Here is a 288358-nt window from a genome sequence, read left to right as displayed (position 1 = left end):
TTAAAGCGGTATTTTCAGGGAAACCTTAAAAAAAGGTTAACACTAGCTACATTATGATTGCGGTTACTAAAAATGTAACATCTGATAGCACAGTAAGAATTTACACGTTTTCTCTATTTGCAAATTATGCTCGACTGATCTTATACTCTATACAGCCCATCCTATAATTTGTGTAGCCTATTTTATATTTTTGTTTAATTCTTTCTTTAAACTATTGGCTTTCCTATTCAAAGTGCTGTCTCTCATGGGCAGACGTCACAGCACTGTGAAAATATACAAGTCACTATTCCCTAGTGCAACAACCAGGATTCAATTTAGCGGCCCTCCAGTTTGAGACAAAGACATCAGAAATTATAACACTAAGCCCAGTGCCCCAGGCGATCTGAATGGCGTCTGAGTTGAGCCCATTTACATAAACGCAGGCTATAGGATGTGTGTCCAGCAGCTTCAAACGTGATCTCAAACTCCCTGACATACCAAGCCGCCTAAACGTCTCGATCATAAAAGGCTACTCCAGGGAGTCAAACGCCTTATCAGCATCAGCTGACTTCATGTTTGGGTTTACCTGATGCAGCACTGCGAATACTGCGAATACCGTCTGTAAATGAACCGCTGTGGAATTATGTGGGACAGATCCCAACTGTACAGGGGAGACTATTTTCTCTAGTAGGAGGGATGGCCGAGTCGCATCACCTCAGGCAGGAATTTATTATCACTGTTACGCAGTGGCAGAGGGCGATAAGATGTACACTTACAGGGTCTTTTCCAGGCTTAGGGGGCACTGATATGACTGCATCACTTATAGACGCCAGCGACACACCGTCCTTTAATGCCTCAGCATAGACCTCCTGGATAGGCCGCACCTACACTGCACCCCCGGCCCAGGACAGGCCTCAACTTCTCTGCACCCCCTGAACAGGTCTCACCTCCTCAGCACAGTACACGCCTCACCTCTTCTGCACTCCCTGGACAGGTGTCAGGGTGCAGGAAAAAGGAATCAAAGCTCTTCTTTGTCTCGCAGTATCTGCCAATGAACCGGCATTGCAAAGATCACCCGCTCGCAAAAGGTCGCGGGTGATTATAGCACGGAACCGGGCATTCTCCCCTGTACTACCAACAGGGAGCACCGTGGTGGAAGTTGCCGGTCTAGTCCTGAGTTCCTGGACATGGGCGTGAGGTCTAGACCAGCTGTGAAGTGCGCCGGTTGATTTTAGAACCAAGGCACTTCACCAACGGATTTTCAGAGATTAGTCACGTTCTTTCAGTAGTCTAGTTAGATAGAAAGAGTGCAATTTTGTGCCAGGTTTAGGCGCAGGTTAGAGCACTTCGGTGCATCGGTTAGTTAGTTCGGTAATTTAGAACTAGAGAGAAATACCAATTTAAAGTAAATAGGAAAAAAGAAATATAAAGAGAAGAATTAATACTTACCCATTGAATACTTCAGTTCCTGATTTCTTCGTTGCTTGGTTGATGCCGGAGGCTCCAGAAGGTTTCTAAGGGAGAAGTAAGAAGAATTCAGAAGATAAGAAAGAAAGGCAGAGAGTGAATGAACGAATGAGTGAAAAAGAATAAATGAACTCACAGAGTTAAAGGGTGCGAAAATGTTGTTTATAATGCAGGTTACCAATGAATAAAATACTTATATTGAAGAATAGATGAGGAGCAAAAGCCATAGGCACTCTGGGTACGGAAATAGAGAGAAAGAGAGTAAGAAAGTGGAGAAGGAATTGAAGGAAATTAGTAAGGTGTGCTTTTCTTTTACAGCGATTTCCACTCATACTTGAAGATAGAGAGGGAGTAAAAAAGGAATAAAACGGAGTAAGGCAGAAAGGAAGAAGCAGAGTGAAAGAGCCAGAAGGTCAAGCAGTCTCTTCTCTGTCCCATTACCCTTTCCCCCGGCTGGGTTCGCACGGCCACTAGTTAACTCTTCAGTTGGTGGCTGTGGGAAAACCAGTGGTGGAATTTGAAAAATCTCATCATTCTGCTCCTGGGATTGTCGGCACTGTCAGTAAACACAACCCTTGACAACAGGCCTCACCTCCTCTGCACCCTCTGGACAGGCCTCACCTCCTCTGCACCCCTTTGGACAGGGCTCATCTCCTCTGCACCCCCTTGGACAGGACTCACCTCCTCTGCACCCCTAGACAGGCCTCTCCTGCTCTGCACCTCTGGACAGGCCTCACTTTTTTTTTTTTTTTGCAGAGTTTTATATAGCGCAAACTAGACCCGAACCGAATCAGGTGTCAGAGCGCTTTACACATTTTCCAGTTACGTTACATTTTAGGCACGGGGAGATTAAGTGATTTGCCCAGAATCACAGGAGTTTTTGGCGTTGTTACCGAGACTCGAACCCAGTTCCTCCAGGTCCGAGGTTGAGCGCCCTAGCCGTTAGGCCAACTCCTCTCCCCCGCTTCTGCTGCACCCCTGGACAGGCCTCTCCTCCTCTGCACCCCTGGACAGGCCTTACCTCCTCTGCCCCTCCCCTTTACAGGCCTCTCGGTGAAGGATTCTCTTTAAGGACAGATGAGCCCAGAGTTCATTCCACCCCATACAGCGCCTCTGACTCTACCCCGAGCCTAGGGGCGCTATGCACAGGCCCCGAAGAGAAACACTGCTCCTTTGGACAGGCCTCACCTCCTCTGCATCCCTGGACAGGTCTCACCTCCTCTGCACCCCTGGACAGGCCTCACCACCTCAGGACAGACCTCAACTCCTCTGACCCCTGTACAGGCCTTACCAACTCTGACCCCTGGACAGGCCTCTCTTGCTCTGCACCCCTGGACAGGCCTCTCCTCCTCTACCCCCCTGAACAGGCCCTCTCCTCCTCTGCCCCCTGGACAGGCCTCTTCTCCTCTCCTCCTCTGGACAGGCCTCTCCTCCTCTGCACCACTGGACAGGCCTCACCTTCTCTGCCCAGTGGACAGGCCTCACCTCCTCTGCACCCCTGGACAGGCCTCACCTACTCCTCCTCTGACCCCTGGACAGGCCTCTTCTCCTCTGACCCCCGGACAGGCCTCACCTCCTCTGCACCCCTGGACAGGCCTAACCTCCTCTGCACCCCTGGACAAGCCTCACCTCCTCTGCACCCCTGGACAGGCCTCACCTCTTCTGCACCCCTGGACAAGCATCACCTCCTCTGCACCCCTGGACAGGCCTCACCTCTGCTGCACCCCTGGACAGGCCTCTCCTCCTCTCCTCCTCTGGACAGGCCTTTCCTCTTCTGCACCCCTGGACAGGCCTCTCCTCCTCTCCTCCTCTCCTCCTCTGGACAGGCCTCACCTCCTCTGCACCCATGGACAGGCCTTTCCTCCTCTCCTCCTCTGGACAGGCCTCTCCTCCTCTCCCCCTTCTCTGGACAGGCCTCTCGGTGAAGGATTCTCATGAAGTACAGAGGAGCCCAGAGTTCTTTCCACCACATACAGCGCCTCTGACTCCACCCTAAGCCTCGGGGCGCTAATCACAGGCCCCGAAGAGAGACACTGCTCCCCTGGACCTGCCCAGAGACGCCCCCCGGGGGCAGGACTGTGGCTCGGACTGAATCGCTTTAATCCCACTCCCCAGAATCGAGGCGCTACACACGAGGCACGTGTTCATATTCAGAATGAGGGAATGAGGGGAATGTCCTGATCCATTTCCATCTTTCAGCCCCTTTAATGTATGGAATAGCGTCACTTGACCAGGTGAATCTATAATCTATAATCATTTTGCATTTTTCACCCCTCCCCTCCACCACACAGACAGGAGTAAGAGTTCATACATCACCTATTTCCCAAAGTTCTCTACATTATTTCATGTAAGGCAATAAACTGCTTCCATCTCAAACTTCGAATTACAATAGAATTGACTAAAAAAGACTAAAATAATCCCGGAAAAAGATTTATCCTAATGTGATTTGTGCAGATTCAATAAAGTGCAAATTCTTACTCCATTTTCAATCTCTACTTTGAGTGTGAATCCAGACACGTAGAGGGTCTCAGATTTTCATACCTTTATTACAATGATTCCTCCCTTTTCGCCTATATATGGCTGTTTCTAGACACTGCTACTTACCAAGCCATTGTTGAAAAGTCGGTGCATTAGCATCCACCCAGGCAGCCGCAATACACATTCGTAAAACCGCCATAGAAATGAAAATCAGTTCATGCCCTGCCCTACGCCGATTAGTCTCAAAAGTCCCGAGCAGGATTACACACTCAGGGGCTGATTCTGATGCGGGTTGGAAATGCTTCCCGACCAAATCGGGTTGGAAATGGTTTCTGACCCACTCGGATCGGGAGAGTCCGACCGACCAAGTACGATGCATCCGGATGCCTCCAGATACGATTTGGTAGGACTCCCATTGACTTCAATGGGAGCACATGTTCCTAACCGCATTATAATTGGGCACTGGGTCGATCCCGATACTTTTTGGAAGGAGCAAATGTCATTGACCGCTGAGCCTGTTCAGTGACCGCTGAGCCTGTTCATGCGAGGTCACCCCCATCCCGCTGCTCCTGCCCGCTACTCTGCTGCCTCGCTGCCGCCTCCTGGGACTTCCCCTCTTGGCTGCCTCGTTGCTGGCTCCAGTACCACATCGTCAACATCGTCAAGGAATTTACCAACCCCTCAGCCAACTCCAACGACATCACCCCCTCTCAAGCCCTCTGCGACTCCCTAGCCTCATTCTTCCACAACAAAATTGCAGACATCCACAACAGCTTCGACAACTAACCCGGAGACCAACCCACCCAATCCCCTGCAGGACCCCCACCCCCCCTGAACATCCTCAATGACTGGAAGCCAATCTCCACTGAGGACACCATCCGTCTGATGAACTCTATCCACTCAGGATCCCCCACTGACCCTTGCCCTCACCACATCTTTAACAAAGCAGACTCCATTATTGCACCGCACCTCCGAGACGTCATCAACTGCTCCCTCAACTCCGCAACCTTCCCGGAAAGCTGGAAACATGCCGAACTCAGCGCCCTCCTGAAGAAACCCACAGCTGACCCCACCGAACTCAAAAACTATCGCCCTATCTCACTCCTTCCATTCCCGGCCAAAGTCATTGAGAAAGCTGTCAACAATCAGCTCGCCGCATCCCTCGAAATCAACAAATCCCTCGACTCCTCACAGTCCGGCTTCCGAGCCAAGCACAGCACCGAAACCGCCCTCATAGCAGCAACAGACGACATTCGAACTCTACTGGACAATGGAGACACAGTCGCCCTCATCCTCCTCGACCTCTCCGCAGCCTTCGACACAGTCTGCCACAGCACCCTTCTACAGCGCCTCAGAAATATCGGAATCCAAGGAAAAGCACTGGAATGGATCACCTTGTTCCTCTCCGGAAGAACCCAGAGAGTCCGCCTTCCACCATTCAAGTCAGAGGCTACTGAAGTCATCTGCGGCGTACCTCAAGGGTCCTCTCTCAGTCCCACCCTCTTCAACGTTTACATGAGCCCCCTCGCGGCCATCGCACGCCAACATAACCTCAACATCATCTCCTACGCCAACGACACTCAACTGATCCTGTCACTCACCAGAGACCCTAACACGGCCAAAACCAACCTACACGCAGGAATGAAAGAAGTAGCCGAATGGATGAAGCACAGCCGTCTAAAACTGAACTCAGACAAAACAGAAGTCCTCATCTTAGGTACCTCCCCCTCCGCCTGGGACGACTCTTGGTGGCCAGAGGCCCTTGGAAAAGCACCCATCCAGATGGACCACGCACGGAACCTGGGCGTCATCCTGGATTCCTCACTCTCGATGAACAGACAAGTCAACGCCGTTTCTTCATCTTGCTTCAACATTCTTCGCATGCTCAAAAAAACATTTCGCTGGATCCCTACCGAAACTAGAAAAACAGTCACCCACGCTCTGGTCACGAGCCGACTGGACTACGGAAACACCCTCTACGCTGGCACCACCGCAAAACTCCAGAAAAACTACAACGCATCCAGAACGCCTCAGCCAGGCTCATATTAGACATCCCGCGTAAAGAACACATCTCTGATCACCTGAAAAACCTCCACTGGCTCCCCGTCAATAAGAGGATCACTTTCCGGCTCCTAACCCACGCACACAAAGCACTCTACGAAATTGGACCCGAATGCCTCAACACGCGACTATCCTTCTACACCCCCTCCCGCCAGCTACGATCCTCCAACCAAGCCCTTGCCACTGTACCTCGCATCAACAAAACCACCATGGGAGGTAGATCCTTCTCCTACCTAGCAGCTAAAACTTGGAACTCACTTCCCACTCACCTTCGCCTTACTCAGAACCACCTAGCATTCAGAAAGCAACTCAAAACGTGGATATTCGACAAGTAACTCCCCACCCTTCTTCAAGCGCCTTGAGACCCTCTGGGTATGTAGCGCGCTATACAAATCTTTTGACTTGACTTGACTTGACCTCAGTGTTTTTCCCCGTGTTAGCCTTTTGTCCTGTGTGTTGCCTTTTGCCTTCTGCCTCCTGTACTGCCCTTCCTCTGTGTTGCCGTTTTTCCTTTTTCCTTTTGCCTCTGCACTAGCCTTGCCCCTCTGCCCCCTGCTTCCCCCCCCTGCTCACCTCCCCCTTCCTTGGGTGCCGCTCCCTGCCGCCGAGCCGCCCCAGTCCCCCCTTCCCGCCACAGACCTCCGTCGAACCCGCCCCCCCCCCTGCTCATTGGTCGCCCCGCTCCCGCCACCCAGCTGACCCGCCCTCCCGGCTCCTTCTTTAGGGGACCGTGCACAGGGACAGGGAGTGACCGCTGAGCCTGTTCAGGCGAGGTCACCCCCATCCCGCTGCTCCTGCCCGCTACTCTGCTGCCTCGCTGCCACCTCCTGGGACTTCCCCTCTTGGCTGCCTCGTTGCTGGCTCCAGTACCACCTCGGTGTTTTTCCCCGTGTTAGCCTTTTGTCCTGTGGGTTGCCTTTTGCCTTCTGCCTCCTGTACTACCCTTCCTCTGTGTTGCCGTTTTTCCTTTTTCCTTTTGCCTCTGCACTAGCCTTGCCCCTCTGCCCCCTGCTCCCCCGCCTGCTCACCTCCCCCTTCCTTGGGTGCTGCTCCCTGCCGCCGAGCCGCCCCAGTCCCCCCATCCCGCCACAGACCTCCGTCGAACCCGCCCCCCCCCTGCTCATTGGCCGCCCCGCTCCCGCCACCCAGCTGACCCGCCCCCCCGGCTCCTTCTTATGACGCCCCCAGAGCGACCGCGCAGCGGACGCGCACAGCGGGAGCCCCGAATGAGCGCCGAAGGTGCGCCAAAGGTAAGCCCGTCTGTGCCCATCCGCGCCCAGTGCCAGGACCCCTGGCCCACGCAGACACCAGCCCACCCGCCGAACCTACGACGCCGCCAAACTCCGTGCACTCAACGCTGGTCGAAGCCCGGCCTGCTATCGAGCCACCCCGAGACGCACCCACGGACCCTTCTGCTGCCACTCCTGCAAGTTCACCTGCATCCGGACCTGCACTACACCAGCACCGAGCACCAAGACGAACAACAGCAGCAGCCACCTGAAGTGCATCCTGCTCAGCACCCGCTCCGTCCACAGACACGTCGTCGAACTCTGGAACCTGCTCGACACCATAGCCCCAGACGTCGCCTTCCTCATGGAAACCTGGATGAACGCCTCCTCAGCGCCCGACATCGCCATCGCCGTCTGGGACGGCTACAAGATCATCCGGAGGGACCGCATCAACCAGACTGGAGGAGGCCTCGCCATCATCCACAGGAACACCATCCGCATCACGACCAACACCGACGACACCCTCGCACCCGCCGATCACCTGCACTTCCAGATCCACACCAACCCCAAGACCACCCTCAGAGGCACCCTCATCTACAGACCCCCGGGACCATGCACACAATTCAGCGAGGACATCACAGACTTCGTCAGCCCGCACGCCCTCCCCTCCGCTGACTACATGCTCCTCGGGAACCTCAACTTCCACCTGGAGAACAACAACGACCGCAACACCACCACCCTGCTGGACAACCTCGCCAACCTCGGACTCAAGCAACTGGTGACCATCCCCACCCACTACGCCGGCCACACGTTTGATCCCGTCGTCTCTTCCAGCAAGGACATCGCCTTCAGTCACGCCACGGGACTCCACTGGACGGACCACAGCTGCGTCCACTTCAGCTTCAGAAGGACCACGATCCACCTCCACCAGCAACATGTCGCACGCAGAAGCTGGAACAAGATCACAGCCGACCAGCTCGCGACTTCCCTGAGCAAGAACCCACCCACCAGCACAACGAACCCCAGCCAAGCGGCCACCAACCTCACGAAGTGGATCAGCAACTGCGCAGACGACCTCGCCCCTCTGAAGACCCCGCCAAGCAGACCCGGCAGCAAGAAAGCCCCATGGTTTAACGACGAACTCAAGAGCTCCAAGAAGAACGGCAGAGCACTCGAGAAAGCCTGGCGCAGAAACCCAACACGGGACAACATGACTGCCCTCAAGCTCGCTACCCGAAAACACCACCAACTAATCCACGCCACCAAGAAAACTACATTCAAGGAACGACTGGACAACAACGCACACAACAGCAAGGAACTCTTCAACATCGTTAAAGAGCTCTCCAACCCCAACGCCGGAAACAACGACGTCACCCCTTCTCAAGGCCTCTGCAACTCCCTCGCCTCCTACTTCCACAACAAGATCGTGGACATACACAACAGCTTCAGCATTCAACCAACGCACGCCACGACCGAACCACCGCCCCCCTCCACCACCCTCCACGCCTGGACCCCGGTCAGCACCGAAGACACCATCCGTACGATGAACTCCATCCACTCCGGATCTCCGACCGACCTCTGCCCTCACCACATCTTCAACAAGGCCGACGTGGTCATCGCACCCCACCTGCGGGACATCATCAACACCTCCTTCGACACCGCCACCTTCCCGGAGAGCTGGAAGCACGCCAAACTCAGCGCTCTACTAAAGAAGCCATCAGCCCACCCCACCGACCTCAGGAACTACCGCCCCATCTCGCTGCTCCCGTTCCCTGCAAAAGTCATCGAGAAGACCGCCAACAAGCAGCTGGCCGCCTTCCTCGAGACGAACGGATCCCTCGACCCCTCGCAGTCTGGCTTCCGGGCCAACCACAGCACCAAGACCGCCTTGATTGCAGCAACCGATGACATCCGAGCCCTGCTCGACAACGGAGAAACAGCGGCCCTCATCCTCCTCGACCTCTCCGCGGCCTTCGACACTGTCTGCCACCGTACCCTAGTGCAGCGCCTCAGCAACGTCGGAATCCGGGAAAAGGCACTGGAGTGGATCTTCTCCTTCCTCGCCGGAAGGTCACAGAGAGTCCGCCTCCCCCCGTTCAGATCAGAAGCCACCAAAGTCATCTGCGGCGTTCCTCAAGGCTCCTCACTCAGCCCAACCCTCTTCAACATCTACATGAGCCCCCTCGCAGCCATCGCACGCCAGCACAACCTCAACATCATCTCCTACGCCGACGACACCCAGCTGATCCTCTCCCTCACCAACGACCCCGCCACCGCCACAGCCAACCTTCACGAAGGGATGAAAGACGTAGCCGAATGGATGAAGAACAGCCGCCTGAAACTGAACTCGGACAAGACAGAAGTCCTCATCCTGGGATCCTCACCCTCCGCTTGGGACAACTCCTGGTGGCCCCCCGCCCTAGGCAGCGCACCCAAACTAACAGACCACGCACGCAACCTGGGCTTCATCCTGGACTCCTCCCTCTCCATGACCAGACAAGTCAACGCAGTCTCCTCGTCGTGCTTCAACATCCTGCGCATGCTACGTAAGATCTTCCGGTGGATCCCCACCGAGACAAGGAAGACGGTCACCCAGGCCCTCGTCACCCGCCGTCTGGACTACGGCAACTCCCTCTACGCCGGAACCACCGCCAAACTCCAGAAGAGACTCCAGCGGATCCAGAACGCCTCAGCACGACTCATCCTGGACATCCCCCGTCGCAACCACATCTCCAGACACCTGAGAGACCTGCACTGGCTCCCGGTCAACAAGAGAATCACCTTCCATCTCCTCACCCACGCACACAAAGCCATACACAACCAAGGCCCAGGATACCTCAACAACCGCCTCAACTTCTACGCTCCCAAACGCCAGCTTCGGTCGACCGGCCACGCCCTCGCCGCCGTCCCCCGCATCCGTAGAGCCACCACAGGGGGAAGGTCCTTCTCCTACCTCGCCGCCAAGACCTGGACCTCCCTCCCGACCCACCTCCGCCTGACCCAGGACCACCTCGCCTTCAGGAAGCAGCTCAAGACCTGGCTGTTCGAGCAGTAGCAGTCCCCCCACCCCTAGCGCCTTGAGATCCCCCTGGTGAGTAGTGCGCTATACAAATGCTCTGATTGATTGATTGATTGATTGATTCCTAACCGCATCAGAATAAGGCCCTGGGTGGGAATGCTTTCCAACCCGCATCAGAACCAGCCCCTATGTGTTATTTCAGTTTTTAACGCTTCTGATAAAAACTTTGTGATATCTTTATAACATTTCTGCAAAACCTGACATGATGCAAAAATATGAACACTATCTGCATTACAGACTGCAGAGCGAGGACAACATGTTCCCTTCCCTCAACCCCATTACGAGATTTTGTCAGGTGTATCATACAAAAAGAAACACGTTTTATAAAACTGTGCTTGTAACCTAGCAGATATCAAAACCGTATGCAATAACTCATGAGCATAAAAAATGTCTCGTTGGACACTCCTACCTTCACCTTTCATTTTTTGGAGGTTTTTCCATATCATCTGGGAGGGCTGCTTACTTTATTTTGGATTATCCTTTCAATAATTTAAACTTTCCCAAATTTAACCTGTCCCCCTCCTTTCCGTTCAAGAAGATCTCTAATTTAAAGAAATTTTTAAAATTCCCACCAATTCAAAGTAAAATCTTCTTTCAATTCTTCAAAGGATCGAAGACCAGTGGGGGAAAAGAAACAGCCAATTATTTTTACTCCCGCTCTCTTCCATTTTCCCATAAAATACTTCTTGGAGTGTAAAATTATTATTTACGGGTGTGTGGAATGATGATCTACCGATGCCACATGCTCTCCGTGAAGCACTCCATGCTTTAAAAACACTAAAGATGGTTTTGAGCCGGATTGTCTTGCAGTAGCTGTCATGCAACTGATGCCACAGACAGCCACTGGTTTCTTTCCTTAATATAAGTTTAAAGGGGGAGGGGATCTTATCCATCTACCCATTGCCCATCATCATTCTTTAGCTCACTCCGCCACTTCAGTGCAGACATGGCCATATGCAAATCAGTCTGACCCTGTGCCTCATGGGAACAGTCCAGCCGAACTGCCAAGCCATGTCTTCCCTGGACCGGAAGCAAGCATCCTAGGACCAGTTTCTGGTTAATCATCCGTCATCAGCCAGGCTAGCTTGAATTCAGTGGCAAAGTGAGCACGGGACCCACGTCTGGACATACCCTGCCAACTTAGGGCCAACAAAGCGATACCAAAGGGGATGATGGACGGAGTGATGAACATTGCAAGCACTCACCCCAGTCAACTGATCTGGGTTTAATCCAACATCATTCTTTAGCTCACTCCGCCACCCCAGTTCAGACATGGCCATACGCCCTAAAGGCATGCCAAAGGCAAGTCAGTCTGCGCCCATCCATGCATGGACGATGCCCAGTGACAAGAACCCTGGTCTTGTCCATTCCCACTACTACCTACTGCGACCCTCCACCACCCTTCCACATGCTGGTGCCTCACTGCTCCACACAACATCGAGGGAGCGTTCTCTTGCGCTTCCTGCAAGTTTTCATGCACTTACCAACACCCAACACTCACCGCATCCGCACCAGCAGCAACCAACACCCCACTCTCTCGCACACAGTCTCGCAACTAGTCACACAACACTCCGCACTCAAATGCAAGTTCATCAACTCTGCTCACTCCCCAACCAAGCCACAGAGATCTGGGACCTACTGCACAACAAAACACTGACCTACTATTCCTCACGGAAACCTGGCTGAACCCTGCATCAGCACCTGGCATCTCCGCAGCCACCTCCCCCCCCCAGGTGTAGGATCACCAGGCAAGACAGACTTCACAAGCTCAGAGGCGGAATCACCATCATCCACAAGAACTCCATTCCAGACACAACATCACAATCAACTTCACCCTAAGCGGCATTTTCATCTGCAGACCACCAGGACCGCACACAAACTTCACTGGATCCATAACAAACATCGTCACTCCACTAGCCCTGGGCACTAGCAATATCATCCAACTCAGAGACGAGAAGTTCTATCTGGAAGGCTACGACAACTCCAACTAAAAATAAGACTTTGCAAACATGGTTATAAACCAAAGAGTACAGGGACCAAACCAAGTCGCTGGACACCTTCTGAATCCTATTTTCACCACCTTTAACAACAACAGATTCGAGGAGCCCTCACCAGTCTCCTGGACAGACCAGGCCCGCATCAAGTTCAGCATCCTGGTCCAACACACACACCCCCACCAGACCAGCCCGCAAAAACAAGAACAGCCTCACTGACAAGGACTGGAACAGTGCTCTCACTTACAATTACTACTACAGGAAATGATCGGAGTAATCCCTTCTTTCCTGAGCTCCCGCGATAAACTGGATTACTCAGTTTTGTTGACGGAGTTTGTTGGCCAACGTTTCTTCAGCTGAGCTCTTTGGTGGTGAGTACGCTCACGCTGTGAGTGATGCAGCCTTCACTTGGGACAGAGTGGATGCCCCCTAGTGAGGGCTGAGAGAGGCAGAGAGAGCTGATTCCTTGGCGTTTCAAGCCTCGTCATAGTTTTGGTTCTAACTCGAAGTAAGAGACAAAATGTAACCTGATTTCTTGCGCTACCACTAAAGACCATTATTAGTCGAAACAATTCCAGGGAAGGCAGCTCCATAGAGACAAACTCGTTTGACTGAAGAGTAAAGAACATGATTCATGAATATTATTGTTCAGTTCATATAACTTTCTTTCGCAGCCAGATGACTTAACCTGAGGCATTGAAATATTGAAGAAGAGGGAGAGAAATGTTTAAAGAAACTCTTTACAGAATGTATCCTTGTAGCAGTGTCTAGAATCGGGTGTAGCTAAGGTTTTAAAAGGTTAGCGTTGAACAAGTGACTTCACCTGATCACCTTTATCTTATTGTTTGTTGTATATTGTGGAGAAGTGTGGCTCAAACGGTTAGAGCGGCAGACCCTGATGCAGAGGTCTGGCCCGGGACCAGGGTTCAATTCCTGCCTCGGCGGGTCTTGAGCTCAATTTCCTCGGACCTGATAATTCTCGCCTCGGTGCCCATTCTAAGCATGGGTCCCACTCTGCGACTCTGGGCAATAGCTTGCTTACTCTCCACAACGGCCCCAAAAGTACTGGGATGCCTGGCTTCACCCTGGGGGTGCCCAGGAGTGGACACTCACAGGGAAAACCAGGAAGGGTTCCTAAGCGGTATACGGACAGCGCCGGGACACTACCTCAGGGAAGTAGCTGTGCGCTCTATAAATACCGGTACATTTACATATCTTACAGCCTAATTTTAAGAGAGCCAGTATAGAAGCAGAAACCCTCAAAAAAGCAGAATAGAGAGAGAGAGAGTTCTTTTAAGTTCACCAAACAGGGTAAAAAACATAATCCTTCAAAAGCGGGGGAAGTTTTATGGGGAACTCAAAACTCAAGTTCCATCTGAATATTATGTGTGTTCTCTTTTTGAAATCTCGTTCCTTGCAGTTCCTATCTCCTAAACCCCTTTCCCTTGCCTGGCCACTCCAATACTCTGCGCTAATACAGCATTCAGAGTTGGTGGTGCCTGGGGGTGGATCTCTCGATCTTACTACAGACCCCCAGGAAGAACTGATTGAGAGAAAGACACCACTGTCCTCCCACTACTGAAGAAACCCCCTTAAACCCTTAAACGCTCGCCAACCACAGGCCGATCCCCCTGTTACCATTCTCGGTTTACGTCCTGGAGAAAATGGTCAACAGACACTTTGTTGAATACCTCAAGGACCACCAGCCCCTCAAAACCACTCAGTCTGCTATGAGCCCCAACCACAGCTTGGAAACTCTATATCCCCGCCATGGATGACATCCGCATGACTCTGGACACAAGAGACATTGTGATCTCATTCTCCTGGCCTCTCTGTAGAGTTTGAGACAGTCTCCCACCCCATCCTTATCCAACGCCTCCAGATCAGAATCCAACGAGACGCACTCCAATGGATCTGCTTCTTCCTGACTGGAAGAACCAAGTCAGTCATCCTGTCACCGAACACGTTGCATGCCGGTGACCTTGTCTGCTGAGTTCCACGCAGATCTTCCTGGAGCCTGACCCTCTTCAATGCATACATGATCCCTTTAGTTAGAATCATCCACTCTCATAACATTAACGTCCTCTCGTACACTGACACACAACTGTCTCTCATGGCCAAGACGCCCAGTACCTGGATGAAGTTTTATTCCTGTGTGACTGGAATTGCCCACTGGGTGAAGATCAACTGTCTAAAACACTGACGGACTTAAACCGTGATCTTCGGGAAAAGCATGTCAGCGTGGGACTCCACCTGGTGGCTACTAAAGATAGGACGAACATCTACCCTGACCACCCAGGCCAAGAATCTCAGGATCGTCATAGACAGCAAACCTTGACCCGCCCGGTCAACGCAATCGCCTCCACCTGCTTCAACTCCCTCCACATCCTCTGCAAGACCTTAAAGTGGATCCAAGACCGTCACCCATGCACTCATAACGAGCAGACTGGACTACGGCAACGCCCTCTACGCCGAAATCAACAAAACCCTGCTACACAAACTCCAGACCAACCCGAACACCCTAGCCAGACTTGTCCTCTGAATCATATTCTAGTATGGGCACCCTCAAATTTAGAGATTCACAAATAACAGTTTTGTAAATTGGCCAGTGTGACAGATATTCACAGATGAAAATGTTGTCACAAACGGCATTTTTGTCCTACTCATTTTCAATATTTTGTTATTTCAACAGTCAGCATATTTGGGAAAATCTTGAGGGATCTACACATATGACCCCTTTGTGAATTCTGAGTTGTGTCTACTTTCAGAAATCTGCAGCTTTCCTGGATCCCGCCTGGGTTTCACAGTGGATTCCACCAAAAACTGGAAGAAAGTTGAGAGCGCAAAAAATAGGCAAAATGGGCTACAACTGTTGTAAAAAAACAGTTTTTGTCTCTACAAGCTGGGAAGATGGTGACCTTAGCACAGCAAATGTACAACAATGTCATTTATAGGAAAAAAAATGTTTTCTCTGGAGCACTTTCTCCCTATTTTTTCAAAAAATTTAAACATTTTGCTATATTTTGCCTATTTTCTGGGTCCCCTCCAGGGGAATTCAAAAACCCTGGGTACCTTTACAATCCCCTGGATGTTAGACATAAGAGGGTGCCAAATTTGCCATGGGTACCTTTTGTGGAAAAAAGTTATGTACCCTAAGCACAAACTACCCAAAATACGTTAAAAGAAATTGCTCAGCACGTGGGGGAGGGGAGAGAGAAGGGCCAGCATTTAAGGGGTCAATGTGAGCAGTCAACAAACCATTCAGGTAGATTTTTTTTCCAGAGCGAACAATTAGGGGAATTTTTCAGCACAAAACTACTAATCCAAACAAATCTGTGGTATTTGCACATTGGATCTTTCGTTAGTTGAAATGGTTCTTTAAACATGGAGCTCCTGGTTTGATCGGAGTCAATTACAGGGCAGAAGTTACACAACATTGTGAAGACAGAGGCAACATTGAGTACAGGGGTGCAGTAACATTTGTTGTACATGCACATGCAGTGTATGCCTTTGAAATGTTTTATTCATGGGTGAACTTTGGTCCTATAGATGCCGGTACTACGCCTTCTACTTCTACAAAGATGCAGCCGTTCCTACCCAGCCCCAAGCATATCACGACTCGGTGGACCCTTTCACCCGTCCAGTTCATAAGATTGGTTTGTTGGTCACTTAGCCCCCACATACCTCAGAATATCAGACAGGGTACCCTAAAGTGGGATCACCTGATACCGTACTGGCTCGGTACACACAGTGTCCTATATAGGTGGCTCAGGCAGTATGTATTGCAGAACAAAGCAGGCAGAGCGGGTCGAGTCGGACCTGTACCACAGACACAGACTTCCATACAAGCAATCAGTCCACAGTCTATAAGCGCCACTACGGGCAAAGTGCCCGTAAAAAGCAACAAAACTGCCTTCTGGATCGCTTGCAACACCAACCAGAGGAGCAGCATTTTGGCGATGAGACGTCCCCTTGGAATGGTGCCATCTTCAGGGGCGTACAACACCTGGGAAAGTATCTACACTGCTACGCATGGCATACCCTCATTGGTGGTACCACCTGATGTACTAAGGAAAGTACAAATGAGTACAAGACTGCACCCTCCTTAGATCTAGGAATGAGATGAGGTATCAACTGTACTACCCATGGCACGCCGTCATGGGCGGTACTACCCGATGTACTAAGGCAAGAACAAATGAGTCCAAGGCTGCAACCTCCCGAGATCTAGGAATGAGATGAAGTATCAACCGTACTACCCATGGCACGCCGTCATTGGTGGTACACCCGATATACTAAGGAAAGTACAAATGAGTACAAGGCTGCACCCTCCCTAGATCTACGAATGAGATGAGGTATCAACCGTACTACCCATGGCACGCCGTCATGGGCGGTACTACCCGATGGTGGAGGAGTGTGGCTCAATGGTTAGAGCGGCAGACCCTGATGCAGAGTTCTGGCCAGTGACCAGGGTTCGATTCCCGCCTCGGCGTGGTCTCAGGCTCAATTTCTTCAGACCTGTTAATTCTCGCCTCTTTGCCTATTCTAATCACGGGCCCCACGCGGCAACTCGGGGCAATAGCTTGCTTAGCCTCCACACCGGCCCCAACAGCGCTAAGGATGCCTGGCTTCACCCTGGGGGTGCCCAGGAGTGGACACTTCACAGGGAAAGCCAGGAGGGGTTCCACAGCGGTATGAGTATCAGCGCCAGGAAGCCGAATAGGCGACACCGCAAGGTGACCGTCTGGTCACAGTGCGCTCTATAGATACCATAACATTTAAATTTACATTTACTAAGGCAAGAACAAATTATTATTATTATTATTATTATTATATAATAATAATAATAATAATAATAATAATAATAATTTACTAAGGCAAGAACAAATGAGTACAAGGCTGCACCAGCCCTAGATCTAGGAATGAGATGAAGTATCAACCGTACTACCCATGGCAAGCCATCATGGGCGGTTATACCTGATGTTAAAGGCAAGAACAGCCCGGATAGAAGAGCCCAGCTCAGACCCGGGGTCCCCGGATAGAAGGGCCCAGCTCAGCCCCAGGACCCCCGGATAGAAGAGCCCAGATTAGCCCCAGGGACCCCCGGATAGAAAAGCCCAGCTCAGCTCAGCCCCAGGGGCCCCCGGATAGAAGAGCCCAGCTCAGCCCCAGGGCCCCCAGATAGAAGAGCCGAGCTCAGCCCCAGGGGCCCCCGGATAGAAGAGCCCAGCTCAGCCCCAGGGCCCCCAGATAAAAGAGCCCAGCTCAGCCCCAGGGCCCCCCGGATAGAAGGGCCCAGCTCAGCCCCAGGGGCCCCCGGTTAGAAGAGCCCAGCTCAGCCCCAGGGGCCCACGGATAGAAGAGCCCAGCTCAGCCCGAGGTCCCCCGGATAGAAGAGCCCAGCTCAGCCACAGGGGCCCCCGGTTAGAAGAGTCCAGCTGAGCCCATGGGGCCCCTGGATAGAGGAGCCCAGCTCAACCCCAGGGGCCCTGGATAGAAGAGCCCAGGTCAACCCCAGGGGCCCCGGATAGGAGAGCCCAGCTCAGCCCCAGGGGCTGCGAATAGAAGAGCCCAGCTCAGCCCCAGGGCCTCCGGATAGACAGCTCAACCCCAGGGGCCCCCGGATAGAAGAGCCCACCTCAGCCCCAGGGGTCTCCGGATTGAAGAGCCCAGCTCAACCTCAGGGGCCCCGGATAGAAGGGCCCAGCTCAGCCCCAGGGGCCCCCGGATAGAAGAGCCCAGCTCAGCCCGGCTCCTGCAGAAATTCCCTCCAGGATTATTCAGTCTATTTCTACAAACACAGCAGAAGGTGGTGACAATCTCTTACCTGAGCAGACGTGTCCAGGCTCTCTCCTCCTCCTGGGGGGCCGTGGGGAGTGGGGGGCAGGTCTGGGGTCTGAGGGGGGCAGGTCTGGGTCTTAGGGGCGGCAGGGGCAGATCTGGGGTCTGAGGGGGGAGCAGGGGCTGATCTGGGGTCTGAGGGGTGGCAGGGGGCAGATCTGGGGTCTGAGGGGGGCGGCAGGGTCAGATCTGGGGTCTTGGGGGGCAGATCTGGGGTCTGAGGGGGGCTGATCTGGGGTCTGAGGGGGGAGCAGGGGCTGAGCTGGGGTCTGAGGGGTGGCAGGGGGCAGATCTGGGATCTGAGGGGGCGGCAGGGTCAGATCTGGGGTCTTGGGGGGCAGATCTGGGGTCTGAGGGGGGCTGATCTGGGGTCTGAGGGGGGCAGGGGCAGATCTGGGGTCTGAGGAGGCGGCAGGGGCAGATCTGCGGTCTTGGGGGGCAGATCTGGGGTCTGAGGGGGGGCAGGGGCAGATCTGGGGTCTGAGGGGGGCAGGGGCAGATCTGGGGTCTGAGAGGGGGCAGGGGCAGATCTGGGGTCTGAGGGGGAAGATCTGGGGTCTGAGGGGGTCTGTAGATGAAGGTCGCTGCACAGACAGACAGGGCTCCTTCCTCCTCTGCAGCAGGCTGCACACACAAGCTAAGACAGGAAGTGATGTCAACGCTGCTGGTGCTGTCTCTGCCGCCGCTGACCCGGAAGAGGAAACCCTTCTCCCTTTTATCCAGTTTGCAGCTCAGTGGATTCATCAGCAGGCGAGGATCGCCCTCTGGTGGCCGCTGACGGAACCGCCGCCTCCAGCAGGGAAACAAGCAATGGCACCTGCAAAGACACAGACATGGGTGTTATGGGAAACAAGCATTGGCACCTGTAAAGACACAAACATGGGTGTTATGGGAAACAAGCATTGGCTCCTGTAAAGACACAGACATGGGTGTTATGGGAAACAAGCATTGGCTCCTGTAAACACACAGACATGGGTGTTATGGGAAACAAGCATTGGCACCTGTAAAGACACAGACATGGGTGTTATGGGAAACAAGCACTGGCTCCTGTAAACACACAGACATGGGTGTTATGGGAAACAAGCATTGGCTCCTGTAAACACACAGACATGAGTGTTATGGGAAACAAGCATTGGCGCCTGCAAACACACAGACATGGGTGTTATGGGAAACAAGCATTGGCTCCTGTAAACACACAGACATGGGTGTTATGGGAAACAAGCATTGGCACCTGCAAAGACACAGACATGGGTGTTATGGGAAACAAGCATTGGCGCCTGTAAACACACAGACATGGGTGTTATGGGAAGCAAGCATTGGCGCCTATAAACACACAGACATGGGTGTTATGGGAAACAAGCATTGGCGCTTGTAAACACACAGACATGGGTGTTATGGGAAACAAGCATTGGCGCCCGTAAAGACAGAAACATGGGTGTTATGGGAAACAAGCATTGGCCCCTCTACACACAGACGTGGGTGTTATAGGAAACAAGCATTGGTGCCTGTAAACACACAGACATGGGTGTTAAGGGAAACAAGCATTGGCGCCTGCAAAGACACAGACGTGGGTGTTTGAGTCCATGACAGGGTCTCATATGAGAAACAAGCATTGGCGCCGGCAACGACACAGACTTGGGTGTTAAGACACTCACAGTCGGAACACTTCTACTTGAGTTTGAGTTTTACGTTTAAAATATTTATAGAGCGCGCGTTCACCTAGCGGTTCCATGCCGCTATAGAGTACTGAGCCCAAAAGGACAAGAAGATCGAGAAGGAGCAAAGAATAAGAACGTTATGACAGGAAGGTTTGGGAGAAAAGAAGCGTTTTTGGCGCTTTACGGAAGTGTGAATATTGGGTGGAAGAACTAAGGTGGACGGGGAGAGAGTTCCAGAAGGCAGGGGCAAGTGTGGAGAATTTCGTGCCTCCCCACTTTTTGAGCTTGAAGCGGGGAACTGTCAACAGTTGTTGGGAGGATGAACGCAGTTCCCTAGCAGGGGCATAGGTTTTAATTTCCGAGGAGATAAAGGCAGAAGCTGAGCCGGCCCGAACCTGAAAAGTGATGCAGCCCATCTTGAACTGAGCTCGTTCTCAGATAGGGAGCCAGTGCAAGGACTTGAGGAGAGGAGTGACGTGATGGGATTTGGCCAAGTTGTAAACCAGGCGGGCAGCCTGGTTTTGGACCAGCTGTAAACATCGCATACTATAAGCGGGCAAGCCACAGTATAGAGCGCTGCCATTGTCTAGGCGGGAGATTACCATCGCCAGGACTATGAGCTTTAGGGCAGAGAGTGAAAAAAACGAGAGACTTTACGGATGGTACGGAGTGAGAGGAAAGAAGAGGACACCACTTGGCTGACTTGGGAGTGCAAAGTGAGTTGGTCATTCAGTTTAATACCAAGAGTTTTTACAGAGGAAGATGGAGAAGGTGGAGGACCTAGGGAGGGGGGCCAGAAGAGAGAAGACCAGGGACTGGAGCAGCCACCTGTCAAAACCAGCTCAGTTTTGTCTGGGTTTAACTTCAGGTGGTTGTAATTCATCCAGTCCCGAATGAAGGTCATGACAGACTGGAAGTTGATCATGGACTCAGGGTGAGGGGATAGGGTAAAAATAAGTTGAAGGTCATCCGCATAATTATAGACGGAGACCTCCATTTGTTGGAGGGCAAAAATAAGAGGGGCAATGTACAAGTTGAATAAAAGAGGGGAAAGGGAGGAGCCCTGGGGGCCACTGCATTGTACTTTGCGGAAGTCCGCCGAAAAGTCGCCCAGGCGCACTGCCTGGGTGCGGTCCCTCAGGAAGGAGGACAGCCAAACCAAGGCCGAGCCTCCAATCCCCGCCGCCCTGACACGGGAAAGTAAGATGGAGTTGTCAATCGTGTCAAAGGCGGCGGAGAGGTCGAGGAGGATCAGGGCCTGGGGGTGGTTAGTGTCCATACCCTCTCTGAGGTTGTCGAGGACCGATAGCACCACGGACTCTGTGGAGTGTGCGGGGCGGAAACCAGCTTGACGGGGGGCTAACACCCTGTTCTCCTCTATAAAGGCACTGAGTACTCTGGTCACATGGCGCTCCAATACCTTCCCCAAAAAAGGCAATAGAGAGATGGGGCGGTAGTTGGCAGGAGCGGAGGGGTCAGCGCCAGGTTTTTTAAGGATAGGAACGATGATGGCCGATTTGAGAGGTGGAATAACAATATCCTGGGACAGTGAACTATTGAGAAAATTGAGGGGGGGCTGCACACACACCGAATATATGTGCTTAAGAATGTGGGCAGGACAGGGGTCCAAAGGGGAGCCTGATTTGACCATAGGCAGAAGGGTAAGAAAGGACTCTTCTGTCAGAAGGGGGAAGGAGTCAAGGCGTGCCCCAACTGATGGACACTGGGGGTCGACAAAAGAGGGGGGGGGGGGGGGAGGAATGTTTGCCTTGATGTTGGAAATTTTGTCCAGAAAGAAAGTGTTGAGGGAATTACATAAAACCTGGGAAGGGGAGGGTTTGAGGGTAGCTCTATCAGAGTAGGCGAGGTCGTGCACAATAGAGAAAATTTCTCTAGGCTGATTTTCGGCGGCCAGGATTATTGAAATAAGCATTTTTGGTCGCCAAAATATTTTTTTTGTACAGACTCAGGAGGGTGATGTACTGATTTTTAAGATTGGGACAATAATCTCGCCTCCAGGTCCGCTCAGCACGACGCACAGTGAGTTTTAAGACCTTCAATTCCTCATTGAACCAACGGTTTGCGTCGTTCGCACGCCTGGAGGACACCCGCCTGAGGGGACCGACAGAGTCGCAGCCTGATTGGAGCCAGGAGTTGATGGAGTCGGCTTGTGCGGAGGACGACAGACCATGGAGGTCCGGACTGGATGTGGAGAGTGTGGCGGACAGAGAGGCCACATCCACCTTGTTCCAGGAGCGCGCCCAGGTGTTTTTGGGAAGAGAGGGCTTGGGGACTGAGCTAAGAGGTAGGGAAAAGGACATCAAAAAGTGATCGGACCAGGTACAGGGGGAGATGGACAGGGAGGCTACTGGGCAATTGAGGGACCAAATCTGGTCAAGGATGTGGCCATGGATGTGAGTGGGGGAGTGAACGTGAGAGTCAAAGTTGAGGGAGCAAAGGGTATCCAAGAATTCTTTGGAGGTCGGGCATTCAGCGGGGTCTGAGGGCCAAAAGTTAATACTAAGAAGTCCGATGAGCCAATGGAGGGGAAGGCTAAAGATTGAAAGGAGATTTCTCTGCGGGCGATTAAGGCGACGCCACCGCCTGATTTTCCGGGGGGTCGATCGGCGCGCAGGGCGTAATATGGGGCAGGAAGTGCAGCTAGCAGAGAAGGAAGAGAATTGTCACAGAACCAAGTCTCTGTAAGAAATAGGAGATCCGATTTGTGCAAGTCCAATAAGATAAAGAGTTTGTGGCAGTGCTTAACTGCTGACCTGGTATTGAGGTAGTAGACAGATAGAGTAGTGGGCGCAGGAGGGGCAGGGAGGTCGGAAGAAGGGCCAAGGAGGGGGAGGGGGATAGGGAGGGTAAAGGGGGGGGAAGGCGCGGAGCTGTCAGTCCCAGCCTACCGATGCGCACGGACACAGTATCATCCAGAGGCCACGGGCCTTGGAGGTTGTAGAGCTGCGTAGAAGAGTATTTTATCAACTGGGCATGGTGGAAAGCCCCTAAGCCCGGTCGGCCGCGGACGGGCGCAGACGGGCTTACCTTTGGCGCGCCTTCGGCGCGCAAACGTCGCGACCGCTGCGCTCGTCCGCTGCGCGTCCGGAAGACGCACATGATTTATGGGTAGGTAGGGCGACGACCGGGGGGCGTGGCCTCCTAGAAGGGGCATGGCCTCCGGGCTTGCCGGAATGGCGGCAAGGAGTGTTTGGATTGAGGTGCCGCGTTAGCGCTAGATCCGCTACGCGAAACAACTCAGGAGCGAAGAGGGTGAGTAATTAATAACAACTATTTTAACAAGTGACAATCAAGATTAAAAACGGATCTCGCTCCCGGCTTCCTCCTCAGGAGCTCAGTGCTATGATAGTGAGGCGCTTGCAATCAGCGTCTATATGTAGTGCTCGGCGGGGGGGGCGTGGCCTCCTAGAAGGGGCGTGGCCTCTGGGCTTGCCGGAATGGCGGCAAGGAGTGTTTGGATTGAGGTGCCGCGTCAGCGCTAGATCCGCTACGCGAAACAACTCAGGAGCGAAGAGGGTGAGTAATTAAAAACAACAATTTTAACAAGTGACAATCAAGATTAAAAACGGTTTCTTAAGCAAACACCAAACAGGGTCCATCTTCGACTACTTTTGAGAAATGTCACTCGAGGGGATTTAATTCTGTGTAATCTCGCGCATCCTTAGATCTTTCAAATTTTAGTTTTTGTTTCTCTTTTATTTCTTGTGCATCGAGGTCTGTGCATGAGACTGGCTTCTCTGAGCCAAAGGAGGGACCAGAGCTGCACACCTGTGTGTGTGCGTGTCTCTGTGTGTGTGTGTCTGTGTGTGTCTGTTTGTGCGTGTCTGTGTGTGTGTCTGTATGTGCGTGTGTGTGTGTCTGTGTGTGTCTGTGTGTGCATGTCTATGTGTGTTTCTGTGTGTGTGTGTGTGTGCGTGTGCGTGTCTGTGTGTGCGTGTCTGTGTGTGTGTCTGTGTGTGTGTGCGTGTCTGTGTGTGTCTGTGTGTGCGTGTGTGTGTGTGTGTGTGTCTGTGTGCATTTGTGTGTCTGTGTGTGTGTCTGTGTGTGTCTGTGTGTGTGTGCGTGTCTGTGTGTGCGTGTCTGTGTGTGTGTGTGTGTGTCTGTGTGTGTGTGTGTGTCTGTGTGTGTGTCTGGGTGTACGTGTGTGTGTGTCTGTGTGTGCGTGTGTGTGTGCATGTCTGTGTCTGTGTGCGTGTGTGTGTCAGTCTGTGTGTGCGTGTCTGCGCGTGTGTGTCTGTGTGTGCGTGTGTATGTGTCTGTGTGCGTGTGTGTGTCTGTCTGTGTGTAGTGTCTGTCTGTGTATGTGTGTGTGTGTATGTGTGTGTGTGCGTGTCTGCGTGTGTGTGTCTGTGTGTGCGTGTGTGTGTGTCTGTGTGTGTGTGTGTGTGTGTGTGTGTGTTTGTCTGTGAGATGTGTGTGGTGCTCTTCTAAGTGTGACCGCCCAGCTCTATGAGTCATAATTTGAAGGGGCTGAGAAAAGCTTTGTTTTTACCAACTATGTTTGTGTATGTGTCTGAACTGTCAGGGCCTCTTGTCCTGGAACAGCTATCCCCGATAGAAGATTGATTCACACATATAAAAATGTATAAAATACACAAATATTTTAAAGATGTAAAGCCAGGTTTTGTGAGCAGTAAAAGTGACGTTTCTGCTGGTAAAGAAATACTATTGGTGCTTTTATGTTGAAAGAACATAGAAATCGCTTTGTGACTTGGCAAGTTTTCCAGTTTGATCAAAAGAGGGAAACTCAAGCTACGTAAATGCAGACTCGCACTATGTTGGAGAGAGAATCTGGGTCCTGGAGCAGAAATAGGGTTGCCACCTTTCCCAGAGAAAAATACCGGCCTCATGTTTTACATTCCATTATAACATAACGGGGTGACCCAATAAATGTCCGTGGACCTGGGTATCAAGTGGCACAAAAACAGTTGGTCCTGGACTTATTTGTCGAGCAATAAAGTCTAAAAATATTCACATTTTTTTTCAATTTTATGCATACATCTAATCTGCAAGAACTATCAATCCAAACAAATTCCTCATAAGTGCACCAGATATAAAAGACATAGGCACCTGTTGACTTTGTAAAGGTAAATTCGATTTATTATTCATAGATATACTTCTAGAACTGGTAGAAGGCACTACCTTATTTAATGATAGTCAGGAGGTTGATCCAAGATAAGGGCGTGTATGCTAGTGGTATGGAGCCTGGCCAAGTATTTGAGAACATCACAACGTTAATTGTGAATAGGGGCAGGTTGCATGAGAAGAGTCCTACCTTGGTATCTCAGTTTCCGATGCGAGAGGTTCATCTAATATATCACCCTGAAATACCAGAGTTAATGGACCAGCCCAGTACTTTTACTAGAGCGGGTGTAGCGGCCCATTTCCAAGAACAGTGGGCCCGATTCACAGAACTAACTTAAGACAAAATCCTAAACTTACGACCATTTTGGTATTCACAGTAGGCCCTTACTCCTCCCAGTTTAGGAGTCCTAACTTTAGGACTCCTGAACTGGGAACAATCCTAACTTTAAGACTAACAGTATTCACAGAAGGCATTTAGGAGTCCTAAAGTTAGGACTCCTAACTTTAGGACTCCAAAATGCCACCATTGGTCCCAAAGTGTCAGTGTACGATCCAGATCAGGCGAGAAATGGAAATTCATCACAGTCAGTAATAGGAGAGAGAACTAGCTCTGAAGGGAATGGCACAGTGAGCGTGATAGCTAAATTGCCGAGACCCAGGGAATTGAGTACACCATTGCCAGTCACTGAAGACTCATCAAGGGGACAGATGGAGATAAGGACGGCGAGGCCGAGATCCCTTGCCGATTTGGGATCAGACCTAAGAATGTGGGAGCCACCCGTGAGGAATCGGAATGACAGGATGACAGTAAGTTGGGATCATGGAAGCGAAGGGAACAAACCAGTCCTTATGGATACAGCCGAAGGGAATAGGTGTAGAGAACAGAGCAGTGGAAGCGAAGAATTGAATGGTGCATCTAGTCGAAGGACTCTAAAAGCGGACATAAGGGCAAAGATGCTGGATGTAGTGAGACTGAAAACAGAGGTAGATGAGATAATCGAGGGAAACTTACCTCTGGAGAGAGTGGAGCATTATGAACCAGATGAGTTATTGTTTGCAGCAAAGGATGAGACTCGAAAGGCAAGGTGGGTACATGAGAAAATGTCTGCCTTAGCGAAGAGGTACAAGGTGGATTTGTCCAAATCAAATATGTTACAAGGGGGTAACATGTTGCAATACAGTGAGCAGAAACTGGAAAAGAAGAGTGTCATTGGATTAGGGACATTCGGGAACTGATTATAGGGATACGCGCATGGAAAATGCTTGAAAAGTGGGAAGAAAGATGGTCCAAAAAGAAGAGTGCTAAAAAGAGCGTAGGAGAGACACCACCTCCGGGAGGGGGAGTGTTGGGAGTACAGAATTACCCTTTGCAGGAGGTAAAATGTAATGTAATTTAAATGTAATGTAAATGTAAGTTGATACTTGTATAGCGCACTACTCACCCGCAAGGGTCTCAAGGCGCTTGTACGAATACCGCTGTGGAACCCATCCTGGCTTTCCCTGTGAGATGTCCACTCCTGGGCACCCCCAAGGTGGAGGCCAGGCATCCTTAGCGTTGTGGGGGCCGTTGTGGAGATTAAGCAAGCTATTGCCCAGAGTTGCAGAGTGGGACTCCATGGTTGGAATAGGAACCGAGGCGAGAATTATCAGGTCCGTGGAATTTTTTAGCCCAAGACCCGCCGAGGCAGGGAATTGAACTCTGGTCCCGGGCTAGAACTCTGCATCAGGGTCTGCCGCTCTAACCATTGAGCCACACTTCTCTGGTAGCTAGTAGACGGTATGTGCCTTGGAGTAGAGGTGACTTAGCAGCATTCACAAATGACTTCCCTAAGCTGAGGGAGAAACCAGTTGAATGGTAAAAACAGGTTGATCGCTTTGTTAAGATCTCAAAGGTGTTGTGGTTTGATATGAATACACTGTTTGACATTGAAGTTCCGAGTGATTTGTGGGCAGCTTGGAAAGTTGCTATTGATTGGCCTACTTATAAACCAGTTAGGGATTCTGTTACAAATGGTCCTTCGCCTATCGTCATGAAGAAGTTTGAACAGATGATCACATGGCTGAAGTCCAAAGTAGCGCCACAGGACATTGATTGGGTCAAGATAGATCGAACGGTTCAGGAACCGAAGGAGACGGTACATGAGTATTATGAAAGACTTTTGCAAGTCTTCAAACAGTACAGTGGGTTAGATACGTTAGACCCTAAAGACATGGGACAGTTCATTTCAAAGTTTGGTCGGGGTCTGAGACAAGAGATTAGACTTATGATTCAGCTGCATTTGATCTGTCGGCAGAACAAGCCAGTGGATGAGATACTGCGATATGCCAGGTATTGCAGTGATGAGGTGGACTCGAAACATAGGAAGCTTAAAGATAAGCTGATGTTAGTCCAGATGAAAGCTGCTGATAAGGGACTCCAGATGCAGCCAAGTGGAGTAACATTAGGGAGAAAACAGGGAAGTAATCAGGGAGGAGCACAGAATGGTCAGGATCAGGAAAAGGAAAAACAAGTAGACCCCAAAACGGGAATGGATGTGGCGACACTGAAGAAGATCACTGCATGTCATCTTTGTCACCAAATCGGGCATTGGAAATGCGAGTGTCCATTGAACCCAGCAAATCAGTTGCAGCAGGAGGTAGAGACAGTGCAGGTGCCTGAAATGCTTAATACTGTGACAAAGCCAAGATCGATGAAAGGGGGGACATTGGTTCCACAAGCGCAGGTTCCCCAGCCACCGAGAATCCCGCAAGGGACTCGGACATACCAGCAGATGTCGCTTTTTTATGGGCTTGACGAGTACAGTCCTGACTCGTTGGTATGACGTTGCCTGAGGGGGGAGGAAGACTGCACTCTTGGGGCAGTCTTGGAGGTAGACCAGAGGTGACCGTTTGTAGAAGCTGACATTGAACGGCAGTCTACCACCTTTTTGGTTGACACTGGTGCTACCTGTTCTACTGTTAGATTTGCAGTAGTTCCCAACCTATCCCTCCCGGAACAATCAATACAAGTTGTAGGAGTAGCAAACAAGAAAATGACAAACCCTTTGACTGAGTCGATCCCTGTGAGAAAAGGGACTTTCCGAGATAGACATCAGTTTGTGGTATGAGACTCAAGCCCAATCTGCCTGTTAGGAAGGGATCTTTTGTGTAAGCTTTACTGCACTATTTACTGCATAACAGATATACAATTTGATATATCTGTACTAGTCTAGTACTCACCATCATGCATGCATTTCCTTTTCCTCCCGTAACAGATTTATGATGCTCGTCTGGCAAGATGAATGGGTTGTCCGTGTGTAATGTTTGTCTTTGTCAAACCTTTCCCTTAAATCCCACTTTCCATCCATTCATTGAACCCCTAACCGTCTTCCTCCCGGCTGTGTGATTTATTGAGGTGTGGCTAAATCAAATTTACATCATTAATTAATCACACACTTGCTGGGGCGGATGTGGTGAAAGCAACACCAACTCAAACCAGGGCGAGGATCTTCTTCCGCTCTAAGTATATAGTCCACACTGGCATTATTATATATATTAGATTGCCCACCCACCAGTATTCGATATTCAAGATTTTCCAGAGGAAAATAATCCCTCATAATTGGAAGCATATTGTATAGCGACGGTTAATTCTGCCCGAACATACAGTAGTGCGCCCAAGTCTAAACCTGGTTACCAGGAGTGTTTGTTTAGCCTTAGTATTGTACAGGTGTGGGCAGCCACTGGGGCTAAGATGAATAGAGATAAAGAAGCCCGAGAGGGCTTAGATCACAAATAGTCTCAACTTATGAAGATTTGAAACCAGATCTTTTGGAAAAGTAATGGACTAATAGTTTACAAAATGTAACGGATCGTAGTATTAGAGACTTGAAGAATATTGAATTAAGGTGAGATGAGTGGTATGACGATGAATGCGGAATTTTTGTTACAAAGGATTTGGGGATGTATTCCTTATAAATGGGGATACGTGCCCCTCTGTTTTACAGGAATGGTGATATAACTAAAAGTTATCGACATATCAAGGGGGTGTTGCGAGACATTGCTATCTGCACAGGAAGTTTGTTTGGATAGTGCATAGGTAACTTATGCTGCGAATGACGATAATAATTGGGTGATATAGACTTGCATTTTCTTTTACTTATATTGACTAATTGGATTAGGGAGGAATTGTTTGCAAAAACAGGCAGGAAAGAATCCAGGGTCAAAGGAGTAATAGTCTGCAAGAAGGAGGCATTCTCGACTCGATTAAAGGCTATACTGCTAGTGATGAAAGCACTATCTCTCACGGGGAGGAGCTTGAGAATATTTTGCAGTTCAGAGGAGAAAAATAGTGCAAAATCATTACACCGGCAACCGGAAGGGTCAGGAATCATCAGTGGGTCAGGGACTTTGAGTCGTTTTTTTGCAATCTGGAACGTTTCCCTGGGAGAGTTAGCAGCCAGATCAATCTTTTCCTGAAAGCACAGAGCTTGGGCTTTCTTAATCTCCCCTTTGTAAGTTCGTAACATTTCTCTGTATTCTAGCTTCTTGGTGTGAGAAAAGTCTTTCCTCCAAAGCCTCTCTGACTTTTTGCAATGCTGTTTCAGAATGTGTAGTTCAGGGGTAAACCATGCTGCTTTATTGGATCCGACTCTTTTCCGTATATGTTTTTTCGGGAGTACTAGATTGAGTGTACCATCGATCCATGAATTAAAGCTGTTATACGCTGTAGTAGGATTGGGGCAGGTGGGGACTGTCCAAGTGCATGGAACCAGGGGCGGCTAATAGTTTGAGTCAGATGAATGTTTGATCCTGTGAAAACAGGGGACCAGGAAAAGAGAACAAGGAAATGGTCCGATGAAGGAAGGGGGATATGAGGTTTACCTTCTAGATCTTCCAGGCTGGAGAAAATAGCGTCGAGGAGATGCCCTTTAATATGGGTGGGTAGGAAAATCGTCTGCTGTAGATGATAGGAGGCAAAAGTCTTGGACAAGCTCACTGGCGATCGCAATGAAAGGGTCGTCAAAGTGTAAATTAAGATCTCCTAGGAGTGTAAAATTTGCCTTAGTATTTGCAAAAGCCATGGTTGCTTCTAACAAGGAGTTGCAGAATTGGCCTGATGCACCCGGGGGGTGATATATGAGAAGACCTGAGAGTATAAGTGAGGGGGAGAATTCAATGGAAAATAGAGCATTCTCACAATCTGCTATTGGGCTACTAAGGAGACGGCAGGTTATGTTATTTTTACAAATAATGGCAATGCCACCGGCCAAGCCTGTCGTTCTATCAAGCCTTTGGATTAGATACCCCGGCAGAAGGGCTCTAACTATATCGGGCTCTGCACTTGCGGAGAGCCACGTCTCGGTCAGGAACTAAACTTCCGGTTCAAGCTCTGCCAGCAGCAATGAGATCTCTATTGAGTGTTTCGGTAGAGATCTACAGTTAAGCAGTAGTAGGTTAAAAGATGTTCCCGCAAAAGCTGAGGGATGTGGGGAGGCCAGAAGCTCAAAGTGGCAATGTGGACATTTGTACTTCGGATCCTCTGGCATGATCGATTGAGCACATTGTGGCCCCAGTGGCTTGTTCAGCTGCCACAACTGAGTGCTGGTGCATCCACAGCGGGCGACTATCTAGCATACTTCAACTCCAAGCTGAAGACAGAAATCGTGGTAGATGCCAGGCCATTTGGACTAGGTGCGATTCTGGCGCAATACAATGACGAAGATGACCAACACCTCATCATTGTGTACGCCAGTTGCAGCCTCACCGACACGGAAAAAAGCATATTCCTAACTGGAAAAAGAGAAAAAGAGAGCCTGACGGTTGTGTGGAGGTGTGAGCATTTTCCCTTCTTTGTATATGGCAAGCACTTAACACTCATCACTGATCACCAAGCTCTGCCAACCATCTTTGGGAACCCCCGGGCAAAGATGCCTCCGCGGATCGAACACTGGGGAATCCGTCTGCAAGATTATACGTACACCATCATTCACAAACCGGGGAAGGCGGAGAACCCGGCATATTATATCACGACATCTACAAGCTCTAATGCAAGTGCGGCACTCTGTAGCTGAAGAGTACCTCCATTTCGTCATTGACCAAACCTGCCCACCTGCCGTTCCATTAGAAGCCATCATTGAAGCTTCTGCTAAAGATGCCATGCTCCAAAACATCATGCATCGTGTCTGCACAGATTCATGGTGACACTTAGAAGAGCCAAAGATGAGTGACACCATCAACACTCAAGAACTTATTGCATCCAAACACATCAAGGATGAACTCCCCATCAGTGCCAATGGGTTGCTACTAAGAGATCGGAGGATTGTCATCCCTCACCAACTGAGACAAGGAACCATCAACCTGGCTCACGAAGGACACCGAGGAGTAGTAGCCACGAAGAAAGCGATGCGAGAGCGCGTCTGGTTCCCTTCCCTTGACCAGATGGTAGAGACCACACTCTAAGACTGCCCACACTGTCAATTGGTAGGGTGAGATGAATCACATGCCCCCTTGCAGATGTCGGAACTCTCAGATAGTGTATGGCAACACGTAGCCGTCGATTTCTTTGGCCCGCTGAAGTCAGGAAAGTACATCATCGTCATCATGGACGAGTACTCCCGATTCCCCATCGCTCACCAAATTTCCTCTACCGAAGCAACCACTGTCATACCTGTTATCGACGAAGAATTTGCCGCGTGGGGAACCCCCACGGTGGTGAAGACTGATAATGGACCACCTTTTAACAGACAAGAATTCGCAGAATTCGGGAGACGCCTGAATTTCAAGCACTGAAAGATCACTCCCCTGTGGCCCCAGGCCCACGGGATGGTGGAACGATTTATGACCACCATAAAAAAAGACAATGCAACAAGCTGAATTAGCTCATCGTGTCATTCAGCCGGCGCTAAATGAATTACTACAGGCATACAGGACCACGCCACACAGCACCACAAATCAATGTCCTGCCACTCTGATGCTCTGGCAAATTCCATGCACTCGGATACCAACCGCAGATGCTGCCACTCAATCCAGAATCACAACCTAAGACCACGAGATCCTGGTAGAACTGGATCGGACCAAGAAAGCAAAAATGAAAGAATATGCAGACTGCCGCAGACATGCCAAGACGTCTGACATCCGAGAAGGAGACTGGGTGCTGGTAAGACAAGCAAGAAGAACCAAAGCGGACAGCCGCCACTATGCTCATCCGTTACAAGTAACAAGAAGGAAACAGACCATGATTACAGCTGAATCCGAAATCAAGAGAACAACCAGAAACGTGTCACATTACAAAAGGTGTGACCCAACAGCATACGCTCAGGTTCCAAAACCTGATGGGGACACAAACGTGTTGAGTCAAGAAGAGAGCTGCCAGGAAGAACCCAGACAGGTGTCTGAAGCCTGCGACTTGAGAGCAGGGTGCCTCGCCAGCCGACCATGAATCTTCCGACAATGAAGAACCATTCGGAAACCCACTCGACTCATTGAAGAACACTGAGAGAGACATAGAACATTCAAAATGCTAAAGGGGGAGATGTTGTGTCGCCATGCCTGACCTGATTGCATCCCACGGTCAGGCATGGCAGGAAAGGGAAGGAGAGGAGCCTGGAGGAGAATAGGGCAGTTTGCGCTCGTTTACAGTTGAATAAAGATGTGTCACAACGCAGCTGGAGTCCCGTGTGTCTTTGGGGGCAGGGAATGTGAAACCCTTATAGTGTGAATAAAATGCAGTGCAATGTGCACAGATTACAATGTTTAATTAAAACTACCCACAGTGTCAGTAATAAGTGATGCAGTGTGTTAATGTTTTTCCTGTAAATGTTCCCTGTAGTGTGAGCAAAAAGCAGCACTCCGATTTCCTCTACTCTAAAGGCCCCTCTTAGTATAAAAATCAGTGCACCTAACAGATCTGTAAAAACTGCTTAGAATATAATAAAGAACAGTGCAGTGCCCCACGAAATGTAGTAAATGCAGTGCAGAGATTTCTCAGAGTACAGTACGATGCAGTGCACAGAGTCTTTAAAGTGCAGTAAGATGCAGTGCACAGATTCCTCATAGTGCAGTAAGATGCTGTGCACAGATTCCTCATAGTGCAGTAAGATGCAGTGCACAAATCCCCTCCAGGATTATTCAGTCTATTTCTACAAACACAGCAGAAGGTGCTGACAATCTCCTACCTGAGCAGAGACCTGTGCAGACATGTCCAGGCTCTCTCCTCCTCCTGGGGGGGCACAGGAGGGGGCAGGAGCAGATCATGGGCCTTGGGCAGTCTGTGAGGGTCTGAAGATGAAGGTAGCTGCACAGACACACAGGGGGTCCTCCCTCCTCTGCAGAGGCCGGTGTTCTAACTAAATTCGCACCCCCGTCGTTTTGTACACCCTCTACGTCAGAGGGGTGTCGATTCATGCAGTTCCTGCCTGTCTATTCGTGCTTCCTCGTCTGGCTGCACACCCTACGAGTGTCACTCACTGTGCGCATGAAGGCTTCGGTTCATTGATTTTATTTATGCGTTTTTCTCTCGTGACATTATTCCCATGTGTGCGGGGAAAAAGTAACCCAATCTGTCAACACTGGTAGCGGTGGCATTTATCATTTATTTGGGGACAGTGACACTACTGTCACTGAGTGTCACCAAATAAATGATAAATGATAAATGCGGCTGCAACGGAGCTCGAGTGCAGCGCCCCCCCCCCCTGGAGTGCAGCGCGCCCCCCCCCTCGCTCTGCCGCTGAGAGGAGGGCTGCTGTAGCAGCGGGTGTGGGGAGGCAGGGCTCCTATGGGGCCACAGAGGGTAACACAGGCAGAAGTCACCTGCACCAGGTGTTCTCTACAATCCGGTGAGTCTCAGTAACTGAGTGTTTACAAGACGAGGCATGAAGTGTGTTCACACAGACCTCAGGCGGTGAATGCAGCTGGAGCCGCGGTCCTGCGTCCCGTTCCGAGACCCCCTCTGTGCCTCCTGCAGACCTGGGGCGCAGGGCTCACTTAATCAACACTTCACAATAGGAACAGAAATGAAGCATGAGGAGAAGATTACACGCCAGCATGTTACAAAAGCAAACGTTACATTACATGAGACAAAAGTGACTATCGTGAGCAAACAAAATACATGAGGAGCAAACGGTGCACAGGACGAGAAAGTGACGTGTGTGCAGGTTACAAAAGCGAACAAAGTACAAGCAAAGGCATAATACTGCACCGGAAACCGACGGCTCAACCGCTGTTGTCTACACATAATGAAGTGCTCGGTCAGTGACACAGGGTGGCATCTGCTCATGTATCTAAACATAGCTCACTCAATCCTGACCCTCACTCAATCCTGACCCTCACTCAGTCCTGACTCTCACTCCTGACCTGGCCCTCACTCACTCCTGACCCTCACTCAATCCTGACTCTCACTCCTGACCTGGCCCTCACTCACTCCTGGCCCTCACTCACTCTTGACCCTCACTCAATCCTGACTCTCACTCCTGACCTGGCCCTCACTCACTCCAGACCCTCACTCACTCCTGGCCCTCACTCACTCCTGACCCTCACTCACTCCTGACCCTCACTCAATCCTGACTCTCACTACAGACCTTGCCCTCACTCACTCCTGACCGTCACTCAATCCTGACTCTCACTTCTGACCTGGCCCTCACTCACTCCTGGCCCTCACTCACTCCTGACCCTCACTCAATCCTGACTTTCACTCCTGACCTGGCCCTCACTCACTCCTGGCCCTCACTCACTCCTGACCCTCACTCAATCCCGACCCTCACTCACCCCTGACCCTCACTCACTCCTGACCCTCATTCAATCCTGACTCTCACTACAGACCTTGCCCTCACTCACTCCTGACCGTCACTCAATCCTGACTCTCACTTCTGACCTGGCCCTCACTCACTCCTGGCCCTCACTCACTCCTGACCCTCACTCAATCCTGACTTTCACTCCTGACCTGGCCCTCACTCACTCCTGGCCCTCACTCACTCCTGACCCTCACTCAATCCTGACCCTCACTCACCCCTGACCCTCACTCAATCCTGACGCTCACTCACTCCTGACGCTCACTCACTCCAGACCCTCACTCAATCCTGACCCTCACTCACTCCTGACCCTCACTCAATCCTGAGTCTCACTTCTAACCTGGCCCTCACTCACTCCTGACCCTCACTCAATCCTGACTCTCACTCCAGACCTGGCCCTCACTCACTCCTGGCCCTCACTCACTCCTGACCCTCACTCAATCCTGACTCTCACTCCTGACCTGGCCCTCACTCACTCCTGGCCCTCACTCACTCCTGACCCTCACTCAATCCTGACTCTCACTCATGACCTGGCCCTCACTCACTCCTGAGCTGGCCCTCACTCACTCCTGACCCTCACTCAATCCTGACACTCACTCCTGACCTGGCCCTCACTCACTCCTGGCCCTCACTCACTCTTGACCCTCACTCAATCCTGACCCTCACTCAATCCTGACCCTCACTCAATCCTGACTCTCACTCCTGACCTGGCCCTCACTCACTCCTGACCTGGCCCTCACTCACTCCTGACCCTCACTCACTCCTGGCCCTCACTCAATCCTGGCCCTCACTCAATCCTGACCCTCATTCACTCCTGACCCTCACTCAATCCTGACTCTCACTCTTGACCTGGCCCTCACTCACTCCTGACCTGGCCCTCACTCACTCCTGACCCTCACTCAATTCTGACTCTCACTCCTGACCTGGCCCTCACTCACTCCTGACCCTCACTCAATCCCGACCCTCACTCAATCCTGACCCTCACTCAATCCTGACTCTCACTCCTGACCTGGCCCTCACTCACTCCTGACCCTCACTCACTCCTGACCCTCACTCAATCCTGACCCTCACTCAATCCTGACTCTCACTCCTGACCTGGCCCTCACTCACTCCTGACCTGGCCCTCACATCCTGACCCTCACTCACTCCTGACCCTCACTCAATTCTGACTCTCACTCCTGACCTGGCCCTCACTCACTCCTGACCCTCACTCAATCCCGACCCTCACTCAATCCTGACCCTCACTCAATCCTGACTCTCACTCCTGACCTGGCCCTCACTCACTCCTGACCCTCACTCACTCCTGACCCTCACTCAATCCTGACCCTCACTCAATCCTGACTCTCACTCCTGACCTGGCCCTCACTCACTCCTGACCCTCACTCAATCCCGACCCTCACTCAATCCTGACCCTCACTCAATCCTGACTCTCACTCCTGACCTGGCCCTCACTCACTCCTGACCCTCACTCACTCCTGACCCTCACTCAATCCTGACCCTCACTCAATCCTGACTCTTACTCCTGACCTGCCCTCACTCACTCCTGATTCTGTGCCTGGTTTCATGCGCCTGCTGCTGTACTCTGTGCATCTCAGCGCTTGAAACTTGGCTCTCCAAGTTTGAAAAGTCAATATTCGATGTGGGCCCTGGAGATGGCTTTGATGCCATGATTTAGATTTAGATTTAGATTTACTTATTTTTTTAAGTTAACAGAACCTTTATTGAATAGTAAAAATAATTTGCATTATAATAAATTAAAATACCCAACATGGTTTCATAGCTATTTCTTGCCACGCGTGGCGGTAGGTTTGGCAGAGTCCTTATCGGTGTTATCTTTGCTTGTGGGTGCAGCCTTTGCTGCCGGTCCCCCCTTCTTTTCACTGGTCTTTTCCTTGGTTGCCACTTTGGCAGCCACCTTCTCCTTGGGCTTTTTGGCTGGAATTTTGCTAGCTTTGTCCGAGTCCACCTTTGCTTTAGGAACAGCAGTCTCACCTTTACTGCTGGCAGCCACTTTTTTCGCAGCCTTCTTAGCCGCATCACCAGGTGCTTTTGGCTTCTTATGTGTCCTAATCTGTGATGCTTGTTGCTTGCCTTAGTATAAATGATCTGTGAGACGCCATGCCTTCTTACATTCACGTTCACAACATATCAGTGCATTGCCTCATTTAAAGTAGGGCATCCAAACCAAGAAACTCAAGATAGCCACCAGAAGCAGGGCAGAGAGGTGAATGAAGATGGGGTGAGGGGGGGGGGCAGGGCAGGGCAGTGAGACAATATAGCAAACATTTCGAGATAAACTCCCGCATTGGCAGTTACAGCAGAAAGAAGAAATCTTTCACATCAGGCAGCGTAACATGAACTCTAGCAATGAACAAGCCTCCCGCATTCAAGCAGCCTTTACATGCGCAGATTCACTACTTGCCGCATTTCCATCTCTTTGCAGCCGCCCGGCCCCCTCTGGCTCTCCCCTCCCTCTGAATCACCGCACATTTTTTTTTATTCTGGCAGCAGAATCTGAATATCGCGATTCATCCATGTAGCGCCCAGAGGCACGTCCCTAATGGCACAAAGCGCCTGGTATCCAAATGTGATTCAAACACTCCTAGGAGTGCACGCCACAACTTTTCTAACACACAAGCAACCAGCTACTGCGTCCTCAATTACTCTATTTCAAAAGTCAAAAAATTACTTTATTCTGGTTCAATTAGGAAAAACCATAAAAGTACATACATATAAGCCAGTTACGTTCGTGACATTTGATACAATTTTTTTTTTTTTAAAAAGACGACTCAGTCCAAATAAAATAGCTTAAAATACAAAATTGATACTAAAAACCAGACAAAATATAAAGCAGAGCAAAGTTGAAAGTGCATCGATCTTCTATTATAAATTGCACCTGTGGGGAATACAAAATTAAAAAAATGTAGCGATATTTAACCGCAAGCAGTCTATTTCATTTTGACTAGAGATAGCTTTTGCAATCGCGCCAGACTCGTGTTTCCCAAAATGTTGATACTAAAAACACACACAAAAAAAATTCCGACCGAGGTTAGAAAGCAAATAGAAGGGGATGATGGACGGAGTGTTGAACATTGCAAGCACTCACCCCCAGTCAACTGATCTGGGTTAATCCATCATTGTTCTTTAGCCCACTCCACCACCTCAGTTCAGACATGGCCATATGCAAATCAGTCTGACCCTGTGCCTCATGGGAACAGTCCAGCCCGAACTGCCAAGCCATGTCTTCCCTGGACCGGAAACAAGGATCCTAGGACCAGTTTCGGGTTCATAACCCTCATCAGCCCGGATAGCTTGACTCCAGTGGCATGGAGAGCACGGGACCCACGTCTGAGCATACCCTTCCCACATAGGGCGAACAAAACAAACAGTGGCAGCCCTCTTCATTCATTTGTTGGTTGTTGTGTCACTCACATTTTTCTTCCACTTCCTAAAGTCTACAGCAGGGGGCTATGGTTCAACCCCCTTCAGCCACTGACTGACTTTAAATTGTAATTGATGGCGTTTTTCAGCCAGCTCACATGTGCCCAGCCGCCTGAAAAGGAGTTTGTGCCTGTGCCATTACCAGGTCTTCCAATGCACAACGTGTTGTGTCTACACCTGCTTTACAGGGGTTGTGGGGTCGATAAAGCGCTCCGTGGCCAACCGGGTGCGCTCAGCGCTAAATAATACTGAAGACCATGTACCCAAACCGCCCCAATCCACCCCAGTCTGGGACTACAACAAGATAGCGCCTACTCAAGCTCTCACCGGCAGGGGGCGTCCTTCCACCACCCACAGGGGAGAAGCACATAAACCCAGACCACCCGGAGGGACCACCACAACCACATGACCTACTCATCAGTCTGAACTCCAAGCATCCCTCGGGAAGAACCACCACAGAGACCGCCCCCACCCAAGGGCAGGCCACCTGTGGGGGGCGCCACTACAAGAACCAGACCGCCCACCGGAAGAGCCACCTCAAAAGCCAGCACCACCGCATGCCACCGGATTCACTGCAGGGGGCGCCCCACAAATTCCCCCAGGTCTTCCTGTGCACAGCCTCCTTGCACTCTGAGGCGCACAGGCCTCCCCCTGCTTTGAGGCGCATAGGTGATTCCCAAAGATTGATTTGGTAGCAGGCTTCCTAGCAGCCAAGATGATGTCTGCAACTTCCTTGGGATGGGAAAAGGACACTGTCTGGCACCATTCAGTCTTGCTTGCACTGCCGCAGTGTTTGGGGCTCAGGGTGCGGAACCAGACCACCATACTGCAAGAACAAGATCACACTGTATGGTAAAGGGAGCAAAGTATTGAATGCCAGCTGATCCGCATACCAGATCCTCATTGGCTGATTAGGATCAGCCGTGCTCCATCTTTATAAAAAAACGTTCAATGGAAGCAGTCAGTGGCTACTTGTACAGCCGACCCCGACTAGATGAACCTAAATGCATCCCCAAGAATCCATTCAGTGAGAAATGTATAGCACAAAACGGAGGACATTCCCTGTTCTAGGTTGAGGTGAATGAGTCTGTGGAAATCCCAACATAGAGATCACCACCACGGTCACTTCAGGGTGAAGATTTCACTTGTCTCCAGCGAGAGAAGAGCCTCTGCTTTCACATTGAGGGAACCTGAAGAGTAAGCTGGTTCCCCATCTTTGCACCCCTGCCAGAGGTGAATCATCTCCCAACACAGGGTCAATTACAGCAATCCTCTCAGTTGATTTATATATTAGATGCTGCTGGAGCGATCTGATAGAATCGGATTGTTGCCATCCGAGATGGAGGCAAGAAATGCTTTTAGAACAGTATGGACAGCCAACAAGTGCAGCACAAAGAACACCCATTTGGGCATCCGAGGCCAATAAAGCAGCATTTGTGATTACATTAGCCTGTTTTTGACAAGGGCTACAGGAAATGGTTGAAGGAGTCTATTCATTAGTGCAGATCTGATTGGAGGATGATCTACACTGAAGTGAAGAAGCAATGCTGTGGCAGTCATGTGGCACGAACAGGATGTACGAGGCACATCAGATATAAGACATGCAGAATCAAGATCCTTTCTCAGTCAAAAAAAATCTATTGAGTATCCACAATCTTTTGAGGAAAAGTCATCATACTGGTCATTCAGACACTTATGTTCTCCAGTATTGGATCTTTCATAGATTAAACATGCCTGAAACATTCTCCGTCGAAGTGGGGGTACTGTAGATTGGGAAGTTGTTGACAGAGACATTGTGAAGAAACGTGAGTCTGAAGAAGCAGTAGCTTTGATTTGTGAAGTCTCGGATTGTGATTTGGGTGCATCTTCAAAAGCACAACGGGTGCAGGAGATGAAATTTGATTCTATTCTGAAAGAAGTTCTTTCTTTAAATACGAATGGAGCACCATGAGAAAATATGGTGTCTATTGGAGTTAGACCATATTGGAAACTCTTGGATGAATTATCAGTGTGCAATCATGATGTCATTATAAGAGGTGATAGGTTTGTACCGCTAAGTGGTCTTCGAGTTCATATTTTTAAACTTGCCCATGAAGGTCATCTTGGCCAAGGGATGACTATTAAGAGGATCAAACAGGAGTTTTGGTGACCAGGTATGGAGGATCAGATTAGAAAATGTGTTGAAAGTTGTGTCTTGTGTAAAGAAAGTGAGAAGAGACTTAAAGTTTGCGCTCAAAAGTGTGTTGATCATATTACTGATCCAGGCAAGGCTTGGCATACTATTTGCTTAGATTTCATCGGTATACTTGCTGAATTTTCTGGTGATATGCGGTTTGCAGTAGTCATTGTTGATGTTCATTCGAGGTGGTTGGTTGTTAAGTTTCTGAATAACATTACTACTAAATCCACTATTGATGTACTGGAAAAATTGTTACTTGATGAGGATGTTCCTCATATTTTGTTGACGGATAATGGTACGCAGGTGACTTCTGGTGGAATGCGTTGTTTTCTTGAAAAGTGTGGCATTAAACATTCTTGTACTTCTTTATACAATCCCATGGGTAATGGTATGGTGGAGAGGGTCAATAGATTGATGAAAGGGACATTACAGTTAGCTTTGATAAATCGCCTTCCATGAGACATTTGATTGATGAAATGTTGTGGGCATATCGTTCTATTGAACATAGTGTTACTCACCTTGTTCCTTTTCAAGTCATGAGGGGGCGGTTACCCGGTTCTAGGTTAGTTCCAGCATGGCTTAAAGATTGTGTTTTATCTTGAGGGGAGTCTCCTGAAGCTTTTTCTGATTCTAAATTTAGGATTGGAGATTGGGTAAAGGGAAGGGTTAAGGGTGGTCTCTCTGAATTTTCTGATCCTCAGCGAATCATTAATGTTCGAAAACATTTTGTGGTCCTTGAATGACGGCAGAAGTGTAATTTAAGGAAGGTTGCCCTTTATCAAAGGAGGGGTTCTGTGGTCAGACAGGCTAATGACAATGAAGGATGTTCTGGTGCTATGTTCATTCCTGATCATCATCTTAATGTTGAAACAGAGAAGATGGGTCAGTTGGTTGATGAATAGAATGGTTCTGATGAATATAACCCTATTCCTGATTTTGCTACAAGTTCAAGATCTAGCTTGGATACTTCTGTGGTATAGAGACAAAATATCGACTCCAAAATATCGACTGGACATAATATCGAGTTTTAAATATAGACTGGACAAAATATCGACTGGACATAATATCGACTACAAAAATATCGTTTTTCAGGTAAGTGAAGTAATATCGACTGTATAAAATATAGATAGCAAAAATATCGATTTTTTAATAATATATAATATTTTATAGTGTATTTTTATGTAATAATATGTGTGAATAGTGTGTATTAATGTTATAAAATATTTTATTAAATGAATTTTGTTTTTATAATAATTGCGTAATGTAATTCTGTAGCGGGTTGTGGGTTTATAGGGGAATAGGGTGGGAAGTAATTTAATAATAAATAATTAATTAATATATGTTTGTTAATATTTTCAATTAATAATTAATTGATAATTAATTAATATTAATTAGTTAATTAATTAATATAATTTTGAACATATTTTGTATTAGTAAATAATTGTTAATTAATTAATTGTAATTAAATAATATTGATAAATTTTGGGTAAAGGGGTATTTTTAGGGTTCAGGGTCAGTTTTCAGTTCATGGGTAAAGGGGTATTTTTAGTGTTCAGGGTCAGTTTTCAGTTCATGGGTAAAGGGGTATTTTTAGGGTTCAGGGTCAGTTTTCAGTTCATGGGTAAAGGGGTATTTTTAGGGTTCAGGGTCAGTTTTCAGTTCATGGGTAAAGGGGTATTTTTAGGGTTCAGGGTCAGTTTTCAGTTCATGGGTAAAGGGGTATTTTTAGGGTTCAGGGTCAGTTTTCAGTTTTTGGGTAAAGGGGTATTTTTAGGGTTCAGGGTCAGTTTTCAGTTTTTGGGTAAAGGGGCATTTTTAGGGTTCAGGGTCAGTTTTGGGTTTTTGGGTAAAGGGGTATTTTTAGGGTTCAGGGTCAGTTTTGGGTTTTTGGGTAAAGGGGTATTTTTAGGGTTCAGGGTCAACAAATAAGATTTAAAAAAATTATTTTTATTATTTTCATTTATTATTTAATTATTATAATTTAATTTAAGTCGTTTTAAGTATATTTTAGTAATTAAAATTTAATATTAATTTAATTTAACACTGTTTTTAATAAAGTCGATATTTTTTACATCTATATTTTTGTTAACGATATTTTGTACTCGATATTTTTGTACTTACCTGTTTGTAGATACAAACTCGATATTTTGACTGTCGATATTTTGTCCACGATATTTTGGCAAGTCGATATTTTGTCAGTCGATATTATTTCAGTGATCCCACTTCTGTTAATGTAGCTCCTAGAATCCACAGACCTCCTGTTTACTTGCAAGACTATGTAACTGTATAATTTCCTTAAAAGATTTTATGTTATTTTGATAATGTTGTTTCTTTGTTTTAGCTAGTTTTTCTCTATTCATTTCTTTCTGTCTTTCTTTTCTTTTTCTTTTTAAAGAGGAAGGATGTGTTGTGATGTTATATTTAAATAAAGCTCCATCTTACCTTGTGACCTCATGTTAGAATTACCTTACCTGTACATTCCTTTGAATGTGAGGCAGACGACACTCGATTGGTGGCAGTTGCTACTTGACCGTCGAAGCTGTCGGATGCAGGTTACCTCTGAAATAAACTTCATTCATAATTCAACTCACAGAGTGTCTGGAACTTCTTCAAATGCGTCTTAACACTCACCTTAAGTCCAGAAGATTCGTCCCATTAGTCGCTGTTGAGTGCCCAAATGCAATATATTTTTTTCCTACATAGGTTAACATTACACCGAAGTGTTTCAATTACTATTTAAAGTAACACAATCACCCGACGCTGAAAAACACACCTCTGCATCCAGACGCCACAGTACCCCCCGAGGTGACCTATTAGTCCTGCCTTGGACCTTGCTCTCTACTCACCTTAAATCGTGGGGAAAGAATCCATAAGTCATTGTTACGTAACCTGATGCAACATATGTTTTCTCCAACGCTTAGCATTACCTCAAAGGATTTAATCACAATTTAAAGTGTCAAAAACCTGTTTTCTTCAAACATGCTGTTTAAAAAAATACTTACCTGACTTTGATGATTTTGGGGCCGAAGGTTATATGTAAATGCGTGTTAATTTTATAAATTGGTGTGGATCTCCTTATTGAGTCGTGTGATCATTTATTGACTATTGAGTGTATTTGCAGATGTCTAATACTCCTCTCTGATAAGCCTAAGGCTGCTCGACCACACTATCCCCTAGAAGAGCACCGTGGGATTGCTAGAGCAAGCCCTAGTCCACTCGTAAGGGAATACCTGAACTCTTTGTACAGTATACCTCTTTTTAATATATACTATATGGAGAGCCAGCTTCCTACACCGCCCTCAACTTACACATTCATTTTTTTAAACTCTAGAAAAAAGAAATTGTCAACAAGGAGAAATGTGGTAGCAAATTTGTTCTGCTTAGTTGGTTGCAAAGTCTGTATTTTAAAATATCTTGTGTGTTTAAGGCACATGCTGCAGAGATCTTTGTGTGCCCAGTAAATCTCAGGGAATAATAATAATGGTAAGATAACTCTGGAGGTTAACGCATTTGCTGGAGAGATCTGTCTTTTGTCTAGTACCAGTAGCAGGGTAGGTTATTATATCTCCTTCAAAGCACATCATGTGACGCACACACAACAGATTTTTATTTCATGTAGATCGGTAAGTGGGTTACTGCTTTTAACACAGGGATCCCTTTTTCTTATGTAACACATACTGTACATTGATTTACACATATATGATTTATTATGAAAGTTTAATGTGTAAGTGTGATGTAAAGCGCTCTGACACCCTGCATTGGGTTTTGTAGCGCTATACAAGAAATACAAAAAAATAGTGGTACATTGTTATCTGTGTACATACTAGGATAGACCAACACATCTGACATTCTTATGTTAAACGTGTATGGATATCTTTTATTTAAGGGGACTGAACAAAGTCAAAAGCATGCCTCTCTTAAGTACTAGTGAAGTCATAAGCTGTGTGCATTTGTTTCCCCTCCATTGCATTTGCATCGAGGAGTGAGGCTGCAGATACTTGCCAGCCTGGACACTTGAACAAAAGGAGACCTGATGGCCCCTTAACTTAAGCCTTTGTTTTTGGCCCGGCTGAAATTTAAAATAACAAAGCCCTGTCTCCTGCCCATTGCTGCGCGGAACTAAAGCAGACAACCTGCCTGCTCTGCTGAATGTATATTTCAGTGGGGCACAACTTATTGGCAGGGTGGACGGCGTCCAACCTGTGAAAAGAGTGGGTAGACACAGTATACCTGCGTGTTTCCAGACTTGTGCCAAGCACTGCTGCATTGAGTAATGTTTATTAGAAGTGATTTCTGCCTCCATCCCCACCACCCTGATGACGATGGCAGCCCCCCCAATACTTGAATCAGAAACATAGCCCTGGATCGATCTTCTGAGTCTATTCAGTACAGAGGTATAATCGGCATTATTTAATGACCGCCCCTCCAGGTCAAGGCTTCATCCTACTTCAGTCCGGGGTGAGGTTGTCAGACAATATAGTCCGGCGTCTAGGGTGTGACTTCCGGTAACTCAGTTTCCGAAGTATCATTCTCGAATGCTGGTGAGCCCTCTGACCTTTCAGCGCCCGTTCCACTTTTACTCGAGATGGGGCTGGTTGCCTTCTGGCTTTGTTTCGCAACTGCCTGCAGTCGTTTTTGGCAATCTTGACTGACGGAGCTCTGGACCCAGCTTTGCTGCTATGAGGACTCTGTTGAGGTGGCGCTGGAAACAAGTGGCAATGCTCTTGTGGTCGTCGAGCGTCCAACCATTCCCATGCCTCCTAAGGTATGGAGAGAATCGGGAACCCCCTTGATCGGCCACTCAGTCGCGCTGGGAATAGCATGTGGCATATGGCAGTTGAAGTTGGCGAAGCTTCTTTTGAACAGCTAAGAAGGATGCTCTGTTGCGTTGGACTTCCCTGGTAGAGTCCGGAAAGATCAGTATTATACTATTATCAATCTGCAGATCGTGTTTTTGGAGGGCTTGTTGCAGTATATAGTCTCTGTCCCTGAAATGCAGAAGGCGGGCCACTATCGGTCTGGGAGGGTCTCCAGGTCTAGGCGGTCTTGCTGGGACCCTAGGGGCGCTTTCCAGAGCATTGAATCTTGGGACGTCAGAGTGATCTTTTACGCTGATGACACTCAGCTTGTGTTTTCTTTTAAGGATCACTCTGAAAGCTCTTTGGCTCACTTTCGCCACTGCTTGGTAAACATCGCCTCCTGGATGTCCGCCAACAATTTAAAATTGAACACTGACAAGACGGAGGTCTTATTTTTTAATCAGAATTGTTCTATTCCCTCCAACTTTTGGTGGCCATCTGAACTTAACCCATAACCCCCCCCCCCCGGTGCCTGTTCAAGTTGCCCGTAATCTGGGCTTTCAATTTGACACAGCTCTTTCCTGCAAGACTCAAATTAATAAGGTTTCATCCTCTTGCTTTGGAAAACTTCGAATGATTAAAAAAATCATTCCTTTTCTGCCCCTCGAGTCCCGTAGATCAGTAGTCCACGCCCTAATCATGTCCCATTTGGACTACTCAAACAGTTTGTATGTTGGAGCCCCGGCGTATCTCATTACCCGTTTGCAAACAGTGCAGAATTTGGCGGCCCAGCTGATTTGTAATATTCCTTATCGCCACTCGATTTCACCTCTTCTGGCCAAACTACACTGGTTACCAGTGAGATACCGTATTCAGTTCAAGGCTTTGATCCTTGCCTTTAGAGCTCTCAATGGCCGTGGCCCAGCATACTTAAGGTATAGAATCAGGCTGACACATGCAACACGTGACCTCAGATCCAACCATCTTCGCCTAATGTTCTGCCCACGTTTCCGTCTGGCTCATACGGGTGGTAGGGCTTTTGCCGTGGCCACCTCCAGATTGTGGAATTCACTTCCAGTGGAACTCAGATTCCTGACATCAGAGCCTTTGTTCCGAAGGAAACTTAAGTCCTGGCTCTTTTCTCTGATCTAGCCGTGCGGAACTATTCTGGCTGCCTCTCTCTGACCTCACATGTCTTTAGCGCCGGGACACCCCCGTTGGGGGTAGCTGTTGCGCTTTACAAACTTCTAAATAATAGAAGGGTGACAGTCCCTCAGGGGCCACTTTTATTCTGAGCCAATCCTCCAAGAAGCTCACCATATTTGTGCCCTCTGTCTTCACCGGCGCTCTGATAATTCGTATATTATTTCTGCGGAACCTTCCCTCACTATCTTCAGCTCGCACTTCAAGCACCATTACTTTAGTCTCCAATTCAGTTTTCTGCAGCGTAGTCACCGATTCTGGTAGTTCATCCAGTACTTTCTCATTGGTTGCGACCCGTTCCTTAAGTTTCCAGTGATCCTCTTTTAAGAGGATTAAGTCTGTACCTATTGCATCAATTTTCACCTCCAGTACTTCCCTGGAGGCCGTGATCGTCTGCATGATATTAGCCAGCGTAGGTCTCAGGGGAACCGAGTTCTTTCAAGCTTCCAGCACTTCTTTTTCATCGTCAGACTGGTTACCAGGGGTGTCAGTGTTGAGGACAGCATATCCTCTTTTTTCTGGATTCCCCCCATCTTCCTGGCCAGTGTCGGATCTGCCACTTCCGACACCAGGTAATCCTCTAAAGAAAGAAGGCAATTCTGCTGCTCTGTGGTTGTTTGTCATGTTAAGTGTGCCTTAGTAACTGCACAGGTCAGTACTGTGTAAGGTATCAGGGTGCCCTGGGTCATAGAGCAGGCCTCACCAATGCCGCTTCAGTGACCACTAAAGGGACCAACCTTTGTGCTCTTGACCATGTTGAGCTTCGCAGTGAATGCTCATGAGAAGTTCCACTGCATGCGCCCAGATCTGCCACCACTTGAGTCGGTCCTGCAAGGTATTGGACCAACAAATTCTATAAAGATGATGATTAAAATCGAACTGAAAAAGTAGTTGTACATGGGCAATTGTTTTGTTCATTGTGCCTTGAACTAATGTGTAAATAACTGTGCAGTGTTGGCAACTTATTTTGTTTATTGATATTGCGGTGCGGCCTCACTGTGCTTTAGCCAAACCCTTGTTGTTTTTTCCTCAACGGCAAATCTTCATACCTACAAAGTCTTCTTGAGAAACTGGAGGTGCCCTTTCCCAAATACAGTTTCCATTATCTATTTAGTACTTTTAAGATTGCAAAATAACAAACTGGGGGTGAGTGTTTTGATTTGCTCAAGCTCTCCGTCCATCATCCCCTTTTGTATCGCTTTGTTCGCCCTAAGTTGGCAGGGTATGCTCAGACATGGAGCCATCATTTCTCTGTAAATTATTGATGGGAGTCCTACCCTCAATAGGAGAGGACAACATTCATTGTGACATGGCAGCCCCTTGGCAGATGGGCCACCAGATCAGAGGTTTACACAACCAGGGGCAGCATTGGCTCCACTGGTGTAAACATGGCCCTCAGGCCAACTCTGAACAGGGCAGGGGAATGGCAAGTATGGAAAGGTGAAAGTGCAGCAGGGTTATGATGATTCTCCCACGCCGTCAAACTCTAAGTGATTTCTTTAGTTTTCAACTTTGTCTTTGCTCCTTGTACTACAGCATGTGGTGCGTGTGTATATAGTGCTAAAGAAAATATCAAAAAGGATCGGATAAGCAGGAAGGGATTGTAGGACAGACTGGAGGTAGTTTAGGCATATTTGATTGAGGTCAGAGGAAGAGAAACAGGGCTGCAACCCCTCCACCTCTACATGTACAAAATAAACAATTCTTCCTTCAGCAAAACCCAAACATGTATATACATCCGTGTGCGCGCACACACATACATACGCCTGCCTACAAAAGTGCAAAATAAATGTCAACAACTCAGGCATTGGATATTGCATCTTATTGCTACCATTTTAATTTCAATGTTTAAGCCTCCAACTCCTCAAGGGCAGTTTCGAATCTCACCAGTTTGCCTTGTATCAAAATGACGATCCCCCCTCTTAAGATGCTTGTGAAACTTTGGCCTCCTTTATCTAAGAGATCGAGGTCATTCATGACTGTATTTTCCATCTTATTTCATCCTGTCCCATTCAGAATCATTACAAGCCTTCATCCCTCATATCCTAGTTCTCCCAAGGATTAAGGAAGAGGAGATATCTTCCTTGCTTACCGCCTGAAAGGCAGTCTCTCCAGATGATGTCTGTCCAGTCCGGACTTTGAAAATCTTTATCTGCGGTTGTTACACCTGCTTTCTAACTTCATCCTTCTAAGGACGAGAGTTACGACTTGAAAAAGATGTTAGTCCTCCACAAGAAAAAAGTCTGCAACATTCTCTGGGAACCAAGTACCCAATTGTAGCACTTGACTCTGTCCGGCTAATGAAGCACAGCAGTGCAAGGCCTATTCGGGAGGTGGTGTGGGCTAGTACCCCCAGTTTGCTAGTACGTGACAACCACACTCAATAAGTCATTGTCCAGTCAGTGCTTTATCTCATAAATATTACTTTATTGCAAACACACTATTACATGCTATGCATCATTTACAAACAGTCAGGTAGATGGAAATACCTTTGGTGACGCATGCTGAACAGTTGGCACCCGAGGAAGCCATAACAATAAATCCAAGTACTCCTACACATAGGCATTGACACACTATCATGGTACAAGGGGGTATCATTATCAGTATGGAAGGCCTACTGGCTTTGACGTGAGATGCATTCTTACATCAGTATAAACGTTTTCATGATGCAAAGTTCTCTATACATGTTGGTACACCCAAGATTCGTTGTAGTAGAGTATGGTACTCATTTAGAGTTTGGCAGGTGGCCCACCAGACCGCCATGCCAGCGAGGTTAGGCACCTCTCCCCCTGGTAGAATAGAGCCTGCCACACCTAGGAGCCCCACCAGGCAGGCAGAAATGTTTGTGCTGTAAGTGGAGCTGCCGTTACCCTTGCCAAATGGGCACCATGTTTACTGCACCTTCTCAGCAGGGCGTTTTTTTTTAAAGAGTATATTACAAATGGAACTGGTGAACCAGGTTCAGCATTCATTACCAGACCATTCTCCTGAGGGAGCATATTCCCATGCTAGACCTTAGAAGGCCCCACTGGACCTTAGAAGCCCTAGTGTCTTACCACCAGCAGGTGGACCCTAGCAGTGGCAGGTATGGGTTAACCTTAAAGGTTACCACAATCCATACCGAAGTTTACCTCCAGTCTTGCAGGCAGGCCTATGAAGCAGCACACCCTATAGCGACAGTGACTCCCTGCACCTGTCTCCTCACAGGCTCCCACAGACTGTCTCCTCCCTGCTCCTGTCTCTTCTCTCTCAGGCTCCCACAGACTGTCTCCTCCCTGCTCCTGTCTCCTCACAGGCTCCCACAGACTGTCTCCTCCCTGCTCCTGTCTCTTCTCTCTCAGGCTCCCACAGACTGTCTCCTCCCTGCGCCTGTCTCCTCACAGGCTCCCACAGACTGTCTCTTCCCTGCGCCCGTCTCCTCACAGGCTCCCACAGACTGTCTTTTCCCTGCGCCTGTCTTCTCACAGGCTCCCACAGACTGTCTCCTCCCTGCTCCTGTCTCCTCACAGGCTCCCACAGACTGTCTCCTCCCTGCTCCTGTCTCTTCTCTATCAGTCTCCCACAGACTGTCTCCTCCCTGCGCCTGTCTCCTCACAGGCTCCCACAGACTGTCTTTTCCCTGCGCCTGTCTCCTCACAGGCTCCCACAGACTGTCTCCTCCCTGCGCCTGTCTCCTCACAGGCTCCCACAGACTGTCTCCTCCCTGCTCCTGTCTCTTCTCTCTCAGGCTCCCACAGACTGTCTCCTCCCTGCGCCTGTCTCCTCACAGGCTCCCACAGACTGTCTCTTCCCTGCGCCTGTCTCCTCACAGGCTCCCACAGACTGTCTTTTCCCTGCGCCTGTCTCATCACAGGCTCCCACAGACTGTCTCCTCCCTGCTCCTGTCTCTTCTCTCTCAGGCTCCCACAGACTGTCTCCTCCCTGCGCCTGTCTCCTCACAGGCTCCCACAGACTGTCTCTTCCCTGCGCCTGTCTCATCACAGGCTCCCACAGACTGTCTCCTCCCTGCTACTGTCTCTTCTCTCTCAGGCTCCCACAGACTGTCTCTTCCCTGCGCCTGTCTCCTCACAGGCTCCCACAGACTGTCTCTTCCCTGCGCCTGTCTCCTCACAGGCTCCCACAGACTGTCTTTTCCCTGCGCCTGTCTCCTCACAGGCTCCCACAGACTGTCTCCTCCCTGCGCCTGTCTCCTCACAGGCTCCCACAGACTGTCTCCTCCCTGCTCCTGTCTCTTCTCTCTCAGGCTCCCACAGACTGTCTCCTCCCTGCACCTGTCTCCTCACAGGCTCCCACAGACTGTCTTTTCCCTGCGCCTGTCTCCTCACAGGCTCCCACAGACTGTCTCCTCCCTGCTCCTGTCTCTTCTCTCTCAGGCTCCCACAGACTGTCTCCTCCCTGCGCCTGTCTCCTCACAGGCTCCCACAGACTGTCTCTTCCCTGCGCCTGTCTCCTCACAGGCTCCCACAGACTGTCTTTTCCCTGCGCCTGTCTCCTCACAGGCTCCCACAGACTGTCTCCTCCCTGCTCCTGTCTCTTCTCTCTCAGGCTCCCACAGACTGTCTCCTCCCTGCGCCTGTCTCCTCACAGGCTCCCACAGACTGTCTCTTCCCTGCGCCTGTCTCCTCACAGGCTCCCACAGACTGTCTTTTCCCTGCGCCTGTCTCATCACAGGATCCCACAGACTGTCTCCTCCCTGCTCCTGTCTCTTCTCTCTCAGGCTCCCACAGACTGTCTCTTCCCTGCGCCTGTCTCCTCACAGGCTCCCACAGACTGTCTTTTCCCTGCGCCTGTCTCCTCACAGGCTTCCACAGTCTGTCTCCTCCCTGCTCCTGTCTCTTCTCTCTCAGGCTCCCACAGACTGTCTCTTCCCTGCGCCTGTCTCCTCACAGGCTCCCACAGACTGTCTCCTCCCTGCGCCTGTCTCCTCACAGGCTCCCACAGACTGTCTCCTCCCTGCTCCTGTCTCTTCTCTCTCAGGCTCCCACAGACTGTCTCCTCCCTGCGCCTGTCTCCTCACAGACTCCCACAGACTGTCTTTTCCCTGCGCCTGTCTCCTCACAGTCTCCCACAGACTGTCTCCTCCCTGCGCCTGTCTCCTCACAGGCTCCCACAGACTGTCTCCTCCCTGCTCCTGTCTCTTCACTCTCAGGCTCCCACAGACTGTCTCCGCCCTGCGCCTGTCTCCTCACAGGCTCCCACAGACTGTCTCTTCCCTGCGCCTGTCTCCTCACAGGCTCCCACAGACTGTCTTTTCCCTGCGCCTGTCTCCTCACAGGCTCCCACAGACTTTCTCCTCCCTGCTCCTGTCTCTTCTCTCTCAGGCTTCCACAGACTGTCTCCTCCCTGCACCTGTCTCCTCACAGGCTCCCACAGACTGCCTCTTCCCTGCGCCTGTCTCCTCACAGGCTCCCACAGACTGTCTTTTCCCTGCGCCTGTCTCCTCACAGGCTCCCACAGACTGTCTCCTCCCTGCGCCTGTCTCCTCACAGGCTCCCACAGTCTGTCTCCTCCCTGCTCCTGTCTCTTCTCTCTCAGGCTCCCACAGACTGTCTCCTCCCTGCGCCTGTCTCCTCACAGGCTCCCACAGTCTGTCTCCTCCCTGCTCCTGTCTCTTCCCTCTCAGGCTCCCACAGACTGTCTCCTCCCTGCGCCTGTCTCCTCACAGGCACCCACAGTCTGTCTCCTCCCTGCTCCTGTCTCTTCTCTCTCAGGCTCCCACAGACTGTCTCCTCCCTGCGCCTGTCTCCTCACAGGCTCCCACAGATCTGTCTTTTGTCTAGTACCAGTAGCAGGGTAGGTTATTATATCTCCTTCAAAGCACATCATGTGACGCACACACAACAGATTTTTATTTCATGTAGATCGGTAAGTGGGTTACTGCTTTTAACACAGGGATCCCTTTTTCTTATGTAACACATACTGTACATTGATTTACACATATATGATTTATTATGAAAGTGTAATGTGTAAGTGTGATGTAAAGCGCCCTGACATCCCTGCATTGGGTTTTGCAGCGCTATACAAGAAATACAAAAAAATAGTGGTACATTGTTATCTGTGTACATACTAGGATAGACCAACACATCTGACATTCTTATGTTAAACGTGTATGGATATCTTTTATTTAAGGGGACTGAACAAAGTCAAAAGCATGCCTCTCTTAAGTACTAGTGAAGTCATAAGCTGTGTGCATTTGTTTCCCCTCCATTGCATTTGCATCGAGGAGTGAGGCTGCAGATACTTGCCAGCCTGGACACTTGAACAAAAGGAGACCTGATGGCCCCTTAACTTAAGCCTTTGTTTTTGGCCCGGCTGAAATTTAAAATAACAAAGCCCTGTCTCCTGCCCATTGCTGCGCGGAACTAAAGCAGACAACCTGCCTGCTCTGCTGAATGTATATTTCAGTGGGGCACAACTTATTGGCAGGGTGGACGGCGTCCAACCTGTGAAAAGAGTGGGTAGACACAGTATACCTGCGTGTTTCCAGACTTGTGCCAAGTACTGCTGCATTGAGTAATGTTTATTAGAAGTGATTTCTGCCTCCATCCCCACCACCCTGATGACGATGGCAGCCCCCCCAATACTTGAATCAGAAACATAGCCCTGGATCGATCTTCTGAGTCTATTCAGTACAGAGGTATAATCGGCATTATTTAATGACCGCCCCTCCAGGTCAAGGCTTCATCCTACTTCAGTCCGGGGTGAGGTTGTCAGACAATATCGTCCGGCGTCTAGGGTGTGACTTCCGGTAACTCAGTTTCCGAAGTATCATTCTCGAATGCTGGTGAGCCCTCTGACCTTTCAGCGCCCGTTCCACTTTTACTCGAGATGGGGCTGGTTGCCTTCTGGCTTTGTTTCGCAACTGCCTGCAGTCGTTTTTGGCAATCTTGACTGACGGAGCTCTGGACCCAGCTTTGCTGCTATGAGGACTCTGTTGAGGTGGCGCTGGAAACAAGTGGCAATGCTCTTGTGGTCGTCGAGCGTCCAACCATTCCCATGCCTCCTAAGGTATGGAGAGAATCGGGAACCCCCTTGATCGGCCACTCAGTCGCGCTGGGAATAGCATGTGGCATATGGCAGTTGAAGTTGGCGAAGCTTCTTTTGAACAGCTAAGAAGGATGCTCTGTTGCGTTGGACTTCCCTGGTAGAGTTCGGAAAGATCAGTATTATACTATTATCAATCTGCAGATCGTGTTTTTGGAGGGCTTGTTGCAGTATATAGTCTCTGTCCCTGAAATGCAGAAGGCGGGCCACTATCGGTCTGGGAGGGTCTCCAGGTCTAGGCGGTCTTGCTGGGACCCTAGGGGCGCTTTCCAGAGCATTGAATCTTGGGACGTCAGAGTGATCTTTTACGCTGATGACACTCAGCTTGTGTTTTCTTTTAAGGATCACTCTGAAAGCTCTTTGGCTCACTTTCGCCACTGCTTGGTAAACATCGCCTCCTGGATGTCCGCCAACAATTTAAAATTGAACACTGACAAGACGGAGGTCTTATTTTTTAATCAGAATTGTTCTATTCCCTCCAACTTTTGGTGGCCATCTGAACTTAACCCATAACCCCCCCCCCCCCCGGTGCCTGTTCAAGTTGCCCGTAATCTGGGCTTTCAATTTGACACAGCTCTTTCCTGCAAGACTCAAATTAATAAGGTTTCATCCTCTTGCTTTGGAAAACTTCGAATGATTAAAAAAATCATTCCTTTTCTGCCCCTCGAGTCCCGTAGATCAGTAGTCCACGCCCTAATCATGTCCCATTTGGACTACTCAAACAGTTTGTATGTTGGAGCCCCGGCGTATCTCATTACCCGTTTGCAAACAGTGCAGAATTTGGCGGCCCAGCTGATTTGTAATATTCCTTATCGCCACTCGATTTCACCTCTTCTGGCCAAACTACACTGGTTACCAGTGAGATACCGTATTCAGTTCAAGGCTTTGATCCTTGCCTTTAGAGCTCTCAATGGCCGTGGCCCAGCATACTTAAGGTATAGAATCAGGCTGACACATGCAACACGTGACCTCAGATCCAACCATCTTCGCCTAATGTTCTGCCCACGTTTCCGTCTGGCTCATACGGGTGGTAGGGCTTTTGCCGTGGCCACCTCCAGATTGTGGAATTCACTTCCAGTGGAACTCAGATTCCTGACATCAGAGCCTTTGTTCCGAAGGAAACTTAAGTCCTGGCTCTTTTCTCTGATCTAGCCGTGCGGAACTATTCTGGCTGCCTCTCTCTGACCTCACATGTCTTTAGCGCCGGGACACCCCCGTTGGGGGTAGCTGTTGCGCTTTACAAACTTCTAAATAATAGAAGGGTGACAGTACCTCAGGGGCCACTTTTATTCTGAGCCAATCCTCCAAGAAGCTCACCATATTTGTGCCCTCTGTCTTCACCGGCGCTCTGATAATTCGTATATTATTTCTGCGGAACCTTCCCTCACTATCTTCAGCTCGCACTTCAAGCACCATTACTTTAGTCTCCAATTCAGTTTTCTGCAGCGTAGTCACCGATTCTGGTAGTTCATCCAGTACTTTCTCATTGGTTGCGACCCGTTCCTTAAGTTTCCAGTGATCCTCTTTTAAGAGGATTAAGTCTGTACCTATTGCATCAATTTTCACCTCCAGTACTTCCCTGGAGGCCGTGATCGTCTGCATGATATTAGCCAGCGTAGGTCTCAGGGGAACCGAGTTCTTTCAAGCTTCCAGCACTTCTTTTTCATCGTCAGACTGGTTACCAGGGGTGTCAGTGTTGAGGACAGCATATCCTCTTTTTTCTGGATTCCCCCCATCTTCCTGGCCAGTGTCGGATCTGCCACTTCCGACACCAGGTAATCCTCTAAAGAAAGAAGGCAATTCTGCTGCTCTGTGGTTGTTTGTCATGTTAAGTGTGCCTTAGTAACTGCACAGGTCAGTACTGTGTAAGGTATCAGGGTGCCCTGGGTCATAGAGCAGGCCTCACCAATGCCGCTTCAGTGACCACTAAAGGGACCAACCTTTGTGCTCTTGACCATGTTGAGCTTCGCAGTGAATGCTCATGAGAAGTTCCACTGCATGCGCCCAGATCTGCCACCACTTGAGTCGGTCCTGCAAGGTATTGGACCAACAAATTCTATAAAGATGATGATTAAAATCGAACTGAAAAAGTAGTTGTACATGGGCAATTGTTTTGTTCATTGTGCCTTGAACTAATGTGTAAATAACTGTGCAGTGTTGGCAACTTATTTTGTTTATTGATATTGCGGTGCGGCCTCACTGTGCTTTAGCCAAACCCTTGTTGTTTTTTCCTCAACGGCAAATCTTCATACCTACAAAGTCTTCTTGAGAAACTGGAGGTGCCCTTTCCCAAATACAGTTTCCATTATCTATTTAGTACTTTTAAGATTGCAAAATAACAAACTGGGGGTGAGTGTTTTGATTTGCTCAAGCTCTCCGTCCATCATCCCCTTTTGTATCGCTTTGTTCGCCCTAAGTTGGCAGGGTATGCTCAGACATGGAGCCATCATTTCTCTGTAAATTATTGATGGGAGTCCTACCCTCAATAGGAGAGGACAACATTCATTGTGACATGGCAGCCCCTTGGCAGATGGGCCACCAGATCAGAGGTTTACACAACCAGGGGCAGCATTGGCTCCACTGGTGTAAACATGGCCCTCAGGCCAACTCTGAACAGGGCAGGGGAATGGCAAGTATGGAAAGGTGAAAGTGCAGCAGGGTTATGATGATTCTCCCACGCCGTCAAACTCTAAGTGATTTCTTTAGTTTTCAACTTTGTCTTTGCTCCTTGTACTACAGCATGTGGTGCGTGTGTATATAGTGCTAAAGAAAATATCAAAAAGGATCGGATAAGCAGGAAGGGATTGTAGGACAGACTGGAGGTAGTTTAGGCATATTTGATTGAGGTCAGAGGAAGAGAAACAGGGCTGCAACCCCTCCACCTCTACATGTACAAAATAAACAATTCTTCCTTCAGCAAAACCCAAACATGTATATACATCCGTGTGCGCGCACACACATACATACGCCTGCCTACAAAAGTGCAAAATAAATGTCAACAACTCAGGCATTGGATATTGCATCTTATTGCTACCATTTTAATTTCAATGTTTAAGCCTCCAACTCCTCAAGGGCAGTTTCGAATCTCACCAGTTTGCCTTGTATCAAAATGACGATCCCCCCTCTTAAGATGCTTGTGAAACTTTGGCCTCCTTTATCTAAGAGATCGAGGTCATTCATGACTGTATTTTTCATCTTATTTCATCCTGTCCCATTCAGAATCATTACAAGCCTTCATCCCTCGTATCCTAGTTCTCCCAAGGATTAAGGAAGAGGAGATATCTTCCTTGCTTACCGCCTGAAAGGCAGTCTCTCCAGATGATGTCTGTCCAGTCCGGACTTTGAAAATCTTTATCTGCGGTTGTTACACCTGCTTTCTAACTTCATCCTTCTAAGGACGAGAGTTACGACTTGAAAAAGATGTTAGTCCTCCACAAGAAAAAAGTCTGCAACATTCTCTGGGAACCAAGTACCCAATTGTAGCACTTGACTCTGTCCGGCTAATGAAGCACAGCAGTGCAAGGCCTATTCGGGAGGTGGTGTGGGCTAGTACCCCCAGTTTGCTAGTACGTGACAACCACACTCAATAAGTCATTGTCCAGTCAGTGCTTTATCTCATAAATATTACTTTATTGCAAACACACTATTACATGCTATGCATCATTTACAAACAGTCAGGTAGATGGAAATACCTTTGGTGACGCATGCTGAACAGTTGGCACCCGAGGAAGCCATAACAATAAATCCAAGTACTCCTACACATAGGCATTGACACACTATCATGGTACAAGGGGGTATCATTATCAGTATGGAAGGCCTACTGGCTTTGACGTGAGATGCATTCTTACATCAGTATAAACGTTTTCATGATGCAAAGTTCTCTATACATGTTGGTACACCCAAGATTCGTTGTAGTAGAGTATGGTACTCATTTAGAGTTTGGCAGGTGGCCCACCAGACCGCCATGCCAGCGAGGTTAGGCACCTCTCCCCCTGGTAGAATAGAGCCTGCCACACCTAGGAGCCCCACCAGGCAGGCAGAAATGTTTGTGCTGTAAGTGGAGCTGCCGTTACCCTTGCCAAATGGGCACCATGTTTACTGCACCTTCTCAGCAGGGCGTTTTTTTTTAAAGAGTATATTACAAATGGAACTGGTGAACCAGGTTCAGCATTCATTACCAGACCATTCTCCTGAGGGAGCATATTCCCATGCTAGACCTTAGAAGGCCCCACTGGACCTTAGAAGCCCTAGTGTCTTACCACCAGCAGGTGGACCCTAGCAGTGGCAGGTATGGGTTAACCTTAAAGGTTACCACAATCCATACCGAAGTTTACCTCCAGTCTTGCAGGCAGGCCTATGAAGCAGCACACCCTATAGCGACAGTGACTCCCTGCACCTGTCTCCTCACAGGCTCCCACAGACTGTCTCCTCCCTGCTCCTGTCTCTTCTCTCTCAGGCTCCCACAGACTGTCTCCTCCCTGCTCCTGTCTCCTCACAGGCTCCCACAGACTGTCTCCTCCCTGCTCCGGTCTCTTCTCTCTCAGGCTCCCACAGACTGTCTCCTCCCTGCGCCTGTCTCCTCACAGGCTCCCACAGACTGTCTCTTCCCTGCGCCCGTCTCCTCACAGGCTCCCACAGACTGTCTTTTCCCTGCGCCTGTCTTCTCACAGGCTCCCACAGACTGTCTCCTCCCTGCTCCTGTCTCCTCACAGGCTCCCACAGACTGTCTCCTCCCTGCTCCTGTCTCTTCTCTATCAGTCTCCCACAGACTGTCTCCTCCCTGCGCCTGTCTCCTCACAGGCTCCCACAGACTGTCTTTTCCCTGCGCCTGTCTCCTCACAGGCTCCCACAGACTGTCTCCTCCCTGCGCCTGTCTCCTCACAGGCTCCCACAGACTGTCTCCTCCCTGCTCCTGTCTCTTCTCTCTCAGGCTCCCACAGACTGTCTCCTCCCTGCGCCTGTCTCCTCACAGGCTCCCACAGACTGTCTCTTCCCTGCGCCTGTCTCCTCACAGGCTCCCACAGACTGTCTTTTCCCTGCGCCTGTCTCATCACAGGCTCCCACAGACTGTCTCCTCCCTGCTCCTGTCTCTTCTCTCTCAGGCTCCCACAGACTGTCTCCTCCCTGCGCCTGTCTCCTCACAGGCTCCCACAGACTGTCTCTTCCCTGCGCCTGTCTCATCACAGGCTCCCACAGACTGTCTCCTCCCTGCTACTGTCTCTTCTCTCTCAGGCTCCCACAGACTGTCTCTTCCCTGCGCCTGTCTCCTCACAGGCTCCCACAGACTGTCTCTTCCCTGCGCCTGTCTCCTCACAGGCTCCCACAGACTGTCTTTTCCCTGCGCCTGTCTCCTCACAGGCTCCCACAGACTGTCTCCTCCCTGCGCCTGTCTCCTCACAGGCTCCCACAGACTGTCTCCTCCCTGCTCCTGTCTCTTCTCTCTCAGGCTCCCACAGACTGTCTCCTCCCTGCACCTGTCTCCTCACAGGCTCCCACAGACTGTCTTTTCCCTGCGCCTGTCTCCTCACAGGCTCCCACAGACTGTCTCCTCCCTGCTCCTGTCTCTTCTCTCTCAGGCTCCCACAGACTGTCTCCTCCCTGCGCCTGTCTCCTCACAGGCTCCCACAGACTGTCTCTTCCCTGCGCCTGTCTCCTCACAGGCTCCCACAGACTGTCTTTTCCCTGCGCCTGTCTCCTCACAGGCTCCCACAGACTGTCTCCTCCCTGCTCCTGTCTCTTCTCTCTCAGGCTCCCACAGACTGTCTCCTCCCTGCGCCTGTCTCCTCACAGGCTCCCACAGACTGTCTCTTCCCTGCGCCTGTCTCCTCACAGGCTCCCACAGACTGTCTTTTCCCTGCGCCTGTCTCATCACAGGATCCCACAGACTTTCTCCTCCCTGCTCCTGTCTCTTCTCTCTCAGGCTCCCACAGACTGTCTCTTCCCTGCGCCTGTCTCCTCACAGGCTCCCACAGACTGTCTCTTCCCTGCGCCTGTCTCCTCACAGGCTCCCACAGACTGTCTTTTCCCTGCGCCTGTCTCCTCACAGGCTTCCACAGTCTGTCTCCTCCCTGCTCCTGTCTCTTCTCTCTCAGGCTCCCACAGACTGTCTCTTCCCTGCGCCTGTCTCCTCACAGGCTCCCACAGACTGTCTCCTCCCTGCGCCTGTCTCCTCACAGGCTCCCACAGACTGTCTCCTCCCTGCTCCTGTCTCTTCTCTCTCAGGCTCCCACAGACTGTCTCCTCCCTGCGCCTGTCTCCTCACAGACTCCCACAGACTGTCTTTTCCCTGCGCCTGTCTCCTCACAGTCTCCCACAGACTGTCTCCTCCCTGCGCCTGTCTCCTCACAGGCTCCCACAGACTGTCTCCTCCCTGCTCCTGTCTCTTCACTCTCAGGCTCCCAAAGACTGTCTCCGCCCTGCGCCTGTCTCCTCACAGGCTCCCACAGACTGTCTCTTCCCTGCGCCTGTCTCCTCACAGGCTCCCACAGACTGTCTTTTCCCTGCGCCTGTCTCCTCACAGGCTCCCACAGACTTTCTCCTCCCTGCTCCTGTCTCTTCTCTCTCAGGCTTCCACAGACTGTCTCCTCCCTGCACCTGTCTCCTCACAGGCTCCCACAGACTGTCTCTTCCCTGCGCCTGTCTCCTCACAGGCTCCCACAGACTGTCTTTTCCCTGCGCCTGTCTCCTCACAGGCTCCCACAGACTGTCTCCTCCCTGCGCCTGTCTCCTCACAGGCTCCCACAGACTGTCTCCTCCCTGCTCCTGTCTCCTCACAGGCTCCCACAGACTGTCTCCTCCCTGCTCCCGTCTCTTCTCTCTCAGGCTCCCACAGACTGTCTCCTCCCTGCGCCTGTCTCCTCACAGGCTCCCACAGACTGTCTCCTCCCTGCGCCTGTCTCCTCACAGGCTCCCACAGACTGTCTCTTCCCTGCGCCTGTCTCCTCACAGGCTCCCACAGACTGTCTCTTCCCTGCGCCTGTCTCCTCACAGGCTCCCACAGTCTGTCTCCTCCCTGCTCCTGTCTCTTCTCTCTCAGGCTCCCACAGACTGTCTCCTCCCTGCGCCTGTCTCCTCACAGGCTCCCACAGTCTGTCTCCTCCCTGCTCCTGTCTCTTCCCTCTCAGGCTCCCACAGACTGTCTCCTCCCTGCGCCTGTCTCCTCACAGGCTCCCACAGTCTGTCTCCTCCCTGCTCCTGTCTCTTCTCTCTCAGGCTCCCACAGACTGTCTCCTCCCTGCGCCTGTCTCCTCACAGGCTCCCACAGACTGTCTCTTCCCTGCGCCTGTCTCCTCACAGGCTCCCACAGACTGTCTCTTCCCTGCGCGTGTCTCCTCACAGGCTCCCACAGACTGTCTCTTCCCTGCGCCTGTCTCCTCACAGGTTCCCACAGACTGTCTGCTCCCTGCGCCTGTCTCCTCACAGGCTCCCACAGACTGTCTCCTCCCTGCTCCTGTCTCTTCTCTCTCAGGCTCCCACAGACTGTCTCCTCCCTGCGCCTGTCTCCTCACAGGCTCCCACAGACTGTCTCTTCCCTGCGCCTGTCTCCTCACAGGCTCCCACAGACTGTCTTTTCCCTGCGCCTGTCTCCTCACAGGCTCCCACAGTCTGTCTCCTCCCTGCTCCTGTCTCTTCTCTCTCAGGCTCCCACAGACTGTCTCCTCCCTGCACCTGTCTCCTCACAGGCTCCCACAGTCTGTCTCCTCCCTGCTCCTGTCTCTTCTCTCTCAGGCCCCCACAGACTGTCTCCTGCCTGCGCCTGTCTCCTCACAGGCTCCCACAGACTGTCTCTTCCCTGCGCCTGTCTCCTCACAGGCTCCCACAGACTGTCTCCTTCCTGCGCCTGTCTCCTCACAGGCTCCCACAGACTGTCTCCTCCCTGCTCCTGTCTCTTCTCTCTCAGGCTCCCACAGACTGTCTCTTCCCTGCGCCTGTCTCCTCACAGGCTCCCACAGACTGTCTCTTCCCTGCGCCTGTCTCCTCACAGGCTCCCACAGACTGTCTCCTCCCTGCGCCTGTCTCCTCACTGGCTCCCACAGACTTCTCCTCCCTGTTCCTGTCTCTTCTCTCTCAGGCTCCCACAGACTTTCTCTTCCCTGCTCCTGTCTCTTCTCTCTCAGGCCCCCACAGACTGTCTCCTCCCTGCTCCTGTCTCTTCTCTCTCAGGCTCCCACAGACTGTCTCCTCCCTGCGCCTGTCTCCTCACAGGCTCCCACAGACTGTCTCCTCCCTGCGCCTGTCTCCTCACAGGCTCCCACAGACTGTCTCCTGCCTGCTCCTGTCTCTTCTCTCTCAGGCTCCCACAGACTGTCTCCTCCCTGCGCCTGTCTCCTCACAGGCTCCCACAGACTGTCTCCTCCCTGCGCCTGTCTCCTCACAGGCTCCCACAGACTGTCTCCTGCCTGCGCCTCCTTTCTTATTTCCCTGATGCCCTTCTTCTCTTTGCCACTCACTTCAATGTATTATTTCTCTATTTCTAACCCTTCCACTTCCTTCTTTCTTTCTCATTGGTGAGACCTTCATATGTTTTGAGTACTTACTACCTAAGGCTTTTGAGAGTAACGGCCGAGCCATACTTGCCTCCAGTCCCCCATCTCTCTGCTCCTTGTCTCTCTTTCTTAACGTTATTTATTTCAACTATTTAAAAACTGTGCTTTCAGCTTTGGGTGCATGAAAGTGCTGTAAAGAAATTGGTGACAAAAAGGTTGTACTGATAAAGTACGTGTTTCCGCTTGAAAATAACTTGCTGCTATGAAAGGAGAGCCTTTAAGAGCAAAGCTCCCAGGGAATGTAAAGGCCTCCTTTCCTATCTTTTGTTAGTAATATTAACAGGATAAAAACAAACACAAATCAATCAATTAGCATTTGTATAGCGCAGCATTGCATCACTAGGGGTATCTGGGCGCTGTGTGTTGGTCAAAAAGCCAGGTCTTCTTTATTTAATTGTTATTGATTTTGTCAATCATAACTCATACAAAAGTACATCACATTGCTCTTACTGTACTCGGGGCGGCTACACAACATATTGTTTCTTATACAGCATAGAATATTCATGAGGGGGTCAGGACCTGGCCGAAAGATCAAACGTTGGGTAAGCCATCAGGTGAATTTTCACATTGATTTGTCAGCAAATATGCACTAAAGGGGGCCCAAATGTCCTTCGGTCTGGACGGTCCTGGGAGCTGATCCCTACACCATGTGATATCCACTAACGAGTGCTGCAATTTGGGGCACCTCTCCCGTCGCAGTTTAGACCACTTTCCTCTTTGCTAGCAAAAGTGCACCTGCCAGTCCTGTGGTTTTAGGTGTCCAATAAGTCCCAACTGACACAATAGCAGGTGCCTCCCACCGCTTCCAGGATCGTGCCCAAAACTCTTTCACAATAGCACGCCAGGTGTGTGAGCATCGCCTACAGCGGCCAACTCTCTCAAAGCAGATCTGTGCAGATGCTTGGTCATATAGGACAGCTGTATATATTTAATATGGATAATACGTACATTACAGTTAGCTGTTAAATCTCTTGTTAAAGCGCAGCAGTGTTCCCAGTTCTCTCCTGCTCTTGTAGGCCGTGTCTGCCTACATTGCGTTATATCAGTGTGTTTGAGTTTTTCTTTTTAAGTCTGCTTCCTGCGAAAGGGTGACTCCGGTGTCTGGAGCTTGAAACTGAAAGTGCAATCACACGCGTGCGCACTAAACCGGCAGAAGAGTGGGGAGCTTAAAAATACATGCGGCCAAGACATGGACCATAGTGCGGCTGCGCAGAATTATACGCATGCGTGGAAACGTGGAGGTTGTAAAGACAGATGGGGTGGGTCTATTGATAGTACACCGGCGAGCATGCGCTGAGAAGTCTGCCTCCACGCAGCCCTTCTGTCTCCTCTACGCATGCGCGGATGTTTCGTGTCTCCGGGAAGTGTCCGAGTCTCTGCGCATGCGTAGGTCGTTGGTTGAGTCAAGTGAAGGCGCCGGGGTTTCTTCTGCGCATGCGCCGCAGAGGCTGATAGTGGAGGCTGCAGACACCGACCCTGACCCTTCACTCTGAGGCCTCTGAGTAGAGACACCATGAGAGGCCGAGGAGAGCAGCAGAGCCCGGGGAAGGAGAGGAGAGAGCTGTGCCCGCAGGCCTCAGGGGAGGTGAGTGCAGAGGATGGGAGAGGAGAGAGCTGTGCCACCAGGCCCCAGGGGAGGTGAGTGCAGAGGATGGGAGAGGAGAGAGCTGTGCCAGCAGGCCCCAGGGGAGGTGAGTGCAGAGGATGAGAGAGGAGAGAGCTGTGCCAGCAGGCCCCAGGGGAGGTGAGTGCAGAGGATGAGAAAGGAGAGAGCCGTGCCAGCAGGCCCCAGGGGAGGTGAGTGCAGAGGATGAGAGAGGAGAGAGCTGTGCCAGCAGGCCCCAGGGGAGGTGAGTGCAGAGGATGAGAGAGGAGCGAGCTGTGCCAGCAGGCCCCAGGGGGGGAGAGTGCAGAGGATGGGTGGAGAGAGCTGTGCCAGCAGGCCCCAGGGGAGGTGAGTTCAGAGGATGAGAGAGAAGAGAGCTGTGCCAGCAGGCCTCAGGGGAGGTGAGTGCAGAGGATGAGAGAGAAGAGAGCTGTGCCAGCAGGCCCAAGGGGAGGTGAGTGCAGAGGATGAGAGGAGAGGAGAGAGCTGTGCCAGCAGGCCCCAGGGGAGGTGAGTGCAGAGGATGGGAGAGGAGAGAGCTGTGCCAGCAGGCCTCAGGAGAGGTGAGTGCAGAGGATGGGAGAGGAGAGAGCTGTGCCAGCAGGCCCAAGGGGAGGTGAGTGCAGAGGATGAGAGGAGAGGAGAGAGCTGTGCCAGCAGGCCCCAGGGGAGGTGAGTGCAGAGGATGGGAGAGGAGAGAGCTGTGCCAGCAGGCCCCAGGGGAGGTGAGTGCAGAGGAAGGGAGAGGAGAGAGCTGTGCCAGCAGGCCCCAGGGGAGGTGAGTGCAGAGGATGGGAGAGGAGAGAGCTGTGCCAGCAGGCCCCAGGGGAGGTGAGTGCAGAGGATGAGAGAGGAGCGAGCTGTGCCAGCAGGCCCCAGGGGGGGAGAGTGCAGAGGATGGGTGGAGAGAGCTGTGCCAGCAGGCCCCAGGGGAGGTGAGTTCAGAGGATGAGAGAGAAGAGAGCTGTGCCAGCAGGCCTCAGGGGAGGTGAGTGCAGAGGATGAGAGAGAAGAGAGCTGTGCCAGCAGGCCCAAGGGGAGGTGAGTGCAGAGGATGAGAGGAGAGGAGAGAGCTGTGCCAGCAGGCCCCAGGGGAGGTGAGTGCAGAGGATGGGAGAGGAGAGAGCTGTGCCAGCAGGCCTCAGGAGAGGTGAGTGCAGAGGATGGGAGAGGAGAGAGCTGTGCCAGCAGGCCCCAGGGGAGGTGAGTGCAGAGGATGGGAGAGGAGAGAGCTGTGCCAGCAGGCCCCAGGGGAGGTGAGTGCAGAGGATGAGAGAGGAGAGGAGAGAGCTGTGCCAGCAGGCCCCAGGGGAGGTGAGTGCAGAGGATGAGAGAGGAGAGGAGAGAGCTGTGCCAGCAGGCCCCAGGGGAGGCGAGTGCAGCAGGATGGGAGAGAGGAGAGAGCTGTGCCAGCAGGCCCCAGGGGAGGTGAGTGCAGGGGATGAGAGAGGAGCGAGCTGTGCCAGCGGGCCCCAATGGAGGTGAGTGCAGAGGATGAGAGAGGAGAGGAGAGAGCTGTGCCAGCAGGCCCCAGGGGAGGCGAGTGCAGCAGGATGGGAGAGAGGAGAGAGCTGTGCCAGCAGGCCCCAGGGGAGGTGAGTGCAGGGGATGGGAGAGGAGAGAGCTGTGCCAGCAGGCCCCAGGGGAGGTGAGTGCAGTGGATTGGTGGAGAGGAGAGAGCTGTGCCAGCAGGCCCCAGGGGAGGCGAGTGCAGCAGGATGGGAGAGAGGAGAGAGCTGTGCCAGCAGGCCCCAGGGGAGGTGAGTGCAGAGGATGAGAGAGGAGCGAGCTGTGCCAGCGGGCCCCAGGGGAGGTGAGTGCAGAGGATGGGAGAGGAGAGGAGAGAGCTGTGCCAGCAGTCCCCAGGGGAGGTGAGTGCAGAGGATGGGAGAGGAGAGAGCTGTGCCAGCAGGCCCCAGGGGAGGTGAGTGCAGAGGAAGGGAGAGGAGAGAGCTGTGCCAGCAGGCCCCAGGGGAGGTGAGTGCAGAGGATGAGAGAGGAGAGAGCTGTGCCAGCAGGCCCCATGGGAGGTGAGTGCAGAGTATGGGTGGAGAGGAGAGAGCTGTGCCAGCAGGCCCCAGGGGAGGTGAGTGCAGAGGATGAGAGAGGAGAGAGCTGTGCCAGCAGGCCCCAGGGGAGGTGAGTGCAGAGGATGAGAGAGGAGAGAGCTGCGCCAGCAGGCCCCAGGGGAGGTGAGTGCAGAGGATGGGAGAGGAGAGGAGAGAGCTGTGCCAGCAGGCCTCAGGGGAGGTGAGTGCAGAGGATGAGTGGAGAGGAGAGAGCTGTGTCAGCAGGCCCCAGGGGAGGTGAGTGCAGAGGATGGGAGAGGAGAGAGCTGTGCCAGCAGGCCTCAGGGGAGGTGAGTGCAGAGGATGAGTGGAGAGGAGAGAGCTGTGCCAGCAGGCCCCAGGGGAGGTGAGTGCAGAGGATGAGAGAGGAGAGAGCTGTGCCAGCAGGCCCCAGGGGAGGTGAGTGCAGAGGATGGGAGAGGAGAGGAGAGAGCTGTGCCAGCAGGCCTCAGGGGAGGTGAGTGCAGAGGATGAGTGGAGAGGAGAGAGCTGTGCCAGCAGGCCCCGGGGGAGGTGAGTGCAGAGGATGAGAGAGGAGAGAGCTGTGCCAGCAGGCCCCACGGGAGGTGAGTGCAGAGGATGGGAGAGGAGAGAGCTGTGCCAGCAGGCCTCGGGGGAGGTGAGTGCAGAGGATGAGAGAGGAGAGAGCTGTGCCAGCAGGCCTCAGGGGAGGTGAGTGCAGAGGACGAGAGAGGAGAGAGCTGTGCCAGCAGGCCCCAGGGGAGGTGAGTGCAGAGGATGGGAGAGGAGAGAGCTGTGCCCGCAGGCCTCAGGGGAGGTGAGTGCAGAGGACGAGAGAGGAGAGGAGAGAGCTGTGCCAGCAGGCCCCAGGGGAGGTGAGTGCAGAGGATGTGTGGAGAGGAGACAGCTGTGTCAGCAGACCCCCGGGGAGGTGAGTGCAGAGGATGAGAGAGGAGAGAGCTGTGCCAGCAGGCCCCAGGGGAGGTGAGTGCAGAGGATGGGAGAGGAGAGGAGAGAGCTGTGCCAGCAGGCCTCAGGAGAGGTGAGTGCAGAGGATGTGTGGAGAGGAGAGAGCTGTGTCAGCAGACCCCCGGGGAGGTGAGTGCAGAGGATGGGAGAGGAGAGAGCTGTGCCCGCAGGCCTCAGGGGAGGTGAGTGCAGAGGACGAGAGAGGAGAGAGCTGTGCCAGCAGGCCCCAGGGGAGGTGAGTACAGAGGATGGGAGAGGAGAGGAGAGAGCTGTGTCAGCAGGCCCCAGGGGAGGTGAGTGCAGAGGACGAGAGAGGAGAGAGCTGTGCCCTCAGGCCCCAGGGGAGGTGAGTGTAGAGGATGGGAGAGGAGAGGAGAGAGCTGTGCCAGCAGGCCCCGGGGAGGTGAGTGCAGAGGAAGGGAGAGGAGAGGAGAGAGCTGTGCCAGCAGGCCCCGGGGAGGTGAGTGCATGTTAGACGGACCGGGAGGGTCGGCCGAGGATAAGGGGAGAGGTCTCCGGGGAGAGCCGTCTCCAGCGATCGTACAGACAAGTAACTTCCCCCCCACAGACGTACACCACACGAAGATAGGGTTCAACGATACTTTATAAGCAATTCTTCAAGTACGGTAAAATGATACAAGGAGGTCTGGACTCAGGGGTCCCCTCGGTTCTGGTCTCTGGATTGGGAAAAGGGTAGCGGGACAGTCTTGTTACCAAATGAATAGATGAAATAGCTCTCAATCCTCGAGCTTGGCGTTCTTGATGATCGGGCCGCGGCGGAGCCAGCAGGTCCCGAGATGGTTGAAGGTAGCGACGGTCCGCGGCGGAGCCAGCAGGTCCCGATGAAGATGGTAGTTACAAACGGTCCGCGGCCACGCCAGCAGGTCCCGACGACGATGAAGGTTTAGGAAGGTTGCGGCAGCGCCAGCAGGCAGGACGATAGTTCGCAAGGCAGAGCTACGGCAGCGCCAGTAGTCCGTCAAGGATGAGTTCTTCTCTGCGTCTCTCGACTCCAGGATACAACTCCCTTCCTGCTCTGGAGCTGCCCCAGTTATAGGCCTGGCGCCCTTTGATGTCCGGACCCTCGCACTTGGAGGTCAGGAGGTCCGGGATGAGGGAGTCCAGACACCCAGCAGGGGGGTGGAGCCAGCGCCCGGGGGAGCTGGGGGCGATCGGCACCTGGCGGGGGAGAGCCATCGACACCTCTTTCTCCCATTGACCGGCCAAGTAGTCCGCTCACCTCCTGGGTGGATGGGGGTGCCAGGATGTCGGAGGCCTGGCCAGGCCCAGGGTTAAGGTCGATCGGAGGCCACGCGGCCTCGTGGTGCTGCGTCCAAGATGGCGCCCAGGTCGGGCGAGTGGGCCGGTAGGGGATCGGGCCCATGAGGTCGAGATGTTCAGAGGCAGGGGTCCCAGGGGGGACGGAAAACGGGGAGTGGTGGCGTGTAACACTTGAGGAGCCTGGCTCGGGCCTGGTCGTGCAGAGGGGGATAGCCCTTCATGTGGCCTGTCCAACATGCGTCCCCCCCAGCTGAAGGCGGGGAGAGTCACCCATCCTCTTGGGTACACTCCTCGTCGAGGCGGAAAAAGCGTGACAGGCCATCTGCGTTGGCGTGGTTTTGCCCAGGTCGATGTTCCACAGTGAAGTCCATCCCCTGCAGGGAGATGGACCAACGTAGTAGTTTCGGGTTTTCCCCCCGCATCTGCATTAGCCACTGCAGGGGTCGATGATCGGTCTGTACCCGAAAGTGGGTGCCGAAGAGGTAGGGCCGGAGCTTTTTGAGGGCCCATACCACGGCGAAGGCCTCCCTCTCGATGGTGCTCCAGCGTTGTTCTCGGGCCAGGAGTCGCCTGCTGATGAAAGCCACTGGTTGGTCAAGGCCTTCGGGGTTTAATTGAGAAAGGACTGCCCCAATGTCATGGTCGGAGGCATCCGTCTGGACGATGAATTCCCGACTGTAGTCGGGGGCCTGGAGCACCGGGGCGGAGCACATGGCGGCCTTCAGTTGCTCGAAGGCCGCTTGACAGTCTGGGGTCCAGTTGACCTTCTTTGGTTGGTTTTTGGATGTGAGTTCCGTGAGGGGCCCTACAATGCTACCATAGTCTCTCACGAACCGCCGGTAATAGCCTGTGAGTCCCAAAAAGGCGCGTACCTCGGTCTGGGTGATGGGGGGCTGCCAAGACTGGATGGCGGCGATCTTGAGCTGCAGAGGGGCCACCAGACCGCTTCCCACTTGGTGTCCGAGGTAGGTCACGGACCCCTGGCCAATTTGGCATTTGCTGGCCTTGATCGTGAGGCCAGCTCGCTGAAGGGCCTGTAGCACCTCTCGGAGGTGGTGGAGGTGGTCTGACCAGTGGTGGCTGTATACAGCGATGTCGTCTAGGTAGGCGGCGCTGAATCCTTCAAGTCCTGCCAGGACCTGATTAACTAGCCGCTGAAACGTTGCTGGGGCATTCTTCATGCCGAAGGGCATGACCTTGAAGTGATAATGGCCATCAGGAGTGGAAAACGCAGATCGTTCTTGGGCCCGGGGTGTGAGGCCGATCTGCCAGTAGCCCGCCGTCAGGTCGAAGATACTGAGGTAGCGGGCAGCTCCCATGCGGTCGATTAGTTCATCTGCCCGGGGAATGGGATGTGCGTCCGTTCTGGTGACCGCATTAAAGCCCCGGTAGTCGACGCAGAACCGGAGTTCCGGTGTGGTGCCGGGGGCGGCTGCTTTGGGGACCAGCACTACTGGGCTGGCCCAGGGGCTGTCGGAGGGCTCAATGACCCCGAGCGTGAGCATCTTGGCCACCTCCTCTTGGATGCAGGCCCGTACCCGATCTGGTACGCGGTAGGCCCGGTGGCGGATAGGGGGACTGTCCCCCGTGTCCACGTCGTGTACGCACCAGGGGGTGACCCCTGGGGTGAGGGAGAACAGGCTGGCGAACTGCAGCAGGAGGTCTCGACATTCTTGGCGTTGTTCCAGGGTGAGGGCCTCCGAGAGTCGGACCCCGTCCACGGAGCCGTCTTTCTCCCGAGTCCGTAGGAGGTCAGGGAGGGGTTCGGAGTCCTCCTCGGCTCCATTGTCTGTGGCCATCAGGAGGCTGAGTTCTGAACGCACAAAATGGGGTTTCAGTCTATTAGCGTGGAGAACCCGGAGGGGGTTCCGTGAAGATTCCATATCGATGAGATAGGTGACAGGGCCCTTGCGCTCGATTACTTTGAAGGGCCCCGTCCATTTATCTTGCAGGGCGCATGGTTCGGTGGGGGACATTACCCATACCTGTTGGCCGGGTTCAAATTCGATGGAGGAGGCATTTTGGTCGTACCACCTTTTCATGTCCTCTTGACTGGCCTCCAAGTTTGCTTTTGCCATCTCTCTGAATCGTCGGGTCTGGTTGCGGAGGGTTAGGAGGTATTTGAAGACATCTGGAGGGTTCTTTAGAGGGGGCATTTCCCAGCCTTCCTTGACTAGGCTGAGCGGCCCTCGCACCGGGTGTCCATACAAAAGTTCAAACGGGCTGAAGCCGAGGGATTTCTGGGGGACTTCTCGGTAGGCAAAGAGAAGGCACGGTAGTAGCACATCCCACTGGCGACGGAGGGGCTCTTCCAACCCCCCGATCATCCCTTTGAGCGTACGGTTGAACCGCTCAACGAGTCCGTTTCCTTGAGGGTGATAGGGGGTCGTGAATCGGTAGGTGACCCCACACTGTTGCCAGAGGGACTTCATGTATTTTGAAATAAAGTTCGTGCCCCGGTCACTGACGACTTCTCGGGGGAAGCCCACACGAGAGAAGATCCCCATCAGGGCCCGGCCGACTACTGGGGCTGTCACAGTTCGCAGGGGGACAGCCTCAGGGTATCGGGTGGCGTGGTCCACCAGTACCAGGATGAACCGATGTCCTTGTGCTGTACGGGGGTCGAGGGACCCCACAATGTCTATCCCCACCCTCTCGAACGGGGTGGTGACCACTGGAAAGGGTTGCAGGGGGGCTTTTGGTTTGCGGCCGCTCTTCCCACTGGCTTGGCACGTGGGGCAAGATCGGCAGTGCTGGAGTACATCGTTCCTCATTTTAGGCCAAAAAAAGTGGGTCACCAGGCGGCTGTAGGTTTTATCCTGACCCAGGTGGCCAGCCAGGGGGACATCGTGGGCCAGGTTTAGCAAGAAGTCTCTAAAACGGAGGGGCACCACTAGCACTCGACTGGCCCCTAACTCCGCGATTCTCTGTTCACTGTACAGCAGGTCATTGTCCCAATAGACCCAATGTGTTCCGGAAGTATCCCCTGCGCTCTGAGCGAGGGCTTGTTGGCGGAGTCCCTCGAGGGAGGGACAGGTCTTCTGTTCTTGGCGAAACTGCTCCTGGGTGGGCCCCCCCTCTTGATGCCACTGATCCAGGCCGGAAAGGTCCGGAGGTTGAGCGAGCCCCTCGGGAGCTTGTTCTAGGGGGACGGCACGGTCGATGTCTTCTACTGGAGCGACCGGGGGAGGAGGTGCCGGCCATTCAGGTTCTTCGGGTTGGGGGATGGCACGGGCGGCCATGGACCGGGTGGTGACGCACGCTCAGTCCGGGACGCCCAACATCCCCAGGTGTTCTCTCCGTTCTACGGCGGCTCACGGAGAGCTTTCAAGGTCATTCCCCAGGAGACAGTCTACGGGGGCGTCATCTCGGACCGTCACCTTCAACATGCCGGAGACTCCTCCCCACTCGAAGGGGACGCAAGCCATCCGACATAGACTCTCCGAATTATCGGCTGAACGGACAGGGCAGAGAATGTTTGGTAGGATCTGTTCTGGGGTTACCAGGTGACAGCGGACGGCTGTTACACTGGCCCCGGTGTCACGTAGGGCTTCGGCCCGGCGTCCATTGATGCTCACCCATTGACTGTACTTCCGGGTGTTAGCGGGTAGGGGGACCCGCGGGACCATGTCTCTCCCCCCTAAGCATGCTAGAGCCATGGCGGCTGGCTCCCATTCTTGGTGTTCTTGCTCATATTCTTCCTGTTCCTCGGAGATTTGTTCTTCCCCCAGGGCGGCGGCAGCCATCTGGCGGGGTCTCGGAGTCTGGTTCTGTGGACAATTTGGGTCGTTTGCTGTAGTGGCCGACTCGCTGGCATCGGTGACACGTGACATTGGCTCTGTATCCCGGTCGTGCCGGGGTGCTGCCCCGGTTGGCCGGGGGTGTGGTGCTGGTAGCGGGGGCGGCCGGAGCGTTGTCTCTTCCTCGTCCTTGGCCCCCTCCTCCTCCTCCTCGGGGACGGTGCTGACCGTGGTGGTTCCGGTTCTGTTCATAGGACCCATTTCGGCCCACTCTGGTGATTTCCCACCGGTCAGCCTCGGCAGCGAGCTGCCGTGGATCAGTCAATTTGCTGTCGAGGAGGTGCTGCCTGAGCTCGATGAAGCAATTGTTTGATAGATGCTCCCACACCATGAGATTGAAGAGTTGTTCGTAAGTTGTGACATTGCTTCCTTTGATCCAACCCTCGAAGGCTCGGCTGAAATAGTTCACGTATTCCACCCAAGTTGTACCCGGGATGCGGGTGCAGTCTCGGAACCTCTGACGGTACATCTCGGGTGTGAGCCCGTAGCGGGTGAGGAGGGCAGCTTTCATGTGGTCATAGGAGGTCATCAGATGGTCCGGGAGCTGTAGCAGGGCATCGCGGCCCTCATTGAGGAATCTCCCCCATAGACCGGCTCCCCAGTCGCTTCGATCGATCCGGTGGGAGGTCATAGCGATCTCGTAGGCCTTGAACCATTGCTGGATGTCGTCCTCTCGGAAGTATTCTCGAACGACATCCTTGGGGATGTGTACCTTTTTATCTGTTGCCCCTGGGGTGCGGGGTTGCTCGGGCACCCCTAATTCTTTGTTCTGTTTGCGTAAGTCTATCTCAGCTAATTTGCGCTCATGTTCATATGCTAGTCTTTTTTCCTCGAGCTCTCTTTGTCTCTGTTTCTCTTCTCTTTCTTCTCGGAGCCGCAGATGTTCTAGGTTCAGTTTCTGTTCGGCTAACTTGAGTTCACCATCCATTTTGAGCCGGGCCATTTCTAGTTCATGTAGTCGTGTCCTTTCTCGTTCCTGGATCTCGTCTTGCGAGAGACCCGTTCTTCGCTCCTCGGGAGCCGTGGTGTCTTTTTCTACTGCTGCTACATTTTGGTCCAGGGGTCTGACGGCCCCGGTTTCTGCCCAGGACTCCAGGGCATGCTTGAAATCGTCTTTGGTACTTAGACCGGTGGTAGCGATACCTAGTTCGATGCAGAATTGTTTTAATTCACGATGGCTGTATTCTTCCAATTTCTCCATCTGGAATTTCTCGGTGGATCCGCTTTCTTTGGTTGTCATCGTGATTTCGTCGTGGGGTGAGCTACTCTCTGTACGATTATGCGGTGATTCGGATCGCGCCGCTGGCCACCAATGTTAGACGGACCGGGAGGGTCGGCCGAGGATAAGGGGAGAGGTCTCCGGGGAGAGCCGTCTCCAGCGATCGTACAGACAAGTAACTTCCCCCCACAGACGTACACCACACGAAGATAGGGTTCAACGATACTTTATAAGCAATTCTTCAAGTACGGTAAAATGATACAAGGAGGTCTGGACTCAGGGGTCCCCTCGGTTCTGGTCTCTGGATTGGGAAAAGGGTAGCGGGACAGTCTTGTTACCAAATGAATAGATGAAATAGCTCTCAATCCTCGAGCTTGGCGTTCTTGATGATCGGGCCGCGGCGGAGCCAGCAGGTCCCGAGATGGTTGAAGGTAGCGACGGTCCGCGGCGGAGCCAGCAGGTCCCGATGAAGATGGTAGTTACAAACGGTCCGCGGCCACGCCAGCAGGTCCCGACGACGATGAAGGTTTAGGAAGGTTGCGGCAGCGCCAGCAGGCAGGACGATAGTTTGCAAGGCAGAGCTACGGCAGCGCCAGTAGTCCGTCAAGGATGAGTTCTTCTCTGCGTCTCTCGACTCCAGGATACAACTCCCTTCCTGCTCTGGAGCTGCCCCAGTTATAGGCCTGGCGCCCTTTGATGTCCGGACCCTCGCACTTGGAGGTCGGGAGGTCCGGGATGAGGGAGTCCAGACACCCAGCAGGGGGGTGGAGCCAGCGCCCGGGGAAGCTGGGGGACCTGGCGGGGGAGAGCCATCGACACCTCTTACTCCCATTGACCGGCCAAGTAGTCCGCTCACCTCCTGGGTGGATGGTGGTGCCAGGATGTCGGAGGCCTGGCCAGGCCCAGGGTTAGGGTCGATCGGAGGCCACGCGGTCTCGTGGTGCTGCGTCCAAGATGGCGCCCAGGTCGGGCGAGTGGGCCGGTAGGGGATCGGGCCCATGAGGTCGAGATGTTCAGAGGCAGGGGTCCCAGGGGGGACGGAAAACGGGGAGTGGTGGCGTGTAACACTTGAGGAGCCGGGCTCGGGCCCGGTCGTGCAGAGGGGGAGCGAGCCCTTCATGTGGCCTGTCCAACAGTGCAGAGGATGAGAGAGAAGAGAGCCGTGCCTGCAGGCCCCAGGGGAGGTGAGTGGAGAGGATGGGAGAGGAGAGGAGAGAGCTGTGCCAGCAGGCCCCGGGGAGGTGAGTGCAGAGGATGGGAGAGGAGAGAGCTGTGTCAGCAGGCCCCAGGGGAGGTGAGTGCAGAGGATGGGAGAGGAAAGAGCTGTGCCAGCAGGTCCCAGGGGAGGTGAGTGCAGAGGACGAGAGAGGAGAGGAGAGAGCTGTGCCAGCAGGCCCCAGGGGAGGTGAGTGCAGAGGACGAGAGAGGAGAGGAGAGAGCTGTGCCAGCAGACCCCAGGGGAGGGGAGTTCAGAGGATGGGTGGAGAGAAGAGAGCTGTGCCAGCAGGCCCCAGGGGAGGTGAGTGCAGAGGTAGGGAGAGTAGAGGAGAGAGCTGTGCCAGCAGGCCCCAGGGGTGGTGAGTACAGAGGATAGGTGGAGAGAGTTGAGAGCTGTGCCAGCAGGCCCCAGGGGAGGTGAGTGCAGAGGATGAGAGAGGAGAGGAGAGAGCTGTGCCAGCAGACCCCCGGGGAGGTGAGTGCAGAGGATGGGAGAGGAGAGAGCTGTGCCAGCAGGTCCCAGGGGAGGTGAGTGCAGAGGATGGGAGAGGAGAGGAGAGAGCTGTGCCCGCAGGCCCCAGGGGAGGTGAGTGCTGAGGAAGGGAGAGGAGAGAGCTGTGCCAGCAGGCCTCAGGGGAGGTGAGTGCAGAGGATGGGAGAGGAGAGGAGAGAGCTGTGCCCGCAGGCCCCAGGGGAGGTGAGTGCTGAGGAAGGGAGAGGAGAGAGCTGTGCCAGCAGGCCTCAGGGGAGGTGAGTGCAGAGGATGGGAGAGGAGAGAGCTGTGCCAGCAGGCCTCAGGGGAGGTGAGTGCAGCAGGATGGGTGGAGAGGAGAGAGCTGTGCCAGCAGGCCCCAGGGGAGGTGAGTGCAGAGGATGGGAGAGGAGAGAGCTGTGCCAGCAGGCCTCAGGGGAGGTGAGTGCAGAGGATGGGTGGAGAGGAGTGAGCTGTGCCAGCAGGCCCCAGGGGAGGTGAGTGCAGAGGATGAGAGAGGAGAGAGCTGTGCCAGCAGGCCACGGGGGGAGGTGAGTCCAGAGGAAGGGAGAGGAGAGGAGAGAGCTGTGCCAGCAGGCCCCAGGGGAGGTGAGTGCAGAGGAAGGGAGAGGAGAGAGCTGTGCCAGCAGGTCCCAGGGGAGGTGAGTTCAGAGGATGGGAGAGGAGAGGAGAGAGCTGTGCCAGCAGGCCCCGGGGAGGTGAGTGCAGAGGATGGGAGAGGAGAGAGCTGTGCCTGCAGGCCCCAGGGGAGGTGAGTGCAGAGGATGGGAGAGGAGAGAGCTGTGCCAGCAGGCCCCAGGGGAGGTGAGTGCAGAGGATGGGAGAGGAGAGAGCTGTGCCAGCAGACCCCCGGGGAGGTGAGTGCAGAGGATGGGAGAGGAGAGGAGAGAGCTGTGCCAGCAGGCCCCGGGGGAGGTGAGTGCAGAGGATGGGAGAGGAGAGAGCTGTGCCCGCAGGCCCCAGGGGAGGTGAGTGCAGAGGATGGGAGAGGAGAGAGCTGTGCCAGCAGACCCCCGGGGAGGTGAGTGCAGAGGATGGGAGAGGAGAGAGCTGTGCCAGCAGACCCCGGGGAAGGTGAGTGCTGACGAAGGGAGAGGAGAGAGCTGTGCCAGCAGGCCTCAGGGGAGGTGAGTGCAGAGGATGGGTGGAGAGAAGTGAGCTGTGCCAGCAGGCCCCAGGGGAGGTGAGTGCAGAGGATGAGAGAGGAGAGAGCTGTGCCAGCAGGCCACGGGGGAGGTGAGTCCAGAGGAAGGGAGAGGAGAGGAGAGAGCTGCGCCAGCAGGCCCCAGGGGAGGTGAGTGCAGAGGATGGGAGAGGAGAGGAGAGAGCTGTGCCAGCAGGCCTCAGGGGAGGTGAGTGCAGAGGATGAGTGGAGAGGAGAGAGCTGTGTCAGCAGGCCCCAGGGGAGGTGAGTGCAGAGGATGGGAGAGGAGAGGAGAGAGCTGTGCCAGCAGGCCTCAGGGGAGGTGAGTGCAGAGGATGAGTGGGGAGGAGAGAGCTGTGCCAGCAGGCCCCAGGGGAGGTGAGTGCAGAGGATGGGAGAGGAGAGAGCTGTGCCAGCAGGCCTCGGGGGAGGTGAGTGCAGAGGATGAGAGAGGAGAGAGCTGTGCCAGCAGGCCTCAGGGGAGGTGAGTGCAGAGGACGAGAGAGGAGAGAGCTGTGCCAGCAGGCCCCAGGGGAGGTGAGTGCAGAGGATGGGAGAGGAGAGAGCTGTGCCCGCAGGCCTCAGGGGAGGTGAGTGCAGAGGACGAGAGAGGAGAGGAGAGAGCTGTGCCAGCAGGCCCCAGGGGAGGTGAGTGCAGAGGATGTGTGGAGAGGAGACAGCTGTGTCAGCAGACCCCCGGGGAGGTGAGTGCTGAGGATGAGAGAGGAGAGAGCTGTGCCAGCAGGCCCCAGGGGAGGTGAGTGCAGAGGATGGGAGAGGAGAGGAGAGAGCTGTGCCAGCAGGCCTCAGGAGAGGTGAGTGCAGAGGATGTGTGGAGAGGAGAGAGCTGTGTCAGCAGACCCCCGGGGAGGTGAGTGCAGAGGATGGGAGAGTAGAGAGCTGTGCCAGCAGGCCCCAGGGGAGGTGAGTGCAGAGGATGGGAGAGGAGAGAGCTGTGCCAGCAGGCCCCAGGGGAGGGTGAGTGCAGAGGATGGGAGAGGAGAGAGCTGTGCCCGCAGGCCTCAGGGGAGGTGAGTGCAGAGGACGAGAGAGGAGAGAGCTGTGCCAGCAGGCCCCAGGGGAGGTGAGTACAGAGGATGGGAGAGGAGAGGAGAGAGCTGTGTCAGCAGGCCCCAGGGGAGGTGAGTGCAGAGGACGAGAGAGGAGAGAGCTGTGCCCTCAGGCCCCAGGGGAGGTGAGTGGAGAGGATGGGAGAGGAGAGGAGAGAGCTGTGCCAGCAGGCCCCGGGGAGGTGAGTGCAGAGGAAGGGAGAGGAGAGGAGAGAGCTGTGCCAGCAGGCCCCGGGGAGGTGAGTGCAGAGGATGAGAGAGAAGAGAGCCGTGCCTGCAGGCCCCAGGGGAGGTGAGTGGAGAGGATGGGAGAGGAGAGGAGAGAGCTGTGCCAGCAGGCCCCGGGGAGGTGAGTGCAGAGGATGGGAGAGGAGAGAGCTGTGTCAGCAGGCCCCAGGGGAGGTGAGTGCAGAGGATGGGAGAGGAGAGAGCTGTGCCAGCAGGTCCCAGGGGAGGTGAGTGCAGAGGACGAGAGAGGAGAGGAGAGAGCTGTGCCAGCAGGCCCCAGGGGAGGTGAGTGCAGAGGACGAGAGAGGAGAGGAGAGAGCTGTGCCAGCAGACCCCAGGGGAGGGGAGTTCAGAGGATGGGTGGAGAGAAGAGAGCTGTGCCAGCAGGCCCCAGGGGAGGTGAGTGCAGAGGTAGGGAGAGTAGAGGAGAGAGCTGTGCCAGCAGGCCCAGGGGAGGTGAGTACAGAGGATAGGTGGAGAGAGTTGAGAGCTGTGCCAGCAGGCCCCAGGGGAGGTGAGTGCAGAGGATGAGAGAGGAGAGGAGAGAGCTGTGCCAGCAGACCCCCGGGGAGGTGAGTGCAGAGGATGGGAGAGGAGAGAGCTGTGCCAGCAGGTCCCAGGGGAGGTGAGTGCAGAGGATGGGAGAGGAGAGGAGAGAGCTGTGCCCGCAGGCCCCAGGGGAGGTGAGTGCTGAGGAAGGGAGAGGAGAGAGCTGTGCCAGCAGGCCTCAGGGGAGGTGAGTGCAGAGGATGGGAGAGGAGAGGAGAGAGCTGTGCCAGCAGGCCTCAGGGGAGGTGAGTGCAGAGGATGAGTGGGGAGGAGAGAGCTGTGCCAGCAGGCCCCAGGGGAGGTGAGTGCAGAGGATGGGAGAGGAGAGAGCTGTGCCAGCAGGCCTCGGGGGAGGTGAGTGCAGAGGATGAGAGAGGAGAGAGCTGTGCCAGCAGGCCTCAGGGGAGGTGAGTGCAGAGGACGAGAGAGGAGAGAGCTGTGCCAGCAGGCCCCAGGGGAGGTGAGTGCAGAGGATGGGAGAGGAGAGAGCTGTGCCCGCAGGCCTCAGGGGAGGTGAGTGCAGAGGACGAGAGAGGAGAGGAGAGAGCTGTGCCAGCAGGCCCCAGGGGAGGTGAGTGCAGAGGATGTGTGGAGAGGAGACAGCTGTGTCAGCAGACCCCCGGGGAGGTGAGTGCTGAGGATGAGAGAGGAGAGAGCTGTGCCAGCAGGCCCCAGGGGAGGTGAGTGCAGAGGATGGGAGAGGAGAGGAGAGAGCTGTGCCAGCAGGCCTCAGGAGAGGTGAGTGCAGAGGATGTGTGGAGAGGAGAGAGCTGTGTCAGCAGACCCCCGGGGAGGTGAGTGCAGAGGATGGGAGAGTAGAGAGCTGTGCCAGCAGGCCCCAGGGGAGGTGAGTGCAGAGGATGGGAGAGGAGAGGAGAGAGCTGTGCCAGCAGGCCCCAGGGGAGGGTGAGTGCAGAGGATGGGAGAGGAGAGAGCTGTGCCCGCAGGCCTCAGGGGAGGTGAGTGCAGAGGACGAGAGAGGAGAGAGCTGTGCCAGCAGGCCCCAGGGGAGGTGAGTACAGAGGATGGGAGAGGAGAGGAGAGAGCTGTGTCAGCAGGCCCCAGGGGAGGTGAGTGCAGAGGACGAGAGAGGAGAGAGCTGTGCCCTCAGGCCCCAGGGGAGGTGAGTGGAGAGGATGGGAGAGGAGAGGAGAGAGCTGTGCCAGCAGGCCCCGGGGAGGTGAGTGCAGAGGAAGGGAGAGGAGAGGAGAGAGCTGTGCCAGCAGGCCCCGGGGAGGTGAGTGCAGAGGATGAGAGAGAAGAGAGCCGTGCCTGCAGGCCCCAGGGGAGGTGAGTGGAGAGGATGGGAGAGGAGAGGAGAGAGCTGTGCCAGCAGGCCCCGGGGAGGTGAGTGCAGAGGATGGGAGAGGAGAGAGCTGTGTCAACAGGCCCCAGGGGAGGTGAGTGCAGAGGATGGGAGAGGAGAGAGCTGTGCCAGCAGGTCCCAGGGGAGGTGAGTGCAGAGGACGAGAGAGGAGAGGAGAGAGCTGTGCCAGCAGGCCCCAGGGGAGGTGAGTGCAGAGGACGAGAGAGGAGAGGAGAGAGCTGTGCCAGCAGACCCCAGGGGAGGGGAGTTCAGAGGATGGGTGGAGAGAAGAGAGCTGTGCCAGCAGGCCCCAGGGGAGGTGAGTGCAGAGGTAGGGAGAGTAGAGGAGAGAGCTGTGCCAGCAGGCCCCAGGGGAGGTGAGTACAGAGGATAGGTGGAGAGAGTTGAGAGCTGTGCCAGCAGGCCCCAGGGGAGGTGAGTGCAGAGGATGAGAGAGGAGAGGAGAGAGCTGTGCCAGCAGACCCCCGGGGAGGTGAGTGCAGAGGATGGGAGAGGAGAGAGCTGTGCCAGCAGGTCCCAGGGGAGGTGAGTGCAGAGGATGGGAGAGGAGAGGAGAGAGCTGTGCCCGCAGGCCCCAGGGGAGGTGAGTGCTGAGGAAGGGAGAGGAGAGAGCTGTGCCAGCAGGCCTCAGGGGAGGTGAGTGCAGAGGATGGGAGAGGAGAGGAGAGAGCTGTGCCCGCAGGCCCCAGGGGAGGTGAGTGCTGAGGAAGGGAGAGGAGAGAGCTGTGCCAGCAGGCCTCAGGGGAGGTGAGTGCAGAGGATGGGAGAGGAGAGAGCTGTGCCAGCAGGCCTCAGGGGAGGTGAGTGCAGCAGGATGGGTGGAGAGGAGAGAGCTGTGCCAGCAGGCCCCAGGGGAGGTGAGTGCAGAGGATGGGAGAGGAGAGAGCTGTGCCAGCAGGCCTCAGGGGAGGTGAGTGCAGAGGATGGGTGGAGAGGAGTGAGCTGTGCCAGCAGGCCCCAGGGGAGGTGATTGCAGAGGATGAGAGAGGAGAGAGCTGTGCCAGCAGGCCACGGGGGAGGTGAGTCCAGAGGAAGGGAGAGGAGAGGAGAGAGCTGTGCCAGCAGGCCCCAGGGGAGGTGAGTGCAGAGGATGAGAGAGGAAAGAGCTGTGCCAGCAGGCCACGGGGAGGTGAGTGCAGAGGAAGGGAGAGGAGAGAGCTGTGCCAGCAGGCCACGGGGGAGGTGAGTCCAGAGGAAGGGAGAGGAGAGGAGAGAGCTGTGCCAGCAGGCCCCAGGGGAGGTGAGTGCAGAGGATGAGAGAGGAAAGAGCTGTGCCAGCAGGCCACGGGGAGGTGAGTGCAGAGGAAGGGAGAGGAGAGAGCTGTGCCAGCAGGTCCCATGGGAGGTGAGTTCAGAGGATGGGAGAGGAGAGAGCTGTGCCAGCAGGCCCCGGGGAGGTGAGTGCAGAGGATGGGAGAGGAGAGAGCTGTGCCTGCAGGCCCCAGGGGAGGTGAGTGCAGAGGATGGGAGAGGAGAGGAGAGAGCTGTGCCAGCAGGCCCCGGGGGAGGTGAGTGCAGAGGATGGGAGAGGAGAGAGCTGTGCCCGCAGGCCCCAGGGGAGGTGAGTGCAGAGGATGGGAGAGGAGAGAGCTGTGCCAGCAGACCCCCGGGGAGGTGAGTGCAGAGGATGGGAGAGGAGAGAGCGGTGCCAGCAGACCCCGGGGGAGGTGAGTGCTGAGGAAGGGAGAGGAGAGAGCTGTGCCAGCAGGCCTCAGGGGAGGTGAGTGCAGAGGATGGGAGAGGAGAGGAGAGAGCTGTGCCCGCAGGCCCCGGGGGAGGTGAGTGCTGAGGAAGCGAGAGGAGAGAGCTGTGCCAGCAGGCCTCAGGGGAGGTGAGTGCAGAGGATGGGAGAGGAGAGGAGAGAGCTGTGCCAGCAGGCCCCGGGGGAGGTGAGTGCAGAGGATGGGAGAGGAGAGAGCTGTGCCCGCAGGCCCCAGGGGAGGTGAGTGCAGAGGATGGGAGAGGAGAGAGCTGTGCCAGCAGACCCCCGGGGAGGTGAGTGCAGAGGATGGGAGAGGAGAGAGCGGTGCCAGCAGACCCCGGGGGAGGTGAGTGCTGAGGAAGGGAGAGGAGAGAGCTGTGCCAGCAGGCCTCAGGGGAGGTGAGTGCAGAGGATGGGAGAGGAGAGGAGAGAGCTGTGCCCGCAGGCCCCGGGGGAGGTGAGTGCTGAGGAAGCGAGAGGAGAGAGCTGTGCCAGCAGGCCTCAGGGGAGGTGAGTGCAGAGGATGGGAGAGGAGAGAGCTGTGCCAGCAGGCCTCAGGGGAGGTGAGTGCAGCAGGATGGGTGGAGAGGAGAGAGCTGTGCCAGCAGGCCCCAGGGGAGGTGAGTGCAGAGGATGGGAGAGGAGAGAGCTGTGCCAGCAGGCCTCAGGGGAGGTGAGTGCAGAGGATGGGTGGAGAGGAGTGAGCTGTGCCAGCTGGCCCCAGGGGAGGTGAGTGCAGAGGATGAGAGAGGAGAGAGCTGTGCCAGCAGGCCACGGGGGAGGTGAGTCCAGAGGAAGGGAGAGGAGAGGAGAGAGCTGTGCCAGCAGGCCCCAGGGGAGGTGAGTGCAGAGGATGAGAGAGGAAAGAGCTGTGCCAGCAGGCCACGGGGAGGTGAGTGCAGAGGAAGGGAGAGGAGAGAGCTCTTCCAGCAGGCCCCGGGGGAGGTGAGTGCAGAGGATGGGAGAGGAGAGAGCTGTGCCAGCAGACCCCCGGGGAGGTGAGTGCAGAGGATGGGAGAGGAGAGAGCTGTGCCAGCAGGTCCCAGGGGAGGTGAGTTCAGAGGATGGGAGAGGAGAGGAGAGAGCTGTGCCAGCAGGCCCCGGGGAGGTGAGTGCAGAGGATGGGAGAGGAGAGAGCTGTGCCTGCAGGCCCCAGGGGAGGTGAGTGCAGAGGATGGGAGAGGAGAGAGCTGTGCCAGCAGGCCCCAGGGGAGGTGAGTGCAGAGGATGGGAGAGGAGAGAGCTGTGCCAGCAGACCCCCGGGGAGGTGAGTGCAGAGGATGGGAGAGGAGAGGAGAGAGCTGTGCCAGCAGGCCCCGGGGGAGGTGAGTGCAGAGGATGGGAGAGGAGAGAGCTGTGCCCGCAGGCCCCAGGGGAGGTGAGTGCAGAGGATGGGAGAGGAGAGAGCTGTGCCAGCAGACCCCCGGGGAGGTGAGTGCAGAGGATGGGAGAGGAGAGAGCTGTGCCAGCAGACCCCGGGGGAGGTGAGTGCAGAGGATGGGAGAGGAGAGTAGAGAGCTGTGCCAGCAGGCCCCGGGGGAGGTGAGTGCAGAGGATGGGAGAGGAGAGAGCTGTGCCAGCAGGCCCCTGTGGAGGTGAGTGCAGAGGATGGGAGAGGAGAGAGCTGTGCCAGCAGTGCCCGGGGGAGGTGAGTTCAGAGGATAGGAGGAGAGAGCTGTGTCAGCAGGCCCCAGGGGAGGTGAGTGCAGAGGAAGGGAGAGGAGAGAGCTGTGCCAGCAGGCCCCGGAGGAGGTGAGTGCAGCAGTATGGGTGGAGAGGAGAGAGCTGTGCCAGCAGGCCTCAGGAGAGGTGAGTGCAGAGGATGTGTGGAGAGGGAAGAGCTGTGTCAGCAGACCCCCGGGGAGGTGAGTGCAGAGGATGAGAGAGGAGAGACCTGTGCCAGCAGGCCCCAGGGGAGGTGAGTGTAGAGGATGAGAGAGGAGAGAGCTGTGCCAGCAGGCCCCAGGGGAGGTGAGTGCAGAGGATAGGAGGAGAGAGCTGTGTCAGCAGGCCCCAGGGGAGGTGAGTGCAGAGGAAGGGAGAGGAGAGAGCTGTGCCAGCAGGCCCCGGAGGGGGTGAGTGCAGCAGTATGGGTGGAGAGGAGAGAGCTGTGCCAGCAGGCCTCAGGAGAGGTGAGTGCAGAGGATGTGTGGAGAGGAGAGAGCTGTGTCAGCAGACCCCCGGGGAGGTGAGTGCAGAGGATGAGAGAGGAGAGAGCTGTGCCAGCAGGCCCCAGGGGAGGTGAGTGCAGAGGATGAGAGAGGAGAGAGCTGTGCCAGCAGGCCCCAGGGGAGGTGAGTGCAGAGGATAGGAGGAGAGAGCTGTGTCAGCAGGCCCCAGGGGAGGTGAGTGCAGAGGAAGGGAGAGGAGAGAGCTGTGCCAGCAGGCCCCGGAGGAGGTGAGTGCAGCAGTATGGGTGGAGAGGAGAGAGCTGTGCCAGCAGGCCTCAGGAGAGGTGAGTGCAGAGGATGTGTGGAGAGGAGAGAGCTGTGTCAGCAGACCCCCGGGAGGTGAGTGCAGAGGATGAGAGAGGAGAGAGCCGTGCCAGCAGGCCCCAGGGGAGGTGAGTGTAGAGGATGAGAGAGGAGAGAGCTGTGCCAGCAGGCCCCAGGGGAGGTGAGTGCAGAGGATGAGAGAGGTGAGAGCTCTGCCAGCAAGCCCCAGGGGAGGTGAGTGCAGAGGATGAGAGAGGAGAGAGCTGTGCCAGCAGGCCCCGGGGGAGGTGATTGCAGAGGTAGGGAGAGTAGAGGAGAGAGCTGTGCCAGCAGGCCCCAGGGGAGGTGAGTACAGAGGATAGGTGGAGAGAGTTGAGAGCTGTGCCAGCAGGCCCCAGGGGAGGTGAGTGCAGAGGATGAGAGAGGAGAGGAGAGAGCTGTGCCAGCAGACCCCCGGGGAGGTGAGTGCAGAGGATGGGAGAGGAGAGAGCTGTGCCAGCAGGTCCCAGGGGAGGTGAGTGCAGAGGATGGGAGAGGAGAGGAGAGAGCTGTGCCCGCAGGCCCCAGGGGAGGTGAGTGCTGAGGAAGGGAGAGGAGAGAGCTGTGCCAGCAGGCCTCAGGGGAGGTGAGTGCAGAGGATGGGAGAGGAGAGGAGAGAGCTGTGCCCGCAGGCCCCAGGGGAGGTGAGTGCTGAGGAAGGGAGAGGAGAGAGCTGTGCCAGCAGGCCTCAGGGGAGGTGAGTGCAGAGGATGGGAGAGGAGAGAGCTGTGCCAGCAGGCCTCAGGGGAGGTGAGTGCAGCAGGATGGGTGGAGAGGAGAGAGCTGTGCCAGCAGGCCCCAGGGGAGGTGAGTGCAGAGGATGGGTGGAGAGGAGTGAGCTGTGCCAGCAGGCCCCAGGGGAGGTGAGTGCAGAGGATGAGAGAGGAGAGAGCTGTGCCAGCAGACCCCAGGGGAGGTGAGTGCAGAGGTAGGGAGAGTAGAGGAGAGAGCTGTGCCAGCAGGCCCCAGGGGAGGTGAGTACAGAGGATAGGTGGAGAGAGTTGAGAACTGTGCCAGCAGGCCCCAGGGGAGGTGAGTGCAGAGGATGAGAGAGGAGAGGAGAGAGCTGTGCCAGCAGACCCCCGGGGAGGTGAGTGCAGAGGATGGGAGAGGAGAGAGCTGTGCCAGCAGGTCCCAGGGGAGGTGAGTGCAGAGGATGGGAGGGGAGAGGAGAGAGCTGTGCCCGCAGGCCCCAGGGGAGGTGAGTGCTGAGGAAGGGAGAGGAGAGAGCTGTGCCAGCAGGCCTCAGGGGAGGTGAGTGCAGAGGATGGGAGAGGAGAGGAGAGAGCTGTGCCCGCAGGCCCCAGGGGAGGTGAGTGCTGAGGAAGGGAGAGGAGAGAGCTGTGCCAGCAGGCCTCAGGGGAGGTGAGTGCAGAGGATGGGAGAGGAGAGAGCTGTGCCAGCAGGCCTCAGGGGAGGTGAGTGCAGCAGGATGGGTGGAGAGGAGAGAGCTGTGCCAGCAGGCCCCAGGGGAGGTGAGTGCAGAGGATGGGAGAGGAGAGAGCTGTGCCAGCAGGCCTCAGGGGAGGTGAGTGCAGAGGATGGGTGGAGAGGAGTGAGCTGTGCCAGCAGGCCCCAGGGGAGGTGAGTGCAGAGGAAGGGAGAGGAGAGAGCTCTGCCAGCAGGCCCCAGGGGAGGTGAGTGCAGAGGATGAGAGAGGAGAGAGCTGTGCCAGCAGGCCACGGGGGAGGTGAGTCCAGAGGAAGGGAGAGGAGAGGAGAGAGCTGTGCCAGCAGGCCCCAGGGGAGTTGAGTGCAGAGGATGAGAGAGGAAAGAGCTGTGCCAGCAAGCCACGGGGAGGTGAGTGCAGAGGAAGGGAGAGGAGAGAGCTCTGCCAGCAGGCCCCGGGGGAGGTGAGTGCAGAGGATGGGAGAGGAGAGAGCTGTGCCAGCAGACCCCCGGGGAGGTGAGTGCAGAGGATGGGAGAGGAGAGAGCTGTGCCAGCAGGTCCCAGGGGAGGTGAGTGCAGAGGATGGGAGAGGAGAGGAGAGAGCTGTGCCAGCAGGCCCCGGGGAGGTGAGTGCAGAGGATGGGAGAGGAGAGAGCTGTGCCTGCAGGCCCCAGGGGCGGTGAGTGCAGAGGATGGGAGAGGAGAGAGCTGTGCCAGCAGGCCCCAGGGGAGGTGAGTGCAGAGGATGGGAGAGGAGAGAGCTGTGCCAGCAGACCCCCGGGGAGGTGAGTGCAGAGGATGGGAGAGGAGAGGAGAGAGCTGTGCCAGCAGGCCCCAGGGGAGGTGAGTGCAGAGGATGGGAGAGGAGAGAGCTGTGCCCGCAGGCCCCAGGGGAGGTGAGTGCAGAGGATGGGAGAGGAGAGAGCTGTGCCAGCAGACCCCCGGGGAGGTGAGTGCAGAGGATGGGAGAGGAGAGAGCTGTGCCAGCAGACCCCGGGGGAGGTGAGTGCAGAGGATGGGAGAGGAGAGGAGAGAGCTGTGCCAGCAGGCCCCGGGGGAGGTGAGTGCAGAGGATGGGAGAGGAGAGGAGAGAGCTGTGCCAGCAGAGCCCGGGGGGGGGTGAGTGAAGAGGATAGGAGGAGAGAGCTGTGTCAGCAGGCCCCAGGGGAGGTGAGTGCAGAGGAAGAGAGAGGAGAGAGCTGTGCCAGCAGGCCCCGGAGGAGGTGAGTGCAGCAGTATGGGTGGAGAGGAGAGAGCTGTGCCAGCAGGCCTCAGGAGAGGTGAGTGCAGAGGATGTGTGGAGAGGGGAGAGCTGTGTCAGCAGACCCCCGGGGAGGTGAGTGCAGAGGATGAGAGAGGAGAGAGCTGTGCCAGCAGGCCCCAGGGGAGGTGAGTGTAGAGGATGAGAGAGGAGAGAGCTGTGCCAGCAGGCCCCAGGGGAGGTGAGTGCAGAGGATAGGAGGAGAGAGCTGTGTCAGCAGGCCCCAGGGGAGGTGAGTGCAGAGGAAGGGAGAGGAGAGAGCTGTGCCAGCAGGCCCCGGAGGAGGTGAGTGCAGCAGTATGGGTGGAGAGGAGAGAGCTGTGTCAGCAGGCCCCAGGGGAGGTGAGTGCAGAGGATGGGAGAGGAAAGGAGAGAGCTGTGCCAGGAGGCCTCAGGGGAGGTGAGTGCAGAGGATGAGTGGAGAGGAGAGAGCTGTGCCAGCAGGCCCCAGGGGAGGTGAGTGCAGAGGATGAGAGAGGAGAGAGCTGTGCCAGCAGGCCCCAGGGGAGGTGAGTGCAGAGGATGGGAGAGGAGAGGAGAGAGCTGTGCCAGCAGGCCTCAGGGGAGGTGAGTGCAGAGGATGAGTGGAGAGGAGAGAGCTGTGCCAGCAGGCCCCGGGGAGGTGAGTGCAGAGGATGGGTGGAGAGGAGAGAGCTGTGCCAGCAGGCCCCGGGGGAGGTGAGTGCAGAGGATGAGAGAGGAGAGAGCTGTGCCAGCAGGCCCCACGGGAGGTGAGTGCAGAGGATGGGAGAGGAGAGAGCTGTGCCAGCAGGCCTCGGGGGAGGTGAGTGCAGAGGATGAGAGAGGAGAGAGCTGTGCCAGCAGGCCTCAGGGGAGGTGAGTGCAGAGGACGAGAGAGGAGAGAGCTGTGCCAGCAGGCCCCAGGGGAGGTGAGTGCAGAGGATGGGAGAGGAGAGAGCTGTGCCCGCAGGCCTCAGGGGAGGTGAGTGCAGAGGACGAGAGAGGAGAGGAGAGAGCTGTGCCAGCAGGCCCCAGGGGAGGTGAGTGCAGAGGATGTGTGGAGAGGAGACAGCTGTGTCAGCAGACCCCCTTGGAGGTGAGTGCAGAGGATGAGAGAGGAGAGAGCTGTGCCAGCAGGCCCCAGGGGAGGTGAGTGCAGACGATGGGAGAGGAGAGGAGAGAGCTGTGCCAGCAGGCCTCAGGAGAGGTGAGTGCAGAGGATGTGTGGAGAGGAGAGAGCTGTGTCAGCAGACCCCCGGGGAGGTGAGTGCAGAGGATGGGAGAGTAGAGAGCTGTGCCAGCAGGCCCCAGGGGAGGTGAGTGCAGAGGATGGGAGAGGAGAGGAGAGAGCTGTGCCAGCAGGCCCCAGGGGAGGTGAGTGCAGAGGATGGGAGAGGAGAGAGCTGTGCCCGCAGGCCTCAGGGGAGGTGAGTGCAGAGGACGAGAGAGGAGAGAGCTGTGCCAGCAGGCCCCAGGGGAGGTGAGTACAGAGGATGGGAGAGGAGAGGAGAGAGCTGTGTCAGCAGGCCCCAGGGGAGGTGAGTGCAGAGGACGAGAGAGGAGAGAGCTGTGCCCTCAGGCCCCAGGGGAGGTGAGTGGAGAGGATGGGAGAGGAGAGGAGAGAGCTGTGCCAGCAGGCCCCGGGGAGGTGATTGCAGAGGAAGGGAGAGGAGAGGAGAGAGCTGTGCCAGCAGGCCCCGGGTAGGTGAGTGCAGAGGATGAGAGAGAAGAGAGCCGTGCCTGCAGGCCCCAGGGGAGGTGAGTGGAGTGGAGAGGATGGGAGAGGAGAGGAGAGAGCTGTGCCAGCAGGCCCCGGGGAGGTGAGTGCAGAGGATGGGAGAGGAGAGAGCTGTGTCAGCAGGCCCCAGGGGAGGTGAGTGCAGAGGATGGGAGAGGAGAGAGCTGTGCCAGCAGGTCCCAGGGGAGGTGAGTGCAGAGGACGAGAGAGGAGAGAGCTGTGCCAGCAGGCCCCAGGGGAGGTGAGTGCAGAGGACGAGAGAGGAGAGGAGAGAGCTGTGCCAGCAGACCCCAGGGGAGGGGAGTTCAGAGGATGGGTGGAGAGAAGAGAGCTGTGCCAGCAGGCCCCAGGGGAGGTGAGTGCAGAGGTAGGGAGAGTAGAGGAGAGAGCTGTGCCAGCAGGCCCCAGGGGAGGTGAGTACAGAGGATAGGTGGAGAGAGTTGAGAGCTGTGCTAGCAGGCCCCAGGGGAGGTGAGTGCAGAGGATGAGAGAGGAGAGGAGAGAGCTGTGCCAGCAGACCCCCGGGGAGGTGAGTGCAGAGGATGGGAGAGGAGAGAGCTGTGCCAGCAGGTCCCAGGGGAGGTGAGTGCAGAGGATGGGAGAGGAGAGGAGAGAGCTGTGCCCGCAGGCCCCAGGGGAGGTGAGTGCTGAGGAAGGGAGAGGAGAGAGCTGTGCCAGCAGGCCTCAGGGGAGGTGAGTGCAGAGGATGGGAGAGGAGAGGAGAGAGCTGTGCCCGCAGGCCCCAGGGGAGGTGAGTGCTGAGGAAGGGAGAGGAGAGAGCTGTGCCAGCAGGCCTCAGGGGAGGTGAGTGCAGAGGATGGGAGAGGAGAGAGCTGTGCCAGCAGGCCTCAGGGGAGGTGAGTGCAGCAGGATGGGTGGAGAGGAGAGAGCTGTGCCAGCAGGCCCCAGGGGAGGTGAGTGCAGAGGATGGGAGAGGAGAGAGCTGTGCCAGCAGGCCTCAGGGGAGGTGAGTGCAGAGGATGGGTGGAGAGGAGTGAGCTGTGCCAGCAGGCCCCAGGGGAGGTGAGTGCAGAGGATGAGAGAGGAGAGAGCTGTGCCAGCAGGCCCCAGGGGAGGTGAGTCCAGAGGAAGGGAGAGGAGAGGAGAGAGCTGTGCCAGCAGGCCCCAGGGGAGGTGAGTGCAGAGGATGAGAGAGGAAAGAGCTGTGCCAGCAGGCCACGGGGAGGTGAGTGCAGAGGAAGGGAGAGGAGAGAGCTCTGCCAGCAGGCCCCGGGAGAGGTGAGTGCAGAGGATGGGAGAGGAGAGAGCTGTGCCAGCAGACCCCCGGGGAGGTGAGTGCAGAGGATGGGAGAGGAGAGAGCTGTGCCAGCAGGTCCCAGGGGAGGTGAGTGCAGAGGATGGGAGAGGAGAGGAGAGAGCTGTGCCAGCAGGCCCCGGGGAGGTGAGTGCAGAGGATGGGAGAGGAGAGAGCTGTGCCTGCAGGCCCCAGGGGAGGTGAGTGCAGAGGATGGGAGAGGAGAGAGCTGTGCCAGCAGGCCCCAGGGGAGGTGAGTGCAGAGGATGGGAGAGGAGAGAGCTGTGCCAGCAGACCCCCGGGGAGGTGAGTGCAGAGGATGGGAGAGGAGAGGAGAGAGCTGTGCCAGCAGGCCCCGGGGGAGGTGAGTGCAGAGGATGGGAGAGGAGAGAGCTGTGCCCGCAGGCCCCAGGGGAGGTGAGTGCAGAGGATGGGAGAGGAGAGAGCTGTGCCAGCAGACCCCCGGGGAGGTGAGTGCAGAGGATGGGAGAGGAGAGAGCTGTGCCAGCAGACCCCGGGGGAGGTGAGTGCAGAGGATGGGAGAGGAGAGGAGAGAGCTGTGCCAGCAGGCCCCGGGGGAGGTGAGTGCAGAGGATGGGAGAGGAGAGGAGAGAGCTGTGCCAGCAGAGCCCGGGGGAGGTGAGTGCAGAGGATAGGAGGAGAGAGCTGTGTCAGCAGGCCCCAGGGGAGGTGAGTGCAGAGGAAGGGAGAGGAGAGAGCTGTGCCAGCAGGCCCCAGGGGAGGTGAGTGCAGTGGATGGGTGGGGAGGAGAGAGCTGTGCCAGCAGACCCCGGAGGAGGTGAGTGCAGCAGTATGGGTGGAGAGAAGAGAGCTGTGCCAGCAGGCCTCAGGAGAGGTGAGTGCAGAGGATGTGTGGAGAGGGGAGAGCTGTGTCAGCAGACCCCCGGGGAGGTGAGTGCAGAGGATGAGAGAGGAGAGAGCTGTGCCAGCAGGCCCCAGGGGAGGTGAGTGTAGAGGATGAGAGAGGAGAGAGCTGTGCCAGCAGGCCCCAGGGGAGGTGAGTGCAGAGGATAGGAGGAGAGAGCTGTGTCAGCAGGCCCCAGGGGAGGTGAGTGCAGAGGAAGGGAGAGGAGAGAGCTGTGCCAGCAGGCCCCGGAGGAGGTGAGTGCAGCAGTATGGGTGGAGAGGAGAGAGCTGTGCCAGCAGGCCTCAGGAGAGTTGAGTGCAGAGGATGTGTGGAGAGGAGAGAGCTGTGTCAGCAGACCCCCGGGGAGGTGAGTGCAGAGGATGAGAGAGGAGAAAGCTGTGCCAGCAGGCCCCAGGGGAGGTGAGTGCAGAGGATGAGAGAGGAGAGAGCTGTGCCAGCAGGCCCCAGGGGAGGTGAGTGCAGAGGATAGGAGGAGAGAGCTGTGTCAGCAGGCCCCAGGGGAGGTGAGTGCAGAGGAAGGGAGAGGAGAGAGCTGTGCCAGCAGGCCCCGGAGGAGGTGAGTGCAGCAGTATGGGTGGAGAGGAGAGAGCTGTGCCAGCAGGCCTCAGGAGAGGTGAGTGCAGAGGATGTGTGGAGAGGAGAGAGCTGTGTCAGCAGACCCCCGGGGAGGTGAGTGCAGAGGATGAAAGAGGAGAGAGCTGTGCCAGCAGGCCCCAGGGGAGGTGAGTGCAGAGGATGAGAGAGGAGAGAGCTGTGCCAGCAGGCCCCAGGGGAGGTGAGTGCAGAGGATGAGAGAGGTGAGAGCTGTGCCAGCAGGCCCCAGGGGAGGTGAGTGCAGAGGATGAGAGAGGAGAGAGCCGTGCCAGCAGGCCCCAGGGGAGGTGAGTGTAGAGGATGAGAGAGGAGAGAGCTGTGCCAGCAGGCCCCAGGGGAGGTGAGTGCAGAGGATGAGAGAGGTGAGAGCTGTGCCAGCAGGCCCCAGGGGAGGTGAGTGCAGAGGATGAGAGAGGAGAGAGCTGTGCCAGCAGACCCCCGGGGAGGTGAGTGCAGAGGATGGGAGAGGAGAGAGCTGTGCCAGCAGGTCCCAGGGGAGGTGAGTGCAGAGGATGGGAGAGGAGAGGAGAGAGCTGTGCCCGCAGGCCCCAGGGGAGGTGAGTGCTGAGGAAGGGAGAGGAGAGAGCTGTGCCAGCAGGCCTCAGGGGAGGTGAGTGCAGAGGATGGGAGAGGAGAGGATAGAGCTGTGCCCGCAGGCCCCAGGGGAGGTGAGTGCTGAGGAAGGGAGAGGAGAGAGCTGTGCCAGCAGGCCTCAGGGGAGGTGAGTGCAGAGGATGGGAGAGGAGAGAGCTGTGCCAGCAGGCCTCAGGGGAGGTGAGTGCAGCAGGATGGGTGGAGAGGAGAGAGCTGTGCCAGCAGGCCCCAGGGGAGGTGAGTGCAGAGGATGGGAGAGGAGAGAGCTGTGCCAGCAGGCCTCGGGGGAGGTGAGTGCAGAGGATGAGAGAGGAGAGAGCTGTGCCAGCAGGCCTCAGGGGAGGTGAGTGCAGAGGACGAGAGAGGAGAGAGCTGTGCCAGCAGGCCCCAGGGGAGGTGAGTGCAGAGGATGGGAGAGGAGAGAGCTGTGCCCGCAGGCCTCAGGGGAGGTGAGTGCAGAGGACGAGAGAGGAGAGGAGAAAGCTGTGCCAGCAGGCCCCAGGGGAGGTGAGTGCAGAGGATGTGTGGAGAGGAGACAGCTGTGTCAGCAGACCCCCTTGGAGGTGAGTGCAGAGGATGAGAGAGGAGAGAGCTGTGCCAGCAGGCCCCAGGGGAGGTGAGTGCAGAGGATGGGAGAGGAGAGGAGAGAGCTGTGCCAGCAGGCCTCAGGAGAGGTGAGTGCAGAGGATGTGTGGAGAGGAGAGAGCTGTGTCAGCAGACCCCCGGGGAGGTGAGTGCAGAGGATGGGAGAGTAGAGAGCTGTGCCAGCAGGCCCCAGGGGAGGTGAGTGCAGAGGATGGGAGAGGAGAGGAGAGAGCTGTGGCAGCAGGCCCCAGGGGAGGTGAGTGCAGAGGATGGGAGAGGAGAGAGCTGTGCCCGCAGGCCTCAGGGGAGGTGAGTGCAGAGGACGAGAGAGGAGAGAGCTGTGCCAGCAGGCCCCAGGGGAGGTGAGTACAGAGGATGGGAGAGGAGAGGAGAGAGCTGTGTCAGCAGGCCCCAGGGGAGGTGAGTGCAGAGGACGAGAGAGGAGAGAGCTGTGCCCTCAGGCCCCAGGGGAGGTGAGTGGAGAGGATGGGAGAGGAGAGAGCTGTGCCAGCAGGCCCCGGGGAGGTGATTGCAGAGGAAGGGAGAGGAGAGGAGAGAGCTGTGCCAGCAGGCCCCGGGTAGGTGAGTGCAGAGGATGAGAGAGAAGAGAGCCGTGCCTGCAGGCCCCAGGGGAGGTGAGTGGAGTGGAGAGGATGGGAGAGGAGAGGAGAGAGCTGTGCCAGCAGGCCCCGGGGAGGTGAGTGCAGAGGATGGGAGAGGAGAGAGCTGTGTCAGCAGGCCCCAGGGGAGGTGAGTGCAGAGGATGGGAGAGGAGAGAGCTGTGCCAGCAGGTCCCAGGGGAGGTGAGTGCAGAGGACGAGAGAGGAGAGAGCTGTGCCAGCAGGCCCCAGGGGAGGTGAGTGCAGAGGACGAGAGAGGAGAGGAGAGAGCTGTGCCAGCAGACCCCAGGGGAGGGGAGTTCAGAGGATGGGTGGAGAGAAGAGAGCTGTGCCAGCAGGCCCCAGGGGAGGTGAGTGCAGAGGTAGGGAGAGTAGAGGAGAGAGCTGTGCCAGCAGGCCCCAGGGGAGGTGAGTACAGAGGATAGGTGGAGAGAGTTGAGAGCTGTGCTAGCAGGCCCCAGGGGAGGTGAGTGCAGAGGATGAGAGAGGAGAGGAGAGAGCTGTGCCAGCAGACCCCCGGGGAGGTGAGTGCAGAGGATGGGAGAGGAGAGAGCTGTGCCAGCAGGTCCCAGGGGAGGTGAGTGCAGAGGATGGGAGAGGAGAGGAGAGAGCTGTGCCCGCAGGCCCCAGGGGAGGTGAGTGCTGAGGAAGGGAGAGGAGAGAGCTGTGCCAGCAGGCCTCAGGGGAGGTGAGTGCAGAGGATGGGAGAGGAGAGGAGAGAGCTGTGCCCGCAGGCCCCAGGGGAGGTGAGTGCTGAGGAAGGGAGAGGAGAGAGCTGTGCCAGCAGGCCTCAGGGGAGGTGAGTGCAGAGGATGGGAGAGGAGAGAGCTGTGCCAGCAGGCCTCAGGGGAGGTGAGTGCAGCAGGATGGGTGGAGAGGAGAGAGCTGTGCCAGCAGGCCCCAGGGGAGGTGAGTGCAGAGGATGGGAGAGGAGAGAGCTGTGCCAGCAGGCCTCAGGGGAGGTGAGTGCAGAGGATGGGTGGAGAGGAGTGAGCTGTGCCAGCAGGCCCCAGGGGAGGTGAGTGCAGAGGATGAGAGAGGAGAGAGCTGTGCCAGCAGGCCCCAGGGGAGGTGAGTCCAGAGGAAGGGAGAGGAGAGGAGAGAGCTGTGCCAGCAGGCCCCAGGGGAGGTGAGTGCAGAGGATGAGAGAGGAAAGAGCTGTGCCAGCAGGCCACGGGGAGGTGAGTGCAGAGGAAGGGAGAGGAGAGAGCTCTGCCAGCAGGCCCCGGGGGAGGTGAGTGCAGAGGATGGGAGAGGAGAGAGCTGTGCCAGCAGACCCCCGGGGAGGTGAGTGCAGAGGATGGGAGAGGAGAGAGCTGTGCCAGCAGGTCCCAGGGGAGGTGAGTGCAGAGGATGGGAGAGGAGAGGAGAGAGCTGTGCCAGCAGGCCCCGGGGAGGTGAGTGCAGAGGATGGGAGAGGAGAGAGCTGTGCCAGCAGGCCCCAGGGGAGGTGAGTGCAGAGGATGGGAGAGGAGAGAGCTGTGCCAGCAGACCCCCGGGGAGGTGAGTGCAGAGGATGGGAGAGGAGAGGAGAGAGCTGTGCCAGCAGGCCCCGGGGGAGGTGAGTGCAGAGGATGGGAGAGGAGAGAGCTGTGCCCGCAGGCCCCAGGGGAGGTGAGTGCAGAGGATGGGAGAGGAGAGAGCTGTGCCAGCAGACCCCCGGGGAGGTGAGTGCAGAGGATGGGAGAGGAGAGAGCTGTGCCAGCAGACCCCGGGGGAGGTGAGTGCAGAGGATGGGAGAGGAGAGGAGAGAGCTGTGCCAGCAGGCCCCGGGGGAGGTGAGTGCAGAGGATGGGAGAGGAGAGGAGAGAGCTGTGCCAGCAGAGCCCGGGGGAGGTGAGTGCAGAGGATAGGAGGAGAGAGCTGTGTCAGCAGGCCCCAGGGGAGGTGAGTGCAGAGGAAGGGAGAGGAGAGAGCTGTGCCAGCAGGCCCCAGGGGAGGTGAGTGCAGTGGATGGGTGGGGAGGAGAGAGCTGTGCCAGCAGACCCCGGAGGAGGTGAGTGCAGCAGTATGGGTGGAGAGAAGAGAGCTGTGCCAGCAGGCCTCAGGAGAGGTGAGTGCAGAGGATGTGTGGAGAGGGGAGAGCTGTGTCAGCAGACCCCCGGGGAGGTGAGTGCAGAGGATGAGAGAGGAGAGAGCTGTGCCAGCAGGCCCCAGGGGAGGTGAGTGTAGAGGATGAGAGAGGAGAGAGCTGTGCCAGCAGGCCCCAGGGGAGGTGAGTGCAGAGGATAGGAGGAGAGAGCTGTGTCAGCAGGCCCCAGGGGAGGTGAGTGCAGAGGAAGGGAGAGGAGAGAGCTGTGCCAGCAGGCCCCGGAGGAGGTGAGTGCAGCAGTATGGGTGGAGAGGAGAGAGCTGTGCCAGCAGGCCTCAGGAGAGTTGAGTGCAGAGGATGTGTGGAGAGGAGAGAGCTGTGTCAGCAGACCCCCGGGGAGGTGAGTGCAGAGGATGAGAGAGGAGAAAGCTGTGCCAGCAGGCCCCAGGGGAGGTGAGTGCAGAGGATGAGAGAGGAGAGAGCTGTGCCAGCAGGCCCCAGGGGAGGTGAGTGCAGAGGATAGGAGGAGAGAGCTGTGTCAGCAGGCCCCAGGGGAGGTGAGTGCAGAGGAAGGGAGAGGAGAGAGCTGTGCCAGCAGGCCCCGGAGGAGGTGAGTGCAGCAGTATGGGTGGAGAGGAGAGAGCTGTGCCAGCAGGCCTCAGGAGAGGTGAGTGCAGAGGATGTGTGGAGAGGAGAGAGCTGTGTCAGCAGACCCCCGGGGAGGTGAGTGCAGAGGATGAAAGAGGAGAGAGCTGTGCCAGCAGGCCCCAGGGGAGGTGAGTGCAGAGGATGAGAGAGGAGAGAGCTGTGCCAGCAGGCCCCAGGGGAGGTGAGTGCAGAGGATGAGAGAGGTGAGAGCTGTGCCAGCAGGCCCCAGGGGAGGTGAGTGCAGAGGATGAGAGAGGAGAGAGCCGTGCCAGCAGGCCCCAGGGGAGGTGAGTGTAGAGGATGAGAGAGGAGAGAGCTGTGCCAGCAGGCCCCAGGGGAGGTGAGTGCAGAGGATGAGAGAGGTGAGACCTGTGCCAGCAGGCCCCAGGGGAGGTGAGTGCAGAGGATGAGAGAGGAGAGAGCTGTGCCAGCAGACCCCCGGGGAGGTGAGTGCAGAGGATGGGAGAGGAGAGAGCTGTGCCAGCAGGTCCCAGGGGAGGTGAGTGCAGAGGATGGGAGAGGAGAGGAGAGAGCTGTGCCCGCAGGCCCCAGGGGAGGTGAGTGCTGAGGAAGGGAGAGGAGAGAGCTGTGCCAGCAGGCCTCAGGGGAGGTGAGTGCAGAGGATGGGAGAGGAGAGGAGAGAGCTGTGCCCGCAGGCCCCAGGGGAGGTGAGTGCTGAGGAAGGGAGAGGAGAGAGCTGTGCCAGCAGGCCTCAGGGGAGGTGAGTGCAGAGGATGGGAGAGGAGAGAGCTGTGCCAGCAGGCCTCAGGGGAGGTGAGTGCAGCAGGATGGGTGGAGAGGAGAGAGCTGTGCCAGCAGGCCCCAGGGGAGGTGAGTGCAGAGGATGGGTGGAGAGGAGTGAGCTGTGCCAGCAGGCCCCAGGGGAGGTGAGTGCAGAGGATGAGAGAGGAGAGAGCTGTGCCAGCAGGCCCCAGGGGAGGTGAGTGCAGAGGTAGGGAGAGTAGAGGAGAGAGCTGTGCCAGCAGGCCCCAGGGGAGGTGAGTACAGAGGATAGGTGGAGAGAGTTGAGAGCTGTGCCAGCAGGCCCCAGGGGAGGTGAGTGCAGAGGATGAGAGAGGAGAGGAGAGAGCTCTGTCAGCAGACCCCCGGGGAGGTGAGTGCAGAGGATGGGAGAGGAGAGAGCTGTGCCAGCAGGTCCCAGGGGAGGTGAGTGCAGAGGATGGGAGAGGAGAGGAGAGAGCTGTGCCCGCAGGCCCCAGGGGAGGTGAGTGCTGAGGAAGGGAGAGGAGAGAGCTGTGCCAGCAGGCCTCAGGGGAGGTGAGTGCAGAGGATGGGAGAGGAGAGGAGAGAGCTGTGCCCGCAGGCCCCAGGGGAGGTGAGTGCTGAGGAAGGGAGAGGAGAGAGCTGTGCCAGCAGGCCTCAGGGGAGGTGAGTGCAGAGGATGGGAGAGGAGAGAGCTGTGCCAGCAGGCCTCAGGGGAGGTGAGTGCAGCAGGATGGGTGGAGAGGAGAGAGCTGTGCCAGCAGGCCCCAGGGGAGGTGAGTGCAGAGGATGGGAGAGGAGAGAGCTGTGCCAGCAGGCCTCAGGGGAGGTTAGTGCAGAGGATGGGAGAGGAGAGAGCTGTGCCAGCAGGCCCCAGGGGAGGTGAGTGCAGAGGATGAGAGAGGAGAGAGCTGTGCCAGCAGACCCCGGGGGAGGTGAGTGCAGAGGATGTGAGAGGAGAGGAGAGAGCTATGCCAGCAGACCCCAGGGGAGGTGAGTGGAGAGGATGGGAGAGGAGAGAGCTGTGCCAGCAGGCCCCAGGGGAGGTGAGTGCAGAGGAAGGGAGAGGAGAGAGCTGTGTCAGCAGGCCCCAGGGTAGGTGAGTGCAGAGGAAGGGAGAGGAGAGAGCTGTGCCCTCAGGCCCCAGGGGAGATGAGTGCAGAGGATGGGAGAGGAGAGAGCTGTGCCAGCAGGCCCCAGGGGAGGTGAGTGCAGAGGATGGGTGGAGAGGAGAGAGCTGTGCCAGCAGGCCCCAGGGGAGGTGAGTTTAGATGATGGGAGAGGAGAGAGCTGTGCCAGCAGGCCCCAGGGGAGGTGAGTGCAGAGGATGAGAGAGGAGAGAGCTGTGCCTGCAGGCCCCAGTGGAGGTGAGTGTAGAGGATGGGAGAGGAGAGGAGAGAGCTGTGCCAGCAGGCCTCGGAGGAGGTGAGTGCAGCAGTATGGGTGGAGAGGAGAGAGCTGTGCCAGCAGGCCCCAGGGGAGGTGAGTGCAGAGGATGGGAGAGGAGAGAGCTGTGCCAGCAGGCCCCAGGGGAGGTGAGTGCAGAGGATGAGAGAGGAGAGAGCTGTGCCCTCAGGCCCCAGGGGAGGTGAGTGCAGAGGATGGGAGAGGAGAGAGCTGTGCCAGCATGCCCCAGGGGAGGTGAGTGCAGAGGATGAGAAAGGAGAGAGCCGTGCCAGCAGGCCCCAGGGGAGGTGAGTGCAGAGGATGGGAGAGGAGAGAGCTGTGCCCTCAGGCCCCAGGGGAGGTGAGTGCAGAGGATGGGAGAGGAGAGAGTTGTGCCAGCAGGCCCCAGGGGAGGTGAGTGCAGAGGGTGAGAGAGGAGAGAGCTGTGCCAGCAGGCCCCAGGGGAGGTGAGTGTAGAGGATGAGAGAGGAGAGAGCTGTGCCAGCAGGCCCCAGGGGAGGTGAGTGCAGAGGATGAGAGAGGAGAGAGCTGTGCCCTCAGGCCCCAGGGGAGGTGAGTGCAGAGGATGGGAGAGGAGAGAGCTGTGCCAGCAGGCCCCAGGGGAGGTGAGTGCAGAGGATGAGAGAGGAGATAGCCGTGCCAGCAGGCCCAGGGGAGGTGAGTGCAGAGGATGGGAGAGGAGAGAGCTGTGCCCTCAGGCCCCAGGGGAGGTGAGTGCAGAGGATGGGAGAGGAGAGAGCTGTGCCAGCAGGCCCCAGGGGAGGTGAGTGCAGAGGAAGGGAGAGGAGAGAGCTGTGCCAGCGGCCCCAGGGGAGGTGAGTGCAGAGGATGAGAGAGGAGAGAGCTGTGCCAGCAGGCCCCATGGGAGGTGAGTGCAGAGTATGGGTGGAGAGGAGAGAGCTGTGCCAGCAGGCCCCAGGGGAGGTGAGTGCAGAGGATTAGAGAGGAGAGAGCTGTACCAGCAGGCCCCAGGGGAGGTGAGTGCAGAGGAAGGGAGAGGAGAGAGCTGTGCCAGCAGGCCCCAGGGGAGGTGATTGCAGAGGATGAGAGAGGAGAGAGCTGTGCCAGCAGGTACCAGGGGAGGTGAGTGCAGAGGAAGGGAGAGGAGAGAGCTGTGCCAGTAGGCCCCAGAGGAGAGGCACGGAGAGCCTTGCCAGCATGCCCCAGGGGAGGTGAGTGCAGAGGATGAGAGAGGAGAGAGCTGTGCCAGCAGGCCGCAGGGGAGGTGAGTACAGAGGATGAGAGGAGAGGAGAGAGCTGTGCCAGCAGGCCCCGGGGGAGGTGAGTGTAGAGGATGGGTGGAGAGGAGAGAGCTGTGCCAGCAGGCCCCAGGGGAGGTGAGTGCAGAGGATGAGAGAGGAGAGAGCTGTGCCATTAGGCCCCAGGGGAGGTGAGTACAGAGGATGAGAGAGGAGAGAGCTGTGCCAGCAGGCCTCAGGGGAGGTGAGTGCAGAGGATGGGTGGAGAGGAGAGAGCTGTGCCAGCAGGCCCCAGGGGAGGTGAGTGCAGAGGATGAGAGGAGAGGAGAGAGCTGTGCCAGCAGGCCCCAGGGGAGGTGAGTGCAGAGGATGAGAGGAGAGGAGAGAGCTGTGCCAGCAGGCCCCAGGGGAGGTGAGTGCAGAGGATGAGAGAGGAGAGAGCTGTGCCAGCAGGCCCCAGGGGGGGAGAGTGCAGAGGATGGGTGGAGAGAGCTGTGCCAGCAGGCCCCAGGGGAGGTGAGTGCAGAGGATGAGAGAGAAGAGAGCTGTGCCAGCAGGCCTCAGGGGAGGTGAGTGCAGAGGATGAGAGAGAAGAGAGCTGTGCTAGCAGGTCCCAGGGGAGGTGAGTGCAGAGGAAGGGAGAGGAGAGAGCTGTGCCAGCAGGCCCCAGGGGAGGTGAGTGCAGAGGATGAGAGAGGAGAGAGCTGTGCCCTCAGGCCCCAGGGGAGGTGAGTGCAGAGGATGGGAGAGGAGAGAGCTGTGCCAGCAGGCCCCAGGGGAGGTGAGTGCAGAGGATGAGAGAGGAGAGAGCCGTGCCAGCAGGCCCCAGGGGAGGTGAGTGCAGAGGATGGGAGAGGAGAGAGCTGTGCCCTCAGGCCCCAGGGGAGGTGAGTGCAGAGGATGGGAGAGGAGAGAGCTGTGCCAGCAGGCCCCAGGGGAGGTGAGTGCAGAGGAAGGGAGAGGAGAGAGCTGTGCCAGCAGGCCCCAGGGGAGGTGAGTGCAGAGGATGAGAGAGGAGAGAGCTGTGCCAGCAGGCCCCATGGGAGGTGAGTGCAGAGTATGGGTGGAGAGGAGAGAGCTGTGCCAGCAGGCCCCAGGGGAGGTGAGTGCAGAGGATTAGAGAGGAGAGAGCTGTACCAGCAGGCCCCAGGGGAGGGGAGTGCAGAGGAAGGGAGAGGAGAGAGCTGTGCCAGCAGGCCCCAGGGGAGGTGATTCCAGAGGATGAGAGAGGAGAGAGCTGTGCCAGCAGGTACCAGGGGAGGTGAGTGCAGAGGAAGGGAGAGGAGAGAGCTGTGCCAGTAGGCCCCAGAGGAGAGGAACGGAGAGAGCCTTGCCAATATGCCCCAGGGGAGGTGAGTGCAGAGGATGAGAGAGGAGAGAGCTGTGCCAGCAGGCTGCAGGGGAGGTGAGTACAGAGGATGAGAGGAGAGGAGAGAGCTGTGCCAGCAGGCCCCGGGGGAGGTGAGTGTAGAGGATGGGTGGAGAGGAGAGAGCTGTGCCAGCAGGCCCCAGGGGAGGTGAGTGCAAAGGATGAGAGAGGAGAGAGCTGTGCCAGCAGGCCTCAGGGGAGGTGAGTGCAGAGGATGGGTGGAGAGGAGAGAGCTGTGCCAGCAGGCCCCAGGGGAGGTGAGTGCAGAGGATGAGAGGAGAGGAGAGAGCTGTGCCAGCAGGCCCCAGGGGAGGTGAGTGCAGAGGATGAGAGGAGAGGAGGGAGCTGTGCCAGCAGGCCCCAGGGGAGGTGAGTGCAGAGGATGAGAGAGGAGAGAGCTGTGCCAGCAGGCCCCAGGGGGGGAGAGTGCAGAGGATGGGAGAGGAGAGAGCTGTGCCAGCAGGCCCCAGGGGAGGTGAGTGCAGAGGAGAGAGGAGAGAGCTGTGCCAGCAGGCCCCAGGGGAGGTGAGTGCAGAGGATGAGAGAGGAGAGAGCTGTGCCAGCAGGCCCCAGCGGAGGTGAGTGCAGAGGATGTGAGAGGAGAGAGCTGTGCCAGCAGGCCCCAGGGGAGGTGAGTGCAGAGGATGAGAGAGGAGAGAGCTGTGTCAGCAGACCCCCGGGGAGGTGAGTGCAGAGGATGAGAGAGGAGAGAGCTGTTCCAGCAGGCCCCAGGGGAGGTGAGTGCAGAGGATGAGAGAGAAGAGAGCTGTGCCAGCAGGCCTCAGGGGAGGTGAGTGCAGAGGATGGGAGAGGAGAGAGCTGTGCCAGCAGGCCCCAGGGGAGGTGAGTGCAGAGGAAGGGAGAGGAGAGAGCTGTGCCAGCAGGCCCCAGGGGAGGTGAGTGCAGAGGATGAGAGAGGAGAGAGCTGTGCCAGCAGGCCGCAGGGGAGGTGAGTACAGAGGATGAGAGGAGAGGAGAGAGCTGTGCCAGCAGGCCCCGGGGGAGGTGAGTGTAGAGGATGGGTGGAGAGGAGAGAGCTGTGCCAGCAGGCCCCAGGGGAGGTGAGTGCAGAGGATGAGAGAGGAGAGAGCTGTGCCATTAGGCCCCAGGGGAGGTGAGTACAGAGGATGAGAGAGGAGAGAGCTGTGCCAGCAGGCCTCAGGGGAGGTGAGTGCAGAGGATGGGTGGAGAGGAGAGAGCTGGGCCAGCAGGCCCCAGGGGAGGTGAGTGCAGAGGATGAGAGGAGAGGAGAGAGCTGTGCCAGCAGGCCCCAGGGGAGGTGAGTGCAGAGGATGAGAGGAGAGGAGAGAGCTGTGCCAGCAGGCCCCAGGGGAGGTGAGTGCAGAGGATGAGAGAGGAGAGAGCTGTGCCAGCAGGCCCCAGGGGGGGAGAGTGCAGAGGATGGGTGGAGAGAGCTGTGCCAGCAGGCCCCAGGGGAGGTGAGTGCAGAGGATGAGAGAGAAGAGAGCTGTGCCAGCAGGCCTCAGGGGAGGTGAGTGCAGAGGATGAGAGAGAAGAGAGCTGTGCCAGCAGGTCCCAGGGGAGGTGAGTGCAGAGGAAGGGAGAGGAGAGAGCTGTGCCAGCAGGCCCCAGGGGAGGTGAGTGCAGAGGATGAGAGAGGAGAGAGCTGTGCCAGCAGGCCCCAGGGGAGGTGAGTACAGAGGTTGGGAGAGGAGAGAGCTGTGCCAGCAGGCCCCAGGGGAGGTGAGTGCAGAGGTTGGGAGAGGAGAGAGCTGTGCCAGCAGGCCCCAGGGGAGGTGAGTGCAGAGGATGAGAGAGGAGAGAGCTGTGCCATTAGGCCCCAGGGGAGGTGAGTACAGAGGATGAGAGAGGAGTGAGCTGTGCCAGCAGGCCTCAGGGGAGGTGAGTGCAGAGGATGGGTGGAGAGGAGAGAGCTGTGCCAGCAGGCCCCAGGGGAGGTGAGTGCAGAGGATGAGAGGAGAGGAGAGAGCTGTGCCAGCAGGCCCCAGGGGAGGTGAGTGCAGAGGATGAGAGGAGAGGAGAGAGCTGTGCCAGCAGGCCCCAGGGGAGGTGAGTGCAGAGGATGAGAGGAGAGGAGAGAGCTGTGCCAGCAGGCCCCAGGGGAGGTGAGTGCAGAGGATGAGAGAGGAGAGAGCTGTGCCAGCAGGCCCCAGGGGGGGAGAGTGCAGAGGATGGGTGGAGAGAGCTGTGCCAGCAGGCCCCAGGGGAGGTGAGTGCAGAGGATGAGAGAGAAGAGAGCTGTGCCAGCAGGCCTCAGGGGAGGTGAGTGCAGAGGATGAGAGAGAAGAGAGCTGTGCCAGCAGGTCCCAGGGGAGGTGAGTGCAGAGGAAGGGAGAGGAGAGAGCTGTGCCAGCAGGCCCCAGGGGAGGTGAGTGCAGAGGATGAGAGAGGAGAGCTGTGCCCTCAGGCCCCAGGGGAGGTGAGTGCAGAGGATGGGAGAGGAGAGAGCTGTGCCAGCAGGCCCCAGGGGAGGTGAGTGCAGAGGATGAGAGAGGTGAGAGCCGTGCCAGCAGGCCCCAGGGGAGGTGAGTGCAGAGGATGGGAGAGGAGAGAGCTGTGCCCTCAGGCCCCAGGGGAGGTGAGTGCAGAGGATGGGAGAGCAGAGAGCTGTGCCAGCAGGCCCCAGGGGAGGTGAGTGCAGAGGAAGGGAGAGGAGAGAGCTGTGCCAGCAGGCCCCAGGGGAGGTGAGTGCAGAGGATGAGAGAGGAGAGAGCTGTGCCAGCAGGCCCCATGGGAGGTGAGTGCAGAGTATGGGTGGAGAGGAGAGAGCTGTGCCAGCAGGCCCCAGGGGAGGTGAGTGCAGAGGATTAGAGAGGAGAGAGCTGTACCAGCAGGCCCCAGGGGAGGTGAGTGCAGAGGAAGGGAGAGGAGAGAGCTGTGCCAGCAGGCCCCAGGGGAGGTGATTGCAGAGGATGAGAGAGGAGAGAGCTGTGCCAGCAGGTACCAGGGGAGGTGAGTGCAGAGGAAGGGAGAGGAGAGAGCTGTGCCAGTAGGCCCCAGAGGAGAGGAACGGAGAGAGCCTTGCCAGCATGCCCCAGGGGAGGTGAGTGCAGAGGATGAGAGAGGAGAGAGCTGTGCCAGCAGGCCGCAGGGGAGGTGAGTACAGAGGATGAGAGGGAGGAGAGAGCTGTGCCAGCAGGCCCCTGGGGAGGTGAGTGTAGAGGATGGGTGGAGAGGAGAGAGCTGTGCCAGCAGGCCCCAGGGGAGGTGAGTGCAGAGGATGAGAGAGGAGAGAGCTGTGCCATTAGGCCCCAGGAGAGGTGAGTACAGAGGATGAGAGAGGAGAGAGCTGTGCCAGCAGGCCTCAGGGGAGGTGAGTGCAGAGGATGGGTGGAGAGGAGAGAGCTGTGCCAGCAGGCCCCAGGGGAGGTGAGTGCAGAGGATGAGAGGAGAGGAGAGAGCTGTGCCAGCAGGCCCCAGGGGAGGTGAGTGCAGAGGATGAGAGGAGAGGAGGGAGCTGTGCCAGCAGGCCCCAGGGGAGGTGAGTGCAGAGGATGAGAGAGGAGAGAGCTGTGCCAGCAGGCCCCAGGGGGGGAGAGTGCAGAGGATGGGAGAGGAGAGAGCTGTGCCAGCAGGCCCCAGGGGAGGTGAGTGCAGAGGAGAGAGGAGAGAGCTGTGCCAGCAGGCCCCAGGGGAGGTGAGTGCAGAGGATGAGAGAGGAGAGAGCTGTGCCAGCAGGCCCCATCGGAGGTGAGTGCAGAGGATGGGAGAGGAGAGAGCTGTGCCAGCAGGCCCCAGGGGAGGTGAGTGCAGAGGATGAGAGAGGAGAGAGCTGTGTCAGCAGACCCCCGGGGAGGTGAGTGCAGAGGATGAGAGAGGAGAGAGCTGTTCCAGCAGGCCCCAGGGGAGGTGAGTGCAGAGGATGAGAGAGAAGAGAGCTGTGCCAGCAGGCCTCAGGGGAGGTGAGTGCAGAGGATGGGAGAGGAGAGAGCTGTGCCAGCAGGCCCCAGGGGAGGTGAGTGCAGAGGAAGGGAGAGGAGAGAGCTGTGCCAGCAGGCCCCAGGGGAGGTGAGTGCAGAGGATGAGAGAGGAGAGAGCTGTGCCAGCAGGCCCCATGGGAGGTGAGTGCAGAGTATGGGTGGAGAGGAGAGAGCTGTGCCAGCAGGCCCCAGGGGAGGTGAGTGCAGAGGATTAGAGAGGAGAGAGCTGTACCAGCAGGCCCCAGGGGAGGTGATTGCAGAGGATGAGAGAGGAGAGAGCTGTGCCAGCAGGCCGCAGTGGAGGTGAGTACAGAGGATGAGAGGAGAGGAGAGAGCTGTGCCAGCAGGCCCTGGGGGAGGTGAGTGTAGAGGATGGGTGGAGAGGAGAGAGCTGTGCCAGCAGGCCCCAGGGGAGGTGAGTGCAGAGGATGAGAGAGGAGAGAGCTGTGCCAGCAGGCCCCAGGGGGGGAGAGTGCAGAGGATGAGAGAGAAGAGAGCTGTGCCAGCAGGCCTCAGGGGAGGTGAGTGCAGAGGATGGGTGGAGAGGAGAGAGCTGTGCCAGCAGGCCCCAGGGGAGGTGAGTGCAGAGGAAGGGAGAGGAGAGAGCTGTGCCAGCAGGCCCCAGGGGAGGTGAGTGCAGAGGATGAGAGAGGAGAGAGCTGTGCCAGCAGGCCGCAGGGGAGGTGAGTACAGAGGATGAGAGGGAGGAGAGAGCTGTGCCAGCAGGCCCCTGGGGAGGTGAGTGTAGAGGATGGGTGGAGAGGAGAGAGCTGTGCCAGCAGGCCCCAGGGGAGGTGAGTGCAGAGGATGAGAGAGGAGAGAGCTGTGCCATTAGGCCCCAGGAGAGGTGAGTACAGAGGATGAGAGAGGAGAGAGCTGTGCCAGCAGGCCTCAGGGGAGGTGAGTGCAGAGGATGGGTGGAGAGGAGAGAGCTGTGCCAGCAGGCCCCAGGGGAGGTGAGTGCAGAGGATGAGAGGAGAGGAGAGAGCTGTGCCAGCAGGCCCCAGGGGAGGTGAGTGCAGAGGATGAGAGGAGAGGAGGGAGCTGTGCCAGCAGGCCCCAGGGGAGGTGAGTGCAGAGGATGAGAGAGGAGAGAGCTGTGCCAGCAGGCCCCAGGGGGGGAGAGTGCAGAGGATGGGAGAGGAGAGAGCTGTGCCAGCAGGCCCCAGGGGAGGTGAGTGCAGAGGAGAGAGGAGAGAGCTGTGCCAGCAGGCCCCAGGGGAGGTGAGTGCAGAGGATGAGAGAGGAGAGAGCTGTGCCAGCAGGCCCCATCGGAGGTGAGTGCAGAGGATGGGAGAGGAGAGAGCTGTGCCAGCAGGCCCCAGGGGAGGTGAGTGCAGAGGATGAGAGAGGAGAGAGCTGTGTCAGCAGACCCCCGGGGAGGTGAGTGCAGAGGATGAGAGAGGAGAGAGCTGTTCCAGCAGGCCCCAGGGGAGGTGAGTGCAGAGGATGAGAGAGAAGAGAGCTGTGCCAGCAGGCCTCAGGGGAGGTGAGTGCAGAGGATGGGAGAGGAGAGAGCTGTGCCAGCAGGCCCCAGGGGAGGTGAGTGCAGAGGAAGGGAGAGGAGAGAGCTGTGCCAGCAGGCCCCAGGGGAGGTGAGTGCAGAGGATGAGAGAGGAGAGAGCTGTGCCAGCAGGCCCCATGGGAGGTGAGTGCAGAGTATGGGTGGAGAGGAGAGAGCTGTGCCAGCAGGCCCCAGGGGAGGTGAGTGCAGAGGATTAGAGAGGAGAGAGCTGTACCAGCAGGCCCCAGGGGAGGTGATTGCAGAGGATGAGAGAGGAGAGAGCTGTGCCAGCAGGCCGCAGGGGAGGTGAGTACAGAGGATGAGAGGAGAGGAGAGAGCTGTGCCAGCAGGCCCTGGGGGAGGTGAGTGTAGAGGATGGGTGGAGAGGAGAGAGCTGTGCCAGCAGGCCCCAGGGGAGGTGAGTGCAGAGGATGAGAGAGGAGAGAGCTGTGCCAGCAGGCCCCAGGGGGGGAGAGTGCAGAGGATGAGAGAGAAGAGAGCTGTGCCAGCAGGCCTCAGGGGAGGTGAGTGCAGAGGATGGGTGGAGAGGAGAGAGCTGTGCCAGCAGGCCCCAGGGGAGGTGAGTGCAGAGGAAGGGAGAGGAGAGAGCTGTGCCAGCAGGCCCCAGGGGAGGTGAGTGCAGAGGATGAGAGAGGAGAGAGCTGTGCCAGCAGGCCGCAGGGGAGGTGAGTACAGAGGATGAGAGGAGAGGAGAGAGCTGTGCCAGCAGGCCCCGGGGGAGGTGAGTGTAGAGGATGGGTGGAGAGGAGAGAGCTGTGCCAGCAGGCCCCAGGGGAGGTGAGTGCAGAGGATGAGAGAGGAGAGAGCTGTGCCATTAGGCCCCAGGGGAGGTGAGTACAGAGGATGAGAGAGGAGAGAGCTGTGCCAGCAGGCCTCAGGGGAGGTGAGTGCAGAGGATGGGTGGAGAGGAGAGAGCTGTGCCAGCCGGCCCCAGGGGAGGTGAGTGCAGAGGATGAGAGGAGAGGAGAGAGCTGTGCCAGCAGGCCCCAGGGGAGGTGAGTGCAGAGGATGAGAGGAGAGGAGAGAGCTGTGCCAGCAGGCCCCAGGGGAGGTGAGTGCAGAGGATGAGAGAGGAGAGAGCTGTGCCAGCAGGCCCCAGGGGGGGAGAGTGCAGAGGATGGGTGGAGAGAGCTGTGCCAGCAGGCCCCAGGGGAGGTGAGTGCAGAGGATGAGAGAGAAGAGAGCTGTGCCAGCAGGCCTCAGGGGAGGTGAGTGCAGAGGATGAGAGAGAAGAGAGCTGTGCCAGCAGGTCCCAGGGGAGGTGAGTGCAGAGGAAGGGAGAGGAGAGAGCTGTGCCAGCAGGCCCCAGGGGAGGTGAGTGCAGAGGATGAGAGAGGAGAGAGCTGTGCCAGTAGGCCCCAGAGGAGAGGAACGGAGAGAGCCTTGCCAGCATGCCCCAGGGGAGGTGAGTGCAGAGATTGGGAGAGGAGAGAGCTGTGCCAGCAGGCCCCAGGGGAGGTGAGTGCAGAGGATGAGAGAGGAGAGAGCTGTGCCATTAGGCCCCAGGGGAGGTGAGTACAGAGGATGAGAGAGGAGAGAGCTGTGCCAGCAGGCCTCAGGGGAGGTGAGTGCAGAGGATGGGTGGAGAGGAGAGAGCTGTGCCAGCAGGCCCCAGGGGAGGTGAGTGCAGAGGAAGGGAGAGGAGAGAGCTGTGCCAGCAGGCCCCAGGGGAGGTGAGTGCAGAGGATGAGAGAGGAGAGAGCTGTGCCAGCAGGCCCCATGGGAGGTGAGTGCAGAGTATGGGTGGAGAGGAGAGAGCTGTGCCAGCAGGCCCCAGGGGAGGTGAGTGCAGAGGATTAGAGAGGAGAGAGCTGTACCAGCAGGCCCCAGGGGAGGTGATTGCAGAGGATGAGAGAGGAGAGAGCTGTGCCAGCAGGCCGCAGGGGAGGTGAGTACAGAGGATGAGAGGAGAGGAGAGAGCTGTGCCAGCAGGCCCTGGGGGAGGTGAGTGTAGAGGATGGGTGGAGAGGAGAGAGCTGTGCCAGCAGGCCCCAGGGGAGGTGAGTGCAGAGGATGAGAGAGGAGAGAGCTGTGCCAGCAGGCCCCAGGGGGGGAGAGTGCAGAGGATGAGAGAGAAGAGAGCTGTGCCAGCAGGCCTCAGGGGAGGTGAGTGCAGAGGATGGGTGGAGAGGAGAGAGCTGTGCCAGCAGGCCCCAGGGGAGGTGAGTGCAGAGGAAGGGAGAGGAGAGAGCTGTGCCAGCAGGCCCCAGGGGAGGTGAGTGCAGAGGATGAGAGAGGAGAGAGCTGTGCCAGCAGGCCGCAGGGGAGGTGAGTACAGAGGATGAGAGGAGAGGAGAGAGCTGTGCCAGCAGGCCCCGGGGGAGGTGAGTGTAGAGGATGGGTGGAGAGGAGAGAGCTGTGCCAGCAGGCCCCAGGGGAGGTGAGTGCAGAGGTTGAGAGAGGAGAGAGCTGTGCCATTAGGCCCCAGGGGAGGTGAGTACAGAGGATGAGAGAGGAGAGAGCTGTGCCAGCAGGCCTCAGGGGAGGTGAGTGCAGAGGATGGGTGGAGAGGAGAGAGCTGTGCCAGCAGGCCCCAGGGGAGGTGAGTGCAGAGGATGAGAGGAGAGGAGAGAGCTGTGCCAGCAGGCCCCAGGGGAGGTGAGTGCAGAGGATGAGAGGAGAGGAGAGAGCTGTGCCAGCAGGCCCCAGGGGAGGTGAGTGCAGAGGATGAGAGAGGAGAGAGCTGTGCCAGCAGGCCCCAGGGGGGGAGAGTGCAGAGGATGGGTGGAGAGAGCTGTGCCAGCAGGCCCCAGGGGAGGTGAGTGCAGAGGATGAGAGAGAAGAGAGCTGTGCCAGCAGGCCTCAGGGGAGGTGAGTGCAGAGGATGAGAGAGAAGAGAGCTGTGCCAGCAGGTCCCAGGGGTGGTGAGTGCAGAGGAAGGGAGAGGAGAGAGCTGTGCCAGCAGGCCCCAGGGGAGGTGAGTGCAGAGGATGAGAGAGGAGAGAGCTGTGCCAGTAGGCCCCAGAGGAGAGGAACGGAGAGAGCCTTGCCAGCATGCCCCAGGGGAGGTGAGTGCAGAGGTTGGGAGAGGAGAGAGCTGTGCCAGCAGGCCCCAGGGGAGGTGAGTGCAGAGGATGAGAGAGGAGAGAGCTGTGCCATTAGGCCCCAGGGGAGGTGAGTACAGAGGATGAGAGAGGAGAGAGCTGTGCCAGCAGGCCTCAGGGGAGGTGAGTGCAGAGGATGGGTGGAGAGGAGAGAGCTGTGCCAGCAGGCCCCAGGGGAGGTGAGTGCAGAGGATGAGAGGAGAGGAGAGAGCTGTGCCAGCAGGCCCCAGGGGAGGTGAGTGCAGAGGATGAGAGGAGAGGAGAGAGCTGTGCCAGCAGGCCCCAGGGGAGGTGAGTGCAGAGGATGAGAGGAGAGGAGAGAGCTGTGCCAGCAGGCCCCAGGGGAGGTGAGTGCAGAGGATGAGAGAGGAGAGAGCTGTGCCAGCAGGCCCCAGGGGGGGAGAGTGCAGAGGATGGGTGGAGAGGAGAGAGCTGTGCCAGCAGGCCCCAGGGGAGGTGAGTGCAGAGGATTAGAGAGGAGAGAGCTGTACCAGCAGGCCCCAGGGGAGGTGAGTGCAGAGGAAGGGAGAGGAGAGAGCTGTGCCAGCAGGCCCCAGGGGAGGTGATTGCAGAGGATGAGAGAGGAGAGAGCTGTGCCAGCAGGCCTCAGGGGAGGTGAGTGCAGAGGATGAGAGAGAAGAGAGCTGTGCCAGCAGGTCCCAGGGGAGGTGAGTGCAGAGGAAGGGAGAGGAGAGAGCTGTGCCAGCAGGCCCCAGGGGAGGTGAGTGCAGAGGATGAGAGAGGAGAGAGCTGTGCCCTCAGGCCCCAGGGGAGGTGAGTGCAGAGGATGGGAGAGGAGAGAGCTGTGCCAGCAGGCCCCAGGGGAGGTGAGTGCAGAGGATGAGAGAGGAGAGAGCCGTGCCAGCAGGCCCCAGGGGAGGTGAGTGCAGAGGATGGGAGAGGAGAGAGCTGTGCCCTCAGGCCCCAGGGGACGTGAGTGCAGAGGATGGGAGAGGAGAGAGCTGTGCCAGCAGGCCCCAGGGGAGGTGAGTGCAGAGGAAGGGAGAGGAGAGAGCTGTGCCAGCAGGCCCCAGGGGAGGTGAGTGCAGAGGATGAGAGAGGAGAGAGCTGTGCCAGCAGGCCCCATGGGAGGTGAGTGCAGAGTATGGGTGGAGAGGAGAGACCTGTGCCAGCAGGCCCCAGGGGAGGTGAGTGCAGAGGATTAGAGAGGAGAGAGCTGTACCAGCAGGCCCCAGGGGAGGTGAGTGCAGAGGAAGGGAGAGGAGAGAGCTGTGCCAGCAGGCCCCAGGGGAGGTGATTGCAGAGGATGAGAGAGGAGAGAGCTGTGCCAGCAGGTACCAGGGGAGGTGAGTGCAGAGGAAGGGAGAGGAGAGAGCTGTGCCAGTAGGCCCCAGAGGAGAGGAACGGAGAGAGCCTTGCCAGCATGCCCCAGGGGAGGTGAGTGCAGAGGATGAGAGAGGAGAGAGCTGTGCCAGCAGGCCGCAGGGGAGGTGAGTACAGAGGATGAGAGGAGAGGAGAGAGCTGTGCCAGCAGGCCCCGGGGGAGGTGAGTGTAGAGGATGGGTGGAGAGGAGAGAGCTGTGCCAGCAGGCCCCAGGGGAGGTGAGTGCAGAGGATGAGAGAGGAGAGAGCTGTGCCATTAGGCCCCAGGGGAGGTGAGTACAGAGGATGAGAGAGGAGAGAGCTGTGCCAGCAGGCCTCAGGGGAGGTGAGTGCAGAGGATGGGTGGAGAGGAGAGAGCTGTGCCAGCAGGCCCCAGGGGAGGTGAGTGCAGAGGATGAGAGGAGAGGAGAGAGCTGTGCCAGCAGGCCCCAGGGGAGGTGAGTGCAGAGGATGAGAGGAGAGGAGGGAGCTGTGCCAGCAGGCCCCAGGGGAGGTGAGTGCAGAGGATGAGAGAGGAGAGAGCTGTGCCAGCAGGCCCCAGGGGGGGAGAGTGCAGAGGATGGGAGAGGAGAGAGCTGTGCCAGCAGGCCCCAGGGGAGGTGAGTGCAGAGGAGAGAGGAGAGAGCTGTGCCAGCAGGCCCCAGGGGAGGTGAGTGCAGAGGATGAGAGAGGAGAGAGCTGTGCCAGCAGGCCCCAGCGGAGGTGAGTGCAGAGGATGGGAGAGGAGAGAGCTGTGCCAGCAGGCCCCAGGGGAGGTGAGTGCAGAGGATGAGAGAGGAGAGAGCTGTGTCAGCAGACCCCCGGGGAGGTGAGTGCAGAGGATGAGAGAGGAGAGAGCTTTTCCAGTAGGCCCCAGGGGAGGTGAGTGCAGAGGATGAGAGAGAAGAGAGCTGTGCCAGCAGGCCTCAGGGGAGGTGAGTGCAGAGGATGGGAGAGGAGAGAGCTGTACCAGCAGGCCCCAGGGGAGGTGAGTGCAGAGGAAGGGAGAGGAGAGAGCTGTGCCAGCAGGCCCAGGGGAGGTGAGTGCAGAGGATGAGAGAGGAGAGAGCTGTGCCAGCAGGCCCCATGGGAGGTGAGTGCAGAGTATGGGTGGAGAGGAGAGAGCTGTGCCAGCAGGCCCCAGGGGAGGTGAGTGCAGAGGATTAGAGAGGAGAGAGCTGTACCAGCAGGCCCCAGGGGAGGGGATTGCAGAGGATGAGAGAGGAGAGAGCTGTGCCAGCAGGCCGCAGGGGAGGTGAGTACAGAGGATGAGAGGAGAGGAGAGAGCTGTGCCAGAAGGCCCCGGGGGAGGTGAGTGTAGAGGATGGGTGGAGAGGAGAGAGCTGTGCCAGCAGGCCCCAGGGGAGGTGAGTGCAGAGGATGAGAGAGGAGAGAGCTGTGCCATTAGGCCCCAGGGGAGGTGAGTACAGAGGATGAGAGAGGAGAGAGCTGTGCCAGCAGGCCTCAGGGGAGGTGAGTGCAGAGGATGGGTGGAGAGGAGAGAGCTGTGCCAGCAGGCCCCAGGGGAGGTGAGTGCAGAGGATGAGAGGAGAGGAGAGAGCTGTGCCAGCAGGCCCCAGGGGAGGTGAGTGCAGAGGATGAGAGGAGAGGAGAGGAGAGAGCTGTGCCAGCAGGCCCCAGGGGAGGTGAGTGCAGAGGATGAGAGAGGAGAGAGCTGTGCCAGCAGGCCCCAGGGGGGGAGAGTGCAGAGGATGGGTGGAGAGAGCTGTGCCAGCAGGCCCCAGGGGAGGTGAGTGCAGAGGATGAGAGAGAAGAGAGCTGTGCCAGCAGGCCTCAGGGGAGGTGAGTGCAGAGGATGAGAGAGAAGAGAGCTGTGCCAGCAGGTCCCAGGGGAGGTGAGTGCAGAGGAAGGGAGAGGAGAGAGCTGTGCCAGCAGGCCCCAGGGGAGGTGAGTGCAGAGGATGAGAGAGGAGAGAGCTGTGCCCTCAGGCCCCAGGGGAGGTGAGTGCAGAGGATGGGAGAGGAGAGAGCTGTGCCAGCAGGCCCCAGGGGAGGTGAGTGCAGAGGATGAGAGAGGAGAGAGCCGTGCCAGCAGGAGCCAGGGGAGGTGAGTGCAGAGGATGGGAGAGGAGAGAGCTGTGCCCTCAGGCCCCAGGGGAGGTGAGTGCAGAGGATGGGAGAGGAGAGAGCTGTGCCAGCAGGCCCCAGGGGAGGTGAGTGCAGAGGAAGGGAGAGGAGAGAGCTGTGCCAGCAGGCCCCAGGGGAGGTGAGTGCAGAGGATGAGAGAGGAGAGAGCTGTGCCAGCAGGCCCCATGGGAGGTGAGTGCAGAGTATGGGTGGAGAGGAGAGAGCTGTGCCAGCAGGCCCCAGGGGAGGTGAGTGCAGAGGATTAGAGAGGAGAGAGCTGTACCAGCAGGCCCCAGGGGAGGTGAGTGCAGAGGAAGGGAGAGGAGAGAGCTGTGCCAGCAGGCCCCAGGGGAGGTGATTGCAGAGGAAGAGAGAGGAGAGAGCTGTGCCAGCAGGTACCAGGGGAGGTGAGTGCAGAGGAAGGGAGAGGAGAGAGCTGTGCCAGTAGGCCCCAGAGGAGAGGAACGGAGAGAGCCTTGCCAGCATGCCCCAGGGGAGGTAAGTGCAGAGGATGAGAGAGGAGAGAGCTGTGCCAGCAGGCCGCAGGGGAGGTGAGTACAGAGGATGAGAGGAGAGGAGAGAGCTGTGCCAGCAGGCTCCGGGGGAGGTGAGTGTAGAGGATGGGTGGAGAGGAGAGAGCTGTGCCAGCAGGCCCCAGGGGAGGTGAGTGCAGAGGATGAGAGAGGAGAGAGCTGTGCCATTAGGCCCCAGGGGAGGTGAGTACAGAGGATGAGAGAGGAGAGAGCTGTGCCAGCAGGCCTCAGGGGAGGTGAGTGCAGAGGATGGGTGGAGAGGAGAGAGCTGTGCCAGCAGGCCCCAGGGGAGGTGAGTGCAGAGGATGAGAGGAGAGGAGAGAGCTGTGCCAGCAGGCCCCAGGGGAGGTGAGTGCAGAAGATGAGAGGAGAGGAGGGAGCTGTGCCAGCAGGCCCCAGGGGAGGTGAGTGCAGAGGATGAGAGAGGAGAGAGCTGTGCCAGCAGGCCCCAGGGGGGGAGAGTGCAGAGGATGGGAGAGGAGAGAGCTGTGCCAGCAGGCCCCAGGGGAGGTGAGTGCAGAGGAGAGAGGAGAGAGCTGTGCCAGCAGGCCCCAGGGGAGGTGAGTGCAGAGGATGAGAGAGGAGAGAGCTGTACCAGCAGGCCCCAGCGGAGGTGAGTGCAGAGGATGGGAGAGGAAAGAGCTGTGCCAGCAGGCCCCAGGGGAGGTGAGTGCAGAGGATGAGAGAGGAGAGAGCTGTGTCAGCAGACCCCCGGGGAGGTGAGTGCAGAGGATGAGAGAGGAGAGAGCTGTTCCAGCAGGCCCCAAGGGAGGTGAGTGCAGAGGATGAGAGAGAAGAGAGCTGTGCCAGCAGGCCTCAGGGGAGGTGAGTGCAGAGGATGAGAGAGAAGAGAGCTGTGCCAGCAGGTCCCAGGGGAGGTGAGTGCAGAGGAAGGGAGAGGACAGAGCTGTGCCAGCAGGCCCCAGGGGAGGTGAGTGCAGAGGATGAGAGAGGAGAGAGCTGTGCCAGCAGGCCCCAGGGGGGGAGAGTGCAGAGGATGGGTGGAGAGAGCTGTGCCAGCAGGCCCCAGGGGAGGTGAGTTCAGAGGATGAGAGAGAAGAGAGCTGTGCCAGCAGGCCTCAGGGGAGGTGAGTGCAGAGGATGGGAGAGGAGAGAGCTGTGCCAGCAGGTCCCAGGGGAGGTGAGTGCAGAGGAAGGGAGAGGAGAGAGCTGTGCCAGCAGGCCCCAGGGGACGTGAGTGCAGAGGATGAGAGAGGAGCGAGCTGTGCCAGCAGGCCCCAGGGGGGGAGAGTGCAGAGGATGGGTGGAGAGAGCTGTGCCAGCAGGCCCCAGGGGAGGTGAGTTCAGAGGATGAGAGAGAAGAGAGCTGTGCCAGCAGGCCCCAGGGGAGGTGAGTGCAGAGGATGAGAGAGGAGAGAGCTGTGCCAGCAGGCCCCAGGGGGGGAGAGTGCAGAGGGTGAGAGAGGAGAGAGCTGTGCCAGCAGGCCCCAGGGGAGGTGAGTGCAGAGGATGAGAGAGAAGAGAGCTGTGCCAGCAGGCCCCAGGGGAGGTGAGTGCAGAGAATGGGAGAGGAGAGAGCTCTGCCAGCAGGCCCCAGGGGAGGTGAGTGCAGAGGATGGGAGAGGAGAGAGCTGTGCCAGCAGGCCCCAGGGGAGGTGAGTGCAGAGGAACGGAGAGGGGAGAGCTGTGTCAGCAGGCCCCAGGGGAGGTGAGTGCAGAGGATGAGAGAGGAGAGAGCTGTGCCAGCAGGCCCCTGGGGAGGTGAGTGCAGAGGATGAGAGAGGTGAGAGCATTGCCAGCAGGCCCCGGGGGAGGTGAGTGCAGAGGATGAGAGAAGAGAGAGCTGTTCCAGCAGGCCCCAGGGGAGGTGAGTGCAGAGGAAGGGAGAGGAGAGAGCTGTGCCAGCAGGCCCCAGGGGAGGTGCGTGCAGAGGATGAGAGAAGAGAGAGCTGTGCCAGCAGGCCCCAGGGGAGGTGAGTGCAGAGGAAGGGAGAGGAGAGAGCTGTGCCAGCAGGCCCCAGGGGAGGTGCGTGCAGAGGATGAGAGAAGAGAGAGCTGTGCCAGCAGGCCCCAGGGGAGGTGCGTGCAGAGGATGAGAGAAGAGAGAGCTGTGCCAGCAGGCCCCAGGGGAGGTGAGTGCAGAGGATGAGAGAGGAGAGAGCTGTGCCAGCAGGTCCCAGGGGAGGTGAGTGCAGAGGCAGGGAGAGGAGAGAGCTGTGCCAGCAGGCCCCAGGGGAGGTGAGTGCAGAGGACGAGAGAGGAGAGAGCTGTGCCAGCAGGCCTCAGGGGAGGTGAGTGCAGAGGACGAGAGAGGAGAGAGCTGTGCCAGCAGGCCCCAGGGGAGGTGAGTGGAGAGGATGGGAGAGGAGAGAGCTGTGCCAGCAGGCCCCAGGGGAGGTGGGTGCAGAGGATGAGAGAGGAGAGAGCTGTGCCCGCAGGCCACGGGGGAGGTGAGTGCAGAGGAAGGGAGAGGAGAGGAGAGAGCTGTGCCAGTAGGCCCCAGGGGAGGTGAGTGCAGAGGATGGGAGAGGAGAGAGCTGTGCCAGCTGGCCCCAGGGGAGGTGAGTGCAGAGGATGGGTGGAGAGGAGAGAGCTGTGCCAGCAGACCCCAGGGGAGGTGAGTGCAGCAGGATAGGTGGTGAGCAGAGAGCATCACTGTGTCCCTATATAGAAGAAGGAGCTCTTTCTGAAGTGCCTTCTGATCCAATATCGGAGCAATTTCTTAAAATAGCTGGCTGCTTGTGAAATACTGCTGTCGTTCCATGCATTCCAATCACAGCTTTCCAGTTCCCATTTTCCTCTTTTAGCTGCTGAGATCAGCCCTCCATAACTTCAGCTGTTATATGGGTTGGGAGTGGGATGCTTATTTTGCTCTGGTATTGTCCTGTTATTTATTGGCACGTGGTTGAACTGGTGACTTTGTTCATCAGCTTTGCACTGTCTGCAGGATATCTGTCTGGAAGCCTCAAACCTCTCGCGTTCTGTTGACGAAGCAGCCCATGCCATGTTTAATCCCAATATCTAATCCTGAAATGTTAGTCTTTAAAGGAGGAAGGGGCCCCATACTTTCCACCGAGGCGACTCTGGCGACTTGAACATCACTTCCTCATTGTTCTTTCAGATAGGTTTGCGGAATGTAAACACCACATACATATGTACATATTTATTCAAAAAGTGGTCTGAAAAAATGGGGAATAGCTAAAAGAGCTAAAAGAAGCTATAAAAGTATAAACCCATTACCCGTACTTGGATTAGTGTTTCTGTCCAGTAATGATGTGATTGTCATTTACTGGACATTTGTTCCTGTTGTGAAGGGATTCCAAACTGAGTTTTTGTTTGCTGAAACTCGTATAGTCCTGCGTTCTGTTTTAAGCGAGTTTTGGATTTCTCAAGTTGCCGCTGACGGGCTGAAGGCGTTAATCTGGACTTAGAGTTGCTTCAGAGTGGGGGAGTCACGTCTTCTTCTGGTATCTTTTGAAACTGTGAACACTTGCAAACGCTAGTCTGTGTGACAGAAATATGCGGCCTGTGGTGTGCTAGATTGAACTCTGTGCTCTGATGCTTGCTCTTCCAGGCCCCGCTGACGTTCTGCCATGTCGCCGCTTGTTTCTCTGACGAAGAGTGGGAGCTGCTCCAGTGCTGGCAGAAGGAGCTGTACAAGAAGGTCATGAAGGAAATCCAGCTGGCCTTCAGCTCTCTGGGTAAGATGACGCTGGCACGCTTAGGGTACCAGTATGTACTGTACGAAGAGCCCTGCTCAAGATGTGCGGAAATTTCTGGGCTTTTTATAAGAATAGATTACTTTATACTCCCTCATCATTCTATTTCATGGTTTCATAGTGTATCATATTTAGATGAGGCATATCAGGCTGCATCCATGTTAGAATTTAAGGATGACCAGTTACTAAGATTTAAACCTTCCGTGTAGTCTATTCGGCGAATAGACTACACTGAAGATTTGAATGTTTCCCGACGTGACGGGAGGAGACGAGTTCAAAAGACTCAATGGCTCCCTAATGAAGAGGAATTAAAGCTCAAAATGCATTGGAGCGTGGAATATGGAGCGTAATGAAAATTAATAATGTTTCAAAAATATGGAAGATGATAAGATGAAAAGTGAAAGGAAAGTCACCTGCAAATCAAAAGAGTTCATTAAAAGACCACAAGTGAAACAATTCACGAAAGTTCTGTAATCATTTATACCCTCCAAAGAGGATTGATAGAGAGTGCACATTGAGGGATGCAACCAAAAGGCTTTGGAAGCACTATTTAAAGAGAAATAAGGCACACTTTCTGCGATACCTGCTGGAGATATATACATGTTGGAGCTCTAACACCACTCAAATAAACACACATAAAACAGCTATAAACTTAGTAGCTAGTCACATCGCTTTCCAGTTAACCTCCATGAATGGAATTCAAGAACCTCAAGCAGATGCTGGAGGGGTTGCGACTCAGCAGGGACCTTGATTTATTTGCTACGGACTTACACAAAAACTCAGATCTGGTGGGGAAAAGTTCTCAACACAACAGAAAAACTCGTTCAAGACAAAACTACCAGACTTTCCACATACATGATGGTTGGCTTACTGAAAAAATACTTTCCTCTTACAGTCCCACAGGGGTAAGCAAATCTTGCTGGCACTACTAGCAGCGAATAAGATGGCGTTAGCACAGTAGGGGAGAAGACTATTCCGTCAACGCAGGATAGGCTGCATAGGGTAAAAATAGCACTCACTCTTTCTTATGCCACTGTGTGCTTGTACCCTGTCTGGCAACCCTTTCTAGACTGTCGCTAGTGTTCACTTCAGGTCAAATAACTTTATTTCGGCCACCAATGTTCAAACAATCGCTAACTTAAAAAAACAGATAAAAAAAACTAAAACAGTAATTTACAAAACGTGCATTTAGATAAAACAGTAAGTGGCAGCTAGTAAATAATACACACAATTTCAGACAAGTACAGGGAGGGAAAGCACATTCCTTCTGATCGCCCACATAGCACCCACAAATGTGGCAACAGCCGGAAGGCAGTCTGCCCTGAGGATGCGAAGTGCAGCAGAGTTGTTGGGTTCACTTAGCAGCATGCATATGGGAGCTGGCCAGGTCCTACTGGCGGAGGCATAGGCTGGACACAAAAACATGTGCACAACATTCTCCTCTGCAGAATTATGGGCCAGTCACAGAGTCCCCCCCCCCCACCCAAACTCGTATGTAAGTGCTTACAAATACTGAAAACAGTAGCCACACAAAGTCCCAGTTAAGGCAGAAAAGTCCCAGGTCTCTTTGAATATAGAAATACGCAAATGACGCTCAATAACAATACACAAACTGTCCCTTTTACCAGGAATCAACATTTCCCTTGGGTTTTTATTTATACCAACTCCTAAAATGACTTTTCGACTCGATACCAATTGGCTATTTCGAAGGGCCGCGCTGTAATTGTTCCTCCCAAATAGTGATCCCATACGAGATGTATCCATGTTTTGTAACGAACATTCATTGCGAAACAATGAAACATGACAGACTCCTGAGGTTGGACGGGAATGTATTCTCAAACGGGGTGTAGGCCCCTTGGAACCCTTTCTTGTTTATGATTGTAAAATAAAAGTTTGTTCGGTAGTAGGCAGTGGTCCACAAGATGACTAAAAACTCTCAGACATATTCAGCTCACACAACAAAACTTAGCATGGATAACCTGGAGACTGGCCAGGAATTGCAGTTTGGGGCCTGTACTTTCTTCCCTCCCATTTATCACTGGTACATTTATTTTCATTCTACTTTGTCTACCTCCGAGTTCCTTCATAGCAATGCTTCTGGTGTATTTTGTCGCTTCACAAAAGCTTGAATTAATAATATTTCTCTTTTCATTACAGGCCCCCTGATTGCCAATTCTGTTTTTTCATTAAGACCAAAGGAAAAAGAAGACTTGTGCTCTAAAGATCTTGACGATGTAGAGAAAATCATCAATGGTGACCTGTCCACAAGTGAGTAGGAAAGAAAGAAACTTTTTCGATGGGATGTGATGGAGGGTAGGGTTCCTAATGACTAGGAGTGGCGTAAAGTATTGCGATATCCTGGGAAAACCTCCCGGAACACCCGACTGAAATATATACAATTTAATTATACCCATATGACCTACATGACACTGCATCGGCTCAATGTGACATATGTGGGGGAAGTAAGACCATGCCCCAGGTGTATGACCTACATGACACTGCATCGGCTCAATGTGACATTTGTAGGGGAAGTAAGACCATGCCCCAGGTGTATGACCTACATGACACTGCATCGGCTCAATGTGACATATGTAGCGGAAGTAGTGCCCCAGGTGTATGACCTACATGACCCTGCATTGGCTCAATGTGACATATGTGGGGGAAGTAAGACCATGTCCCAGGTGTATGCATCCTGACGCCGAGTTTGTCCATATGACTTGGGATTGCCAGAGGTTACGCCCTTACTGAGAGGCGGTGCTGGTAAAGATCAAAGGGGTGCTTGGTAGGGAGTTGGCCTTAACAATTCAATCGTGCCTGTTAGGTCTCTTCCCCAGACCGCCTAAACGCAAAGCCGGGAATCGTTTGTTTGATGCTTAGCTAAACGCAGGAACGCACTAGAGTGGAAGTCTGTGAGAGGACCGCGGATCTCGGCTTGGGATAGGGATGTAATAGAGTGGGTGGGAGCAGGGGTCAGAGCATTGATGTGGGAGGAAGCTAGAGGCGTGAGGATGCTCCCGATGGCCCAACAGTGGTGGGAAGTAGCAGCTACATGGGAGAGGCTGGCGGAGTCGGGCAGTGACGAGGGAGGATCGATGGGTTGCTCGGGCTGTTGACAGTCTTCTGTGGCGTCGGCCCGAGCACCCCAATAGAATACCACAGATGCACACAACACGAGAGGAAAGGCTTTGTCGATTCCCTGATGAAGGGCATGCCATGAATGCCCGAAATGCATTGGAAATGAAACCTTGTAATGACATAGCCTGAAGTGCATTGGATTAATACAAGAATGAAAATGAAATGATAAACCACAGCTAAAACGTCAAAAAATAAAAAAAGATATTTTTTGCATCAACAAACTTGAGAATGGAAGTCTTTTTCTAACCGGAAAGACAACAATCAGTGTGCACTAAAGGGATGAAACTAGAGGTTCTCTAGCTTCGCTTCTACCTAATGTTCTAAGACGCCGTAGGACCCTCGACGTCACCTCTAGGAGCACCTAAAACATCAAACTTTTTTCACCAATAACTCAAATATAAACCAGCAGTGCATCTATCCAACAAACTAGTGATGAAGACTGTGCCATTTCTGTGGATGATTGGAAATGTTGTTTTACGAGGAGGATAGAATTTTATGTACAATCAAAGATTTCTGTCTAGATGGTTTGGCCAAGTATGTACTTTCTGGATAACAGTTCCAAAAGATTTTGGGAAGTAAGGAATGAGTTGTCAGTTGATAACAAGGGGTGCTTGCTGCGAGGAGATAGGATAATAGCTCTTATATCCTTGAGGTCCAAAGGTTTGGCCATCATACATGAAGGGCCTTTGGGAATGATCAAACCTAAGATACGAGTTAAAATGTACTTTTGGTGACCTGGTGTTAATGGTGTTTTTAAAATACTTGCCTGACTTGCACAATCCCTGATCCCATAACAGCTGATTATTAGCTGCTGGGACTCAGAAACCACTCGTTTCTTGGCGCCATTGAACGCCGAAGGGAGACGACAGCCACGCCCACTTCTTGTTGGCCACACCCCCTCCTACGCTACCCGTCACCACTATAAACCATGTGTCAATGTCGGAAGCGCAGCGGACGAGCGCAGGGGGCACGCCGATTGCGCGCCGAAGGCGCGCTTAAGGCAAGCTCGTCTGCGCTCGTCCGCGATGAGGACGCGCCTAGCGCCACAAACCCTGTTCGGCACAGCCCTTCATCCCCCGGCTCCACTCGGGATGCTCTGCTTGACCTTCGAGGGTATGCGCATGAAGGTAAGCTCTCCTTCGAAGAGACTGCCTTCCCATTAACTGACTTCACACATAAGGACCTAATTGTAGGAGGCCTCTTGAACGTAAGATCCTTACCAAAACATGCCACCGAAATTAATCTTCTTATCGAGTCACACCATCTAGATGTACTCTTTCTAACCGAGACTTGGACACATGCAAACTGTGAGACCGACCTAGCAGCCGCCTGTCCGCTAAACTTTAACATTCTCCATCTTCCTAGACCCAAAGGCCGCGGCTGCGGAGTTGGCGTCATCTTCAAAGCCTCGTGGCAAACGAACATCCTAGACATAGACCCGACACCTGGAATCGAGCTCTTTGGTCTGTCTATAAACTGCCATCAAGGAGATACCTTTACGGTAATCATCTGCTACCGCCCACCTGGGGCCTTTTCTCTCCCGCAACAGCAAGCCCTTCTCACGACTATTACCAACATGGCAACCTCTCACAGTAAACTAGTACTTCTAGGAGACTTTAACCTCTGGCCAAACGGCAGCCTAGACGCAGGACTAGACAACCTTCGGCTGTCCTGTGATAGTGTAGGCCTCCAACAACTGATAAAGGACCCCACTCACTCCGCAGGCAACCGACTCAATCTTATCTTCTCGAGCCCAGGTCTAACCCAAGTAGGCGACATCCTGCCTATGAGTTGGACAGACCACTCGCTCATCAAACTCTACATCAATAATGCCACAACAAGCAAAGCCAAATCTCACCCGCCCCCACAATTCTCGTACCGAAACTGGAAAGCGTTAGAAAAACTCAGCACCTCCACCAGAATCTTCGAGGTGGAGGACAGCTTCGCCACTACCAACTCAGTGGAAGATAACTACAGATCCTTTAGCTCGAGAATCACCTCCCTGGCGGACTCTGATGCCCCTCTTAAACTCTGTAAACCGAAAGGTAGAGCCCCGGCTCCCTGGTACAACGACTCTTTGAAAACCCTCAAATCAGCCTGCAAACAAGCTGAGAGAAAGTGGAGACACGGATACTGTAACATCAACAAAACCCTCTGGAAGAAGGCACTCCGTGACTACAAGTCCGCTATTGCAGAGAGTAAAGCGAATTACTACTGCTCCACCATTACCAATGCGGCTAACAGTCCAAAAAGCATATTTCAGATTCTGGACAATATCTTACACCCTGACTGCGTCAAAAACTCCATCCCCCCGTCTCAGTCCCTTTGTGATAGCCTCGCTCAGTTTTTTACTGATAAAATTGAGACTATCATTAATAACCTGGCAACGTCCCCGTCTTCCACTCTCTCCACCCTCCCCGAAATCAACCTCACTAACCCTGAATCTCTGAGGCCAACCTGTCCTCCCACGAACAAATTGCTGGCTTTCCCTCTTATTTCTCAAACAGAATTTGAAATAGTCGCACAGGGCATCACTTCCGGATCCCCCCTTGACCCTCTGCCACCGAAAATATGGAAAACCTGTGGGCACCAACTATTTCACATCCTCCGGTTGATTTGTAACCAATCCCTGAGCTGCGGCGTCGTTCCCCGCTCCTGGAAGCAAGCGCTTATAACCCCGCTGCTAAAGAAACCCACGCTAAACCCAGATTGTCTGTCCAACTTCCGCCCCATATCACTCCTGCCTTTCCCAGTGAAGGTGCTCGAACGCTCGGTCAGTAAATGCCTCTCAACCCACCTCGAGCAGCACCATCTTTTGGACGAATTCCAATTTGGGTTTCGCCCAGCCCATGGCACTGAAACCGCGGTGCTCACGGCCATGGAGGAGCTTCGAATGCGCGCAGACAGGGGCCAAGCCGTGGCCCTCATTTTACTTGACTTGTCTGCCGCATTCGATACTGTCAACCATAGGGTCCTGCTCCAGCGGTTGAGAGCGGCAGGGATCGACGGCACGGCCCTGATCTGGTTTCACTCATACCTCAGCGACAGAAAACAGGCTGTTTCCCTCCCCCCTTTCCAATCAGTCTTCTCCCCGGTCCCTCACGGTGTCCCCCAGGGTTCCTCTATCAGTCCGATTCTTTTTAACGTTTACTTAAAACCTCTGGTCACGTTAATTAAGTCACACAACATGACCACAGTAAACTATGCGGACGATACACAGCTCCTTCTCTCATGGGAAGGCGAAGACTCCATCTCCTTGCAAGCCTTCCATGACTGCCTACAAGACATGGCATGCTGGTTGCACCGGAACTCACTCCAGTTCAACTCCTCGAAAACCGAGGTGATGTACTGCCCTGCGAGTCGCATACCCCGCCCTCTGCCCGCTGAGTTCTGGCCCCCGGAAAACTCCAACAACCCCCTACCAGTTACCACCGTTCGCAACCTGGGCGTCATGCTTAACCATCAATTAAGCATGGAAACACAGGTCTCAAGAACAGTCGCAACTTGCGCCGGCCTTATGCGCTCACTGCGCAAAGTCTTGCCTCTACTTCCATCCTCCGCCAGAGCACTAGTAGTCAGGTGTACTATTCTTAGTCGCCTTGACTACTGCAACGCCCTGCTGCTTGAATCTCCTGCGACACTACTGGACAGACTCCAACGAGTCCAGTCGGCAGCAGCCAGACTGGCTCTGGGATGGACTAGGAGATCCTCGGCCACTGCCGCACTGGCCGAGTTGCATTGGCTGCCTTTGAGGCAACGCATTGCCTTCAAGGCCCTTTGCCTGGTCTTCAAGGCACTACATGGAATAGGACCCAGACCTCTTCAATGTCTGTTCTCCTGGTATACCCCCACCAGAACACTCAGGTCCACAACTGCCTGCCTCGCGAGAGTGCCCAGATGTAAGAAGGCCAGGATGGGAGGAAGATCGTTCAGAGTAGCTGCAGCCAAGCTATGGAACAGTCTACCTGTCGACATTCGCCATATCCCTCATCTCCTCCCATTCAGGAAACGTATCAAAACATGGCTCTTTCCCCTGTCCCTATAAAACCGGCCAGTCCCAGTTCACCCCCGTCAATAAACCACAAGAATAGCTACCAGCGCCAGGATACCTGCCAGGTGACAGTCGCGCTTTATAAATATTTTAAATAAATAAATAATAATAAATAAATAAATTAATGTGGAAAGATATGTAAGGAATTGTATGTCCTGTGCTAATGTGGACAAGTCCCAGATCACATTTAAACCACTCCTAGGAGTTACGAGTATTCGCTAGGGTCTTTGGAAAGCCATTGATATTCTAGGGATGGGTCTTGATTGTACTGGATTTCCAAAATACTTTATAGCCCTTTTGGATTTGTTTTCCAAGTGGCCAGAAACATATGTGTTTACCATGGTTGATTCTCGTGCAATTGTATTTTTTTAAAGGGGTGTTCCTCAGAGAGGTAATACCTAAGACATCATTGACTGATATTGGATCACAGTTTGTGTCAGAGTTGTTGGAGCAATTCTTGTCCACTCTATCATCCTCCTAGCAATGGGTCAGTGGAGCCCTTCAATAGGATGATTATCGACAGTATACAAATTGCCGTTCAGAATGGTAAGTGCTGGGAATAAGGGTTGGACAAGTTGATTTAGTTTTACAGAATCACCCCTGATAGAGTGCAGCCTGTGTCGAGTGTCAAGGAGTCGAGAACCATTTATGAAGGACAATGCTCCTTGGTTGTCTGGAGATCGACATGAAGAGTGGTCTTCCTCTGTGATCATGAGTAGCCTGAGGAGAGCCTAAGAGGTGCTTAAAGAGTACTTTGATCAGGAACATAGTGTTAAGAATGTGGTGTTGGAGTCAGGTGATTGGGTGCAAGTTGAAATGGGTGTGAAAGTTTAGAGAGGTCAAAGAAAAATAAGACAGTCCCCTTCAGGTGATCGCATTTGTTTCTGTTTCTGCTCCATTAAGTGATGGTTAAGACTTTGCATTGCAGTAAATTATCCAAATGTAACAAAATTATTGTGTGGAAGGAAGAGAAGGTGATGTGGAAATAAGGAATGGTTGTCTGTGGAATGATGAGTCAAAATGTAGGTCTTGAGTGCGATGACAACAGTGTAAATCGTGAGCGTTGTTGTAGGGAGGGGAGTGATGAGAATGTTGTGGAGATGGGTGAACCAGGGGACACTCCATATGGAGAATCCTGATATGGTTCCTGCGCAATCTTCCCACACTAATAAGTGGGTAAGAGACAGTATGCAACCAGAACAAGTTAAGGATTTAGTTATGATCTAACAGAGAGGACTGCCATGCAGTTGCTGGCATTAAATTGTATTCTGCTCCTTGCTCAAGGAACACATTATATTTATAATTGTTAGGTGTATTTTGTATTTATTGTTTTAGGGTTATAACTTATTGGTTTATTTATTTATTTTGGTACATTTTGCCAGGTTTTAAAGGAGGAAGATGTGTTGTGTTTGTAAGTGGCACGTGCCCCTTGTTGGTATTTGGAAGGGTAGTGGATCTGGATAGCGGAGCGGTTAAGGGGATCTTCTGTATGAGGCACTGACAACACTCGACAATGCTTTGCCTCTTTAATAAACTACTATTTAACTCACCTTGGACGCATGAATCTTTACATTTTCCTTGGTGGTGGCCGAGACTGGGCCCAAATAACACAGCTACCTTTATCACCAGAAATGTTGATGTCCCTACTTTGTTTTTTGGGGACTTTTGTGCATCATTCGTGTTCGCAAGCCATGCCCCACAAGTGAGGTACCTTGTTTATCAGGAGAAGTGTGGCACACAGAACAGTGCAACAACTGTTATTATGAATTCATTGTCTCTCCATTATTGGCTTCCAAATGTGAGTGAGTGTGCAAGAAAGATCACATTTTGCAAATCACCCTCTGAAGCACATGATGGTGTGGGTAACCTAAGCTCAGGCTTCTCTGAGTAACCACCAACCCTAGAATTAGTATTTAGGACACATTTAAAAAATGCAGAGAGGCCACTCATTTTTCATCCATTAATTTCCCAGTATGAATTGAAGCCTGGTGGGTACACAGTGAAATATCATTATAAGCTGCAGCTCAAATGTTGTAGACAACCAACAAACGCTATATAAACTTGCAATGAGAAAGGTCTAACGGACGTAACCATGTATTGCTTTTGTAAATTTGCAATTGAGGTAAACAATTACAGATGAAAACGTGAGCTATTTCTATTTTTCCATTATTTTTTATTTTAATAAAAAAAAATACCTGTTGCTGAATTTGTAATGTTGTCTAGTTTTCAGAAATGTATAGCTTTCCGGGTTCACCCATGTCCTCCACATCTTTCTCCACCCAAAATTGCAAGTGGGTGGAAAGCACATAAAAAGGGAAAATGGACCATCCCTTGGAGAAGTTAACATACTGTGGTATTATTTTTATAACTTTGGTTGTACCTGAATGCTGGGAAGTTACTGATCTTGCAATCCAAATCTTTTGTTGATGTCCCTTATTGCAGGGGGAATGTTTGGAAGGCTTAAGTGTGAAGTCCCAGAAACATAAATGAAAGGACTTATCACAAGGGAGAGATTCTTAGCAGCAAAACGGCTAAAGGCGAAACCAACCCATATGTTTGTTTTCACATACGAAGTATTTATTGGTTATATATCATTGACTTATCTAGTGAACAGATATCTGTGTAATATAATTAATTCAAAATAAGAATAATGATAAATTATTTTGTGCAGATGAGTTAAAGGATTTAGAGCCTCAAATTATTCCATGTGATCTTACACACTCAAGTGTAAAGCGCGGCTGTTGTCTTACTTTGACAGGTCACGTGACTGCTGATTCTGATGAGTTATTCATCGGAAACGAGTTCATGGAGGATACGCAAGTTACATCTGTGAAGGAGCAAGGCGGCAGTCCCGGCACAGGTGAGAGATGCGTGTCACCTGCAGAGTGGATGCGTGCTAAGGTGAAGGTCCTACCAGATCCTTCTTGGCCCACTGAAGAGAAATGTCTATCTTACAGGCCCTGCAGAGCTGAGAAAAGGAGCATGAGGCCTGTAGCCCCTCACTCAGACTGTACCTGAAGGAACACTTATATATAAACCTTCACTCAGCAGACTCTAGTGTATGTGCCCGTTCGCGCACAGGTCGCGTCTAGCGCTAGCTATGCTGCCTCTGATACCCAACTCCACTTAACCTACTCTAGAACCGAGCTACTACAGCTAGGTCAACATCCCCAGGTAAGTCATTCGCTGGGTCCCAACACCGAAAATTCTGGGGTACTGTCTTGCGGTCTGCTCAATGTCCGGTCGCTTTGTAAACATCATTTTGAAATTGCATTCCTTATTGACTCCTATGGGCTAGATGTACTTTTTCTCACCGAGACGTGGACTCGAGCAGATAGCGATGTAGAACTTGGACTGGCCTGCCCTCCGGGTTATAAAATCATGCACTGCCCCAGGTTAGGGAACACAGGCGGAGGGATAGGATTCATCTTTAGAGACTCCTTGGCCTTCTCCCAGTTTGAGGTAAAAGCGGTCCAAGGATTCGAACTCATGGGCTTTTCGCTTAAAGGGCATAAAGGTGTTTTGCAATCTGGATTGCTTTGTTATAGACCCCCGGGTAATGCACTATCCAAAATACCAGATTTGATTGATTTAATCTATGATATCTCCAATTCGCATGCTAGATTACTCATTTTGGGGGACTTCAATCTGTGGCCTAATGGGCCTTCAGATACAGCCTATAGAGAATTGTGCTAGGCCTGCAGCAACCTTCAGTTGCAACAGCTGGTACTTTCTCAGACCCATATGAAGGGTCATGCCCTAGACCTGGTTTTTGCGGAAACCATTCAGGTGGTGATTAGGGATATAGTCATCCAATGCTGGACGGACCATGCTCTAGTCCATTTCTCCCTCTACCTTCCCGTTGAGTTCTTGAGCAAAAACGGTTCGGACTCCACCAAAGTTAGTAGGCAATGGTCCAAACTTCTGAACAACCCTGATCTTCCTCTTTTGCTTCCCGGAGGTTTTAATCTGAAGGAGAATGTGGAGGCGAGCTATTCCAGCTTGTGCCAGCAAATCACCAACTCACTGGATACGCTGGTTCCTATACGGAAATCAAGAGCCAGACGCAGGCCGCCCATGCCATGGTATTCAATCAGCCTTCTCCAATTAAAACTCCGGTGCAAACAGGCAGAAAGGGTCTGGAGGAAGTCTTATTCTGAGGCTGCTAACCCTATATAAACAAGCACTGCTGGACTCTAAAGCCCAGATCAAGTGCGTTAAAGCAAAATACTTTGAGGATATGTTTTTGTAGGCATCTAATAAATCACAGACCTTATTCAAAATAGTTAATGACCTTTCTAGGCCGATCTGCGCTGCTAATAATATTCCAGCCTCACAGTCTCTCTGTGACTCCCTAGCAACTGCATTTGAGGACAAAATTGCCAATATCCTGAGTGGTCTTTCTAACGTAGGCACTCCTTGTCCCCAGTCCTCAGTTGCCCATGTATCGTCCTCTACTTCAGATGAGCCAGAAGATCAGGCAGGTCACCGGCGGCTGGAGAGTTTTACTCTTCCTCCGTTTGATGTGTTCTGCGTATTAGCTAATGGGGTGTCTTCGTGCTCTCCTCTTGATCCACTACCCCACAAACTTTGGAAATCTTTTCAGGGGGAACTCTTCCACCCCTTATATTCCATCTGCCACCAGTCCTTTAGCACAGCCACGGTCCCAGAATGCTGGAAGTTGGCAGTGGTCGCCCCTCTCCTAAAAAAGAAACTACTCTTGACCCCACCTGTCTGGCAAACTATCAGCCAATCTGCCCCCCTGCTCTGGAACATCGTGCCCATGGAGATCAAAACTCTACCTTCCCTGGATCTTTTCAAAAAGGCCTTAAAAACATGGTACTTTTCTAGAGCCTACATAGGTTGAACTGCAGGTTTTTGTTATGAGCTGGTTTTTTGGAATTAGGCGCCTTGACGCCCATTGGGCTAAGTTTGCGCACGACAAGATTCCTTTATTATTATTATTATTATTATTATTATTATTATTGCTTCCCTTCTCGGTTAAGATCATGGAAAAGCTTGTGACCCGATCGCTGTCCAGCTTTCCGGAAAGTAACATCTGTCTGGATGTGGCCCAGTTCGGCTTCCAGCCGGCTCACGGTACGGAGTCGGCGCTGGTGGTTGTGTTGGATGCTCTCCGCTCTCGTGTCGGCAATGGTCAAGTAGCCTTTTTTAGTGCTGCTCGACATGTCTGCCGCGTTCGACACGGTCAGCCACTCCATTCTTGTCAACAGGCTGGAGGAGATCGGGGTAGCGGGATTGGCACGGGATTGGTTGATTTCCTATCTCCAGAACAGACACCAGGTGGTGGCTTTACCACCCTTTCCATCAGGCATTAGGAGAGTGGGACAGGGTGTCCCCCCAAGGATCAGCGATCAGTCCCATCTTATTTAATTTGTACCTCCGCCCCCTGATCAGTCTGATCAAGTCTTTCGGCATCTCTGTGATTAATTATGCCGACGACACCCAGCTCATTTTCTCTCTTGAAGGAGAAAATGCTGTGTCCACAGAGACTTTCCACCGATGTATGACCGCCACTGCCGACTGGCTAAAAAACAACTCTCTCCAGTTCAATAGCTCAAAGACCGATGTACTCCACTGTTCATTGGACCGTGCCCCGCGTCCTCTACCGGCAGACCTCTGGCCTTCTTCCTCCTTGGGCAATGTGGTGGCGGCGGACTCTGCCCGCAATCTCGGAGTCATGTTTGGTCCAAATCTACAGTTGGATGGTTTTGTCAACAAAACCATCTCTACATGTATGATGCTACTCCGTACCTTGCGGAAAATTCTTCCCCTGCTTCCGGCTCAGGCTAGGCCAGAGGTGGTGCGTGGTATTATCCTTAGTAGGATAGATTATTGTAACGCACTGCTTTTAGGGGCCCCCGGTACTTTGATTAACAAGCTGCAGCGTATTCAAAATATGGCTGCGAAGCTTGCCCTATCTAGACCGCGCGCAGCTTAACTCCTCCCTCCCGCTAAAAGATCTTCATTGGTTGCCAGTTCAGCAGCAAATCTACTTTAAAGCATCCTGCCTGGTCTTTAAGGCTTTGAATGACCAAGGCCCAGTCATGCTACAGAACCTCTTTTCATGGTACCATGCAGCGAGACCATTGCGCTCCTCCTCAGCATATCTTGTGGTGGTTCCGAGAATCCATAGGCTACGGATGGGGGGCCGGTCCTTTGGATATGCGGCTGCCAAGCTCTGGAACTCCCTTCCTCTGTCCTTGAGGAGTTTGAGGGCTTTTCCATCTTTTAAGAAGGGTTTAAAAACCTACCTCTTCCCCAGGACAGTGTAATGACGTGATTATGTAGCTGGTCCAGTAGAGTCAAAATCGCCAGGATGCCCTCTGGGTGACAGTTTCGCGCTATACAAATGTGCAATACATACATACATATATGAGGGAGACGGTTCATTGGTCACTAAAACAAATACGTACACGCGATGGAGTCTTTTAGATGCTGTTCAACTAGGGGTCATTTTAATTGCCTGATAGCTGCTAATGACTTAATAGGAAGCCGTAATCTATAACGAGATATGGAGTCAAATGGATTGTTAATTTTTATCTCCTGAAAGCGACATTGCAACTCTGCTCATACTGCAGTACTTCACGTAATGAACTATCACATACAAATTTTCAAATCCCAGGGAATTGATGACGTCCGAAGAGGCCCGTCATCTCTTACAGATGTTGTGATTGACTGCACCTCTGTTGAAGGTGATCGTTTGGGTCTGGTCTCTTAAGAGCCTGGCCCGTGCACCATGAGTATAACTCAAGATCCTTAGTAAAAGGTCAGATGGTGTTGACTCTGAGAAGGATGAGCCTGTTGCCACTCACAGAGATCAGGTGCGCTGCGGAGACACTCCGCTGACGTGGAGAGGAGAAGTGTAATATTCGGATGACATTTAAGATGGGTGAACCAAGTAAGGGATCCAGTGAGATGCTCAGGCCATTTAACAGATTATGATAACTGCATTGCTTCTGGACTGAACCATCTACTTAGAATAAGTCAAGGTATCAGAAAGGGAGACTAAACCGCTTGATAACCTACCGTCTGACAGTGAAGCTCATGACTGCCATGGAAACAAAAGGCTCCAGGTTCAGGATGATAACAACAGCATCCTCTGCATCCATGCCTTTTAATATATTTATTGCTGGCATGCACCTATTATCTGGGGCCTTGATAAGCCATTATCTGCTCCTCAGTCCAGCATTACGTTGAATTGCCTTTTACAACTGTTGGAATGCAGTGCAATCTCTGCGAGCGCACAAACTAACCTAAAGCTAATAAGTTAGTAGTTAACTTCTACCAAGTTCCTTATTAATTCTTTTGAGATGCTCCTCAATCTGGGCGTGAAAAAGCGTGTTTAGTTTTTTTGTAAAAGACTCCTTACCCACCAGCCTGGTTGGTGACTTTCTTCATCATTCCAGATACCTAGAAAATCAAGAGTGCGCCTTTGTCGCCTAGTTACAGTTTAGCGTTTTTTTTTTAGGGGGGGGGGGTTGATTATCTTAAATGAGAAAAAGAGGTGAATTAACATTTTCTTTTGAATTACCCAACAGTGTGGTGTACTTTAATAATGGCATCTGTAGACAAGGATTAAAAGCTGTGGTGGATGCGTTGTGAGAAACCAACGGACTCTGTCATTCTTGGTATGGGTCGACATGTTTTTTTTTGCTCCAAGATGGGCAACTGGTAGGGAGCTCCGTCTGGAGGCTCCCAGGGCTAGGGATCGCTATTGGCGCAAATCCTGTTGAAATCCCAGCCATCACCCCCCCCACTCAGGAGAACGGGGGATAAACATAGGGGCAAACGCAATCGGAATCTAGCGCCCCCAGCAGGATCGAGGACAGAAAAAGAAGCTGCAAAGCCTACCAGGACATGCAACCCACTCCACCTGCTCAGCCTACCCCACGAGCAACCCCTGCCTCGCACGGGTAACACCTAGGTGGTTCAGTGGGGACAACAGCGCCACATCTTGTGCTGCATTGCGCACCTCAGCGCGGTCTGCTTCTGGGCATGCCTCATGCCGACGGGGAGTCCCGGGGTGTGGGGCTCCAGGGGAGAGTGTGTCTCCCGGCCATCTGGACGCTGCTGCACCGTGTGCTGCTGTTGTGAACATATCTAGGACCCTATTTAAATATTCCCGATTTATGCCCTATTGTGGTTATAACAAATCATATCCTTATAAAGGCATAAGAATCATATCCATATTTAGTCCTAGCCAATGCAGTCCAAATATTGCAAGGCTACTCCCATAGACTCCTAGAAAATACAACGCGTTCTTAAACAAACCAAGCCTCCAGCAGCCCGGGAATTCCCCCTGCTTCTGTATTGATTTGTCCAAGAACTCCTTGGAGTCCTGAAAGAACTGCGAGTTCTTAGTGACGTCTTATGTCCAACCTTACGTCAAACTCGGCACCTTCCAGGTTTAAATATACCAGCACCTGCCTTAGCAAACACACAGTGGTTTGGAGTAGATCGGCTATCTACTTCCCCAACGCCCTGCTGACACGAGTGCGGAAGGAAGCCGACCCTCCCATTGACGCACTGAAAGAGACGCTGTCCTTTCTCCTGCCGAGAAATCCAGCTCCAGTGTTTCCAGTCACCCTTCCGGGTTGCTGGGAGATCGAGTCCTGAGAAAGAGATACAAGACCTCCTTCATTCTATAACCAAGGTACGGAGCTGATTAGATCCTAAGAGAATTCTTGATTCAGATTCTTGGCAAAAACTATCTTAACTCAAACTACATCTCACTTACTCCTTCCCACGTACTAGGCTTAGGTTAGGTACACCGGGGTAGGCGTATTTTAGAAACTCCAGTTGAGTACGTTTAGTCAACTTTTATCATTGTATGTATTTTATCCGTTTTAAGTATCTCATGGCTCAGAAACCATTTCAATGCTTTTACAGTATTATTTCATAATACTCCTTTTACTGTACGCACTTTACTTTATGACAAGTATTGCAATTGTGGCAATTCACTTCTCTTGCATGAGAAAGAAGACTGCTCAATAAATAACCACTTTTATTGAAAACGCCCGTCTCTCTATTTCTCTGCACTCCTGGTGAAACTAAGCATGCACGATTGACTGAGTGAAATAGCTATCTATTGTTTCCGCGACTCTGGAGATATACTCTTTATTCTGGAGGGAGCAAAGTTGTCATGTTTATGCGGTTGTCAGAAACTAATCCCTTCTTGTCTATTCAGGAAAGTTAACTCCTTCCTGTTCACTCGAGAAAGTTTCTAGTGACCTCTGAGCCAGCTGGCACTCACAATTAAGTCTAATATATTCGATAGAGACCTAGTCCACCTCAGTCCTACGTCTCAACTATTGTTTATGTTATTCCAATGCGCAGAGCCTATTGGGAATATAGGAACTACACTACATGGCGCCCAACGTTTGGTAAGGGGATAATCTAACGCTAGATACTAGAGAAACTCAGTCGTGCTTTTCACACAGACCCCTTTTTCCCGTAAAAACTCCAATAGACGTCTGGAGTGGGTAAAAAGTTAATATCTGCCAGAACTTAGTAGGATGAGAATCCTATGTATTAGTTTTTGGTTTAGTCAATGTTGAAGGATACAGTGTTCCAAAATATTGTGCACCTAATCTTTGTTTCCTTGAAACTTACTCTGCAAACTTTGTCAGCAAAATGCCAGAAAGTGACGACCAAAGATAGAGAGCTAGAATAGCAGCTCAACTCTTAGCGGATGACACAGCTCTCCAAAATGATGACCCGGATGCAATAATCATCCCAGTCAATGTAAGGAAGAGTGTAACTTATAAACTCATAAATAATGGGGTATCATCAAGAGGTGGTACAGTCATATTTGTGGTAGAGGCCCATGAATATCGGCAGACAGAGGTATTCTAGCCTGGATACGTTTTCCAGCAGCAAATGCCGTGACACACGAGTTCCACTACTACAAAATAGAGGAATCTCCAGAGGAATACGCCCCGTGTGAGGACGTTGAAATTCCACTAACTTACCAAGAGCATCAGCTCTGGTTTAATGGCGCCCTAAAACATCAAAATCATATTACCAGGCTCGGTCCACTAGGTAGACCAGAAGCCACATGGCCAGTTCTATCCAGCTACACACCACATCCCGACATTGAAAAAAAGTCAGACAGAGAACTTTTAGTTCAGCTAAAACAATTAATTAAAATACATAGACAATTGATCCAATATGTCATGCGGACTTTAACAGTCCAACCAGCAATAAAAATTCCACAGCACACCCCTCACTGGGGAACACAAATAAAATTACACCACAGACTATACAATCAGTCATTGGCAAATTACCCGCAAAACGGGCACAAATTCCATTCTGGTTAGCTCAAAAAATTACTCCGATAGAGGCAGTATTTCCTGATACTACACCTCATGACAAACACAGAATTCTGACAATCTGCCTACCAATGGGGATCGCACCACATGTGTAAGACTGGGACACTTGGGGAACGGTCTTTGCTTCAATATACACAAAAACGCATGGTGTTCCCTCTATGGCGGTTATACCAGACGTACTAAGATTGATTCAAAATGAATACGGTCCAGAACCTGCTTTAACTCTAGGTATGAAGTTACTGAAAGACTTTAAGCAAGTCTCGGCTATATTACTAGCCAACATAAAAGGAGAAGAAGCATCTGTGGCGATCCGCCAGAAACTGAAAGAAACAGATGTAGCAGAACAACCTTTTGAACTTGCCAGAATAATTGAAAAATCCTATGAAGAATTAGGTTGAGATAGTTTGGGTGGGAAACCACTAAAACCACAACTAACTGAAAATCCTGAAAAAACCTTTATCAAGAATAATCTCAATACTCCAAAAAAGAGGTGGGAGGGTAATAAACAAACCACTCCCAGCGAAAAACAAATTCAGTTCAGAGGAAGGTCTCCTCAACGGAGAGATAGATCTCCAGAAAGAGGAGGCAAGTCTCCCCACAGGGAGCCCTCTGAAAAAAGATGCAACCTTAGAAATAGGGACAATTTAAGAAAACCTGACAGATATCAAGATATTGATACAAGTCCCTCTCGATCTTTTCAGACTTTCTCACAGAAATCGGAAAGAAGAGGACGGTCAGAACACAACGAAGAGACATCAAGTCCAAAGACAAGGAACCTGCTCATCAAAGTAAAAAATTACAATTTCCAAAAAAGAAGGTAGCTAGTATTAAAATAAAACATGCTGAGGATTTTGAGGACACAACTGAAAAACGGAGAATGGGCCTAGACAATGCTAGACAGCGCAGCAGAAGTGACCTCTGAGCTAGCTGGCATTCGCAATTAAGTCTAACATATTCAATAGAGACCTAGTCGACCTCAGTCCTACGTCTAAACTATTGTTTATGTTATTCCAATGCGCAGAGCCTATTGGAAATATAGGAACTACACTACACTGCTGGGCGGGGTCGGGCAAACATCTGCCCTCGCTTTGACTGCAGCAATCTTGTCTCGACTGCGTCGATATTGTGAAGCCATCTGCTGGGTGGCCATCCGCCACCACTGCATCGTAAAGGTTCTGCTGAGTGGGCTGCTTCTCTCCGCACCTGATATCTGATAAAAGTGAGCGTGAAGGTTATGGAAAGCCTGGCGGGAGGAGGGTGTGATTCCAGGCCCTTCTAGCTCTGGTGTGGAAAGGTGAGTGTAATGGGCCGGGCACTACAGTGATCCACCTCTTAGCTTGTTATTTCCTTTGAGTCAAGTCACCTGGACAACATGGCTGCTAACACAGCTTGCCCCTCAAGCCTGTAATACCTGCCTCAGCCTAAGGATTGCTCCACCAGAACTTGGGACACCGTGTGGAGCTGCCCTTCTCCCCCTGCACTGCAGCCCTAAAATAATATTTTATGTCAGATTTCTCCCTTTTGTTTTTGAGCTTCTTCGTAGTAGGAAGGCTTGGGCTACCTCACAACAGGCAGCTAGCTAAGGCTACTTCATCAGTGTGATTGCTACCAGTCGCCAGCCTCAGCCTACTCTTTGCATTACCTCTTCAATTGAAATGCTCTTTGGGCTACGTCGGTGGGATCTCCACCAAATGCCAGGCTCTGTTTTCTATTTGGGCTACCTATGCAGCTGAATGACATTGGGCAGCGCTCTAAATAGGTTTTCTACCAATCACAGCTCCTGTTTTTGACCAATCTTCAGCTGAAAGCACCTATGACAAAAGCGTAGATTTCGATGCCAGAACACAGCTAGGTCAAAGCTTGGTACTGTGGACCTACACTGCTACCCGGCGCGCTTACTATATTTCCATGCACATACTGTCACTCACAATGTCAAGATATTCTGTTTACCATATGCCAATATTGGCCTGATGTTTAATCATACTTACATCTAAACCTGGTTTTGTCTACCTTACATTATTGGTTCAGTGCTTGAACCTGTCCATATCTACTGCTTGTATACTGCGACTGTATCATTATCCTATGTGTTTCACAGTGTTTCTGGACATGTACTGTTTCTTATGCCTACAAGTTGTACTATACTACCACACTGTTTTGATGATGGCACATGCTTATGTATGAACTAGGCTCTTGTCCGCCTTATGCCATTATTGGTTCGGTGCTTATCAATGTTAATCCCTGGTATTGTACGACTGCATCATTACCCTCAGCATTTATTGTGTTTCTGTGCATAGACTCTTCCATATGCGTACAAGCTGACTCTGCCCACCAATATTGTCTTGTGTGCATACACTGTGATTTCATGTTGATGTTGTCTATTGTCCACGTTGTGATCTTTACCTATTATACTTCATATCAGCAGTAGTGTCCTTGCCTGTCCAATGTATGCTGTACAGGTTTACCCTGACGTTGTACCCATGTTATTGATTTATTCAGTATATCCATGCCCTAGAACTGCTTAGGCCTCCCCGGCAAACTGGCCTACAAACAAACAAGTGCAGACAGCATCGCCCCCATCAAACCACCCAACACCAAGAGGTTCAACAAACATGCCATCTGAGAATGCAAATCAATAGAGCGACGCGGGCACTCCAGCAGAGACCACACACACCACACCGCACTAAAGTTCGCCCTCAGAAGACATCACCGCTCCATCAAAGAAGCCAAAAAAGATACCCTGGCCACTTGCATCGAAACCAGCAGCAGCCACTCAATGGAACTATTCAACATCATATAGAGAGCTCTCTGCCCCAGCAGCCGTCAAAAACACAACCCCACACAGGACCTCTGCGACGCCCTGTTGAACCACTTCCACAACTAGATAGGAGACATTTATAGCAATTTCACCGCTCAATCAATGGAGATCATTCCACACGACTCCTGCCGACATCCCGCACAACCACCTCACCGACTGGACTTGAAGGACTGGGTTCTTGGACCCAGCGGTGCCAGGGCACAACACCTGAAACCTTCGTGGGTAACCTGCTCCGGCGTACAAGTCACAGAGACACGGGACACTTCCTTCGGCGTCAAAGATTCAAGGTTTATTTGCTGCAGGGAACACAGAAGTCACAGGAAGTACATCGAGTGTAGTTCAGGGAGACTGCTTCAAATTGGTTCTGTGGATCGCTCCTTTTATACAGTTTTTACCCATAGGATAACATGATACACAAAAGTTTACAACCCGGTTCCCACAATTAGCCCCCAGAGGGGTCGCTTTGGTCACTTTGAAACACACAAGGTCCGGAACATAAGTGCGGAAACATTTGGCGGTTCCCAACTGTAAAAACCCATCTTCCCACCATTAGCAAATTCCAATCAGCAGTAAAGTAGATCGAAAATAGGAACAAAGACAGGTGCAGAGGAAGACGGAGACAGTGGGGAGATCGGAAAGGGTGTAAAAGGGGAGGTACCGAGAAACACGAGATACAGGCATCAAAGGGATGTGCCTAATGAGATGCACGGCTGAGACAATAAGCCCGTGCGGCAAGATGAGCCTCGAGCGGCGCCATCTGCCTTACAGTAGCATCCCCCTCGTCATAAAGACACTTACAAAGAACATGTGTCTTCCGCAAATATCTTGGGAGTCCCAGGGTCGCGAAGCGGACAGCGTCCGTTCGCTGGCTACTTGAGGGCAAGAGACAAAATGGATGCCGTATCTAAGATGGAACCCGTGGGTACAGATGAAAAACCCACATCACAAACGAACGGTTTAAGTTAGCACAGCGAAACTGCGCACACTTACTAAACTCGTCATTTGCGGTTCATAGATACCAGACTCGACCATATTCGTGCGAGTTAAAAACACCACTTACAATTGTCACGGAACCTCAGACGCTCCTTTTGCCCTCATGTAGGCAAGCACTAGTCGGAATCATATTCGATATTCATCAGACCCTCGAGATGTTGTTGTAGCATAGCTCTGTCCAATCGAGTCCCCTTGGTAGCAGATGGTTGTCTCATACACGTTGTAGCACAGAGGCCACATAAGGCAGGACCACACTGCACGCAAAGGCAACACGTGAACAGGAACACTACCACAACCCCGATGATCATCAGAATCTTCCAACCCCAAGTCGACATCAGGCCCCAAAACCACCCAAGTAGCGTCCAATCCCCTACATCCACGTGTATGGATTCGGAGATCTTATGCAACTTCGAGATGGCTTGATAGACAGTAGGAGCATTATCTGGAATGAAAATGCAGCAGCTCGAATGGATCACTTTGCATACCCCACCGCGATCTGCTAAGACGACATCTAAAACCATACGGTTTTGTAACGTCATAAGTCTCTCCGCCTGAAGTTCTGTGGTGATATTACCAAGGGCACTGGCAGTAATATTAGCTGTCGATTCTACCACTCGAGTCAACTGTCTCAGGTTCCTACTATTAACCATAGGTCCCCAAAACGGGAGGAAACCCTTGAAAAAGTCTCCTGCCTCTTGACCGGCAGTATCCTCTTCGCTAATTACGCCTCGTACAACTCTAGTCTTATGATAATCAGCATCTACAGTGAACGTCGGAGGCAACAGATTTGCAATGAAACATGAGCCCATGAAGTCTGCGGGCAACCATGTGTATGCACGATCATAACAGATAAAGTAGGTACCCTTGGCAGCCAGAAACACAGGGGACGAGAACATTGGCAGAACGTAACTTTCAGTGCAAGCACTTGCTCCAAGTGGGGCTTGCGAACCACGACCCATAAGACAAAGATTACCAGTGTGGGGTACGACCCATATTGGAGGCGAGCTTTTAAGCTGCTTTTCACTAATGAACATACTATATTCCCCTCTACTTAGGACCCTATAGGCTTGTACCTCTTCTTCAGGGATAAGAAAAGGATCATGGATCTCATCTTCCATATCCTCTATTGCCATCGATAGCAGCCTCTGATACGAGGTAGGACCAGAGTAGGGGGAACGTTGTTCTTGAGTGGGGTGGAAACCCAGTGCGCTTCGAAACATTGTTTGGAATGCTCGAGCTGACCCTTGGGAACTATACGGTAATACCAGATATGGAATTCCCTTACCCGTAGTATGTGGCATCAACCCACACACCCAACAATTAGTAGTGTTAACCACTAACTGATGCTGATGGAGGAGCTGAATAAAGGAATTGTTGCGGAATTCTACACGTCTAGCCTGCTCGTGTTCCGGTAACATATGAAAGGAATGAGGAGAAGCAGTAGAAGTAAGGTTAGGGTAAGGAGTAGGAGTAGGGGTAGCAAGTAAGAAGTAAGACATAGTGTAATACACCCCACCCGTCAAAAATGCAGAAGCAGTCAGAAACAACACAAACAATTGAAATATAAAACATTTGGTACGACTGAGTTGCTGCAGCTTGAACCTGTACGCCTGAGCTCCTTCCAAATCATTCAGCTTCGAAAATGCCATTCCCTACGACCGTCCGCAACGTTTCTTGACGCACTTCGTTCTGTGCAGCAATAGTCAATCCCCAGGAGTTCCTAGGAACCGACGGCCTTTAACCTAGCGTCAAGACCTACTGTCCAGAAGGAAGTACGCGCGCGGCCCTACGGCCTTCAATACACAATATGTATGTACAAGCACAATGTCTCTCAGCTGTGGAAGGAAAAAGATACAAGGAAGAAGCTTGATATATGTACAAAAAATTTTCAATGATACGAATGTTCAAAGTTGATCATGGGAAACGAGGATATTGCAGTTGTCAATTTCAGCAAAGCAAGAAAATTTTATTTGTCCTTAGTGTGAGATCGCAAAGAATATCGATGTTTCCCGGGACGTGTCTGCTCGTCGAACAAAGGATCCGTTGAAGAGACAGCGTCCTGCTGATCAGTTGGTTGATCTGGTCTTGAGTCTTTTGCTGACAAGTGTTCAACAGTGGCTTTCTGCTGCGCTGAGGGTTCTCCAACAAGCTGTGCGTCGCTAAAAGGTACAAACGCCGGCAATGTTTCTGTTTCCGTTGACGCAATGCCTTTCCTTACCCACGGGTCTGCCGACAAAGGAATAGGGACTCGCTTACAATGGGTAGCATGTACCCAATTTTTCCGCCCCTCAAGACGAACGGCAGTCCTCGTGGCCAGGAGTACCTGGTAAGGTCCGGTAAATCGGGGGTCCAGATTGTTCTTGCGTGAGAAGTTACGAGTAACCACCCAGTCCCCGGGCTGGAGCTGGTGGCCTGGACCCTCCGTCTGCGTCGGCAAGGCGTCGTAAACCTGTTGGTGAATTAACCTCAGTTTAGCAGTCAAGTCATGTAAGTAATCAATCAGCATCGGATACTCAAGATCAGAAAATATTCCTGGCCTAGGAACCCCCCACACATTCGCAGGACGGCCGAACACTATCTCATAGGGACTAAGCCCTATTCGGGAGTGTACAGTCGCCCTAGTTGACAGTAATGCTAGAGGCAAAGCATCAGGCCACGAAAGTCCAGTCGTAGCCTGAATCTTCGCTAGTTTTAGTTTAAGGGTGCCATTGTACCCCTCAACCAAACCAGCTGACTGGGGATGATTGGCGCTATGGAATTTTTGATTAATTCCAAGGCCCTTACACACACTCTTCATCACACTTCCAACAAACTCACTTCCGTTATCTGACCACACGGCTCTAGGCATTCCATACCGAGGAAAGTATTCCTTCAGTAGGATTTTCGCAGTAGACAAAGCAGTATTGTCTTTGAGGGGATAGGCCTCGATCCATCGGGAGAATGCGCAAACCACAACCAAAACGTATTTCAGGTTATTGCATCGCTCCATATGGATGAAGTCCAATTGGATCACCTCAAAGGGATACGAAGGAGGAGCAAAACTGCCAGGGGGAGTTGGGGTTCCTTTGCCAGGATTGTACATTATGCACACCATACAATTCTTCACCAGACGTTCAGCACACTTTGTAATGCCATCATTCTTCCACACATCAGCCAGCAATTTGCAAATGCCTTTCGCGCTAATATGTGCTAACCCATGTGCCATTGTCACAACGGCCAGCACATACGCATCAGGCAACATCCATCTTTTCTGATCTGACAAATCAATCCAGCAACCATTCACATCCAACTTTCCCGTACTTTCTTTCCACTTCATCTTTTCAGTGTCGGTGGCCTCATTCTGAATTGCTTTCACGCTCTCTATGGTATCTTCACACATACTCGATTCTGCAGGCCACCTAACCGAACTCGTCACATACATTCGAGTGCTAAGGTTCCGGGCAGTCTCCTTAGCAATCTCATCTGCAAACGCGTTACCACGACCAACATCATCCGTCACTTTACGATGCGCACTACACTTAACAATTGCAACTTGCGCAGGCAAAGTCAATGCATCCAAAAGATCGTTCACAAGCTGGCCATGCTGGATTTTCGTGCCATGCGACGTCAAGAAACCACGCTCTCGCCATAATCGTCCAAAACTATGCGCTACACCGAAAGCGTACTGGCTATCGGTGTACACATTCACACGTTTACCTTTTGCTAGCACACATGCTCTAGTGAGAGCAATCAGCTCTGCAGCCTGGGCAGAATTCTGATTCAATCTCGCAGTCTCAACAACAGTATTCAATGTTACAACAGCATAAGCAGTAGTCACATCGCCATTCGGCAACTTAAAACATGACCCATCCACATACAGAGTGCCATCCGGGTCCTCCAATGGGGTGTTTTTAAGGTCCACACGACCTTTTGTTTCCTCTTCTGTCCGCAAGTAACAGTCATGTTCTGCTACTTCATCTGACTCTGCACTAATTGGTAACAAAGTTGCCGGATTTAGGACATTACAACGTTTTATCTGAATGTGGCTTGCCAAGAGCGTCAATTCGTACCCAGATAACCTCGCACTCGTCAAGTGCTGAGTTTTCGTGCGATTCAAAAGAGTATCGACTGCGTGCGGAACCATCACTGTAAGCATATTATCCATGACCAATCCTGCTGATTGTCGGATGGAGACCGCAGCTGCCGCAGTTGCTCTCAAACAACTCGGCAATGCTCTAGCTACTGGGTCTAAAGTCGAGGAAAAATATGCACATGGACGTTGCTTACCACCAAAAGGTTGCGTTAGAACACTCAAAGCACAACCTTCCCTCTCGTGAACATATAACGTGAACGGCTTGCTGTAATCAGGGGTACCTAATACAGGGGCCGAACACAATGAATCACGTAATTCAGAAAAACTTTTCTGACATTCTTCCGTCCATGGTAAAGGAGTTGAAACATCCTTGCACGTAAGAGCCACCAATGGTTTCGCTAGCAATGAAAAATTAGGAATCCATTGCCTGCAGTACGACGTGATACCTAGAAAGGCACGCACATCTCTTTGGGTTTGTGGCACAGCCATTCGCGCAATCGCTGCAATTCTCTCTGGGGTCAATCTCCTTCCCTCCTTTGACAATAAGTGACCTAGATAGGTTACTTCTTGACAACAATATTGGAGTTTAGAAGGTGACACCTTGTGATTTAACTCACAGAGATGTTGCAGCAACGACACTGTAGCAATTTTGCAAATGTCCTGAGTATCAGCAGCCACCAATAAGTCGTCGACGTATTGGATTAAAGCCGCACCAACCGGCAACCGAAAAGCATCCAGTTGACCCTTCAAAGCTTGACTGTAAATCGATGGACTTTCACAGTAGCCCTGAGGAGCGCGTTTGAACCGGAAGCTACGTCCACCAAGAGAGAAACCGAAAAGGTCCCTGCTCTCTTCGGCAATCGGGATGCTGAAAAATGCATTTTTCAAGTCAATCACCGAAAACCATGATGCAGTAGCTGGAATCAGAGTCAGTAGCGCCGTGATGTCAGGCACAACAGGAAATTGAGGAACCACAATTTTATTCACCTCCCGTAAATCGATAACAAAACGATAAACAGGCGGTTTGGTAGGATCCGTACGTTTAAGAATGGGCAGTACAGGGCTATTGCACACGTTTCCCCGAGTCTCCTCGATGACATCTTTCTCGATCAAGTCATAGATGATCGCTAACAGAGCTCGTTCACCATCAAGGGAGATACGATATTGGGGAATACGTGGCAATCGCACATTAGACTTCAACTGAACAACATAAGGGGAGATATCAAGTAGGCCCACATCATTTGGACCCATCGCCCACAAAGACGCAGGAAGAGAATTCAATTCCGGTGGAAGCTTATCGAGGGACAAATACATGGGAGAGACTACCCTCTCTCCTAACGTAAGCTTTACACCCGCAGGAGAACAATACAAAGTTGCATACAAACGTTTAAGCAAATCCAGACCCAAAAGATTTTCACCACAACCAGTAGTCAAAATCAACGGAGCTTCGAGCTCACGAGGCCCAATTGTAAGGGGCAAAGGGCGCGAAACTGGATTGCTAACGGGGGCGCCAGAAAATCCAACGGAAACATTTGTTAAGCCAGACAAAGGTGCGCCAGGGAGTTTCGAACGCATGATGGAACTTTTCGCTGCACCAGTGTCCAACAGAAAAGGCTCAACGACGCCCGATGTAGCAACTGCGACGTAAGGCCCTCTCTGATCAACCGGAACTGATACCACTCCCTCTCCTTGTCTTTGGCTGTCCTAGTAATTACTATCGTCAGTTCCCTGATCGACGTAATAATCGTCTACATTGTACTGCGCAGATCGTCCTTGCGATGATCCACGTTGATCGAAACAGTTATTAGAATTTGATGAATTGTCAGAGCGATCATTCTGAGCACCACGACCTCTACCACGTGATGCGTGCTGTGAACCACCACGGCCTCCTTTAGACGAATTACCACTATTACGTTCATTTAAAGCAGGACAATTGAATTTAATGTGTCCTTCCTGTCTACAATAAGCACATTGATTGTACCCTAACGAGGATCTTTGGAAAGAGGAATCATTACGTGGCTGCGATCGATTCGATTGCAACTGTGATCTATTCTGCTGAGGCGCATTCAGATTAGAACGCAGCGGATACGCTTGTTGTAACAACACTTTAGTTTTTAGCTCTTTCGTCTTTTTATCAGCACGGTCATTTTCCTCTTTCTCTCTATTCTCATAATATTGTGCCGTGGCCAATATCTGAGCTGAGGTAGAAACGGCCCATGCACTCTCTGAATTCTTTAATTTATTGCTCAGATCGGGCAACAAATTCGACACGAATTTATCCACAAACAACCTCTGTCCACCCTCAGTACCCATATCCTGTCCACTATGATCAATGAATGCGTCCTCGAACCTCGTAAAGAAGTCGGAAACACTCTCATCTTTCTTCTGCTTACAGGCTGACAACTTGTCCCAATTTACCCTCATAGCTGGCATAAGCGTTTTCATTAATGCAATGATTCGCTGGGGGAGAGCAGCAATCAACTGATCAGGCTTAGCGCCACCAACTTGCAACCCATCTGCCGCTACAATGGCCGCCCAATCACCACCCAGTTCGTTTGCGTGATTTTCCTGACGAATCTTAGCCCATACCGGTTGCGGTACGACATTGCCAAACAACATGTCGATATCAGCGAGATTCATTACCGTAGCATCTACGAGCTGCGATAATTCTTTGTAATACCCTGCAGGATTTTTGCGAGGGTCAGGCAAAGATTGCTTCACCTGTAATACTTCCGATCTTTTCCATGGGAGGTGTATCCATACTCTCTGGAAGAATGGCGGAACCGGGGGGTTTGCCCCAGGATTACCTGGCATCCAAACTGGCGGCACTTCACGCATAGGATATTGGCCAGACTCGTCTGATTGTTTTTCAATGTCCTCAACGAACAATGCATTAGGTATTGGAGCGGGACGGAAAGATAGCAACCGCTCAATAGCACGTCGGACATTAGTATCTACTATCAGGCCAGTTGCGAACTGAAGCCGAAGCTCAGACAGGGCGGTCAGCACCTCGTCAGGCGCATCGGCCACTATCTGATCATGAAGGAACTGGCACATTTCGTCAAACACATATCTCTGAGTTGGTATGTTGAATTGATTAAACGTTTCGAGGACAACGCGGGGTGGATTTCTAAGAGGGTTTACCATCCAACCCATCGCCATATTATATAGTGCAACACGTTCTCTGTTACCAGGAAGCTGACTACGTCTCTGAGGACCATCGGAACCAGCAGACCCAAAAACAGGTCCGAGCGACTGAAAGAAGTTTGTCGCAAGGGGAGAGTTACGATTACGAGTAGAGGGAGAAGAGTAAGACACAGGACTAACAAGAGAAGGAGTAGAGACAGTAGCAACAGCAGGGGTTAACAACACAGGAGCAGTAGCGGGAGCAGGAGTATGTGGAAGCGGAGGAGCAGTAGGAATAGAAACAGACAAAGGTGCAGGAACAGACGGAAGAGCGGGTGCAGGTTGAGGAACTGGTGGAGGAACAATAGGTGGAAGAACAGGTACGGCAGGGACCACAGGAGCTGCGGTACCCTGTACGTACGGAGGTGGCGACTTCATAAGATAGGACATTAAAGGATCCTCAACTGCCTCTTCCTTCTTATCCGACTCCGTAGGCAAAGCAGGATAACATTTATCTATGGACATACGCTGTAGTCTCTCAAACACTTCCTTATCCTTATCCTCCTTATCACGCTGAAACTGCTCAGCTTTCTTCACTATAGTAGCAACAGTATCTCGCTGACTACGTTTATTCTGTCTGATTTCTTTCTGTCGGGCTTCTTTGCGCCACAACCGAAAGGCATCAAACATGGCCGGCCTAGATTTACGTTCGAACAACTTTATTTCCAAATTATCTAAGATCGACGCCTCGAAGCTACCGTGAGGTGGCCAACGAAGATCGCCGTCTTTCTTTGTATATTTAATCCAATAATCGTTAAAAGCAATCGGGCCTAGCCCATGTTTGCTATATAAATCATAAGTAGGAGTTCCAACTGGAGGTATCGGACACGAGTCCTCCAGCAGGGAATCCGCACCACAAGGTCTGAAACAACTAAACAAAGTACTGCGACCAGGCATCTTGCACACTAGCCGAGTTTCACAAACTTCAAGGGTTACGGGATTTACCAAGTCCCAGCAAAGAACAAAACCCTCGGTTTTTGGCGGCTGGCAAAGTGTCACCGACAAAAACACTCACACAGCGTGAACAACAAAGACACTCGCTAAAGTGTCAACAACCAAGAACTCTGGGAGCGACCCACAAAATACTTAACTCAAAGATCGATGGCGTCACCAGGAAGGCCCGTCAATCGTCTCGCTATACCAAGGTCTACGCCAGGCGCCAAAACAGGTCTACAGTCAGGGCAGCAGTCCGTCGCAGCCGTCAGGAGGCGGGAATCTTCGCGGGAAAAGTCTTCGGGCCACTTATTTCGACAACAGGATCGATGAAGTGGGGTGCACCTTCCCTCGGAGATTTCACATGAAGTTCCTCACGATCGTCGGGCTTGGACCGGTACCACTGATGCAGCCCCACGTTGGGCGCCAACTGAAGGACTGGGTTCTTGGACCCAGCGGTGCCAGGGCACAACACCTGAAACCTTCGTGGGTAACCTGCTCCGGCGTACAAGTCACAGAGACACGGGACACTTCCTTCGGCGTCAAAGATTCAAGGTTTATTTGCTGCAGGGAACACAGAAGTCACAGGAAGTACATCGAGTGTAGTTCAGGGAGACTGCTTCAAATTGGTTCTGTGGATCGCTCCTTTTATACAGTTTTTACCCATAGGATAACATGATACACAAAAGTTTACAACCCGGTTCCCACAATTAGCCCCCAGAGGGGTCGCTTTGGTCACTTTGAAACACACAAGGTCCGGAACATAAGTGGGGAAACATTTGGCGGTTCCCAACTGTAAAAACCCATCTTCCCACCATTAGCAAATTCCAATCAGCAGTAAAGTAGATCGAAAATAGGAACAAAGACAGGTGCAGAGGAAGACGGAGACAGTGGGGAGATCGGAAAGGGTGTAAAAGGGGAGGTACCGAGAAACACGAGATACAGGCATCAAAGGGATGTGCCTAATGAGATGCACGGCTGAGACAATAAGCCCGTGCGGCAAGATGAGCCTCGAGCGGCGCCATCTGCCTTACAGTAGCATCCCCCTCGTCATAAAGACACTTACAAAGAACATGTGTCTTCCGCAAATATCTTGGGAGTCCCAGGGTCGCGAAGCGGACAGCGTCCGTTCGCTGGCTACTTGAGGGCAAGAGACAAAATGGATGCCGTATCTAAGATGGAACCCGTGGGTACAGATGAAAAACCCACATCACAAACGAACGGTTTAAGTTAGCACAGCGAAACTGCGCACACTTACTAAACTCGTCATTTGCGGTTCATAGATACCAGACTCGACCATATTCGTGCGAGTTAAAAACACCACTTACAATTGTCACGGAACCTCAGACTCCCCTCAACACTGAGACTACCGCGACCATCATGACTTCCTTACACTCAGGCACTCCGACAGACCCCTGCCCACACCACACCTTCAACCTAGGATGGAAGGACATCTGCCCTCCGCTCACTTACATCCTCAAAGCGGCCATCAACACCGCCACCTTCCCAGAAACATAGAAACTCACAGAAGGGATACCCCTCCTAAAGAAACCCACCGCAGACCCCAACGACCTCAAGATTTGCCCCCCTCATCTCACTCCTCCCATTCCCTGTGAAGGTCCTTGGAAAAGTCATCAACCACCAGCTCACAGACAACCTGGAGAGAAAAAACCTACTAGACACCTCCCAATCCAGCTTCTGATCCAACCACAGCACAGAAATGGCCCTCATAGCCTCAACAGACGACATCAGAACCATACTCGACTGTGGAGAATCCGCTGCCCTTATCCTCCGCGACCTCTCTGTGGCCTCTGACACCGTGTCCCATCACATCCCGGTCAACAGACTTCACCACATCAGCATCAGTGGCAACGTACTCAAGCTAATCAGCTAATTTTTTCACAGGACGCTCACAAAGAATTTGTCTACCACTCTACACCTCCAAAGCCAAGGACGTCATCTGCGGCGTCCCCCAGGACTCCTCGCTCAGCCCCACCTTCTTCAACTTCTACATGACTCCGCCAGCCAACATCGTCCGCAGCCACAGATTCAAAGTCATCTCATACACAGACAACCCCCAACTCATCCTATATGCCACTGAAGACCCCTGTGCAACCAGAGCCAACTTCCGGAACGCTATGACGAAGATCGCCACGTGGATGAAAAATAACTGTCTGAAATTGAACAAAGACAAGACGGAAGTGCTCATCTTTGGAAGAAGCCCTCCCCTGTGATACGACATCTGGTGGGCCCCGCTCTCGGACCTGCACCAACCCCCTCCCCCCACCACCCACACCAGGAATCTGGGCATCATCTTAGACAATGGGTTCATGATGCGCCGGGTCAGTGCAGTAACCTCCACAAACTTCCACATCCTCTGAATGCTCTGGAAGATCTTCGGGTGGACCCCGCCCAGCACCAGGAGAACAGTAACACAGGTCCTCATCACCAGCCAACTGGACTACGGAAATGCATTCTACGTCGGAATTACCCCCCAGCTCGTGAAACTACTCCAGACAATCCAAAGCGTACAGGCAAACTCATCCTTGATCTCCCAAGACGATCAAGCATCACGCCCCCCAACCCCCCCCCTCCCCCTCAGAAACCATCACTGGTTCCCAATCAAGATGAGATGCCTCTTCAAACTACTAACTCACGCTTACAAGGCCCTCCACTACCCATGACCGCCTACGACATCCACTGCATGACTTTTCACCAATCAACCAGCCACCTCAGCTCAGGCCACCTTGTCCTCGTACATGTCCCACACATCCATTGGATACATGGAGGAAGTCGATCCTTTTCCTACCACGCTGCTAGTCCTGAAATGACCTGCCCCTCCACCTCTGGACCTCCACCACCTGTGCCGACTTAAGGAGAGCACTCAAGACCTGGCTGTTCGATTAAACGGCTCATACTTAGCGCCTGGATACTGCCCGGATGATAAGCCATACTCTACAAATCCTTTTGATATGATATGATAGGATATGATATAAACCCTACCTCAGCCACTAGCCATTGACACCTCGACCATTAATGAACTTGAGAAACACAGGTGCTACTGGGCAATCTAGGTACCAGTTACTGCACAGTAACTGCACAAGTTACTGCACTGGTTACCCACCAAATCCTCAATGACTTCCCCTCTCCACGCATCTCTGACTCGCTACTCGTCTTAAGAAGTGCCCCCACTCCTCCAATAAAAACAACAGGCAGGCCACCTAATCCATGGAACGACTCTCCGCTGCAACAGGCAATTATCTTGGCAGATCCCCTCCCCAGAGAAGGGTCCTAAATAGCCGTCTGTGCAATAGGACTGTACACCAATGTTACACCGCAACTCCACCATGGAAAGGTATGGCCCCAACTCATACCGTATTAGGTTCCCATGAAACCTCTGCAAAACTGCTGCAAAAAATGTCAAGCACAAATTCCTTAAATAACACCCAGAGACTCTAATAACTGGCATCTTCTACAGTCCTGCACACGGATACCTGAAAACTGACTCCATCTTCTATACTATGAAACCCGCCAAATGGAGAGAGATGTCCAACAGCACCTTCGCATAACTGACACTATCAATGTCCCTTATGGAACTAAGCTCACTGTATCCCCTTCCCAGAATGTCAACGGAGAATTGTCCATGACCATCTACAAAAACTGGAACATCCTAGTCCATGCCTCTAAATAAAACCTAACCCTCTTTGATCGCTACTTACTTAAGCTCTACGCCGCCATGCCATCTGGTTCCACCTCCACACCCCCCCCACCCCACACCCTCCTGGGAGCCAACCCACCTCACCATCTACTAGAGAACTAATCCATGCACCCTCACTTCCACCTAAGAATCCTTCTACTCTAAATCCTCCTTGCACTAACTCCACCCCCTTCAGCCCCCTCTATTGCCAGACAACCGTACAATACAGTTTCATTATCAGAAACACTCTCCCCCTACACATCCTATGTCCTGGACTCCTCCCAATCCGGCTTCCGAAGTAACCACAGCACAGAGACCGCGCTTCTCGCTGCCACCAATGACATCCACTTCCTCCTCGACCAAAATGATTCATTAATATGTGCTTGCACAGCTCAACAAAAAATACGTCCAGTATAAAATAAATAATTGTTGGGGTGGAAGATCAACATTTCCCGTTATTGGATCTTCCAACACAGATTATTATTCCTTGTTAATAATTATGTTTAACAACTTGAAGAACAAAGAACCTGTTTCTCCCAACCATTCATTTGTGCTGTACTTCCTTTTTTATTGCTGGGTTTGCAGATATTGCATCAATTGGTTCACCGAAAATTAAAACGGAGGATGACTCGTACTCTATCCATCACCTAGACTCCGAGAGAAGAGAGCGCATACCCAGCGGTGCAGGTGAGTGAACTCGTCTGCATGGATGCTCCAAGTCAAACAGTATCAGAAAGCAATAAAAAGAGATTCAATCTATCCACTCATATTGGTAATAGGGCAAGATTAGTATGCCCTGGAGTGTGTCCCCTTCATAAACTTCGAATGGAAACTGTCCCTCCACCTGCTACAGCGCTGAAGGCCATCATCAGGGACTGAGTACATAATACCAGATGTCTACAAAACGTCCTAGGTCAAGAAGTGGTGGGGAGAGATATGAGAAACATTAGCAATGAGGCTAACGTATGAAACAGATAAAATGAGAATATTGTATCAACAAATTGAACGTAACACATGGAACAACTTCAGCTTCGATACAGATTCTCATTTCTATTTCTGTCAGTTGCACTAAAAGACTAAAGTAGAGACTTAATGTAGGAAACCCCGATTTGTATTTGTCCTGGTATGAGTCACTTAATTTTCTTGTCATTGGCAAAAATTAAATCAAGGGTAAGTGGCAGTTTTATAGATGCCATTTAGGCTATGCTGTACTGGATCAAGAACATTTTGTCTTTTATCCATCTCATGTTTTGTCATAGTCTGACCGGAATTACTCTGCCTTTGAAACAGTTTGCTTACACATGAATATGGCGTGCATTAAAAGAAGACCTCTTATTATGGACTCTAAGTCATTTAAGTTCTGAATTGATCACTGACATTTTTAGATGTTTAAGAACTCTTTTATGTAAGAATAGCCTTCAGGCTACAAGGCCATTTTTCTGTGTGCAGTTTGAGTTACACTCAGTTGTATTCCTGGTTGGCGAATATTATATTTCGTCTTCGTCCTTACAATCAACTTACTCCTGCGTTGCTGGAATAGTTCAGTCTTTCTTAGACAAAGTCAAGAAGGCTTAAGTATAGATGGACCCAGAAGAACTAGAGGATCTTCATTGAAAGACCTTTTTAATTTGACAACATTGATTGAATTTCACCCAACAAGCTATTTTTGTTCTAGCGAAGGAATTACAGGTGAATGTTATCAAAATGTGTCCTGGCTCAACTATTTCTGGAGGAAGCGTGGGTCGGGTACAGAAACAAGGTTTGCCCGGTTGGAATAATTACCTTCCGACTTAATCTCTGAACTGGAAGTCAAAAACTGCTCAGTGGGACAAGACTGCAGGCTGTACCTACAGAGAGCTCCACAGCAATGGATAGCTGCTGGGCAATGTTCTGGGGAAGCCGTTGCCTTTTGGCAGTAAATTTGAGACCCAGAGAAATTTGAATTCTGCACCCAGTGAAGCTCCCTTGCTTGTCGGATACTATTGGCGCCTTTGCCCTGGGAAGATTTCTACGTTCTGACTTAGTCACTTTTTTGGAGCTTGGATTCTTCCAGCGAGACGAGGCTGCAGGCTCTAGCCGAAAAGTGTTCCACAAGGCCAGATACCATCCCCAACAGACTCTACTGAACTGGATTTGCTGCTGCAGAGGTTTTCCAAGTGGGAACAACATGCATCCTAAGGCCAGCTGGAATGCACTTTCATTGGAACAGCTTGACAGGTTGGTCCCAGCACCGCAGATGTCTTTAGATCCAAAAGGTTTCTGGGTTCAAGTTTTCAGGATATGTTAGGTACACTTTAATAAAACCAAGGGTCCCAGGACAGACCTTGGGGTTCAAGACTCACTTCAGCAGAATAATCTAACTACACGGATCAGGGCCGGTCCAGTTGGAACTGGTCAGCTGGGCAGTTGCAGTAAAGGCCTCTTGTAGCTTTTCATGTCCCTGTAGCTTGAACAGGAGGTCAGCTTCTCGGTCCTGGGTTCAAGAGGGACAGCAGGTTCAGTCTTCTAGGCTCTTCTCAGGTCCCAGACTGCAAGTTCAGTCCTCTTCTGGTTCTGATATTCCATATGTCCAGTAGTGTTCTGAAAATAGGAATTTATACCCGGCACCAGCCTGTTGGTGGGGGTGTGATTGCTGCCCCACAGCAAGCAATCCCACAGTGCCTCTCTCTGCCTAAATGCAAGGGGACAAAACCTTTCTTCCCCTATGCAGAGCCTGTGTGCCCTCCCAAGAGGTGTGCGGTACAAAAGGGGTGGTGAATGACGGAGCATCTGAATCAATCAAACACTCACACCCAGTCAAAAGATCTAGGTTTAATCCATCACCGTTCTTTAGCCCACTCTGCCACCCCAGTTCAGACATGGCTATATGCAAATCAGTCGGACCCTGTGCCTCATGGGAACAGTCCAGCCCGAACTGCCAAGCCATGTCTTCCCTGAACCGGAAACAAGCTTCCGAGGACCGGTTTCTGGCATTCCAGCCGTCTTCAGCCCGGCTTGCTTGAATCCAGTGGCAAAGTGAGCAAGGGACTCACGTCTGAGCATACCCTGCCACACTTATGGCGGCCAAAAGTGGTACTAAAGGGGGTGGTGATGGACGGAGCATCTGAATCAATCAAACACTCACACCCAGTCAAAAGATCTGGGTTTAATCCATCACCGTTCTTTAGCCCACTCTGCCACCCCAGTTCAGACATGGCTATATTCAAATCAGTCTGACCCTGTGCCTCATGGGAACAGTCCAGCCCAAACTGCCAAGCCATGTCTTCCCTGGACCGGAAATAAGCTTCCGAGGGCAGGTTTCTGGCGTTCCAGCCGTCTTCTGCCCGGCTTGCTTGAATCCAGTGGCAAAGTGAGCAAGGGACTCACGTCTGAGCATACCCTGCCACACTTATGGCGGCCAAAAGCGGTACAAAAGGGGGTGGTGATGGACGGAGCATCTGAATCAATCAAACAAACACTCACACCCAGTCAAAAGATCTGGGTTTAGTCCATCACCGTTCTTTAGCCCACTCTGCCACCCCAGTTCAGACATGGCTATATGCAAATCAGTCTTACCCTGTGCCTCATGGGAACAGTCCAGCCCGAACTGCCAAGCCATGTCTTCCCTGGACCGCAAACAAGCTTCCGAGGTCCGGTTTCTGGCATTCCAGCCGTCTTCAGCCCGGCTTGCTTGAATCCAGTGGCAAAGTGAGCAAGGGACTCACGTCTGAGCATACCCTGCCACACTTATGGTGGCCAAAAGTGGTACAAAAGGGGGTGGTGATGGACGGAGCATCTGAATCAATCAAACACTCACACCCAGTCAAAAGATCTGGGTTTAGTCCATCACCATTCTTTAGCCCACTCTGCCACCCCAGTTCAGACATGGCTATATGCAAATCAGTCTGACCCTGTGCCTCATGGGAACAGTCCAGCCCGAACTGCCAAGCCATGTCTTCCCTGGACCGGAAACAAGCTTCCGAGGACCGGTTTCTGGCGTTCCTGCCATCTTCAGCCCGGCTTGCTTGAATCCAGTGGCAAAGTGAGCAAGGGACTCACGTCTGAGCTGCCACACTTATGGCGGCCAAAAGCGGTACAAAAGGGGGTGGTGATGGACGGAGCATCTGAATCAATCAAACACTCACACCCAGTCAAAAGATCTGGGTTTAGTCCATCACCGTTCTTTAGCCCACTCTGCCACCCCATTCAGACATGGCTATATGCAAATCAGTCTGACCCTGTGCCTCATGGGAACAGTCCAGCCCGAACTGCCAAGCCATGTCTTCCCTGGACCGGAAACAAGCTTCAGAGGACCGGTTTCTGGCATTCCAGCCGTCTTCAGTCCGGCTTGCTTGAATCCAGTGGCAAAGTGAGCAAAGGACTCACGTCTGAGAATACCCTGCCACACTTATGGCGGCCAAAAGCGGTACAAAAGACGGTGGTGATGGACAGAGCATCTGAATCAATCAAACACTCCCACCTAGTCAAAAGATCTGGGTTTATTCCATCACCGTTCTTTAACCCACTCTGCAACCCCAGTTCAGACATGGCTATATGCAAATCAGTCTGACCCTGTGCCTCATGGTAACAGTCCAGTCCGAACTGCCAAGCCATGTCTTCCCTGGACCGGAAACAAGCTTCCGAGGACCAGTTTCTGGCATTCCAGCCGTCTTCAGCCCGGCTTGCTTGAATCCAGTGGCAAAGTGAGCAAGGGACTCACGTCTGAGCATACCCTGCCACACTTATGGCGGCCAAAAGTGGTACAAAAGGGGGTGGTGATGGACGGAGCATCTTAATCAATCAAACACTCACACCCAGTCAAAAGATCTGGGTTTAGTCCATCACCGTTCTTTAGCCCACTCTGCCACCCCAGTTCAGACATGGCTATATGCAAATCAGACTGACCCTGTGCCTCATGGGAACAGTCCAGCCCGAACTGCCAAGCCATGTGTTCCCTGGACCGGAAACAAGCTTCCGAGGACCGGTTTCTGGCATTCCAGCCGTCTTCAGCCCGGCTTGCTTGAATCCAGTGGCAAAGTGAGCAAGGGACTCACGTCTGAGCATATCCGGCCACACTTATGGCGGCCAAAAGCGGTACAAAAGGGGGTGGTGATGGACCGAGCATCTGAATCAATCAAACCCTCACACCCAGTCAAAAGATCTAGCATCTGAAGCAACCACAGCACGGAGACCGCACTCCTCGCTGCCACCAATGACATCCGCACCCTCCTCGACCGAGACAAGAGCGCAGCTCTCATCTTACTGGACCTCTTGGCTGCTTACAACACAGTCTCCCACTGCACCATAATCATGAGACTCCAAAACGCCAGCATACGCGATAAGACACTGGACTGGATCCTCTCCTGGATCCTCTCCTTCCTCACCGGCCGGACACAGCGAGTCAGACTACCCCCATTCCTTTCAGAACCTACAGAGATCAGCTGCAGAGTGCCGCAGGGTTTCTCCGTGAGCCCCACCCTCTTCAACGTCTACATGGTCCTCCTCACAGACATCATCTGAAGCCACAGACTCAACATCGTCTCCTACTCGGATGACACTCAGCTGATCCTCACCAACGAACCCACAACCGCCAGAACAAATTTCGAGAGCAGAACGAAGAGTCTCGCCACCTGGATGAAAGACAGCTGCCTCAAGATCAACTCGGACAAGACTGAAGTGCTCAACCTGGGTCCCACCACTACAGACTGGGATGACTCCTGGTGGCCAGTTGATCTGGGACCTCCACCCATACCTACGGACCACGCACTCAACCTTGGCATCATACTGAACTCATTGCTCTCAATGAACCGCCAAATCGACTCAGTTTCCTCACCCTGCTTCTATACACTCTGGCTGCTTTGAAGGACATTCAGTTGGATCCCCATAGAATCCAGTAAGACCGGCACCCACGCACTCATCACCAGCAGATTTGACTACGGAAACACACTTTACGCCAGCATCCCCCGGAAACAATTCAAGAAACTACACAATGTTCAAATCGCAGCCGCCAGACTAGTTCTTGACATCTCCTGCTGCAGCCTCATCACATAACACATCCTACAACTCCGCTGGCTCCCAGTCAACAAGAGAATCATCTTCAAGCTCCTCACACATGCCTACAAAGCTGTCCACAACATAGGACTAGCACATCTTGACCACCGCCTAGCATTCCTCGTACCCGCCAGACATCTCCCATCTGCCTATCACGCCCTTGCCTCCGTTCCCAGGATCGACAAGACCAGAACTGGAGGAAGTTCCTTCTTCTTCCTTGCTGCCAAGACCTGGCTATTTCAATGATCCTCCACACCCAGGTGGACCAGCCCCCCCCACACCCCTCACCAGTGAATTGAGGCCCTCACGGGTGAGTAGTCATGCTTTACAAACCCCTGATTGGATTGACACATGGCACTCCTCCACTGCCCAGCTAGAGCTACCTATTGTAACAACCTCACAGTCCATCAACCTCAGCATGAAGCCGGCATCACACATCCCTGACCCCACCCCTGCGGCACTTGCAAACAATCTCAGCCGCATCATCTCTCCTGTATGGACCAAAATCATGAACTCCTCCCTATTGTGCGGCTCCATGCCGGCCGCCCTCAAACTCTTCCAAGTCACCCCCCTTCTCAAAAAGCCGGATGCCGACCCGAACAATTGCAGACCTATCACTAACCTCACTCTCCTCACCAAAATGATTCAAAAATATGTGCTTGCACAGCTCAACAAAAAATATGTCCAGTATAAAATAAATAATTGTTGGGGTGGAAGATCAACATTTCCCGTTATTGGATCTTCCAACACTGATTATTATTCCTTGTTAATAATTATGTTTAACAACTTGAAGAACAAAGAACCTGTTTCTCCCAACCATTCATTTGTGCTGTACTTCCTTTTTTATTGCTGGGTTTGCAGATATTGCATCAATTGGTTCACCGAAAATTAAAACGGAGGATGACTCGTACTCTATCCGCCACCTAGACTTCGAGAGAAGACAGCGCATACCCAGCGGTGCAGGTGAGTGTCTATCCATCACCTAGACTCTGAGAGAAGAGAGCGCATACCCAGCGGTGCAGGTGAGTGCCTATCTGTCACCTAGACTCCGAGAGAAGAGAGCGCATACCCAGCGGTGCAGGTGAGTGTCTATCCATCACCTAGACTCCGAGAGCAGAGAGCCCATACCCAGCGGTGCAGGTGAGTGTCTATCCATCACCTAGACTCCGAGAGAAGAGAGCGCATACCCAGCGGTGCAGGTGAGTGTCTATCCATCACCTAGACTCTGAGAGAAGAGAGCGCATACCCCGTGGTGCAGGTGAGTGTCTATCCTTCACCTAGACTCCGAGAGAAGAGAGCGCATACCCAGCAGTGCAGGTGAGTGAACTCGTCTGCATGGAGGCTCCAAGTCAAACAGTATCAGAAGTCAATAAAAAGAGATTCAATCTATCCACTCATATTGGTAATAGGGCAAGATTAGTATGCCCTGGAGTGTGTCCCATTCATAAACTTCGAAAGGAAACTGTCCCTCCACCTGCTACAGCGCTGATGGCCATCACCAGGGACTCAATACATCATTTTTTTTTTTTTATTTTTGTCCTCGTACGCCAATAAAGATATTTTCAGTATTGATTATACCGAGATCTTTATGGGAGCTCTTTCTGCAGACACCCAGTATAAATCTCACGGTGCCACCATGTGAACAGTCAGCTCAGTCTTTCAATTTACCAGACCCTTAGACTGATCTTCGGGTGAATCATTCTGCAAAAAGGGCTAATCATTGGACAGAGTTGTTATAGACCATCGAGCCAAATAATGCAGGGAGTCCAAAAATGCTTCCTTCTCTTCCATGCCCTACTATCCAAGCTGAGAGTATCCCTAATTGCCCTAATCCAATTTACATATGTCGGAACAATGGTGCTCACCCACAATTTACATATTTCCCTACGGGCTAAGACAATTAAATAAAAAAATAACTTATTATTATCTCGTGGTACATTCTCATAATTAGAAGGGATTCCAAAAAAAACTTGTTGCGTACTAACCTGTATTTCATACCCAAAAAGGGCTTTCATACCTTCTTGTATTTCAAACCAAAATTCTCTAAGTGCGGGACAGGTCATGAACATATGCAGGTCGTCTGCTTTTTCCAGATTGCACTTTGGACAACAGGGAGTAGGCCCCTTCGAAAATTTGGCGAGCCTAGCTGGAGACCAGTATACTCTATGGAGAGAAAACAAGTGATTCCGCTTTAAATTGGCAGGTGAGACCGTAAGATGTAATAAGTCAAAGGATACTTGCCATAAGTTCTGCAAGTCGGCGTCCAGTACTTGATCCCTCCATAGCTGATCTGGGAGGGCGAACTCTCCATCTTCTTCCTCGAGTATTGTCCAATAAAGGACTGATGTTTTAAGTGTTCTAGGTTTCTTCATTAAAAACTCTTCCAAAACAGTCTTGACACCTTTATCCCCTTTAACACCTTTATAGCCTGGGTCCAGCTTTTAATTTGTAAATACTTGAATTTGGATAGGTTCTTATCTGTAAGGACACAGATGTCTTCCCAACTCAAAAGGTTCCCTCCAGGCAATAACTGGCCCCATGTTCTGATATTTGCATTCTGCAAAGCGATAGATAGTATATCTTTAGTCCATTCAGGAGAGCCAGGAGAGTCCCATATTGGGGCGAGGGCGGAGTAATATGGAATGTTCAGCGCTCTTCTAGCTCTGGCCCACACATATGCCATATCTCTAAGAACCTTTAATCGCACTTTTGTAAAGTAACGTATGTCTCCAAACTTGAACAAAAATGCATTAGATCCTCCCTGGATCTCGGATAACATATTTTGAAACATAAAGTCTGTTTCTGTCTCCCCTAGGGTGTCAAATAACCTTACTCCTGCTTTCAATAATAGGGTCCAGGCATATACTCTCAAATCCGGTGCGCATAATCCACCCTTGCTTTTCTTCCTGCGAAGCTTTTTCCATGAGATCCTTATGCCTTTAGAGGCCCAAATAAAGGAGTTCCATTTAGCTTGAATCTTAGTTAGTCTGGCTTCTTTAAAGGTAAGTGGAATGTTCTGGAATATGTATATTAATTTGGGTAGCAGCATCATTTTTACTACATTGATTCTTCCAATTAGGGTCAGAGGAAGAAATGACCAGCTTTTTAAGGATTCCGCGATTTCTTTCTCAATTTTTAAAAGATTTTTTTTCTGCAAGTTGATTTATGTCCTGGGTAATTTGAATTCCCAGATATCTAATTTGATGTTTCAAAATTGGAATGGAATTAGCATGGGTTATATTCCAGCACATACATTCTGATTTAGATTGATTAATCAGATATCCAGAAACTTGGCCAAACTTCTCTGCAGCTTTATATATGAGAGGAATTGATTTAATAGGGTTAGTAGTGTACAACATGAGATCGTCCGCATATAGAGCGACTTTTTTTCACCCAGTTGTTATATTCAAAGGGTAAAATATCTTGATCTTGTCTAATCTTTTCTGCAAACGATTCCATATATAGATCAAAAAGCAGGGGGGAAAGCGGACACCCCTGTCTTGTTCCTCTCTGAATTTTTATGGGAGAGGATAAGCTTCCATTTATTAGTAATCTAGCTATCGGAGCCTGGTAAAATGCTGCTATTGTCCCACAAAAGTTTCTGCCTAAATTGACTTTTTCTAATACTTTAGCCAAGAATTCCCAGTTGACGCGGTCAAAAGCCTTAGCGGCATCTAATGTAATAACCGCTAGTGGGACTTTATATTGAGAGGCACCCACTAAAGCTTGTGTAAGATCTTGTATCGAACGGCCTCTGACAAAGCCCTTTTGGTCTAGATGCAATAGTTGGCCTGCTACCCCGTTTAGTCTCTCTGCTAATATTTTTGCCATGAGCTTATAGTCCGTATAAAGGAGGGAAATAGGCCTATATGAGTCACACTGGGATGGTCTCTTCATTGGTTTTAAAATAAGGACCACTAAGGCATCATTCCAGGAAACAGGAATTTTGCCTCCTTCCTCATATATAGAGGTAAAAAGCAATTTCAGAACTGGTATTATTACAGGTGCTAGCACTTTATAGATCTCGGAGGGTAGCCCATCAGGGCCTGGAGCCTTACTTTTTTTGGCAGAATCTATTGCCAAAGCTATTTCAGTGGAGCTAATTTCTCTGTTAAGATTGTTGGAGGCCTGATCATCTAAAGCTTTAACCTGATTTTGATCTAGCCATGACTGTATTAATTGCTGTTGTGGCAGGAGATCTTCTCTATATACTTCATCAAAATGATGGTAGAAAGCCTGATCAATATCTGTACTTTTATCTGAGATCACATCCATATTTGGAATCTGTACTTCCTTAATAGAGTTCTTCTTGATATCCTTTTTTGTTTTCCAGGCTAAAAGTTTTCCGCTGGCCTCACCATATTCAAAAGGTTCAAAGGTTCAAAATAAGCTTTATTCGATATTCAGCAAAGAAATATCATATAAGCGTACATTATTATACAGTATTTTAAAAACAAGATGATGAAAAAAAGAAGACATAGAATTTCAATTTAAAATTCATCAATTACTTAGGAAATGGTTAAAACACACTGTTAAGGAAACAATTAAGGACAGCATTTAAAAGCAGCATTTAAAAACGACAATTTTTATCACCGATATCATTCTAGGGATTTCCTAAATTTGATCAATAGTTTTAAAAACTGTTCCATTGTAGAGATCACCTCCCGGTCTTCAAGTTCTTGCAGACGCTCGAAGGCGATTTTACAGGACCTAATACCCCATCTCTTTAACAGGGGTAACAAAAGGGCTTTCCTCAGAGACACATAATATTTACAGAAAAGAATAGTGTGGATGTTAGTTTGGATTGACATTTCATCACAGGGACAGGGGCAGAGAATCTGAGTCCAATCGTTACGTGTAGGGAAAGTTACAAGTCGGTAGAATGAACCCAGTCTAAATCTGGTAAGCAACATCCTCGAGTAACATGAGAAATCCGAAGAGAGGTATAATTGTAGTCCCTTATGGCATGTCACCCTTTGATATGCCTGGATATTATTAAGAGGTTTTTGCTTATTCCATCTAGTTGTTTCCAGGTGGGCCATTAGGGTCTTTCTTAGGGTTTTTCTTGAGATGTCTTCCAATAGCGAAGGATCTGTAAACCACTCTGGATGCCCAATCTCCGCAAAGAAATTTTTGACATAGGTCAGCCATTTGGATTGGTTGACGGTTTTGGCCCCTTCCAATTTTAAAATGTCTAGTATCACTTCTCTGTTCAAGGCGGTCTCGGGGGTAGTCCAGATTTTGTGCCAGAGAAGAAGAGGCTCAGATTTTATAATGTCTGATATGTACGGCAGATCCAGTTCAATGTGCATCATATACACGGAGGTTGCTTTTGTGGTGGCCAGAAGATATCTTACAAATTGATTTTCCACTATCTGTAACGATAAGATGTTTTTATCTATTCCCCAAAGACCAGCCCCATAGGTGGCAGTAGAGGCGCATTTTGCTTTGTATATGGTTATTAGTTGTTTCACAGGCCTTCCCCCTATTTTTCCTGCAAAATCTCTGAGTCCACCAATGGCTCTAACAAAAGCAAGTTTCCTCTTCTCTATTGCCGATTTCCATGTTAGTTTTTTGTGTAAACAAATGCCCAGGTATGTGAATGCCTCCACAGTCTCGAGTCTTTGGCCCTCAATGAACACGGGGCAAGGGATTTTTTTATGCCTTTTGTTACATAGCATTGTGTGAGTTTTTCCTATGTTCACTTTCAGGCCCCTATCGTTCATGAACACTGTGAATGCAGAAACAGCTTTTTGTAGGCCCACTCTGGTCTGAGAGAGAATAGCCGCGTCGTCTGCATATAGCAGAATTGGGATCAATTGACCACCTACTTTTGGGAAGTCACATTCGATATTTTTGAGATGTTCGCCGATGGCGTTTATATAGAGGGAGAAAAGCAGGGGGGCTAAAATGCACCCCTGCCTAACCCCTCTATTGATGTTAAAGCGTGGCGAACACTCTCCCTTCAGGCCAAATCTGACTCTGGCACCGGCATCTCTGTACAAGGCCTTAATGAAAAGGAGAATTGATGGATCTATCCCCAGTTGTTTTAAAATGTCCCATAATTGGTCATGAAGGACGCAGTCGAATGCTGAAGTTAAATCTATGTACGTTATGTACAGGCTTCGCTTTTTAGTATCGACGTATTTGGACATGATGAGGTGTAAATTGAGGGTCTGTTCTATTGTTCCTCTGCCTGACCGAAAACCATATTGCAAGTTCGACAGTATGTTCTTATCTTCTGTCCAATTAGTTATTCGTTTCAGGATGATACGTCCGACAATTTTCATTAGGGTATCGAGCAGGGATATTGGTCTATAGCACGATGGCAAGTGCCTATCTCCTTTTTTAAAGATTGGTATTACTATTGCCTCAGCCCATGATGGAAGTAGATCAAAAGTATTTATGGAATTTAAAACAGAAGTCAATAGGGGGGCCCAAAATTCTATTTCTGCCTTGTACACATCTGCCGGAATGCCATCCGGTCCAGGTGCCTTCCCAGGGGGTGTTTCCCTAATGGCCAGTTCAACCTCCTTGCACGAGAATACAATTTTACAAGGGCTCTCCGGAGATGAATTTAAGATTGATGATGAAATGCAGTCTGATATAGAGTTATTTGAGCAAGTGGGTTTGCTATATAGTTTTTGAAAATGGGCCGCCCACGTCTCGCCATTTATTGCCATGTCCAAACACCTCTCAGGCATTACTACCCACGGCAGGGGAGTATTGCTAAGTTTCCAGAAGGCTGACATGTCCCCGGTTTCAGATGTTGTCACCAAATTCTGCCATGCTTCCGTTTTCAGTGCCCTTTTTCTATTTTTTATTGCTAGGCGATAATGGATTCTGGCCTGTCGTATTTCTGGAAGTGGTTTGGGTGTGACACGCAGCAAATTCTTTAAAGACTTTAAAGCCATGGAACATTTCTTGTCAGATGAAGAAGCCCTGGCCTTACTCCGATCTTATGAACAACCAGTCCGGGGAAGAGAGGAGAGCATTAAATTAGTACCTATTGACTTCAACCGACCGCCCAGAAAGAATGACAGGAAAGCAATCCACAATAACTTACGTCATATCCAGGTAACAGCATCTGAATCTGATTATGGCAATGTCCCAAACTCATATGAACCTTTGAAATGCCTACTACTAAATTGTCGTTCGGCAACGAAACATGCATCTGACATAGCTGCTCTCATCATTAACAATGAAATCGACCTGGCCTTCCTCACTGAAACATGGCTCAATGAATCATCTTCACCTAATATTGATCTCCTTGTTCCTCCACAGTATAATATTGTCAGACTAGACAGACCTAAGAAGAAGGTGGGAGGAGGAATTGCTTGCATCTATAGGTCAGAGATTGAGGTCAGCCAATTCCAATCTGACCCCCTAGAGTCTTGTGAATACCTCGGACTTAATATAAGATCAACAAACAACCAAAGATGTAACCTGCATGCGTTCTACCACCCTCCTGGAGATAACGCAAAGTTCACAGAGCAACTCATGGAGATCATAACAGCCAACTCTAACCCTGATGCCCACAATATATTCCTAGGTGACTTTAACCTCCACTGGGAGGACGGCAATGACAAACTAGTTAAATCTCTTAAAGATTTCCTCAGCGAGTTAAACCTTACACAAGCCTGCACACACCCCACTCATTCACAAGGAGGGACCTTAGACTGGATTATCTCAAGGAATAAAGAGACTTCAATTCTCACCATCGACCCGTGTGACTGGTCCGACCATCACGCCATAACTTTTGTGATACCCACAATGAAAAAAGGCAGGACCATACAACCCCGCAAGGTGAAAAAACTGGTCCGAGACACTAAAGAAGCTAATATTGAACTATTGGTTGAAAGATGTGAGAATGTCTTGAAGCCACCAAACAACCGACTGAATGTCAACGAGTTAACGGAGCACTACTTAACCTCAATAGGAAATATCGTCAATGACACCATGCCACAGACACTGAAAAGAGTATCAGAAAAACCAAAAAATCCCTGGTTCAGTGAGTCACTGAATGAGGACAGGCGCAAACTGAGAATGGTCGAAAGGAAATGGAGGCAACATCCCTCCTCTCCCGAGCTGATAGCCCTAAGGAATACCAGAAGGCAATATAACAAGAAGATAATTAAATCCAAAAAAGATTTTATAAAAGCTGAACTCGACAATGCCTCAAACAGACCTCGGAAACTCTTTGAGATTTTAAAACAACAGTCGAATAAACTAGCCAAAACAGTTCACGAGAACCCAAAAACTCCCTTAAGTTGTGAGGAATTCTCTACATTTTTCACGGAGAAAACGAAATTGCTTGAAGTGGAGCTCTCAACTGCCGCGATTAACATCTCGACCCCTACCGCACCTACAAAAGATCCCAATGAGTCCATAGAGAGTCCCCAAACTAAAAATAAGGCCAATTGGGACACTTTTATTTATTTATTTTATTTATTTATGGAATTTTTAATGCGCACTACTACCCTCAGGTGTCTAGGCGCAATGAGATACTCCAAGATACAGAGGTCAGGACACGATATTATAAGAAAGAGGCTATAAGCTCTTTTTGCCAGATGGTTAATATTAATAATATTATTGATTGAAGAGCCAGGTCTTCAGAGCCTTGCGGAAGCTAATCAGGGTTGGCGCAGTTTTAATGTCTAAGGGGAGTGAGTTCCACAATATTGGAGTTGCTACCAAAAATCGTCTGTCACCCCATGTTGCCGTTCTTGTGCGGGGTACAGGCAGTTGATAGCTTGCTGCTGATCGTAGGTTCTTTTTAGGAATGTACACCTGAAATGCCTCCTTTAGGAACTTCGGTCCAGTCTGATGGATGGCCTTATAGGCAATGCACAAAGCTTTGAATTTGATCCTGCTCTCCACTCTTAGCCAATGGAGCTGACGTATGGCTGCCGAAGTGGAGTGGCGTCTGGGTATGTTGAGCAGTATCCGTGCTGCCATATTTTGGACAGATTGAAGCTTGTTCAGGATGCATTTATGCGTGTTGAAAAAGAGAGCATTTCCATAATCAAGCTTGGAAAACACTAAGGTAGTAATCAGTGTTTTTCCTGCTGATGCTGGTAAATACGGCAGAAGTTTTTTTATCTTTTTCAGCATGAAGAACGCCGCAGAGACCACCTTGTTAACATGATATCCAAAGGATAACTTGCTATCAAAAATCACTCCTAAATTCCTAACCTTGGCGGCTGGAACCGGAGGAGGGCCCATCTGACTGGGCCACCATGTCGGGGACCACTCTGGAGAGATATTACCAAAGGTCATCACCTCCGTTTTCTCCGCATTAAGCTTCAAACAGTTCCTGTGCATCCATGATTGTATGTCCAGTAACCCCTCCTGAAGCTTAGCTGCTACCACTGGGCCGTTCTTATGCACCGCCAGCACAAGCTGGGTGTCATCTGCGTAGGTGGTTAAACGCATCCCATAAGATTTGATGACCCTCGCCAAGTCCGCGACATAAATGTTGAAAAGCGTCGGACTTAACGAGGATCCTTGAGGGACCCCGCAAGGCAGTTCAGACGTCGGTGAGTAATGATTACCCAGTTTGACTGCCTGCTTACGGTCAGCTAAGAAAGAAACTATGAGTTCTTTTGCCAGATGGTTAATCCCAAGGGCTGCGACACGGTCGACCAAGATGACATGGTCGACCGTGTCAAAGGCCGCCGATAGGTCCAACAAAATAAGCACTGCCGCTCCTCCCGAGTCCATAATATGTCTGATTTCATCGGAGGCCTTTATCAGCGCTGTCTCGGTTCCGTGTCCTTTCCGGAACCCGAACTGAGTGTCATCCAAGAGTCCATTTTGCTCAATAAACTCTGACAGCTGTTGGTTCATAATGGCCTCTACGATTTTAGCCGGGAAGGGAAGGCAAGCAATAGGCCTATAGTTGGCCGTAACGGTGGGGTCTAGGGAAGGCTTCTTGAGCAGAGGTTTGACAATAGCCTTTTTCCAAATCTCAGGGTAGACACCAGTTTTGAAGATGGAGTTACAGATATCGGTGAGCGGCTGGGTGATGGTGTTATGTAGTTGGTTCATTATGAGAGGAGGACATGGATCAAGCGGAGATCCGGATTTGATCTTAGCAACAAGCATGCAGACCTGATCTTCAGTGACTGACCGAAACTGAGCGAAGAGAGGGTGAGTGGGCGCTGGATGGGTGGATAGGTCCATGGATCCTCCCACTGGTTCTTTGGAGAATGTGGAGTAGATATCCATCACCTTAGAGGTGAAGAATGTAGCCAGTGAGCTACAGAATTCCTGCGAATTCTAAGTTGTAGGTCCAGTTGGAGGATTAGAAAGAGAGCTCACCACTTGAAAAAGCATTCTGGCTGAATTCTGTGCTTGCTCAATTTGGCCAGTGAAGAAAATATTCTTTCGCGTAATGAGAGCTTTCTTATATATTGCCAGTGCAGTTTTATAGACTTGCTTAGCGGGGGGGCTATAATGCTTTCTCCAGCGCCTTTCTAAGTTTCTGCAATACTGACGTTGGAGTCGCAGCTCCTCTGTATACCACTGGGCAGATGGAGTGGCTCTATTTGGACGATAAAATTTTTCAGGTGCAACTTGATTATCTGCCTTCAGGATCCAATCTTGAAAATTAGTGGACATGGTTTCAGGATCACATGATCTTTCTGGGGCTGATGTCATAAGGAGATTAGTGAGGTGTGGAATGTCTGCATTTTTCCACCTCCGCGTCCCCACTGACGACCGGATTTTGGTCTGAGAGGGTTTGGAGGGTGACAGTCTAATCCTAAAAATAATAGCTTGGTGGTCAGACCATACCAGAGGTAGCACCGCTGACAGATCAATGCCCGGGTTATTTGTGAACAGGCCATCCAGTGTGTGCCCGGCCTCATGCGTGGGGCCCCTCACCAATTGCTGCAGCCCTATTGCCTGCATATCAGTGATGAGTTGAGCTGTGTCTTTATTGTCAAGGTTTTCAAGCGGGAAGTTAAAATCCCCTAGAATCGTATAGTCCGAGGATCCTATTACTAGTTCAGTTATTTCTGTAAGTTCAGCTAAGAATTTGGTGCGGGAACCCGGTGGCCTGTACAGAAGTATTCCTTTGAAAGCTTGCCTCTGCGTAAGATTGATAACAAACGCAAAAGCTTCGCAGGTAGTGCTTTGAATAGGCTCGAATTTTGCACGATAAGTGTCCTTATGAATTACGGCTAAACCTCCGCCTCGCCCAGAAATTCTGTCTTGTCTGGCCACACAGTAGCCTTCAGGGGTGGCCAGAACAAAGTCAGGGCCCGAAGCCTCATCTCCCCAGGATTCCGTAACAAAGAGAATATCTAGATTCTGGTTGAGAATGCACTCCCTAATATCCAAGCTATGTTGGGGGAGGGAACGTACGTTAATCAGTGCTGCTCTATAATACTGATCAGCTGTGAGCAGGGCACTGGTAATTTCTGGTGAGTACAATGTGGTAGTGGTTGCGGACATAGGAGGTGGAAGGGTATAAGCGCAGCCTACACATGAAATGGGCGTAGATGGCAAATGTTGAAAAGGTGGTAATAATTGGCATGACCTATCCAAACCTGGGTTCAGCTCTCTCAGCTGTGCGGAGGTGTAGCGTAGGGTAGGTGTAGAGTCGTGGATGGCTACCGGGGCAGGGGTGGTGGCCCTGGGCCCGGATATGGCTCGGACGGGCACAGACGGGCTTGTCTTAGGCGCGTCTTCGGCGCGCGCCCGCTGCGCTCGTCCGCTGCGCATCCTAGTTTTGAATGCTATGACCAAGAAAAGATCGCCAAAATGCTAAAGGAAATCAGACCGAATAACCACTATCAAGACCCACTACCAGCAAAGTGCGTAAGAGAAATTAGCCACACCCTAGTCCCAATCTGGACTGAGATAATAAATGCCTCACTTACACAAGGGACCCTACCCGACTGCCTAAAAACTGGCCAGGTTGTGCCTATCATCAAGAAACCGACAGCGGATGCAACTGACCCGAACAACTATCGACCAGTGACCAATATACCTTTACTAGCCAAACTCATTGAGAAATGCGTACAATGCCAATTGAGTCAACACATCGCTAAGTTCTCACTACTAGATGATTGCCAATCTGGATTCAGAGCTGGGCATAGTACTGAAACTGCGATCCTGCATATCGTGGACGACGCCCTACAAGCGCTAGACAGAAATCAAGCATGCCTATTTATTCTTCTAGACCTGTCTTCCGCATTTGACACGGTAAATCATGAATTGCTGACGACCAGGCTACAAGAAAGGATGGGCTTGTCGGGAAATGTGCTGAAATGGTTTAAATCTTTCCTGCAGAATAGGACTCAACGTTTCCTGGTCAATCAAGCAACCTCTTCCCCTTGTCCTACTGCCGTCGGTGTCCCACAAGGTTCAACCTTATCCCCAGATCTATTCAACTTGTATGTTGAACCCCTCACGGAGATCCTTAGGGAATCACAGATACCCTATCACATGTATGCAGATGACACGCAAATATACATAAAGATCGCCTCCCTTGCTGACATTGACCTAATGAACAAGACACTAAAGAGAGCTCTACAGTGGTTAACTACGAACCATCTGAAACTAAATGCCCATAAAACTGAATTCCTGTTAATTTCACAGACGACGAACCGTCCTGAGGTAAAGGAATTGACGAAACTGGTGACCGCGTTGGACTGCACCCCGACCCTAGTCAATTCAGCAAAATCACTGGGAATTACCCTAGATGAGAATCTGAACATGAAAGACCACATAAACTCAATGGCCAAGAGCGCCCGCTTCCATCAGAACTATTTAAGAAAACTGAAACCGTACATCTCAAAGGCAGACCTAAAACTGGCTGTACAATCCCTAGTTATTTCAAGGATCGAATACGGTTGCACCACGTTAGCGGGACTACCGAAAACATCCACAGCACCACTAAAAGCCTGTCTCAATGCAGCGGCAAGACTGATCACGGGATCGAGGAAATTCGATCACATATCTCCTCACCTGAAAACACTAAACTGGCTACCCTATGAGGCCAGAATCCAAATGAAGATGGCCTGTATTACCCACCGAGCAGTTCACTGCAACACGCCGAGATACCTGGCCAAGAAAATTAAGCTATCGGGAGGCAACAGACCAACTAGAAGCGTCAACGAACTGCTACTGAGGCCAGCCTTTTTCCGGAAGAAAAAGACTTACGACCGAGCGTTCTCAGGAGCCGCCCCCAGAGTCTGGAACACAATACCTCCGAACATCAGGAAGATTCAAAATTTGATAACATTCAAACGCGAACTGAAGAACCACATGATGAGCAAATACCTCTCATAGAGTAGCATACAGATTAGTGATGAAACATCCACACCAAAGAGTGAAGGCCTCTACCTAAACTTCCTGAAGATCAATTATCTGCCAACTGACTGATTTCATGTTTAAACCTTGGCCACACACTTTACTACTACCTCAAACGTATATGACCCGATATCGATAATCTCTCAGATAATACTATATACGCTCTACCTCATTATGTTTTATTGCCAGGATCCTGGTTACATGGCAACACTCTTTACTCCTTAATGCTATTTACACATGTTATTTGCACTGTTATACTATATAACCATACCTCACCCACCTCCTACTACTAACTGGATGGGCGAAAGAACTCTTACTTATAATCTCCCTTACAGATTATCCTAGCGTCTTATATGTCATATATATCTGTTGTTACAATTGCCTCCATAATGTCTGTAATCTACCCCTTACAACTTATCTTAGTGTCTTATACGTCATATATATATGTTGTTACAATTGCCTTCATAATGTCTGTAATTTATATCACATGTGAAGCGCTCTGATACCCACGGGTCTTGTCCGCGCTATACAAAACTCTATAAATAAATAAATAAATAAACCACCCTTTGTGTACAATAGGTCCGGATTTGAACTGGCGCGTCAATAATTCTTTCAGTGTAGCCTGAATTTTGATGAAAGCTTTACAGATGTCATTGGGGTTATCCTTGTTAGAAAGACAGATATGAATCTCCTCCCTCCTCTTGGTGACTAGGTTTTTGAGAAGATTAATTGGATTGATTTTTTTCCATTTAACAGTATAACCGTTTATGGCTCCAATTTGAATTGGTTGATCATATCTTACCTCTAAGCTTTTTTGACCCGTAGTTAGAGATGGAAGCTCAACGGATATAGACAAAGGATAGTGATCACTGTAAGGGTGGTTGAGGGTGTCCCAGCCTGATATTATTGAAGCATGATTTTTTGAGAAGAGTATAAAGTCTATGATAGAGTTCGTTCCTCTGCCATGAAAGGTTGTTTTAAGAGATCTTGGGGTGTGAAGAAGCTCATTAGCTAAATGTAAATTGAGAGAGGTCACGAAATTATTAAGCAGATCCCCTGATTTTGTGTGTTGGAAATGATTGAAAATAGCATCGGCAGAGTCCAGTTCATATGACTCATAGATATCACAGGCATCTCTCGTTGTGTTAGGGCAGATGTGACAATTAAAATCGCCCATGAAAAGTATTGCACACTCTCCTCCAGAGGTTGCTTTGATCATTAAGAGGGCTTGTTGTAGGTTGTCCACTGCTTTCTCCAACTGTTCCACGGTCAAGTTGTTGTAAAAGTTAACAATTAACAGTAAGAGAGACGGGGCAATATCCATGACAATTACTTGGAATGAGTCCCTAAGTAACGTTTTTCTGATCCTGTGGGCAACTACTACACTAATATACGTACAAAGTCCCCCTTTGTGTCTGCCCTGCTTACTCACAGACGCTGGTGAGTGAAATGTTTGAAAACCCTGTAGGTGGATAGGAGAAATCACCCAAGTTTCCTGAAAGCACAGGATGGAATACTGATTAACCACCTTTATCCAGTCTGATAATGTAATTTTTGAGGAAAGTCCCGCCAGGTTCCAAGAGAGGAAATGCAAATAGGAAGTTTTATTCCTAAATCCCATTTGTGACGAGGGAATGTTGTCAGTGGGTTTTGGGCCTAAACATAGTGCACTTTTAACTTTGCCCCTTTCAATGGATTTTTCTCTTTTCCTAGCCCCATTAACTGAAAGGTTTTTGTCAAGCCCATCAACCGGATCATCCTGAGTGGCGTAGAGATGGTCAGTTGATCTTACAGCATACATACTACCCTGGTTTTCTTCTTTGCCTTGAAAGAGTCACTCTACATCATCAAGACCGTAGAGTGGCTCATAAAAGTTATGGCAGGGAAAGTCCCAGGACGGATTTATGAATGGGGAAGGTTGAGCATATCCCACAGGGTTATAACGTGGTGTCGGCAATTGCCTATAATCAGTAAAAGGGAAAGATGTCTGATCCCTTACTCGGTACCTTGTGGGATATTTGTCATAAAGTGGTCTTCTAGGCTGTGCCAATGAGGATTTGTCATAATAAATTTTTGATTGATGTGGCTTAGGCGGCATTAGAGATTCAGGGTAAAAGTAAGCCAGAGGTTTAGGCGATATTGGACCCCTGCTAAACCCAGAAAACCAATCTGTGATATGTGTAATGACCCTTGGGTCTTTAAAAGTGACAATTACTACGTCCCCATCAATATCTTTAGGGCGAATTCCGACCCAATTTGTTCTTATTACCATTATTATATCGCCGTTTATGTGGGGAGGTAGGGGTCTGTTCTCACTGAGCCAGAAAATCACCTTGTTTTTTAGGCTATGGTGATTTTCGTGACCTCCTGTAGCGGATAATGGTAAGACCACCGTTAATACTATAACGTTTTGTGATGCCGCGGGGGGTAGGTCAGCATACCTTTCACGTGAACGTTTTTCATATTGTACGGCAGATTTATTTTTTTCTAGTGTGGGCTGGGTATTGCCCATTTTTGCCGAAGCCATAAGGGAGTTTATTTGTAGCGTTTGCGCCTGAGTATTAGGAGGCACTTTTGGGAGGGGAACTGGATTTTGTTTTAATGCCATCTTATTAGTTGGGTCTGATGGTTGGGTTTTTTGTTGATCAGAAGGGGTCATGTCACTCTTGGAATTTTGGACCAGGGTCTTTTGTTCTTTATTAGTCTTTTTTCTCCAGCTATCAAAGAAGTGGGCTTTTTTATGGGCATGGAGGTTTCTACTGTGCTCTGGGTTTTATCTCCATTATTGAAGCTCGAAGGAGCTTCTTGGGCCCTTTTACCAGCCTGGTTTTGGGTCTGGGTTCCTGAAAGGGTGTCCAGCTGAGTGCCTATTCTCTTCACTCTCTCAAGGATTGGTATTAATAGTGCCTTGATAAGGTGTTCCATTGCGTCCACAAAGTCTTTAATTGTAGGGGGGACACAAGAAGTAATTGTTTCCCGCGGTAAAATGGATGTTCCCTCTACAATTTGTAACAATTCTTTAGTTAATTGATCCTTAGCCGATATGTGAGTTTTAGGAATCCCTTTTACTGGGGCTCTTTTTCGTCGTTTTTTTAGCTGGAGATCGGATGATAGCCTGTTTCTTTTTGGATAAATTTGTGGCAGGTAAGGATTTGTCTGGCCTTAATACAACGGGTAATGGTTGAAACATAGTTAACTTTTGTGTGTCCAGGGGGGACGGAACTACTATTATATCCGGTGAAACAAAATCTGCAATCTTTGGCAAGTTTTGAGTGACCAGGTCAATAAGATCAATAGATGCAGTGGTTGTATTATTAGCCAATTGTAAAGGGGATGGAGTAGATGTACCATTTTTCGGGGAGAAATAAGATTGAAACAATAATGGAACGTTATCTGTATTCAATAGGTCCCCGTCTGTGTTTTCCAGGGTCGAATTTAAAGGGAGAGGCTCAGGGGTAGGTGTCAGACAAGGATCTAGAATGGTGTTTTTAAGTTGCTCTATGGATTGTCGCCGTGCGATGCGGCGCTCAGCCAGGGCCAGATCTCTATCTTTTTCGCCAATTGCTTTAGAAAAGAATTTATCCAATGGACCCAGGATTGAGCTCCCTTCTACAGTTTTGTGGCCTTCAGTACCCGATTTAGGCATCGTCACAAGCCGGAAAGGTGTATTACAATGAAGGACACTTAATGGAGTTGGCCCAGCCCGGCCTTATCAGGCCTTTGAGGGCCGTAGAGGCTGTCAGGATATGCAGTCTCGAGGCGGCGGCGCGGCTGGTGGCGGTTTTGGTGTCCTTCTCCGGTCCACTCGCTCTCCTTTGAGTCCCTGCCACCTCCTGGAAGTCGGCGCTGTATCAGGTACTGCTTTGCTTTGCAGTTAGGAAGGCTCCCCCATATTCAAAATGTGCTAATGAGCTAGCCTGCCAACGTTTCCTCAGCCTTCCGTCTAATATAAAATAACTGCTCCAACTGTAATTTACATGTTAACAGATCTTTCTTATTATTCTCTTGATCTGTCAGGCTGGGATCTAGTGCATCCTGTTCAAGGACTTTAATCCTTGCTTCAATCTGTGAAATTTGTGCCTTGTATGCTGAGTATTTTGCAATCTGAAATGCTAATAGGCGCCCTCTCAAAAAGGCTTTATATGTGTCCCAGACAACCGAGAGTGTAGCTGTACCTAAATTAAAAGTAAAGAACTCGTTTGATTCCTTAAGCAGCTTATCTATTACTTTTTTCCTCCAACAGAATACTTCTGTCTATTGTGCATCTCTTAACCAGCTGTGGACCTGTCAATTTTAGAGTTATAGTGACCGCTGAGTGATCAGAAATATGGGCACCAAGATGTTTTATCTTCACCACTTGCTGACTTAGGTGTTCTGCGATCAAGAAAAAGTCTAACCTAGATTTATGCCGTAATTTCTTATTGTGGAAAGTGAATTCTCTTTTTGTGCCATTTTTTGTCGCCAGATATCTTTCCATCCAAACTGGATAATCGCATTAGATAGCACAGCTCTAATTTTAGAATTATGTGAGAACCTTACAGTGGTGGATTTATCTAGCTGTGGATCAAGTACTGAGTTAAAATCTCCTGCAAGAATCACCGGATCCTCATAATCCAAAAGTTCAACAAAGAGGTCTTTAAGAGGAAGGGTATCGTCCAAATTAGGACCGTAGTATCCCACAATCGTAAATTTGTACGCATGTTGCTTTATTTTTGCTATAACCCACCTTCCCTTTTTATCAGACTTGGATTGTAACAAAGTTATCTCTGAATTAGATTTGATCAATATAGCCACCCCTTTAGTAGCAGTTAATTGTGAGGTGGTTATCACCTGCTGAATCCATTTTTTCCCTTAAAAATATCTCTTAATTCTTGTTCGGTAGAGTGGGTCTCTTGTAAAATAAAAATGTTTTCAGGTGCATCCTTTAAATACTGAAGAATTCTCTCTCTTCTATGCTTGACCCGTAACCCATTAACGTTCCACGAAAGAATCTTAAGGTATGATGAATGAGCTACCCTATCTTGCATTATTTCTCCTAACAAATGTGTATACAATGGAGCTTTGAATATGGCGATTTGGACATTTTTTTTTTTTTTTCCCCGGATGGGGACTCAATACATAATACCAGATGTCTACAAAACGTCCTAGGTGAAGCAATAGTGCGGAGAGATATGACAAACATTAGCAATGAGGCTAACGTATGAAATAGATAAAATGCGAATATTGTATCAACAAATTGAACGTAACATATGGAACAACTTCAGCTTCGATACAGATTCTCATTTCTATTTCTGTCAATTGCACTAAAAGACTAAAGTAGAGACTTAATGTAGGAAACCCCAATTTGTATTTGTCCTGGTACGAGTCACTTAATTTTCTTGTCATTGGCAAAAATTAAATCAAGGGTAAGTGGCAGTTTTATAGATGCCATTTAGGTTCTGCTGTACTGGATCAAGAACATTTTGTCTTTTATCCATCTCATGTTTTGTCATAGTCTGACCGGAATTACTCTGCCTTTGAGACAGATTGCTCACACATGAATATGGCGTTCATTAAAAGAAGACCTCTTATTATGGACTCTAAGTCATTTAAGTTCTGAATTGATCACTGACATTTTTAGATGTTTAAGAACTCTTTTATGTAAGAATAGCCTTCAGGCTACAAGGCCATTTTTCTGTGTGCAGTTTGAGTTACACTCAGTTGTATTCCTGGTTGGCGAATATTATATTTCGTCTTCGTCCTTACAATCAACTTACTCCTGCGTTGCTGGAATAGTTCAGTCTTTCTTAGACAAAGTCAAGAAGGCTTAAGTATAGATGGACCCAGAAGAACTAGAGGATCTTCATTGAAAGACCTTTTTAATTTGACAACATTGATTGAATTTCACCCAACAAGCTATTTTTGTTCTAGCGAAGGAATTACAGGTGAATGTTATCAAAATGTGTCCTGGCTCAACTATTTTTGGAGAAAGCGTGGGTCGGGTACAGAAACAAGGTTTGCCCGGTTGGAATATTTACCTTCCGACTTAATCTCTGAACTGGAAGTCAAAAATGCTCAGTGGGACAAGACTGCAGGCTGTACCTACAGAGAGCTTCACGGCAATGAATAGCTGCTGGACAATGTTCTGGGGAAGCCGTTGCCTTTTGGCAGTAAATCTGAAACCCAGAGAAATTTGAATTCTGCACCCAGTGAAGCTCCCTTGCGTGTCGGATACTATTGGCGCCTTTGCCCTCGGAAGATTCCTACGTTCTGACGTAGTCACTTTTTTGGAGCTTGGATTCTTCCAGCGAGATGAGGCTGCAGGCTCTAGCCGAAAAGTGTTCCACAAGGCCAGATACCATCCCCAACAGACTCTACTGAACTGGATTTGCTGCTGCAGAGGTTTTCCAAGTGGGAACAACATGCATCCTAAGGCCAGCTGGAATGCACTTTCATCGGAACAGCTTAACAGGTTGGTCCCAGCACCGCAGATGTCTTTAGATCCAAAAGGTTTCTGGGTTCAAGTTTTCAGGATATGTTAGGTACACTTTAATAAAACCAAGGGTCCCAGGACAGACCTTGGGGTTCAAGACTCACTTCAGCAGAATAATCTAACTACACGGACCAGGGCAGGTCCAGTTGGAACTGGTCAGCTGGGCAGTTGCAGTAAAGGCCTCTTGTAGCTTTTCATGTCCCTGTAGCTTGATCAGGAGGTCAGCTTCTTTGTCCTGGGTTCAAGAAGGACAGCAGGTTCAGTCTTCTAGGCTCTTCTCAGGTCCCAGACTGCAAGTTCAGTCCTCTTCTGGTTCTGATCTTCCATATGTCCAGTAGTGTTCTGAAAATAGGCATTTATACCCGGCATCAGCCTGTTGGTGGGGGTGTGATTGCTGCCCCACAGCAAGCAATCCCACAGTGCCTCTCTCTGCCTAAAAAGCAAGGGGACAAAACCTTTCTTCCCCTATGCAGAGCCTGTGTGCCTTGCCGAGAAGTGTGCGGTACAAAAGGGGGTGGTGAATGACGGAGCATCTGAATCAATCAAACACTCACACCCAGTCAAAAGATCTGGGTTTAATCCATCACCGTTCTTTAGCCCACTCTGCCACCCCAGTTCAGACATGGCTATATGGAAATCAGTCTGACTCTGTGCCTCATGGGAACAGTCCAGCCCGAACTGCCAAGCCATGTCTTCCCTGAACCGGAAACAAGCTTCTGAGGACCGGTTTCTGGCATTCCAGCCGTCTTCAGCCCGGCTTGCTTGAATCCAGTGGCAAAGTGAGCAAGGGACTCATGTCTGAGCATACCCTGCCACACTTATGGCGGCCAAAAGTGGTACAAAAGGGGGTGGTGATGGACGGAGCATCTGAATCAATCAAACACTCACACCCAGTCAAAAGATCTGGGTTTAATCCATCACCGTTCTTTAGCCCACTCTGCCACCCCAGTTCAGACATGGCTGTATGCAAATCAGTCTGACCCTATGCCTCATGGGAACAGTCCAGCCCGAACTGCCAAGCCATGTCTTCCCTGGACCGGAAACAAGCTTCCGAGGACCGGTTTCTGGCATTCCAGCCGTCTTCAGCCCGGCTTGCTTGAATCCAGTGGCAAAGTGAGCAAAGGACTCACGTCTGAGCATACCCTGCCACACTTATGGCAGCCAAAAGCGGTACAAAAGAGGGTGGTGATGGACGGAGCATCTGAATCAATCAAACACTCCCACCCAGTCAAAAGATCTGGGTTTAATCCATCACCGTTCTTTAGTCCACTCTGCCACCCCAGTTCAGACATGGCTATATGCATATCAGTCTGACCCTGTGCCTCATGGGAACAGTCCAGCCCGAACTGCCAAGCCATGTCTTCCTTGGACCGGAAACAAGCTTCCGAGGACCGGTTTCTGGCATTCCAGCCGTCTTCAGCCCGGCTTGCTTGAATCCAGTGGCAAAGTGAGCAAGGGACTCACGTCTGAGCATACCCTGCCACACTTATGGCGGCCAAAAGTGGTACAAAAGAGGGTGGTGATGGACGGAGCATCTGAATCAATCAAACACTCACACCCAGTCAAAAGATCTGGGTTTAATCCATCACCGTTCTTTAGCCCACTCTGCCACCCCAGTTCAGACATGGCTATATGCAAATCAGTCTGACCCTGTGCCTCATGGGAACAGTCCAGCCCGAACTGCCAAGCCATGTCTTCCCTGGACCGGAAACAAGCTTCCGAGGACCGGTTTCTGGCGGTCCAGCCGTCTTCAGCCCGGCTTGCTTGAATCCAGTGGCAAAGTGAGCAAGGGACTCACGTCTGAGCTGCCACACTTATGGCAGCCAAAAGCAGTAGAAAAGGGGGTGGGGATGGACGGAGCATCTGAATCAATCAAACACTCACACCCAGTCAAAAGATCTGAGTTTAGTCCATCACCATTCTTTAGCCCACTCTGCCTCCCCAGTTCAAACCTGGCTATATGCAAATCTTGTCTGACCCTGTGCCTCATGGGAACAGTCCAGCCCGAACTGCCAAGCCATGTCTTTCCTGGACCGGAAACAAGCTTCTGAGGACCGGTTTCCGGCATTCCAGCCGTCTTCAGCCCGGCTTGCTTGAATCCAGTGGCAAAGTGAGCAAAGGACTCACGTCTGAGCATACCCTGCCACACTTATGGCGGCCAAAAGCGGTACAAAAGGGGGTGGTGATGGACGGAGCATCTAAATCAATCAAACACTCCCACCCAGTCAAAAGATCTGGGTTTAATCCATCACCGTTCTTTAGCCCACTCTGCCACCCCAGTTCAGACATGGCTATATGCAAATCAGTCTGACCCTGTGCCTCATGGGAACAGTCCAGCCCGAACTGCCAAGCCATGTCTTCCCTGGACCGGAAACAAGCTTCCGAGGACCGGTTTCTGGCATTCCAGCCGTCTTCAGCCCGGCTTGCTTGAATCCAGTGGTAAAGTGAGCAAGGGACTCACGTCTGAGCATACCCTGCCACACTTATGGCGGCCAAAAGCGGTACAAAAGGGGGTGGTGATGGACGGAGCATCTGAATCAATCAAACACTCACACCCAGTCAAAAGATCTGGGTTTAATCCATCACCGTTCTTTAGCCCACTGCCACCCCAGTTCAGACATGGCTATATGCAAATCAGTCTGACCCTGTGCCTCATGGGAACAGTCCAGCCCGAACTGCCAAGCCATGTCTTCCCTGGACCGGAAACAAACTCACCGGTTTCTGGCATTCCAGCCGTCTTCAGCCCGGCTTGCTTGAATCCAGTGGCAAAGTGAGCAAGGGACTCGCGTCTGAGCATATCCTGCCACACTTATGGCGGCCAAAAGCGGTTATAAAGGGGGTGGTGAAGGACGGAGCATCTGAATCAACCAAACACTCACACCCAGTCAAAAGATCTGGGTTTAATCCATCACCGTTCTTTAGCCCACTCTGCCACCCCAGTTTAGACATGGCTATATGCAAATCAGTCTGACCCTGTGCCTCATGGGAATAGTCCAGCCCGAACTGCCAAGCCATGTCTTCCCTGGACCGGAAACAAGCTTCCGAGGACCGGTTTCTGGCATTCCAGCCGTCTTCAGCCCGGCCTGCTTGAATCCAGTGGCAAAGTGAGCAAGGGACTCACGTCTGAGCATACCCTGCCACACTTATGGCGGCTAAAAGCGGTACAAAAGGGGGTGGTGATGGACGGAGCATCTGAATCAATCAAACACTCACACCCAGTCAAAAGATCTGGGTTTAATCCATCACCGTTCTTAAGTCCACTCTGCCACCCCAGTTCAGACATGGCTATATGCAAATCAGTCTGACCCCAGAGGTGTTGGCAGGAAAATGAACAATCCTTTCTCTGTGTTCCCTCTAACCCAGGTCTGGGGGTAGCTCTTATCCCTTTGGAATTGGAGGCTGCCTGACTAAGGGAACACAGAAGTAAGTATGGGCGAAATTTGCGAATTCGCGTTCCATGAATTCGCGCAAAATCGAATTCGCAATCTGCAAAATACGCGAATTCGTGGGAAATTGCGGATTTTTGTTTCTTTGGTTGTTCACGGGGTTTTTTTGCGTGTTCGCGGGGCTTTCTGCGTGTTCGCGGGCCGCTTGCATGGCGAAGTTATCTATACAGTTGTGTATGGGCACAGCACCCTCTGGTTCACCACTGCCACCCTCTGGTTCATCACTGCCACCCTCTGGTTCACCCCTGCCACCCTCTGGTTCACCCCTGCCACCCTTAGGTTCAGCACTGCCACTCTCTGGTTCACCCCTGCCACCATCTGGTTCAGCACTGTCACCCTCTGGTTCACCACTGCCACACTCTGGTTCATGACTGCCACCCTCTGGTTCATCACAGCACCTCTGGTTCACCACTGCCACCCTCTGGTTAACCACTGTCACCTTCTGGTTCTCCCCTGCCACCCTCTGGTTCACCACTGCCACCCTTTGGTTCATCACAGCACCCTCTGGTTCACCCCTGCCACCCTCTGGTTCAGCACTGTCACCCTCTGGTTCACCACTGCCGCCCTCTGGTTCACGACTGCCACCCTCTGGTTCATCACAGCACATCTGGGTCACCACTGCCACCCTCTGGTTAACCACTGTCACCCTCTGGTTCAGCACTGCCACCCTCTGGTTCACCACTGCTGCTCTCTGGTTCACCACTGCCGCCCTCTGGTTCACCCCTGCCACCCTCTGGTTCACCCCTGCCACCCTCTGGTTCACCCCTGCCACCCTCTGGTTCACCCCTGCCACCCTCTGGTTCAGCACTACCTCCCTCTGGTTCAGCACCGCCACCCTCTGGTTCAACCCTGCCACCCTCTGGTTCATCACTGTCACCCTCTGGTTCATCACTGTCACCCTCTGGTTCATCACTGTCACCCTCTGGTTCATCACTGCCACCCTCTGGTTCACCACTGCCACCCTCTACCAAGACCTTTTGTGACCCAGCGGCAGCACAAAAGATGTGCCATGGTGCTGGGTATTAACAACGTGACGATTCTGAGAGATGCGTCACGTTGTAAAGCCCTGCGCCATCAGGAGGCGTTCCGGCACAGGGGAGGGCGTTCCTGTGCAGGAACGCCTCCTAAAAGTGGCTGAGTGAAATCTACACTACACTCAGTCACTTTTAGGCCAATGCTGTGTCAAAACCTTGCGCCGGCTTGAAGCAGGCGCAAGCCTTGATGCAGCATTGGAGAGATAGGGCCCCCCCAGAGCATTGCTGGAGCTGCGTCGCAAGCGCGACGCAGCTCCAGCAATGTGGTGCTTTTACGGCACAGATACGTGACGCATCTGTGCTGTTTTTGCCACATGGTGCGCCGCATTGTAAATGCGGTGCACCATGGGTGGCGGAGCTGCGGCGCACAATAACTGGCGCATCCCTGGGGATGCATCAGTTATTGTAAATCTGCCCCTATACATTTAGCCAACGAGGGAGCACTTACTCATTAGACAGTAGAAAGTACTCCAGTTGAGTAGAGGTATTGCACAAAAAGGAGGCATCTTTGTGGACAAACACGCAGGGCAGGATTCATTCTGCCCCCTGTTAGATTCATTTTTGGTGCCCTTCTGCCCTCTGTTGGACTTGTTTTTCTCTTGTTTTTCTGCCCTTCTGCCCTCTGTTAGACTCGTTTTCCCCTTGTTTTTCTGCCCTTCTGCCCCCTGTTAGACTAATTTTTGTGCCTTTCTGCCCTGATAGACTCTTTTTTTGTGCCCTTCTTCCCGCTGTTAAACTCGTTTTTCCCTTGTTTTTCTGCCCTTCTGTCCTCTGTTAGACTGGTTATTTGTGCCCTTCTGCCCTCTGTTAGACTCGTTTTTCCCTTGTTTTTCCTGCCCTTCTGCCCTTTGTTAGACTGCTTGTTGTGCCTTTCTGCCCTCTGCATCACCACATCTTCACATAGCGCTACCCCAGCATCACTCAGCACCACCACATGTCACTCAGCACCACCACATTATCACTCAGCACCACCACAGCACCACTCAGCACCACCACAGCATCACTCAGCACCACCACAGCACTTCTCAGCACCACTCAGTGCCACCACATCATGACTCAGCACCACCACAGCATCACTCAGCACTGCCACATTATCACTCAGCACCACCACAGCACCACTTCGCCCCACCACAGCATCACTCAGCACCACCACAGCACCACTCAGCACCACCACAGCACACAGCACCACTCAGCACCACAACAGCACCACCACAGCACCACTCAGCACCACTCAGCACCACCACAGCACCACTCAGCGCCACCACAGCATCACTCAGCTCCACCACAGCATCACTCAGCAGCACCACTGAACCAATCAGCACCACCATAGCATCACTCAGCGCCACCACAGCATCACTCAGCGCCACCACAGCATCACTCAGCACCACCACAGCATCACTCAGCACCACCACATTATCACTCAGCACCACCACAGCACCACTCAGCACCACCACAGCACCACTCAACACCACCACAGCATCACTCAGCACCACCACATTATCACTCAGCACCACCACAGCACCACTCAGCACTACCACAGCTTCTCTCAGTACTACCACAGCACCACCACAGCGCCACCCCAGCATCAATCTGCACAACCATTCAACAACAACTGATTCAAATATGTTCTCTCAATGTTTCAAACTTCATTACAAATGTCACAAAAAGATGTTAATATTTCACTTCTGCTCTTGGATTTTCGTCACAATAAAATACACTGAACATAATCTTCACAAAAGTTATTTACAAAAGTTTAAGCTATTGCCATTATAAATTAAAATCACTTGTATTTAAGTATTAATTATTTAAAAAAATTAAAAGCCATTGTAATTTGTAATATCAATACAGCTAAGTCACGTAAATACAAAACATGTTGCATTACAAATGCTATAGGTGTCACATTTGCGAAAGTTATAACTATTTGCATTGTAAATGACAAAACTATTAATTTAGCTATTTTCAAAACCAACACATAAATACAAAAAAATTGTCATTTACAAGACCAATAGCTCAAACTTTCCTAATGCGAGCCCTATTGCATTGCAAATGCTTGTTTTTATATCTGTCAGTGCTTCCTGTTGAGGTTTAATTTTCGTGACAGGCGCCTCATTGCCTACTTGTAACTATTCTCTGACCCTGCTTCAAGGGTCAGAGCAGGGTCAGAGAATAGTTGCAAGTAGGCAAGGAGGCGTCAGGAAGCACTAACAGGCTTACAGCAGCAGGTGCCAAAGTTGAAGTTAATTTCTTTGTAACCCTTTTGTAAAAGGTTACAAAAAATTAGCTTCAACTTTTGCACCTGCTGCTGTAACCCTGTAAGTGCTTGGCTGAAAATTCTCCCCGCTGATTCGCAGATTTTACCGCGAATTTCGCGAGATTCGCGGAAAATCCGCAAATTCCACGAGCGGAACGAATTTTCAGCCCATGCTTACACAGAAGTGCCATGCCAAGGTGTCAGCTGACTTTTGTCTGTGGTAGGGTAAGACTCTTTGAAGTGAACTTAGTTCCTGGACAAACCTCCGATAGTCATTCTGCCAAAGGAACAGAAACACCAACCCACACCCAAGGCCTTTGTCCTGCAGGTGACCATCACAATGAACACATCGCTAGCTGGCTTGGGGGCCCATCGCAACAATATGAGAGTCCAATGTCTTTGTTCAATGTGTTTGGCCACCTCATTTCAGGCGTCTACGCATCCACCACTTGGAACTGTTAGCCATTTATCTAGCACTCTAGCTTTTCTCCAACAGATCCAAGACAAGGTAGTTGTGGTTTATACAGACTACACAGCCGTGTTCTACCTTCATAAACAAGAAGACACATTCGCACCCCACCTGTCATCCCTAGCACAACAGATTTACAGTTGCACCATCTACCATTCACCTCCTGGCACAATGCCTTCCGGAGTGGAGAACAATTTTGCAGGCCTGCTCAGGAGGACTCGGCAACAAGCCCACAAGTGGAAACTGCACCCGCAAGTCCTGCTTCATTACTTCCACAGGGGGAGCTCCCCAGACAAAGACCTTTTTACCTCCACAGAAAACGCGTAATGCTAAAACTTCGCCAACGGGTTTCTAAACACCCAGTCCAAGGGCAATGCTCTGTGGATGAACTGGCAACGGATCTTTGCCTACGCTTATCCTCATCTCCTCCTATTCTGTTTGGTGAGGAAGACAACCATGATTCTGAACCCTGCTAGAGCTATCCATTGTTCCACCTGAGGAGCTCCTCAACAGGCCAAACCTACTTCCTCAAGACCAAGGCAAAGTCCGGCACCGAGACCCCAGGCGCCTCAATCTAGTGATTTGGCTCCTGAGGTCCTAGAGTTCGGTTACCTTGGTCTGCTCCTGGAGGGCATGAACATTATAAGAGAGGCTCGTAGGCCCACCACACACTTGCTACACTGCAAAGTGGAAGTGTTTTGTGCACTACTGTATACCAGACAACATCAATCTGTCAACCCCTCCAGTGACATTATTTGTAACTGCCTACATCTTCAAAGAACAGATTTAGGTTGCACGTCCATCAGGGTACATCTAGCTGCCATTGCTGATATATGCAGAACAGAACATATTCTCCCCTCTTCCAAATCCCTGCTTTGAAAGCATTCATGGAGGGCCTTAAGTATGTAATTCCATCGCGAGTGCTCCCTTGTCCTGGTTTGGAACCTTAAAATTGTCCTTACTAGACTCCCAGGACTCCCTTTCGAGCCACTGCATCCTTGCCCCCTTCAGTTCCTAATCATAAGGTTTTGTCCAAAGTGCTCTTCCCTTTCCACCTTAATTCGTCTATATTATTCCCAGTGTTTTCCCTCAAAATGACTCTATCGCTGAAAGGGCACTCCACACACTTGACGTTAAGCGTGCTCTTTTGTATTACACAGTCAGGACCAAATCGCTGTTTGTATGTTTTTGCCAGCCTGATAATTCCATCCCATGTCAAAGGCAGTAATTGCCAGACCTGCTATACTGACACTAAAAGCGCCCTACCTTCCCGCCCCAGGCCACACTCCACTCGCAAACAGGGAGCTACCATGGCGCTTTTGGGCAGTATACCCTTTGCTGATATTGTGGAGCTGCTCTGTGGTCCACTCCGCACACATTTGCAAAACACTGCGGACGTTCAGGCAAAGTAGGAGGCTTGCGTTGGTCAAGCTGTCCTCAAGACATTGTTTCAGACCTTTGCACCAAGCACTGTCTAGCCACCTCTTAAGGGTGTACTGCTGTACAGTTGTTGCACAGCATGTGTTTCTACAGCCACTCATGCAATGAATAGAATATGTGCTTAGCCAGTAAGCATCTGTTCGATGCTTGTAGTGCTTTAGATTCACATGTGCCCACCCACCTTCCCGGAAGCCAGTGGGTGCTGCAGATATCTTTTAATTTTAATGTTTTTCTTTTCTACTTGCATGGTCACTTAACTTCTATATGCACTACTCCATACATATTCTTACCTGCTGGGCGAAAAGTAAATTAACAATGGAGTTAGTGACATGTCGGTGAGTGGCACATTTACCGCCAGAGGAGTTACTGAAACCTCAGGACTCAAAAACTTTCATCGAAGAAAAACAACTTGCAACATCTGACCCAAACACTAAATAGCAGGAGTATGTCCAGCAGGGGAATCTACAGCACTACATGCCAAGGACAGGTGCTTACAGGGTACGTTGCATTTTTGTTTCTGTATGTTACCCATATTTAAAAATACAGATAGGAAACATGATGATTTTCTGCCCATATTTATGTATAAAAATGAGATCAAACTGAAAATCGGGAGCACTAGTTATAATTATAATCTGCAGTGATTGGGTTTATGCCTCTCTGGGATATTCACATATACCTGTATTCTTTTTTATAACCAGCAGTTATTGGCATCATGACTCTGCAATATTCACATATGCAAACACACACGCATACACACACACTTTGATCTGTTTTATAATCAGCAGTTAGTGGGTTTAAGACTGCAATATTCACACACACACGCATACACACACACACTTAGCTCTGTTTTATAATCAGCAGTTAAGGGTGTTTATGACTGAGATATTCGCACATACATTGATTTGTTTTATAGTCTGCAGAATAGGGGTTTATGACTGTGATAGTCACCCACAAACACACACACTTTAATCTGTTTTATAATTATCAGTGATAAGCAGGAGTGCTCGTGTTTATGCAACTGTGGGATGTTCACCTACTTGTAGAACAATTGTATAACCAGCACATAGACGGGTTTCTGTCACATGATGAGCAGTTGTGGTGTTCATGCTTAACTGGAATACATGCCTACGCTTAGAACTGTTTTCTCATTTCAGAGCTTGTAGTCGGCAGTGGAGGTGCACCGGCTGGTGTTAATGCTGATGAAGAGACGCAGGCCAATGCTGTCCAGGCCTATCGAAGAAGAGAACGCTGGAGCAGTCCTTCAGGTGCAGACATTGTGCTATTTAGAATTGATTCAATAATCTGTGCAGAAGACAATTTAGAAGTCTTTTAAATTTGTATAGTGAGCGAGAACCAAGGTGTTCAATTGGACTACCCTTTTTAGCTCATACTTTTTCAAGGTGACTGGTTCTGATTCTCACACGTCAGCCTTTAGGAACGACCCGCTTGTTAGTACCAGTGCTACAATATATGAGAGGTTTAGTTAAGTGGCAGAGGAGCTAGGGGCCAGTTTATAATTCCAACAGATAGCAGGTGGGTTTACAATTGGAGACATGTTCCAGTCTCCTGGATGTGGCATCAGTGGTTTGTGCAGAAGTGTTGTGTGTGCACCCTGATAGTTCAGAGCGCTGCAATGTGAAAGCAATTGGTGGATAATGTTTCTGTTTAAAAGCCGGCATTACAACTCTTTATAATCTGCCTAGGTGCTTAGGGGCTGTACTAGATCGAGGTGCCCAATGTTGGTCTGCCTAGGCCAGACCTAACCCAAATTTGAAAATCCTAATGAGGATATTAGGGAAATCTGGCATGGATTTAGCCCTCGCGGATCAGTGCTGCTCACCCCTCCTTCAGCTATAGGTGAAGGTCACTGCTACAAAGAAGCGTTTGACGCGTTCTAGTTCGAAGAGATGATTTCCTGCTTTGTCCATCCTCACATGGATACTTCTGCAGGAGGGTTGTTCATGATGACAGTGACGCCTTTGAGGAATGGTTTTATTTGTTTACATATGTTCTTATTTGTTTACCCATAATAAGTGAGTTTTGACATGTGTTGTGTGCATTCTTAAACATAACTGGGAATTTCAGTGGTTTTCCACGTTTGAGCCTCAATCACAGCTTACCTTTTAACTGTGTTTTTTTTCCAGTGAACATAAATATATGCATGAACCTAGGATCCTATGACAACAACAGCGCTCACTCCAAGGTGCTCAGTTAATTTATTAGTGCCCATTCACTATCCAATTTGGTGATGCGGTTGGCACTATGGCCTCGGTCATGGATGACATTGGCAAACAATACATCACCACATATTTTTACACCAATGTAAAACATTTGAAACATACTATGTGTCCATCACACGAGCATCGAGGGCACCATCTTGGATGTCCCTGATTCACCGCGCCAGATTACTTCTCTCCATCTGGGGGTGATCAGCGTTCATGTCCCATACATTTTCCACTGCATACTTATTTTGGTTAAAAGGAGGACTGCTGCTAAATCAGTCAATGCATTAATAGATCTGCCTTGTTGAGTACAGGGATGACTCTTATCATGCCCCGTGGGCCAAGTCTACTGCCTCTCTTGTAGGGGAAACTTCTGTTAATCACATCTTAATGGATTCAATGCCAGTCCATACTTCTGGCTCAATAAATATATATGTGTGTGTTTGTATGTATAAATACACACACACACATATATATATATGCATTAATAGATCTGCCTTGTTGAGTACAGGGATGACTCCTATCGTGCCCTTGTGGGCCAAGTCTACTGCAACTGATGTAGGCAAAACGTATCTCAATCGGTTAAAAAGCTATTTCCCATGTTAATCACATCCTAATGGATTCAATGGCAGCCCGTACTGCTTGCTCAAAAAATATATATATATATATATGTGTGTGTGTGAATATATGTATATATATTACCTACTGGCGGTCGCCAGTAGGTATATATAGTTAGGATTTTTTCCCTATGGGATTTCTGAAAATTCTATGTCTAATAACTTTGGCGTTTGTGGACGGAATTGGCTGAAATTTTCTGGAAAATGGCACATTTTGTTTCTGAGCAGCTCCTGGAAAGTTGGGGGGGTTTTGGCAAGGGGGGGCTGAGATAAAAGGGGGGTCCCAAAACGCGTTTTTCCCATCTTAATTTCCATAGGGCGGTTGGCCTCACTTTTAGCCCGAACGGCTGAATGGATTTCCACGAAATTTGGGAAAATTGTAGGGACTGTTAGCCCGATGTGCCTTTGCTAGGTCTCAATATATGTGCTTCAGTGAATTTTGAGAAATTAACGTTTAAAACAAGATATATATCTGTAACAGCGCTCCGGGCAGCGCTCCGGTTCGCGAACTTTTCGCGTATCGGAACTTTGCGAAGCGAAGCTGATTGGCTCTCCGGTGTCTGTCAACATTCTAAACAGTCCAGAGCGGCCGCCATCTTGTCTCTCGGTAGGATCGAGAGACAAGAGGAGGCCAAAACAAAGGGGGAAATTACCATAAGGGGGCATAGTAGATCCTCGTTGACCCCCTAGGTTTTATGTGGAGGTTTTAAAAGGGCCCAGGAGGGTCAAAAAATTTTTTTTATTTTTTTTTGCGTGGTGAGCGCCAGGTTCGCGAACCGGAAAGCGTTCTGGGCAGCGTACTATAAGGATAAAAGAATGATAGACTTTTCTAATACTGTATGTTAATTGTTTGTTGTTTTTGTTGTTTTTTTTTGTTTTCTTTATTTTAAAAGTATTTTTTTTTTAATTTTGATTGTGTGTCATAATTCATTAAACTTTTAACATTCAATAAACATATAAAAATAAATAATGTGTCAAACAATTTTTGAATTAAGAAATTAAAATTTATTTTTCATTTTGTTTTTCAAAATTTAAAAGAAAATATAAAAAATCGTGATCATTTTTTTCTTCATTTTTTTGTAGAAAATCTACTGCATCTACGCATTGCACAAGTTCATTATTTATTGTGTCGTCGTAGAAATCCATGTAATCTTGTGTCTCAATTTTTTCTTCTGTTTCAGTTTTCATGTTGTTTTGTTGTTCTTCCATTTTCAATTCTGAAAAATGAATTTTTAAAAAATATATCAGTACAGAAAGGGCATTGTTGGGTTTCAGTACAGATTGGCAGTTTGGTTATTTATATAGTGTTTTTTTTCACAAAGAAAGGTGTCGCCTGCAATTAAGGTCTATTGCAGGGGGCCCCCTCCTTGGGCCTCCCATGGATGGTGTCAGGAGGTATAGGGGAGGGAGAAGGAGACGCTCCCTCAATTGCAAGGAGACCATTCACAGGCACTGAGGGGGCCCATTGTCCAGCATTTTTGCGCCCCCACAGTTTTAACTTTTAGACCACAATCAATTCTCACACCTATTAAGGTGTGAGATATGCATGTGGATTTAAAGTTAAAACTGTGGGGGCGTCAAAATGCTGGACAATGGGGCCCCCTCAGTGCCTGTGAATGGTCTCCTTGCAAGGGGCCACTTATGTAAATTGGAGGGGGCTTCGCGCACGTTCCTTTTTAGCCTATGGTCTTGCAAATTCTTGGAATGGCTCTGCCATAACTAAAACAGAGTAATCTATTTTTTTCTATAAGTATTACAGAGTGATAGAATATAATTCTCAGAAAATGTTTTTCTAATTAGGTTTCAGTACAGAACATACTTAAGTTTTATAAATAATATCTTACCTTTTAAATATAAGTTGAAGTTATCAGTTGATTTTTTGTTGTGCACTTCACGAAGTAGCAGTCAAAATGGCTGTGTTTCCTTCTCTTCCTTTATATATATTCAGGTATATAACCAATCAAATGTCAGGTAATAAAAGTTGAAAATGAAAGTAACATTTTCATTGGTTGTCAATTCCAACACTTCAGATGTGTTTTGTGAAGTAATTTACCTCACGGTACTTAGAGAGGTCTACAGGCTAAATGGCTAAATGAAATTTCAATCAAATTTGTGAAAATGAAAGGGATTGTTATGTAGTATGAGCTAATCTATATTTGGTGAGAGTGTCTCTAGTCGTTTTTCTGTAAATTACTTTCCCACCTTTTTTTAGGACCGCTTCCCGGAAAGCGGCTCGGTTCGCGAACCTTAAGCGTTACGGGAGTCCACCATTTTGTGTTTCGGTCGCATTAAGATACAAGATGGAGGGCAAATAATGTTTAGAATGGGTAGAAGGGGTCATGGTAGACTTATCTTGACCCCCTAGGTTTTCTGAGGGTGGCTGAGGAGGCTTATATGTGCGGAAAAAAAACATTTTTAAAAAAAATTCCGCAAGGTTAGCTTTCGGTTCGCGAACCGGGTAGCGGCCCGGGGAGCGTATTTTGTGGAAAATTAGTGAAAAAAGTTAGAAAAAAATAATAATTGTGAGTGATCAGATGAAGGGTAGCTCTGAGAAGAGCTTTTGGGTTTATGGTACATTTAGGTACTTATAAGTAGGTACCACTGCACAGTCTTAAATTCAGAATGAAAATTCTGTTGCCCTCATCTGAGAAGTGAACTCCATCTCCTCTGTAGATATCTTGCATGTAGTAACGCAAGTTATTGTTGTACAAGGAGCCCATTCCATGGTCTCTCATGAAAGCTGAAACAGATTTGTTTACATGCTTCCTCGCTTTCTCAATTTGTGGACAAAATTGGTTGGACCACCTCCATTTCTGTCTTTGGCATATATTGGAATATACCAAGGCAGTTTGAGGAAAAAGTGCCATTAATTGCTCAAAGGTGTCCTTTAAAAGCATTTCCAGACCTACCCCAGTCAAAGTGCCCAAATCATTACCTCCACAGTGCACAATTAACAGGTCAGGTTTTGGCAAATGCATAAAGGTTTTCACCAATGGTATCAATTGGTGACATTTTAATCCTCTTTGGCCCAACCACTTAATTTCCACATCTTGTAAATTGAGGTTAGGTAAATTTCTGTTCTCAGCATACCTTTGAGCCCAGTGGATGTAACTATGTCCAACAATCCAGAAATGAAACATGGTGGGAGAAGGTTGTGCTGCAGTCAGATGAAGTGTGGTAATGAAAGGGCAGTTGAAACAGTAGGAGTTTGTAAAGAAAAAAAACTGTGGATTTCCAATGCTAATGATTCATTAGCAGTGATTGGTGCATTTCCATTTCTGAAAACAGAAAGTTAGGGTGCATGGATGTGTTCTTTGAAAGATGTAATTTGAATGGTCAAGGAAGAAACATTTAATGAAAGATTGCACTGGATACGCAGGTGCACTGAGAGTTCAGAGTTCAATTGAAACATTGTTGTGTGAATTTGCAAACATGAGAGGTCTTCCAGGAGGTGGTTGCTATGGAAAAAAGGCAGAGAGGGCAGAGGGGGGAAGGGTTTTGATTTGAAAAAAGTGAGGGAAGAGTTATGATTGGCTAATATGAGAGATATGTGAAATGAATATCTGTATTTCTGTGCTTTCAATAGCTGCAGCCTCTGGAGTGCATCCTTTTTCTTCTGCTGAAGACAATTTGGTGTATTTCTGAGACTGTTTTCAAAACTCAAAAAGTATTTGCTAAGGTGAGAAAAGATTTATTTAATTTAGATAGAGAATAGTATGATTTAAGGAGAAAATGATGAAGAAAGCTGTGTTTTTAAAATGTGGCTTTGTCTCTAGTGATATACAAATAGATTTTGTTTCTTTGAGAAATTGTAATTGCATATTCGGTGTAGCATTCTGGCATGCAGTAACACAAGTTATTGTTGTACATGGAGCCCATTCCATGGTCTCTTATGTAAGCTGAAACAGATATGTTGTTTTTAAAAACGATTTTTGAAATCAATTACATTTCTGGATATGTACTGCTAGAGCTTCATAGGTTGTTTTGGGTCATATTTATAAGGCATTTGAGTGTCTTTGATGTTATTTTTTCCTTTTTAAATGGAAAGCATTCCTCATGGGGCAAGTGTCTTGTAAATACGCTCCCACCTGTGCTTGGCAAATTTAGATTTTAATTATGGGAGTTACATAGCCATGTTAATAATGTCCAAAAAATGGTGCTAGGGCATTCCAGAAAACGCTTTCATGTGTCTCAAGGACATTTTCAGTCATTTCCTCTTGAATGCAGGTATACAATTGATTTATATGCTGTGTTTAAAAACGATTTTTTGAAATCAATTACATTTCTGGATATGTCCTGCTAGAGCTTCATAGGTTGTTTTGGGTCATATTTATAAGGCATATGAGTGTCTATGATGTTATTTTTCCTTTTTAAATGGAAAGCGTTCTTCATGGTGCAAGTTTCTTGTAAATACGCTCCCACCTGTGCTTGGCAAATTTAGATTTTGATTATGGGAGTTACATAGCCATGTTAATAATGTCCAAAAAATGGTGCTAGGGCATTTCAGAAAACGCTTTCATGTGTCTCAAGGACATTTTCAGTCATTTCCTCTTGAATGCAGGTATACAATTGATTTATTTGCTGTGTTTAAAAACGATTTTTTGAAATCAATTACATTTCTGGATATGTACTGCTAGAGCTTCATAGGTTGTTTTGGGTCATATTTATAAGGCATATGAGTGTCTATGATGTTATTTTTCCTTTTTAAATGGAAAGCGTTCTTCATGGTGCAAGTTTCTTGTAAATACGCTCCCACTTGCGGTTGGCAAATTTAGATTTTGATTATGGGAGTTACATAGCCATGTTAATAATGTCAAAAAAATGGTGTTAGGGCATTCCAAAAAACGCTTTCATGTGTCTCAAGGACATTTTCAGTCATTTCCTCTTGAATGCAGGTATACAATTGATTTATATGCTGTGTTTAAAAACGATTTTTGGAAATCAATTACATTTCTGGATATGTCCTGCTAGAGCTTCATAGGTTGTTTTGGGTCATATTTATAAGGCATTTGAGTGTCTATTATGTTATTTTACCCTTTTTAAATGGAAAGCGTACCTCATGGGGCAAGTTTCTTGTAAATACGCTCCCACTTGCGGTTGGCAAATTTAGATTTTGATTATGGAAGTTACATAGGCATGTTAATAATGTCCCAAAAATGGTGTAAGGGCATAATCAAAATCTAAATTTGCCAACCGCACCTGAGATCACACCTTATCGTCATCCTGAATTAATAAATAGATCTATTAAACAGTATCTCTGGTTTACTCCCTATAGCTGTCTTTCTTTTAACATTACTCTCTGTTTACTTCCCTTATACTAACTCTTCTTTTTTTTAAAAAAATATTTTTTTGGTTCGCTTCAAGTTCGCGAACCGGGCAGCGAACCGGAAAGCGAACCAAAAGAAATAGAGCTTGCCAGAGTGCTAAACATTCTAGCAATTTTTTTTGAAGGGGAGGTAGTTCTGAAAAGAACTTTTTTTAAATGTTTTTGTTGTTTTTTTTTTTTTTTTTTCTGAACATTTTTTTTTTTTTTTTTTTTTTAGAACAGTTTTATGTTTTTTTTGTGTTTTTCATGGAGGGGAAACAACAAAAAACAGGCATTAAAAAGGGCTCAACAGGAGCAAAAAAAAAATTACTGTTTGGGTGGGTTAGGGCAATTGTGGTTTTCGTACGCAATGTTGATTAATTTCACGCTCATGTTCCCACATGAGAGCAGAGCACCACAATATATGCAGGTAAACTTCATGTGTTTGAAGTTTTGCTGTATGTTTGGCACGGTTTCCTGTGCCTCTCTTCCTGTCAAAGAGATATTTGACGTTGACCTGGCCACAGGAGTTGTTGGGGGATTATCTTGCAGGTCACTCAACTCTGCCCGGCTGTAGTTTAGTGGATGCCACCTGACCATATGGCGATGCATAGTATAGTTTCCCATACTATACTTTTTTTCAGTGCCTCTAGATAATCTGGATTTGCAAATGAGGCAGGTGGCATACTTCGCATTGACCTTCTTCTCCCCTCGAGGGATTGAAAAAAACTGCCATATGAAACTTGTTTTCCGTCGGGAAACACGGGGCAATTCCTGTATAAACTGTGGTTCATCTGTCTCCTCTTCCTCTAGGTCATCCTCTTCCTCCTCTCTGTTGGAGATGAATTGAGATGGTGGTCCTCTCTTCTCATGAGGAGGTGGAGGTGGTGGTGGGGGTCCACCAGCTGAAGCAAGGATAGAAGCCATTGCTGAACTACAGGAAAATGGTCTTTCTCTCACCAAGATGAAAGTCAGAGTGAGGAAAGAAGGAGGGGTTTTCATGATTTGGGAAAAGCAAAAGTTCTGAACCAATGAAAAGTGTTATTTTTAGGTCACATGACCTAGTCATACATAATTTGGAAACCAAAAGTGAAATGAACCAATGAAAAGTTTGATAAACAAGTCACATGACCTGTTCCGCTTACGTTACGCGGTGCGCGCCGCGTCCCGGATCGTTTCCGGTTCGCGGTCCGGAGCACTTCCTGGAGCGCTAACGCGGCGCGTCATAAGACGCATTACGCGACAACGTGATACGTCGCGCTTCCGCGATGCGTCACAGTTCCGCTAACGAAACGTTTACCGGTTCGCGTACTAGATCGCGGCATCAAGATGAGCTAACGGAAAGCTTCCCGGTTCGCTTACCGGAAGCGAAGAAAAAAAATATTAAAAAAAAAATATCAATAAACATCTAAAATATATTTTGGGATTTAAAGAAGAATACATTATACAGCTACAGATGTTAGCTTTTAAAAAACCAATGCAATTCACAGAAAAAACCATAGGTTATAGACCATATATAGTTAGGGATTAGCATTTAAAAAACCTTATTTTATTTGCACAAAACCATTGAAATTCCATATATAGTTAGTTGCACTAACTATATATTGTGGACCCGCAATCCACTGCTAATGATGTCACATATTACATCATTCATGACATGGTCAGTGACATCACTGATGACATCACTGATGACATCTCAAATGACATCACTGATGACATCACTGATGACATCTCAAATTACATCACTGATGACATCACTGACATCTCATTTGACATTACTGATTACATCACTGATGATATCATTTATGTGATAATACATCTTCAGACTCTAATATAACCTTAGATACACTCAGTGTAAACAGGCACTCACAGACTGTCACACATCCATGGAGTTACTCACACACCTAGTCAGTCATGCAAAGAATCAAACACACCTCCATTTCCTCAACTATACAGTTATACACACCTTACTTATTCAAACATATACTAACACATATTTACTCTCTTATACAATCCTTGATACAAGTTCACAATGATTCATACAGCCACTCTCACATTCACTGGCTCTTATGTTCAGTTATTTATATATGTCAACTCTCACATGGAGTGTGTTTTACATATGTACTTACTTTGACATGTAGAACTGAGATATCCATTCACTCACCAATATACTCATGCACACAGTCAACTGTCCATACAGCTGTTTCTACATGCACTTTTGAACCCATACACCTAGGGAATCAACTGCTCACACATCTATGCACAGAGTTATACACCTCCCAGCCACCCACACACATACTCAGTCTCCCATACAAATATTTGGGCAACCATTCAATAACCCATATAGTTACTGATTTTAACATGCAGCAGTTTACAGAAGAACATAAATAATGATTGCCAAATTAAGACACTTTAATCACTAACCCATGCACTCAGTGAGACACATTTAATCATTCTCTCATACAGTCAGTCATGCACCTACTAAATGCTTCATCCAGACACTTATACATCCACTCATTCTTCAATATGTAAGACATATTTTAACTTTACAGAAACATACAGTCACTGGGTGTTGTCATCAGTGATGTCATCAGTGATGTCACTGACCATGTCATGAATGATGTAATATGTGACATCATTAGCAGTGGATTGCGGGTCCGCGATATATAGTTAGTGCAACTAACTATATATGGAATTTCAATGGTTTTGTGCAAATAAAATAAGGTTTTTTAAATGCTAATCCCTAACTATATATGGTCTATAACCTATGGTTTTTTCTGTGAATATATATATATATATATATATATATATATTCACAGAAAAAAACATAGGTTATAGACCTAGGTTATAGATCTGTGAATATATATATATATATATATATATATATATTCACAGAAAAAACCATAGGTTATAGACCATATATAGTTAGGAATTTGCATTTACAAAACCTTGACAATTCACTGAAAAAACCATAGGTTATAGACCATATATAGTTAGGGATTAGCATTTACAAAACCTTATTTTACTCGCATAAAACCATTGAAATTTCATATATAGTTAGTTGCGCTAACTATATATCGCGCACCCGCAATCCACTGCTGATGATGTCACATATTACATCATTCATGACATGGTCAGTGACATCACAGAGAGGAGGAAGAGGAGGACCTAGAAGAAGAGGACACAGATGAACCTCAATTTATTCAGGAGTTGCCCCGTGTTTCCCGAAGAAAAACAAGTTTTATATGGCAGTTTTTCTCAATCCCTCGAGGGGAGAAGAAGGTTAATGCCAAGTATGCCACCTGCCTAATCTGCAAATGCAGATTATCTCGAGGCACTGACAAAAAGTATAGTATTGGCAACTATGCATCGACATATGGCCAGGTGGCATCCATTAAATTACAGCCGGGCAGAGTTAAGGGACCTTCAAGATAATCCCCCGACAACTCCTGTGGCCAGATCAATATCAAGTATATCTTTGACTGGAAGAGAGGCACAGGAAACTGTGCCAAACATACAGACAAACTTCAAGCACATGAAGTTTACGTGCATATATTGTGGTGCTCTGCTCTCATGTGGGAACATGAGCGTAAACTTAATCAACTTGGTGTTTGAAAACCATAATTGCCCTAACCCACCCAAGCAGTAATTTTTTTTTGCTCCTGTTGAGCCCTTTTCAATGCCTGTTTTTTTGTTGTTTCCCCTCCATGAAAAACACAAAAAAACATAAAACTGTTCTAAAAATACAAAAAAAACAAAAAATCTTCAGAAAAAAAAAAAAAAAAACAACAAAAACATAAAAAATAAGTTCTTTTCAGAACTACCTCCCCTTTCAAATAAAATTGCTAGAATGTTTAGCACTCTGGCAAGCTCTATTTCTTTTGGTTCGCTTTCTGGTTCGCTGCCCGGTTCGCGAACTTGAAGCGAACCAAAAAAATATTTTTAAAAAAAAAAGAAGAGTTAGTATAAGGGAAGTAAACAGAGAGTAATGTTAAAAGAAAGACAGCTATAGGGAGTAAACCAGAGATACTGTTTAATAGATCTATTTATTAATTCAGGATGACGATAAGGTGTGATCTCTCCTGAGGTTTGTTTAAGGTGAGACCTACTCAGGGTTACAGATCAATTTTACAATTGTTGAAGAATACAGAGCAGATAAAGCATTTGAAGGCCTACCAATGAAGTAAGTCATGTCCTCTTATTACATCATTCATGACATGGTCAGTGACATCATCAGCAGTGCATCGCGGGTAAAAAGAGTAAAAAACATTTACCTTATAATTCTTGTTACCTTTTTAAAATATTTTTTCATACTTTCAATCTGTAAAAGAGAGAACAAACATTTCCAAAAATATTAAAACATGTATTTAAAAATTAGAAAAGAAAAGGGAAAACAGAAGAAACAGTTTTTCAACAACTTTGACATTTACAGAAGCCTCTGCTTCTCTACATCCCCTACACAATCCTAAAGATATATATTTTAAAGAAACAGTATCTTCATGCTGATGAACTGAGGCCTATTTTGGAACATGGTACTTCTTTTGCACTGCAGATGTCTCACAATAGCGATGCAATAGCAGCGCAAAAAAGATGTAAAAACAACAGGTGATGGACCGAATGTGGATCAATGTCACACACTCACCCCAGTCCAAAGATCTGGGCCCAAATCCATCGTTTTTTTGCACTCCACACCACCCCGGGTTAGACAATGGCGATATGCAAATCAGCTCTGACCCTGTGCCCCATGGGAACAGTCCAGTCCGAACTACAAAAGCCATGTCCTTCCCAGAACGGAATCAAGCATCCGAGGGTCAGAGCTGATTTGCATATCGCCATTGTCTAACCCGGGGTGGTGTGGAGTGCAAAAAAACGATGGATTTGGGCCCAGATCTTTGGACTGGGTTGAATGTGTGACATTGATCCACATTCGGTCCATCACCTGTTTTGTTTGCAAAAAAAATGTAAAGCCATCATAAAATTGTGTCTAACATTTTAAATGATTGTTTCAGGATGCAAATAAGATGTGTGCTTTCAAGAGCTTTCTTTGAGGTGAGGCCTATTTCTTTTTTTATTAAAAAACAGTACCCAGAAGTACAGCACTGTAAGCATTAAAATTGACACTTAAAGAAGACTCAGTTTCTCCATATCTACCTCACATTTCTAAATGTATATCATAAGTACAAAAAGCAAAACATTAATTATACATGTTACATGGTTTATTTTTGCTGTTCTCAGAATGTATCAAATTTCACTTAAATCAGTGACTTGAAGGTATTCATCATGTAACAGCGGGGAAAAAAAACACAATCAAAATGATTGTGTTTAAAAAACCCATACAACCTAAGAAATCTGAATTCAAAACTCCTTAAAATTAACTTACTTTCAATGACGTCGAAGGATGTCCTATGAACAGTGTCCACTCTGTTGTGCTATAAATATTTTCAGCCCGCCACTTTCTGAAAGAAAACCTCCATCGTTTTGAAAAATATGTTACATACTGTGGTAAAATTAATTACCTATGCATAATTTATACGGTAAAATCAATAAGAATAACTCAGGAAAATAAGAGGCAAAATCCGGGATATTGAGGTTTACTCAAAAGGGTTTTATTCCTGAAAAAGGAATTGGGTTATTGGCTCGAGCCAAGGTGGCATACCATTCCGTCACCACACAGGTTCGGGAAGGGGCAGACAGACAACATATTATTTACAGAAGTTCATATATATAGTCAATGCATTACATTAAACGAATAGGCAGTAGGCGTAACAGCTGGAAAAAAAAGGAGAGATAACATATGAATACGTCATAGAAAAAGGCGTTGCAATAGGCGGGCATAAAGGCGTGCACTAAAAACGTCATTCATCATGAGGTCACAAATGGGTGGATACATAGGAGAATCTTGCAGTGTCAGCAGAAATTCATGGCAGAGATGCGCGCGCAGCAGCTTGACGTGTGTCTGACGTGTAACTGGAGGGTGAAGGGGACTTGACATTTGAACACCACTAGTGTAGACATAAGTCTAGGATGTCAGATCAACCTAATCCCAAATCGTATCTGATATCGTATGTTTAAGGAACTGTAGTGTCTAGAAGGGAAGGGAAAAGGTCTCTCGGGCAGAGGCTACCTTATACTGGTTGTGAGTGCATGTATATGCGTCTACGTGTCGGCATGCGGGGTGAGGGGGCATGGGCCTACCATGGCAACGGAGTCTATGAATTACTTGCACCGGGCCCATTGCTCCTGCAGCTGGGAGGATGTTTACTTGAACTACGAGACAGGAATGTATTTTCGAGGAGTGGAGCAGATTATTCGAAGGTTGAATACAGTCTTGGCAGGCAGTGGCTGAGCCAAGCGCCGGAGACGCGCTAGGAGTAAGGCAGGGGTCACTGGTACAGAGGCAGCCTGGGTTGAGGACCTCAGAGTCGGAAGGCAGGAAGAGGCTCGATGGCAGAATCAGGGCCTACTTCGCTTGAGCTGAAAAACGTGTAAAGTGTACCACAAAAAGACGGTGGCACGGCTTATATAGGAACTGAATATTCAATCCGTTCATGGCGGATCTGAAAGAGAACATGTGAAAGATGGACGCAAATGTATTTGCGTCTTCATAGTTGACACAGGAGGGAAATCACATGCACTGCAAGCTAGTACATGGAGACGGTGGGGTATGCGCTGGGGAACACTACTCGATCAAAAATTATATTTCCTCATTCCCTCCTTGTTCCCCACGGACCCTTCATGATACATCGATTCTCATCAATTGATCAATCTGTTCACTTAACATCAATTGCTCTTCTTGCTTTTCGCGTTTTGCATGGGAACTTGGATGTGGAATGCATGAAGTGGCACACAGGCCGCAAATCGCCGGTCCACATTGGAGACACAGGCAACAACTGAGTACTATGAGAAGGCCAATACCTAGGAGGGATAGGATCTTCCACCCCCAAGCAGATAACGTTGTCCAGAACCAACCGGACCAAGTCCAGGTGCCTGGAGTCTGATGTATTAAACTTGCAATTTTATGGAGACGTGTAATAGCTTTGTACACGGTTGGCGCGTTATTTGGAATGAAAACACAGCAACTTGACCCGATGACCTTACAAGCTCCACCCCTATCTGCCAAGATGACGTCAATAACGAGACGATTTTGAAGAACAACAACCCGCATGGCGGACTGCTCCTCCGTCAAGTTACCCAGAGCTGAAGTGGTCTCAAGCACCACTGCTTCGAGAGTTCTTGTTAATCTACGGATCAGTTTACTATTGGAAACAGTACCTAGGTAGGGGAAGAAACCTTTATTAAAATCTGTATATTGCTCCCATGTTGTTTCAGTATAATCGACAAGCGGGAGATCTCTTCGGAGTCTATGCTTAACCAGGTTAGTGTTTCTGTGGTAGTCAGGAGGGGCTAGGAAAACAGGCGGCAGAAGAAATGCAATGTAACAAGTACCATCCCAATCTAGAGGTAAACGGACATATGCAGTATGGCCGCAAACAAAATAGGAATGACGTAAAGCCCTAAATGTGGATCTACCATAATCACTGAAATCGACCACAGTAGTACATTTACTATGACCTAAGTGTACGGAACCATTCTTGCGAACACAGAGTTCACCAGCAACTGGCAATACTGCCATAGCAGGTAAAACAGGAGCAGCTTCGGATTCAACAGATAAAATCATGAATGTAACTGTGTAATTACCTAATCCATATACTTCATTTTCTAGATCAGTTCCAGTACCTACGGGGAGTCCCTCCTTGTCGGGGTAGCATACTTTAAGCAAGGCTATGTTCAGGTTTCCCCAAACCCAGTTACCTTCGTAAATAGCAGCATCAGAAACTAGGGAATTGAGTATTTTGAACCATGCACCGCATGTGCCATTGTGAGTGAACGGGTACGGAAAAAGGGGCAGAACTCCCTTGTTTTCTTGATAGGGAGGGAGTCGACCACATATCCAACAGTTTGTAGCATTGGTAGTCTGATGGGAGTGATGTAACATACTAATGAAAGTGTTATTGCGCAGCGCAAGTCTGTAGGACAATTCGTGTGGGGGTAATTCACTAAAAGAATGTTCGTCAGTAACATTATGAGCAGATTGTGCACGCTTGAATATAGGATAATATATGTGCAATAAAACACTAGCAATAATAATCAGAAGACATAAAAAAAACATGATAAGTAATGTCACTATACAGCGACTGCGAAGAGATTTACAATATGCATTCTTCTTATGTTGTCTTTGTCTATCTCTCTCTCTATCTCGATCTAGGGGATACATGTCAGAAACTAATTTAACCGATTCACCTAGGGGAGGACTTAAACAATTAAACTGTCTGACTTGCTAGATCGTAATTTAGTTCTGTATTCTTCAGAAGCGGATTTCTCAACCAAAGGGAGTTTTGAGTCAGTTTGTGTAGGAGGGCAGGGCTTAGAGACCAAGTCCGAAGGAAGTCCGTAAAACTTTTTAATGTGGCTGGAATGCAGCCATCCCTTCCTGCCCTCAATCTTTACAGCTGTCCTCGTCGTGAGCAGAACCAATTTTGGGGCTTGCCAGCGGGGCTCCAATGGACTTCTCCGATCAAAGTTGCGGGTGAACACGTAGTCACCCGGGACCACCTCGTGGGGCTTCACCTCGGTGTTGTCGGGAAAGGCTGCAGCTACCTGTGAACGACAAGATTGTAGTGCAGACATCAAGGAGGCAAGGTAATCTGTCAGCATAAGACAATCAACATCAGTTATTTTTCGTGGAATAGGTGTCCCCCACATATTCGGTGGTCTACCAAAAACCACTTCGTACGGGGATAGCCCAGATCGAGAATGGACCACCATCCTCATATAGAAGAGGGCGACCGGCAAAGCAACTATCCAGTCCACACCCTTCTCTCTACAGATCTTGGAAAGTCGGATCTTTAAAGTCTGATTATGGCGCTCCACGAGACCTGCTGCCTCGGGATGCCGGACACAATGGAACTTCCACTGATAGCCTAACAAAAGTGTAATGTGTTTCACAAGCTCGGATGAGAATGGCTGGCCATTATCTGAGTATACGATACGGGGCAAACCATACCGTGGGAAGTATTCACGAACCAGCTGCTTGGCAGTGGTCGGAGCAGCGTAATCGGGAACTGGGTATGCTTCTATCCATCGGGAAAGAGCACATACGACTACGAGGACATACTAGGCCTACTTCGCTTGAGCTGAAAAACGTGTAAAGTGTACCACAAAAAGACGGTGGCACGGCTTATATAGGAACTGAATATTCAATCCGTTCATGGCGGATCTGAAAGAGAACATGTGAAAGATGGACGCAAATGTATTTGCGTCTTCATAGTTGACACAGGAGGGAAATCACATGCACTGCAAGCTAGTACATGGAGACGGTGGGGTACGCGCTGGGGAACACTACTCGATCAAAAATTATATTTCCTCATTCCCTCCTTGTTCCCCACGGACCCTTCATGATACATCGATTCTCATCAATTGATCAATCTGTTCACTTAACATCAATTGCTCTTCTTGCTTTTCGCGTTTTGCATGGGAACTTGGATGTGGAATGCATGAAGTGGCACACAGGCCGCAAATCGCCGGTCCACATTGGAGACACAGGCAACAACTGAGTACTATGAGAAGGCCAATACCTAGGAGGGATAGGATCTTCCACCCCCAAGCAGATAACGTTGTCCAGAACCAACCGGACCAAGTCCAGGTGCCTGGAGTCTGATGTATTAAACTTGCAATTTTATGGAGACGTGTAATAGCTTTGTACACGGTTGGCGCGTTATTTGGAATGAAAACACAGCAACTTGACCCGATGACCTTACAAGCTCCACCCCTATCTGCCAAGATGACGTCAATAACGAGACGATTTTGAAGAACAACAACCTGCATGGCGGACTGCTCCTCCGTCAAGTTACCCAGAGCTGAAGTGGTCTCAAGCACCACTGCTTCGAGAGTTCTTGTTAATCTACGGATCAGTTTACTATTGGAAACAGTACCTAGGTAGGGGAAGAAACCTTTATTAAAATCTGTATATTGCTCCCATGTTGTTTCAGTATAATCGACAAGCGGGAGATCTCTTCGGAGTCTATGCTTAACCAGGTTAGTGTTTCTGTGGTAGTCAGGAGGGGCTAGGAAAACAGGCGGCAGAAGAAATGCAATGTAACAAGTACCATCCCAATCTAGAGGTAAACGGACATATGCAGTATGGCCGCAAACAAAATAGGAATGACGTAAAGCCCTAAATGTGGATCTACCATAATCACTGAAATCGACCACAGTAGTACATTTACTATGACCTAAGTGTACGGAACCATTCTTGCGAACACAGAGTTCACCAGCAACTGGCAATACTGCCATAGCAGGTAAAACAGGAGCAGCTTCGGATTCAACAGATAAAATCATGAATGTAACTGTGTAATTACCTAATCCATATACTTCATTTTCTAGATCAGTTCCAGTACCTACGGGGAGTCCCTCCTTGTCAGGGTAGCATACTTTAAGCAAGGCTATGTTCAGGTTTCCCCAAACCCAGTTACCTTCGTAAATAGCAGCATCAGAAACTAGGGAATTGAGTATTTTGAACCATGCACCGCATGTGCCATTGTGAGTGAACGGGTACGGAAAAAGGGGCAGAACTCCCTTGTTTTCTTGATAGGGAGGGAGTCGACCACATATCCAACAGTTTGTAGCATTGGTAGTCTGATGGGAGTGATGTAACATACTAATGAAAGTGTTATTGCGCAGCGCAAGTCTGTAGGACAATTCGTGTGGGGGTAATTCACTAAAAGAATGTTCGTCAGTAACATTATGAGCAGATTGTGCACGCTTGAATATAGGATAATATATGTGCAATAAAACACTAGCAATAATAATCAGAAGACATAAAAAAAACATGATAAGTAATGTCACTATACAGCGACTGCGAAGAGATTTACAATATGCATTCTTCTTATGTTGTCTTTGTCTATCTCTCTCTCTATCTCGATCTAGGGGATACATGTCAGAAACTAATTTAACCGATTCACCTAGGGGAGGACTTAAACAATTAAACTGTCTGACTTGCTAGATCGTAATTTAGTTCTGTATTCTTCAGAAGCGGATTTCTCAACCAAAGGGAGTTTTGAGTCAGTTTGTGTAGGAGGGCAGGGCTTAGAGACCAAGTCCGAAGGAAGTCCGTAAAACTTTTTAATGTGGCTGGAATGCAGCCATCCCTTCCTGCCCTCAATCTTTACAGCTGTCCTCGTCGTGAGCAGAACCAATTTTGGGGCTTGCCAGCGGGGCTCCAATGGACTTCTCCGATCAAAGTTGCGGGTGAACACGTAGTCACCCGGGACCACCTCGTGGGGCTTCACCTCGGTGTTGTCGGGAAAGGCTGCAGCTACCTGTGAACGACAAGATTGTAGTGCAGACATCAAGGAGGCAAGGTAATCTGTCAGCATAAGACAATCAACATCAGTTATTTTTCGTGGAATAGGCGTCCCCCACATATTCGGTGGTCTACCAAAAACCACTTCGTACGGGGATAGCCCAGATCGAGAATGGACCACCATCCTCATATAGAAGAGGGCGACCGGCAAAGCAACTATCCAGTCCACACCCTTCTCTCTACAGATCTTGGAAAGTCGGATCTTTAAAGTCTGATTATGGCGCTCCACGAGACCTGCTGCCTCGGGATGCCGGACACAATGGAACTTCCACTGATAGCCTAACAAAAGTGTAATGTGTTTCACAAGCTCGGATGAGAATGGCTGGCCATTATCTGAGTATACGATACGGGGCAAACCATACCGTGGGAAGTATTCACGAACCAGCTGCTTGGCAGTGGTCGGAGCAGCGTAATCGGGAACTGGGTATGCTTCTATCCATCGGGAAAGAGCACATACGACTACGAGGACATACTTGAATCCTCGACAGCGTTCCATCTGGATATAATCCATCTGGAGTATTTCAAAAGGGTGTTCGGGAGGCTGAAATCCACCTTGTTCTACGGGGATGCTTTTACCTGGATTGAACTGACCACAAATCATGCAAGTACGCACTTTCTGTTTGGCTGCTGCCCGTAAGTTTTTATTGGACCATATGTGTTGAATACTGTCTAGCATTGCTTTCTCTCCTAGGTGTGCGGGACTATGTATCGTGTTAATGATGACTTGTACCATAGAGTCGGGGAGAAACCATGTAGATTTTCCCTTCGTCATCCAACCCTGGTCTGTTTGGATCCCTCCTAGTTTAGTCCATTCCTTAATTTCATCTGGTGTTGCATGTGTCTGTATGTCGATCACATCATGTGCGGGATCCCTGACTGTCATGCAGTGTGATGGTACAACTATTTGTGTCGGGTCAGTTACATGAGTTCGGTTCTGAGCAGTCTGCTTTGCTGTTCGGTCTGCCAGGTCGTTACCCTGGGAGATGATATCAGTAACCTTTGTATGTGCCTTACATTTCATGATAGAGATTGCAGTGGGTAGATGTATTGCATCTAACAGGGCTTGAATGAGGGGACCGTGTTGGATGTTGGCCCCGTGAGAAGTTAAGTAACCTCTCTCTCGCCAGAGGACTCCAAAGTCGTGAACGACTCCGAATGCATAACGTGAATCAGTATATATGTTGACTTTCTTATTTCTGGCTTGAATACATGCTTGTGTCAGAGCAATAAGCTCTGCTGCTTGGGCTGACAAAATGTCAATACAATTGGTTTCAACGATTTCCGTGTCTGTCGTGACAGCGTAGGCTGCCACTAATTCACCTGTCCTTGTTCTCATACAGGAACCATCCACATAAAGTGTCAGGTCTGGATCTGGTAACGGAACATCTGTCAAGTCTTGTCTGGGTTTTGTTGTGATAGTAATAATTTCAATACAATCATGTGCCAATGGATCTACTCCATTTAGTGGCAATAACGTGGCAGGATTTAATGTGCTGCAGCGTCTGATTTCGATGTGTGGTTGAAACAACGTCAGTTCGTAACCTGTCAATCTTGCTATAGTCAGGTGTTGGGTCTGAGTTCGATTTAAAAGGACTTCCACGGCATGTGGAACCTGTACTGTCAATGGATGTCCTAACACAATGGAATCACTCTGTCTGATTGCTAAAGCTGTTGCTGCAACTGATTTCAAACACGCCGGAAGGGCCTGGGCTACTGGATCTAATGTGCTAGAAAAGTAAGCACAAGGCTTGTGTGAACCTGCTTGTTCCTGAGTGAGGACTGACAAGGCAGTACCCTCACGTTCTGTGACAAAAAGTGTAAAAGGCTTACTGTAACATGGTGTTGCTAAAACAGGTGCTTGACATAAGGCTTTCTTCAAGTCTTCAAAAGCTTGTGTATGTTCCTGAGTCCAAGGGAGGACAGTCGAAGTCGCTGCCTCCTGTGTCGTTAACTGAATGAGTGGTTTCGCTAGAAATGCATATTGGGGAATCCATTGTCTGCAGTATGAAGTTAGGCCTATGAAAGCCCGTACTTCCTTTTGTGTTCTTGGTGGTGCCATATTTATAATCAACTGAATGCGATCAGGTGTGAGCTGCCTCCCCACTTTGGACAGCAAGTGACCTAAGTACACAACTTGCTGAACACAGAATTGTAGCTTCGAAGGAGACACCTTGTGTCCCTTGTCCGCCAGGAAGTTCAAAACAGTCAGTGAAGCATTTTCACATTCGGGTTCGCTTCGAGCGGTGATCAGCAGATCATCGACATATTGAAGCAGGGCAGTGTGAACTGGCATGTGGATACTGTCGAGTTGCTTTTTCAATGCTTGACTATAGATGCTGGGGCTTTCTGTGAATCCTTGAGGTGCGCGGGCAAATTTGAAAGATCGTCCATTTAAACTGAATCCGAACAAATATTGGCTCTCCGGATCAATAGGGACACTGAAGAAGGCGTTCTTGAGGTCAATTACAGTGAAGAACGTCGCTTCTGAATCAATAGCAGTTAGTAATGAAGAGATATCTGGGACCACGGGGTACTGTGGTACAATACATTTATTCAATTCGCGCAGATCAATAACTAATCGATAAACAGGTGGAGCATTTGGGTCAGTACGTTTAAGAACAGGAATGATAGGAGAATTACACACATTGGAGTCAGTTTCCACAACCACTCCTTGTGCAATCAGCTCGTCAATGATTCTCAGTAAAGCCACTACAGCATCCGGGGGTAACTTGTATTGTCGAATTCGTGGTAATACCACTCCTGCCTTGAGCGTGACTCGATATGGGGTAATGTGCATGCAACCTACATCAGTGGGGCCCTGTGCCCACAAGTGTGCAGGGACGTTCTGTAGTCGGGGATCCATATCTCTCAATACATAATGGCCTTTGAAATCTCGCAAAAACAATCGTACTCCCTCCGGAGAACAACATATAATAGCTCCTAGAGCTTTCAATGTTTTTATGCCTAACAGGTTTTCTGGACATGATTTCGTGAGCAATAAATCTGTAGTCCGTGTCAAAGGACCTACTGCAAGAGGGAGGGGTTGTGATACTTCATTAATAATGGGTTTTCCTGAAAATCCAAGGGACACGTTCTGGGAGCCTGAGAGGGGTGCCCCTGGTACTTCGTTGTGGCTTATCGTAGTTCTGATTGCCCCTGTATCAATGAGAAACTTTCTGTCTTTTCCTAGTACTTGACTATGTACATAAGGACCATTTTGATCTACAGGAACCTCAATAAGAGGCAAGCGGAATTCCCTCTCCAGGCTGTTTCATGTATACCGCTGGTAATCAGGGTAATCGTTCTGTGCATACTGGTACATCTGCTGTGTTGTGTTTTGTGTTGCGGTAATAGGCTGTTGTTGTGGTATCGCTACGGTCTGTGTGGAGGCTGGCATGGGTGCAATATGTTGTATGTTCTGGGGCACTTGTTGTAAGGGCTGATCCTGTCTAGGAGGACGGGGTCTTTCTTTGGTCTTACCCGTGGCGATATTATGTTTCAGAACTGCACAATCACTTATATAATGACCTGGCTGTTTGCAATAATTACATACACCTTTTACAGGAACTGTCGAATTACTGTGTTGGGTCGCACCCTTTTTCTGACCGTCGGCAGGAACCGACTGAGCAACTAACATTTTCATTTTGGTATCTTTCATACGTCTCTGTTCATGTTCTTGTTCTTCTCTAAGCCTATTCTGGTGGTACTGTAACATTTGTAACATCTGTGATGGAGTATTAGCTTGCCAAGTGCTTTCTACTTTCAGTACTCTATTCTTAACCTGGGGCAAAGAATTCTCAACTAATTTCGTTACAAAAAGATGTGGATATGACTCGCTACTTGCTTTCAGACCGCTGTTAATACCAAAACATTTCTCGAATCGTGTATAAAAATCACTAGTGTCCTCATCAGGTTTCTGTTTGCATGCTGAGATGGCACCCCAGTCTTCCTTTTTCGTACTCAATAAACGTGGCAACACTTGTACTAATAAACCTGGTAACACTTTAACTTTATCTCCAAGCCCTAGGCCTGGAACTCGGGTATCTTCTTCATTTTGTAATGCAGCCCAATCAATCTTTGCGTCTCCCACCTCCCACTCTTTTTCTTTGAGTTTCTCGTATATGCCTGGAGGTAGTAATACTTTCAGTATTTTCATAAGATCGGGGTAAGTGTAATCGCCCATTAATAACATATCTTTTATTTCGCGGTGAAACCCTGCAGGATCTTTATCGTGACTGGGTACTAGTTTCTTCATTTCCAATAATTCCATTTTAGTTACAGGTGTATACACGAACACACGTCTAAGCGTGCTGTCTGCGTTCTGTACGGGGTGCACTTCTCGCAACGGATTCTGTCTATCCATATAATACATAGTTTTTCGTTCCATAACGGGTGCTGAATAGATCTGTGGACATAAGAATGTACTATACTTGTGGCGATGTTCTAGAATTACTTTAATTAGATCGGTACCTAGACCTTTCCATCTGTTCGTGACCAGTTCTATTAATATGTCAGGCAGAGGGCCTGGATCAGAATGTTGGCTTTTATACAACAAGAGCAGATGTTGTATCATGTACATACCAGCTAAACGCTGTTCACTCGGTGTCAAGTTCAAAAACGTATGTGCTAACGCATCATCACCATATTTCTCAGAGCTGTCAGCCCATTGAACGGCTGACCTGGCTAGTTCTTGTTCATCCATAGAATCGAGTACATGGTACCCCATTCGTTCTTGAAGTATTCTATCAGTGGCTTGGAATAAGTGTTCGGGGCTTCTCGTATTACACATGGCTTCCTGATATATCCTTTTACTTTCTGGGCGCACTGGGCGCATCGAATTATTAAATGGTCTTCCTTTACCTACATAAGCTATCATTTCTCTGGCCGGCAACTGTGTGTGTTCCGGTGTCTCGACTTCCTCCTCTGCCTCCTCCTCTGTGGACTCATGTTTGTCTGAATCTACTTCCGGTATGGGCTGTCTTCTCTCATGCATCTTATTTATTGCAGTTCTGATTCTTCGGTACATATTATCTACACAGGCCTCTTTGTCATGCTGTCCATCTGCTATATTCTGACCCCATCTGTGGAGTGCTTTTACGTCTTCCGGGTTCATACCCGGCCTATCCACTTCTCTAATTAAGCAGTTTATGAGAAACCGCAATATCTTGGCTTTAGTATCCACTTTCTGATAGGCCATGGCCTCCTTAATACTATCAGGCCCTACTCCTGTCTGGACAAACCTATATATTCGATCTAGGTGATCTGTCATTCCAGGTAGTGTCATTAAGAAGTTCGTGACTCGCCGTAAACGTACCGATGCGAGTAACATTCTCTCGTCATTCTTTTTACCAGGTACTGGATCATATCTATAGTCTGCAAGGCGATCTCCATAAATTGTAATATCTGTTCTAGGTGTACGCTGTTGCGCTATTTCTCTAAAGGTCATACGGTGGGTGGGTGGCGGGGTCTGGAAACCTACCGCTCCTCCGGACGCGCCTCCTGAGGCGCCGGCTCCGAAGGGGTTTGTCGAGTTTGTATCGAGAGTAGTAGGGGGTGCAGGGATCGGGGGAGGAGTAGCTTGTCGGGGAGGAAGTGCATAATCGTCCTGTCCGTTGGGCGCAGGTACTCGTGGCAATGCGGTATTAACATATGCGGGAGCTACATCGTCTAGATAGGAGGAAAGAAAAATGTCCTTTGCTGTCTTCTGGTGTTTTTTAGTCGGAAGCAATGGGGGTGGTAGGTCGTTCGGTACTTCCGGAGAGGCCTTAGGCAAGCCCTCAGACAAGATGGGGAACATGCCATTCACGAGTGTATTTCGCTGTCTGTCTACTTGTTCCAATTTTACTCTGATACCTTCCTCAACTAATGCGTTTTCTCGGGTCTTGTCAGATTCCTCCTTACTCTTTTCTTCTAATCTGTGTGCTTTTTCTGTGCGTCTATGCGATTCTTTACGCCATAACTCGATGGCATCCTTCTGTGACTGTCTGGCTTTCTTTTTCCATAAAGCTTCTTCTACTCTCATGATGCAATCTGCATCCCACGTCCCAGCAGCGGGCCATCTCTGATTCTCTGACAGTTCTTTAGTGTAATCCACCCATAAGTCGAGAAATAAAACGGCATCTAGGCCGTGCTTATGGTACATAAAGTACCCTGGAGTGTCCCTAGGTGGAATGGGAACAGCTTCTTCCAGAACCCCTTTACGGGTTTTTATTTGTCTTAGTTTGGAGAACAACGGCATTCTTTAATCTGGCTACTTGGTTCTTACTTAGATATGAACACACTGAACATGAACACGTGTAAGCACAATAGATGATCGGACATTCACTCATACCACGACATTTGGATGGCACATCAAAACATTTCAAGAACGAACCACATTAATTACAATGATTACAATGAAAACCTACCAACTACGGGAAACAGGATGTACCGCTAAACGGTACAGATACACCTTACAGATGCAAACTAGATATACTGCTAAACAGTACAGATACACTGCTAAACAGTGCAGACCAGGCTCGTGTACCCGAACCCGTCTTGACCGGCACAAGTTAATGCGCACGTCAGGATGCGTCCCTAGCAACGGTACTCACCAGGAAGCACGGAAACAGAAGGCCTCGGAAACCCTGGACTGGATTCGGACTCGACTCGTGACGCAGATACTTCGGAACTTCGGAACCAGGTGGGCCTCCGTATACCTCGGATCTTGCTCTCTCAGCTAGGCTCAGGTCGGGATCCTCCGCACTCCTCACCGCCTCGTCTGGGTGTCGATCGCAGCCTCAGTCACCTCCGTTGGCCTGAGGGAGATACAGGAAATCCTGCGGGTACGCGTAGTTGTCCGTCCGGCTGTGGCAGGGGGCTAGGCCTGCAACGCACCTCCGGCGCGTGGGGTGGGGGAGGGGTCCCTATTCGGGCGCCAGAACTGTGGTAAAATTAATTACCTATGCATAATTTATACGGTAAAATCAATAAGAATAACTCAGGAAAATAAGAGGCAAAATCCGGGATATTGAGGTTTACTCAAAAGGGTTTTATTCCTGAAAAAGGAATTGGGTTATTGGCTCGAGCCAAGGTGGCATACCATTCCGTCACCACACAGGTTCGGGAAGGGGCAGACAGACAACATATTATTTACAGAAGTTCATATATATAGTCAATGCATTACATTAAACGAATAGGCAGTAGGCATAACAGCTGGAAAAAAAAGGAGAGATAACATATGAATACGTCATAGAAAAAGGCGTTGCAATAGGCGGGCATAAAGGCGTGCACTAAAAACGTCATTCATCATGAGGTCACAAATGGGTGGATACATAGGAGAATCTTGCAGTGTCAGCAGAAATTCATGGCAGAGATGCGCGCGCAGCAGCTTGACGTGTATCTGACGTGTAACTGGAGGGTGAAGGGGACTTGACATTTGAACACCACTAGTGTAGACATAAGTCTAGGATGTCAGATCAACCTAATCCCAAATCGTATCTGATATCGTATGTTTAAGGAACTGTAGTGTCTAGAAGGGAAGGGAAAAGGTCTCTCGGGCAGAGGCTACCTTATACTGGTTGTGAGTGCATGTATATGCGTCTACGTGTCGGCATGCGGGGTGAGGGGGCATGGGCCTACCATGGCAACGGAGTCTATGAATTACTTGCACCGGGCCCATTGCTCCTGCAGCTGGGAGGATGTTTACTTGAACTACGAGACAGGAATGTATTTTCGAGGAGTGGAGCAGATTATTCGAAGGTTGAATACAGTCTTGGCAGGCAGTGGCTGAGCCAAGCGCCGGAGACGCGCAAGGAGTAAGGCAGGGGTCACTGGTACAGAGGCAGCCTGGGTTGAGGCCCTCAGAGTCGGAAGGCGGGAAGAGGCTCGATGGCAGAATCAGGGCCTACTTCGCTTGAGCTGAAAAACGTGTAAAGTGTACCACAAAAAGACGGTGGCACGGCTTATATAGGAACTGAATATTCAATCCGTTCATGGCGGATCTGAAAGAGAACATGTGAAAGATGGACGCAAATGTATTTGCGTCTTCATAGTTGACACAGGAGGGAAATCACATGCACTGCAAGCTAGTACATGGAGACGGTGGGGTACGCGCTGGGGAACACTACTCGATCAAAAATTATATTTCCTCATGAAAAAAATGTAAAGCCATCATAAAATTGTGTCTAACATTTTAAATGATTGTTTCAGGATGCAAATAAGATGTGTGCTTTCAAGAGCTTTCTTTGAGGTGAGGCCTATTTCTTTTTTTATTAAAAAACAGTACCCAGAAGTACAGCACTGTAAGCATTAAAATTGACACTTAAAGAAGACTCAGTTTCTCCATATCTACCTCACATTTCTAAATGTATATCATAAGTACAAAAAGCAAAACATTAATTATACATGTTACATGGTTTATTTTTGCTGTTCTCAGAATGTATCAAATTTCACTTAAATCAGTGACTTGAAGGTATTCATCATGTAACAGCGGGGGAAAAAAACACAATCAAAATGATTGTGTTTAAAAAACCCATACAACCTAAGAAATCTGAATTCAAAACTCCTTAAAATTAACTTACTTTCAATGACGTCGAAGGATGTCCTATGAACAGTGTCCACTCTGTTGTGCTATAAATATTTTCAGCCCGCCACTTTCTGAAAGAAAACCTCCATCGTTTTGAAAAATATGTTACATACAACAAAAGACTTCTCACATTCTACCACATGTTTCCACTAGGCCAAATCATGTTGCAGCGATTCACAAGTCTTGTAATTCTTCTAATCAAATCCCGTCATTTTCTATTTTCGCAACTTTCAAAAAGAAAACATTTAAGATTATTTTCACAATCCTGGACTACTAATATCTTACCCTTCTTTGTCACTCATGTTCTCCTTTTCCTATGACACTGATACTGCTTACTATGAAGCAGACTTACTTGCATCAGGTTTATATAGTTGGATTTTTAAATTGACATTATAATTAAAAGTTTTGGAACAATAATCTAGACAGCATTGCAGACTTACATTCCCTCTACTTGATGAACCTTTTGCAATTCCTCACAGGAAATCCGGAGATTCTTTCTTTAAAATTTTTGGTTTTAAAAACACCAGGTAAGAATTTTTAAGGTCAAACGGCAATTTCTTTTTGAAAGTTACAACGGAATCATTGCAGAATGACCAGCCGTTTGGAGACTTTAAATAAGCTGTATAATGTCCTGATGTTGTTGAAGGACCATCGTGATAGATAATTGCTACAGTTACAAAAGTCCTTCCTGATATTGACAGCTGAGAAGCCACAATTTTTTTTATTAAAGTTGACAATTTTGATCCATCAGGCCTACATCGTTGGATCATTAAAATGACATACTGGCCATATCTACGTATAAATAATGTTGACATCATTTCAGATTTACATTGGCTACACTCCATGTTGTGATCCGCTGCATTTACTAGCTTATTAAAGGAGACTGATTTACTGTCTGGCAAAGTTAAATATATAAATCTTTCTGAGTCTACACTAGTACTACTTGATACCATACAGTTCTCGCAGTCATGCTGCCATTGATAAGAAAGCCCAAACAGGTGATCTACATCTACACCCTCATCTTGCAATACATCAAGCATATACATTAAAAACTCCTGACAATCTTGCTGATTATTTTCAGAGAAGTCTGTTTGACCTGAACATTCATCTAACACAGAGGTCTTCAAACTTTTGTAGGTTGAGCCCCCCCTGCTGAATTTTTGGAAATGTCGGGCCCCCCCACCACCTGGCAGAAATTTCTGGAATGTGGCGCGCTACATAATTGACCGCCACCCGCGTATCCCAGGCCATATCCGGCAAATAATGTTCAACGCAATAAGAGTTTAGTTAACTGTAGGTTTGTGGGTGGGTATGGTTAAATCACAGTGGCTTATTACACAGCTCAAAACAAAATTTCCCAAAATAAAATGTGCACAAAATGTTTTCACTAGAATGCTTTGTTTTACACATGACAGATTGATAATTAATGTGACGGGTGTGCCTGTTTTTCGCCACAGAGACGGTCAATCTGTGGATGGATTTTTGCCACTGCCATCCTCAGGTTGTGCTCCACATCCAGTCTTGAACGGTACTTGGTCTTTAGTACCGCAAGTGCTGAGAACCCAATCTCACATAAATAGGACGAGCTGAAAGGCAAGAGAGTTTTGATTGCAGGTTCTCGCAAAGCTGAATATTCTGCAGACATTTTCAGCCCACACTCTCCCAGTGAGACTTTGCTGAAATGCATCTGCAGAGTGCGGTCACTTTGGAGATCAATTAGTTCTTCCTGCATACGGATTGGGAGATGGCTTGCCACGTCTGCCAGAAATGGTTGAAAGACCCAGTCGTTTAAGTGATCATTGTCCTCAGGAAAATACTTTTGCAAACTGTCCCTGAGAGAAGTCAGATGATTTTTTATTACCTCAGCAATCCTTGGAAGTTCATATTCAGTCTCCGCAAGTGCATCTACTAAGCATGGAAACTGCTCAAACAGGCCATCTTCAACTAGTCTTCCCCATAATTCAAGCTTCTTCTTGAATGCAGTTATTCTTTTATTCATGGTAAAAGAAGTCATGTCAGCTCCTTGCAGAGACAGATTCAGGGAATATAATTTCTCAAAAATGTCAGCAAGGTATGCTAGAAGTACAAGCCAGCGGGGATTGCATAATTGTTCTGCTTTGCAGGGGTCCAAACTCAGAAGAAACTGCCGTACTTCATTCCTTAATTCAAAGATGCGAGACAGCACTTTCCCCCGGGATAACCACCGCACTTCTGTATGAAACAGCAAGCCATCATGCTCAGCTCCCATTTCTGCACATAAAATTGCAAATAGACGAGCTCTTGTGGGATGGGTCTTTATAAAATTTACTATTTTTACAGCAGAATTCAGCACATCCTCTAGTTCGCTTTCCATGTTTCGAACAGCAAGGGCTTCACGGTGTATCATGCAGTGGGTCCAAAGAATATGTGGAGCCACTTTCAATACGTTTGCTTTTAGGCCAGCCCTAGCACCACACATTGAAGGAGCACCATCTGTGCAGATTCCAACACAGTTATCCCATTTCAAGCCGTGGACATTCAGGAAGTCATTGATCATGGAAAACAAATCTGATCCTGTTGCCCGCCCCTTGATTGGCTTGCAAAATAAAAAATCTTCTAATACTAGTGTTTCATAACAGTAACGAACATATGCAATTAAGTGGGCATCCTTTGACACATCAGTTGCTTCATCCAGCTGTAAAGCAAACAAACTTAATTTCAACCTGGCTATGAGCTGTCCCTGGATATCTTCTGACATGTCAGCGATGCGGCGGCAAACTGTTGTATCTGAGATTGGTATACTTTTGAATTTCTCGGCTGCTTTTTCACCAAGCATTGTCCTAGCTACGTCGAGCAATGCTGGGAGAATCACCTTTTCTCCATCTACAAAGGGCCTTTTGTTTTTGGCAATGTGGTATGCTACTTGGTATGATGCTTTTAATGCAGTTGCAGGAGTATTTGCCACATGTTTCACAGCTTCTTTCTGCTGGGTTATCTCTGTCAACTTCCGGGCAAAAAAATCTCTGCTTTTTCCTGCTAGAGACCCATGTTTCGTTTCAAAGTGACGCCTTAGTTTGGTTGGCTTCAAGCTGTCATTAGCTAGGATCACGCCACAAATCACACACTGCGGTCTACTTTCGCCACTAACAACAATGCAGGTGAAACCAATATCCAAATAGGAGGAATCATATTTCCTTATTTTTGCAGCTTTTCTCTCTCCGTCGCTTTCTGTTTCAGCCTTTCGCTTGAGCACTTGACCATCTTTTCGGAGCACAAAACGATCCATATCAAATGCTTGCTTAACCTAAGACACAAAATTTGAAGCTGTATGTTAATGAATAGTAAATGGCTGCGATTTTACAGCTGCATGAGGTACAGGAGGTCTTTAACTTTGTAGTTGCAAAAAAAAAAATTGTTAAAAAAATATCCTATGTTTTAAATAAAATAAATTTGGATAAAAGCATAATTCTGTGGTAAGTGGCTAAAAAGTAATTCCAGCTCATCCAGGCTTTAAGTAGGTGCTCCCAAAATTGCTGCAGTATGTATATACTGTATACCACCGATGAGGCTCTGAAAGTTACTTGTTCGAAGGTTAGTCAGGGCAAACTTCAGCACTGCCCCTTCACCGATCACTCAAAAAAAAATGCGTACCTTCTTATTCACTTCCTGAGATGCTTCTTCTGCTTGAATAGGAGTCCTCAGCCTAGCGACCAAGTAGCTTTTTGCCTTGCAATGAAGAGAAAATGTTTAAGAAATATTACTTGCATGTTCTCAAGTTATTAGTTGAAGTCCTGAAGGCTGGTAAGCTGGCCATGATCTGCAAGTTAAAAATTTGATTTCTGGCTGTTTAAGTATGGACGCAATGTTACAGACGGACGGCCAGGGCAAAAAAGCACTGGGAAAAATCACTTAATCTACTGCAGCAAAAAGGGTTCATACAACATGTGCAGCTGAAAGGCATCTGGAACAGAACAAGGAGGGCTCCTGGGATACTCCGTACCGCCACTCTGTACATTTTTGAAATTTGTATTCAAAATATACATCTTTCCTATGCCAAAGCTATGATGTCATTGGTTAAGATACCACCTTCATATATAAGAAAAAATCCCACGCGGTTAAAAGAAAAAAAAGCAGCCACCAAAAGCAAAATCAAGCAAAGCAGGTGAGGAAAAAAGTCACTGACCTAAAGTGTGTGACAGGACTCAATACTTCATGACTGGGTAAAGAACTTGGTACATATTTCAAAGGAAGAAAATCAAGTGCAAAACCTTCCAATGTTGCGACAGATACACGGGTAAAAGTGCTCAAAAACATGCTGGCGCTGTTGTCACACTAGAAATGCTGAAAATGCGTAAATAGAAAGTTATGTGCATACACATAACCAAAGGAACACCAGTGGACCTAGCAGACAAGACGTCAAACTAAAACATTCAGTGCAAGGGTGGTGCTGGCACTGTTGGGATCAGTGTCACCGCAGATCATGCAAATGGCCACGCAGAAAAGAGAGGAAAACAATGGTTTTATATGTGATAGAAAGCAGGTATTATCTAATCAGAAAAATCTGAGACATACAATAATATTGTACCTTGTACGCTTTTGTTACTTGCACAAATGTCACTTTTTCCTCCTATAATGTACTGTTGCTACCTCTTGCATTTTGTTTGCTTTTGATACATGCGCAAGTGCCACATTGCCTGGTCTGGCAGTGGTGCAACCCCCCAGTGACTGACATGCCCTGTGGCCCCCAGTGACGCAATGGCCAGGCGCCATGTACACATAGCGAGAGGAAAGGCCAGGACCCAGACACCCAGGAGAATGTGCGGCCAGCGACGACGATGGTACTTCTGTTTTAGTTTCAGGGCCAAGAGAGCAGCTTACTAATACCGTCTTGTCTGTGCCATGTCAAAACCCCACTAACAAATTATATGCCTTGGTGTTTTAAAGAAGTTCGGCTATGAAGAGAGTAGGCTTGGAAATGCGACCACTTGGGACCCCATTTTGAAGAAGTCTATCGTTTTGGTGGCAAGTGAGCCTTTGCCATTTCAGTGTTTCTACGTCATTTCCTCCTTTTATGTTTTCCTTTCTATTATATTGCAGTGGTATTTTCAGCCAGATGTGTTTTCTCCTATGTTGGTTATTTATGATGAAAAAGGTAACTTACATCAGCATGTTTTCTGCAAAACATATATATACTGAAATGCGTCTGTGTGTTACTATGGTCTCATGAAACGTAAAGTTTGCTTTCGTAATTTGTTCCCTTGTAATTTTTACTCATTTATCATTACTGTTCCTATTGTGAAGCGCTCTGACATCGAGTAAAGTCTGCGCTATAGCAAAACGCATAAAATACAAATGCATACATAACTGTGGCCGAACATCAGTACAACACCCCCCCCCCCCCCCCCCCCACGCCCTCGAGAAAGTCCATGCTGGCCTGCTGTATAAACAAATCACGACAAATGTTTGATATCTGAACAATTTCTGTGAGCATATGAATGAGGCCATCTGAAATGTGTTCTAACCTATCGTTTTGGCCTGCTTGGACCTCCTTCCATGCAAAACATGCAATCAGCCATCTTGCGTGAGGATAAAGCTAAGTTCCTGTCACATTTGAATGAGCTAAGGCTAATATCATAATTGTGCAAGCTGTTCTGAGAGCTCAATGGAAAGCGGCATCGGCGCGAGACTTCAGCAATATCATTGATGTGGCACGCCAATACCTCGAAGTGTAACTCGACGGAAATCCGGGATCACCTCCAGATGTGCAATGATCTCTGTTTTAGCATGCAAGGGCATTGGGTGTAAATCTCCCCGTGCGTGGTGTTATGTATGCACTGCTTTACAAAATGATCTGTCTCTCTCCTGATGCCTGATTTATTCTGCATCAATCATTCTGCGTGATAACACTTCACCTGCATGTTGTGCTTACAAAGGAAACTAATACATGCATGCCCATGCACGTCGCTCTTCTAAAATGTTTCCATTTAAATGCAGATTTACTCTTTCTGCCCAGATGATAAAACCGTGCAGCCCATACCATTGGGGAAAGTCAACCGTCAGCCTCCCTCATCCCTGCCTCATTTTCTGACAAGAGATCACAAACATTCAGAAGGGGTCAGGATTAGGTTTCCTCTCGGAAAGAATTATCAATTATAAAATAAAGAACCTGAGGACTGCCTTATTATTGCTCTGTGGGTTTCTCAGAATGTGCTTTACCATCAACACACTAGCGACCAGCCACACAGCCTCGAGAAAGTCCATGCTGCATAATACAAATCACGACAAATATGGCCCTAACAACCCTCCCCCCCCCCACTCCCCCTGCCCTCGAGAATGTCCATGCTGGCCTGCTGCATATAACAAATCGTGATAAATACGGCCCCAACAACCCTCCCCCCGCGCCCCCCCTGCCCTCGAGAAAGTCCATGCTGGCCAGCTGCATAATAGAAATCAGGACAAATACGGCCCCAACAACCCTCCCCCCGCGCCCCCCCTGCCCTTGAGAAAGTCCATGCTGGCCAGCTGCATAATAGAAATCAGGACAAATACGGCCCTAACAACCCTCCCCCCGCCCTGCCCTCGAGAATGTCCATGCTGGCCTGCTGCATATAACAAATCATGATAAATACGGCCCCAACAACCCTCCCCCCGCGCCCCCCCCTGCCCTCGAGAATGTCCATGCTGGCCTGCTGCATATAACAAATCATGATAAATACGGCCCCAACAACCCTCCCCCCGCGCCCCCCCTGCCCTCGAGAAAGTCCATGCTGGCCAGCTGTTTAATTTATAATTCATGACAAATACGGCCGTAACAACCCCCCTGACCTCGAGAAAGCCCCCTTACCAGCGATGAGGGCAGAATCCAGCGATGATGGGCACACAGGTTACAACGAGGAGAGGCACACGCAGACCCGAGTGAGGAGAGGCGATGAGGGGCAGATTGCAGCAATCCTTCCAAGCGAGACGACGGGGAACACGTCCACAAACAGGAAGAAAAGGCAGCTAAAGTTAGATGTAGGGGCTTTATGGCCGCAAATTTCGCGGCACTTCCTACAATCGCAGCTGCTGCCACTCTCATTGGTGGTGCGTCAGTAGTGACGTTCTGCATGCTGATTGGGCTGCTGCTCACGCTTCCCCCAATCACAACGCGACGTGGGACAGACGAAAACGAAGGACAAAAACAACACAACGAAGGTAAGCTTTTCGCCTGGAGCCCGCGCCCCCCCTGGAATGGTGGCGCACCCCCCCTGGGGGGCGCGCCCCACAGTTTGAAGAACACTGATCTAACAGATAACGAACTTCAGACACACTTTCTACTTTTGTTCGATCAGTGCTACATTTCTCGAAAACAGAATTCAACAAACAGCATAAACTTTGTTCCGAATTCAACAGAATCTGTTCTTTTAAACTCTCTAGTGAAAACAGAACATTAACCACTACATTTGCACAGCAGTTGACACCAGAACTGTTTTCAAATTGAAAACCGACAACATCTTCAACAGAATCCACTTTCTTTCTGCTAACAATTTTCGGTTCATTGACTTTTGGTCTTTTTCCTACAACCTCCCTACTATTACTGATATTTCTACGTTTCCGGCCTACCACACGTTTCTCAAACAAAGGATATTGAGGCAAATGTGGCGCATACTCTCTTCTTAACCTATTGTATTCCTTAACACAATCTAGATCCGCACAAATGTTTGTGACATCACAGTCAATCAAGTACAATCCCGATAAAGTTCTAACTCGTGACAATGCCACATATGCCATACCCTCCTTGAACACAGAACTGCCAATATTCACCAATGCACTGTCTACACTTAAACCTTGCGATTTATGGATTGTCACCGCATATGCCAAGCAAACAGGAAACTGTTTAAGGCGTACATATAAGTCTTTAACAAGCAAAAACCTAGCAGAACAACGACCAATTAGCTGTACTTCCTCAATGCCATCACATTTAATTTTTAAAAATTCTATTCCATCTCTATTTCTGTATTTCTCAAAATCAACAACATTACCCATTGATCCATTTACCAGACCTCTTTCAACATGTAAATTCCTTCTCAAAATGATTCGGCAATTTAAACACACATTCAAAGTCTTTTCAAAACCCGCAGTTTTAGATATAGTCTTCTCTAATGAATCCAATTTTGTTTTCAAATTCTCTGACAAAATAATTGTTGATCCCATATGCTCTATTTTGTCAATAGCTTCAAGTTTCACAATCTCTTGCTTTTCTAAATTCAACATTTTGTTGTTGAAGAAGGCACATTCTGCAAGAGTTGGCATCAAACATATTCCGGATTTCTTCTCAGTAATTTTCTGAAAAATATTCTCAGGCACAATCTCTTGTTCGGGATATAAATTTGAAAGTAATCGTGCATTTAAAGCTTCTTTTCCATGCTCGGTCACTTTTCCAATTCTAATATCTTGTAGAATTTTTTTGTAATCTTCATCCTTCGCCTGACGCATATTTTCATGCAGTTCAGCATAATTGAAGTTTAACCATATATTGACGTTGCCAATGCTCCCTAGGCACTTCCTGGTATCTTCATGCGTGAGTATTTTGAACACAGGTTGACCTTTTACTGGTGTTAGCTGCAGAAGATCTCCGAAAACAATGATGTGTTTGCCACCAAATAACACATCATATTCAGTTTTAAGTACTTCTTGCATTCTCAAATGCACAAAGGCAAGCATGACATTGGAAACCATGCTTACTTCGTCAATGATAAGTAGTTTCATTTTCCTCAAGACTCTTGAAACTTCACAGCAAGCATCCCCAGATAACTTGTGGTATTGTAATTTGTTGTCATGCTCCACTGGCAGCATCAGTAGACGATGCAAAGTAATACCTTTAATGTTATGTGCTGCCAGTCCAGTAGGAGCGGTGACAACACAAGACAGCGATGACTCAGTCCTTTCCTGCAAATAACAAGAAATTGCTTTAATGAGGAAACTTTTTCCAGTTCCCGCTTCTCCACTCACGTACAGTCGGACAGGCTTCAACGATGTACATGAGCACTCTTTCTTCTCATGACTTAATCCATGCTCAATTTGCTTGGTAACTTCATCATATATTTTCCTCTGCTCAACGTTGAGTTGTTTTTCCAAGTCTTCTAAGTTAACTGAATCCTCCTGAGCATGTGCCATGGCTCTTTCCACTTCATTCATCGCAGTGGCAGCTTCATTTTCAATAATAGGTCCTCCAAGTGGATCTTGACTCAATGAAACAGAACTCTGACCATCCTGAGAACTGTCTCTGGCAATCTCGGCTGCAATCGTTGCTTCCTGCTCAATTTCCAAAGTTAGCATTTCTTGATATTTGTGAAAAGCAGGACATTCTATGGTCTCCTTAGCAGCAGTGAAAGAGTCTTCGTAACAGAGGAAATCTCCAAGCAGTTCCTCTTCTGCACGCCAAGGCTTGAAAAGTTGCAAAAGTGCTAAATAGAAGAACTCCTTTTTTTCTGGAGATTCGCCACTCAATTTTCGATGGTTTACTAATTGGCCTTTTCTTTGCTTGACCAGGCATCCCTCACTTCCAATTACAGCATACACTCCTTTCTCAATATCTTCTTTGATGTTCCTTTTGAATATATAATTTTGTAGAACCTCATATAGACAAACATTCTCAAGGTGACTGCTTCGATTTGGATAATATGTATCCAACATGTTGGTCTTCAAAATGTTGGTACTGTTTGGTTCCTTTTCTGCCAAATACTCAATTTCCCGGACAGGTTTTAGAACTCGATTTCGCGTTGCAGCAAGACCAAGACTCGCCCAAACGATACTCCTGGATTTGGCATAGAGACTTGCTGAAGACAATCGATCAGAACATTCGTAAGCTCCGATTTCTCGATGCGACAACATCTTCAGACTGAAACTGTACAACTTCTTGCTGAGGCTCTTTTCATGGGAAATGTCCTCCCACATATCCTTCAGTTCTGTCTTTTCTTTTTTGGTGATGTAAGATGTCACATACCGAGCCACAGCCATACAGTTGTCAGCCACAAACTGTATATCCATGTTAGCATTCCACATGGACAAAATCACTGGGTTGTAGTCGTTGATGTACTTGGACTCTTCGTTCCTTTTCAAATTGTATGTATTTTTGGGCGATTTCCTCGTCACATTATGTCGCAGTGAAGACATCAAACTGTTCACTCTTCCTTTAGAAATCACCGGTCGTGGAAAGTTGAAACGACATTTGGTGTAGAACTTGTCCTTGTTTCTGAATTTACGACGACAGTACTTTCCACAACGATGGCTTTGAAAACGTAGAACTTGTTCTCTTAGGCTTTTCTTCTCCGTTGCGTTTGGAACAGCACACGTAGAATACTGTTCTATGAAATTCATCACTAAGTCATCCGGATCTGTTCCAAATTTAGGTGCATCCTTGATCCACAACAACATATGTATATGAGGAGCACCTCTTGCTTGGTACTCCTTTCTCCAAAAGAAATCCAACACCTCTCCAAGAGGTGGATTCTTCTTATTTGTGATGAAAGACATCATAGCTTCAAATCTATGATTGAAGTACCTGCATACATTCACAGGATCCAAAGAGCACAGTTCTCCAGGTGTCTTGAATTCAATGTTTTCAATATTTCCATTTGCCTCTCGTAGAAATTCAAGTAAGTCTTCCCAGCCATACTCGGCACAGCTCAGAGTGAGGAACCATGTCGGAGTTCCTAAGTTCCTCAGCATACATTTTAAATCACCATGACGACGGTACCAGTACTCATTAGTACCACGCTGACACGCCATGAGATTAATTAAGTGAGAATCCAAAATACTGTCTTGGACATTGACTTTATGCATAAAGTCCCTTGCCGAGATATTTCGCATCTGTATACCACTTTTTAAGATGTGGTTCACTGCATATGACAGTCCAGACAGATCGCTTTCAAACAGAAGATGAAACAAATAGGGAATGCATTGACAAAACCTAGGATCTTCTGCATACAATCGTAAAGTCCGGTATTCTGAAGCAGGAATTTGATGACGTCGCTCATCATATCTTCCTCCTTGACCTGTTGGAAATAGCTGTGGGAAACACCGAGCTTCCAAACTTTCCTCCCAAACACTAATGGGACTCCCTTTGGCTTGTTTCATTTGAAACAACTCAATAGCATTCCCCATGACTTCCTTGGAATGCAAAGGATGAACACTATAATGTTCATATATTTCTTCACTTTTAGAGGCCTCTACTTTCTCAATTTGGCCAGCACACAAATCGCTATCCTCTTCATCACTTACTTCCTCTTCTGCAACATATACATTCTCATAGTACTTATTATTTTTCTTCAAATACAATGTTGCCTTTTTGACTTTCCTAACATCCACTAAATCTTGCCATATTTTCTTATTCTTTGTCGGAACCCCATTAACCAAGATAACCAAAGGTTCCTCTTTCACTTTTTCTACTCCAATTGTGTTAATGTTTTTGTTCAAATCTAGAGGCAAATAAACAACTCTTCCCTTTAATCCTCTCTGTAAATCTGCTGGAGGCAACTTCCCTGTCTTTGGCTCCATTCTTACAATAGCCTGAAAGGGATGGATACTTTGAATCAAAATAGATTCATAAGTATTTAAATCCTTCAATTCAGAAGGAATCTCAACCAATTCCAGATTATTATGAACTGCCCTAGCAGGCATCTGGTTTTGGTTTAATTTATTACAACAATAAGTACACACACGTTGATCCGATCCCAAATCAAAATAATTTTCTACCATCAAGTATGTAGCAAAATCCTTCCATTCACTATTATTTTCCCTTTCACTTTTTGCATATAAATCCACTAACTTAGTCTGATTCTTGTAATAAGTGCGTCGACAACACACACAAGTGAAATTAGGCCTCTCACTGGATTTCATCTGAAACGTGGCAATTTCCTTCTGAAAATTATCTGTACTGGAAACCTGTACATTATCTTCAACATTACCCTCTACTTCTGGGTCAATTTGAACATTCTCATCTTTATTTCCAAAGTAACAAAACTCAATTTCTTCACAAATATTCTTGACATCTATTTCAGAACCATGCAAAAGAGCAGCACATAATTGTTTAAGCATAATTGCTGGACTCTTAGCATGATACAACAGTCTCACTAATTTCCTCACTTTATTATGATGCACTGCTAGCATCCTGAAATGATGAAAAACACTCTGGCATACTCTCCTGGAAAGACAAGCCAGTGAATGACCACGCAAACCTGTCATTTGTCTCACTCTGCAAGGATCTAAATCTTGCAACAACTTCATTTTCTGCTTCAAACTTTTCTTATTAAATGTCCGTATAAAATCACAAAGCAAATTGATGGAAACCTGTCGCACACTGCAAATAGAACTACACTTCCAAATGTACACAGGACCCTTAGGACGTCTTCCTAAAACCTCATCACTTAGCGCCTCTTCTGTCTCTGTTGTCACAAGTTTTTCTTTTTCAACTGGACAACCATCCTTCACTTCATAAGCTCGACCACTGGTGTCAACTGCAAACACCAAATCATTATCCTGAAAATAACTCTCCTCATTAAAAAATGCCTCACAACTTGAACTATGCATCCATTCTCCGGAAAAAACTTCACAAAAGTTGCTACGATTTACTACTCTCTTCCATCTACTTTTTGTTTTGAAATCAGAAATTACCTTGCTTAGTTTCCTAATTCTATTGATTACCAAAATAAACAACTTTCGCTTAATTTCAAAAGCATGATCAATCATTTTCTCTACATTTTTCTTCTTCTTATAAAATGCCACTTTCTGTTGGCCTTTCTTAATATTTTTTAATAAATTAACTATTATCCTGTTACGGAACATTCGTTTTCGAATGTCCCTAAACTGTTGTTTCCTTCTACTATCATGCACAGAGGTATCTCTTCCTCTACCAGTAACATTTTTGATGGGTCTTTCCTTTCCATTTAAATTGCTTTTCTTTTTCTGAACTGAAACATTTTTAGGATAAATACTTTTTTTACTAAAAATATTTCTTAAGAATGATTTTGTGCTCTTACCCGGAGCTTTCTTGGTGTTTTGAAAAGTATTTGGGGAAGAGGACTGCTGCAATAAAAGATCATCCTGCTGTCTTTGACGTTTTCTGGCCTTTCTAATTCGATTTTTTGTGGGCATTTTTCAAATTATGAAAAAATCTGCAGTTGAATCTGTGGAAAAATATAATAAAAAATGTTATTAACCACTATTACCAAACAGTAAATGAATAACAGTCATCAAAAACTTAATGCCCTCTTTATTATTTAACATAGCAAATCTTTTGCATCAGCACTGCATCACAAAAATGACACACAGTGGTACAAAACAGGCATACAACAATCATAAATCTCTCCCTAATATTTCAAATGATTAATTCAGGATGACGATAAGGTGTGGCCTATCCAGAGGTTTGTTTAGGCCCAGATCTTTGGACTGGGGTGAATGTGTGTCATTGATCCACATTCGGTCCATCACCTGTTTTGTTTGTTTGAGGTGAGGCCATTACATTTCTGGATATGTACTGCTAGAGCTTCATAGGTTGTTTTGGGCCATATTTATAAGGCATATGAGTGTCTATGATGTTATTTTTCCTTTTTAAATGGAAAGCGTACCTTATGGGGCAAGTTTCTTGTAAATACGCTCCCACCTGCGGTTGGCAAATTTAGATTTTGATTATGCCCTTACACCATTTTTGGGACATTATTAACATGCCTATGTAATTCCCATAATCAAAATCTAAATTTGCCAAGCACAGGTGGGAGCGTATTTACAAGACACTTGCCCCATGAGGTACGCTTTCCATTTGAAAAGGGTAAAATAACATAATAGACACTCAAATGCCTTATAAATATGACCCAAAACAACCTATGAAGCTCTAGCAGGACATATCCAGAAATGTAATTGATTTCAAAAAAATCGTTTTTAAACACAGCATATAAATCAATTGTATACCTGCATTCAAGAGGAAATGACAGAAAATGTCCTTGAGACACATGAAAGCGTTTTTTTAGAATGCCCTAACACCATTTTTTGACATTATTAACATGGCTATGTAACTCCCATAATCAAAATCTAAATTTGCCAACCGCAAGAGGGAGCGTATTTACAAAAAACTTGCACCATGAAGAACGCTTTCCATTTAAAAAGGAAAAATAACATCATAGACACTCATATGCCTTATAAATATGACCCAAAACAACCTATGAAGCTCTAGCAGTACATATCCAGAAATGTAATTGATTTCAAAAAATCGTTTTTAACCACAGCATATAAATCAATTGTATACCTGCATTCAAGAGGAAATGACTGAAAATCTCCTTGAGAGACATGAAAGCGTTTTCTGGAATGCCCTAGCACCATTTTTTGGACATTATTAACATGACTATGTAACTCCCATAATCAAAATCTAAATTTGCCAAGCACAGATGGGAGCGTATTTACAAGACACTTGCCCCATGAGGAATGCTTTCCATTTAAAAAGGAAAAAATAACATCAAAGACACTCAAATGCCTTATAAATATCTCCCAAAACAACCTATGAAGCTCTAGCAGTACATATCCAGAAATGTAATTGATTTCAAAAAAACGTTTTTAAACACAGCATATAAATCAATTGTATACGTGCATTCAAGAGGAAATAACTGAAAATGTCCTTGAGACACATGAAAGCGTTTTCTGGAATGCCCTAGCACCATTTTTTGGACTTTATTAATATGGCTATGTAACTCCCATAATCAAAATCTAAATTTGCCAAGCGCAGGTGGGAGCGTATTTACAAGACACTTGCCCCATGAGGAATGCTTTCCATTTGAAAAGAAAAAAAATAACATCAAAGACACTCAAATGCCTTATAAATATGACCCAAAACAACCTATGAAGCTCTAGCAATCAGCGACGGCTCGTGGAGGGAGTTACGGTGGGGCAGGAGGGTGGGGAGGGGGCGGGGCAGGACGGAGGTTGCTAAAAACCGGCATATGGATAATTGCAGGTAAGTAAACAATTTAATTAATAAAACGAATTTCGTAGCTCGCACTGCATTGCATTTTGCGATGCAAGGCGCACTACGAAATTCGTTTTATTAATTAAATTGTTTACTTACCTGCAATTAACCATATGCCGGTTTTTAGGAACCTCCACCCTGCCCCTCCCCCTCCCCACCCTCCTGCCCCACCGTAACTCCCTCCACGAGCCGTCGCTGCTAGCAGTACATATCCAAAAATGTAAGTGATTTCAAAAATCGTTTTTAAAAACAACATATCTGTTTCAGCTTACATAAGAGACCATGGAATGGGCTCCATGTACAACAATAACTTGTGTTACTGCATGCCAGAATGCTACACCGAATATGCAATTACAATTTCTCAAAGAAACAAAATCTATTTGTATATCACTAGAGACAAAGCCACATGTTAAAAACACAGCTTTCTTCATCATTTTCTCCTTAAATCATACAATTCTCTATCTAAATTAATTAAATCTTTTCTCACCTTAGCAAATACTTTTTGAGTTTTGAAAACAGTCTCAGAAATACACCAAATTGTCTTCAGCAGAAGAAAAAGGATGCACTCCAGAGGCTGCAGCTATTGAAAGCACAGAAATACAGATATTCATTTCACATATCTCTCATATTAGCCAATCTTAACTCTTCCCTCACTTTTTTCAAATCAAAACCCTTCCCCCCTCTGCCCTCTCTGCCTTTTTTCCATAGCAACCACCTCCTGGAAGACCTCTCATGTTTGCAAATTCACACAACAATGTTTCAATTGAACTCTGAACTCTCAGTGCACCTGCGTATCCAGTGCAATCTTTCATTAAATGTTTCTTACTTGACCATTCAAATTACATCTTTCAAAGAACACATCCATGCACCCTAACTTTCTGTTTTCAGAAATGGAAATGCACCAATCACTGCTAATGAATCATTAGCATTGGAAATCCACAGTTTTTTTTCTTTACAAACTCCTACTGTTTCAACTGCCCTTTCATTACCACACTTCATCTGACTGCAGCACAACCTTCTCCCATCATGTTTAAGGTCTGGATTGTTGGACATAGTTACATCCACTGGGCTCAAAGGTATGCTGAGAACAGAAATTTACCTAACCTCAATTTACAAGATGTGGAAATTAAGTGGTTGGGCCAAAGAGGATTAAAATGTCACCAATTGATACCATTGGTGAAAACCTTTATGCATTTGCCAAAACCTGACCTGTTAATTGTGCACTGTGGAGGTAATGATTTGGGCACTTTGACAGGGGTAGGTCTGGAAATGCTTTTAAAGGACACCTTTGAGCAATTAATGGCACTTTTTCCTCAAACTGCCATGGTATATTCCAATATATGCCAAAGACAGAAATGGAGGTGGTCCAACCAATTTTCTCCACAAATTGAGAAAGCGAGGAAGCATGTAAACAAATCTGTTTCAGCTTTCATGAGAGACCATGGAATGGGCTCCCTGTACAACAATAACTTGCGTTACTACATGCAAGATATCTACAGAGGAGATGGAGTTCACTTCTCAGATGAGGGCAACAGAATTTTCATTCTGAATTTAAGACTGTGCATTGGTACCTACTTAAAAGTACCTAAATGTACCATAAACCCAAAAGCTCTTCTCAGAGCTACCCTACATCTGATCACTCACAATTATTATTTTTCTCTAACTTTTTTCACTAATTTTCCACAAAATACGCTCCCCGGAGCGCTACCCGGTTCGCTAACCTAAAGCTAACCTTGCGGATTTTTTAAAAAAAATGTTTTTTTTCCGCACATATAAGCCTCCTCACCCACCCTCAGAAAACCTAGGGGGTCAAGATAAGTCTACCATGACCCCTTCTACCCATTCTAAACATTATTTGCCCTCCATCTTGTATCTTAATGCGACCGAAACACAAAATGGTGGACTCCCGTGACGCTTAAGGTTCGCTAACCGGGCCGCTTTCCGGAAAGCGGCCCTTAAAAAAGGTGGGAAAGTAATTTACAGAAAAACGACTAGAGACACTCTCACCAAATATAGATTAGCTCATACTACATAACAATCCCTTTCATTCTCACAAATTTGATTGAAATTTCATTTAGCCATTAAGCCTGTAGACCTCTCTAAGTACCGTGAGGTAAATTACTTCACAAAACACATCTGAAGTGTTGGAATTGACAACCAATGAAAATGTTACTTTCATTTTCTACTTTTATTACCTGACATTTGATTGGTTATATACCTGTATATATATAAAGGAGGAGAAGAAAACACAGCCATTTTGACTGCTACTTCTTGTTGTACTTGTACATCACATTTGAATAGCTAACAAACACTTCAACTTGTTTGTGAAGGTAAGTTGTTATTTTTAAAACTGAAGTATATTGTGCACTATAACTTAATATGGTAGACTTTTTCTGATAGATATATACTATCCCTCTATAGTAGTTATAGATTTAGATAGACTTCTCTGTTATAGTTATGAATGGAGTTAGGCTTGTCTTGGTTAAATCACATACACTTTTTTATAGTCCTATTTCCACTCTGATACTATACACTGCCAAAAGATAAATTCACTGATAAAAACTGCCAATCTAAAATGAATCCCAACAGTGCCCTATCTCTACTAATATATATTTTTTTAATCAAAATTTCAGGCAAAATGGAAGGTGAGCAGCAAGTTCAATTTACAATTGTACTGGAAGAGAGCAGCCAAGGAAAAATTTATGATTTTATGGATCAAAGTAGAGACCAGGAACTACTACAATGTGTTGAAGCAGTGGATAACCTGCTTCAAAATGAGGACATGTTACACCCTATATTAAATTTTGAAATTTCTGACACTGAAATGTTAGAAAGTTTAATGAATAATGAAACACAATCAAAATAAAAAAAAAAACTTTAAAAAAAAGAAAACAAAAAAAACAACAAAAACAACAAACAATTAACATACAGTATTAGAGAAGTCTATCATTCTATTATCCTTATAGTACGCTGCCCAGAACGCTTTCCGGTTCGCGTACTAGGCGCTCACCACGCAAAAAATAAAAAAACTTTTTTTTTTTTTTTGCCCTGCTGGGACCTTTTACAACCTCCACATAAAACCTAGGGGGTCAACGAGGATCTACTATGCCCCCTTATGGTAATTTCCCCCTTTGTTTTGGCCTCCTCTTGTCTCTCGATCCTACCGAGAGACAAGATGGCGGCCGCACCAGACTGTTTAGAATGTTGACAGACACGGGAAAGCCAATCAGCTTCGCATCGCAAAGTTCCGTTTCGCGAAAAGTAAGCGGACCGGAGCGCAGCCCGGAGCGCTGTTACAGATATATATCTTGTTTTAAACGTTAATTTCTCAAAATCCACTGGAGCACATATATTGAGACCTAGCAAAGGCACATCGGGCTAACAGTCCCTACAATTTTGCCAAGTTTCGTGCAAATCCATTCAGCCGTTCGAGCTAAAAGTGAGGCCAACCGCCCTATGGAAATTAACATGGGAAAAACGCGTTTTGGGACCCCCCTTTTTTCTCGGCCCCCCCTTGACGAACCCCCCCCAAATTTTCAGGGGCTGCTCGGAAACAAAATGTGCCATTTTCCTGAAAATTTCAGCCGATTCCGTCCACAAACGCCAAAGTTATTAGACATAGAATTTTCAAAAGTTCCATAGAGAAAAAATCCTAACTATATATACCTACTGGCGACCGCCAGTAGGTAATATATATATATATATATAACCTACTGGCGGTCGCCAGTAGGTAGTTATAGTTAGTTATAGTCAAAATGGCCTCGCGGCGCTCCGCTCCTTCCCTGAAAATGTGAAGGCGATTCGTGAACCGGGGGCCGAGATAAAAGGGGGGTCCCAAAACGTGTTTTCCCCATGTTAATTTCCATAGGGCGGTCAACCTCACTTTTAGCCCGAACGGCTGAATGGATTTCCACCAAACTTGGCAAAATTGTAGGGACTGGTAGCCCGATGTGCCTTTGCTATGTCTCAAGATATGTGCTCCAGTGGATTTTGAGTAATTTAGGTTAAAAAATATATATATATCTATAGCAGCGCCCCGGTACGCGCTGCAGGGAGCGCTCCGGGCGCGCCACGCAACTTGCGCACAGAAAGCTGATTGGCTCTCGGGTGTCTGTAAACATTCCAAACAGTCCGGAGCGGCCGCCATCTTGTGTCTCGGTAGGATCGAGACACAAGAGGTGGCAAAAACAAAGGGTGAAATGACCATAAGGGGGCAGGGGTAGACCCCCCCTGTACCCCCTATGTTTGATGTGGGGGATCATAAAAGGGCCCTGCGGGGCATACAATTATTATTTTTTTGGATTTTCGCAGGGGGAGCGCCCGGTACGCGCTCCGGGGAGCGGACTGGGGAGCGTACCATGGGGGAAAAAAGAAAGACAGTTTTTAAAAAATGTAGCATTTTCATATAAATTGAAGGTAGTTCTGAAAAGAACTGTTTTTTTATTTTTTTTTGTTTTTTGGAACATGGTTTTTTTTTTTGGATTTTCAGAACAGTTTTATATTTTTTTGTCGTTTTTCTGGGGTGAAACAAAAGACAGGGAATTGCAAACAGCTCAACTGGAGCAAAAAAATAGAAAAAAATTAAAGTTGCTTGCTGCAGTGATGGTTTTCTGCAGCTCGATGCTCTGCTCACCATATGATATTGTTTTGTTGCAATATATGCAAACAAATTTAAATTTTGAAAACTTGGTTTGGACATTAGGGACCATCTCCCTAGCCTCTGCACCCGATGGAGTGGGTTAGTTGGAGGTGCTTGAAGTAGGATGGGGAGGGTTCTTGGTCAGTTCCCTGACTTCTGCTCTTGAATAATTGTTTGGGTGCTTCCTCTGCATATGCCTTATCATAGTGTGGTTCCCAAACGAATATTTCTTGTTTGGGTTCCCTCTTGACAGTTCTTGGTCACAGATGAGGCAAGTCACCTTTGCTGCATTTACTTTTTTTGGCACCCCTTGGCATCTTGAAAAACTCCCAATCTGTATGGGGGATTGTCCTCAGGCAGAAATTGCCTCTCCTCCTGCTCCGCTTCGTCCTCCTCTTCTTCATGACCACCAATGTGGTCTTGTGGTGGTCCTTGTGGTGGTGGTGGAGGTGGTGGTGGTGTAGATGCACCTGCAGCTGCTACTACTGAAGCCATTTCTCACAGAATGCAAGGATACAAAGGTGGGGTCTTTCATCATTTGGAAAACAAAACTGTTGTGAACCAATCAAAAGTGTTATTTTCAGGTCACATGACCCGATGCGCTTACGCTACGCGCCCCGGGGCGCGTCGCATAAGCGCCGCATAAGCTCGTCGAATGCTTCCGGGTGCGTTTACGCCGTGCGTATCACGCGGACGCGGCTACGCGATACGTCACGCTCATGTTTTTGTTCGCGACATTGGCGCTAACGGGACGCTTCCCGGTTCGCGCACCGGGGCGCTTCAAACGAGTATGCTCTCCGGGGCTCGCACCTGTAGCGCTCCGAGGCAAAAAAATATATATATATCAATAAATAAATAAAATAAAAAAATAGGAAAAATTGTAGGGACAGGTAGCCTGATGTGCCTTTGCTATACTCAAGTGGTTTTTACGAAAATTAACTTTGAAAAAAATATATATTGTGCTACATTGGGCTATATATATGTTAGAGCCCAAATGTAGCCCAATGTAGCCCAAAGATGGCCACCAGAGACAAAAAAAACCAAATGTAGCCCAAATATCAGCCATATGTAGCCCAACTATAGCCCAATGATAGAATGTACCAGGGTGTTCTAAAGAACAACTAGAGCGTTAACAGTCTTACTTATAAAGTGAGACTTATAGTTAGGAATTAGCATTTAAAAAACCTATGAAATTCACTGAAAAAAACATAGGTTTCACACCAGTTATAGTTAGGAATTAGCATTTAAAGAACCTATGAAATTCACTGAAAAAACCATAGGTTTTACACCAGTTATAGTTAGGAATTAGCATTCAAAAAACCTATTAAATTCACTGAAAAAACCATAGGTTTCACACCAGTTATAGTTACCTGGAAATTTTACTGACATAAAACCATTGAAATTCCCACGTTATAGTTAGTTGGACTCACTATAACTTGCGCGCCTGCAATGCACTGCTGATGAAATCCCAAGCATCCTTTCCTAAAATTTTGGTTGTAAGAACACCAGGTAAGAATTTTGAAGGTGGAAAGGCAATCTTTTTTTGAAAGTTAAAACAGAATCATTGCAGAATGACCAGCCGTTTCCAGATTTTAAATAAGCTGTATAATGTCCTGAATTAGTTGAAGGACCGTTATGATATATAATTGCAGTAGTTATAAAAGTCCTTCCTGATATTGACAACTGCGAAGCCACAAAATTATTAATTAAAGTTGTCAATTTAGTTCCATCAGGCCTACATCGTTGGAACATTAAAATGGCATACTGGCTATAACTTCGTAAAATTAACGTGGACAGCATTGCAGACTTACATTGGCTACACTCCATGTTTTGATCGGCTGCCTTTACTAGCTTATTGAAGGATACTGATTTACTGTCAAGCAAGTTAAATATATAAATCTTTCTGAGTCTACACTAGTAGTACTTGATAGCCTACAGTTCTCGCAGTCATGCTGCCATAGATAAGAAAGGCCAAATAGATAATCTACATCTACACCCTCATCTTGCAATACATCAAGCATATACATTAAAAACTCCTGACAATCCTGCTGAATATTTTCAGAGAATTCTGTTTGACCTGAACATTCGTCTAACAGAAAACGAGTTTCAGACACACTTTAAGCACTACATTTCTCTAACACAGAATTCAACAAACAGCATAAACTTTGTTCCGAATTGATCACAATCTGTTCTTTTAAAGTCTCTAGTGAAAAGAGAACATTAACAACTACATTAGCATAGCAGTTGACACCAGAACTATTTTCAAATTTAAAACCAACAACATTTTCAACAGAATTCATTTTATTCCTGCTTACAATTTTTGGATCATCGACTTTTGCTGTTTTTGCTTCAACCTCCCTTCTATTACTGATATTTCTTCGTTTCCGGCCTACCACACGCTTCTCAAACAAAGGATATTGAGGCAAATGTGGCGCATACTCTCTTCTTAACCTATTGTGTTCCTTAACACAATCTAGATCGGCACAAATGTTTGTGACATCACAGTCAATCAAGTGCAATCCCGATAAAGTTCTGACTCGTGACAATGCTACATAAGCCATACCCTCTTTGAATACAGAACTGCCAATATTCACTAAAGCAGTGTCCACACTTAAACCTTGCGATTTATGAATTGTCACTGCATATGCCAAGCAAACAGGAAACTGCTTACGGCGAACATATAAGTCTTTTACAAGCAAAAACCTTGCTGTGCAACAACCAATTAGCTGTACTTCCTCGATGCCATCAAATTTAATTTTTAAAAATTCAATTCCATCTCTACTTCTGTATTTCTCAAAATCAACAACATTACCCATTGATCCATTTACCAGACCTCTTTCAACATGTAAATTCCTTCTCAAAATGATACGGCAATTTAAGCACACATTCAAAGTCTTTTCAAAACCCGCAGTTTTAGATATAGTCTTCTCTAATGAATCCAATTTACATTTCAAATTCTCAGACAAAATAATTGTTGCTCCCATATGCTCTATTTTGTCAATAGCTTCCAGTTTCACAATCTCTTGTTTTTCTAAATTCAACATTTTGTTGTTGAAGATGGAACATTCTGCAAGAGTTGGCATCAAACATATTCCAGATTTCTTCACAGTAATTTTCTGAAAAATATCCTGTGGCAAAAAGTCTTCTTCTGGATATAAATTTGACAGTAATCGTGCATGTAAAGCTTCTTTACCAAGCTCAGTCACTTTCCCGATTCTAATATCTTGTAGAATATTCTTGTAATCTTCGTCCTTCGCCTGACACATATTTTCACGCAGCTCAGCATAACTGAAGTTTAACCATATGTTAACGTTGCCAATGCTCCCTAGGCACTTCTTGGTATCTTCATGTGTAAGCAGTTTAAACACTGGTTGTCCTTTCACTGGTGTCAGCTGCAGAAGATCACCAAAAACAATGATGTGTTTGCCACCGAATAACACATCATACTCTGTTTTAAGAACTTCCTGCATTCTCAAATGCACAAAGGCAAGCATGACATTGGAAACCATGCTTACTTCGTCAATGATAAGAAGTTTCATCTTCTTCAACACTCTAGATACTTCACAACAAGCATCCCCAGATAACTTGTGGTATTGTAATTTGTTATCATGCTCCACTGGCAGCATCAGTAACCGATGCAAAGTAATCCCTTTAATGTTATGAGCTGCCAGTCCAGTTGGAGCGGTCACAACACAAGACAGCGATAACTCAGTCCTTTTCTGCAGATAACATGAAATTGCTTTATTAAGGAAACTTTTTCCAGTTCCTGCTTCTCCACTCACGTATAGTCGGACAGGCTTCAACAACGTACATGAGCACTCTTTCTTCTCATGACTTAATCCATGCTCAATTTGGTTGGTAACTTCGTCATATATTTTCCTCTGCTCAACGTTAAGTTGTCTTTCCAAATCTTCTAAGTTAACCGCATCCTCCTGAGCATGTGCCATGGCTCTTTCCACTTCAATCATGGCAGTGGCAGCTTCATTTTCGATAACTGGTTCTCCTAGTGGATCCTGAGTCAATGAAACAGAACTCTGACTGTCCTGAGAACTGTCTCTAGCAATCTTGGCTGCAATTGTTGCTTCCTGCTCAATTTCTGCATTCAACATTTGTAGATATTTTGGAAAAACAGGACATTCTATGGACTCCTTGGCTGCATTGAAAGAGTCTTCGTAACAGAGGAAATCCCCAAGCAGTTCCTCTTCTGCACGCCAAGATTTGAAAAGTTGCAAAAGAGCTAAATAGAAAAACTCTTTTCTTTCTGGCGATTCGCAATCCAATTTTCGATGGTTTATCAATTGACATTTTTTTTGCTTGACCAGACATCCCTCACTTCCAATTACAGCATACACTCCTTTATCAATATCTTCTTTGATGTTCCTCTTGAAAACGGAATTTTGAAGAACATCATACAGACAAACATTCTCCAGGTGACTGCTTCTATTTGGATAATATATATCCAACATGTTGGTCTTCAAAATATCTGTACTGTTTGGCTCCTCTGCCAAATACTCAATTTCCCGTACAGGTTTCAGAACTCGATTACGCGTTGCAGCAAGACCAAGACTCGCCCAAATGATACTCCTAGATTTGGCATAGAGACTTGCTGAAGATAACCGGTCAGAACATTCGTAAGCTCCGATTTCTCGATGCGACATCTTCAGACTGAAACTGTACAACTTCTTACTGAGGCTCTTTTCATGGGAAATATCCTCCCACATATCCTTCAGTTCTGTCTTTTCTTTTTTGGTGATGTAAGACGTCACATACCGAGCCACAGCCATACAGTTGTCAGCCACAAACTGTATATCCATATTAGCATTCCACATGGACAAAATCACTGGGTTGTAGTCGTTAATGTACTTGGACTCTTCGTTTCTTTTCAAATTGTATGTGTTTTTGGGTGATTTCCTCGTCACATTATGTCGCAGCGATGACATCAAATTGTTAACTCTTCCTTTTGATATCGCCGACCGTGGAAATGCAAAACGACATTTGGTGTAGTACTTGTCCTTGTTTCTGAATTTACGACGACAGTACTTTCCACAACGATGGCTTTGAAACCGTAAAACTTGTTCTCTTAGACTTTTGTCTTCGTTTGTCTTTGGAACAGCACATGTAGCATACTGTTCTATGAAACTCATCACTAAGTCATCCGGATCGGTTCCAAATTTGGGTGCATCTTTGATCCATAGCAGCATATGTATATGAGGAGCACCTCTTGCTTGATACTCCTTTCTCCAGAAGAAATCCAACACCTCTCCAAGAGTACTCATTAGTACCACGCTGACATGCCATCAGATTAATCAGGTGAGAATCCAAAATACTGTCTTGCACATTGACTTTATCCATAAAGTCCCTTGCCGAGATATTTCGCAGTTGTACACCACTTTTCAAGATGTGGTTCACTGCATAAGACAATCCAGAGAGATCACTTTCAAACAGTAGATGAAATAAATAGGGAATGCATTGACGAAACCTAGGATCTTCTGCATACAATCGTAAAGTCCGGTATTCTGAAGCAGGAATTTGAACAGGTCGCTCTTCATATCGTCCTCCTTGACCTGTGGGAAATAACTGTGGGAAACATCGAGCTTCCAAACTTTCCTCCCAAACACTAATGGGACTCCCTTTGGCTTGTTTCATTTGAAACAACTCAATAGCATTCCCCATGACTTCCTTGGAATGCAAAGGATGAACACTATAATGTTCATATATTTCTTCCTTTTTAGAGGCTTCTACTTTCTCAATTTGTCCAGGACACAAATCGCTGTCCTCTTCTTCACTTACTTCCTCTTCTGCAACACATACATTCTTGTAGTACTCATTATTTTTTATCAAATACAATGTTGCCTTTTTGACTTTCCTAACATCCACTAAATCTTGCCAGATGTTCTTACTTTTTGTTGGAACACCATTAACTATGATAACCAGAGGTTCCTCTTCCACTTTCTCTACTCCAATTGTATTAATGTTTTTCTTCAAATCCAAAGGCAAATAAACAACCCTTCCCTTTAATCCTCTCTGTAAATCTGATGGAGGCAACTTCCCTGTCTTTGGCTCCATTCGTACAATAGCCTGAAAGGGATGGACACTTTGAATCAAAATAGATTCATAAGTATTTAAATCCTTCAATTCAGAAGGAATGTCAACTAATTCCAGATTATTATAAACCGCTCTAGCAGGCATCTGGTTTTGGTTTAATTTGGTATAGCAATAAGTACACATACGTTGCTCTGCTCCCAAATCAAAACAATTTTCTACCATCAAGTATGTGGCAAAATCCTTCCATTCACTATTGCTTTCCATATCACTTTTTGCATATAAATCCACTAACTTAGTCTGATTCTTATAATAAGTCCGTTGACAACACACACAAGTGAAATTAGACCTCTCACATGTTTTCACCATAAACGTGGAAATTTCCTTGTCAAACTTATGTGCACTGAAAATCTGTACACTGTCTTCCACATTACCTTCTTCTAGTGGTTCAATATCAACATTGTTCTCTTTACCAGCAAAGTAACAGAACTCAATTTCTTGACAAATATTCTTCACATCTACATCAGAACCATGCAAAAGAGCTCTGCTTAATTTTTTAAGCATAATTGCTGGACTCTTAGCATAATACAACATTCTAACTAATTTCCTCACTTTATTATGATGCACTGCTACCATCCTGAAATGATGAAAAACACTCTGGCACACTCTCTTAGAAAGACAAGCCAGTGAATGACCACGCAAACCTGTCACTTGTCTCACTCTACAAGGATCTAATTCTTGCAACAACTTTATTTTTTGTTTTAAACTTTTCTTATTAAATGTCCGTACAAATTCACAAAGCAAATTGATAGAATCCTGTCGCACACTGCAAATAGAACTACACTTCCAGGTGTACACTGGTCCCTTAGGACGTCTCCCTAAAGCCTCATCACTTAACACCTCTTCTGCATCTGCAGACACAAGTATTTCTTTTTCAACCGGATGACCATCTTTTACCTCATATGCTCGACCACTGCTGTCAACTGCATGCACCAAATCATTGTCCTGAAAATAACTCTCCTCACTAAGACCCACGAGACTCCTGAGGCGGAAGCCGGGAGCGATAGAGACATTATTTTAAAAAAAGCTTGTGTGTGATACTCTGTATTTTTAAAATTATTCACCTTTGCACCTGGCAGTCCACGAACAGCGAACTCATCGCTGCAACGCTCGTCACTCTCCCACCGCCATTCTCGAGGGCGAGGCGCGACGACGGTCACGCCCACCTCAGGTGGCCACGCCCCCTGATTATCGTATAAATAGTGCGCGCAGCTGGAAAGCGCGACACTAAGACCCACGAGACTCCTGAGGCGGAAGCCGGGAGCGATAGAGACATTATTTTAAAAAAAGCTTGTGTGTGATACTCTGTATTTTTAAAATTATTCACCTTTGCACCTGGCAGTCCACGAACAGCGAACTCATCGCTGCAACGCTCGTCACTCTCCCACCGCCATTCTCGAGGGCGAGGCGCGACGACGGTCACGCCCACCTCAGGTGGCCACGCCCCCTGATTATCGTATAAATAGTGCGCGCAGCTGGAAAGCGCGACACTAAGACCCACGAGACTCCTGAGGCGGAAGCCGGGAGCGATAGAGACATTATTTTAAAAAAGCTTGTGTGTGATACTCTGTATTTTTAAAATTATTCACCTTTGCACTTGGCAGTCCACGAACAGCGAACTCATCGCTGCAACGCTCGTCACTCTTCCACCGCCATTCTCGAGGGCGAGGCGCGACGACGGTCACGCCCACCTCAGGTGGCCACGCCCCCTGATTATCGTATAAATAGTGCGCGCAGCTGGAAAGCGCGACACTAAGACCCACGAGACTCCTGAGGCGGAAGCCGGGAGCGTTAGAGACATTATTTTAAAAAAAGCTTGTGTGTGATACTCTGTATTTTTAAAATTATTCACCTTTGCACCTGGCAGTCCACGAACAGCGAACTCATCGCTGCAACGCTCGTCACTCTCCCACCACCATTCTCGAGGGCGAGGCGCGACGACGGTCACGCCCACCTCAGGTGGCCACGCCCCCTGATTATCGTATAAATAGTGCGCGCAGCTGGAAAGCGCGACACTAAGACCCACGAGACTCCTGAGGCGGAAGCCGGGAGCGATAGAGACATTATTTTAAAAAAAGCTTGTGTGTGATACTCTGTATTTTTAAAATTATTCACCTTTGCACCTGGCAGTCCACGAACAGCGAACTCATCGCTGCAACGCTCGTCACTCTCCCACCGCCATTCTCGAGGGCGAGGCGCGACGACAGTCACGCCCACCTCAGGTGGCCACGCCCCCTGATTATCGTATAAATAGTGCGCGCAGCTGGAAAGCGCGACACTAAGACCCACGAGACTCCTGAGGCGGAAGCCGGGAGTGATAGAGACATTATTTTAAAAAAGCTTGTGTGTGATACTCTGTATTTTTAAAATTATTCACCTTTGCACTTGGCAGTCCACGAACAGCGAACTCATCGCTGCAACGCTCGTCACTCTCCCACCGCCATTCTCGAGGGCGAGGCGCGACGACGGTCACGCCCACCTCAGGTGGCCACACCCCCTTGACGCCTCTTCTCTCCACTATAAATCATGTGCCTTGCCAGGAAGCGCAGCGGACGAGCGCAGCGGGCGCGACAATTGCGCGCCGAAGGCGCGCCTAAGGTAAGCCCGTCTGCGCCCGTCCGCGCCAGACCGAGCCCTGAGCCCATGTCCCATGCTGGTCATAACTGCCCGCGATTGAAATATTCACTTGATACTCTGTACCAGCTCAGTGAACCATTAAACACCAGGTGTAATGGAACTATCATTCTGGAGACCGACCCTATTGGCTGCCCAAACTGCGACTACAGGTTATCCCAATCTCCATCCCCCCAACCCGAGTTAGTATACCTTGAGATGGCCCTGCTTAATTGTAGGTCACTCCCAAAGCACCAGACTGAAATCCATCTACTACTATCAGAGGCAGACTTAGAGGTCCTGTTCTTAACAGAAACGTGGCTATCCCCTAGCACAGATCCGGACATCAATCAAGCACTTCCTCCCGGATACCTCATTAAAACCCTAAATAGACCAAAGGGTATTGGAGGGGGTATTGCGATTATCTATCGTGATAATCTTACATGCCAGTTTAAAGATAGCCCCATTTCAGATAGTGAAAATGTTCTGTTCTCCCTTCACCTCCCGCCATCTACGACACTTTCTGGGGCCCTAATCTACCGCCCACCGGGACAGGTAGGGTGTTTCATAGACTCACTCATGGACACCATCTCTTCCCTTGCTTGTGTGACCCCAAACTTTACAATCCTCGGAGACTTAAACCTCCACTTCAATGATCAAGGCAACAAACTCGCCACTGACTTACAAGCCGATTTGGCCTCCCTTAATCTTCAACTTCTCAACAATAAACCTACCCATACGAAAGGACGACTACTGGACCCCATCTTTTCCAACCTTTCCAAACTTACCGTACATACCCCTGTGCCCCTTCCCTGGTCAGACCATTTTCTGGTCCCCTTTAAACTTCAACTTCCAGATAAACCGTCTGACACCCCTCTCCCCCGAGTCCCTTCTCGTCCCTGGAAAAAACTGGACACTATTCTATGGGATCACGCTCTGACTTCCACTCTACCTATAGTAGACCCTAATCCCGCGTCAGCCGAAATCCAACTTCATAATTGGATAAAGGACTCCCTCGACTCAGTCTTACCACTTAAAACTCTCCCATCCAGTAGGAAGTCATCCAAACTACCATGGTTCACTGAAGAACTTCGCGGAATGAGAAGGAAAGGCAAGAGGCTTGAACGCCAATGGAGAAAGAACTGGAACACAGATGACAAAAGCAACTATAGAACCCATATTAGGCTTTATAAAAACGCTTTAAAAACTGCGCAGGCCTCCTATTTTGAGGAACAAATAGCCTCAGCTGCTAACTCCGCGAAAGAGACTTATCGAATTGTGAAACTCCTCACCAAAATACAGGACCCTCCTTCATCCCCAGACTTGGATGGTGCAAAATGTAACCAAATGGCAGACTTCTTTTCGGCTAAAATTGCTAAAATCCTGACTTCCCTTCCAGCTCCTCCATCTGCTCAAACAGGTCTCGGTTTTGGTCCCTCTCTCCTCCAAGACACTCCGAAATTAACCTTTTTCTCCCAAATTTCCATTGAAACGTTTCTTAACGTTTTACAGAAAGTCAAAAGTGGTTCCCCATCAGACCCAGCCCCCATTAGTAAATTGAAGCTAGTTGCTCCCACTATTACCCCCTTTTTACCAATTTGATCAACGCCTCCTTTGAAAATGGTATAGTCCCGGCAAATTGGAAAAAAGCCACAGTCAAGGCTCTCATAAAAAAACCGCACTTAGACCCTACAGATCCTTCTAATTTTAGACCGATCTCATTGCTACCGGCTATGAGTAAAATAGCCGAACGAGTAGCAAATCAACAACTCTCGGAATTTTTAGAGACCAATCATCTTCTCCGCATGTCCCAGACAGGCTTTAGACCAGGACAAGGGACTGACACCGCATTGTTAGCCGTGGTCGAGGAAGCTAGGGGCATAATGGACGCAGGAGGATCAGTGGCAGTGATCCTCCTCGACCTGAGTGCCGCCTTCGACACGGTGGACCATGCTACCCTTGTCCAGCGCCTTGGGCTGATAGGAGTGTCGGACTCCGCGTTGGCCTGGATCTCATCCTTTCTCAAAGACAGGTCCTTTCAAGTTGCGGACGGATACTCCGTCTCTAATGATCAGTATCTTAAGTGTGGTGTGCCTCAGGGTTCTTCCCTGAGCCCCACACTTTTTAATGTTTACATGGCTCCCCTTGAGGATGTTGTCAAGCCATTTGGCATTAAATCAATAATGTTTGCTGACGACACTCAGCTTGTCGTCTCCCTTAACCAACCAGACGACGCCTTGTCCAATCTGAGCAGCTGCCTGGAGAAGGTGCATCAATGGATGTGCGATTCCAGGTTAAAACTTAATGGGGAGAAATCTGAAATACTCCTCCTGGGAACCCGCAACAAAATCCCCACATCCCTCCCTTGGCCACCATGCATGGGAACGCCACCTTTTCCAAAATCCGAAGTCAAGAGCTTAGGGATATGGCTTGACCAGGATCTAAGTTTCAAAACTCAGGCGAGGAAAACGGCGGGAACCTGTTTCGGCCTGATAAAGATGGCTCAAAAGATTCTACAACTACTCCCGCTCCAGTCCAGGAAACTCCTGATGCAGGGGCTTGTGAACTCCAGATTGGACTATGGAAATGTCCTGTATCTGGGGGCCCCTGCCTCGGTTGTCCATAGACTTCAATGTGCTCAGAATGCGGCGGCTAGAATCCTCACAGAAACCCCAGCGAGGAATTCGGCCAAACCAGCTCTCAGAAGCCTGCACTGGTTGCCAGTAAAAGAGAGGGTCAATTTTAAGACCCTGTGCATCACTCACAGGATTATGCACAACGAAGGCCCTCCCATTCTTAGGACACTCGTGACTCAACAGCATTCAAGTCGACAATTAAGATCCAACTCTCTTTCCCTCGCCAATGTCCCTAGAATTAGGAAGGCCAGAACAGGCGGTCGCCTGTTCTCCTATAATGCCCCCAGACTTTGGAATGCCCTCCCTCTCTCCCTGAGGCAAGAACAGAACCACCTCAGGTTTAGGAAACGTCTAAAAACCCTGCTTTTCCCTTGAGCTCATCTTCCTGACCCTTCCCTACCTCAGTACCGTGGTCTTTTTTTAGCGCCGGGATGCCCCAGGGTAGCTGTGCGCTGTAGAAAACCTAAAATCAAATCAAATCAAATCAAATCATTAAAAAAATGCCTCACTATTTGAACTATGCATCCATTCTCCTAAGAAAACTTCACAAAAATTATTTCGATTAACTTCTCTCTTCCATCTACTATTTGATTTGAAAACATAGATTACCTTGTTTAGTTTCCTAATTCTATTAATTGCCAAAATAAATAACCTTCGCTTAATTTCGAAAGCCTGATCAATAATTTTCTCTACATTTTTCTTTTTCTTATAAAATGCCACTTTCTGTTGACCTTTCTTAAATTGTTTTAGCAAATTAACAATTACCCTGTTGCGGAACATTCGCCTACGAATGTCCCTGAATATATTTTCCCTTCTACTGCCATGCACAGAGTTATCTCCTTCTCTAGCAGAAACTTTTTTGACGGGCCTTTCCTTTCCATGTAAATTGGCTCTCTTTTTCTGGACTAAAATTTGTTCTGTAGGTATACTTTTGTTTCTACAAATGTTTCTAAGGAATGATTTCGTTCTCTTACCCGGAGCTTTCTTCGTGCGTTGAGGTGATTTTAATGTAGAGGACTGCTGCAAGCATTTAGTAATCTGCTGTCTTTGACGTTTCGTAGCCTTTCGGATTCTATCCTTAGACGGCATTGTCTAATTTCTAAATAATCTGCAGTTGAATCTGTGGTAAAATATAATAAAAAATGTTATTAACCACTATTACCAAACAGTAAATCAATAACAGTAAGAATTAGATTCAGCAATGCTATAAAAATGATTCAATAAAATATTTTTAATTTTACTGTGATAGTGATAGTATTACAGGGCTTTCATGCAAATGACTGCCCACCCTGCAACAAAAAGCCCACATGAAACTTTACGCACATTAAATTGTGTACTTACCTGCAATAATCCATATGCCAGTGTTTACGTCCCTCCACCCTGCCCCTCCCCCTCCCCGCCTGCCTGCCCCACCGTAACTCCCTCCACGACCCGCGGCTGCTATCTTGCAACATGGTGCATCTTGTAAATCTCTCCTGCATTATAAAAGTGACGCAACAGCAGCACAAAAGAGGCGCACAACCATCATAAATCTGCCCCTAAGACTTTAAGGGCCAGATGTAGGTAGGTCGGTAACGGCCGAAAAACGGTATTTTCGGCCGTTAACGACCATTTTACAAAATTTGGCATGTAGGGGCCAATATATTAACGAATCCGTAAAATTACCGAATCGGTAATTTTACCGATTCGGTAAAATAAAACATCGGTAAATATACCGATTTGAAGCCACCCATATGTAGGTGAGACTCTTCAGAGTCCCAGGAGCCTTTACGAATCAGTATTTTACCATCAAAACCAATTTGATGGTAAAATACCGATTCTGGTGTGCATGCATTTGATTTCAAAAAACGTTTTTAAACCTTTTATGTAAAACAATTATATACCTACAATCATGGAGAACTGACTTAAAATGCCCTAATACACATGAAAACGTTTTTTTTAAGGTACTTGCACCTTTTTTTCATTAACTTTTAACATGGCTATGTAACTCAAACAATCAAAATCAAAATTTTTCAGGCACACATGGGGGCGTATTTACAAGGGCCTTGCACCACGGGGAAAGTGACTTCAAATGACCAGACACACATGGGGACGTATTTACAAGGCCCTTGAACCAGAGAGAAGTGACTTGAAATGACTAAGCTCACATAGGAGAGTATTTTCAATGCCCATGCAACACTTATGCATCATTTTTTACATATACACCATAGAGCAGCATGGGGCAATAACAACACAGATGCATCATACATCTGTTCCGCAAAAGCGACGCATTGCAGGAGTCACATCACAAGTAAATAAATTCTCATAATTTTTTAAAGCATGCCTTTTCCTTAAAAACGATTTTCTGATCATAATTTGAAAACACAGCACAGCTCCTATGTACATACACACCTTGTCAGTACTAATACTTTACATTATCTACAATTACAATTGATAAAAAAAATGCAAAATCGTCTTTGAAAGCATAATGCAAACACTTGACGCAAAACATCATTTTAAATACACAGCTGGCTTTCTTATTTACGCAAAAAAGCATGCTAGTCTTTATCTAAAATATAGAAACGATAACTCGCCTTTACAAATTTTTTTTGAATTTCAAAACAGTCTCAGAAACACACCAATTTTTCTTTAGCAGAATTAAAGGTATGCACTCCAGAGGCTGGAACCAACAAAGGCACTGAAACACTGATATTCATCACACATATCTCTCATGTCAGCCAATCAAAACTCTTCCCTCACTATTTTCAAATCAACACCCTTTCCCCCTCTGCCCTTTCTGCCCTTTTTCCATAGCAACTACCGCCTGCCAGACCTCTCATATTTACAAGTTCACACAAAAATGTTTCAAATGAACTCTGAACTCTCAGTACACCTGCTAATCCACTGCAATGTTTCATAACAACATTTTTAAAAACCCATTCAAATTACATCTTTCAAAGAACACATCCATGCACCCTAACTTTCTGTTTTCAGCAATGGAAATACACCAATCACTACTAATGAATCATTTGCACTCAAACTCCACAGTTTTTTTTCATTACAAACTTCACTATTTCAACTGCAATTTCATTCCCACACTTCATCTGACTGCAGCAAAAACTCCTCTAGCCATGTTTTCAGTCTGGATTCTTGGACATAGCTACATCCACTGGGCTCACAGGTATGCTGAAAACAGAAATTTACACAACCTCAATTTACAAAATGTGGAAATCAAATGGATTGGCCGAAGAGGATTGAAATGTCACCAATTGATACCATTGGTGAAAACCTTTTTACATTTGCCAAACCCTGACCTCATAATAGTGCACTGTGGAGGAAATGATTTGGGCACTTTGACTGGGGTAGGTCTGGAAATGCTCCTAAAAGACACCTTTGAGCAATTGATGACACTTTTTCCTCAAACTGCCTTGGTATATTCCAATATATGCCAAAGACAAAAATGGAGGTGGTCCAATCAATTTTGTCCACAAATTGAGAAATCGAGGAAGCATGTAAATAAGTCTGTTTCAGCTTACATGAGAGACCATGGAATGGGTGCTATCTACAACAATTACTTGCGTTACTACATGCAAGATATCTACAGAAGAGATGGCGTGCATTTCTCAGATGAGGGGAACAGAGTTTTCATACTAAATTTAAGAATGTGTATTGGTTCCTACATATAAGTACCTAGAACTTACACAGAACCCAAAAGCTCTTTTCAGAGCTACCTTAACTTTATTTACTCTTTTGAAATTTCGAATGTACCTTTTTTCACAAATTTTCACTTATGTTCGCTTCCCGGTTCGCTACCCAGTACGCGTACCGGCAGCTCACTACGCGAAAAATAAAAAGAATTTTCTCGACATACATGAGCCTCCTCAGCCACCCTCAGAAAACTTAGGGGGTCAGGATACGTCTAAAGTACCCCCTTCTACCCATTCTGAACATTATTTACCCTCCATCTTGTATCTCAATTCTACCGAAACACAAAATGGAGGACTCCCGTAACGCTGCAGGTTCGCGTACCGGGACACGCACTGACAAGCACTCGCTCAAAAAAGGTGGGAAAGTAATTTACAGAAAAACCACTGGAGACACTTTCACCAATTAAACATTAGCTCATACTACATACCAATCCCTACCATTTTCACAAATTTCGTTGGAATACCATTTAGCCATTCAGCATGTAGAACTCTCTAAAATCTCTGAGGTAAATTACTTCACAAAACATATCGGAAGTGTTGGAATTGACCACCAATTAAAATATTACTTTCAATTTCTACTATTATATCATGACAGTTGATTGGTTATGTACCTGAATATATATAAACAAAGAGAGAGAAACACAGCCATTTTGACTACTACTTCTTGAAGTGCATATCCACTACATTTCAACTGATAACTTCAAGTTGTATTTAAAAGGTAAGATATTATTTAAAAAACTGAAGTATGTTCTGTACTGTAAGCTAATTAGGAAAACATTTTCTGATAGTTATATTCTATCACTCTAATACTTATAGAATAAAATAGACTTCTCTGTTTTAGTTATGGATGGAGTTAGACTTGTCTTGTATAATTCAGAAATGACTAAGAGTTTATTTGATAATTTTCTTCATATTTCTACTTCCAGTTTGATACCATACACTGCCCAACGAAAAAATCACTGTTTAAATAACCAAACTGCCTGTCTGTACTGAAACCCAACAGTGCCCTATCTGTACTGATATATTTTTTAAAAATTCATTTTTCAGCATACAAAATGGAAGGACAACAGGAAAATAACTTGAAAATTGAAGCAGGAACAAAAAAAGAGTCGGAAATTGACCATGAATTCTACGACGATTCACTAAACAATGAACTTCTGCAATGTGTGGAAGCAGTAGATTTTCTACTGGAAAATGAAAAAAAAATGATAATGATTTTTTAGATTTTCTTGTAAATTTTGAGAAAGAATCAGAATAATACATTTTTATTTCATAATTCAAAAATTGTTTGACACATTATTCATTTTTATATGTATATTGTAAACTAGTAGCAAATTGATTATAACGTGAAATCAGACTTAATATATACTGTGCAACTTTTTTGTGTTACATACTAAGTTTGCTCATAGTTACTTCCTTTCTTCCACTTTATTATCTCCAATGTGTATTTAACATCTCTTTATCATCTCCTGCCTCCATGTTGTTTCGGCTTTCCAGACAGATTATGGTATGAATTCCATATACCACAATAACTTCTGTAACAACATGCAAGATATCTACAAAGGAGACGGCGTTTATTGATTTTTAGACTCTGCATTGGTACCTACATGTTGCTACGTAAATAAAAATAAACAAAAATGAGTGAATGAAAGTCTCAGTGGTATGTCCGTGAATAACTACATATGTTTTAAGGCACTATACGTGAGTGTTGGAGTATATAAATGAGTATAAGTGACACTAAGTTATTTGAAGAGTGTGTGGCTAAATAAGTGTCTGATTCTATCAGTGATTGTATAACACAGTACATATGTGTTAGTATCTGTATAAATAAGTGATGTAGTATGTCTAAAAATAACAAAGGTGGTGTGTATAACTGTATACATGAGCAAATAGGTATGTAGTTGATTATTTGCTTTACTAACTAGGTGTGTGAGTAACTCTATGGATGAGTGGCAGAGTGTGACTGCATGTATAGATGTATGAGTGCATATTATAGTCCTGTATTGATGAGTAACTACAAGTGTAAGTGATTATGTGTCTGTGTAGACCTATGAAATAGTGAGTGGTATGTAGTATATGGCATTCTTGTGTGTACGGTTTCAAAAATAGTACTCTGCATTTTAGAATGGGTGTGTCAAAGTTTATAATAGGGAAGGTGCACTGTTAAAAGAACCTAATCATTAACATATCCAAGGAAACACTGACCCATTGTCAAATAGCCACACTACAACATGGCACGTCATTTGTACCAACGTATCAATCAAATGAGCCTGAAACCGAAGCCAGCTTATTTAAAGTCATGAGGAACATCAGACTTAAACATGTTTTCACCAATGTGGCCCCCGAGTCCACAGGAGAAACTGGAGACACTCATATGGGCTTAAGGAGCAAAAGCTCATTCATGGCACCAGTTAGTCACAAAATATTTGACTCCTATGAGACCATCAACATGAACGAAATTAAGGAACTGTTTGAGAAACCTGTTACAAAAACACCAATTTTACCATCAGAGAAAGGCAAGCGATCAATCAAATTGTCAACAATCAGAATATAGTTTGCTGCAAAGATGACAAAGGAGGTGCACTCGTGATAATGGATTCAGACTTCTACCAAAGGAGTGTTAGTGAACATGTACACAATGTTGATTTATACATGAAACTACCCCAGGATCCAACAAGGGAATTTGCTAAAATATTAATAACCATTGTGGAGAATGCCTGCTCAATGGGTGTGATCACTGATAAGGACAAAAAATATTTGATACAAGAATACCCGTGGAGCCCCAGTTTGCATATTCTTCCCAAAATACACAAGGGTTCTAAAAAACCACTGTTCTGTCCAATTGTCTCTACGAAGGGATCCATCTATGAACCAATTGGAAGGTACTTAGACAAACATCTACAACCAATAGTGAAACAAATAATTACTTACATATGCAACACAACAGATTTCTTAACCAGATTAAACGGCACCACTTTGGATCTTACCATGACAATAACTTTATTCACCATCGATGTATGTGCGCTCTTAACATCCATTCCGCACAACAGAGACATAGAAGGAATTGAATTGTTTCTAATCAACCACAACATCAGACAAGAATTAAAGATCTTCCTCTTAGAACTACTTCAATACATCTTAAATCATAGTTACTTTACATGGAACGACTTTTTCTTACAATTAGCCGAATCATCTATGGGCAATTGTGCGGCTCCCAGCTAAGCTAAATTGTTTATGCATCGTCTGGAACTGGACAACATCTTATCCAACCCGAGATGGAATGAGAAGATCCTGAGATTTTGGCGCTATATTGATGACATCTTTCTCATATGGAAAGGGTCTCTAGATGAGATTAAGGACTTTATTACATTCATCAACAATATAGACGACCACATTCAATTCACACATTCGGTCAGCACAGAAAGTATTTCATTCCTAGATGTACTAGTGACATGCAAAAACAACAGAATTGAGACAGATGTATACACAAAGAGTCGTGACAGGAACAATTCTTTACATTTTGACAGCTGTCATCCGATGTCCTTAAACAACATCTGCCGTATTCTCAATTGTTAAGAATAAAAAGAATCTCTTTACAGGCCAGTACATGCGTGGAGAATCAGAACAAAACGCTCGCAAAATTCAAGGAAAGGAATTATCCAAAAACGGTTTTGACCAGAGCAAAAGAAAGGGCAGGAACAATCAATAGACCTGAATTACTAACAACTCGATCAAGAGAAACAACTAGCAACAGACCAGTATTTGTGTTCAAATTTTCAACCAGGAGTTATTAGGTAAAGAAAATCATACAACATTTTTTTGGTGTCCTGGGGACCTCAGGACACAAGTGGACTTCATCCCCCGAGCAGCAGTACGCCAGGAGGTGCGTGTAAAAAGGGGGCGTTGCCCCAGACCACTCTCAGCAATCCATCTGTGTGGGACTTCCTAGAGACAACAGGAGGGCTAGTTGGCCCCCAGGGACCCTCAGGAGGCAAGGGGACTTCATCCCTCAACCAAGAGCACTCCAGGAGGTGCGTTTGCAGAGTGGTGGAGAAAGAGAGCATGGCCTGTGTCCACCTCTCAGCAATCCCACTGTGTGGGGCTTACTGGAGGTAAGAGGTAGGCTAGTTGGCCCCTAAGGACCCCAGCAGCGAAGTGGACTTCAATCCCCATCCAAGAGCACACCAGGGAGCGCGTTTACAGAATGGTGGGCAAAGGGGGCGTGGCCTGCTATGAGAACTTAGCAATTCTGCTGTGTGGGACGTAATGGAGGTAATAGGAGGGGTAGTTTGCCCCCCAGGACATCCTTGGAGGCCAACTACTTATCTATTACCTCCAGTAAGCCCCACACAGTGGGATTGATAAAGCGTTTTAGGAGGCCATGCCCCCCTCTCTTCATCACTCTGCAAACGTGGCCTGGCAGACTACGGGATGAGGGATGAAGTCCAATTTACTCCTGAGGGACTCTGGGAGCCAAGAAGCCCTCCTGGTACCTCCTGTAAGTCCTACACAGCGGAATTCCTGAGCGCTGATCGGAGGCCCAGCACCCTTTCTCCACCACTCTGCAAACATGACTACTAGTTAAAGAAGTGTTTGCAATGTTATAGGTTTTGCATTTGCGAGAGTTAGAGCTATTGGCTTTGTAAATGTAAAAGTTTTTACTAAAGTTTTTTGGAGTGGATGTACGTTGTGTGTAGTGGAATCATGTGGTAAGGTGTGCGGTGAGATTATGTGGATAGTATGTGGTATTTAGTGTTTAGGAATTATGTAAAGTGAGACTGTGTTATAGAGAGTAATTATGTGGTATGATAGTCTTGTTTTGTGGACTGGTAACCTCAGGTTTAGTCTTCCTCGTTTCCATAGAAGCTCAACTATGAACTCAGTGAGAAAAAAAAGGAATCAATGAGGAGCACTTGTGGACCTAGTCAGAGGTATGAGCAGGACCACTGGAATTATGCAACTGTTTGGCTGCACCGACTTTCGCACAATTATACATTTTCCGCATTAGCCACATAATCTACCGTCTGCTCCCTAATCTGCAGATTTGAACAGAAAAAACCTTGTTTCTAGCTCAAACAGCTCAAATGTTACCAAAAATGAAGCAACAAGTGTTAGAGCGTGTTGGAAGGCCCTTTGCAAACCTAGAATGGTCCCCTGTTACTTATTGCTAAATGTAGGTGTTAAATTGGCACTAATGGTGGGCAAGCCACTCTTGCCTCTTTCTGTACCTCTGTTGCCTCTGTCTGCACTTCTCTTGCCTCTTTCTGCACCCCTCTTGCTTCTTGCTGCATCTCTGTTCCTTTGTTCTGCACCCCTATTGCCTCTTTCTGCACCTCTCTTTCTTCTTTCTGCACTCCACTGGCCTCTTGCTGTCGTAATTTGACAATGGCCGAGTTAGCGCTTAGCTGTGCTACACGTTTTCCCGCTTAACTTGGCTATACTTGGAAACGCCATTTTGTGTGTTACGGCGGCCATCTTAGATCATAAGCGGCCTCGTGGCCAGCGTGCCCTTTAGTCCGTTGTCCGTGCCACTGACCACTCGAGTTTTGCCCAGTAACAGGCTATTTTTAGTACCGGTCAAGCCTGTACATGCGCAGTCCCCACTGACCAGTCACCCCTCAGGAATGTGCCGCCAAACTGACCAGCGGGGTTGTAACCCCTCCAATGAGCTGGCTGTGTTCCAAAAATGACCATATATGTACATAATGCTCTGTAACTTTGTACCGCCTATCTTTTTATTACCTGCAAACTGTATAAAAGAACGGGTCACACCGATGTTCGGTGTGATACTTCTTGCATTACCGAAGGGTGCTGTAGGAATGTACCACCACCCCATGGGGTCTTAATAAACTTGTTCTTTGAATTTTTCAGTTTCCGTGCCAACAGTTCTTGAATGTAAGTGGGTTATCTTCGGAGCATGTAGGCCTTGGGAACCCGATACTACAAATTGGCGACCACGAAGGGACTCATCGGCGACTCGGATGCCCGAAGGAGAGGTCGTGACGAAGGTTTGGAAACTCGCCATGGACGCGTACGCTGCCACCGAGTGACCCGAGTCTTGGCACCCGCGGTGTTTCTTCCTTTCCTTCTGATCTGACCTTCGAGGTAGCGCCGGTCTCCGACTGAGTTCTCGATCGTCTGCGTTGCTGGATAAATGGCCGTTTGGCTGATTCGATTAAAAGACCTTGGCAGTTGGAATCTGGACCTTTGAGACTTTGGGTAAGATTTGTGATCGGTAAGGTAGTCTGCGGACGCTTACTGAAGTTCTATGATTTGTGATCGGTAAGGTAGTCCTCGGACGCTTGCCGAAGTTCTATGACCTATGACTTTGATTTGAGTTAGCTAACATTTGTGAATTTGTTAACTTTGAATCTATATGTGTAGTGCACTTCACATAGGCAGGCATGTAGAGATGTTTCTCTAATTTTGTTTTTTTCCTCTGAGCGGCACGTTTGTGTGAAGTACTGTAAGTGCCATTTTATACGGTATCGCGCTTTCGTGATACTTTTTGAACATGCCTGTTTTAAGCACACTCCGAGGGATGTGCTGTCTTGGAAATGGTACCACAATTAGGTTAGCGAAGCACAGCCGGCTCCCCCAGAAGGAACACCAAATCGTGAAATGTATATCAAATTTGGCCTTCCCCCTATAATGTACAGTAAACTATGGAACAAGTATACTAAATCGGATCCTGAATTGCAATGGCCTCTACATGGGTCGTTCGATTTGCGTAAAGTACAGTTTGTGGAGCAATGTTTGTTTCAACGAAGGTCTAGACAAAATATGTTTGATTGTGTACGAATGTGGGAGAAAGCGGTGCGTGAGCGAATGAAACGTGAAGTTGCCTTGGCGGACAAAGAGCAGCGCAAGGCTGCTCGTGATAAGGCTTTACAGCTTGAGGAAAAGGAGGCTCAGGAGAAGAAAGAGAGGGAGGAACGGGAACGTAAATTGCAAACGACTGGTCAATTCCCTATTCGCCGACCGCTTTATCCTGTCCTTAATAATGAAATTGATGATTTTTCATTGCTAGATCGATCACCGCCTCCGTACGTCTCGCCTACGGCTCCAATTGCAGATTCGGATGACGAAGGACAGGATAAGCCGGGAAAGAAGGGTGCATCTGGTGTCAGGTTTTCTGCGGAGAGATCCGCACATTTACGTAGTTGGGCTCGTAAAGTGAATACGAATTTTGTTTCCCAGGCTGAAGTTGTTACTGAAAGGGGTAATTGGACAGAACAAGAATTACTGTATTTTTTGGCTACTTTGGCAGATGAAGTTGTTATCGCATATCGTCAATTTTCAGATACGCTAGAACCTAAGGTTGTGTCAGTTCATCTTGAGAATTTGGAAAAAGGTATATTTGATCTTTCAGATGTCGATGCCCTTTACAAGCAACTGATCCAGCTGCGGGATGAGACTTCCAGATTGCGGGACGAGCGGAAAAAGAATAAGGAGTCTGGGCCGGAGTCTAATGGGCAATCTAAGGACTGTTCTCTCCGGGGTTCAGATAAGAGTTCTGCAATGCATGTTATGCCTATGCGTGAAGCCGCACCTTTGTATGTTCCGCCAAAAGGGGAAGGTACAGATGATGATAAAATGTCAAAGGATGCGAAGGGGTATTTTATATATAACTGGGTGTATACGCCTTGGAATAGAGCAGATGTTATGGCGTTGAAAAATTCTTTACCTGACCTTCGTAAAAATCCGGCAGCATTCTATGAAGGGGTGGAAGGGGCTATTTCGTCCTGTGTGATGACTCTTGTCGACATAGATCTGTTTTTTGGGTTAATTCTTCCGCCTGATATGTGGAGACTAATTCGTAAAAATAATGATGAAACGATACTTGGGGGAACATGGAAAGAAATAAATGCAGCTGATCTAGATAGGGAACCGGCATGTAAGCCTTGCCAGTTGATTTTAGACCTCCCGGCGGCTATTTTGAATAAATTAAAAACGCTCGTACCTTCCAAAAAGATCGATTGGACCATGTTAGCTTCGTGCAAACAAAAGCCGGATGAAACGGTTTCAGATTTCTTTACACGCTTCGAAGAGGCGTTTCATGATTACAGTGGTCAATCTTTAACAGATGATACGGGTCGGTATTTGTTTGTAGATAAGTATGTGGCTAATCTCCTACCGGAGATTGCAAAACGATTGAAATCGAGTGAAAGTTCCTGGGCCATGGCGACCCCTGCGTCTTTGTTAACTATGGCTCAGTATTATGAGCGGCAGGAGTTGGAGGCTAAAGAAAGTGTTGATAAAAAAGCGAAAGAATTGAAAACGAAGGTGATGTTGGCACAGGTTCGTGGAACACAGGGTAGAGGGAATGATAGAGGTAGACGAGGTGGAGGCAATACGTCGTACGGTCGTACGGATATAGCGGAAGATCAATGTGCTTATTGTAAAGAGTTTGGGCATTGGGCTGAAGATTGTCCGGTACTCCGTGAACAACGTAGCTAGCGTGGTCGAGGAGGCGGTAGGTCGAGGGGCAGTTATACGGGGGCGAGAGGTGGTGGAGGCGATCGTGGAAGGGCTGAGGAGAGGGGCTGTGGCCAGGATGAACGAAATACTTTTGATAGACGAAACCAATATCAAATATCGGAGGGTGAGAATGTGGAGCACCAGGATTATGTGCATGCATAGGACTGCGTAGGATGGGGTACGGAATCAATTGAAGTGCCGGTAGATCAGAAGGGTCCATATGTAACAGTGGGCATTTTGGGTTCTACTGATCAATTTCTAGTCGACACAGGAGCTACTCGTAGCGTTTTGTCAAAAACTTGGTTCCGAGGGCTCCCCTGTCTGGCGAAATGATAACATGTGTAGGGTTCGATGGCACACCCTCCCCTAGCCCATTGTCAAAACCCCTTGCACTTTGTCTTGACAAATTTTTTAGTTTTGGTCAATTTTTGCTATCACCCCATACACCAGATAATATCCTGTGCATTGATTTGCTTAAATATTTTCGAGCAACGATACGGTGCGCTCCTGAGGGAGTGCGGGTTATCCTGAATGACAATTATCCTGACTCAGATAGGTTTTGTACTATACTGGACATTCCAGCTTTGGACTCTCTCCCGCACACGTTATGGGCGACCTCAGACACGGATGTGGGAGAGATGCGTATTCCACCTATTCATATTACTGTTAAGGAGGGGGCCTCTCTGCCACGGGTGCCACAGTATAAGATTTCGAGGGAAGGTGAAATTGCCCTGACACATATTGTTCAAGATTTGATAACTGCAGGAGTGGTGGAAGAGGTTCCTTATAATGTTTGTAACAGCCCTATTCTTCCGATCCTTAAGAGAGATACTGACGACAAAGTCTATCGGTTTATTATTGACTTGAGAGAAATTAACAAAATTGTCATTCCCCAATACCCGATGGTGTCCGACATTACGACCTTGCTTACACTGGTACCACCAACGGCAACGACCTTTAGTGTAATTGACTTGAAAAATGCGTTCTTTTCTATCCCTGTCCATCCTGATAGCAGATATTTGTTTGGCTTCACGTTAAATAATAAATCGTATAGATTTTGTTGTGTTCCTCAAGGTTACACTGAGAGCCCGAGTATCTACAGCCAGGCTTTGAAAAGACAGCTTGATTCCTTTGAGTTACAGTCTGGGGTTGTCCTTATCCAATACGTGGATGACCTTTTGCTTGCTGCAGATTCTTATGCACAATGTGAGGAGAGTACGATTGCGTTGCTTTCCTTTCTTGCACGGAATAATCACAAGGTTTCTAAGAAAAAGCTTCAATATTGTAGACCCAAGGTGACCTACCTCGGTCATCTTTTGTCTAAGGAGGGGCGTGCATTAACATCAGATCGAATTCAGGCGATTTTAGATACACCAGTCCCCCGCACACAGAGAGATGTACGCGCCTTCTTAGGGTTAACGTCTTTTTGTAGGCAGTGGATCATGGGGTTTTCACACATTATAAAACCCTTGTTAGCGTTACTGTCCAAAGCTACACCAATGCCCCTTGAATGGACAGATGAATGTCAAAATGCTTTTGAACAATTGAGACAGGCCCTCTGCTCCGCTCCCGTGTTAGGTACACCAGACTACACGAAGATTTTCACATTGTACGTGCACGAGAAAGATGGGTGCGCGTTATCAGTGTTAGTGCAAGCACACAGGGATAAGCAGAGGCCATGTGCGTATTTCTCAGCCATTCTTGACCCTGTAGCATGAGGGTTACCTGGGTGTTTTCGAGCAGTGGCAGCAACAGCAGTAGCTATACGGCAAAGTGAGGGAATAGTGTTATCGCACAAACTGTTGGTGCTAGTCCCCCACGCAGTAGATGCCCTGTTAAATCAAACAAAGACCCAATATCTCACGAGTGCACGGTTAACAGGATATGAGCTTACACTGTTGGCGCCACATATCACACTGAAAAGATGTGCTACCCTGAACCCTGCCACTTTATTGCCCTATCCGGTGGAGGAGGGTCAGGAAGAAAAACATCATGACTGTGTTTTCCTGACCGAGGAACAGACAAAGGGTTGTGTCGACTTACAGGATATGCCACTTCCAGATGTGGATGGGGAACTGTGGGTTGATGGATCGTGTTTGAGGCTGCCAGATGGCACGACTTCCGCAGCCTATGCGATCACGACACTTAAGACAGTGGTGGAAACAGCTAGAATACCACAGAAATCGGCTCAAGCAGCAGAGCTGATAGCCTTGACAAGATCCTGCGAACTGAGTGCTGGCCTATGTGTGAACATATACACAGACAGCCGGTACGCCTTCGGAGTAGCACATGACTTCGGGCTACTCTGGAGAGAGCGTGGGTTTTTGACTTCTCACGGAGTACACATTATGCACGGAGAACTAGTGCGTGACCTCCTAAACGCGTTACTTTGTCCAAAGAAAGTAGCGATAATAAAATGTAGTGCCCACAAAAAGATCACTGATAAAGTGGGTCAGGGAAATGCCTTTGCGGACAGCATAGCGAGACAAACAGCTATGTCCCGAACTGACTCCCCCATGTACGTGACACAATCATAGGCCGAGCGGTGGTATGATGCTAGAGCAGAGATACTAGATATTCAGAAATCTGCTACTGAATCAGAACTTGCGGCATGGGCAGCAGATGGGGTGCTAGATGATGAAGGTTGTTGGAGAAGCAAGGACATGGAGAGATGGAAATTGTCTGCAGCTTACTTGCAAGCGATGGTCCAGATGACACATGGGTTGGCGCACGTGGGGGCTCTTGCAATCACTCGACTGTTAACACGAGTTTGGGAGCATCCCGAGATTGCTAATACCGCCAAGAGAGTAGTGCAGACCTGCCTGATATGTTTGCAGCACAATCCTGCAAAGGGGACCCATACTCCGAAAGGAGGGTTCGTTCCACCTTCCGCACCATTCGAGGTACTCCAAATGGATTATATCCAGCTTGAGCGTTGCAACAACTTGAAGTATGTCTTAGTGGTGGTATGTGCTTTTAGCAAATGGGTAGAGGCTTTCCCCACGAAAGACAATACAGCTCTGACGACAGCTAAGGTGTTGCTTAAGGAGTTTTTCCCTCGATTTGGAGTTTGCAAATTTTTGTGGAGCGATAATGGGCCTCATTTTGTCGGGAAAATTGTGGAGTATGTGCTGAAGGGGCTGGGGATTCAGCAGAAGTTTCATGCTGTGTTCCACCCTCAGTCAGCAGGTCTTGTTGAGCGGTACAATGCCACGTTGAAACTCAAACTGGCTAAGATTGTGGCGTCTACGACACTGAAGTGGCCGGATGCTTTGCCGCTAGCATTACTCTCTCTCAGATCAGTGCCCCACTCGCGAACTGGCCTCACACCGTATGAGGTAGTGTTTGGAAGGCCTATGAATATTTGGGGAGTGCCCAAGCCACGATTAATACATGATGTGCCTTGTATAATGATGAACGATTATTTGGCACGATTAACAAATGATTTGCTCTCTATTCATCAACAGGTTCGAGAAGCGCTCCCTGACAACTCTACTGGAGAGGCCCATGATCTTCGCCCTGGAGACTACGTTATGATCAAATCGTTTGAGAGGGCGAACAGCTTGGAACCGAGGTGGCGTGGCCCCGAGCAGGTCCTCCTGGCGACTCGAACAGCTGTACGAGTGACCAATAGGAAGCGATGGGTGCATTCAACTCACTGCCGTCGTGTCTCTCCTGATCTGGTGAATCCTGCTGTGTTGACCGACTACAAAGAAATTCTGGAGAAAGAAAAGAGCCCAGCTGTGACGTCGGCCGAAGTTGAGGGAGCCTTCCCGGACCACACTGTTTCTGGACGAGAGCGCTATAATCTGCGGCCACGATAAGATTTTTTTTTGGTTTTCGAGACTGGTTGGTTACCGCTCTGCGGTTTGTGAAACGGAAACCGGGAATCTCAAGGGGGGGGATCAGTTCTGCCAAGAGTAGCGACACCCGTCTTGACCCCGGAGAAGAAAACAACGGCTACCTCGGAGCTCAGCACCGTATTTTTCTTTTTTAGGTATATACATATGTATATCTGAGACTTTGTGAACAATTTGAACTATTTGAGACATTAAGAACTTTTTGAACTATGGCGTCTTCCGCATCACGAGATAAAAGAATACTTGGTGCCATCCTTTTCGTCTTGACAATTGTGGTAATAGCTGTGATAGCCTGGGTAGTTGAACTCGTGGTGCCTGCTCGTGAACATTTGCTGCCGACTACCCCGGCTCCATCTGAACATTTTCACTTCACCTTGCCCTATCATGAAGAACGGCACCGACAGACTTATTTGAACAATAGCTTTATTCAGATTCTGCATCATACACATAACATGACAAATACGTCTAATTGTTGGGTGTGTGGGATGTTGCCTGGGCACCAGAAGAAAGGGGGCACTCCACTCATTCCTCTCCCGTTTTCACATAATGGATCCTGTAATGCCTGGTACACTCTTTTATTTACTTTGAGATGGCCAACAAAAGGGAACGTGCTTTTCCGTTTGAATAAAATTTGCTATCATGACAGGGATGGGTATCCACGAGCTGAGGGTACTCGATTTGAATGGGAGGAGTACCGCCCCGATAATGCATCTGCCCCTCGTGTTTACAGCAATCAACGGAACATCAATGTATCCATCTCACATGTTATTAATGTTATTGCTACTAAAGCTGATCTGTGTATACGCAATAAAGGTACAATTCCGGTGGGGAAAAGTGAATGCAACACCACACTTACCTTTGACAGTCCGAATGGCATATCGTTTGTAGCATCTCGCAACACTTATTTCATTTGTGGAACGAAAGGTTATCATCAGCTTCCGTTGGGATGGTTAGGCACTTGTTATGTATCTTTTGTACTACCCCCTGTATTCATCGCCCCGCCAATGTATCATAATGATTATATTTTGTATCACGATTTTGTTTTGAATCGTGTCAAACGGACTGTTGTTCTGGACGATATCAACCAGACCGATACTGCCTTACAGCAATATGTGGACTTCAATTTGGGACTGTTTTCCTTTGTGGGGGCCGCTCTGAATAGTCGGAAAATACGACGATTGACCCGTGTTGTTGAGGCTGTAGCCAATGATACTGCTATTGCACTTGGAAATATTACGGAAGAACTCCAGATTTCTAGGATTGTTACGCTCCAAAACAGAATGGTTCTAGATGTAGTTCTAGCTGACCGTGGGGGGGCATGTAGAATTATCGGAAGCAGCTGCTGTGTATACGTACCTGACAATTCACCATCCGTTTATGATGCTGAAATACACCCGGACAATGGAACTTGGACTCTTTCAGGGTGGTTCTGATCAATGCTTACCACATGGGGTTGGAAACTGCTAACGATTTTATGTATCATTGTGGGGATACTGTTCTTTGTATGCTTATGTATTCAATGTGGCCCAGCTTTATGTTCCATGTGCTTATCGGCTTGCATACCATCAAGACGAGCTCTTGCTCATGACAAAATGATGCTTCATAAAGAAGTAACTCAAATAATGCTAATTGATATTGAAGATGAACACCCTGATTATGTTCACTATGAGGTAGCTTCAGCTAAACGCTAAAAGGGTCGTCTGTCCTAATTTGACAATGGCCGAGTTAGCGCTTAGCTGTGCTACACGTTTTCCTGCTTAACTTGGCTATACTTGGAAACGCCATTTTGTGTGTTACGGCGGCCATCTTAGATCATAAGCGGCCTCGTGGCCAGCGTGCCCTTTAGTCCGTTGTCCGTGCCACTGACCACTCGAGTTTTGCCCAGTAACAGGCTATTTTTAGTACCGGTCAAGCCTGTACATGCGCAGTCCCCACTGACCAGTCACCCCTCAGGAATGTGCCGCCAAACTGACCAGCGGGGTTGTAACCCCTCCAATGAACTGGCTGTGTTCCAAAAATGACCATATATGTACATAATGCTCTGTAACTTTGTACCGCCTATCTTTTTATTACCTGCAAACTGTATAAAAGAACGGGTCACACCGATGTTCGGTGTGATCCTTCTTGCATTACCGAAGGGTGCTGTAGGAATGTACCACCACCCCATGGGGTCTTAATAAACTTGTTCTTTGAATTTTTCAGTTTCCGTGCCAACAGTTCTTGAATGTAAGTGGGTTATTGTTAGACCTGGCACCTTGGCGTGAGTCTCCCTTCCACTTTTTGCTGATGTGCCTCCGATGTTTTGCTGGTTTTCCGATACTCAGGGCACTGCGCCACGGCTGATCCGTGCCGCAGTGCAAGTGCTCCCTACTGTAAATTGTACATGCAATTGGTATCCATGATTGGTTCCTTGGATTTACTGTTAGTCCCTAGTAAAGTGCACGAGAGAGTGCCGGGGCTTGTAGATGCCAATACTGCTGGTGGGCCTGCAGCGCTGGTTGCGCCACCCACCGAAGCAGCCGTAAAGATGTGTCTGGGAACTGCGACCGCAGAACCCGCGTGCGGTCTCGTACTGTCACGCTAGCTGGGCAAGTGTCCCCACTTGCCAGCACCGACCCTTCCCTTGACTACATATTAGTCACCCCTATGGTAGGCAGGGTGCGTTGTAGGTGTAAGGTAGGACAAGCCCTGATGTGCGTGGCATGTCCTAGTAGTGACTTACAACCAAGACCGTATTTCACTATTGAAGGCTACCTGCTCCATTAGGCCAGACTGAGCTGCTGGAATTATTACACCCTATAATCCCCGCAGGCTCAAGGAGCATGGTAGCGAGTCATGTTTAGTATGCCTGAACTCAGGATGATAAAATATTTCTTGTAGTCAAGTTTATTTTAGTATCCTGGGTTTGCAAATGCTACTTTTAGAAAGTTAGCATTTGCTTGCTTAACCATTTCAGCCCGCCTCTGCTGGTATGTGTATCTGACTGTCTGGGATGTGTGAGTGACAGGGCTGGAGGGATGACAGGTGGTGAATGCGCAGATTACACCTTAGTGGGAGGTAGGAGTGCCTCTTGACTCGAACTGTAGCTGTGCTCGACCACCACAATGCTGGCTCCACCCTCCTGGGGAGCGGCGGATGACTCTGCCGACGCCTGGCCCAGGAAGGGCGAAGCCCCCATCAACAAGGTACTCTGGCCACCCCTGTCCGGACAATGCTGGCTCCACCTCCTGTGGGGCGTCTGATGCGCCTGCCCCTCACACTGAAAGCAGAAGCCGGAGTACACCCACCGGGGTACTCAAAGACTGAGAGTGGCTATGCAAAGGCCCCCCTGGCCTGCGAGAACAAAAGAATTGGCCTATAAAAGAAGGAGCCCTGCTCCTTGAAAATCAGATCCTGTTTGGGCCACAGAAGGACTCTGCCCTACGAGAAGGACCGTGAGAGACAAGGAAGGGTGCTGACTCTTGCCTGTGTCTGGTGCCTTGCTGCTGAAGGAGAGGAAGAAGAAAAGACTACGAGAAGACTTTTGCTTTACTTTGTGCCAAACTCTGCAAAGAGATCTCCAAGGGCTTGCAACTGAACTTGCCCCCTGACCAGCGTCCCAGGACCAGTGGACGCTACCCCCTTGGAAGAAAGCGACTGCGGGTGCTGACCATCGCCGCAGCACCGACGGAGGAATCTCCTCCAAGGCAACGACATCCCCCTGACCACCATGACCGGGGCCCAAAGCAACAGCGAGAGCAAAGTAAGGACCAGCCGCCGCTGGCCCGAACACCGTGACCGCAACTGCACCGGGAGCCCGAGAGCAAAGCGAAGGAGGTCCCGTCCGGTTCGAGCTCTCGAGGTGACTGCATAACTAGCAACCACTCACCTGCAAAGACGGACAGTTGCCCTGTGAGAATCCGCAAGGTCGGTAGCCTGCCCGACAGCCCAGCTGTGAGCCCACAGCTGCACCGGCACTTGGCTGGGTACGTCCTGCACTTGGGGACCGTACTGCCACTTGCCACCGCCGCACAGCCGCCGCCTCCATGGTCGGAGCGGACGACAAGGAAAGGGCCCTGCCGCCACAGAACACCGCTGCCCCGGATGACCCGTGGCCTGCTCGGCTGAAGAGCCGCAACGATCAGCGACCCCGGGAAGGCAACGCGACGTGGGACAGATCCCCTGGACGCCGCCGGCTCCACAAGAACTTTGGTTAACACCGGCCTACGGGCCTCAAAAGACCCGCATAAGAACTGTGGTAACCTGAACTGAGTAAACTTGCAACCGTTATCATAAAGTACGTTGACTGTATTCACAAGCCTGCTTAAAATCTATATAAAGATATATATTTTTACAGAATACAGTCTGGTCTCGTTGTGTGGTGGGTTGGTTGTAAAGGTGTACTATTGCAAGTGTTTAACCCTATGTGCCCCAAAGATTAGCCTACAACTGCTTAAGCCACACTACCTAGAGGGTAAGCAGAGGTTGTCTGGAAGGTAACCCTCAGCCCTGACGAGGAAGAGAGAGTCCCTGCTTGTCGCTAGTGTTGCACTGCGCCAACTAGAGCCTCCCCCTTCCTACATTGGACGCAGCGGTGAGGATTTCGAATTTACACTTGCGATATCTATACCTGAGCTTCTGACCACTACGCAAGGATTACGGTCCAGTTACTTAGCCACAGACTTTGCTTTTTGAATTTTGCCGAAAGAAGATTCCGAGTGCAGAAACCATGCCGGGCACAAAGAGCCTGGACGGAGCGGAGTCCACGACCTCCGAGGTGTTGGAGGTAGAGTGGGACCCCACCAAAGTGGATAAATATTCCAGGGACGAACTGAAGTTCTTTTGCAAGAAACTCAAGGTCCCGCACGCTGGCTGCAAAAACAAGACCCAGCTCTCCAAGGCCCTGAAAGCCTGGATAGAGTCCCGGAAAACCCCAGAGGAGCAAGATGTCCTCGCCGAGCAGAATGCGACGGAGGAGCAGAATGCACTTGGGGATCTGATCGATCTCGAGAGGCAAGACAGCGAGCACAGCTTTGGTAAAGGCCTGTCGCCAGAGGAGCTGGCGGACAGGAAGGAAACGAGGAATCACGAAAGAAAGCTGGCAGAATTGAAAATCCAGCTGGAGCTTGAAACGAAAAGAATGGCGCTGGAAGAGCGAAAGCACCAGATGGATTATGAAGTAAAAATGAGGGAGATATGTCTCAAGGAGAGAGACTTGGATCGTCCTCCCTCTGGTGGCAGCGCATCACCAGTGCAGGTAGAGTCAAGAGTGCACATCCCGAAGGACGTAGTTAAGGAGTTCTTTAAGGGGGATGACATAGGACAGTGGTTTAGGGCATACGAGGTAGCCATGTCCTCCCACCGGGTCCCTGACAAGGATTGGGGAGCGGGGTTGTGGGGAAGGTTCCTTAGCGAAGGGAGAGATACCTTGCTAGATTTGCCCGTTGAAAATCAGAGATCCTATGCCCACATGAAAGAAGCTTTAATGAACAGGTACGGGCTTACCCCTGAAATGTATCGACAGAAGTTTAGGGGATGTACTAAGCGGCCTGGGAATACGTATGTGGAGTATGCGACTTACTTTTGCAGAGCACTGGATGGTTGGGTGAAAGGTAACAAAGTTAATGATTTTCAAGATCTCTTTGATTTAATTGCATGGGAGCACTTGTCTGATCACTGTTTTCCTGAGTTACGCCAACACCTGATCGATAGCAAGCTGTCCAACCCGAGGAAGCTTGCTGAGGAGGCGGACCGCTGGCTCAGCACCAGGGTCCACAAGGGTCCCGTGGGAGACTCCGCCAAGAGTGGGCAGGGTCCCCAGCAGAAGAGTGGGGGGGACAAAGGGGAAAAACAGAAAGGGTTCCAGAAAGGCCCCCAAAGTAGTTCCCAGGGGAGCCCGCAGCAGGGTTCTCAGCCTCCCCCACCTCCGAAGCAGAATGGGGCCCCGACAGGTAAACCTGTTCCAAAGGGGCCCTTCAATTGTTTCAAATGTGGCGAGCCTGGGCACATATCCAGTGACCCCAAGTGTCGCCTGTTTGGAAAACCCGCACCCACTGGTGCTCCGCCCCGACAAGTGACTAGCGTTCACCTGGGAGAAGAAATGATGGTCCCGGGGGGTGGAGATCCCGTTCACATGACCCTGGTCTCGCTAGGAGACAGTGAGATGATCCCTACGAACTACCTGCCCTCTAACACTAAGAAATATGGGCAGGTGGTGATCATCAATGGTAAGGAAGCTGAGGCTCTGAGAGACACAGGAGCCAGTGTGACTGCAGTGAGGCAGCACCTGGTGTCTCAAGAGCAGGTTGTACCCCATGCCTACTGTAGGGTTATCAACGCTGATAATTCAGAGAGTCAGTGTCCGATGGCTCAAGTTCCCTTCGAGTGGGGGGGGGGTCTCTGGTACTCTGCAGGTCTGTGTAAGAAAAACCATGCCTGTTGACTGTTTGCTAGGGAATGACTTGGAGCACTCCACTTGGGAAAAGGTGGAGAAGACGACTCACCTGCGGATGGTGGGTCTGCCTGACTGGGCGTGCGTGACCACCCGGTCGATGGCAGCCAGTAGGGGTGATCGAGAGGTCCTGGGGCCTGAAGGAGAGGCCCAGGAACCGGCCTTAGGGAGAAGGCGCAGGGGGCGCGGGAAACCGGCTCCTGAAGTTCCCACGGTCCAGGAGGAAGCAGACCTTGAGGGGGATGCCCTGGAACCTACAGGGGAACAGATCGCCGAACTGGGGGACCTGCCTGAGCTGACCCATTGGCAGCAAGAAGGAGGACCCTCCTGGGAGGAATTCTGCAAGGAGCAGAAAGAATGCCCTTCTCTCGTGGGTATGCGGCAGCAGGCTGCAGACCAGGCCAATGGTGTTCAGGCCAAAACACATTATGTTTACTGGGAGAACGACCTCCTGTATTCCGAGCCTAAGGCTGCTGAACCTGGGTCAGCCCGTGTGCTGGTGGTACCCCAGAAGTTCAGAGCCTTCCTACTGGGTCTGGCTCATGATGTGCCTTTAGCAGGACATTTGGGGATGGACAAGACCTATGACAGGCTTGTCACCCACTTTTACTGGCCCCAAATGCACAAGAGTTCCGATGCTTATTGCAGAACCTGTCCGACTTGCCAGGCAAGTGGGAAGACGGGAGGGAAGAACAAGGCTCCCCTCCAACCCTTCCCTGTGGTCGGTACGCCATTCCAGCGAGTGGGTATTGACATCGTTGGGCCTCTGGACCCCAAGACAGCCATGGGCAACAGGTTCATCCTGGTCTTGGTGGACCATGCCACCCGGTACCCTGAAGCCATCCCTCTGAGGACAGTGACGGCTCCCGTGGTGGGGCGTGCACTGATGGGAATTTTCTCTCGAGTAGGATTCCCTCTAGAGGTGGTGAGCGACAGGGGGACCAATTTCATATCGAAGTATATGAAGTCCCTTTGGCAGGAGTGTGGCGTAACGTATAAGTTCACCACACCCTACCATCCCCAAGGTAACGGGTTGGTTGAAAGATTCAACCGAACCCTGAAAGGCATGATCATGGGCCTGGAAGGTCCGATGAGGCGTAAGTGGGACGTCCTCTTACCATGCCTGCTCTTTGCATATCGCGAGGTGCCGCAGAAGTCCCTAGGGTTCAGCCCCTTTGAACTACTGTACGGTCACCCCGTGAGAGGACCGCTGAGTTTGGTAAAGGAAGGCTGGGAGCAATCTCCCAGGAAACCTCCCCAGAATGTATATAGCTACATGCTGGCCTTCAGAAACCAGACCAGACGCTTCAGACAACTTGCCGAGGCAAATCTGGAAGCGAGCCAGGAGGAAATGAAGGGGTGGTACGATCAGAATGCCACTCTGGTCGAGCTTCAGCCTGGACAAGAGGTGTATGTCCTGGCCCCAGTGGAGCCCTGTGCCCTTCAAGATAAGTGGACAGGCCCATTTGAGGTTGTGGAGCGCAAGAGCCCCGTGACATACTTGGTGGACATGAAGACGCCCAGGAACCCTTTGCGGGTCCTACATGTCAACCGCCTCAAGCCCCACTTGCGAAGGTCCGAAGTGGGCATGTTGTTGGCAACCGATGACGGAATGGAGGAGGAGTCGGAGCCTCTTCCTGACCTCTTGGTGGCCTGTGAGAAGGATGGGTCAGTGGATGGAGTTAACCTCTCACCCTCCCTGACCGCCGAACAACAGGAGGACTGCCGCCAGTTGCTGGGGCAGTTTCCAGACCTGTTTTCCCTGGTTCCGAGTGTCACAGATTGGTGCGTCCATGATGTGGACACTGGAGACAGCTTACCTGTGAAGCACAAGGCTTACAGGGTGACTGACAGGGTCCGGGCCTGCATCAAGGAGGAGGTCTCCAAGATGCTTGCCCTCGGGGTGGTTGAGTCTTCCAGCAGTCCTTGGTCCAGCCCCGTGGTCTTGGTTCCGAAGGCTGCTGCGCCGGGAGCCACACCCGAACTCCGGTTCTGTGTGGACTACAGAGGACTCAATTCAGTCACGAAGACTGACGCGCACCCCATCCCCAGAGCTGACGAGCTCATTGATCGGCTAGGGGCTGCCCGGTTCCTCAGCACGTTTGATTTAACGTCTGGGTACTGGCAGATCGCCTTGACCGATGGGGCAAAGGAGAGGTCGGCATTCTCTACCCCAGATGGGCACTTCCAGTTCCGGGTTATGCCATTTGGAATGAAGAATGCCCCTGCCACCTTTCAGAGATTGGTCAACCAGGTGTTGGCTGGACTGGACGAGTTCAGTGCCGCCTACCTGGATGACATTGCGGTGTTCAGCGGCACCTGGCCCGAACACCTGCGACACCTCTGGGAAGTGTTGATGGCCCTGCGCAGAGCAGGCCTCACAATCAAGGCAAGCAAGTGCCAGATTGGGCAGGGTTCAGTGGTGTACTTGGGACACCAAGTTGGGAGTGGCAAGGTAGCACCCTTGCAGCCCAAGATCGAAACCATCCTGGCTTGGGAACCCCCCAAGACCCAGACTGCAGTGAGAGCCTTCCTGGGGCTCACTGGGTATTACAGGAGGTTTGTCAAGGGCTATGGCACGATCGTGACCCCCTTGACAGAGCTGACTTCGAAGAAGCAGCCCAGGAATGTGATTTGGACTGGCACCTGTCAGAAGGCTTTTGACACCCTGAAGACTGCCATGTGCACGGCGCCCGTGCTCCTGGCTCCTGATTTCTCCAAGGAATTCATAGTGCAAACAGACGCTTCAGAGCATGGTGTAGGGGCTGTTCTTTCACAGATGACTGAGGAGGGCTTTGACCAACCCGTAGCCTTCATAAGTCGGAGGTTACTTCCACGGGAAAGTAGGTGGAGTGCAATAGAGCGTGAAGCATTTGCTGTGGTCTGGGCCCTGAAGAAGCTAAGACCCTACTTGTTTGGGTCTCACTTCCGAGTTCAGACGGACCACAGGCCCCTCAGATGGTTGATGCAAATGAGGGGTGAGAACCCGAAACTGTTGAGGTGGTCCATTTCTCTACAGAGTATGGACTTTACGGTGGAACACCGCCCTGGCACCGATCACGCCAACGCTGACGGTTTGTCCAGATTTTTCCGCCTTAGTGATGTGGAACTCCCTGGGGAAGGGAAGTTCCCCCCACATTTCAGCTGGAGGGGACACATGTTAGACCTGGCACCTTGGCGTGAGTCTCCCTTCCACTTTTTGCTGATGTGCCTCCGATGTTTTGCTGGTTTTCCGATACTAAGGGCACTGCGCCACGGCTGATCCGTGCCGCAGTGCAAGTGCTCCCTACTGTAAATTGTACATGCAATTGGTATCCATGATTGGTTCCTTGGATTTACTGTTAGTCCCTAGTAAAGTGCACGAGAGAGTGCTGGGGCTTGTAGATGCCAATACTGCTGGTGGGCCTGCAGCGCTGGTTGCGCCACCCACCGAAGCAGCCGTAAAGATGTGTCTGGGAACTGCGACCGCAGAACCTGCGTGCGGTCTCGTACTGTCACGCTAGCTGGGCAAGTGTCCCCACTTGCCAGCACCGACCCTTCCCTTGACTACATATTAGTCACCCCTATGGTAGGCCTACGGGCAGGGTGCGTTGTAGGTGTAAGGTAGGACAAGCCCTGATGTGCGTGGCCTGTCCTAGTAGTGACTTACAACCAAGACCGTATTTCACTATTGAAGGCTACCTGCTCCATTAGGCCAGACTGAGCTGCTGGAATTATTACACCCTATAATCCCCGCAGGATCAAGGAGCATGGTAGCGAGTCATGTTTAGTATGCCTGAACTCAGGATGATAAAATATTTCTTGTAGTCAAGTTTATTTTAGTATCCTGGGTTTGCAAATGCTACTTTTAGAAAGTTAGCATTTGCTTGCTTAACCATTTCAGCCCGCCTCTGCTGGTATGTGTATCTGACTGTCTGGGATGTGTGAGTGACAGGGCTGGAGGGATGACAGGTGGTGAATGCGCAGATTACACCTTAGTGGGAGGTAGGAGTGCCTCTTGACTCGAACTGTAGCTGTGCTCGACCACCACAATGCTGGCTCCACCCTCCTGGGGAGCGGCGGATGACTCTGCCGACGCCTGGCCCAGGAAGGGCGAAGCCCCCATCAACAAGGTACTCTGGCCACCCCTGTCCGGACAATGCTGGCTCCACCTCCTGTGGGGCGTCTGATGCGCCTGCCCCTCACACTGAAAGCAGAAGCCGGAGTACACCCACCGGGGTACTCAAAGACTGAGAGTGGCTATGCAAAGGCCCCCCTGGCCTGCGAGAACAAAAGAATTGGCCTATCAAAGAAGGAGCCCTGCTCCTTGAAAATCAGATCCTGTTTGGGCCACAGAAGGACTCTGCCCTACGAGAAGGACCGTGAGAGACAAGGAAGGGTGCTGACTCTTGCCTGTGTCTGGTGCCTTGCTGCTGAAGGAGAGGAAGAAGGAAAGACTACGAGAAGACTTTTGCTTTACTTTGTGCCAAACTCTGCAAAGAGATCTCCAAGGGCTTGCAACTGAACTTGCCCCCTGACCAGCGTCCCAGGACCAGTGGACGCTACCCCCTTGGAAGAAAGCGACTGCGGGTGCTGACCATCGCCGCAGCACCGACGGAGGAATCTCCTCCAAGGCAACGACATCCCCCTGACCACCGTGACCGGGGCCCAAAGCAACAGCGAGAGCAAAGTAAGGACCAGCCGCCGCTGGCCCGAACACCGTGACCGCAACTGCACCGGGAGCCCGAGAGCAAAGCGAAGGCGGACCCGTCCGGTTCGAGCTCTCGAGGTGACTGCATAACGAGCAGCCACTCACCTGCAAAGACGGACAGTTGCCCTGTGAGAATCCGCAAGGTCGGTAGCCTGCCCGACAGCCCAGCTGTGAGCCCACAGCTGCACCGGCACTTGGCTGGGTACGTCCTGCACTTGGGGACCGTACTGCCACTTGCCACCGCCGCACAGCCACCGCCTCCAGGGTCGGAGCGGACGACAAGGAAAGGGCCCTGCCGCCACAGAACACCGCTGCCCCGGATGACCCGTGACCTGCTCGGCTGAAGAGCCGCAACGATCAGCGACCCCGGGAAGGCAACGCGACGTGGGACAGATCCCCTGGACGCCGCCGGCTCCACAAGAACTTTGGTTAACACCGGCCTACGGGCCTCAAAAGACCCGCATAAGAACTGTGGTAACCTGAACTGAGTAAACTTGCAACCGTTATCATAAAGTACGTTGACTGTATTCACAAGCCTGCTTAAAATCTATATAAAGATATATATTTTTACAGAATACAGTCTGGTCTCGTTGTGTGGTGGGTTGGTTGTAAAGGTGTACTATTGCAAGTGTTTAACCCTATGTGCCCCAAAGATTAGCCTACGACTGCTTAAGCCACACTACCTAGAGGGTAAGCAGAGGTTGTCTGGAAGGTAACCCTCAGCCCTGACGAGGAAGAGAGAGTCCCTGCTTGTCGCTAGGGTTGCACTGCGCCAACTAGAGCCTCCCCCTTCCTACAGTTATCTTCGGAGCATGTAGGCCTTTGGAACCCGATACTACATTGCGGCACCTCTGCTGCTTTTTTCTGTAGATCTCTTGCCTCTTTCTGTACCTCTCTTGCCTCTTTCTGCACCCCTGTTCCTTCTTTCTGCACCTTTCGTGCCCGTTTCTGCACCTCTCTTGCCTCTTTCTGTACCTCTGTTACTTTTTTCTGCACTTCTCTTGCTCTTTCTGAACCCTTCGTGCCTCTTTCTGTATCCCTCTTGCCTCTTTGTGCACCTCTCCTACCTCTTTCTGTGCTCCTCTTGTCTCTTTTTGCACCTCTGTTGGTGCTTTCTGCTCTGCTCTTGCTTCTTTCTGCACTTTTTTTGCAAATGTCAGCCGCCCTCATGCCTTTTTCTGCACCCTTATTTGCTATTTCTCCGCCTCTCTTGCTTATTTCTGTACTTCTTTCTTCTTTCTTCACTGCTCTTGCTTCTTTCTGCACCTCTCTGGCATATTTCTGTACCCCTCTTACCTCTTTCTGCACCCCGTTCCCTCTTTCTGTACCTTTCTTGCCTGTTTCTGCACCTCGCTTGCCTCTTGCTGCACCTCTGTTGCTTCTTTCTGCACTTCTCTTGCTTCTTTCTGCACCCCTTTTCCCTCTTTCTGTAGTCCGTTTGCTTCATTCTGCACCTCTCCTGCCTCTTTCTGGACTCTTCTTGCCTCTTTCTGCATTTCTGTTGGTTCTTTTGTGCTGCTCTTGCTTCTTTCTACACATCTCTTGCACATTTCTGCACCCCCTTGCAGCCTTCTGCACTTGCCGTTTCAACTTTCTGCACCTCTCTTGCCTCTGTCTGCACACCTGTTACCTCTTTCTGCACCTTTTTCCTGTTTCTGCAACTTTTTTGCCTCTTTCTGCACTTCTCTTGCCTCCTTCTGTACCTCTGTTGCTTCTTTCTGCACTTCTCTTTCTGCTTTTTACACCTTTGTTGCTTTTTTCAGCAATTCTTTTGCCTCTTTCTGCACTTCTCTTGCTTGTTTCTGCACCTCTCTTGCATCTTTCTGCACCTCCGTTGCCTCTTTCTGCACCTCACTTGCTTCTTTCTGAACCCCTCTTGCCTCTTTCTGTACCCTTCCTTCCTCTTTCTACACCTTTCCTGCCTGTTTCTGCACCTCTCTCGCCTCTTTCTGTACCTCTTTTGCTTTTTTCTGAACTTCTCTTGCTTCTTTCTGCACCCTTTGCGCCTCTTTCAGCACCTCTGTTGCATCTTTCTGCACTTCTCTTCCTTCTTTCTGCACCCCTGCTGCCTCTTTCTGCACCCCTCTTGCCTCTTTTTGCTCCTCTGTTGGTTCTTTCTGCACTGCTCTTGCTTCTTTCTGCACCTCTGTTGCCTTTTTCTGCACCTCATTTGCTTTTTTCAGCAATTCTCTTGCTTCTTTCTGCACTTCCCTTGTTGTCTTCTGCACCTCTCTTGCGTCTTTCTGCACCTCTGTTGCATCTTTCTGTACCTCATTTGCTTCTTTCTGCATCCCTCTTGCTTCTTTCTGCACCCCTTGGGCCTCTTTTTGCACCCCTGTTCCCTCTTCCTGTACCTTTCCTGCCTGTTTCTGCACCTCTCTTGCCTTTTTCTGTACCTCTGTTGCTTCTTTCTGCACTTCTCTTGCTCTTTCTGCACCCTTCGCGCCTCTAGTAAGCTTATTCAAAAGTGTAAAAGTACTCACAAGTGTAAGTTACCTTTGTGAATTAGGCTGTAAATCTCTGACTCCAGTTGCGGCAGACTCAGGAGTTTTATGGAGTGATTTTAAAAAAGCACAAGCAGAGTCAAACACTGAAATGAGCATGTGGCTTTGTTTAGAAGGGGTTGGTTGATGTGCAACGGGGGGTTTACAGCCCAAGTGGGTTGGGCTTGGTTTGTCTGAGTGGTTTGTTCTGTCTGCCCATTAGAGGGCAGTAATGTTTTGCTCTAGGTGTCCTATTTGGGTGTCTCATTGTGCTTGCATGTCACAAGGTGGGAAAGGCTTCCTCTGGGTGGCCTGTTCGATTGGCTTGATCTGCAGTTTTGCACCTTAGGTGGCGGCAGTGGTTCTCTCTGGGTGGCTCGTTCAGTCTGCATGTTATAAGGAGGCACAGGCTCTCCCTGGGAGGTTCATTCGGTAGGTCTGCATGTTACAAGGTGGCAATGGTTCTCTTGGGGTGGCTCGTTCTTCCTACACATTACAAGGTGGCAGTGGTCCTCTCTCAGCACCTATGTAGGTGCTTAGTTCTGCAGGTCTGTACATGTTAGGAGATGTCAATAGCTCTCTGGATGGCTTGTCTGACTGGCTTCCTGTCGCTCCACGTTAAAAGGTGGTAGTGGCTCTCTGGCTGATCTGTCTCAGTGGTTCCTTCTGCAAGTCTGCACATGTGAGAAAGTGGTGATGGTTCACTCCTATTAGCCTGTCTGGGTAGTTTGTTCTGTCTGCTCAAGTTAGGCTCATTCTGTAGCTTTCGTGGATGGCTTCATTGAGAGCTGAACTCTTACCCATTTCCCTGCTTCTTTTCTCAGTCTATGTCTGCCTGCAGGCAAAGTATTGTCCTCTCTCCGGCCCCATGCTGTTATTGTCTCAACATAAAGAATGCCTAATGTCTTCGCTGCTTACCCTTACAACTCTTTAATCAGTCAGCCAGTCGTGATTTTACCACCTGGTACCCATGGTCCAGCCACAAAGTGCTTGGTTGTGTATACAGAGCTTGTGCTCTTACTGCCTTTCGATACACTCCTGCTGTGGAAATGATTGATGCACCATTTCCCTTCTAGAAAGCTAACATTCATTTATTTCAATCTTACAGGAAATGGATCGATGAAGAGCACCATGAGTAACTCTTTTCAATATCATGAAAAACCTGCAATTTTCAAATCTGTGGCACAAAAGAGGAAAGTAAACATGGTCCAGAACATTTCTGAGATAAGACATTTCAATAGCCAGATGCCACCAGCGAGTACTCAAGAACAAGGAGGAGAGAAAAGTGCAGATTGGCCAAGAGCTTGCAGTGCTCTGCAGAAGTCGACACCCTACGAGTGGAGATTAGACAAGAGCTGTGAGAGTACAGTGAAAAACAACAGTGTTCTCTGTGAATCAACCACACCGCAAAGTAGCAAACCATACACACTTGCTGACAGTGGGCAAACCAGCCCGAAGAGCTGCTATGTACAATATCATCAAGAACACAACTTACAAGGAAGATATGCATGTACTGAATGTGGTAAAAGCTTTGGAGCGATGTCAAGTTTGCTCATACATAGGAGAATACATACAGGGGAGAGACCTTATCATTGTACCGTGTGTGGAAAAAGCTTCAATCAAATAGGAGCTTTAAATAGGCACCAAAAAATGCACACAGGAGAAAGACTGCATCGGTGCACTGTATGCGGAAAAGGATTCAACCGAAAGGACTACCTGCAGGTCCACAAGAAAATACACCCAAACATGGTAGACGATTGTGAGTTCCATCTAGTTGAAATTATGTAAATACCAAAGTGTGGACCATAAGCGAATATGGGAGCAGATGGAGTTGTTATCGTTTTTTAACCAATGCATAGAAAAGAGAGTTATAAGAGACATCCAGATAGAATTAAAGACAACTACACATATATGGCTCAGAAGAAGAAATGTTATTGCAATTGATTGTCAAGTCTTCCCCCAAATAGTGAGAGGAATAAGGATGGCCAATGATGATTGCAGCATCTGGTCTAAACCGTGAAGTGTATAAATCGTTCTAGATGTGTTGTGGCTCATTTCGTTGATTTTGTGACCGAACTTAGAAATTGAGTCTATGAAAGGGACTAGGTATGGACCCCATAAAGAAGCTAAGTGTTAACAATAATCTGGATTTACTTTGAGAGAATAGTAGCAACCCTTGTCTCTTGATGAAGGTCCTGACCTGGTATACAAAAAAAAGAAGCGGAGTGTAGAGTTGCCATCCCAAGACTGCAGTGTTTGTTAGATGTACATTACCAGAAAAACGTCAGAGAAATGAGAGGAAGGAGGTGGGTGGAATGTTATAGGTACACCTAAAAACCAAGAAAGCAGATATACATCACTCCCTTTACAAAAACACAGTCAGTATAGGTCCATCATCGTAGGTTTGAAAACAGGCTTTTACTCAACAAAGAGCGAAATGCTCAGTCAATTTTACAGCATTGCGTAAAAAGAATGGGCATTGTGCCACACTACTTAAAAACCTGGAAAAGACGTATACTTGACTCCGCCCTTGGGGGTTATGGCTCTTTTCTTCCAGTATCAAACAAAGTATCAGATATCTTTTAACCCACTAGTGCAATCCATCTCCACGCAATAGCTAGATCTCACTCTTAGCATGGGTATTGAGGGGTCTGCCGGCAGCTGTTCTACAGGGCTGAGTCTATCCACAGACTGCCACACCCACTGGCTAAAGTGTAGACACTAGAAATGGCCGCCTGCCACTCCTCTTATAGCACTAGAAACTCCTGAAAACACAGCTAATAGCTATGGCAGTTGCCCTGCCCACTCGCATGTGTCCAAGTCTTATGTGGTAGTCCTAGAAGGTTAAACACTTACTGTTTTAGGCCATGGGCATTGTTTTGGGGCAGTGGAGCAGGGAAACAGCGCTTCTGTCCAGCTGTTGGACCTAGGTAGAGCCACCAATTCAACGGAGGCAGCTCCTATAGCCATGTTAACCAACTTGTCGTAAAACGAGGATAGTGGGAGATAGCAGTTGGTGTTGCCTTCCATTGGTATCTTGAAGCTGGATTTGAAATCAGGCTGATGGAGTCTAGAGACCTGCTGATGAAGATCTTGGTAGTAGGAGAAAGTCTTCTCATCTGGTGACTACTTGGCAGAGTACAAAGCCCACAGATGTGGTCCAGGAACTAAGTGATGCCTCAAAGAGGATGTGAGAGTAAAAAAAGAATTGTTTGTGAAGTAGTATTGATGTAGCAGGGAACATACCATGGGCAGTGTATGAAGCAGTGCAGATTATGTGACCTCAAGTTGTCTTTGGGAGGAGAGGCTCTGTGCACAAAACCTTGAATACATTTTTAATCTCCAAAAACCTTAACATTCAATCCAATATTGCTGCAAAAATTACCGAACAGACTATATAGTAATTATCCCCTCCCTGAAGTTAGATGCTGTCCGTCAGCTCTTTACAGACCTGCAATGGCCACCTCCTCTTAAAGAGATCCAGTTCAGAGCCCATGATGTAAATTAGGATAGCTTACCAGGAGGCGCTGCTGTTTTAGAGAAGGTAACAAGGCACCATTGGTGAAACCTGGGACCGATTGAAGAACCAGAAATCTGGAGTCCATCAATACTGAGGCAAAGATATTGTTGGTCTGCGCTTGTAATCACTCCCATGTCCACACATACGGAGGGCTGTCCATGCAGGCGACATTTCATCACTCTGGGCCTTCGACTGCCCTGATCATGTCTTCCATTTTGGGGGGCGTGGCTTGAGCGCCGAGGGAAATGGCGGCGTGAGCCCGGAGCTCCGTGCCTCTTCCCCACGAGAATCCTGAAAGCGGGGCCGGAGAGCCCGTGTGTGCCCCGGCGCCGATTGAGTGGCCGGCGGTGAATAGCTAGGCGAGGTTTGGGCTGCTGGCGGCGCACCAGCGCTGAGAACGGCCGCCGATCGCTGCGGCTGCCGGAGCGGAGAGAAGATCAGCGCCACGCAAGATGGCCGCCGCGACGGAGCCCTGATAGACCGGGGGCCGTACAGCGGAACACACTGCCAGCGTGCACAGAGGAGGCGCGGTCGCCGGCAGCGACGGATCCCACACAGCGTGAGACGCTCCTTGGAACCCGGCTGCGGTGTGCAGCGGTCGCGAGAGCGGGCGGAGAAGGCCACCCGGGAGCGCAGCTTGCGGACAGACTCCTTTGCCGGAAGGGTGACGCCCGGCACAGCGACCCAGCCCTGAGCGCCGAACGAGCCTGCAGGTGAGCGGGGGCCGCCCTGAGAGCGGGACCACGGGGGACGGTGCACGGCGCTGCACGTCTTGGGCCCTCGCCCCCGCAGCGGAAGCCCGCGAAGCACATGGGGACACACCGGAGGAGCCCATAGGCCAGTGAGGGGACTTTGGTGACGCCGGGCTCCCGGTTGCGCGACCGGCCTAACTCGCCAACCCGGGGGTCGAATACTGCTGCAGACGCTACCACTGGTGCGCAGCAAGGCCCCATAGCGCGTAGGAGCTGACCACGTGGCGGAGGCCCAGAAACAGCAGGTAGACGAGAAGGGTGAGAGCGGTGAGGCCGGCTACTATGGAGAAGCCGAGAACCAAGGCGGAGGAGGCGGCGACGTCGGATGTGGCTGAGGGGGGCCCCGCTGAGCAGACGGACCTACAGCGATTGCAGGACAGGATATTGGACGCCATAACGGCCACCAGAGACGCGCTCCATAATGATATCGCGCAGGTGGCGTCGGGGCTGGGCTTGCTCCGGGCGGACCACGACAAACTGAAGGACAGGGTCAAGGATGCTGAGACGGTGCTCGATGTCCTGGCGCCGGCCCACAAGGCGATGGAGAGTAAACTGACGGAGGCCCTGGACCGAATACGCACCCTGGAGCGGCGAGCGGAGGACGCAGAAAATAGAAGCCGACGCAGCAATGTGCGGATCGTAGGCGTGCCGGAGACGGAGGGGACGAGGGACATGATTGCCTACATGGAGGAATGGCTGAAAACAGTGGTGGCGCCGGAAGGGCTTTCACCATTCTTCACTCTGGAGCGTGCTCATAGAGTCCCCTCAGGACCTCCCAAGCCCGGGCTCCCACCCAGGCCGATCATAGCCAAGGTGCTACACCACAAGGACAGAGATCTGCTCCTGCGAAAGGCTCGAGAGGATGGCCCTTTTCAGATAGCGAACAGCAGAGTCACACTTTTCCCGGACTTCACTTTCGAGACGCAGAAGCAACGGGCCTCCTTCCTCACAATCAAGAGGGAACTACGTACTGAGGGAATTGCCTACTCCTTGCTTTTCCCAGCCAGGCTAAGAGTGGTGGTAGACGACAAGGCGATCTTCATTGCAACGTCAGCGGAAGCCTGGGAATGGTGGGAGACATACAAGGCCGGGACTGACGGCGCCAAGGCAAGAGAAGAGCGGGAGAAAGAGCGGGAACGTTCGCCCAAGCGGCTGCGGAAATCGAAGAGACTATGGAAGCGAGGGCGGGGGAAGCTGGGACCAACGGCCTCCCAGACTGAAGCGGAGCGGCAGGCTGCGTTGCTGGAAGTGGAGAAGCTCGGACGGGCGGAGGGCCCCGGATCTAGGGGGGCCACGGACTCGGACACTCATGTATCGGCCTCTGGCTCGGAGTCAGAACTGTCGGGGATTCATCGCACAGCGGGACCGCTGGTGACACCGCAAACGGCGGACGAGATCCTGCATATATGAACTGCTGGCGGTGCAGAGTGGGTAATGTTTGAAGGGCTGGGAGGGGCACCATTGACTATGCACATAGCGGGGGCCGGGGCACACTGAGGGGTTCAGCGCCGGGTGGTCATGTGGAATTGGGGAGGGAGCGAGGAGCTGGGCGGCGCAGCCCCCCTTTGGACGAGGCCGCGCTCCGTAGGCCCTTAAGGCACCCACAGCTACGGCTGTGTAGTTGAGACCTGGGTCATCAGGTATGGGAGTTTGGATGGGGACTGATATTTCGATATTGGGGCCTGTTCTGGGGGAGGGGGGGGGCTCCACAGTTGGGGATTGTTTACTCTTATTGAAGTTGTTGACCCTGGGTATGCCATGGGTAGAACTGTTGAGAAGACTTGTTTTGTTCAGGGGGGGCACCACCACCGTCGAAGGGCAGGAACTGGAGAGAGTGTTTCGACCGGATCACTGGGACAATGGCTAATGTGCATGGACTGACCTGTATTACTTGGAATGTCCGGGGCCTACATACTATGCAGCGCAGACACAAAGTACACGCCTATTTAGTGCGGAGGGGAGTACACATTGCAATGCTGCAGGAGACGCATCTTACGCGACAGGAGGGGGCGGCACTACAGAGAAGATGGCGGGGACAGGTTTTTCACACCAGCTACTCGGCCTATGCACGGGGAGTACTCATTTGGGTTAGAGCAGGCACACCTTTCCAGCTCACACGCCAATGGGTAGACCAGGAAGGGAGGTATGTGGTGGCGGAGGGGAAGCTAGAAGGTAGAGATATTGTGTTGGCTAGTATATATGCCCCGAATACGGACCAGTTGGCTTTTCTCGCGACACTATCAGGGACGCTGGCCCACTCCCTGGCGGGCCCGGTCCTGCTGGGGGGCGACTTTAATTCCATTGCCGACCCCTTGCTGGATAGGTCCCACCCCCCCCTACGGGATTCCCCAGTTCACAGGATATCTAGAGGTAGGAGGGAATGGCAGGAGAGCTGGGAACTGACGGATGTCTGGAGAGGGCAGCACCCGACTGACCGGGATTATTCATTTTTCTCCGGGCTCCATGATCTGCATGTCCGATTGGACACAATACTCTGCTCCCGGGGGGTGCTACCATGCATCACTGGATCGGAGTACCTATCGCGAACTATCTCAGACCATAATCCACTCCTGATCCGGCAAGCGTGGATAGCGGAGAAGCCCAGGGTTCCGCTCTGGAAACTGCGTCCTGAGACCCTAGAGGACCCCCTGTTCGGGGCGGCCCTAGCGGAGGGAGTGGCCTTATATTTCACGGAGAATGAAGGGACGGCGACCTCTAGGGCAACGGAATGGGACGCCTTTAAGGTAGTGGTGAGGGGTATCTGTATCAAGGATTATGTTGGCGTGCGGAAAGTTTTGCTGGGCGACTTGGCTAAGGCGGATGCTAAGCTGAGGGAGGCGGAGAGGGGGCGGCCCGAACACCCGGAACTCCAGGAGACACTTTGTTCGGCTAGAGAGGCGGTAGCCGTTGAGGTAAAGAGGCTCCGGGCCTTTGACTACAAGCGTTATGTGCTGCGCTCCCATGTTGATGGCGATAAGGCGAGCGCCCTGCTGGCATGGCTCTCGAACCCCACGAGACGATGCGCTCCCATTCTTCAACTGAGGGATACAGCGGGCGGGATACAACACACTCAGCTGGGCATAGTCAACGGCTTCCAGAAATATTACGAGGGCCTGTACAAGAGTACCCCGAGAGACAGGACGGGGCTGCTAGAACCCTTCCTGGCTGATCTACCCCTACACCAGCTGGAGGCTGAGCAGGCGAAAGACTTAGGGTCGGACATTGAAGTGGGCGAGATACGATCGGCGGTGCGGCGCATGGCGCGGAACAAATCGCCGGGAATAGACGGGCTCCCCATAGAGTTCTATAACAAATATCTGGATATGCTGGCACCGCGACTCCTGACCGTTTATAAAGAGGCCAGGGTGACGGGCCGACTACCGCAGTCAATGCGAGAGGCATTAGTGGTTCCGCTGCTGAAGCCCGGCAGGGAGAGCAGTGACCCTGCGTCCTACCGACCACTTTCTATGCTCACCGCGGATTATAAGATCCTGAGCTCCATACTAGCGGCGAGGCTCCTGCCTCACATGTCGGGGCTTGTGCACGGGGACCAGAACGGTTTTATTCCAAAGCGCAACACCACGATAAACATCAGAAGGCTTGTCCGTCTCATGGACGGGCTGGAGGGCGGAGCTGGGACGGAACTGGTTCTCTCGGTCGACATTGAAAAGGCCTTCGACAGCCTCGAATGGGACTATCTCTATACTGTCATGGAGCGTTTTGGGCTGGGAGCTTGTTATATTCATTGGACGAAGGTCCTTTATGCGGAGGCGATAGCAAGGGTGAGGGTGGGACCGACGGTGTCCCTCCGCTACCCGGTAGAACGAGGCACTCGTCAGGGCTGCTCCCTCTCGCCGCTTCTGTTTGCACTGGCTATCGAGCCGCTGGCGGCTGCGGCCCGAACGGGGCGGCACATCCGCGGAGTGCGGGCCCGGGACGGGCAGCATTTCATTTCGCTATATGCCGACGATTTACTATTGTTCCTCTGCGGCGGCGCCGAGGACTTACAGAGAGCGGAGGCCCTACTAGAGAGCTTCGGAGAAATGTCGGGCCTGAGGGTTAACTGGCCCAAGACGAGTTTGTTCCCACTACTGGAGGGCACTGCCCAGCCGCAACACCGGTCGGAGGCGGCCTGGAACCCTACCTGTATTAAATACCTGGGGGTCCATATTTACCATAAGCTGGAAGACATGTTTGAGGGCAACCTGGGGCGGTGCGTGCGCGGACTGAGGGGCTGTATGGCCTTCTGGGCCACATTGCCACTTTCGGTGGCGGGCCGAATTTCCCTACTGAAGATGGTTGCCCTACCAAGATTATTGTATTACTTCCGGACGCTCCCAATCTGGCTACCTGGCTCCTTCTTTAGGCTACTTAAATCTCAGATTACGACGTTTATCTGGGGTGCGGGACGGTGCAGAGTGGCGCTGGCAACGCTTTCTCGCCCGAAAGATGAGGGGGGTATGGCGGTGCCGGATTTTGAGCTCTATTACCTAGCCGCCCAACTGCAGGTATTCACGCAAGAGGTAGCGAGAGTGTTTCGGGGCCCAGAGGACGAACACCTGCGAGGGACGCCCAGACACGTCCTGGCATACATTGCCCTCCAGCAGCGGCTGGACAATCGGGATTTGTCGCTGGAGCAGCGCACGTACCGTCAATGTTGGAACCGGGCCCACAAGAGAACGGGTGTCCAGCGCCCATATGCGCCTGAGATCCCCCTGGGCATGTTAACGGCCTTGCCACATGGCGGCGACTGGTCGCGCCTACAGGAGTGGGAGAAAGCGGGAATACAGGTGGTCGGGGACCTCTTTGAAAATGGCGCACTGCTCCCATTCCAGGAGCTGTCAGAACGCTTCGGCATCCCGAGAGGGGGATTTCTGCTTCATGCAGCAGTCAGCAGGGCGATGCAGGCCCACTGGGGTGCGGGACTAGAGGAACCTGGGACGGCAGCGACGTGCCAGTACACTATGATGGCGGCGGGCACGATCAAGGCGGTAACGTGCCTCTACAATCGAATGGTTAGAGAGAATATCCCACCTCTTACATCCCTAAAAGCCAAGTGGGAAGCGGACCTAGGTAGGGACATACCTGACACGACGTGGGCACAGCTTGTCCGTAGGGCCCGCAACAGTACGAGAAACGCTAGGTTCCAACTGATCCACTACTATGTCTTACATAGGGCGTACATGACCCCGGGCAGAATCAGGCGGTACTTTGGCGATGGGACAGCGGCCTGTCCCCGATGCCCGGAAGAAGGGGCCGAGCTAGTGCACATGCTGTGGGCATGCCCGGCCCTGCGGGATTATTGGCAGGACATTGGGGAGGTGTTGAATGAGGTAACTGAAAGAGCTATAGAATACGGGCCGGCGGAATGTCTTTTGCACTGGTTTCCCCATACCCCCAAAAACAAACTCACGAGTAAGTTCATCGACATGGGACTGATGGTGGCCAAGAGGGAGATCACTAGGAACTGGAAGGCGAGAGTGGGGCCAACTCCACGGAAGTGGCGGCAGGAATTTCTGAAATGGGCAACGGCGGACAGCACACATAGGTACCAGCTTGCGCGCAGGACCCCTAGCCAGACAGCAGCTGACACTGCGACCTCATGGGAAGTAATGGTGCAGGCACTTAGGGATAGCGAGGCTACTGACGTAGAGGAGATCCCCGGAGCGGATGGGGCGGAGGAGGCAGATGGAGGCAGGTTGAGGCCCTAGGAACAACGGATATGCAGGGGGGCTGACGCCAGCAATCCAGGAACGATAGCAACATAGCCTTAGGCGGGTGGTGGTGAGGGGGGCGGGATAGGGGGGGGAGTTGTAGGTTTTGCGCAGGGAATGGGAGTTGGGGTTTAGCGCGTAGTTCAGTAGGACTATAAAAGTAGTCATGCACATGATCCGGACACTGACCACTCCTCTATATTGAACGTCAGGCATGGAAGAGCAGAGACTTAATCGCCGCCCAACCCCCGGGTTGTGGGCATGACGGCCGTGTACTGATTGACGGAGTATATTGTGTATCTGCTAATTTTTTTGACGCTACTTCTATGTATAACGACCTGTACAGGTATGACTACAATAAAAATTATTTAAAAAAAAAAATAAATCATGTCTTCCATTTTGGCCCGGCTCTACAAGTCGAGCCTTGTCTGGTTTTGTTGTTTCTTGTGGTGGATGTAAAGCGGTGAGTTTAGTGTGTATATTTTGTATCTTCACTGCCGCCCATCAGTCATGGAATCCGCCAGGGTTCACTCCGGTCACCATTCATATTTAGTTTTAACATCAGTTCATTAAAGGATCTGTTTAGATACCAAATGCCTAAATTCCATTCATAGATTAACAAACTCATTTGCAGGTCAAGTGCCCTTAGGATAACCTTCCGGTAGAAAATGCATTTCTAAGTTCAACAGGGAACCCTTGACCCTTGGGAGGCCATAGCCACATCTTGGTTCTCGCACCTCATTTCAAAGGGTGGTAGAATTGCTATTCGTCTTCTGTGGGGACTCGTCCAGCTCCACCTTTCGAATCTCTTTGCTTGCAGTCCTTCCGCCCCAGAATAGGCAGCTCAACAGGGTCTGAAGATCCACTGTCTGTCGAGTGGCTCTCCTGCCAGTTGTGTATGTGCAAGCCATGATGGTCATGAATAAGAAATATGGGTATGTGTCCCCCTGTGCTAAGAGGAAACTGCTGGCGCGTCGGGCTGTTTGTTAATTGTTTTACAGAAATCACTCCCCATTTTTATGTAAAACAAAATAAAAAATTCTGATGGATACTTTTAGCTGCAGATTCTTTGCCTCTGGAACACATCCAAGCCCCAGACTGGATCTGGAGACTTCTTCCAGCAATGCTCCTGTGCATCAGTAGGTGGCGCAGTATGGCATTGCGGCGACTCTATACTGCCCTATAACTGACATAGCGAAACAGCATATATGTGCCACTCCCGCGCATAGACGTTAGTTCCTTTCATTCTGCATCCTTTAGCACGGATCTGGAGCTCCACTCTAGTCTTCCTGCAGTCACAATGAGCAAGGGAACAAAGTCCCCAAAGAACACCTAGATTACAGGAAGCAGATGTCTGACATGGACCTGCACAAGCTGCGTCTGTGGAGCTTGGGCTCTGATCAATCAATCAATCAATCAGGCGTTTGTTAAGCACTACTACTCACACGTAAGGGTCTCAAGGCGCTGGGGGTAAGGGTGTGCAGGTTCCAGTCTATCAAGGAGGGGATCCGTCAAAGAGCCAGGTTTTGAGGTTTCCTGCGAAGATGGGAAGCAATGTTGTCTGTCGGAGGTGGAGCAGAAGAGCATTCCAGGCTCTGGCTGCGAGGAATGAGAAGGAGCGGCCTCCCGATCTGGTCTTTCTGGTGTGGGGGAACACCGCGTAGGAGAGATCATGAAACTGCGTCACTTGACAAGTGACCTTTATGCACTCAAAGTTGATTCGGAAGCTGAAGCGAAACTATAAGAAGAGGTTGAGTTAATGCATTGGTCCTGCTTCCACTGCAAATCACGGGCCTGATGGATGGCGATGAATGTGTTGACTGAGATCCTTTAGCCAGGGCCAGCTTCATCTGAGCCGTTCTTGAAGCCCTTACGGATGCTCGCCTTGATACATGTTCTAAGCCATCCTCATGCCCACCAGTGGTTTGACCTAACCAAGCACCGTAAACCAGAAAGCTTGATTGTTCAAACTTTAAAAGACAAGGTTAATCTAAATTCCTTTCCAACCATTCATCCCGATAGGTAACCCAAAAACATTGATGCATTCAGAAAGAGAATATTTTCTTCAGCCAATCTAGCACCCAGCTCTATCAATGGAGTTTGCTCTCTTGGTAAGTACACCCAAGCCTCATGGGACATGGCTAGTGAAATCTTGATGGCGCCCCAGAGGACCTCGGGCCTTGTTAGCCCAAATGGTCCATGATGGTCTGAACGCAGGCAAGTATGCACTCTGATCTCACCTGGACACTAGAGAGCGCAATGGCAGGGTCATTGGAACTGGCACCTTGCTCAGAAGGCACGCCCGGACGAGGTTTGTGGAGACCTGCAGCATCCCTAATTGACATGTTCTTCGATAGCTCCAGACTTTTCAGAGACGGGGCTTATACTGCCCTGGCGTGATTCAAAGACAGTTGTGCAGCAGCACAATCCCTGGGGTTATTGATACTAGCTGAACAGTCCCCCACCAATAGTGAAGCCCTGGGGGGCTCGCTCACAGATAATGCCAGGCCTCCCAGTGTGCACTGCAGCAACCGTCCCAGCCCTGTCGATGCCATGGGCGTGGGCCTGGCAAAAACCACTCAAACCAGGAGGGACCGCAATCCTCCAGTTCCTCTTTGCTTGCTGAGGCGGCTACCAAGCAGCTTTAGTTTGTCCTCACAGGCTCATGCGTAGCTGACCAGTAGAAGGCAGAATAAACCATTTCCGCCCTGACTTGAACCCATCATGTCAGTCAGGTGGGTCTTACAAATTGTTCAAAGAGGCTGAGCCCTACCTCTCATTTCCTCCCCACTCCATCTTCTTTCAACACCAGAGCAACTTTTGGAAGAGCACTCCACAGTCCCGGTTCAGGAAGTCAATCTTCTGTCGTCTAAGAATGCCATGGAGTGGGTAGCAGAGTGAGAGAAGGGAGAAGGATACTTTAACTTCCTCATTCCAATGAAAGATTGAGGCCTCAAACCCATGGGGGACCTCTGCCCTCTGGATGCTAACTCTGGTTCAGAACCTTCAGGCTCTGGCCTCAGGAAACTAGACGGTGTCTTTAGACTTACAGGACATATATTTTCACATTCCCCTTCGGCAGTCTCACTGGCGTTACCTGTGGTTCAAGGTGAGCCAGTAGCTTTTCATTATACTGTGCTCCCCTTCAGCCTTACCTTGGCACCTCGGGGTACACGAAAGTGATAGTAGTGGCAACTACCCAACTTCCGATGTCAGGAGGACACATATTCCCATGGCTCAACAGCTGGCTGTTGAAGGCCAACACACCACAGTCAATTGCAGACCACCTACGGACAATGGTCATACTCCTCACTTTATTGGGTTTCACCGACAATGAGTCGAAGTCCCACCTGAGCCCTGAGCAGAACATTCCATTCATTGGGGCAGTTCTGGAGACTGTGGCATTTAAAGCCTGTCCACTGCAGCAGGGAGGCCAGAGCATTCAGGATATGAACCCGACCTTTAGGGGTCAATCCTGGGTTTCAGTGCGGATGGCTGTGAGGCTCCTTGTGTATCCTCCTTATCCCGAACGCCGGATGGCACCTATGGGTCCTGTAGGTACATCCTGACTAGATTTATTTGCCACTATAAAGAAACTAGTGTCAGCAAATCTATTCCTTGCAGTCCTGACAAGATACTCAGTAGTATTTCAGCTGCAAGAAAGGAAGGGCATCTGGATGTATTTACACCTCTACTGCTCTTGCCTCAAATTCTAAGGAAGATCAAGACAGACCCGGCCCAATTTACTCTCCACGCCCTGGGTTGGGATCGGAGAGTGTGGTACCCAGAGCTCCTGAGTTTGAGTATCTATCCTCCGATGCGGGCTCAGATGAACCTCCTGCATTTGTTCTGCCAACCGCAGTATTTGATGGCATTCTTGTGGCCAAATGTCGTTCTACAAAGTCTATCTTTGGGGTGCACTGGGAAGAAAGAGTTGCTTGGTGCGGTACCTGAAACATTGGCTCCTTCTCAACTGGTGGGTGTTCCCTTGCGTGTTCGTTCATTAGTCCAGCAAGGCCTTGAGGTGGGCACAGTGAAAGATTGTCTGTCTGCTCTTTTACCCTTTCTGTGTTTACTAGACCAACTATCTTTAATTCACTGGGTGTGATGCGTGTTTTAAATGGTTTGATTCACGCTTTCGCCAATCATTTGTTAAGCCTCACTGGACCCAAGCTTGTTCTTAGCTCTAGCATCCAACCTGCCATGCCCTAAATCAATAAATTAATAATCACAAATGCGAGCAATAAATGGGCAGGTCAGACTCAAACCATCACTCATCTATATAGCTTTAAATGTAGCAGCCTTCAGTCGTCCAGCAGAAAGGCTGTAAGTGCCCTTTGGGAGAGAACAAGGACACCAACTGTACATGACTGCCTATGTAGATTATGCACTATTCAGGAAGTGGAAAAGATTGCTTTCTTGCTAACAGTAAATCCTCTGAAGTTTGACACATTATGTGTCCCTTTTCTAGGTCATCTCGCCACAGAGTTCAGGGAACATCCACCCCCTGATATCTTAGGGTGCTTGGAATCATCCCAATACAATCCACTTAAATGATACGCGTGAGAGGAACGGACTAGATACAGTGAGCTCTCAGAACATGAAGGCACAGAGAGGAAACCAGGAGATGCAATTAAAATGTAAGAGAGTAATTAGACAGAGGTGGGGGGGACAGAAGAGTGGGTGTTATCCATGTTAGAAACAAGGGGAGGAGGAAAGATCTTCTTTTATTGCTTGACAAAAGCCAGTTATTGATGCCAATTCCGCGCCAGCCTCCGGGTTGTTGGCATTTAAGCTGTACTTTGAAAATGTATTATACTGATTTGTCATATTAAGATCCTGCAGAGGGGGTTAAATGAAACAACACTCAGTCCCCAACATGAGAAAATTGTGTTGACAAAACATTAACAAAGTGTGTTAGCATCTCTAGTTCCCCGGAAGAGGCCGCTCTTCCATAGCAGGGAGGGTTCAGGTAGACTCACCGGCCAACTTTGCTCAGCTTCACTTCCACATTTTTTAAAACTATAAACACTTTCATAGATGCTTGTGATTTATCAAGTCATTTAGCATACTTTATGGAGTGCAATATTATTCTGTTGCAGATTGATTTGCTTTTGATATCTAAGCACAATAGCCTAATAAATTATTTTATATTCAGATATAAAGGGTCTGGCGTCTTAAAATTATTACTCTAGTGGATTGAATGTGTTGCTTCGCTTGTCTGCTTGAGAAGTCCTGTACTCGGATTCTGGTATCAGTGGTTTGAGACCTGGTAACATTAATGAAGTAATTCTTTATAGTTTGTGTTTGGTTGTTATGAGCGGAATTTTATTCCTGAACCATAGCAAGAACTAGAAGTACCCATCTCATTCTCCTCTGGACCACAGAAGTAAACCCATCAGACAATCTAAAATTGAAATCAACTTTACTCTTTCTGTGTGCTCAAACAACCACCATATCTTTATTAAAAACAGACAACATACATTTCAAAAACCTTTTTCAGTCATTATTTCTTGTTGTAGGCTTGAAGAATTTCCTATTCAGACCCAACAATCTGGCACATGCATCAACAATGTCATTTGAGATTCCTTATTAGCGACAAATAAGGATTCGCTAGTAAGGAATAGCAAAAGGCTATGCATGTAGAAATCACTTAAAAAATAGCGATTTGTAAACATTCCTTAATTGCGACTCACAAATTGTGAATCGTAATTAAGGAATTCCTCCCCATTCATTCATATGGTCCTAGAGGCCCATAGGAATGAATGGGAAGACATTCTCAATTCGCGATTCTCAATTAGAGAATCGCAAATTGAGAATGCAATTTCAAGGGTGCCAGGGTGTCAAAAGGACATCCTGTTGCACTCCTGAAATCTGCATATGATTACATCTTGCACACACACTTGCCCCAAGGGCATGTGTGTGTGTGTAAAATGGAACTTTGAAAAATGCACTTTAGCGCATTTTTCAAAGTTTTTGCAAATTACCATGTCGTTCAACTTCATGGTAATTTGCGCCCCGATTAGCAAAATCGCTAGTTTTTATACTTGAGTGCATTGCATTTAAGGAATCTCAATTTGTGATTTCTTAAATGCAATGGCAATTTAAGTAATCGCAATTTAGAGATTACTTAAATTGAGATTTTTGCAAAAATACCGTCGCAAAGGGGCAGATTCTGACAATGTGCCCATTTGCGACCGGTTTTTGCTTTGATGCATGTGGGCCAATGTCTTTTCTTTCAGGCAATTAACTTCTTATGGGAAAATGCACAAATATGCAGTCTCTGGTTTAGCAGATTTAAAGCGCTAGTGTGCTGCATTTAATCTACATGGTGATATAATCATTTGTGTATCACCAAGTAGTGTCTTCATTTGATCCTATTAAAATCTTTGTTTCCATCACACTTCAGAACTACAAAAAATGTGCTTCAATTTTGCTTTCCTAACTGCTGAATGTGTATAGTTCATTAACAGGTTTTTAATGGCCTCCTATAGTCTTTCCTTTCAACACTCTATACCCCACCGAGATTGTCAGATTCACTTCACTTCTCTGACTGCAGAGTGTGTGGTTTGAATCAACCATTCCTTCCCATGTAAAAACATTTTTTTA

At 49.5% G+C, this 288358-nt stretch overlaps 1 protein-coding gene across 1 annotated transcript; it reads left to right on the top strand.

Annotated features, from left to right (window-relative positions):
- The first annotated feature begins 63303 nt into the window (after positions 1–63303).
- On the top strand, positions 63304–273670 carry LOC147737980 (uncharacterized). Its single transcript, XM_086950366.1, has 7 exons — positions 63304–63450; positions 115191–115317; positions 117493–117603; positions 125280–125381; positions 149158–149259; positions 184192–184302; positions 272872–273670. Exons 1-7 carry the CDS (start codon positions 63379–63381, stop codon positions 273549–273551), a joined length of 1305 nt encoding a protein of 434 aa, XP_086806492.1. The 5' UTR covers positions 63304–63378; the 3' UTR covers positions 273552–273670.
- Positions 273671–288358: the final 14688 nt, after the last annotated feature.

This window comes from Lissotriton vulgaris, chromosome 1_1 (assembly GCF_964263255.1).
Source record: "Lissotriton vulgaris chromosome 1_1, aLisVul1.2, whole genome shotgun sequence".
NCBI classification, from domain to species: Eukaryota; Metazoa; Chordata; class Amphibia; order Caudata; family Salamandridae; genus Lissotriton; species Lissotriton vulgaris.
The sequence above is the reverse complement of the archived record's forward strand: the minus strand, read 5'-3'. Positions and strand labels throughout refer to the sequence as shown.

Bases quoted from the DNA above. Each gene is read 5' to 3' on its own strand.
- LOC147737980 (XM_086950366.1), top strand. From the start codon at position 63,379: ATGAGAGGCCGAGGAGAGCAGCAGAGCCCGGGGAAGGAGAGGAGAGAG. The intron at 63,451-115,190 runs GTGAGTGCAGAG...TTGCTCTTCCAG, and splicing joins GCCCGCAGGCCTCAGGGGAG to GCCCCGCTGACGTTCTGCCA. The intron at 184,303-272,871 runs GTGCAGACATTG...TCAATCTTACAG, and splicing joins ACGCTGGAGCAGTCCTTCAG to GAAATGGATCGATGAAGAGC.